The sequence below is a fragment of the Triticum aestivum genome, chromosome 1D (genome assembly GCF_018294505.1).
Source record: "Triticum aestivum cultivar Chinese Spring chromosome 1D, IWGSC CS RefSeq v2.1, whole genome shotgun sequence".
In the NCBI taxonomy this organism is placed as follows: Eukaryota; Viridiplantae; Streptophyta; class Magnoliopsida; order Poales; family Poaceae; genus Triticum; species Triticum aestivum.
The window spans coordinates 356,997,457-357,285,814 of NC_057796.1; the positions used below are offsets into that span (position 1 = coordinate 356,997,457).

Below are 288,358 nucleotides of genomic sequence, written 5' to 3' on the forward strand. Positions count from 1 at the left end.
CACTTGGGATGTGGCTACTACCTCAAGCAGAAACACTTTGCATGCTCAGGTACCAAGGAAACAGCCATGGAGAAGCTATGGACCAAGGGCAAGCATTGACGGAAGCGGAACGCGAAGAAGAAGAACAAGTTAGGGTAAATCCTGCACATGCCTGGATGTCCGGACTCCTGTCTGGATGATCCGGCTACACTAGCCGGAGGCACCTGAAGGCCGAGCCCGAAGCCGGATCATCTGGGAACCTGCCCGGACATCCAGACAACGTCCCGAACGTCCGGCCTCCCGTCTGAGGCAACAACCCTGCCGGATAATCCGGGTAACTACCCGGATCATCCAGGTACCTACCCGGATTGTCCGGCCTTGCCTGCGTGCAATTCGGCCCAAGTGGCCATGTATCCCTTTCTTACCCCTCTATCTCGTCCTAGACTATAAATAGACGGCCCCTACTCTCTAGTAGGGTTAGCAAAGCATATTATTAGATCTTGAGAGAGCTTTGCTCATCTATTACTCCTCTTGGAGATCAAGACCTCCTAGGAGAAGATACCCAAGTGGACATCAAGGCCTCGTCCCCTAGGGATTGGAGAAGACTACCTCTCAAGGCCTCAATCGCTCTAGGGATTGGGAAGAACTAGCCTTTGCTATTTCCTCTAGTTGACTTTGGATCCACCTACCCACCGCCATTGTCGCCCCCCTCCTTCCCTCGCCACCGCTGGGCGAAACCCGCTAGCGGCTGGCGGCAGCGGGACTAGCTTCTTCATGCGTGGGGTGCTCTGTAGCGCACATATCTCGCGGTGGAGGGCGGCGATTGTCCAACTTGGCAGGCTCTCGCAGCACGGCACGCGACCTTGGCAGCTTCCGGCACTTGCAACGGTGTGTTGTGCGCAACAGTTGGACGATGTGATGACGCTGCGCCCCTGCGGCATGGTCGTCCCTCTACGGCGACGAGGTGCTTGCCGCTGCTGGCTGCTACATGGAGCAGGCAGTGGTGCCGGGCTCGGCCAGTGATGGTGCGGGGCGCAAGCGTCTGGCCTAGATCTGGCTAGGCAGTGGCGGGGGACAGTTGGATCCGGCTGCGGTGTCTGAATTTTTACAAGCAAGCTGTGGCACCAACTATTCAAACCCCTCAAGATCAAGCTGCACTTAAGTACCAACTACCACCCCCAGTCTGATGGCCAAACTGAAAGAGTCAATCAATGTTTGGAGAGTTATTTAAGGTGCATGTGCTTCCAACAACCAAAGAAATGGCACAGCTGTCTTGCTCTAGCTGAGTGGTGGTACAATAATAGTTTTCACGCATCACTGCAAATGACACCATTCCAAGCCCTATATGGATTCCCTCCACCAACGATTGCAGAGTCGGCCCTCCCTGACTCCATATGTGCAGACAGTGACAATTTGCTCCAAAACAATGAACTAGCACTAGGAGTGATCGAGAACATGTTGAAAGCTCAAGCTACATTCTAAATTCTACGGTCCTGAGAAAGTTGGCAACACCTCTTACAAGCTCTTGCTCCCTGAAGGGTGTCAGCTTCATCACACCTTTCATGTCAGTCAGCTCAAGAAGCATATAGGACCTCATGTCATTCTAACTAAACATCTACCATTGGTTGATGAGAATGGACTTATCAAAATGGAGCCTGAAGCAGTTCTAGAGAGGAAATTAATTCAGTATTCCTGTGGTGCGTTGGCTGATCAAGTGGGTGAATATGCCAGTGGAGGCAGCTACCTAGGAGGATTCAGCTTTTATCCAGAAAGTATTCCCTCTTTTCAAGCTTGAGGACAAGCTCAGTCTCATTTGGGGGGTATTGTCAGGCTCTAGCTACTGAAGAAATGTGACACTTCCCCTGTTTCTGCATTTCGGATGTCTCTTCTGTCATTGATCTACCAACCAGTGGCTCTCTTCAGAAGATACCGGTTCGCCAACTGGTGTCACTCTCGACCGTCGATCCTGCATCGGGCATCTCCTGAAGCTTCCACGTTGCTGTTCAACGTCCGGCACGCTTTATCACCTGCTCTTGGTTGTAATGGCTATATAAATCCTCATCTTCCCCTCCATTCAGACTATGCTTACGTAAATTGGGTCATAAACTCTAGCCGCCAGAGGCGTGCTACAGTGACTTCCCCTTTCTCAATATAAATCCTAGCAATTGAGCCGATTTGCTCTGAATTCCACGTAAGATCCTGTTAAATTCAGTGAGTAGCAGGTCCAGTCCTGACACGCGCGTTTCTTGGTCACTTGAACCTATCTTGTAAATAGGTTGCAAAGCCTTATAGGCAAACGAATACAATTCAGGTGAGGAAATCTCCCACACCCCACCCCTGCGTGATTTTATTTTTTTTGAAACATGGTGCACATTCACGAAAAATTTACAAAATGCACAAGTACCTAAAACTTAAACTCAAACACTGCCTTGCATGTTGATATGCCTTTCCCAATGACACAACGACAAACTTAATGTATTGTTTTTTTCCTTGCTGAAAGGATGAAAACAGAAATGTAAATAGGCACCAAAAGCCACAGCAATGCAAATCTTAGTAAGTAAACATGCTTCTAAAAGTTAGAAATGAATGCTGCATAAATAAAACGGGCCCAGAAGTCAATACAGATGGGAAAGAATAAGGATTCCTCTGGACTTACCTCATTGAGGAAAGGTTCTACCAAACACAACTGAAGCTCGGTTGCTTCATCTGCTATCATGCAAAAGAAACGCTTGAAATTCCCAAGGTGGTAGCATCTACAGAAAGGAACAAAAGAGATATGCATCATTTCAGTTATTTACAAAAGGGACATGAAAGAAGTTAGTTGTGAATGTGAAATTGGCACTTGTTAGATGTCCACAATCATATAATGGAGATTGAAAAGGAAAAGAAAGCCATGAAGATACTGAACTGAGTTACACGAACAGATATGGGAGCATGCACAAAAAAGGTCATACACAATGAGACATAACATGTGTAAGTTACCTCAATATAGTTCTAGCAAATATCATTTCCTTTGATCGTACTATTGAAGCTGGTAATTGGCTGTACCAAAAAGAGAGTGAGTTTGCCTGGAGATAAATAGAAAATTAGGCTAGGGTAACAGAAAGCGTAACGATCATGCATAGGCGAATAACACAAATCAGATATCTAGCGGGCATAAGAACGAAAAATATACCATTTTAGGTATCTTGCAACCCATATGTAGAAGCACAAAGAAGGAATAATACTCAGCCTCTTTATTGCTTTGGGAATTGATTTTATGAATTGTATGATACATATCAAACAGAGAAAGAAGGCATTTCATCATTTGTTCCGTGTTCAGGTAACACAAGGAAGATGCATCAGAATCCTGGCAAGACCTCGCAAGTCTTTGATGGGACAGAATATGAAACTTTATCTGCAGAAGTGGGCAAGCATTAGATAAATGCTGTGAGCAGAATACTATCGTCTACAATTCAGGCAACTATATTCCTCCGGCTGGAAACAGAACTGATGCCAGGAAATATAGCTATGAAAGATAGTACCATCTAAAGTACAAAAAAAAAACACTTCATTGCTAAGGCAAATGAAGAAAATGCATGAGAACTAATCTAAGCATAGTTGGAGAATCCCTAAAAAAAAGCATAGTTGGAGAAGGAACATATATTTTTCAAAACAACTCTGGAAAATAAAGAGAATCTAAACAATCATTTGGCTGGATAATGTACTCTATCTGATTCCTTTGCATATGAAAGTCTTGGTAAACAAGGCTAACATTTTAGACGGAAGAAAAGATGGTTGCTCTGTAAGCACTGAACATCTAATTTAAGAAAGATCACACAAAGCAAAAACTAGTTCCACCTTACCACACCAAAATCAGCTTCTAGGAATAATAACCTAAACTAATCAAAATCTTGTGCCGAAGTACCATGAAAACTGGTAAAAGTAACAAGATAAAGATGTGAGGAAGGAATCGAGATTGGACTGTACCACATCCTCATATATGCCAATAGCTTGATCATTCACCAAATTCTGTATACTAAGATCTTGTCTCACAGACCTTGTTCTATCAAATATGAAATCATGAACGATCTCAAATGGGTACTCTGAAGAATTTAGTAAATGCCAAAGATAATCCATCGTTTCTCGTAAGACTGGAAGAGGGCGTATATCTGATGCCTGTATGCCGGTAGACGAGATAGTTCTGCAAAACTAGCAGGAAACCAAGGGTTAGAAGGGGATTAAAAATCACAGACTCCTGCTAGTTTTTTTTATTAATAACCTCTTTACATATAATCAACAAAGTCATCCAGAAAACAGAAAAAAGCAAGATAACCAGCCTTGAAATTTGGGGTTGTAACTTAAACTCAGCATTGAGTTCAGGGTTGTAATATGCACTTCCTCAACAATACTCCCTCCGTAAAGAACTAAACGCTCTTATATTTCTTCACAGAGGGAGTACAAGTCAACTGTGTTACAGGCACAATCTCAGGAAGATCGCAAATTCAGCCTGTGTGTATTCCAGCAGTGGTTGGACAAAAGGAATGCGGGTCAGGCGTGCGCAGAAATTTACACAACTAACATAGAGTCCACTGTTCACCTGCAGCCTATCATTGCCAACGCTGATTTTCAGTTAAGCAAAACTTCATGCCAGGCTAAGAGCATCTCTAGCAGACCCCTTAAAACCGCACGGCCCGTAAAATTCCGGCGACTATACGGGTTTGGCCCCTTTTTTGGGCCAGACCATAGCCTGCATAGTCGCCCCGGCCCGTAAATCTTTTACGGTGGCCCGGAAACCGCCCCCCTCACGCAGTATAACTAAGGGTTCGCGGCCGATATACAGGGCCGAAGCCTATCCCTGCGCCGCCGCAATCCCTCCTCTCCCCTCTCGATTTCTCGCCGCCTGCGACTCCAATCCGCCGCCCAACTCCACCATGTGGCGCGGGATGCGGTCCTCGGGCTGCGGCGCCGGCGGTGGTGACGACCCCGAGCGGAAGCAGTGCATCGCCGCCGACGCCGCAAGGAAACGGAGCGCCCGGAGGTACCTCAACCGAGGCCTTCAGCCGCCGCCGACGACCGCAGGCAGGCGCTGCTGTCCTCTAGCGCGCGCAGCTCCTCCGCCGGTGCGTCGAGCTCCCGTACGGCGCTCACGCCGGTGAAAAAAGAGCCGGAGGAGCTCACGCCGCTCCGCACGGTGAAGAGGGAGCCGGAGCTGGAGCCGGAGCGGAGGGGCGGTGGCGTCGTCGGGCCGGAGGATTTCCTCTCCCCGGCGGAGGCGGACGCCTTCAAGGCCGCCATCCTCGCGCGCAGTGCGCGGGAGGAGGAGGAGGCAGAGCTGCGCCGTCGACGGGACGCCGACCTCAACAAAGTCCTCCTCGAGCAGGGGCTCGCGAAGGCGCAGGAGTTCGAGGACAACTTGGCGGTATGGCGACGCGAAGCCAAGGCGCACGACGACATCTACATCGATCTCGGCTCCAGCGAGGATTGAGCTCCTCCGCCGCCGCAGCGTTGCCGCCGCACCCAGATGGCTCCGGTAAGCCAAATTTCGGCATTAGGGTTAGGGTGGCCGTTGCTCCTCCGATCTAGTTTGTAAAAAATCGACTATGTATGACTTCTGTATGATGATCAAGTAACTATGAACGCTAGTAGTTCTACTGGAGTAGTTCGATTTCTCGCGCGAAGTTTTGATTTCAAAATTTACAGGTTCATTTTGAAGTTTCTGTTCTGCCGCGGCTGTTTTCAGCCCGTATCCGAGGCATTGCTGCGAACTGTAAACGCACTTTTAAGGTCCGCGATATCAGGCTGAACCAACAGCATGTATAAATCAGGAATAACCTCCACGCGTATATGGATAATTGGAGATCATGGACGGCTCACCTTCTTGACGGCGAGGGAACGGGACGTGCGCATGGGGTCGCTGCACACACGCTCAAACACAGCCAGATCCCGGAGCCGCTCCCTCTGCGCTCTCTCCGTAGCTGCAACAGAAACATTAACAACAATGAGTTTTTTTTTGGGGAACAGTGGTCGGGTCCAGAAGGACCCGGAGCTTTCCTTAATTTCCAGCAGCTGCAGTACAAAGCTCAGACCAGGACTCAAAGGAAAATAAAACTACAGCATAGTCCCGAAACTTGCAAGGAGGACCCTATCCAGAGAATCAAGATTACAATTGGGTCCAAATGTCAGCTCCAGCACAGATCCAGTCCGGCCATCACCGGGGACAAGACCACTTGGGATCACTGGACCGCCACCACTCCATCTCCGGCCGAAGACGGAAGAGGAAGACTCCATACCGAAGCTGAATAGCTGCCTCCCTAATGGCATCAAGCCTGGAGGAAGAAACGAAGCCAGCACAGACGCCATGGCTTCACGGGGACGCCATTCGGCCAGAAAGGTCACCGGAGAGGCGGCAGAGACCGGCGGCAACAGTGCGCGCCGTAGCTCCACCCCACCGATGAGAATATGCACCAGCCCAATTGGGAGAATCTTGATCCCCACCTCGTCCTCTTTCCGTTCCCATCACCACGACAGCAACAAGAAAACAGGACTAGATCGAGCTTATTGAAGAAGCTGGAGTCAGATCCGCCTCCCGCAGCTTCTCTCCACCACGGAGAGCGGCCGGAAAGCGAAGTTGAACGGCGTCCGGCACCGCTCGTAAGCGCCGATGCAGTGCTTCTACTCGGCATCACGCCATATCCCACGGAGGGAAGTCTAGACCTGGCCCTACACTTAATCCTAGACCTACTGCACAGAGCGGGAACCTGGCATCCTTTCCCAGGCACGCTCGCGACGGCAGCACCGCCGGAGGAGGAGGGCAAAGGAGCCGGGCGGAGCTTTGCCTGCGCGACTCTCAAGGGAACCCGGTGGGGAGCTTCGGTTCTCCGAACAGGTCAACATCTCCGTGCAGGCTGAGAGGAATTGGACCAAGGATGTTACCCGGGCACATGTCGGGACAGGTGCCCACGACCGGCGGGGCGTCGCTGGGGATGACCGCGGCGGCAGAGGCGGTGGAGGGAGGAGGTTGTGTGGAGGGGCGGCCGCGGTCTTCACACCGGCCCCGCCATCCTCGGCCGCGGGCGTTGCCGCGCGCGTAGCTCCGGCCCCGATTGCCCGCCCCGTCGCGGCGGTCCATGCTCGGTTGAGGAGCTTCGCCCCGTGCCGCGACCTCGGGGGGGAGATTGGATAATATGCCCCTCTTTACTTGGGCAGTAGATAATTTGCCCCTCTTTACCTTCGGTTGGATGATTTGCCCTGCTTTTCTTTTCCCAGTAGATAATATGCCCTTTTTAATTACTGTAATCATTTCTCAGTTTTTATCCCAATTTTCACCATGCGAAATGACCCGACTGCCCTTGTGGCAAATTGCAATTATGTCCTAGTCTCCTTCCCTCTTTGCTTCCACTGAAGAGTCCATCTCCCCAGTTCATCCCCTTTCTCCCGTTCCTCTCTCTCCCCACTGTACATGTACTGAAGTGAGATCCTGGAGGAGGCCGACGAGGACACCTTGGACCCCATCTTGGCGGCGGCTACCGCTGCAGCTCGGCGGCAGGGGCCACCGTTAAACTCGGAGACGCGGGCTGGCTCCTGCAGGTCGGAGGCGCTGTAGCTCCTCTGCATCTCGGCGGCCCGGTAGCTCCGCTGCAGCTTGGAGCTGCGGAATAGGCGGATGGCGCCGTCGTTGCTCGTTTCGGCGAGGAAAATCCTCGTCGTTGCAGCTGCCACTACCTGCCGTAGGTGGCGTCTGGTCCGCCTGCGCCGGCACTCCGTGAAGCTGGTGACTTTCCTCGGCAAGGGAGGCTCCAGCAAAACCACATCGGCAGCCGTTGTCGCTCAGGTAAAAAATCCATCGGTGCTTGATGCATCTGTACAAATTTTTGTGTGAGCTTGTTGCTACTACGCTACTAATAGCAAGCCTGAACGACATTGTTGGTAGTAATTAGCAGCTGGGCATGCTCCAATTGTCGGGCTGGGTACGCTGAAGTGCATTTTCTAATTAAACCACCGGTTAGGCATCTACATATGATGCTATGCATCCTTACATATGCACTTCGGTAGAACTTGGCAGCATATAAAAACTTCATAGATAAAAAATACTGACAACAAGTATCCACTTAGTACATGGAATTCGATGTCATAAAAAGGACTGCTCGGTTCAAATGGCGTAACAGTTTAATCTGAGTTTACATCAAGCAAATTACATCTTCTTCCTCCTTGGGGTCATTTTTTTCTTGCATGCCGTAGAGCTTGAAGGGATGTGAGAAGTAGGCGATGGTACAGAAACATTCGTTGTTCCAGATGGTTGTGATGCATCGCCTTCGGCTATGGCCATAGCAAGTCTCCTGCATGTTTACACATCAGTTACAAAAGCAGGATTTCTTTTGCATGAATCAAGTGTGCATATGGAAAATATAAACAGTTACCTCCTTGTAATAGGTCCAGGGCTGTTATGAAGGCTGGGAGGCACTGTGATTGTTGTTGTGCGTGTGGGTGTCGCAACAACAGCTGGAGCGAGCTCGTGAGCAAACACGTCGCTAGAAAGTTCAATCACACATGACATTAGAAATGGTATACTAATACTAATTTCATACTAATGTAGTACTAATGTAGATGATATATAGTAGTAGTAGTAGTACTAGTACATGGGTTACCTCTCATTAGCTTCCTTCTTTTCACAAGTTGCTTTTCTGTGCCCCAAGATTCCACATTGTTTGCACCTGTTTTTCGTGCCAAATCTCTTCTTTTCTTTTTCCTTCTGTTTGTCACCACCTTCTTGCTCATTTCGTTTGCCATCATCATCTTTTTTCTTCCGTTTGCCACCACCACCACCGTCTTCAAGGCAACTTTTGATCCTCTGCTTCCTCCTTCTCCCAACATAGCTTTTTAAATCTGGTGGTATCATCTCAAAATCTAGAGTAACCTGAGGCCATTGAGACTTGTCTGTGATTGGTTCAATCTCTCCAGCATAGGCAGCCCGGAACCTACTCACAGAGTAGTAGTCATGCACATATGGTTGAAAGTTCACATCTGCTCTCTCTATAAGAAATGCAAGTGCATGCTCACAGGGCTTTCCAGTGTGCTGCCATTCTAGGCAAGTGCACTCATAGGTACCTATTTTGACAACGTGCCTAAGATTCTTCTTGCTGGTGTCCTTGACCTCACAACTTTCTCCGGTTGATCTTCCAACAACCAAATGGTCAAGTTGTCTAGTTCTATTATTTATTTGTTGAATGATGGCAGGCACCGTCTCTCCCCGGAGCATTTCCCCAATCCTTCTCCTCCTCTCAACAAGTATCATAATTTTCTCTCTTATTTTGTCTGCTAGCTCATCCATGGGCAGATCCTTTGTTCCTTTGATCCAGCTATTGAAGCACTCAGCTAGATTATTGTGAATGTAATCACATTTTATTTCTGTATTGAAGTCGCATCTCATCCACTTCAAATTATGATAAGTACACAAGTAAGTACTCACTGTAGGTTCAGCTTCGAAAATCTTGCCCATATGGTAGTTAAATGTTTCTAGACGGTAAGCCTTGGCTGCTGGCCACATGCGACCAAAAACATCTCCATGAAACTTCTTTTTGAAGTTTGCCATTAGATGCCTAAAGCATTCCCTTTGCTCAGCTTGAGGAAAAACAATTTTAACTGCATTCTCTAACCCTTTGCATGCATCAGTACAAATAGCTAGAGTTTGAAGATGTCCTATTGCCTTATGTAGTTGTTGCATAAACCAAACCCAATTCTCCTCAGTCTCCGTACCAAAGAAACCAAATGCTAAAGGAAACATCCAGTTTTGTCCGTCTAGTGCTGTACATGCCGCCAATTGACCATTCCACTTTCCAGTCAAATGTGTGGAGTCTATACTGAGATATGGTCTACAACCAGCCAAAAAGCCATCAATGCTTGGCTTAAGTGCCATAAAAAATCTCCGGAAATACACTCCACCTTTTTCCCTCTTGACATCAACCTCAACAATGCTACCCGGAGATCTCTTATCAATCTCAGCTTTGAAGTTGAATAAATTCTGAAAGCTTTTTCCCCAGGTTCCATATAACATATTTGCGGCCCTTTCTTTTCCCTTTTGAACAGTATCATACCCAATAGTACATTTGTACTCTGCTTGTAGCTTTTTTAGGAGCTCCATGCCACCAATGTTTGGTTCACTTTGAAGATACCCAATTGCCTTTTCTGCCACCCATGCTTGGTCTGCCATGCTTGTAATCACTTTAGCGGTTGATGAACACTTATGAGGCTTTACTATCTTGTTAACCTGCACAATAGCAACCATTAGGTGCAAGTAATTTTTAAAAATTGTTTCAACATAAAAAATGATTAGTGTTAGATAAGTTTGTACCCTGACTGTTTTGCCATCTTCTATCGTTCTAGCAATTATACGCCAAGGACATCCATTTCCTTTACAATGACCCACATATCTAGTACTGTCACTATCCTTGGTCTTGATGTCAAACTTACCTCTAATAGCAAATGTTCTCATAAGCATCCTAAACTCTTTCATCGAACGAAACAAAGAACCTTCCTCTATCACAGGATGTTCCTTATCATACCAAAAGTGATCATCTTCAGGCATATGGTCAGGCACTGGAAGAGCCGCATCAGCAAGTAAGTCATCATTAATATCAGCTATACATGCATCAACATTTGCAATCGAGGCTTTGATGGCCGCTTCAGATACACATTTTCGTTGCACAGGCTGATCGTCGATTCCAAGCACCGAGCACATATTTTCTTCTGTTATAGGAACATCAATTTCCTCATCATTCATTGGTGCTATCTCAATCTGAGACCAATCAATGCCTCCTTCTGTTGTTGATACGTATGTATCATTGCTAGCAACCATCGTTCGCCTACTTGGAGAAGAAATAAGCATTTTAACATAAGGACATCATACAATTACTTACAAAATATTACATCAAAAAATAAAAACTATGCTAGATCTAAAGTATTTTTTCAGGCTTCATCTGAGTTTACTGTACTTTCTATGCAGGTTCATCAACGCCATATGGGAGGGAGGGTCTGAGGCGGAAGGGAGGACCAAATGCTTACCAATCTGGAGCATCTTGTGGCGATCCATGGATACAGGAGTTGCCTCGTCCGGCACTCTGTGGAATCACCTCGCCGGCTGCTGGTGTGAACCCTCGCTGCCCAGGGGTCGCCAGAGTTGATGGCTTGGTGGCCGGCTGTCCAGGGGCCGCCGGAGTTGACGGCTTGGTGGCCGGCTGTCCAGGGGCCGCCGGAGTTGACGGCTTGGTGGCCGGCGGTGCATCCGCCTGTCCGCTGGGCACGGACATGAGATGATGCAACATAATAGAATCAATCTACGATTTCTTGATCAGTTGGTTCTGTTGTGTATACCAACGTAAAGAGGGAAGGAGACTAGGACATAATTGCAATTTGCCACAAGGGCAGTCGGGTCATTTCGCATGGTGAAAATTGGGATAAAAACTGAGAAATGATTACAGTAATTAAAAAGGGCATATTATCTACTGGAAAAAGAAAAGCAGGGCAAATCATCCAACCGAAAGTAAAGAGGGGCAAATTATCTACTGCCCAAGTAAAGAGGGGCATATTATCCAATCTCCCGACCTCGGGGATAGTTCGGTAATTTGTCACCGATGGAAAGGCGACGCGGGCGGAGTGTAGCGTGTGGTTGCGATGGGAGACGAGAGTACCGTGTAGATGTAAAAATAAGGGCAGTGATAGGCGCCGGTTGACCGGCCCAAAATTCGGCCGGTCGACGCGCAGCCATGGATTCCCGCGCGCATAGCCGTTCGATCCTTCATTCTCATCTGTCGGCGTCCTGTAAACGAGGATGCCCAGACTTGTCTGCCTTTGGCCCACGGCGTGGCTCCACCAACGGCCCGGTACGGCCCAGCTTCGGCAGCAACAACTCAAGACCCTCGCGAGGGGCCAAGCCTCGCGAGGTGGACGACACCAAGACCTTCCTGGGAAGGCCTCGCTAGGCCGGCTCCCGAGAAGCGGAGATATCTATGCAGGGGGCACCTCACGAGGTTCACATGACGTGAGCCGTGACGACCAAGGCCAGGCGGGCGCCAGCGGGCGCAGTGCACCAGTTCCCTCTTTGGTGCTAAAGAGGCAAGCGCAGGCGAGGAGTCCTGAGGCATCAGGCAAAGGTTTCCATATCGGTGCAACAAGATCAAGACCAGCAGGACGGCAGGACGGAGGTCACCACGGAGCCCACAACAGCGTCACCACCAGAGCCTTTGGCAGGCGAAGACTACTTTTGTCAGGATAGCTTGTACTAGTTGTCTCCCTTCAAAATTGGCCGTTATGGGATCCCTTCTCATCTACATTTGGGAAGAGGACCAGGGCCTCTATAAATAGGACTAGCCACCACCATAGGAGGGGGACGCATCTTGGATTAGATCCACTCCATTCTCACATCCACCAGCTCATCGAGCTCAAGAAAACCTCTCGTCCTGAGTCTGCTCATCCACTGTACTAGTTCATCCTCAACCCTCAAGGCAATCCACCACCACACTGGAGTAGGGTATTACACCACGCGGTGGCCCGAACCAGTATAAACCTCTGTGTCTCGTGTTCTTTGGGTTCATCGAGCTAGGCCGTGGAATCGTTGGGTAGGCAGGCTGGGGAGAAAGAGTCCTTCATGCGCACCCCAGAGTTCGAACCTCTCAATGGTCTGCGGAGCCTAGAATCCGACATTTGGCGCGCCAGGTAGGGGTGCGCCGAAGCTTTTCCTCCGTCGATCCACGCTCCACCGCTCCACCAGTTCCATGGTTGATGCTCGTCGAGCCCGCGCTGAGCCGGGCCGCTCTCAACGCTCGCGTCGCCCAGACGGCCCCCGTCGGTGGGCTTCCCCGTCGCTCTCCATCACCTGCTGCCAACGACGCCACCGGCCCGGCGGGGAACGAGCAGCAGGCTTCGTCGCTGCACCCCTCCGTGCGACGGGACGGACGCACCGCCACCCCATTGTTGACTCCGGCCGGTTCATCATCCCACGCTCGTCGCGGGCCCGCGGACGCGCAGGCTGCGCTGCTCATGGCGCGCGAGCTCTGCGCTACCGCCCAGTCGATGACCTCTACGAGGACTAGCTGGACCGCATCGCCGAGCTCGTCAACGCCGTTGGGGGCTCTCCTGCCCCATCCCTCTCGCTGCCTCGTCCGCCTCCCGCTGCGGGCGACGTGGCCCACAGAGCGCCTCCACCACCTCCGCGTCAAGGCGTCGCCCTCGCATCAAGACGCGCGGCCCCGCGGCGCGACCCACCACGCAGGGCGCCCACGCGTGAAGAAGGAAGCTGTTAGGAGGTCCCTCGGCCACAAGAAGACGCTCCTGCACTCCCAGCACCACCACGTCAAGACCGTGCGCCGCCTGCGGAGGCGGCGCGGGGGTACCAAGACCAGGCTCTGCCTCCACGACAGGCTCCAGTGACTACAGCAGGTTGTCGTGCCTTCACTCCCGAGCTGCGCAGCGTCGTCTGGCCCGGGAAGTTTAAGCCCGACCTGCCTCCACGCTACTACGGCACCCCCGACCCTGCTGAGTTCCTGCAGCTCTACGAGCTGAGCATCGAGGTAGCCAACGGCGACGAGAAAGTCATGGCGAACTGGTTTCCCATGGCCCTCAAAGATGGCGCGCGCTCGTGGCTCCTAAACTTGCCCGCGGTATCGATCTCCTCCCGGGGCGAGATGCGCGAGCGTTTCGTCGCCAACTTCTAGGGCACTCGCGACCGCCCGCCGGCCGCGGGTGACCTGCGGCGCATCAAGCAGCAGCCGGGGGAAACCCTGTAGAAGTACATCCAGCTCTTCAACAGCGTTTGCCTCAAGATCCCCAAGGTAACGGACGAGGCCATCATCTCAGCGTTCTCTGATGGCGTCCGCGACGTCAAGATGAAGGAGGAGCTCGCCATCCACGAGGACCTATGCACGGCTCTGGAAATGTTCAACATGGCAACCAAGTGCGCGAGAGCTGAGGAGGGGCGCCTCTCCCTCCTCGAGCCTCCAGTTGCCGACCCAGAAGACAAGAAGGCCAAGACCAAGGATGTGAAGCGCAGGGCTGCGGCCGTGCTCGCTGCCGAGCCAGAGATGAAGCGCGGCTGCAACCACCCGGAGTCGTCCAAGGGCAGCCGTCCGTTCTACGCCTTCCACAATGTACACAGCCACAACACCAATGACTGTTAGGAGCTCAGGGCCATCCGTGATGGGCGCTTCGGTCGATGCCCCGAGCGCAATGACAGGGGCTACGGCCGAGGAGGAGGACGAAGTGAAGGACGCTGGGACGACCGGCCCCCGCCAGGAGTGTCGCGACCAGCCTCGTGAGGGTAGCTGGCAGGACCAGCCTCGTGAGGGCGCCTGGAGGGATCAGCCTCATGAGGACCGTCCTCAAGGCAAGGCTGGCCTCCCTCCGCTGCCACCACCACCAAGAAGGAACGACGGTCATCATATTAGGACGAGAGGGCTGGGGGCTTCCAGGAGCCGCGCGCCATCGCCTGCATCTTGGGTGGCGCTCAAGCCCCAGCCTTCCAGCGCATCTTCAAGCAGTTCGCGCGTGAGGTAAACGCAGCTCTCCCCAGGCTCGAGGCCACGCGCCCGCTCCGGTGGTCCAAGTGCACCATCACCTTCAGCTCGTCAGACCAGCTCAAGTGCGCGGCAACTGCCGGCGCCCTCCCTATGCACTGCTCGCCCATCATCAGCAATGTCCTTGTCACCAAGACCCTCAATGATGGCGGCGCAAGACTCAACGTTCTATCCATCGATACGTTCGACCGCCTCCAAGTGCCATATGATCAGCTGCAGCCGACCAAGCCCTTCTCAGGAGTGACCGACGGCTCCACCACCCCGATAGGGCAGATCCGCCTCCCTGTCACCTTCGGCAAGCGCGACAACTACCGCACTGAGCTCATTGACTTCGACGTCGCCCACATTCGCCTTCTGTACAACACCATCCTCGGGTACCCAGCCCTGGCCAAGTTCATGGCAGTGACTCATCATGGTTACAACGTCCTCAAGATGCCAGGGAGCTATGGCGTCATCACGATCGCCTGCGAAGAGAAGGATGCAGTGTGCTCTCTTGAGCGCGCCTACCAGGCTGCGGCGGTTGAGGACCCAGACAACGAAGGCGCCATCTACCCTCCTGAGGCCGTCCCCAAGAAGAAAAAGCAGCTGCTCCACCAAGGGCCTCAGGAGAGCGGCGTCTCCAGCGGCACCACCTCAGGACCTGCGCCCGCAGATGGGGCGCCTCCCTCCCTCGCATAGGAAGGCGCGCCCGGCGCCCTCCTCAGGCTGGGCTCGGGGGCTCTCTTCTGTAGGGCCTCAGACCTAGCCAACGTCACGAGGGAGGCGCTCGGGCACCACATGGAGGCATGCTTCACCGCACGCTTCCCTCATCAGGGCACAAGGCACAAGGTGCCTGGTGCTCAGGAGTTCATCATCAAGACCACCAAGGAGCTTCAAGAGGCAAGAGCCATGCGCGGCGACCGCCGCCCACCACCTGGCGCAGACGACGAGCTGCGCGTCTGCGTCGACATTCCATGGCTCAACAGGGCTGCATCTCAGGAGCGCTTCTGGCCATCGCGCGTCGGCCGATGTGAAGGCCCACCACATAGCTACGTTCGCATGCCTTTCGGCTTGCCGAACGTGGCTGCCACCTTCCAGCGCCACCTGCGGAGCATCCTGGCGGCCCAGGAAGCCAGGCACCAGGCGGTCCTGGCGGAGAGGGCGATGGTCCTTCACGAGCCTCCCTAAGCCTCCTAAGGCTCGGGACTCTGGTGGCTCGTGAGGAGCAACTTCTTCGGCACGCGTCTTCAGCTACTCCAACACCTCGTCAACAACGGTGTCAGGTGACGTTTTCTGGTTTATTCAGCTGGGGCCGCCCCTCGGGCTGCATCATCCCCAGGTCGCACGGGCCTGTTGAAAGTGCAATCATACCCTTAATCTTATTTTGATGTTGATGACAACATGCACATTTGGGACTAATCATGTTTATCAAGTATATCTCAGGATTATGTCTCAAGGGCCGTGTGTAGATCATGACTACGGAAAAAAATCACTCAAGAACGGAGATACAAGACAAAATCTTTGGCCCCCTTTTTCAGAATGTTCTTGAGTATAGGGATCCCGCACTATTAAGAGGGGATCGTTGGATTTTGTGAAAGACTTGCTCAAAACCCACAAAATATCCTCACACATCATCTCTGTTTCATCTCTAATTCCTCCTCTACCTTGTGCACAAAAAACTGGTATGATTCTAAGCTAGTAGGTTCAGCTATCACCGGACGTCCGAAAGTCTACGGACGTCCGACCTCTCACAGCCGACCGGGCATCCGGCTCTCCCCAGTTGTCTGGTGCATCTTCACAGAATACAAAATAGTGGAAATCCGGTCTCACCGGACGACCGGTCACCGGACGACAGTTCTTCTCCGGATGTCCGGTACTGCCCCAACAGAATACTTATTAGCAGTTTTCCGACGTCACCGGACGATCGGCGCCTTCCGGACGTCCGCTGGCTGTGTGCCTCATGCTTCCTCTGTGGCCTGGTAGGATTCCCAGTTACCAGACGACCGGCGGCCCGGCCGGACGTCCGGTCCGATCTGAGCCACCGGACATCCGGTACTCACCGGACGTCCGACAACTCCTGTGCACTAAGTGGCTCAACGGTCAGTTTTTACACTACTACTATATATAGCCTCCTCCCTCTCACGGGATAAGACTGACCATTCACTTTGAGCTTTCTAAGAACACATCTCACTCCCTCTCTTGATTCCCTACACCAAATCCTAGATCCCCAAGGGATTTGGGAACATTTGAGAGAAGTTCTTCAATCAAGTGATAGATCCACTCCTTCCCCTTCTTCTCACCAAAGGAATTCGTGATTTGAGCAAGTTCTTGAGCATTTCCCAACGTTCTTGTTACTCTTGGAGGTTGGAGACTCCTAAGTGGTAGGAGTCTTTCGGAGAGGAATCGACCATTGTGATTACCCCCGAAAAAGTTTGTGAGGGTTTGGAGACCACCCCAAGGTCTACCACTAGTGGTTGAGAAACGCCTCCATGGTGTTGTGTCAAAGGGAGAATAGGGTGAGCCTTCGTGGCGTTGGTGTGCCTTCGTGGTAACATCCACCTCTCTAACGGTGGCATAGCTTCCCTCCAAGGAAGTGAACATCGGCATACATCCTCGTCTCCCGGAGTTGCGGTTATTCCTAACCCTAACTCTCTACTTGTGGTTACTTGTCTATTAGCCTTACTTATATCATATTGTGCTTGCTTACTCACATACTTGTGTTACTAGTTTATCTTGCTTAGCACTTAACATCTTAGTTGCAATTGTTAGGCTCACTTTCATATTCTGCATTATTGCCTAAAATTGCTAAGTAATAAGTAAAATTTGTAATTGTACCTATTCACCCCCCTCTAGGTCCATCTCGATCCTTTCAATTGGTATCAGAGCCTTGTGCTCTATTCTTGTGGCTTAACCGCCCTAGAGCGAGATGAACCCCGATGGGACTCCCGTTGTTGCAGATCCGAAGAATACGGGCGCGGCTTCCATGGAAGCCAAGTCCTTCACTTCAGAGGATCTGGAATGAGCTCTTGCTAAGCAAAAGTAGGAGCATGATGCCTCTCTTGAGGCCTTGGTCCAAATGAGGATAGCCACACTAACCACGATGCTCGCACCACTTTCTGGTGGCGCGGCCTCGAGGCCAGCTGTGCCTACTCCTTCACTTGGCCAACAACCTCCTAGCAATGAACACTCTAGTGTTCCTTGGCTTTATGCAAGACCTCAAATAGGGAAACCTAAGTATAACCCTCAAGGCAAACCTCCTTTACTTGATGACACTACCGATTTTGCTTTGTGGAGAGTTGCTATATATGCAGGATCATCTTCGATATGGAAATGATGAGATGTTGGAGATCTTGGAGTATGGCTACTAAGTTGTTGACCTGAAGAATCTTACTCCAAGAGAGGTATATGACAAGAATCTCAACGACACAGCAACCATGTGCATAAGAAGAGGTATGACTGACAAGCAAAGGAGACCATACATACATATCACAAGTGCCAAGGAATTATGGGATAGCATTGTGAGGACCAAGACCGGTACCTCCACTCTCCGGCTTGCTCAATATGAAATTGCCAAGGGTCAATTGCAAAACTTTTGTATGGAGAAAGGTGAATCTCCCAAGCAACTACTTGATCGTCTCATGACTCTCACCGCCGACATTGAGTCATGTGAATGTGACAAGACTCAAGATGGATTCAACTTGACTAAGCGATTTCTCGTGGATAAGTTGCTTCATGCTCTTGCTCCATATCATCACCAAATGGTGTGGGACATAAGACAACACCATGGATTCAAGGAAATGACTCCAGATGACATCATATCCACCTTCCAACTATTTGAAGAGTCAAAGGCAAATGCCACAAAACATCTTGCCATGCATGGTACCTCAACATCAAAGATCAATCTTGCATTGAAGGCCAAGCATGTATGTGAAGAAGAGCAAAGTGAAGAAGAAGAAGATGATGATGAGGATGGTGGTGAGATTGACTCAGATGAGAGCCCGTCATATGAAGACATTGCTCTCTTTGTCAAGAAGTTTAGCGCAAGAAAATTCAAGGGAAGATTCCAGAAGAAGAAAGTGAGGACATGCTACAACTGTGAAGAAACCAACCACTTCTCCAACGAGTGCCCTTATGAGAAGAGAGAAGATAAACCAAGGTTTCCCAAGACCTTTCCCAAGAAGAAGTTGCCAAATCCTTTGAACTCCAAGCTCAAGAAGAGAGATGGGAAAGCAATGGTTGCTCATGAAGAATCTGATCCGGATGATGTTAGTGGTGTTGTCGGAGTTTCTCAAGATTCTCAAAACACCTTGAGGCTAGTCAACAAGAGTGGTGATGTTGTCACCTACAACTATATGAAAGACTATAAGGGCAACGCTCACAAGTGCCTAATGGCAAAGGACGTGGTAGAAGATGGAGAGGACCAAAGCTCTCCTGGCAAGGTCAAGGTAACCCCACGATCAAACCCTCATCTTTTCACTCCTTCTACTCCTAGTGATGAGTATCTTGATGTGGAGGATAGTTATGAGGATGATGATATAGATGACCTATGCTTGCTAAACTAAATAAGTTCATGTGCTCCCTCAAAGGAAAGAAGCTCACTATGTTTCGTATTCTTATGGAGATGGTGAGTAAGCACACCATCACCATTAAGGAACTCGAAACCCTCGTCATCAAGGAAAAGGAAAAATATGAAATCCTTGAGCGGAAAGTCCAATATGAGGAAGCAGGAAATGATGAACTATGCTTGAAAATTGGTGCAAACATTGATGTTCATACTAAAGATCTTGCCTCCTTGAAAAAGGCTAATGACTCTTGCGAAGAGTTGATGAATGATAAAAGTAAACTTGTGAAGTCTCATGCTTCTCTCTCTAAGGATTGTGAGCCCCTATCCGTGTCCCTCAAGACTAAGGAAGAAGAGCTCACCCTTATTACAAAGAGTTTTGAGACGCTCAAGCTTACTTATCTTGAAACTCTAGCCAAGGCTTACTCTTCTCCTATTATCAATGTTGATGCTTGTACTACTAACTCTAGTAGTGATCTAGCATCTATTCTTGAGGAGAATCGCTTTCTCAAGGCTCAAATCGAGAAAGGTCTCATGACATGTGCTCAAGGACAAAAGAACCTTAATGAGGTATTGAGCCAACACAATGAGGTGTTTGCCAAAGAGGGGCTCGGGTTTGACCCAAGCACAAGCAAGAAGAAGACGTCTTCTCAAAAGTGCACCACCCCTCTAAAAGAAACATTTGTACGAGAAGGGCACAAGGAGAAAGGTAAGGTTGTTAGTGGGAAGGCCACAAGGGGCATGCCCACTCTCAACAAGCCAAAAGAGTTCATGCCTCCATCCTATGTACTTCGTAAGACCAAGGATGGAGAAGTTTATGCAAAATTTGTTGGTCCTCGAAATGCATTCCGATTCTATGCTATTTGGGTCCCTAAGACCCTTGTTACTAACTTGAGAGGTCCCATTGCAAAATGGGTGCCTCTAACCAAGTCATAATTGTGTGTAGGTTGCTTTCTCTGGTGGAGTAAAATGGGTGATCGATAGTGGATGTACCAATCATATGACCGGAGATAGCAAATTGCTCTACGATTTCATGGAAGCTATTCAACCATTTATGAGCATTATGTTTGGTGGAGGATCAAAATGACAGGTACTTGGGTTGGGCAAGGTGGCTATCACAAATGACATGTCTCTTGCAAATGTCATGCTTGTCCAATCCCTTAAATACCATTTGCTTTTTGTTCGCCAATTGGCTTCTGTTGGTTATGATACACTCTTTGGACTAACGGATGTGAAAGTCTTTAAGAGAGATACTCTCGAAGTGGCCTTTGTTGGAGAGTTGGATGGCAACCTTTACACGGTTGATTTCTCGAAAGAGAGCACATTCCATGCAACTTGTCTAATGGCCAAGGCCGACAAGGGTGGCTATGGCATCGCCGGCTAGCCCATGTCGGCATGAGAAAACTTCAAGATCTCTTAAAGGGTAATCACATCCTTGGACTAACCAATGTCTCTTTTGAGAAAGATCGTGTGTGTAGTGCATGCATAGCCGGGAAGCAACAACAATCAAAGCACCCTCCCAAGAATATCGTGTCTACTTCAAGACCTTTGGAGCTCCTTCATGTGGATCCCTTTGGGCCTCCTTCATGGGATAGTCTTGGTGGGAAAAAGTATGGGCTTGTCATTGTGGATGATTACTCCAGATATACATGGGTCTTCTTCCTCAAGTCCAAGGATGAGACGAAGATCACCTTCATTGATTTTGCCAAGCAAGAACAACGCAAGTTTGACAAAGAAATCTTGGAAATAAGAAGTGATAATGGCTCTGAGTTCAAGAACTACACCTTGGAAGAATTTCTTAGTGATGAAGGGATTGAGCATCAATATTCTGCTCCATACACTCCTCAACAAAATGGTGTAGCCAAAAGGAAGAACCGCACACTTGTGGAGATGGCAAGGTCCATGTTTTTGGGCCGAGGCTATCAACACCGCATGCCATGCATCAAACCGGCTCTTCCTCCGCATCATATTGGAAAAGACTCCATATGAGCTCCTAACTAGGAACAAGCCGAATGTCAAGTACTTTCGTGTATTTGGGTGCAAATGTTTCATCCTCAACAAAAGAGAACGGTTAGGAAAATTTCAATCCAAAACCATTGAGGGCATATTTGTTGGCTATGGATCAAACTCTCACGCCTATAGAGTCTACAACAAATCCAATGGATGTGTTGTAGAAACTTGTGACGTGGTGTTTGATGAATTTAATGGCTCCCATGGGGAGCAAGTTGATCTAAGTAATGTAGGTGAAGAAGATTCCTCTCAAGATATTTTGACCATGGGTGTTGGTGCACTTCTTCCAATGGAACAAGAACCTCATGATGATGAAGAAGAAGATGGAAGCTTCACACATCATCAAACTACTTCAACACCTACACCACTGATGTCTACTACGCAACCTTCTTCTTGTAGACGTTGTTGGGCCTCCAAGTGCAGAGGTTTGTAGGACAGTAGCAAATTTCCCTCAAGTGGATGACCTAAGGTTTATCAATCCATGGGAGGTGTAGGATGAAGATGGTCTCTCTCAAACAACCCTGCAACCAAATAACAAAGAGTCTCTTGTGTCCCCAACACACCCAATACAATGGTAAATTGTATAGGTACACTAGTTCGGTGAAGAGATGGTGATACAAGTGCAATATGGATGATAGATATAGGTTTTTGTAATATGAAAATATAAAAACAGCAAGGTAACTAATGATAAAAGTGAGCACAAATGGTATTGCAATGCGTTGAAACAAGGCCTAGGGTTCATACTTTCACTAGTGCAAGTTCTCTCAACAATAACAACATAATTGGATCATATAACTATCCCTCAACATGCAACAAAGAGTCACTCCAAAGTCACTAATAGCGGAGAACAAACGAATAGATTATTGTAGGGTACGAAACCACCTCAAAGTTATCCTTTCGGGTCGATCTATTCAAGAGCCCGTAGTAAAATAACACGAAGCTATTCTTTCTGTTCAATCTATCATAGAGTTCGTACTAGAATAACACCTTAAGACACAAATCAACCAAAACCCTAATGTCACCTAGATACTCCAATGTCACCTCAAGTATCCGTGGGTATGATTATACGATATGCATCACAAAATCTCATATTCATCTATTCAACCAACACAAAGTACTTCAAAGAGTGCCCCAAAGTTTCTACCGGAGAGTCAAGACGAAAACGTGTGCCAACCCCTATGCATAGGTTCATGGGCAGAACCCGCAAGTAGATCACCAAAACATACATCAAGTGAATCACGTGGTATCCCATTGTCACCACAGATAAGCACGACAAGACATACATCAAGTGTTCTCAAATCCTTAAAGACTCAATCTGATAAGATAACTTCAAAGGGAAAACTCAATCCATTACAAGAGAGTAGAAGGGGAGAAACATCATAAGATCCAACTATAATAGCAAAGCTCGCGATACATCAAGATCGTGCCGAATCAAGAACACGGGAGAGAGAGATCAAACACATAGCTACTGGTACATACCCTCAGCCTCGAGGGTGAACTACTCCCTCCTCGTCATGGAGAGCGCCGGGATGATGAAGATGGCCACCGGTGAGGGTTCCCCCCTCCGGCAGGGTGCCAGAACAGGGTCCCGATTGGTTTTTGGTGGCTACAGAGGCTTGCGGCAGCGGAACTCCCGATCTAGTCTGTTTTCTGGAGGTTTCAGTATTTATAGGATTTTTTGGCGTAGGTCTCACGTCAGGGGGATCTCCGGGTTGTCCACGAGGCAGGGGCCCACACCCAGGGGGGTGGGCGCGCCCCCACCCTCGTGGGCAGCCCGGGACTCTCCTGGCCCAACTCTTTTGCTCCGGGGTCTTCTTTTGGTCCATAAAAAATCGTCAAAAATTGGCACGCCCATTGGACTCCGTTTGGTATTCCTTTCTGTAAAACTCAAAAACAAGTAAAAAACAGAAACTGGCACTGGGCTCTAGGTTAATAGGTTAGTCCCAAAAATCATATAAAATAGCATATAAATGCATATAAAACATCCTAGATGGATAATATAATAGCATGAATACTTCATAAATTATAGATACGTTGGAGACGTATCAGCATCCCCAAGCTTAATTCCTGCTCGTCCTCGATTAGGTAAATGATAAAAGAAATAATTTATGAAGTGTGAATGCTAGCAAGTGCATAAGTTTGATCAATGATAGTTCCAATCACTTTTTCTAGCATCATTATATATCATAATAGTAGTTCATATCATAAAGCTTTTCATGATCAAGTAACAAGGTATTCACATGTTAAAGCATAGACCATAAACTTTCTTGAAAACTAACAAACTATGTTCTCAGTCATCAAACAATTGCAATTCATCTTATTTTCAGGAAGGGTCTATGTAAGAGCTTTGATTTAGCAAATCCCACATACTCAACCATCATATAGTCTTCCATGATTGCTACCACTCAAAGCATATTTTTAGAACAAATAGTATTCATCGAACACAGAGAAAGATAGGGGCTTAATGTTTCGCCTCCCAACATTTTACCTCAAGGATAATGTCAACAATAATAATTCATGCTCAAATATATTTGAATGGCCATATATGCTTAGATCTTTCCATCACATGATGCTTGCCAACTAAAGAGTAGGTTGGAATGAGAAGGAATACTACTGACTCTTGCACAAAAGTAAAAGATAGGCCCTTTGCAGAGGGAAGCAGGGATTTGCAGAGGTGCCAGAGCTCGAAGCAAAAACAGAGATGAAAATAATTTTGAGAGGTATGCTTTCATTGTCAACATAACGACCAAGAGTTCCCAATATCTTCCATACTAGATACATTATAGGCGGTTCCCACGCAGAAAGGTAAATTTTTTACTCCCGCTCCACCAACATTCACACTCCACGGCTTGTCCGAAACAACGGGTGTCGTCCAACTATCAACTTTCCTGGGGGAGTTTTGTTTAAATTATTTGCGATTTTGTTTTTGATCTTTTGATCATAGGACTGGGCATCCCAGTTACCAGCCCTTTTCTCGTGAATGATGAGCGGAGTCCACTCATCGTGAGAATAACCCACCTAGCATGGAAGATACTGACAGCCCCTAGTCGCTACATGAGCGATTCGGGCATACAAAACAGATTATTATTTGAAGGTTTAGAGTTTGGCACATGCAAATTTACTTGGAACGGCAGGTAAATACCGCATATAGGTAGATATGGTGGACACTTATGGAAGAAACTTGGTTCAAGGAATTTGGATGCACAAGCAGTATTCCCGCTTAGTACAGATATTTGGCTAGCAAAGGATTCTAAATAGCAAGCACCACATGTTAGAGGATCCATAACAATATAACTTCTATAAAAATATACCCAAGCATAACTCATTATGTTGTCTTCCTTGTCCAACTTCAACTAATTTGCTCAGGTTTGAAAATAATTAATGGGGCTCACAATCATAGAAGATGTCCAAGATAGTATATTTATATGTGAAATCTCTCTTCCTTCAATATTCTTTCATGAATTGTTCAAGTGACCAATACAATGTTTGCTAACCTTCAAAAAATTTACCACCTCCACTTCTTATATGTGAAGGAATTACTCCCCACAGGAAAGGCATATGAAACATATATAATTTCAGATTTATGACATTCAAATCATTCGACTATTTACTCACAGGATATAAGTGAAGCACACGAGTAAATGACAAACTACTCCAAAAAGATATAAGTGAAGATCAATGAGTAGTTAAATAATTATGTAGCTATGTGAAGACTCTCTCTCATTTAAGAATTTCAGATCTTGGGATATTATTCAAACAGCAAGCAAAACAAAATAAAATGACATTTCAAGGATAGCACTCATCATGTGAAGAAGCAAAAACTTAGGCTCAACCGATACTAACCAATAATTGTTGAAGAAGAAAGGTGGCACTACTAGGAAAAGGGCTATAGATAATATGGACACTAATGGCGCACCAGACACACGGTGCGCCATTAGTATTTTTGGAAAAAAGAAAAAATAATGTTTTTTTTCAAAAATACTAATGGCGCACCGTGGCACAGTGCGCCATTACTAGTTTTAACTAGTAATGGCGCACCAGTCACCCCGTGCGCCACTACTATCATTTTTTGTTTTTTTGCAAAACTACTAATGGTGCACCGCCAGCTGGTGCGCCATTAATAACCAGGGTTACTAATGGCGCATTTGTTGGTGGTGCGCCATTAGTAACCTGAGACCAGCTAGATATTTTGGACAGCCACCTACACACACTCACTTTCCCCACTTCATTCTCTCCACCTCCTCCTCCAAGCTTGTCTCGACTGCCTCCTCCTCACCTCATTTGCACCATAGATTCATCCAAATTAAGTGGTTAAATTACCTTTTTTTTGATAGGTAAGTAAGGGAAAAGCTTTCTTTATGTTGTAGATCTACTTTTTTCTCCCTCCAACAACGTGCACATGCACTTTTTATGGCCTAGCTAGATCTATGTATGTTTGTGGTGTTGCATATATGTTTGTGTTTGCAGGTACCGGTATTTGAAATGCGATAGTTGCCAATATTTTGCCGGAATGTTAATTCATTTCCGTTTCGGCGAGAATTTTGGCACTATGCATTCTTTTTGGTCCTATTTTTAGGCAAAGTCATGCCAAATTTTTCTTGGTTCTAAAATATCGTTTTGCTCTACCCCGCAGGCGACCATGGTCCGCACGATGACCGAAGGCATCGTGAATAGGTTTTTGAGCTCCGCGAAGGCCGAGATGCTTCAAAAGAACGAGACGGAGATAAGATGTCCGTGTCGAAGATGCAAGCTGAGGAGCCTTATGGACCCGGATTCCGTACAGGTGCGGGACCACCTGCTCTTGCGTGGTTTCATGGATGGCTATCGGTGGCAAGGTGATGAAGATGATTATGAAGTCGTCCATGGGGGCCGGGCAAGAAATGAGGAAGGGCAGCAAGACAACCGCGGCGAGGGCGGGCGAGAAGACGAAGAATCTCCAGGACATGATCACGAAGTAGATGCAGTACACAGTCATCATGTAGAAGATGCCGGACATGATGATGAGGAAGATGCCGGAGCAGACGAAGGGCATGATCATGAAGATGAAGATGCCGGAGCAGACGACGATGGACCATCGATGGGCTGGGTGCAGGACCCTCATATTCAAGAGCTGCTTCTCAAGCAGACGGATAACGCAAGAGCTGCCGCCCGAGAGAAAGCCAAGCTGGATCAACTGGAGATAGACGCGGTTACTCCATTGTATGAAGGATGCAGGCCCGAGGATACCCGCCTGAAAGTAACGCTCATGGCTCTGGAGATGAAGGTAAAACACAAAATGACCGACGCATGCTTCGACGAGAACATGTCATTCTGGCACGAACGTCTTCCCAAGGGGAACAAGTGCCCGACCAGTTTCGAGGAGGCGAAGAAAATCGTGTGTCCTCTGGATTTACCGCACGTGAAATACCATGTGTGCATGAACAATTGCATCATTTATCGGGACGAGCACGCGGAGTCTACCATATGTCCGGTGTGCGGCGTCACTCGATACAAGAAGAGGAAGAAAGCTCCTCGAAAAGTGGTGTGGTACTTTCCGATCACTCCTCGTCTGCAGCGGTATTTCGCGGACCCTAAGGTAGCAAAGCTCTTGCGTTGGCACGCGGATAGGGAGGAGAAGAAGCGAGAAGATGACGCAAATGATCCGGAGATAAATAAAAAAGACAAGATGCTGAGTCACCCTAAGGATGGGAGCCAGTGGCAAGCGTTGAACTTCGAACACCCAGAATTTGGGAACGATCCAAGGAACATCGTGCTGGGCGCGAGCACCGATGGAGTCAATCCGTTTGGCAGCCAGAGAAGCACACATAGCACCTGGCCTGTGTTTGTGTGGATGTACAACCTTCCCCCCTGGTTGTGCATGAAGAGGAAGTACATTCACATGAGTATGCTAATTGAAGGGCCGAAACAACCAGGGAACGACATCAATCTGTATCTGGGGCTGCTGAAAGAGGAGCTAGACACGCTGTGGAAAACGCCAGCCAATACGTGGGACGCCGCAGAGAAAGAATATTTCCCTATGAGAGCCGCACTGCTCACGACGGTGCACGACTATCTCGGTTACGGATATGTCGCGGGGCAGGTGGTCCACGGATTTTCTGGATGCGTCAGGTGCATGGATGACACAACGTATCGCCAGCTAGATAGAGATCCCGGGTCTTCGAAAACCGTGTTCATGGGACATCGAAGGTGGCTTCGCGATGATGACTCATGGAGGAAACGCAAGGATCTGTTCGATGGTGAAACCGAAACCCGAAGACGCCCGCGTACGAGGAGCGGCGAGGAAATAGACGAGCTGTTGAAAAATTGGAAAGATTGCCCACTGCCGGGAAAGAAGCAAAAGGCGCCAGAGCCGGGAAAGAAGCGAAAGGCGCAAGAGCCGCTGCTGAAGGTATGGAAAACGAGGTCTGTTTTCTGGGACTTGCCGTACTGGAAGATCCACCGTGTGCCTCACAGCCTTGATGTCATGCATATCACGAAGAACGTGTGCGAGAGTCTGCTTGGTACCCTGCTCAACATGCCAGAGAGGACCAAAGATGGGCCGAAAGCAAGGGCAGACTTGAAATCAATGGGCATCAGGGAGGAGCTTCACGCTAATGATGATGATGATGAGGCGAAGCAGGACACGGAAAGTCGTCGCAAAGGCAAAAAGGCCAAGAAGACCGGAAATGACTTCCCTCCCGCGTGCTTCACTCTAAGTCAGGAGGAGATCGATCAGTTTTTCACCTGCCTCGTAGGAGTAAAACTTCCTTACGGTTACGCGGGGAAGATAAGCAGATACCTAGACTCAGCGAAGCAGAAGTTCAGCGGGATGAAGTCTCACGACTGTCACGTGCTGATGACGCAGATACTTCCAGTTGCAATCCGTGGGATCATGGACGCGCACGTCCGTGAAACGCTATTTGGCCTATGCAACTTTTTCGACGTCATCTCTCGGAAGTCGGTTGGCGTGAGGCAACTCAGAAGGCTACAGGAAGAGATCGTGGTGATACTATGCGAGCTTGAGATGTACTTCCCGCCCGCATTCTTCGACGTTATGGTGCATCTGCTGGTCCATATCGTGGAGGATATCATCCAACTCGGGCCGACGTTCCTGCACAGCATGATGCCGTTCGAAAGGATGAATGGTGTCATCAAAGGATACGTTCGCAACATGTCACGTCCAGAGGGAAGCATAGCCAGGGGCTTTCTGACCGAAGAGTGCATCTCCTACTGCACGAATTATCTAGGCATCGAGAACCCCGTTGGTCTGCCCGTCAACAGGCACCTCGGCAGGCTCGCTGGATGGGGTCACCGTGAGGGTCGCCGCGAAATGCATGTCGACTTCGAGGGTCGACTCGCCGACTTTGAAAGAGCAAACCTAGTCGCGCTACAACACATAGACGTGGTCGATCCTTGGGTGGTAGAGCACAAAACCTTTATTGAGAAGACGTACAATGACCGAGGCCAACAGAGGACGGACGGAGATATAATCAAAGAGCACAACTCATGTTTCACGCGTTGGTTCAAGCAGAAGCTTTTGTCGTACCCTTTACATGAGGATTCTTCCGCGGAAGAACAACTCATATTCGCCTTGTCACAGGGCGCCGAGCACAACCTGATGACGTATGAGGCGTACGATATCAACGGCTACACATTCTACACCGAGGGAAAGGACATGAAGAGCGATGGTTATCAGAACTCCGGGGTAACGATGGAATCCTACACCGGTAACGACAAGGACAGATACTACGGAAGGATCGAGGAGATCTGGGAGCTGAGCTACGCTGGAGAGAAGGTCCCGATGTTCCGTGTCAGATGGGCCAAGAGCGTCCTAAAAGAAGACCGGTATTTCACCACCATGGTTATACCCGAAGCCAAATCCAAGACCGCGGGCGCAAACGTCACCGCGAAAAATGAGCCATGGGTACTGGCTTCCCAAGTGGACCAATGCTTCTTCATTACCGACCCGTCAAAGCCCAGTCGTGTTGTCGTGAGGAGAGGCAAAAGGAAGATCATCGGAATGGATGGAGTCGCCAATGAGCAAGACTTCGACAAGTACGGCGACCCGAAGATGGAACATGACGACGACGATGAAGTACCAGCATACACCACAAGAAGAAGCAGGACCACCCTACCTAAAGGACGTCCGTTCAAGAGAAGAACTCCATTTACGAAAAATAAGGTCAAGAAGATTGTGAACAGATAGCTAGCTAAGATCGATTGTATTTAAATTGTAGCCTTCATTTCTCTATTGTATTTCGACATATTGAAAGATATTTCTTCCGTTCTAGTGTCCTCATGAATATTTATTTATGTTTATTATGGTATTGAATTTCTAACTCACAAAAAGTATTGAATATTCATGAGGACACTCGATCTCGACCCCCCTCCATCTCGATCGCTATCCCCCCTCGCCAGATCCCCCTCGCCGCCGAGCACCCCCACCCTCCCCCGCTCCGCCGCCGCCGCCGACCCCCCGCACCCTCCCCCGCTCCACCGCCGCCGAGCACCCACCGCAGCCTCCCCAGCTCCACCGCCGCCACCGACCCCCCGCACCCTCCCCGGCCCGCTCCACCGCCGCCGAGCACCCCTCGCACCCTCCCCCGGGCCCGCTCCACCGCCGCCGCCGACCCCCCGCACCCTCCCCCGCTCCACCGCCTCCGCCGACCCCCCGCACCCTCCCCGCTCCACCGCCACCGACGACCCCCCGCACCCTCCCCTGTCTCCTCGCTCGGTTCCCCCTCCTCCCCCGCGAGCGCCATTGCTATACAAAAAAAGCTTACTAATGGTGCACCTCTCTGGGGTGCGCCATTGCTATCCAGAAAAAAAGATTACTAATGGCGCACCTCTCTGGGATGCGCTATTGCTATACAAAAAAAAGATTACTAATGGCGCACCGCGTGTGGATGTGCCATTTCTATCAAAAAAAGTTCTAATGGCGCACCGCTCGGGGGTGCGCCATTGCTAACCCTTCCCCCCACTAAAATCCCCAGTCCCCTTTCTATCTCTCACCCGCCCACTGCCCCGCCCCGACCCGACCCGTACTGCGCCGTCGCCGCCCCGTGCCCTACACCCGACCACCACCGCCCCAACGCCCCGGCGCCTCGCTGCCCGTCGCCCCACCGCCCCCGACGCCGACCCCCACCGCCCCGACGCCCCCGACCCCACCAGACCGCTGCCGCCCCCAAATCTCTCTCTCGCTCCCGGCGGCGGCTGCCTCGTCGGAGCTGCCCCTCAATGGCAGCTAGCCTCGTCGGACGCGCTCCTCGACGGCGGCGCGAGCCTCCATGCGCGGCCTCTGGTTAGTCTCTCTCCCTCCCTCCCTCTCTCCCCCACTCATCCCCACGGCGACCTAGGGTTAGGTGTAGGAGCTCGCCGCCGCCGCCCCGTCGTGTCGCTACTGCTGCTTGTTTGATCTGCTGTGTTTTTCACTTCATCCGTGAATCATGTTTCTGAAATTCGGGGCCAGGAGGCGCTGCTGTCTCCTGTTGCATCAGTTTGATGTGAAATGAGAAGTAGTTATAAGAATTGATGTTGGCTGTGTGCAGTGGTGCTTGCTAGCTATTTGGAATTGAATTGGTATTCTTTTTGTGATTGAAAACATGTAGCGAGGTATGCTCCATTTGATTTGCTGGGTGCTGTTGCTTCAGCCACACATCTAGGAATCAGTTTATGGTTTGCTTCAACCTTTTGTCGTCTAGAAATTCCAAAATTGGCCAAATTGGCAGTGAGAAAATCACAAAGTTACTAGTACCATGTGTTTGTTAGTTCACTGACCAAAGCTAACCTGATTGTTGCATACTTTCTGTGCTTTATGTTTATTGTGGATGCCATCTTGCTGTTCAGGAGCACTTCAATTGCATGAGTCATTCTAGTGATTACCTTCTCGAAATCATGGCTGTACTTACATAGTAATGAGCTCCTCCCTTTTATAATATGTGCCGGTAGTACCAGTATATATGCATCTGAATATGTGTTTATGCTTTGGTTGATGCCGTTCAGAGTTGAAACGGTTGTTTGTTTGACGGCAGCGCCGCTAGAGTGGCCTGCGGGTCTCTGTTGATTTCTGCAACTGTGGTGTGGGCACTGGACTGCATCATACATGCAGTGCTCTTGGCTGGGCATTTGTTTTCACAGCGTGCTGGCTTAGATTAGTTGCTGATGAACTAACATGATGTATGAATGCAGATTATTCGGGTGGGGGATGTGCATGCCTGGACGAGCGAGCGTAGTTAATTAGCTATTAATGCTGATGTTTTTGGCTTTTTGCAGTGAACAGTCGGTACAGGGTAGAACTGCTTAATAATACACATCAGTCTGATTTTTCAGGTGGCTAAACACTCTTGTTTTTACTCTTCGTCTAAGTGAGAGCAAGCTATTTCAATTGCCAATTGTTGTATGTTCTGACCCTCATCTTGATTTCATTATTGCAGGTTTTAAGCCTGGAAGATTACCAAGACCCAAGGGTATTGCCTGAGCAGAGTAATTGAGTTCTAAATCTGCCATCTGAAAGTTAGGTGTAGATGGATTTTTTATATTAACTTGTGAAAGTTAGGCTATTGTTCTGCTCACTGTCACCCTCTAATCCCCATTGCCTATTATTCTGACCCTCATCCTAAACAGTTTTGCTAGTTTTTGCAGACTGAGAAGGCTTTCCTGAAGCAGCCTAAGGTGTTCCTCTGGTACGAGGAACTGTTGTTTTTTCATTATATAAGGAAGATGGTAAAATGTGTGTCCTGAATTGGTGATCATGACTTGATTTGCAATTATAGCTCAAAGAAGACCACAAAGGGGAATAATAAGCTTGGCAAGGAGGGCAACAGGTTCTGGAAGAGTGTTGGCCTTGGTTTCAAGACTCCCAAGAAAGCCATTGAGGGTATATATGTTCTGTCACTCCTTTTCCCAATTGTAATGTGATAGCATAGATGGTGTGCTGCTTTGTCCATTTTGTAGTATCAAATGTTATTAATTGCCTTGTACTCATGGACTTGCTGAAGCATGTGACCGCTATTCAGTATTTTCTTCTTCTTATGTTTGTATGTTGTTTAGCTAGATATACATTTTTTACTTTATCTACCCCATGAAGATCAGTATAGCCTGCAACTTGGGGAAGTTTAGTGTTGTTGTTTATCTGTTATGACTTGCGATGTTGATGTGCAGTGAGCATTTATACTTGTTCTGAAATATCATCTTGATTCCGCAGTCTACTGTGCTTTTCTGTTTGGCCTCAATTTGGCCTGGCAGTGTGCGGCGCAATTCCTTCATTGGATAATGATTTTGCAGGTACCCCGAGAGGCCCTTGAGTTTTCCGGAATGTCGATTAACTTCCGTTCCGGCAAAGTCGGGTACTCCATATGTCCTATTTTCAGCAAAGGTCATGCTGAAATTTTCCATGAATTTTAGCATGACTTTGCTAAAAATAGGACATATGGGGTACTTGCGACTAATGCATGGGCCGGGGTATCTTAGTACTTAATTAAGTAGGATCCTCTTTGTTTATTTGCCGTATCCCTGGGGGGCCGTGTGAGCCATCCACGAGCCGTTGACCTCGCTCCTGTCCTGCCTGCCCACCTCCCCTACCTGGCCCTGACCGCCATTAAAGTAACCAATCAAGCTCCTCATCCACTGTGATCAGAAAGAAACTATGAAAATGACACAACAGAAGACAATACCCCCCGATCTAGTCTAAACACACTGGCTGGCTAGTAGTTAGTGTAGGTGTATATATACACATGAATCCACCTACATCCTGGAAATCCATTTAATCAGAGGAAGACGACGAAGAAGAAGAGGAGGAGGAGGAGGAGGTGAGGTTGGTTAGCCAAGAGTCAAACCCTAAATGATAAAACCTTGGCTTTTAGGGTGCCTCGGTGTCGATAAAAACCTAAATGATGAAAGCTTAGCCCTTAGCTTGTTCATTCTGTAGATTTCCAAAATTCAGTTTTGTACCGCACACCAAAGCCCCAAGAAAGAAAACCGCAATCTGAAACAGATGATCAATTTTCAGCCCTTGGATTAGTTTAGTATTTTTTCACACACTCAGACACCCTTGCTTGCCATGTGTGTGAGAGAGATAGTGAGAGGAGACAAGAAGAAGGGGGTTAGGAAGGTACTTGGACCTTAGCAACAACACACTAACATCAAATTCCTCGAGAATTAGGTTATTTGGTCAACTTAGAGATCTTGTTCCTTAACAATAACCAACTTTTTGACCAAACTTTTTTCCTATTTAGAGCGAAACATGGCCCACAACGATGAGGCCGGCGGTTCGGGCGGCAAGGCATTCTGGGAGCTGTCCCAGGAGATGGAGGAAGAACCTCACCGCTATGAGGACGCCGCGGAAGACACCGATCCTGACTACACAACCCCTAGTGGCGTCGGGGATGACACCACTGATGGTGCCGCCGAGGATGCCACCACTGATGATGGCAGCGCACGCACAGATGGCAGCCAACCGAAGAGGCAACGGAAGGACCGGCGCCCGAACGTGCTCGGCACCGTCAAGGAGGAATTTACTGAAGTGAACTGCGACGGGGATCCAACGGCGCCCAAAGAATTAGTCAAGGGGTACTCGGTTCAGCTCGGGTGCATTCTCCGGAGCACCGTCTCGATCAACACCGAGAACCTAAGGCATAAGGACCGAGGGAATTTGCGCAACCTCCTCTTCACGAAGCTGCACGAACGATACAAGTTCCCCGCTGACTTTGCAAACACACGCCTCTCAGGGAATAAAGTGAACAGTGCCGCCCTCACGAAGATGAGCACGGCCCTGTCTACTTGGAGAAGCGCGGTGAAGAGAATGATTAACAAAGGTGATAGTTATGAGAAGATCAAGGCGAAAAATCCTTCGATCAGCGAAGATGACTACAAGGAGTTCAAGATCAAGTGCGAGAGCGGCGCATCCGAGGAATCAAGTCAGTGGGGGAAAGAGATGCGGGACTTGAACTTAGGGGTCCACAAACTCGGTCCCGGCGGTTACAGAGTGGCGGAACCTATATGGGACAAGGAGGACGCGGAGCGTGCCGAGCAAGGCCTACCGCCCCGCTTCGAGAAATACCGTGAGAAGCAGACCAGGAACTATGTCAGGGCCCGGTACAAGGAGGACCCGGTAACAAAGGAGCTTACCACGGATCCGAAGACCAAGGCGCTTGAGCGTGTTCTGGTAAGGAATACACCCCCGCGTAATTAGCTCCATATGGTTGCATTCTAATTAATGAAGCCAAATTTCTAAATGGTTCACATTCCTTCCGCAGGAGACTGAAAGCAGTAGCGCGGGGTCGTCTCAGAGCTCCCCAGCTTGGGACAGCACTCTAAATAGGGCGTTGAACATAATGAAAAACAAGGATAAGCTCAGTAAGCCGTCGTCAGCTGGTCGTGTGGCCGGCAAAGGCTTGTCCACAAAATGGTCGTCATACTATAACGCTGGTGGGCGAAAGGAGAAAAAGACCAGCTCGGAAAGCCAGTCGCGCGAGGTTCAAGAACTCAAGGCACAAGTGGCGCGGATTCCGGAGATTGTCCAAGAGCAAGTGCAACAACAACTGGGAACGACGCTCACCGCCATTGTGCCTAGCTTGATTGAGGGGCTGCAGGCGTGGATTGCGGGCGGCCAACAGGGGCCGCCCCCGGTTCCCAGCTTCACGGCCAGCAACTCGCACAACGCGCAGGCGGCGCCATTGGTGTCTCCGGCGGAGGCGGTATTGGTGTCTCCGGCGCCGGCACGGGCATTGGAGCTTAATGCACCCGGGTGTACGCCGGCCGGCACCTCGGCAGCAAGCGGCCCCTCCGTCAGTTGCACGCCCGCCGTTGGCGGTGCCTCGACATTAGCCGAGCTCGACGCCATCACGGTAACTAAGCCTCTCGGCCGATGACTTCATCTCCTTGCCTTTGACTGGGCATCCCTGACGCCCTACATGTTTTCGCAGGGCGCCGCCGACGTTCCATGCACTCTCCTGCACTTCGTGGGCGGCGAGTTGATCAATGTCGCCAAGGGCAGAATCGTTCAACCGGGCAACCCCGTGTTCCACGGTAATCCGATGCCACCCACAGTGTATAGGGTTGAACTGGTTCGGGTGCTGCCAGGCTGCGACGAGTTGTTACCTCTGATTCGACCCGCTGGGGCCGACGAAGATGATGTGATGACCCTCAGCGCCTGCGTAAGCTGGCCCCTGCTTTGGCCGAAGAGCCAGATTCGTTTGGGGGCGGGGGACACCACCCCACAGACAACACCGCCAGTCGTGCCGGCGCCAAGCCATGGCAAGACCGCCGCAACACTACCGGACATGCCGGACATCCCTATGGCATAGGATCCGGACATGCATATGGCACAGGATCCGAATGACGACGACAACGACGACGGTACATTTACCAACGTCGATAAGTACTTTGCCGAACATAGGTACAGTGACGAATTCTTCGGGCCTCCTTCTCAAGAACCCAACCCTGAAAAAGACGACCGCGATCTAGCTGGTACCGCGGAGAAACCCAATTGCAACAGGCGTCGTCTGGCGTTCAGTTCTTAGGAGACGCCTCTAGCTGCCGCCTTCACCGAGCCTCAGATAGCCGAGGTGCGGAATATTATCAGCCCCAACACACTCAAGAAGGAGGTCTCTGAGCAGAACTCGATCCCATTACAGCAGATGAGGAAGAAGGGACGGAAACAAAAGAATAACAAGGGCGGTGCGAGCCAGCCGGCACCGAGTACGATCCGTGCGCAGGACGGGCCACCTTCACCTAAGGATATCTCGAGGAGGGTGCATGTGGCGGGTAGGCCGATGCTACCGACTAATCTGCTCAATGCTGCAACCGGTGCTATGCGGAGTCTGCATGACAGTGTTCTTTCTTTGGAGAAGCGGTGTCTCTCCGAGAATGATGTGGCATACCCGGTTTTCGTGACCAAGGTGCCAGAGGGCAAGGGCTTTGTGGATAGCGCCATCGGGGGTACGATCGTCCTGCGGTTTGATGACATCTTCGCTATGTTTAACCTTCATCCGCTGCACTACACCTTCGTTCGGCTATTTTCGCTGAGTATGGAGATGCGGATCATTAGAGACAAGACCCCGGACATCGTGATAGTCGACCCCTTCTACATGCGTGCCAAGATCTTGGGCAGCGCTGGGGACCGGCAAGTCGCGAGTTCATACCTCGAAGGCGTCATTCTGGCAAACCCAGATAAGGATAACTTCCTCGTGCCTTACTTTCCCGAGTAAGTCATCCCCTCACCGCCCCGTAACATATGATTTCTTAGATTTCGATCGTTCTTTTTTTCTAACATTCCGTGTTTTGTGCAGTGACACACATTGCACACTCATCCTCTTAAGCCCGAAATATTCCATGGCCACGTATTTCGACCCGGACCGTCAGTCGAAGAAAGACTACACAAATATCAAGAAAGTTCTTGATGATGTTCTCCCCGGCTACGCCAGATCTGGAGGCACCTTCAGCAGGCCAGTTCGTAGGTACGGCAAGCACATCTTCACCCACAATACGACGTTCCCCTGCGTCAAGCAGCCGCCTGGCGGTCAGAAGGATGCCTACTACGCCCTCCATCACATGCGGGCGATCGTACGGGACCATAATCACCTTCTGCTACCAAATAATCTCAAAGATTGGGCCGCACGCTTGTCGGCAATCCAGGACGCGGACATCAGACAAGAATTCTTTCGCATCCAGTCGGAGTTTGCGGAAATCATCCATCAAGATGTCCTTCGTACCTCGGGGCAGTTCTATCTCAGACATCAACCGTCCAACAGTGAGATAGAAACAACGCTACAAATGCAGGCTGACAACGCCCGCGATTTCATGACCATCACGAAAGACGGCGGCTTCATCCACGCTCCGGTCCCTGAGTCGAGTCGAAAGTAGTGATGCTATGTAGTTCTGAAATGTCGATTGGCTCATGTTGTAATATTAAACTTTAATGAACTTGTATGTCTCTTTGGTTTGGACAGTCGTTCAACTTATATGTAATCGATGCTATTTATTAGTAGGACCATGAATCGTGCTATTAATGTGTTGCTTTTCTCTTCCGATCCTTTTGTTGCATACTTATATATTGCTTATGTATTGTCTGTGAATTGCTACTAACGTTTTGTTTGGCTAGTGCATAGAGATGCCATCGTATGTCGTGTACAAGGGTAAGGTTCCCGGAGTCTACGACGACTGGGAGGAGTGTCAGAGACAGGTTCACCGTTTCAGCGGTAACAGTTACAAAGGGTACACCACTAGGGCGGAGGCGGAAGCTAGATACGCGTGCTATTTGGCGGGAGAGAGGAGGGAGCGGAGGAGGAACCGGATGAAGACCAGTTTCATCGCGATGATGCTAATCGTGATGACCGCAGCTCTCTTCTATGTGATGGTAGTTTAGATGATCGATATCGACTTGTAATGTGAAGACAAACTCGCTACTCGCGGTTTCGAGACTTGTAATGTTCTAACTTTGTTCGGTCTTTTGAATTTGGAGACTAATATGATGAATTGTATTCGGAGACTAATCTTCTATTGTATCCGATAACTCTGCTGTTTATATGTTGTGCTGTCTATATTCTGTGCAGTAATATGTTTTGTAACCTGTGCAAATATCAGAAAAGAAAAAAATCCCTAATATTCATACTAGTGGCGCACCACCCAGAACTTTAGTGGCGCACTGCAAAATGCACACTAGTGGCGCATCAGAAGCAAGTGCGCCATTAGTAAGCCAGAGCACATGGTTAAATATGGCCCCCTGGGAGGCATTCTAATGGCGCACCGTATGGTATACTAATGGCGCACTACATGGTGCGCCATTAGTAGTAAAATCTAATGGCGTGGTGCTAGTGGCGCACCTGTAGTGCGCCATTAGTAGGCAAAACAGGTGCGCCACTAGCAGGCCTTTTCCTAGTAGTGTGGGATGCCTACCAGGGCATCCCCAAGCTTAGATGCTTGAGACTTCTTGAAATATTATCTTGGGGTACCTTGGGCATCCCCAAGCTTGAGCTTTTGTGTCTCCTTAATTCCTCTCATATCACGGTTTTCTAAATCTCGAAAGCTTCATCCACACCAAACTCAACAAGAACTCGTGAGATAAGTTAGTATAAACCAATGCAAAAACCTTATCATTTTCTACTGTAACAAATCACTAAAATTATTATTCAACATTGCATACAAAATGCATCTGCATATTTAATACACCTATCCTCAAATAGAATCATTAAACAAGCAAACATATGCAAACAATGCAAACATAACAGCAATCTGCCAAAACAGTACAGTCTGTAAAGAATGCAAGATTCATCATACTTCCCTAACTCCAAACATTATGAAAGAAAATTCCTGCTGTATTAAATTTATCAGAGCTTATTATGCAAAAGGTTTCAACATTTTATCACATTCTGACTTTTCTAGGGAATTTTTGCAACAGCGGTAAACTTTCTGTTTTGAAACAGCAACATGTATACTTGCAAAATAAGCATGGTAAAGGCTATCCTTGACATTTTTATTGAAACTAGAGATGCAAAAAATTATTCTAAATAACATCAAGCAAATACTAACAAAATAAAATGACGCTCCAAGCAAAACACATATCATGTGGTGAATAAAAATATAGCTCCAAGTAAAGTTACCGATGAACGAAGACGAAAGAGGGGATGCCATCCGGGGCATCCCCAAGCTTAGGCTCTTGGTTGTCCTTGAATATTACCTTGGGGTGCCTTGGGAATCCCCAAGCTTAGGCTCTTGCCACTCCTTATTCCATAGTCCATCGAATCTTTACCCAAAACTTGAAAACTTCACAACACAAAACTCAACAGAAAACTCGTAAGCTCCGTTAGTATAAGAAAATAAATCACCACTTAGGTACTGTTGTCAACTCATTCTAAATTCGTATTGGTTTAATATCTAATGTATTCCAACTTCTCTATGGTTCATACCCTCCGATACTACTCATAGATTCATCAAAATAAGCAAACAACACATAGAAAACAGAATCTGTCAAAAACAGAACAGTCTGTAGTAATCTGCATCAAACGCAAACTTCTGCAACTCAGAAAAATCTGCCAAAATAGGAAGACCTAGATAATTTGATTATTGATCTACTGCAATTGGAATCAGTATTTTATCACTTTCTGGTGATTTTTAACAATTGTTTTCGTGAGCAGAAAGTTTCTGTCTTTTTCAGCAAGATCAAATAATTATCATCCAAGAAGATCCTATAGGTCTTACTTGGCACAAACACTAATTAAAACATAAAACCACATCTCACCAGAGTCTAGATAGATTATTTATTGCTAAACAGGAGCAAAAAGCAAGGAACAAAAATAAAATTGGGTTGCCTCCCAACAAGCGCTAACGTTTAACGCCCCTAGCTAGGCATGATGATTTCAATGATGCTCACATAAAAGATAAGAATTGAAACATAAAGAGAGCATCATGAAGAACATGACTAGCATATTTAAGTCTAACCCACTTCCTATGCATAGGGATTTTGTGAGCAAACAACTTATGGGAACAATAATCAACTAGCATAGGAAGGCAAAACAAGCATAACTTCAAAACTTTAAGCACATAGAGAGGAAACTTGATATTATTGCAGTTCCTACAAGCATATGTTCCTCCCTCATAATAATTTTCAGTAGCATCATGAATGAATTCAACAATATAACCATCACATAAAACATTATTCTCATGATGCACAAGCATATAAATTTTACTACTCTCCACATAAGCAAATTTCTTCTCATGAATAATAGTGGGAGCAAACTCCACAAAATAACTATCATGTGAGGCATAATCCAATTGAAAACTAAAATCATGATGACAAGTTTCATGGTTATCATTATTCTTAATAGAATACAAATCATCACAATAATCTTTAGATAGCAACTTTGTTCTCATAATCAATTGGAACCTCTTCCGAAATAGTGGATTCATTACTAAATAAAGTCATGATCTCTCCAAATCCACTTTCATAATTATCACAATAATATTCAACATCCTCCAAAATAGTGGGAACATTACTTCGTAAAGTTGACACTCTTCCAAAACCACTTTCATCAATATAATCATCATAAATAGGAGGCATACTATCATCATAATAAATTTGCTCATCAAAACTTGGGGGACAAAACATATCATCTTCATCAAACATAGCATCCCCAAGCTTGTGGCTTTGCATATCATTAGCATCATGGATATTCAAGGAATTCATACTAACAACATTGCATTCATGCTCATCATTCAAATATTTTATGCCAAGCATTCTATGTAATTCTTCTTCTAGTACTTGAGCACAATTTTCTTTCCCATCATTTTCACAAAAGACATTAAAAAGATGAAGCATATGAGGTACCCTTAATTCCATTTTTTTGTAGTTTTCTTTTATAAACTAAACTAGTGATAAAACAAGAAACTAAAAGATTCGATTGCAAGATCTAAAGATATACCTTCAAGCACTCACCTCCCTGGCAACGGCGCCAGAAAAGAGCTTGATTGACGGGGTGTGAGTGCCGCTTACCTAGCCTCCCCGGCAACGGCGCCAGAAAAGAGCTTGATGTCTACTACGCAACCTTCTTCTTGTAGACGTTGTTGGGCCTCCAAGTGCAGAGGTTTGTAGGACAGTAGCAAATTTCCCTCAAGTGGATGACCTAAGGTTTATCAATCCGTGGGAGGTGTAGGATGAAGATGGTCTCTCTCAAACAACCCTGCAACCAAATAACAAAGAGTCTCTTGTGTCCCCAACACACCCAATACAATGTTAAATTGTATAGGTGCACTAGTTCGGTGAAGAGATGGTGATACAAGTGCAATATGGATGATAGATATAGGTTTTTGTAATATGAAAATATAAAAACAGCAAGGTAACTAATGATAAAAGTGAGCACAAACGGTATTGCAATGCGTTGAAACAAGGCCTGGGGTTCATACTTTCACTAGTGCAAGTTCTCTCAACAATAATAACATAATTGGATCATATAACTATCCCTCAACATGCAACAAAGAGTCACTCCAAAGTCACTAATAGTGGAGAACAAACGAAGAGATTATTGTAGGGTACGAAACCACCTCAAAGTTATCCTTTCGGATCGATCTATTCAAGAGTCTGTAGTAAAATAACACGAAGCTATTCTTTCCGTTCAATCTATCATAGAGTTCGTACTAGAATAACACCTCAAGACACAAATCAACCAAAACCCTAATGTCACCTAGATACTCCAATGTCACCTCAAGTATCCGTGGGTATGATTATATGATATGCATCACAAAATCTCATATTCATCTATTCAACCAACACAAATTACTTCAAAGAGTGCCCCAAAGTTTCTACCGGAGAGTAAAGACGAAAACGTGTGCCAACCCCTATGCATAGGTTCATGGGCGGAACCTGCAAGTTGATCATCAAAACATACATCAAGTGAATCACGTGATATCCCATTGTCACTACAGATAAGCACGGCAAGACATACATCAAGTGTTCTCAAATCCTTAAAGACTCAATCCGATAAGATAACTTCAAAGGGAAAACTCAATCCATTACAAGAGAGTAGAGGGGGAGAAACATCATAAGATCCAACTATAATAGCAAAGCTCGCGATACATCAAGATCGTGCCGAATCAAGAACATGAGAGAGATCAAACACATAGCTACTGGTACATACCCTCAGTTCCGAGGGTGAACTACTCCCTCCTCGTCATGGAGAGCGCCGGGATGATGAAGATGGTCACCGGTGAGGGTTCCCCCTCCGGCAGGGTGCTGGAACAGGGTCCTGATTGGTTTTTGGTGGCTACAGAGGCTTGCGGTGGCGGAACTCCCAATCTAGTCTGTTTTCTAGAGGTTTCAGTATTTATAGGAGTTTTTGGCGTAGGTCTCACATCAGGGGGGTCTCCGGGTTGTCCATGAGGCAGGGGCCCATGCCCAGGGGGGTGGGCGCGCCCCCCACCCTCGTGGGCAGCCCGAGACTCTCCTGGCCCAACTCTTTTGCTCCGGGGTCTTCTTTTGGTCCATAAAAAATCGTCAAAAATTGGCACGTCCATTGGACTCCATTTGGTATTCCTTTTCTGTAAAACTCAAAAACAAGGAAAAAAACAGAAACTGGCACTGGGCTCTAGGTTAATAGGTTAGTCCCAAAAATCATATAAAATAGCATATAAATGCATATAAAACATCCTAGATACTTAATATAATAGCATGAATACTTCATAAATTATAGATACGTTGGAGACGTATCAACCACCTCAAGCTCCTATTGCTAATCCAATGCCCTTAGTCCAAGTACAAGAAGATGATCAAGTTCCTCTTCATGATAATCTTTAAGAACAAGATCATCATCGAGGGCAAGAACAAGAAAGTGCAATCATTGATAATGAACCTCAACAAATGCAATATGAAGAAGAAGATCTTCCACCACACATTAATGATCCATATGTTGAGGACGTGGATGATGGACATGAAGTTGAACCTCGCGAAACCCTAACCTCCATCATGCCTCGAGTGGCCGGTCGTGTTGATGTTGACAAAATTCTCACCGGCATATCGGAAGGTAGAGTCACTCGTAAACATTTGACAAACTTTTGTGCTCACTTCTCATTTGTGTCTAGTGTTGAGCCTCTCAAGGTACAAGATGCATTGATGGACAACGATTAGCTCGTTGCTATGCAAGAAGAGTTGAACAGTTTTGAACGCAACCAAGTGTGGTCATTAGTCGAGAGGCCAACTACTGAGCACAATGTCATTGGAACAAAATGGATTTTCAAGAACAAGCAAGATGAGAATGGTGTAATCATCCGTAACAAGGCAAGGTTAGTGGCACAAGGGTACTCTCAAGCTGAAGGTTTGGACTTTGGTGAGACCTTTGCCCCCGTTGCCAGTCTTGAATCCATTCGCATCTTACTTGCTTATGCTGCTTTCAATGGTTTTACATTACATCAAATGGATGTGAAGAGTGCTCTCATTAACGGTCCTCTACAAGAAGAAGTATATGTATCACAACCACCTGGGTTCGTTGATCCCGATCACAAAGACTATGTGTATAAACTTCATAACGCTTTGTATGGCCTCAAACAAGCACCTCGTGCTTGGTATGATCATCTTAAGAAGTTTTTACTCGATGATGGTTTTGTGAGAGGGGTGATCGATCCCACTCTTTTTACTAAGAGGGACAAGGGTGATTTGATCTTATGCCAAATCTATGTAGATGATATCATTTTTGGTTCTCCTAACATTCATTTATGCAAGAAGTTTGCGGCCTCCATGACCAAGAAGTGTCACTCAATGCGGACTTGAAGTTCTTTCTCGGATTCCAAATTCAACAATTTCAAGAAGGAATTTTCTTGTCTCAAGCAAAATACCTCAAGGATATTCTAGAGAAGTTTGGCATGTCTGATGCTAGTCCATGTAAGACATCCATGCCAACCAAAATTGTACTCACTGAAGACACAAATGGTATCCCTTTCGACCCATCTATTTACCGCTCTATGATTGGTTCATTGCTCTATCTTTGTGCATCTAGACCATACACCATGTTTAGCGTATGCATGTGTGCTAGATTTCAAGCTTCCCCTAGGGAAAGTCATCATAAGGCGGTTAAGCATATTCTTAGATACCTTGTTCACACCCCAAAGTTGGGACTATGGTACCCCAAGGATGCTAAGTTTGATCTTATTGGGTACACGGATGCGGATTGGGCCGGAGACAAAGTGGATCGTAAGTCCACCTCCAGTGCATGTCAATTTCTTGGACGCTCCTTGGTAAGTTGGTCCTCGAAGAAACAAAATTGTGTTGCTATTTCCACCGCCGAAGCTGAATACATTGCAACAGCCAGTTGTGCAACTCAATTACTATGGATGAGGCAAACTTTGAAGGATTACGGTATCACCTATAGACATGTGCCTCTTCTATGTGATAATGAAAGTGCCATCAATATTGATGAGAATCCCAAAGATCATACTCGCACCAAGCATATTGATATTAGGTATCATTTCTTGCGAGATCATGTGGAGAAGGGTGACATTGATATTGCTCATGTGGGTACGGATATGCAACTTGCAGACATTTTCACCAAGCCATTGGATGAAGCAAGGTTCTGCCAACTTAGGCGTGAACTTGGTATCTTGAAGCTTGACAACATTATGTGAAATCTAGTACCCATGCATGCATTTTCATCATGTTTTGTCTTGATGTAGGCATATATTTAGGGGGAGACACTCAACTCATGAGTACTCTCACCCTATGTAATGCATAAAAAGAACAAACACTCTCAAAGCTACCATGTTATTCTAACTATGGTGCTTTCAATGATGGAGTAGTGATTATGCACCCAAAGTTTGAATCTTTGCGGTGCCATGTCACATATACTCACACATGGTGGCATCAGCCACCGCTCTTGCCGTTAGAACATTGTCTGAGCGATGTGTGTTATTTTTGTTGGCATAGGATACTTACTGCTCCATATTGTGTCTTTGCATCTTACTACATACTGAAATCATCATCTCCCTATCATGTCATTAGCACCAATAATTGCACCTTATTCTTCTAAAAAATTCCTATGTGCTTCCGGTCCTCCGGTATGTACCGGACGTCCGTAAAATCCTTTTTGTTGTCCTCATACCGGACGTCCGGTGAGACCGGACTTCCATTAATTTCAGCCCTGTCCCATCGCGTTGGACGTCCGGTTTTGCTGGTCGTCAGCTACCTAGCATACCTGGTAGGTCTTCTCAGGCCCCAGACGTCCGTTCCACACCGGTCGTCTGGTCAATTCCTGGCCCGCATATATAAAGCAGAGTGCATTTAGAGCAGTTCCTAAACCTAAAATCGCTCGTTCCTCATCTCTTCTCTGCCGCCGCTCACTCTCCTCGCTGTGGTCGCGCGCCGGCCGTGCTCCTCGCCGTCTCAGCGCGGGCCGGGTCGTCTCGGTCACCGTCGGGCCTCCGGCGCCGCCCCGTGGATCCCCTCCCCATCTCGTTCATCCCCCCGAGGTAGCACCTCCTCTTATTCTCCTCTCATCAATCGAACTTCTCTTCGATCTATGAAGGTGGATAGGTGATTTGGGTCTTCTTCCTCCTCTAGGTCGAGATGCCAAGGACCAAGCACTCCGCACGCAAGCAGGTCACTGGTGGGCCATCTCGTCCGTCTCGTCGTGGTGGCTCCGATGATTCACAAGAGCGGGCTCGTCCTCGGAAGTGTGCTGCCCACCCTCACATCTCGGCTAGTGACTCCTCTTCGGAGGAATCCGACTATGAGGATGAGCTGGAAGATTTGGAGCAGCCCGAGTATGTTGCTGCTCGCACCACTACGCCCGAGCCGGGAACACGCCGGCCCACCTTCAAGCCTCCTCCTCCTCCGGTGCAACCTCAAGGTGATGCCCGTCGCATCTCTCTTGAACCTCCATTTCCTCTCGGCCGCAACATTAAAAGTTCCAATGAGGTTCCCATAGCTTCCTATCTTAAACTTCGTCGTGATATTGACCAATTCTCTGTGGTTAGCGACTCCCAAGACACTCGCTTTCGCACTAATGTCCAGGCAGACATTTTTACCACTGTCATCGGTGGTGGCTAACCTATATTTATAGTGGCCTTGGTCCTCTTCCTCCAAAACAAGGTAGGAAGGGATCCCACAACGGCCAATTTGAAAGGGGACAAGAAGTACATCTTATCCTGATGAAAGGCGGTCTTCGCGTGCAAAGCTTCTGATCGTGATGCCGTGGTGGGCTTGGCGATGACCTCCGTCCTACCATCCTGGCGGTCTTGGTATTGTAGCACGGAAATGGAAACCTTTGGTTGATTCCTCGGGACTCCGCGCCTATGCTTGCCTCTTTAGCACCAAAGAGGAAACCTGTTGTACTGCGCCCGCCTGGCCTTGGTCGGCATGTCTTGCGTCACTTGATCCTCACGAGGTGGGCACTTGCATAGAAATCTCCGCTCCTCAGGAGCCAGCCTAGGAGGTCGTTCCTTCCAGAGGTCTTGGCGTCGCCCGCCTCGCGAGGCTTGGCCCCTCGAGAGAGTCTTGTGTTGTTGATGCCGAAGATGGGCCGTACCAGGCCACTGATGGAGCCAGGCCGCAGGCAGGCAAGTCTAGGTACCCTGGTTCCCAGAACACCGACAGTAGCCCCCGGGCCCAAGGCGCGCTCGGACTTGGCTTCGAGGCGAAGCCAAAGGGCAAGGGCGAAGCGCCGCGGGCCCCAATCGCCTGCGGACCCGGTCGACGCGTGGTGCTTGATGGGACGTGGGCGTCTTCGCTTCCCCATGCTGCCTCGGCAACCATCCTGGGCTGACAAAAAGGCTAACGCGTGCCGCTGAGCCTTCATTGCCTCCCCTTTGTCTTGCTCCAGATCCCCTTCTCTCCTTGCTCGGAGCGCCTCCAGATCTGTCAAACTTTTCCCTGAGCTCGCCACCGATGGCAGCCGAGAGGGCGAAGTCCGCCGCCCCTTCCGCGCGTCCAGTCCCCTCGCTTGAGCCGGCCCTTAGTGTGTGCACCATCACCGAGGAGAAGCACCTCGCCGCCGTGCTCCTGCTGATGGCGAGCAATGACAATGAGGGGAGGGAGACAACGCTTCGGGTCAGCTCCTCCAAGCAGGACACCTTGGGAGAACCTTCTACCCCTTCTGCCCGCACAACATCCTCGCCGGGCTTGTCCCCCCTTTCTCCAATTTCTTCTTCGCCATGCTCGACCATTACCAGATCCGCGTCGTTCATCTCCATCCCAACTCCATCCTCCTCCTGTCGATCTTCGCCTTCTACTGCGAGGCGTTCGTGGGGGGTGGCGCCCTCCGTTGCGCTGCTCCGCCACTTCTTCTACCTCTGGATGTGTGTCACAAACCAGTGCTCCGGGTGCGTCTGCTTCATCGCGTCCCATGGCAGCAACGCGCTTTCGAGGGCCGGGAAGAAGGTGGACGACTTCCGTCGCAAGTGGGTCTTCATGGACGCCAAGCATCTCCATACTCGGCTAGAGCTGCCGACCGCGATGCCGGTGAAGCTGGACCGGTGGGCTCACGAGAAGCTCACCGACCCCCGGGCGACGCCGGTCCTGGAGAAGATGACGGCGAACCTGGAGGCGGAGAAGCTGACGGGGGCCATGCTCGTCAAGGAGTTCCTGACGCAGCGCTTGGCTCCACTCCAGGCGCGCTCGCGCCCCATGTGGGGTCTCAAGGGCACGGACGACGACCTCCGGTTGCGCCAGGAAGACTTAACGGACGAGGAGCTGAGCAAGGTCGTGCGCACCTTGCTGGAGAAGGACCCGGGTGGCCTTTCGGAGGCCTACCTCCTGCTGTACCGCCGCGACAACGGGGCGGAGGTGGCCGCCGCCATGCCAGTCTTCAACGAGCGGGGGCTCGTGCCGCTCAAGCTCCCGATCTTCCCGGTGCCGATGCCCTCCGGCGAAAGCTCCAGGGAGGAGGAGGAGGAGGAAGACTCGGAGGCGACCATGGAGGAGGAAGGGGAGACTTGTCCTCCGCGGCAAAGTGAGCTCCTCCGTGGACTCACCAATGATGAGGATGCCGGCGAGTATCTGGCCGAAAGTTCCCCGCGCTCCACCGGGGTCGTCACGAGGTCCAGGGGACCCCTTTGAGGAGGCTGAAGCGGGGGACCCTGAAGAAGGGCGAGGTGGCGTCGCCTCGCTAGGGCGACGCCCTCACCTTGCCGCCTGTCGCCGCCATCCCGGAGCCGGCCGTCATGCGCCTGGCCGATCCTGAGGGCGCGACGAAGCCCGTGCTCAAGAAGCTTGGGGCAGCCGCACTCCTGGCCAAGAGGAGGGCATACATCGCTGATGATGAGTAAGTATTTTACCTTGCTTCTGCTTCCCATCCTTGACGTCATGCTCACAATATCCTCCTCCTGATGGCTAGGCTGCGGCCGATGATGAAGAGGAAGGAGGAGGCCAGGGCCTCAGAGGCCCTGCGTCCTGCCGTGGCCGTGGCGACCCTAGAGCAGGAGGAGGAGGACGCCTCGCGTCCACCCACGACGGAGCGAGCCTCTCGGGGCTCGATGGCCCAACCTCAGGAGAAGACCACCTCCGTGGCGAAGCAGACTCCGTGGGCGCCTGTTTCCGGTGCACCTGCTGGGGGTTCGAGGGCTCCGGAGCCCCCTGTCGTCCTTGCTGCTACGGCGTCGCTAGCCCAGGCGTCGATGCCACCTCCTCCACAAACCGTTGCACTGGTGGACCACGACCCCTCCACCACGCTTGGCGCTTTGGAGGAGGCTTTCACCGCGCTGGACCGGCTCCGGGCTGACCTTCAAGGCGCCGATTGGTGCATGGTGACGGGGCGTCTGGAGCTGGTCTCAGGGTGGCTCCAGGCCGATTCGTCCGTCAGGACAGCCTGGGGCCAGGCCGAGGCTGTCGTCGCGGAGGGCAGGCAGGAAGGAGGCCGTCGTGGAGGGTAGGAAGGAGCTCGCGTGCCATGAGCAATGCAGCCTGCGCGTTCACCGGCTCACGACGAGCATGGGAGGACGAAGCAGCCACCGGAGTCAGCGAAGGAGTGGCGGTGCGGCCATCACGCCGCATAGAAGGATGCTGCAACGAAGCCTGCTGCTCATGGGCCGCAGGGCCGATGGCAGCGTTTGCCGCAGGTGACGGGGAACAACGGGGGGCACCGTTGCCCGCGGGTGCTATTTGGGCGACGCGGGCGGCGAGGGCAGCCCAGCGCTCAGCACGAACTCTATGAGCATCAGCCATGGGAACGGCGGAACGGTGGCGAATCGACCGGCGAAAGAGAGGCTCCGACGCACCCCTACCTGGCGCGCCAAATGTCGGATTCAGGGCTCCGCAGACCCAAGGAAGGTTCAAACTCTGGGGTGCGTGCGAAGAACTCAATCTCCCCAGTTTGCCGACTCGCCGATCTCACGGCCTAGCTTGATGAACGGGAAAGGAAAGAGACACAACAGTTTACCCAGGTTTGGGCCACCTTGCGGTGTAAGACCCTACTCCTGCTTTGTGGTGGATTAGCCTCGAGGTGGGCTGAGAATGAACTGGTGCAGAGGAAGAACAACCTCAGGAGTGTGTTCTTGTGTTGGCGTGAACTGGTGAGGGTCCGAGTGATCTGAATGACCCCCCCTATGGTGGTGGCTAACCTATATTTATAGTGGCCTTGGTCCTCTTCCTCCAAAACTAGGCGGGAAGGGATCCCACAACGGCCAATATGAAAGGGGACAAGAAGTACATCTTATCCTGATGAAAGGTGGTCTTCGCCTGCGAAGCTTCAGATCGCGACGTCGTGGTGGGCTCGGCGATGACCTCCGTCCTGCCGTCCTAGCGGTCTTGGTCTTGTAGCACGGAAATGAAAACCTTTGGCTGATTCCTCGAGACTCCATGCCCGCGCTTGCCTCTTTAGCACCAAAGAGGAAACCTGATGTATTGCGCCTGTTGGCGCCCGCCTGGCCTTGGTTGTCATGGCTTGCGTCACTTGATCCTCATGAGGTGGGCGCTTGCATAGAAATCTCTGCTCCTGAGGAGCCAACCTAGGAGGCTGTTCCTTCCGGAGGTCTTGGTGTCGTCCGCCTCGCGAGGCTTGGCCCCTCGCGAGAGTCTTGTGTTGTTGATGCCGAAGATGGGCCATACCAGGCCGCTGATGGAGCCACGCCGTGGGCCGCAGGCAGGCAAGTCTGGGTACCCTGGTTCCCAGAACGCCGACACTTATCGGTAACAAAGATAGGTGAAGTAGCAAAATTAGGATCGTATTGCATTCTAGCATTTAGTGAATTTTCTTTCCACTTGCGTAATGATTTCATAAGATCATCTCTATCCTTACAAGCAAGAAAGTCTCTAGCCACTTCTCCATCCATAACATAACCCTCAGGTATATCAGGCAATTCATATCTAGGAGGAGAATCATAATCTTCAGTTTCAATAATTTCATCAGTTTCAGTAATCTCATTCTCTCTAACCCTAGCAAGTTGTTCATAAAGAAATTCACCTAGTGGCACAGTCTTAGGAAGCAAAGTACTAGCATCATCATAAGTATCATTCATAGAAGAAGTAGCATCATCAATTACTTGTGACATATTAGGATTACTAGCAGGTGTAGGTGTCGCAAGCTTACTCAAAACAGAAGGTGAATCAAGTGCAGAGTGTGATGGCAGTTCCTTACCTCCCCTCGTAGTAGAGGGATAGATATTGGTTCTTGGATCTTTCGGATTCTTCATAGTGATCAACAGATATAAATCCCAAGTGACTCATCAAATATAGCTATGCTCCCCAGCAATGGCGTCAGAAAAAGGTCTTGATAACCCACAAGTATAGGGGATCGCAACAGTTTTTGAGGGTAGAGTATTCAACCCAAGTTTATTGATTCGACACAACGGGAGCCAAAGAATATTCATGAGTATTAGCAGTTGAGTTGTCAATTCAACCACACCTGAAAGACTTAATATATGCAGCAAATTTTTTAGTAGCAAAGTAGTATGGAAGTAACGATAATAGTGGTAACATTAGCAATAGCAAATTTGTAGTGATTGTAACAGTTGCAACGGCAAAGTAACTTAGCAAAGATCAATATGCGAAAAGCTCATAGGCATTGGATCAGTGATGGATAATTATGTCGGATGACATTCATCATGCAATAGTCATAACCTAGGGCGACACAGAACTAGCTCCAATTCATCAATATAATGTAGGCATGTATTATGTATATAGTCATACATGCTTATGGAAAAGAACTTGCATGACATCTTTTGTCCTACCCTCTCGTGGCAGCGATGCCCATAAGGAAACTAAGGGAAATTAAGGCCTCCTTTTAATAGAGAACCGGAACAAAGCATTAGCACTTAGTGAATACATGAACTCCTCAAACTATGGTAATCACCCGAAAGAATCTGAATTATTGTCACCTTGGGGTATGCGGATCATAACTCGTAATAGGTGTCTACAACTTGCAAGATAGGATCAAGAACTCACATATATTCATGAAAAGATAATAGGTTCAGGTCTGAAATCATGGCACTCGGGCCCTAGTGACAAGCATTAAGCATAGCAAAGTCATAGCAACATCAATCTCATAACATAGTGGATACTAGGGATCAAACCCTAACAAAACTAGCTAACTCGATTACATGATAAATCTCATCCAACCCATCACTGTCCAGCAAGCCTACGAAGGAATTACTCACTCCCGGTGGTGAGCATCATGAAGTTGGCGATGGAGGAAGGTTGGTGATGATGATGGTGACGAATCCCCCTCTCTGGAGCCCCGAACGGACTCCAGATCAGCCCTCCCAACGAAGAACATGAGGTGGCGGCGTCTTCGTATCGTAAAACGCGATGAATCCTTCTCGCTGATTGTTTCTCCCCGAATAGGGTTATATAGAGTTGGAGTTGAGGTCGGAGGAGGTCTAGGGGGCCCACAAGCCCTCTAGGCGTGCCCAGGGGGCACGCCCCCAGGCTTGTGGACTCTAGGTGGACTCGCTCTAGAAACTTCTTGCGCCAGTATTTTTTATTAATTCCACAAAAATTCTTCGTAAATTTTCAGGTTAATTCGAGAACTTTTATTTCTGCACAAAAATAACACCATGGCAATTTTGTTGAAAACAACGTCAGTCTGGGTTAGTTCCATTCAAATCATGCAAATTAGAGTTCAAAACAAGGGCAAAAGAGTTTGGAAAAGTAGATACGATGGAGACGTATCAGATGGCAACACACAGTCGGCTTGTACACGCGTCCTTCCCTTCCAAGTCGCGCTTGCATTGCAATCTGAAGAATAAAAATAGAGAATGAACTGCAAGAAAACAAGAGGAAAGTTCCATCGCGCTGCTGCTCTCTGCTGGGCCTCATTGGCCGGCATGGGGGAGATGGTTGTTTGCACGCAGATGAAGGTGACTGGTTCTAGGTAGAGGTTGAGGACGTGTGGATCGCTGGCGGCCGTGGGGAATGGTTGCTCCTCGAGCGGCGCAGTAGCGTGTGTGCTCTGGTCGTGGTAGTGACGTAGCCAGGATTTTATGTCAGGGTGGTCCAATTGACATGAAAAAAGTTTTGCACCACAAATTCAGCTAAACCAACATATGCATACAGAATATATTAAAAGCCTATATCAATAAGGTCTTTAAAATAATAAAATTCATGGTTAAGTCTTATATTCGCGTAAAAGAAGATAACACACCTTATCAATTATAGCATCTTCATTCACTTTGGAGAAAGCATCTTGCTCGATGTATATAACACAATAAAAAGAGATGTTATGTTTCCTCTTCATTTTGCAACGATTCTACACAAACATTAATTTGTTAGCTATCAATAGGAATAAATCCCTAATGATCAGTCAGTTCTATTTATCAATTATCATCAATTGCAAAAATTAAAACTATATCTTGCACCCTCAGATCTCAGCTTAACTTTTTCGAATCTTCATAGCAAAAGAAATTTACACTTTGAATTTATGAATTAAAGAACAAAATATCTTACTTTAGATTCGAGTAGTAGGATGAAAAACTAAAAAAGTGGTGCTCAACCTAACTAGGTTGTGCGTGCATGCGTGCTTCGCCGGCCATCTGTTTGCCGCAGCCGGCAAGTGTCCTTCTCCCGGTCGCCGCTCCGCCGCGTCGACGAGTGCCCTATCAGCTGGTGGATGCGCACTGGGGGCGGCGGGAAGATGGCGGATGGCGCTCGCTGCTAGGGTTCCAGAACTGCAAGAGGCGACGAACGTCTTCTGGTGTCCATCAATCAACGCACACACGAACGTTCACAGAGACTAACGAGCCAATCCTTCACGTGTACATGGGCTGAGTTGGGCTTGATTTTTTTCTTTTTTGTTACAGACTAGTACATAGTATATCAATGGGCTGAATTCCAGGGTGGTCCATGGACCACCCTGGACACCCTACAGCTACGCCAATGGGTCGTGGGGCCAGGGGGCAGGGGCACGACAGCGCGGTCCATGAGCCCGGCTTCCGGCGTCGAACTTCAGAGAGAGGGGGAGCTCTCCTGCAGATCAAGGTCGAAGAAGGTGGTAGAGATGGCCGGGGACGACCAGATCCAGCGCTGTAGGCAGTGGTTGGCGGCGTAGGGGCCCCGTGGTGGCCGGATCCGGTGCTGGTGGCCGTACACGGGAGGGGCGCAATTGCAACAATGCAGGTAGTGGAAGGGGTCCGAGTCGCGCTGCTAGGTAGGGGCGGCAGGCGACGCAACATTTCTGGGCTGCTGGTGGGATGTGGTGGGAGGCGCAGCTGGTGGAGGTTGGGGCGGCGCGGTGGGTAGGGGAGGTGGATCGGGAGGAAGGTGGAGATAGGTGGGTGGCCGTCTCCACCGCCGACAAGGGCGCCGCCGTGCCGGACGGACGACAGGGCTAGGACCGGCGGAGGCGGAGAGGGCTGCCGGCGGCGCATGACAAAATGGGCGCGTCTAGGTCTGGATAAGAGGAAGGCGCTGATCGCGGGTTGAATACAAATAAATGCAGTTTTTTTTGTAAAAATGAAACGTTTTCTCTCACCTTCACTTAAAATAGGATTGTGGGTTGAATATCTAAAACTATAAGGACTTTTCTGCAAGATTACCGTGACGTTTGACCAGAAGCAATGAGCACTTTATTATTAGGGAAAGACTAACTTTTGCATCTTTTAGGTCCGAAAACCCCCTTTCAACAGATGATGTAGATGTAAAAAAATACATCTTTGTGAATACAACACCTTGCGAATTGCGATGTAAATATACATCTTCACCTACAGAAGATGAAAAAACGTCGTCTGCGCATCAACCGCCAATCGACGTTTCCCTTTCCTTTCCCAACCCCATCTTCCTCACACCGCCCCGCCGCACCCCGCCGTCATCGCTCGTGCTAGATCTGCCCCCTCCAGCACCCCCGCTGCCGGTTCCGCTGCGTTTCGACCGCCGGCCGCCACCGCACACCATGAATTGGTCATTTTTCCGCTGCGCGGTCGCCGTGTTCGCAGCTTGATTCGTCCCCGCTGCGGCCCCGCCCGTAGACCCGCGCCCCGCTTGGAGCCTCGCCGCCCCGCACCACCACACCGACCGCCGCCCACATCCTCGCACCACCGTCCCGCACCACCGCACCGATCGATGCCCGCAGCCCCAGAACACCGCACCACCGCCTTTCCCGCAGCCCCGTCGCCTTGCCCGCGCCCAGTTCCACCGCCGCCGCCCGCCCCGATACGTTTGCCGCCACCCCGCCGCCATCATGCCACCGAAGAAGTTCCCGAAGAGCAAAACGGGTTTCTTTGGCGTGCGGGCAAAGCCATCCGGCAAATTCGGTGTCGAGTTCTCCAACGCCGGTCGCCGCTTCTGAATCAGCACCTACACCACCGCCTACAAGGTTGCACGCTCCTACTACATGGCAGTGTGGCGTGCCGGGAGGCCGAAGACGGACCTCAACTTCCCAGAGATTGAGACCCGGGCGGATGCGGAGTTCCTCGTGCCGGAGGGCATTCAGATGGACGGGATACCTAAGAAGACAAAGAAGAGGCCGACCATTGTCGTTGATCCCGGCGGTAGCGACGAGGCGGCGATGGCGAGGTTTGCACAGGAGAATCCGGAGTATGTTCAGGCCTAGCAGGAGTACTTCTGGAAGTGCGACGCCGGCAGAAGGAGGAGGAAGAGGACGAGGCCGGCCCCTCGACGGTGATCCCCATAAATTCCTCGGAGGAGGACTGGGATGACTCAGAGGAGGAGGACGAGGGGTGCGGCGACGCAGACAAGGATGAGTTCTGGGCGCAGTTCCACGGTTCCGATGATGAGGAGTAGTTTTATCTTCGGTGTAGTTCAAGTAGTGGTTCGAACTAGTAGTAGTAACTTGGTGAATGTAGTAGTTTGAATTAGTTGAGTTAGTTATTTAATTTATGTTTTTAATTAGAACTATATTTAGTTATGTTTGAAATGAAGTAGTGGTTGAATTTGCTATGTTTGAATTATATGTTTCAAATGAAGTACTAGTTGAAGTACAGTTTTACATCTCCATTTACATCATCCATTGGAGATGCACTTTTACATCTCTAATATACATCATCTGTTGGAATTGCATCTTTTTTCGAGATGTAAAAAGCACTCTTTGAAGATGTAAATATTTACATCTCATGTATCACATCTTCAAATTTGCATCTTGTATTGAAGATGCTCTAATAGCATTAGAGAAACTCCAACACGCTGGCCCAAACTGTCCCGCGTGTCTATTTGGGTCGAAATGGGCACAAAAGCCGGCTCAACGCACCGACGAAAATGGACCAGCGTCCGCATTTTGTCCATGCATGACCCATTTCAAGCCCAAATTTGGGCCGCATTTGCGTTGGCGCGGACATGCAACGGACGCGCACGACGTTCGCCCTTGTCCCCCCCCCCCTTGCCCGTCAGTCGGTGGCACATTGGTCATTTATCATTCCTCCCAATCGATAGCCAGCACACAAGGCTGCCTGATACGTCTCCGTCGTATCTATATTTTTTTTATTGTTCCTTGCCAATATTATATAACTTTCACATACTTTTGACAACAATTTATATGTTTTTTGGGACTAACATATTAATCCAGTGCCCAGTGCCAGTTCCTATTTGTTGCATGTTTTTGTGTCGTAGAAAATCCATATCAAACGAAGGCCAAATGCAATAATTTTTTACAGATAATTGTTTTGGAATATATGTGATTTTTGGGAGGTGGGATCAATGCAAACGTGGGCCCACAGCCTCCACAAGCCACCTGGGCGCGAGCCCCCCTGGCGCGCTGTGGTGCCTTGTGGGCACACTGTAAGTTGGTTGGGGCTCTTCTTCGACCGCAAGGAAGCTAATATTCGGGAAAAATTGTGTTAAAATTTTAGCGCAATCGGAGTTACGGATCTCCGGGAATTTAAGAAACGGTGAAGGGCCAGAAACCAGGAACGCGAAATAGAAGAGAACACACACACACAGAGAGAGAGAGAGAGAGAGATCCAATCTCGGAGGGGCTCCTGCCCTCCCCCGCCATGGCGGCCATGGACCAGAGGGGGAACTCTCCTCCCATCTAGGGGGAGGCCAAGGAAGAAGAAGAAGGAGGGGGCTCTCTCCCCCTCTCTCCTGGTGGCGCTAGAATGTCGTCGGGGCAATCATCGTGACAGTGATCTACACCGACAACTTCGCCGCCGTCATCACCAACTCTCTCCTCTCTATGCATGCAGCGGTGTAACCTCTCTTTTACCTGCTATAATGTCTTCTTAAACATGGTGCTTAATGCAACATATTATTATCCAATGATGTGTTGCCATCATATGATGTTTGAGTAGATTCGTTTTGTCCTATGGGTTGATTGATGGCCGTGATTGGTTTGAGTTGTATTTTTATTTTGGTGCTGTCCTATGGTGCCCTCCGTGTCGTGCAAGCGTGTGGGATTCCCACTGTAGGGTGTTGCAATACGTTCTTGATTCCCTTATAGTGGGTGGCAAGAGTGACAGAAGCTTATACCCGAGTAAGTGGGTGTTGTTGCGTATGGGATAAAGAGGCCTTAATACTTAATGTTATGGTTGGGTTTTACCTTAATGATCTTTGGTAGTTGTGGATGCTTGCTAGAGTTCCAATCATAAGTGCATATGATCCAAGTACGGAAAGTATGTTAGCTCATGCCTCTCCTTCATATAAAATGACAATAATGATTACCGGTCTAGTTATCGATTGCCTAGGGACAAATAACTCTCTTGTGTGACAAAAACCTTTCTACTAAACAACTAACTTTTATTATCTTGCCAATTATTCGTAGTTTTATTCTCGCTAAGTACTTCTAGTTTCTTCCTTGCAAACCTATCCTTTCACCTACAAAATAGTTTTATACTTCTTCTAGGTAAAGCAAACGCTAAGTGTGCGTAGAGTTGTATCGGTGGTCGATAGAACTTGAAGGGAATATTGATCATACCTTTAGCTCCTCATTGGGTTCGACACTCTTATTTATCGAAAAAGCACAAATTAGTCCCCTATACTTGTGACGCCCCCGATTCAATCACACACTAATCATACGCGCAAATGTGTATGATCAAGATCAAGGACTCACGATAAGATATCACAACACAACTCTAGACACAAATTAAAGTCATACAAGCTTTATGTTACAAGCCAGGGCCTCGAGGGCTCGAATACATAAGCTCGGATACAAACGAGTCAACGGAAGCAACAATATCTGAGTACAGACATAAGTTAAACAAGTTTGCCTTAAGAAGGCTAGCACAAAAGAACCATCGATCGAAAAGGCAAGGCCTCCTGCCTGGGAGCCTCCTAACTACTCCTGGTCGTCGGTAGTCTCCACGTAGTAGTAGGCTCCGTCGGAGTAGTAGTAGTCAGCGGTGGCATCTGGCTCCTGGGATCCGTCATCTTATCGCAGCAATCGGGTATAGGGGAAAAGAGGTAGCAAAGCAACCATGAGTACTCATCCAAAGTACTCGCAAGACTTACATCAGAACTATACTAAGTACGCATCAGTATCAAAGGAATGGGGCTATATCTTTAGACTGAACTGTAGAAATGCCAGAAGAGGGGGAAAGCCTAGCCTACCGAAGACTAACATCTTGAAGCATCTTGCAGCATTAGAAGAGTGTAGATTAGCATATTATAAGTAGCAAGCATGTTTTAGTATTAACGCCCAGAGATCCTTCCTCAACTCCCTGCGAGAAAGCAATCCTGGAGACATCATATCCGGTTATCATATCCAGTATCCAGTTCTAGTTGTATAGATCAGGATACAACTCCAAGTCGTCCTATTACCGTGGACACGACTATTCAAATAGATAAACTTTCCTACATGGGTGCACCACATTGCCCAACATGCTCGAGCACTCTGGCCGGACACACTTTCCTGGGTCTTGCCCGGCCTCGGAAGATCAACACGTCGTAGCCCTACTTAGGCTCAACAGAGAGGCCAGCACGCCGAGCTACATACTAAGCGTGCAGGGGTCTTGGGCCCATCGCCCTTTGCACTCCTGCATGTTGCGAACGCGGCCGGTGAGCAGACCTAGCCCCCTTATACAAGCGCAGGCTTAACCAGTCCAACCTGGTGCATTCCACTCAGTCGCTGACGTCGAAGAGCTTCGGCTGATACATACGACGTCGAGTGCCCATAACTATTCCCGCGTGGTGGTTAGTGCGTATAGGTCAAAAGACCAACTCAAATCAAATACCCTAATCTTGTTAGTGTCTTGGGAGCGCGTGGTGAAGATTAGTGCTCCCGTCGCCCCGTCACCTACAGCAAGGGCCGGGCCCAGCCCACTCCAGGACAGTCTGCCTTACCCGGTCGTGCCTCATAATTATCTCGCGGGTACCCTCCAGGCCAACCCGACTTCAATAACTCTCGCGGTTACACCTCGGGGCCGACATGTCTTTAACATGGTTTCGATGGTAAAGTCAAAGTAATCGTGTGTCTAAATAGCAATGGTAAAACCCGAGGAATCACCCTCGATGGATCCCCACTCGATGTGACCGTCAAGGTGAACTTGGAGGAATCACCCTCAATGGTTCACACTTGAGGGGTTGCTCGACATAGTAGTTATCGGAAGTGGTGAAGGAGGAATCACCCTCCGTAGACCACGAACAATTAGCTGCATTATAGAGGTCTCATCAGAAGTGATATACGAGGCATCACCCTCGGCACTCGATAGTAACTCTGCAGAGTCGAGCAACCAAGGGGGTGTGATGTGATGTGTCGGGCTCTGGACGTCGATCATGTTGATCGACTCATCGAACATAAAGCAGGGGCAACTGGGACAAGATGAGGGGTCACTGGTGGATCACTAACCAACCTATACTAAGCAGCTTAGGATAAGCAGGTAAGGTAACAATTGCAGGTTACAAAATCAGGCTATGCATCAGAATAGGATCATACAAAAGCAGTAGCAGTTCTAATGCAAGCATAAGAGAGAATGGAAATGGGCGATATCGGAATGATCAAGGGGGTTTGCTTGCCTGGAATCTCTACGGACGAAAACGGATCTCCAAACTAAGTAGATGACCACTAGATCATCAGCGGTCTCGGGGTCTATCATAGTATCGGGGTCTACCGAAAAAGAAGCAACAAAGGGGAAACAAATAAATAACAAAGGAAACAATAGCATCACAAAGCATGATATGGCAAAATGATGTGCTATGGGTGAACTAACATAGTGCTACGCGTTACAGACGGAGAGGGAATATTTTTTATTATTTCCAAAATAATTATACGTGAAGTTTCAGCTCATTTGGAGATGTGCAGAATAGGTATCTCTGGCATAGCTTTTTCAGGTCCAGAATTCCAGCTCCTGGCAATCTCCCTCTTCATATAAATCTTGCAAATTAAGAGAGAAAAGGCATTAGAATTGCTCCAAAAGGTATTATATTGATAAGAAAATTATAAATAACAATAGGAAAACATGATGCAAAATGGACGTATCAACTCCCCCAAGCTTAGACCTCGCTTGTCCTCAAGAGAAAGCCGATATCGATAATCATGACCACATATTTAGAGAGAGAGGTGTCGATAAAACAAAATATGAACATAGTATCATCATCATCAATATCATATCAACAATATATTATCATAGAACTTCTCATAAACAAGTAACAATTCATCACAACAACGAAGCATAAAGCATAATTAAACTTTCTTGAAAACTAACAAACTATGTTCTCGGTCAACAATGCAATTACAATTCATCAACTTTTTAGGAAGGGTCTCATGTAAGAGCTTTTGTTTAGCAAGTCCACATACTCAACTATCATTTAGTCTTCTATCATTGCTGACACTCACGATATATATATATATATATATATATATATATATATATATATATATATATATATATATATATACGGAGCAAAAGTTTCAGCCAGACACATAGAAAGATAGGGGCTTATAATTTCGCCTCCCAACACATTTACCTCGAGGGTAATGTCAACAATAATAACTCATGATCACTCATATCCAACTGGATATATATGCCTAGATCTTTCCCCACCACATGATGCTTGCAAAAGAGAAAAATAAAAAGGAATAGAGGGGAACTCTATTGACTCTTGCATGAAAAGTAAATACATAAAAGTGAAAATATAGGCCCTTCACAGAGGGAAGCAGAGGTTGTCATGCGCTTTTTATTTTTGGATATGCAAGCTCTTAATGCAAAGGAACGTCACTTTATATTGCTCCTTGTGATAGCAACCTTTATTATGCAGTCTGTCACTTTTATTTCTTTACCATCACAAGATCATACAAAGCTTATTTTCCCTTACAATAAAAGATCATACATATTTAGAAGCAATTTGTATTGCCTTATGCACCAATGACAACTTACTTGAAGGGTCTTATTCAATCCATAGGTAGGTATAGTGGACTCTCATGACATGAAACTGGGTTTAAGGATTTTTGGATGCACAAGTAGTATCTCTACTTGGTGCGGATTTTTGGCTAGCAAAGGTAGGGAGCAAGCACCACATGTTGGAGGATCTACAACAACATAGCTTTTATGTGAATATAAGCAAACAAACTCATTACGTTGTCTTCCTTGTCCAATGTCAACAATTTGACATAAACTATTTAATGGGGCCGGGGTTCACAATCATAAAAGATGTCCAAGATAGTATATTTATATGTGAATCTTCTCTTCCCTTATTAATTCTTTCATGAATTGCATCATTGACCAATGCTATGTTTGTAAACTTCCAATAAATTTTACCACTTATACTTTTCCCTATGTGATGTCATTACTTTCCATGAGATTATCATATGATCTTTTCCATTATTTTCATTACTAAGATTGAAACATAAAATTAAAGAAGCAAACTCAAACTACAATTTTATTATATAACTTCCAACTCAATTACATAGATAGATATATCATGAAACTAGCACTCAACATAAATAATACTAAACTTTTATTCAACTAAATCATGAAATAGCTAAAGATCCAACTAAGATAGGTAAAGATAATAAAAGTGATGGTGATACAATACAGGGGTGCCTCCCCCAAGCTTGGCATAAGCTAAGGGGAGTGCCCATACCCGTGTACTCAAGTTTATTTCTTCGGAGATGATGGTGGTGAAGTAGTGAGCTTGTCCTCCAGCTTCCATGGCATAGGTTCCCCGTCATAAAAGGATGAACGAGTCTCCAGAGTCCTGAAACTTGCAGCTAAACTCTCATACTCAAAATTTTGATTTTGAAGATCATAGATTTGGCCCTGGAGATAATCAATTCGACCGTTGAGCTTGAAGATAATGTCTCCCATCGACTGTCCATCCACTTTGTGATCACGGGTGAATTCCACGATCATGGAGTGGTTGGCGTTGAGTCAATGTTCCACCATCCCTTGACACTTGAAGATCTCTTGCTCCACTGCTTCGAGCCTACCCTCCATGCTTACAGTCTTCTTGGGCCCTTGAAAATCCCGAATGTGAAGCACCCCCTCACGCATCTCAATGGCTTGAGGGTTTTTCATCACATCCGGTAGGTAGGGGTTGATGACCTTCTCATAGAACTTGTCCTTGGTGGAGCCAGGGCAATCTAGATCTGTGTGAAAAATAGCATGAAACAAGAACAGAGGAGATTTTTGTGATACGGTGGTCAAAACGTCTGGGAGTCCAGATAAAGAATTTTTATCTTGCAAAACAAGTATTCTAGACGAAAATGGAGTCAGGAAGGCTCACGAGGGGCCCGCGCCCTGGTGCCTCATGTGCACCTCGGGGGTCCCCTCGGCTCTTTCTTATTTTGGTATTTTTTATAATATCTCAAAATTGACAGAAAGTATTTTTACAGAATTTTTTGAGTCGGTTTACTTACCGTATCACATACCTATTCCTTTTCAGGGTTCTAGAGTGTTCTGGAAGGTCTATCTTATGTGTTCTTCCGGTGTCATAGTTTGAATAATGTTAGTTTCAACATTAATAGGTGTACCTAAGAAATAGTGCTTTATTCTTTGTCCATTGACCACCTTCGGATTAGTGCCTTTGGAGTTGTTGATCTTAATGGCTCCATAACGATAAACTTCTTCAATGATACACGCTCCTTCCCATTTAGAGAGAAGTTTTCCAGCAAAAAATCTGAAACGAGAATTGTACAATATAACATACTCACCCACTTTGAATTCTCATTTTTGAATTCTTTTATCATGCCATATTTTAACTTTTTCTTTAAACAACTTGGCATTTTCATAAGCTTGGGTTCTCCATTCATCTAACGAGCTAATATCAAATAACCTCTTCTCAGCGGCAAGTTTAATATCATAATTCAATTCTTTGATTGCCCAATATGCTTTATGTTCTAGCTCAAGAGGTAAATGACATGCTTTTCCATAGACCATTTTATATGGAGACATCCCCATGGGTTTTTTTATAAGCAGTTCTATAAGCCCATAAAGCATCATCAAGTATCTTAGACCAATTCTTTCTAGATCTATTGACGGTCTTTTGCAAGATTAACTTTATTTGTCTATTGCTCAATTCAACTTGACCGCTAGATTGAGGGTGATAAGGAGATGCAATTTTATGGTTAACATCATATTTAGCAAGCAGTTTACGGAAAGCACCATGAATAAAATGTGAACCACCATCAATCATTAAATATCTAGGGACTCCAAACCTCGGGAAAATAACTTCTTTAAGCATTTTAATAGATGTGTTATGAGCAGCACTACTAGTTGGAATAACTTCTACCCACTTAGTAACATGATCAAGAACAACTAGAATATGTGCATACCCATTAGAGGAAGGACAAGGTCCCATATAATCAAATCCCCAAACATCAAATGGTCCAATAACAAATGAATAAATCATAGGCATTTCCTGACGTCTACCAATATTACCAATTCTTTAACATTCATCACAAGCTAAGACAAACTTACGTGCGTCCTTGAAGAGAGTAGGCCAATAAAAACCAGATTGTAATAACTTGTGTGCAGTTCTGTCTCCAGCATGGTGTCCTCCGTATGCCTCGGAATGACACTTCCGTAGGATTTTTTCCTGTCCATGATCAGGGACACAACATCTAATAATACTATCTACTCCTTCTTTATAAAGATGTGGGTCATCCCAAAAGTAATGTCTCAAATCAAAGAAGAACTTTTTCTTTTGTTGGTACATGAACCTAGGTGGTATATATATTTAGCAACAATGTAATTATCATAGTCTTCATACCAAGGAGTACTACTAGTATCATTTATAACAGCTAGTTGTTCATCAGGGAAACTATCATAAATAGGAAGTGGGCCATAAAGAATATTTTCCAATCTAGACAAATTATCAGCTACAGGATTCTCACCTCCCTTCCTATCAGTAATATGCAAATCAAATTCTTGTAGCAGAAGAACCCACCTAATGAGTTTAGGTTTAGTATCTTTCTTTTCCATAAGATATTTAATAGCAGCATGATCAGTGTGCATGGTTACTTTAGAATCAACAATATAAGATCTGAATTTATCACATGCAAACATAACTACTAGAAATTCCTTCTCAGTGGTAGCATAATTTCTTTGAGCAATGTCTAGGGTTTTACTAGCATAATGGATAACATTTAATTTCTTATCAACTCTTTGTCCTAGAACAACACCAACATCATAGTCACTAGCATCACACATAATTTCAAAAGGCAAGTTCCAATCAGGTGGTTGAACAATAGGTGCAGAAGTTAAGGCTTTCTTAAGTGTTTCAAAGGCTTCTACACAATCATCATCAAAAACAAATGGAACATCTTTTTGCAAGAGATTAGTAAGAGGCCTATTAATTTTAGAGAAATCTTTAATAAACCTTCTATAGAAACCAGCATGACCAAGGAAACTTCTTATACCTCTTATATCTTTAGGACATGGCATTTTCTCAATTACATCAACCTTAGCTGTATCTACTTCAATACCTCTTTCAGAAATTTTATGCCCCAAGAAAATACCTTCGTTCTGTTGGGAATCGTAGCATAATTTTAAAATTTTCCTACGTTCACCAAGATGCATCTATGGAGTCTACTAGCAACGAGGGGAAGGGAGTGCATCTACATACCCTTGTAGATCGCGAGCGGAAGCGTTCCAATGAACGTGGATGACGGAGTCGTACTCGCCGTGATCCAAATCACCGATGACCGAGTGCCGAACGGACGGCACCTCCGCGTTCAACACACGTACGGTGCAGCAACGTCTCCTCCTTCTTGATCCAGCAAGGGGGAAGGAGAGGTTGATGGAGATCCAGCAGCACGACGGCGTGGTGGTGGATGTAGCGGGTCTCCGCAGGGCTTCGCCGAGCTTCTGCGAGAGAGAGAGAGGTGTTGCAGGGGAGGAGGGAGGCGCCCAAGGCTGTTGTGTGCTGCCCTCCCTCCCCCCCTTTATATAGGCCCCCTGGGGGGGCGCCGGCCCTGGAGATCAGATCCAAGGGGGGGGCGGCGGCCAAGTGGGGGGAAGGGGTGCCTTGCCCCCCAAGGCAAGGGGGAACTCCCCCCTAGGGTTCCCAACCCTAGGCGCATGGGGGGAGGCCCAAGGGGGGCGCCCCAGCCCACTAGGGGCTGGTTCCCTTCCACTTTCAGCCCACGGGGCCCTCCGGGACAGGTGGCCCCACCCGGTGGACCCCCGGGACCCTTCCGGTGGTCCCGGTACAATACCGGTAACCCCCGAAACTTTCCCGGTGGCCGAAACTGGACTTCCTATATATAATTCTTCACCTCCGGACCATTCCGGAACCTCTCGTGACGTCCGGGATCTCATCCGGGACTCCGAACAACTTTCGGGTTTCCGCATACATATATCTCTACAACCCTAGCGTCACCGGACCTTAAGTGTGTAGACCCTACGGGTTCGGGAGACATGCAGACATGACCGAGACGCCTCTCCGGTCAATAACCAACAGCGGGATCTGGATACCCATGTTGGCTCCCACATGTTCCACGATGATCTCATCGGATGAACCACGGTGTCGAGGATTCAATCAATCCGTATGCAATTCCCTTTGTCAATCGGTATGTTACTTGCCCGAGATTCGATCGTCGGTATCCCAATACCTTGTTCAATCTCGTTACCGGCAAGTCTCTTTACTCGTACCGCAATGCATGATCCCGTGACTAACGCCTTAGTCACATTGAGCTCATTATGATGATGCATTACCGAGTGGGCCCAGAGATACCTCTCCGTCACACGGAGTGACAAATCCCAGTCTCGATCCGTGCCAACCCAACAGACACTTTCGGAGATACCCGTAGTGCACCTTTATAGTCACCCAGTTACGTTGTGACGTTTGGCACACCCAAAGCACTCCTACGGTATCCGGGAGTTGCACGATCTCATGGTCTAAGGAAAAGATACTTGACATTGGAAAAGCTCTAGCAAACGAAACTACACGATCTTTTATGCTATGCTTAGGATTGGGTCTTGTCCATCACATCATTCTCCTAATGATGTGATCCCGTTATCAATGACATCCAATGTCCATAGTCAGGAAACCATGACTATCTGTTGATCAACGAGCTAGTCAACTAGAGGCTTACTAGGGACACGTTGTGGTCTATGTATTCACACATGTATTACGATTTCCGGACAATACAATTATAGCATGAATAATAGACAATTACCATGAACAAAGAAATATAATAATAACCATTTATTATTGCCTCTAGGGCATATTTCCAACAGTCTCCCACTTGCACTAGAGTCAATAATCTAGTTACATTGTGATGAATCGAACACCCATTGCGTCCTGGTGTTGATCATGTTTTGCCCTAGGGAGAGGTTTAGTCAACGGATCTGCTACATTCAGGTCCGTGTGTACTTTACAAATATCTATGTCTCCATTTTGAACACTTTCACGAATGGAGTTGAAGCGACGCTTGATATGCCTGGTCTTCCTGTGAAACCTGGGCTCCTTCGCAAGGGCAATAGCTCCAGTGTTGTCACAGAAGAGAGTCATTGGGCCCGACGCATTGGGAATCACCCCTAGGTCGGTAATGAACTCCTTCATCCAGACTGCTTCCTGTGCTGCCTCCGAGGCTGCCATGTACTCCGCTTCACATGTAGATCCCGCCACGACGCTTTGCTTGCAACTGCACCAGCTTACTGCTCCTCTATTCAAAATATACACGTATCCGGTCTGTGACTTCGAGTCATCCAGATCTGTGTCGAAGCTAGCGTCGACGTAACCCTTTACGACGAGCTCTTCGTCACCTCCATAAACGAGAAACATATCCTTAGTCCTCTTCAGGTACTTCAGGATATTCTTGACCGCTGTCCAGTGTTCCTTGCCGGGATTACTTTGGTACCTTCCTACCAAACTTACGGCAAGGTTTACATCAGGTCTGGTACACAGCATGGCATACATAATAGACCCTATGGCCGAGGCATAGGGGATGACACTCATCTCTTCTATATCTTCTGCCGTGGTCGGGCATTGAGCCGTGCTCAATTGCACACCTTGCAATACAGGCAAGAACCCCTTCTTGGACTGATCCATATTGAACTTCTTCAATATCTTGTCAAGGTATGTACTCTGTGAAAGACCAATGAGGCGTCTTGATCTATCTCTATAGATCTTGATGCCTAATATATAAGCAGCTTCTCCAAGGTCCTTCATTGAAAAACACTTATTCAAATAGGCCTTTATACTTTCCAAGAATTCTATATCATTTCCCATCAATAGTATGTCATCCACATATAATATGAGAAATGCTACAGAGCTCCCACTCACTTTCTTGTAAACACAGGCTTCTCCATAAGTCTGTGTAAACCCAAACGCTTTGATCATCTCATCAAAGCGAATGTTCCAACTCCGAGATGCTTGCACCAGCCCATAGATTGAGCGTTGGAGCTTGCATACTTTGTTAGCATTCTTAGGATCGACAAAACCTTCCGGCTGCATCATATACAACTCTTCCTTAAGGAAGCCGTTAAGGAATGCCGTTTTGACGTCCATCTGCCATATCTCATAATCATAGTATGCGGCAATTGCTAACATGATTCGGACGGACTTCAGCTTCGCTACGGGTGAGAAAGTCTCATCGTAGTCAACCCCTTGAACTTGTCGATAACCCTTAGCGACAAGTCGAGCTTTGTAGATGGTCACATTACCATCTGCGTCCGTCTTCTTCTTAAAGATCCATTTGTTTTCTATGGCTCGCCGCTCATCGGGCAAGTCAGTCAAAGTCCATACTTTGTTTTCATACATGGATTCTATCTCGGATTTCATGGCTTCTAGCCATTTGTCGGAATCCGGGCCCGCCATCGCTTCTTCATAGTTCGAAGGTTCACCGTTGTCTAACAACATGATTTCCAGGACAGGGTTGCCGTACCACTCTGGTGCGGAACGTGTCCTTGTGGACCTACGAAGTTCAGTAACTTGATCTGAAGCTTCATGATCATCATCATTAACTTCCTCCCCAGTCGGTGTAGGCACCACAGGAACATTTTCCCGCGCTGCGCTACTTTCCGGTTCGGAAGGGGTGACTATCACCTCATCAAGTTCCACTTTCCTCCCACTCAATTCTTTCGAGAGAAACTCCTTCTCTAGAAAGGACCCGTTCTTGGCAACGAAGATCTTGCCTTCGGATCTGAGGTAGAAGGTATACCCAATAGTTTCCTTAGGGTATCCTATGAAGACGCATTTTTCCGATTTGGGTTCGAGCTTTTCAGGTTGAAGTTTCTTGACATAAGCATCGCATCCCCAAACTTTTAGAAACGACAGCTTAGGTTTCTTCCCAAACCATAATTCATACGGTGTCGTCTCAACGGATTTAGACGGTGCCCTATTTAAAGTGAATGCGGCAGTCTCTAAAGCATAACCCCAAAATGAGAGCGGTAAATCGGTAAGAGACATCATAGATCGCACCATATCCAATAGAGTGCGATTACGACGTTCGGACACACCATTTCTCTGAGGTGTTCCAGGCGGCGTGAGTTGTGAAACTATTCCACATTTCCTTAAGTGTGTACCAAATTCGTGACTTAAATATTCTCCACCACGATCTGATCGTAAGAATTTTATTTTCCTGTCACGTTGATTCTCAACTTCACTCTGAAATTCCTTGAACTTTTCAAAGGTTTCAGACTTGTGTTTCATTAGGTAGACATACCCATATCTACTTAAATCATCAGTGAGAGTGAGAACATAACGATATCCTCCGCGAGCCTCAACACTCATTGGACCACACACATCGGTATGTATGATTTCCAATAAGTTGGTTGCTCGCTCCATTGTTCCGGAGAACGGAGTCTTGGTCATCTTACCCATGAGGCATGGTTCGCACGTGTCAAATGATTCGTAATCAAGAGACTCCAAAAGTCCATCTGCATGGAGCTTCTTCATGCGCTTGACACCAATGTGACCAAGGCGGCAGTGCCACAAGTATGTGGGACTATCGTTATCAACTTTACATCTTTTGGTATTCACACTATGAACATGTGTAACATCACGTTCGAGATTCATCAAAAATAAACCATTGACCAGCGGGGCATGACCATAAAACATATCTCTCAAATAAATAGAACAACCATTATTCTCAGATTTAAATGAGTAGCCATCTCGAATTAAACGAGATCCAGATACAATGTTCATGCTCAAAGCTGGCACTAAATAACAATTATTGAGGTTTAAAACTAATCCCGTGGGTAGATGCAGAGGTAGCGTGCCAACGGCGATCACATCGACCTTGGAACCATTCCCGACGCGCATCGTCACCTCGTCCTTTGCCAGTCTCCGTTTATTCCGTAGTTCCTGCTTTGAGTTACAAATATGAGCAACCGCACCGGTATCAAATACCCAGGAGCTACTACGAGTACTGGTAAGGTACACATCAATTACTTGTATATCACATATACCTTGGGTGTTGCCGGCCTTCTTCTTGTCCGCTAAATATTTGGGGCAGTTCCGCTTCCAGTGACCACTTCCCTTGCAATAAAAGCACTCAGTCTCGGGCTTGGGTCCATTCTTTGACTTCTTCCCGGTAACTGGCTTACCGGGCGCGGCAACTCCCTTGCCGTCCTTCTTGAAGTTCTTCTTACCCTTGCCCTTCTTGAACTTAGTGGTTTTATTCACCATCAACACTTGATGTTCTTTTCTGATCTCCCCTTCCGCTGATTTCAGCATTGAATATACCTCGGGAATGGTCTTTTCCATCCCCTGCATATTGTAGTTCATCACAAAGCTCTTGTAGCTTGGTGGAAGCGACTGGAGGATTCTGTCAATGACCGCGTCATCCGGGAGATTAACTCCCAGCTGAGACAAGCGGTTGTGCAACCCAGACATTCTGAGTATGTGCTCACTAACAGAACTGTTCTCCTCCATTTTACAGCTGAAGAACTTGTCGGAGACATCATATCTCTCGACCCGGGCATGAGCTTGAAAAACCAGTTTCAGCTCCTCGAACATCTCATATGCTCCATGTTTCTCAAAACGCTTTTGGAGACCCGGTTCTAAGCTGTAAAGCATGCCGCACTGAACGAGGGAGTAATCATCAGCACGCTGCTGCCAAGCGTTCATAACGTCTTGGTTCTCAGGGATTGGTGCTTCACCTAGCGGTGCTTCTAAGACATAATCTTTCTTGGCTACTATGAGGATGAGCCTCAGGTTCCGGACCCAGTCCGTATAGTTGCTGCCATCATCTTTCAGCTTGGTTTTCTCTAGGAACGCGTTGAAATTGAGGACAACGTTGGCCATTTGATCTACAATACATAGTGTAAAGATTTAGACTAAGTTCATGATAATTCATAATCAATTATTTAATGAACTCCCACTCAGATAGACATCCCTCTAGTCATCTAAGTGAAACATGATCCGAATTGAACTAGGCCGTGTCCGATCATCACGTGAGACGGACTAGTCAAGATCGGTGAACATCTCCATGTTGATCGTATCTTCTATACGACTCATGCTCGACCTTTCGGTCCTCCGTGTTCCGAGGCCATGTCTGTACATGCTAGGCTCGTCAAGTGAACCTAAGTGTATTGCGTGTGTTCCGAGGCCATGTCTGTACATGCTAGGCTCGTCAACACCCGTTGTATTCGAACGTTAGAATCTATCACACCCGATCATCACGTGGTGCTTCGAAACAACGAACCTTCGCAACGGTGCACAGTTAGGGTGAACACTTTCTTGAAATTATTATAAGGGATCATCCTACTTGCTACCGTCGTTCTAAGCAAATAAGATGCAAAAACATGATAAACATCACATGCAATCAAATAGTGACATGATATGGCCAATATCATCATGCTCCTTTGATCTCCATCTTCGGGGCACCATGATCATCTTTGTCACCGGCATGACACCATGATCTCCATCATCATGATCTCCATCATTGTGTCTTCATGAAGTCGTCACGCCAACGATTACTTCTACTTCTATGGCTAACGCGTTTAGCAACAAAGTAAAGTAATTTACATGGCGTTATTCAATGACACGCAGGTCATACAAAATAATAAAGACAACTCCTATGGCTCCTGCCGGTTGTCATACTCATCGACATGCAAGTCGTGATTCCTATTACAAGAATATGATCAATCTCATACATCACATATCATTCATCACATCTTCTGGCCATATCACATCACATAGCACTTGCTGCAAAAACAAGTTAGACGTCCTCTAATTGTTGTTGCAAGTTTTTACGTGGTTTGTAGGTTTCTAGCAAGAACGTTTCTTACCTACGTATGACCACAACGTGATTTGCCAATTTCTATTTACCCTTCATAAGGACCCTTTTCATCGAATCCGTTCCGACTAAAGTAGGAGAGACAGACACCCGCTAGCCACCTTATGCAACTTGTGCATGTCAGTCGGTGGAACCAGTCTCACGTAAGCGTACGTGTAAGGTCGGTCCGGGCCGCTTCATCCTACAATGCCGCCGAAACAAGAAACGACTAGTAGCGGCAAGAAGAATTGGCAAACTCAACGCCCACAACTGCTTTGTGTTCTACTCGTGCATAGTAACTACGCATAGGCCTGGCTCATGATGCCACTGTTGGGAATCGTAGCATAATTTTAAAATTTTCCTACGTTCACCAAGATGCATCTATGGAGTCTACTAGCAACGAGGGGAAGGGAGTGCATCTACATACCCTTGTAGATCGCGAGCGGAAGCGTTCCAACGAACGTGGATGACGGAGTCGTACTCGCCGTGATCCAAATCACCGATGACCGAGTGCCGAACGGACGGCACCTCCGCGTTCAACACACGTACGGTGCAGCAACGTCTCCTCCTTCTTGATCCAGCAAGGGGGAAGGAGAGGTTGATGGAGATCCAGCAGCAGGACGGCGTGGTGGTGGATGTAGCGGGTCTCCGCAGGGCTACGCCGAGCTTCTACGAGAGAGAGAGGTGTTGCAGGGGAGGAGGGAGGCGCCCAAGGCTGTTGTGTGCTGCCCTCCCTCCCCCCTTTATATAGGCCCCCTGGGGGGGGGCGCCGGCCCTGGAGATCAGATCCAAGGGGGGGGGGGCGGCGGCCAAGTGGGGGGGAAGGGGTGCCTTGCCCCCCAAGGCAAGGGGGAACTCCCCCTAGGGTTCCCAACCCTAGGCGCATGGGGGGAGGCCCAAGGGGGGCGCCCCAGCCCACTAGGGGCAGGTTCCCTTCCACTTTCAGCCCACGGGGCCCTCCGGGACAGGTGGCCCCACCCGGTGGACCCCCGGGACCCTTCCGGTGGTCCCGGTACAATACCGATAACCCCCGAAACTTTCCCGGTGGCCGAAACTGGACTTCCTATATATAATTCTTCACCTCCGGACCATTCCGGAACCTCTCGTGACGTCCGGGATCTCATCCGGGACTCCGAACAACTTTCGGGTTTCCGCATACATATATCTCTACAACCCTAGCGTCACCGGACCTTAAGTGTGTAGACCCTACGGGTTCGGGAGGCATGCAGACATGACCGAGACGCCTCTCCGGTCAATAACCAACAGCGGGATCTGGATACCCATGTTGGCTCCCACATGTTCCACGATGATCTCATCGGATGAACCACGGTGTCGAGGATTCAATCAATCCCGTATACAATTCCCTTTGTCAATCGGTATGTTACTTGCCCGAGATTCGATCGTCGGTATCCCAATACCTTGTTCAATCTCGTTACCGGCAAGTCTCTTTACTCGTACCGCAATGCATGATCCCGTGACTAACGCCTTAGTCACATTGAGCTCATTATGATGATGCATTACCGAGTGGGCCCAGAGATACCTCTCCGTTACACGGAGCGACAAATCCCAGTCTCGATCCGTGCCAACCCAACAGACACTTTCGGAGATACCCGTAATGCACCTTTATAGTCACCCAGTTACGTTGTGACGTTTGGCACACCCAAAGCACTCCTACGGTATCCGGGAGTTGCACGATCTCATGGTCTAAGGAAAAGATACTTGACATTGGAAAAGCTCTAGCAAACGAAACTACACGATCTTTTATGCTATGCTTAAGTTGGGTCTTGTCCATCACATCATTCTCCTAATGATGTGATCCCGTTATCAATGACATCCAATGTCCATAGTCAGGAAACCATGACTATCTGTTGATCAACGAGCTAGTCAACTAGAGGCTTACTAGGGACAGGTTGTGGTCTATGTATTCACACATGTATCACGATTTCCGGACAATACAATTATAGCATGAATAATAGACAATTACCATGAACAAAGAAATATAATAATAACCATTTATTATTGCCTCTAGGGCATATTTCCAACACGTTCACCATAAAGTGGCACTTCTCCCAATTCAAGACAAGACTGGTTTATTCAGATCTCTGCAAAACTCAATCAAGGTTGCTTAAGCAATCATCAAAAGAAGTCCCATAAACGGAAAAGTCATCCATGAAAACCTCCACAATCTTTTCACAAAAATAAGAGAATATAGCAGTCATACATCTTTGAAAGGTAGGAGGTGCATTGCATAAACCAAAAGGCATACGTCTATAAGCATAAGTTCCAAAGGTACAAGTAAAAGCGGTTTTCTCTTGATCTTCTTGTGACACAGGTATTTGAGAGAAACCAGAATATCCATCAAGGAAACAGAAGTGTGTATGCTTAGACAATCTTTCTAACATTTGATAAATAAAAGGCAAGGGGTAATGATCTTTTCTAGTAGCTTTGTTTAGTTTTCTAAAATCAATTACCATCCTATAACTAGTTACAATTCTTTGTGGAATGAGTTCATTTTTATCATTAGGAACAACGGTAATGCCTCCTTTCTTAGGAACACAATGAACAGGACTCACCCATCTACTATCAGCTATGGGATAGATTATACCTGCTTTCAGAAGCTTTAATATTTCACTTCTTATCACATCCTTCATCTTAGGATTTAATCGTCATTGATGATCGACAACTGGTTTAGCATTAGGCTCCATATAACATTAATGCCCTTAAGATCATCCAAAGTATATCCAATAGCAGCATGGTGCTTCTTCAGAATTTTAAGTAATATTTTCTCTTCATGCTCTGTAAGGTTAGCACTAATAATAACATGATATATCTTCTTTTCGTCAAGATAAGCATATTTCAATGCATCAGGCAATTGCTTCAATTCAAACACAGGATCACCCTTAATAAGGTGGAGGAGGACCTCCCAGAGTTTCAACAGGCAAATTGTGTTTAAGGATAGGTGGTTGATCAAAGAACATCTTATCTATTTCATTTCTTTCATTCATATGCATATCATTATCATGGTCTAGCAAATATTGTTCTAACGGATCAGTAGGAGGTATGACAATAGAAGCAAGACCAATAATTTCATCCCTACTAAGCAATTATTTATCATGAGGTTGTCTTAAACTTAGAGAAATTGAATTCATGAGATACATCACCGAACTTAACTCTAACCTTTTCTTTGACACAATTAATTTTAGCATTAACAATATTCAAGAAAGGTCTACCGAATATAATGGGACAAAAAGAGAACCAAGTACTAAGAAATTAGTGGGGTATTTGATCTTAGCACATAAGACTTCAACATCTCTAACAATCCCAAGTGGTGAAATAGTATCTCTATTTGCAAGCTTAATAGTGACATCAATATCTTCAATCTCAGCGGGTGCAATATCATTCACAATTTCTTGATGTAGAGTAAAAGGAATAGCACTAACACTAGCACCCATGTCACATAAACCATGATAGCAATGATCTCCAATTTCAACAAATGACTGACATGACCACTACAGGTTTATTCTTATCTAGCATATCTCATTCATTTCTAACAGGTTTGGCAATTCTAGCAGCAGCATCATAAAAGTAGATAACATGCACATCAATATTATCAGCCAAGAGATCTTTAAACCTAGCAATATTAGGTTCAACTTTAAATTGTTCAGAGGGTTTATGTGTTCTAATATTGCTTTTATTAACCATAGTTGAAGCTTTAGCATGTTCTTTTATCCTAACAGGAAAAGGTGGTTTCTTAGTATGAGCAGTAGGCACAACTAGATCAACATTGTAAATGATAGTTTCATATTTAATTATAACGGGTTCCTCAATATTTTCTTTAATAAGGGGATGATATTTAAACCACTTCTCCTTAGGGAGATCAACATGAGTAGCAAACGATTCACAAAAGGAAGCTACTATCTCAGAGTCAAGCCCATATTTAGTGCTAAACTTATGAAAAGGACTAGTATCCATAAAAGATTTAACATAATTGAACACGAGTATTATACCTGGCTCATTACCTTTGTCGATAACCCAATTTTCAGAGTTGCATTTAATCCTCCAGAAGATCCCATCTCAATTCAATAGTTTTCTTCAGAAAGGAACCAGTAGAAGAACAATCAAGCATGGTTTGATCATTATGAGAAAGTCAAGCATAAAATTTTTGTAAGATAATTTCTCTTGAGAGGCATGGTTGGGGCATGTGTACATCATGTACCTAAGCCTCCCCCAAGCTTAAGCGATGCTTTCTCCTTTACGAGGACAAAAATTATATATATAATTCCGATCACAATGAACCAGATGCATAGGATAAAACTTCTGATGAAATTCCAATCTCAATCGATTCCAATCCCACATTCCAATATCATCACATAGCCGATATCATGTCAATGTCTTTCCCTCCAAAGGTAAAGGGAAAACCTTCTTCTTAACTCCATCCTCGGATAAACCTACAAGCTTAAATAATCCACAAACTTCATCCAAATATATTAAGTGCATATCGGGATGTTTTGTTCCATCTCCTCCAGAAGGATTAGCTAGCAGTTTTTCTACCATACCCAAATGAATCTCATAATAAATATTTTCAGTAGATTTAGTAGGTCAAGGGGCAACTCTTTGTGCCTCAAGTCAGGGTGAAGATGACCCGAACAAACCCCTTAGAGGATTGTTTTCCATAGTAACAAGTGACAGTAAATTTCAGCACGTAATATAAATTTTCCTTACCAAATTCCACTCGCCAAAGGTGCTTCACTCCCCGGCAACGGTGCCAGAAAAGAGTCTTGATAACCCACAAGTATAGGGGATCAATCGTAGTCCTTTCGATAAGTAAGAGTGTCGAACCCAACGAGGAGCAGAAGGAAATAACAAGTGATTTTCAGCAAGGTATTTTCTGCAAGCACTAAAATTATCGATGACAGATAGTTTGATAACAAGGTAATTTGTTACGAGCGACAAGTAGCAATAGTAAAAAAGGTGCAGCAAGGTATCCCAATCCTTTTTGTAGCAAAGGACAGGCCGGAACTTTCTCTTATAACAAGTAAAGCGCTCTTGAGGACACACAGGAATTTCATCTAGTCACTTTCATCATGTTTGTTTGATTCACGTTCGCTACTATGATAATTTGATATGTGGGTGGACCAATGCTTGGTTTCTATTCTTACTTGAACACGCCTCCCACTTATGATTACCCCCTCTCACAAGCATCCGCAACAAGTACGAAAGAAGAATTAATTTAAATCTAACTATAGCATGAAACATATGGGTCCAAATCAGCCCCTTACGGAATAGCGCATAAACTAGGGTTTAAGCTTCTGTCACTCTAGCAACCCATCATCTAATTACTACTCCACAATGCCTTCCCTTAGGCCCAAATATGGTGAAGTGTCATGTAGTCGACGTTCACATAACAACACTAAAGGAAGCAACAACATACATATCATCAAAATATCGAACGAATACCGAATTCACATGATTACTTATGACAAGACTTCTCCCATGTCCTCAAGAACTGAAGTACTACTCACAAATCATATTCATGCTCAAGATCAGAGGGGTATAGAATATCATTAAGGATCTGAACATATAATGTTCCACCAAATAAACAAACTAGCATCAACTACAAGATGTAATCAACACTACTAGCAACCAACGTGTACCAATATGAGGTTTTGAGACAAATATTGCATACAAGAGATAAACTAGGGTTTGATATGAGATGGTGTTGGTGAAGATGTTGATGAGGATTGTCCCTCCCACGATGAGAGGGTTGTTGGTGATGATGATGGCTTCGAATTCCCCCTCATGGCGGGAAGTTTCCCCGGGAGAATCGCTCCTCCGAAGATCAAAAGAGCTCCTGCCCAGGTTCCGCCTCGAGACGGCGGCACTTCGTTCCGAAGTTCCTATGCTTAATTTTCTAAGGAAAATGGACTAATATACCAGAAGATGGGCACCGGAGGCTAGCCAGGGGCCCCACGAGCCACCAGGGCGCGCCTAGGGGGGTGGGGGTGCCCTGGTGCCTCGTTGGCACCTGGGTGCCCCCCTCTAGTATTTATTTCTTCCAATATTTTTTATTATTTCCAAGATAATTCCCCGTGAAGTTTCAGCTCATTTGGAGATGTGCAGAATAGGTATCTCTGACATAGCTTTTTCAGGTCAAGAATTCCAGTCGCCGGCAATCCCCCTCTTCATATAAATCTTGCAAATTAAGAGAGAAAAGGCATTAGAATTGCTCCAAAGGGTATTATATTGATCAAAAACATTATAAATAATAGTAGGAAAAAATGATGCAAAATGGACGTATCGGGCTCTACAGGCGGCGAAGCCGGCTGGAGTGCAGTCGGTCATGCGGCGATAGGTGAAGAAAAAAGGGCGTCCATTTCGGCCAAGCCGGATGCTCTTCCTTAGCTGTTTTTCATGTGAGGACGCTTCCAACCTTTGGTTCTTCACAGCCGGACAACCGGGAGCCGGACTGTGGCTTGAGGCGAAGAGAGGGCTTTGGCAGCGCGCACGCAACGAAGCCGGCTAAGGAAAGGGCGAGGAGCGGTCTAGCCGGCGGGACCTCAAGCCCCCGAGCCGGATGTGTCGACCTGGAAGGGGATAAAAGCAGTGAAGTACGTAAAAAAGACCTGATATAACCAAAAAAGGTAGCCCCGTCTGTTGTTCGGGGGACCTGCTGCTTTCATTAATTCCAAAAGGTAGCTATACATACATGCGTTCAACTGTAAAACGGACGGAGGAGCTCCGCGTTCTAGGGGCGCTCGGTTTCTTCGCCAGAGGTGTCTCTCTTGCACTTTGTTCGGCTTCTGTGCATCGATGAGGTAGTATGCATTTCTGTCGTGCAGGGCCTTACTGATGATGAAGGGGCCCTCCAATGGGGAGAACAACTTGTGCTGGCCGGTTGTCCGCTGGACGAGCCGGAGCACCATGTTGCCCTCGCGAAACGCGAGGGGCTTGATCTTCTTGTTGTGGTAGCGGCTCATCCTTGAGTAGGTAAATGATAAAAACAGATTTTTTTATGTGGAATGCTACATATCATATTCATCATATAATCTTTTCTTTTGTTGCATGGACATTTGAGTTTGAGTGATTCAAAGCAATAGTCTATAATTTGAGATGAAGACATAAATACTAAAGCATATCAACAAGCAACCATGTCCTCAAAATATCAACACTAAAGAAAGCTATCACTAGCCCATTATGCTCAATCATTTGATCCAACCATGAAACTGACTCAAATATTAGCTACACCTAATGCACAAGTATGACAATAGTGTTCCCTAGTTGGTGCTTTATAAGAGAAGATGGAGAATCAAAATAAAAATAAAAATTGCATAAAAGTAAATAGATAGGCCCTTCGCAGAGGGAAGCAGCAATTTACACAGGTGCAAGAGCTCAAAGCTTAAATTAGGGGTACAATTATTTTGAGAGGCATGCTTTTCCTGTCAACGCCTACGACCGAGAGTTCCCAACATCTTCCATGCTAGACACATTATAGGTGGTTCCCAAATAGAAAATAAACTTCATTTCCTTTCCACCATTCTTTCACAATCCATGGCTAGCCATATCCGCGGGTGCCTTCCATACCAACACTTTCCAAGGAATTTTGTTATTATTATTTTTTGATTCATTGTGGTACTGGGCATCCCCATTACCTGCCACTTTCTCGTGCAATGCCAAGTGAATAAACACTCATCATGGGAATAACCCGCCTAGCATGAAAGATATCGGCCACCCCCTGCCGCCACGTGAGCGGTATAGGCACACAAAACAAAAGTTTATTTTGAATAATTTGAGTTGGCTCATGCAAATTTACTTAGGACACATTTGAATACCGCACATAGGTAGGTACGGTGGACTCATTTGGCACAACTTTGGGTTTAATAGTTTATATGCATCAGCAGTATTCTCGCTTAGTACAAATGAAGGCTAGCAAATAGGTTGAGAAGCGACGGACGAAAAAAATGAAAACGGTCATAAACATGCATTGAGCATAACTAACACTGAATAATGCACCACAAGAAGGATGTAACCTCGTTGCATAACTATTGACTTTCGTGCATGCATAGGGAATCACAAACCTTAACACCAATATTCTTACTAAAGCATAATTACTCACTAACATGGCTCACATATTATCATCTCCATACCACAAAACTGTTGCAAGGAATCAAACTTATCATATCCAATAATCTTCATGAAAGTTGTTATTATATCCTTCTTGGATATTCATCACATTTGGACTAAATGCATATCTTGTGCAAATTACCATTACTATTTTCAACTCTCAAAAGGATATAAGTGAAGCATGAGAGTGCAAATATTTCTTCAAAACATAATCTTATCAAATCTCAAAAAGATATAAGTGAAGCATGAGAGTGCAAATATTTCTTCAAAATATAATCACCGCCGTGCTCAGAAAGATTTAAGTGAAGCACTAGAGCAACTGCCTAGCTCAAAAGTTTTAAGTGAAGCATAAAGAGTATTCCAACAAATCCATTCATATTTTATTTTTGCATTATATCTATTGAATTCTAACTCCTCCGCGGCTTATAGCCCCTGATACAATCCATAGTTCCATCAAAACAAGCAAAACCGTGCATCAAAAACAGAATATGTCAAAAACAGAATAGTTTGTAGAAACCTGAATTATGCTCATAATTATGTCACTACTGGAATCAGAGAATTTTCCATCAGTCAGTTCTTTGCCGTCAGCTAGCGGACGGCAAAGAAGGTCTTTGCCGTCTGCTTACAAAAAATAGATGACAAAGAGCTGGCTGATGGCGAAGATCCTATTTGCCATCAGCCAGTTCTTTGTCGTGTGCTAGCGGACGACAAAGAATCTGTGTCGTCCGCTAGTAGATAGCAAAGAGGAGGGGTGGGGTCCAGTGGAGGCCAGCGCCTGGAGACTGGCCCATCCCCCCACTTTGTCATCTGCTAGCTGACGGCAAAGATTCTTTGTCGCCCGCTAGCAGACGGCAAAGAAAAAAGGTACTAACGGCCCTAACGGCCACCCCCACCTCGCACTCCTCTCTCTCCCCTGTTCCCCGCAACCGCCGCCCTCGAGAGAACCCACCGCCCGTCGCCGCCCTGACCCCCCGCACGTCGCCACCGCTGCCCCCGCCCGTCGCCGCCGCCCCGGTGCCCCGCCCACACCGCACCGGTCGCCCCCGACCCCCCCCGCCGGTGCCCCGCTGCCCCGCCCACACCGCACCACCTCCCCCAACCCCCCATGCCGGTGCCCCGCTGCCCGCCCACACCGCACCACCTCCCCCAACCCCCCACGCCGGCGCCCCGCTGCCCCGCCCACACCGCACCCGCCGCCTGCCGGAAAAATTAGGACGACGTGGGAAATTTATATATCAATTATGTGAAAAAACAGAGCAAAAACACGTTTATGTGAATTTACAAAATTCCAAAACTGGGCACATAAGTTTCTATTTTTTCACAGAATGAAATCAACTATCATCCAAATCATCCTAAAGGCTTTACTTGGCAAAGACACTAATTAAAGCATAAAAACACAATCATAATAGTAGCATTTTTGTGTGAACACAAGAAAATAGAAAAATAAACAACAAAATAAAGATAACTATTGGGTTACCTCCCAACTAGCGCTATTGTTTTACGCCCCTAGCTAGGCATAATGCATAGTTTCAAGTGTTGTTCTCCTCAATTCCAACTCCTCAATCTCACATCCATAATTCCCAAGGATTCTAGCATGCATATTTTTAATGATCATGCTCCTAGGAACAAAGTTAAGGAATTTATTCTCGTAGATTGGCTCCTTAATTAAATCAACAAAGTTGGGGTGAACACTAATCATTTTAAGATCTTGACTTCCATTACTAGAAGTAGCACCATTATCTTTTGGAACATACATAAACTTGACATTCTTGCTAGAGGAGTTTTTTCACAAGTTTTGACGGAAGAAAAAGCGGAACCTAAATTGCTAATGATTTCTTCCGACTTATCAATTCTAGCGGGACTTTGCTCCACCCTTTCATTAATCATAGGTAATTTCTCTTTCAACACTTTAAGAGTAATACCTACCTTTGATCCGAATTGAGTGACATGATTGTGGATCTTTTTATCAATATTTTCAATATGTTTTATGGTAGGCATTTTATTTTCAATAGCATCTAGTCTTTGCATAACATGTTCCAGGGTTAAAGCTGTTTCATTGATAGTGATAGGTGGTGATCCCACTAAATTTCCCATAGCATTGAAAGCATCCATAGGGGGACTAATCAAGAAATTCCCTCCAGTAATAGTATCAAGAACAAATCTATACCAAGTAGTAAGGCCCACATAAAAATTGCAAAGAAGGATAGTAATGGATTGCTTACGAGTTGATCTATTATGAGCATCACAAATCCTATACCAAGTATCTTTTAAATTCTCTCCCCCTTTTGCTTAAATTGAGAACTTCATTTTCAGGGGTACATGAAACAAGGGAAGAACTAGCCATAACGATAAAGTGGTCAAGCAAGCAAACAAGAAAAAGGCAAACAAAATATATTTCGTAATTTTTTGTAAAAACTTTTAGAAGTGGGGGAGATGAAAACGAGAGGAAAAGGCTAATAAAATGAATGCAAGGAAATGAAAGTTTATGCGTAGGTACTTGACAGATGTTGATGATGTCTCCCCGACAACGACGCTAGAAATTCTTCCTACTACTTGTGAGCTGCGTTGGGATTTCCTCAAAGAGCAGAGGATGATGCAATATAGTAGAGATAAGTATTCCCTCGGTTAAGAACCAAGGTTATCAATCCAGTAGGAGAAGCACGCAATAGCTCGTTAACAGTACCTGCACACAAGATAACAAATCCTTGCACCCAACACGAACAAGGGGTTATCAATCCCTCGACGGTTAATTGCAAGATTAAATTGTATGGTGGTAGATAAATAGATCGCACAAAAATTTAAAATAAAGTAAAGAAAGAAAAATTGCAGCAAGGTATTTTTGGATTTTAGTACATGATAAAAGTAGACCCAGGACCATAGTTTTCACTAGAGGCTTCTCTCGAGAAAATAACATACAGTGGGTAGACAAATTACTGTTGGGCAATTGATAGAAAAGAAAATAATCATGACATATCCAAGGCAATGATCATGTATATAGGCATCACGTCCGAGACAAGTAGATCAAAACGATTCTACATCTACTACTATTACTCCACACATCAACCAATATCCAGCATGCATCTAGAGTATTAAGTTCATAAAGAACAGAGTAACGCCTTAAGAAAGATGACATGATGTAGACAAGATAAACTCACGCATGAATAAACCCCATCTTTTTACCCTTAATAGCAACGATACATACGTGTCATGTCCCCTTCTGTCACTGGGATTGAGCACCGCCAGATCGAACCCATTACAAAGCACCTCTTCCCATTGCAAAATAAATCAATCTAGTTGGACAAACCAAATCAATAGATCAAAGAAGAAATACGAATATATAACAATCATGCATAAAAGATTTCAGAGAAAACTCAAATAATATTCATGGATAATCTGATCATAAACTCACAATTCATCGGATCCCAACAAACACACTGCAAAAAAGAATTACATCGGATAGAACTCCAAGAACATCAAGGAGAATATTGTATTAAAGAACATCGAGAGAGAAGAAGCCATCTAGCTACTAACTATGGACCTGTGGGTTTGTGGTAAACTACTCACGCATCATCAGAAGGGAAGCAAGGTTGATGTAGAGCCCCTCCATGATCAATTCCCGCTCCGGCGGAGGCCTCCAGAAGGGATCTCATGAGAACAAATACTTGTGGCGGCGGAAAAATTATTTCGTGGTGCCCTTCGATCTGAGGGGAATATTTGGGTATTTATAGAGGCAAAGTTAGGTCAAGACGCTCTGCAAGGGGCCCACAAGCCGGTGGGGTGCCCCCTTGGAGCGTGCCCACGTGGGTCTTCTAATATTCCCCCGAACCTTCTAAGGTCTCTTCTGGTCCAAAAAAAATTAATCCAAAGTTTCTTCTTTGTTTGGACTCTGTTTGATATTGATTTTCTGAAAAGTCAAAAATAGGCCAAAAAAAGCAACTGGCACTGGGCACTAAGTTAATAGGTTAGTCCCAAAAAATTATATAAAGTTGCTTATAAATGAATATAAAACATCCAAGATTGATACTATAATAGCATGGAACAGTAAAAAAGTATAGATACGTTGGAGACATATCAGTATATGGCTGACTTGGCTGAGGGCCAGCAGGTGCGCTTTGTCGGGACCCCGATTCCGAGTCACACCGATCTAGCCTGTAACACCTCATATCACTTTGCGGCCTCACGCACGGTACTCCCATGGGTGTCGCCTTACCATGGCCCGGGACCGTTTGCGCCTTTTGGCTCACGTATATGACAATGTCGCTAGCATCCATATGACAGAGAACCCGGGCCGACATGGCTAGTCGTGAACCCAAAGCGGCACTAACGTATGGGGACAGGCATACATGAATCAACATCGAACGTGTCGGTCAGCAGCGTGCGAATCCGGGCTGTAGCACTAGGCTAACAGGACTCCGGGAACCCGGGCTGTAGCAGGCTAGGCAGGACTCCGGATGTCACCGCGTGACATTTCCCCGAAGGGACAGACATAGGAACGATATGAAACACATGCCGGCCAGTCAAGTGTCCAGAGCAGTAGTGCTGGGCTAGCCGGACTCCGGTGAACCGGGCTGTAGCGGACTACTATGGCTCAAGGAGGCACTAGACTACATTTCCCCATAAGAGAGGCTGCTAAGGATAGACAACTAGATTGTCGGATCCCACACATACCAAGCATTTCAATCATACACACAATATGCTCGATATGTGCAAATACAACATGGCATCACAACAAGACTCTACGACTCAGAGTATTTATTCATTAGGCTCTGAAGAGCCAGGTATTACAAACATGGGTCTCATGACCCAACACTCAGAGCATACAAGTCAAAGCACATGCGGAAGCTACATGTCTGAGTACAGACATCTACAAATGAAAAAGGCTGAGAAGCCTGACTATCTACTAGATCCTGCCGAGGGCACAAGATCGTAGCTGAGGTATCAAGCTAAACGTCGAAGTCCACACGGAACTACTAGCGAGACTGACGTCTCTCTGCAAAACATAAAATAGGCAAACGTGAGTACAAATGTAACCAGCAAGACTTACATCAGAACTAGCTACATATGCATCGGTATCAACAAAGGGGGTGGTGGAGTTTAACTGCAGTAAGCCAGCTTTGACTCAGTGGCTAACCTGAACTACGACTGCAAGTAACTCTTTTGAGGTGGCGCACACGAGTCCACATATTCACCATATCAATACACCACTATGGATCCGCTCCCGTCTCCCTACGAGAACGCCATCCATAGCACTCACGCTTATCTTGCGCATTTTAGAGTATCCACTTTTTCTTGTCTATGAACTGTTATAGGCAACCCAGAAGTCCTTTTCCGCGGACACGGCTATTCGAATAGATCATATTAACCCTGCAGGGGTGTACTTCGCCACACACGCTCCCGCCACTTACCACCATGTACACCTCGTGTACCTCGGCAACCTTCAAGCGGAAGCCTGGCGAGGGAGTCGGCCACGACCTGACTAACCACACAAGTCTCTAGTCCAGGTTTACCGCCTATTCGTGTTCCATCCGCAAGGAGATCCGGCCGGGGTGTCGCTCACGGCCCCAAACGATGTGTGCAGGGTTCCCGAGCCCACCATCCGGGTGCCACTCGGTACACCAGGCCACGTGTGCCTAGTCTGTCCCAAGCCCACCTGTACCGGGTGCCACTTGGTAGACTACTAACACTACCTACAAACACCAGAGACTAGTTGCAACTCCTGGACAGAGATCGAGGCGGTTAATAAGCCGAGAGGGGTCGAGTTACCGGAACCCAATGTGTGGTAGTAACTGTTCATGGATCACAAACACAGAACTCAGTTCCTGAGGACGGTTTCAATGAGACAACCCACCATGTACTCCTACATGGCCTCTCACCGCTACCTTTACCAAATCGTGTTCACACACTTAGCTCTCAACAGTAGGACATGTTCACCACATTCCAATTCATTCCCGATGAATCAGACCTGACACAACTCTAAGCAATAGCAGGCATGACAAACAAGCATGAATGAGTAGGCACATCAGGGCGCAAACAACTCCTACTCATGCTAGTGGGTTTCATCTATTTACTGTGGCAATGACAGGTCATGCAGAGGATAAAGGGGTTCAGCTACCGCAGCAAGTAACAGATAGATCATTGTTGTCCTAATGCAGTAAAAGAGAGCAGGAGCGAGAGAGTGGCATTGTATCGGAATGAACAAGGGGGTTTTGCTTGCCTGGCACTTCTGAAGATAGCATTGAGTCTTCATTAGTGTCAGCGATCACAACGTCGGAACATCGTCTACTGAGGGGGAACAAACACCGGCAACAGAGAGGAAACACAATCAATGCAATGCAACAATATGATGCATGAATGTGACATGGCAATATGCTGTGAATTGAGCTAATGCATCTAGCAACATGTTAAATGGAGTTGGCTTGAATCCTAGGTTCAATTCAAACTCCATATGTGAGGGTTTAAATGCCATTTATATGACTTGGCCTAAACAGCAGCCATAAGTTGTTCTAACATGCATGGAGATGGTACAGATGGATAGATTGGATTTTTCTGATCATTTTTTATATATAACTTGTTTGGTTTGGAGCTACGGTTGAATTTCTATGAATTTTAGAAGTTTTCAATATTTTCTGGAATTTCTTGTATAAGAATAATTCCAGTAATTAGATTACTGCGTCAGCACTACGTCAGGATGACGTCAGCTGGTCAGCGGGGTCGTCCAGGTCAAACCTGACGTGTGGGGACCACACGTCAGTGACACGGGGACTAATCCCGGTCAAAACCAGCGCTGATTGGGTTTGACCCTGTGGTGGGGCCCACTGTCAGTGGCTGTGAGGTGGCTAGTTAAGGGATTAGCCTCTAATGACGGAGCCACGTCATCATCGCCGGACTCTGGCTGGCGGCGATCATTCCGCACGGCGGAGCTGCAGCTGGGCGGCGCTAGGGCTGCGGTTAGGTGCGGTGCGACCACCAGGAGGGAGCCCATGCTCGTCCGCATCCAACGGAGTAGGCAGCAGCGACTGGGGTGCGCTGTACTCGCCGGAGATGAGCTCGCGGTGGCGGCCGGAGTTCAGGAACATGCGGGGTAAGCGCTGCGGCATGCAAACGAGCTGGCTGTCGCGCTAGTGTTGCTCCACGGGGCGTTGCGAGTGCAACGGACGCACGCGCGGGGCCATTTGGTCTCCGGGGCTTCGCCGACGATGAGCCCGTGCGGCGATGGCTATGGTAAGCAAGGGGGCGACGGCTACGGTGACCGAACGGGGGCATGGTTAGGGGGAAAATGACCGGGGGCTCACCGCGATCACGAAGAGCTCCTCGCCGAGCTCGGGAAGGCACGGACGGCGACGAATTTGACGGCGGCGATGCATGACCGTGCGCGGAGACGACGGGTCGATGGCGAGGCGACAGGGCGTCCGGCGATGCTCGCGTTGAGGGGGAGCTTCAAGGTGTCGAGGCGGAGCTCGTGGACTCATCAGCAGGGCGAGGGGTGGCCGGTGGCCATGGCTACGGCGAGCGGCGGCTGCGGCTGCGCTCGAGTGAGTGCGCGCGAGAGGGAGCAGAGGAGGGGGTGGGGGTCCCGGGAGAGAGCGAGGGGGTCGAGCGGGCGACGTGGGCGTCGTCCGGATCCTCCAGAGGCGCGGGCGGCAAGCAGGTGACGCCGTGGCGCGCGCGGCGGCGTCGCGGTGTCCCTCCTCTGCCTACTGGCAGAGGTAGGCGATGACTGGCACCAGGCCAGTGGGCTGGGCCGTGCTGGGCCAGGCCAGGTAAGCGCCAGGTAAGACTTCTCTCTCTCTCATTTGTTTCTGTTTTTCTATTTTGTTATTTTGTTCTGGGCTTTATTAAAAATGCCAGGGCATTTCCAAAAATCATGAAACTAATCAGGGCTACTGTTTAGAATACATCCAACAGTAAACATTTTAGTTTATGATTATTTGAGCATTTAAAATATTTAATAGCATTTAAATGCCCGAATGCAAATACTATATGATTTAATTCAGAGTCCAAATATGTCATGGAAAAATGTGCAGCACCTCTGGTTATTGTTTCCAACATTTTCCAGAAATGATGAACATTTTTGAAAGCCATTTGGAAACACTGAGAATATTTTAGTTGAGCCTAGTGAATTCCTTTGATGCTAGGGTTTATGCAATCCCCATTTCAATTTTCTGCAAAATTCAAACATGATGCACACCTGAAGCTAGCCTAGTGCAATACGAGAAGCTAGGGATGTGACAACTCGCCCCCACTAAACAAGAATCTCGTCCCGAGATTCAAGCGTAGGGTAAGAGGAAAAGGGGACACAAAAGCTAACACAATCTTCTCGATCCCATTGTTCTTCTCGAAGATGTTGATTCATTGCATCCCTTTGATCTTGACATCATTTCTTTCGGGAGCTTCATCCAACTATGATGACGGAAGAGAGGGAAACTCTACAGGATTGATCTTCTCGAAGATCGAGCTATGCAAGATCAACTTGCGGAATGAGATGTTGAAACATCTCGAGTTGAGACACAAAACACATCGAGAGGGATGGAAGAACAAACGATGAGGTTTGATTTGGTGGGCAACAATCCCACGCTTAGATAATATGGTGCATGGGTTCCAAAGCAGCGGGGAGTTAATTGCCATGACTCCATAACGGGGCACCTTAGGAAAGGTGACTCGTAGAATTCTTCCCTTAAGTGGCAAAAAGAATTACTTTTGATTCAGAGATCATTGAAACTCTTTATACCAGCCCAAGGCAAAACGCAACAATCATTTGGTGGAGTACGAAGGATGGCACAATGGCGGTGCAAGCTGGGAACAAAATGCAAATGATGGGAATGATTCTAGTAACTGGGGAGAAACCCAACAGTAGAGAGTGATTCCACTATTGGAAAGGTTATAACATAACCGAGGAGATTGGGGCCAATCCCAGTTAGTGCTGACGATGACACCTAATGCTTGCGCGTGCTCTCAAGAACTTGAGCATTTCCATATTCATCAAGTTTTACCAATATCCGTGCCGAGGATCCTGGCATCCTTACTTCCATGATGAATAGTGATGGACAATGCGGATACAAAGGAAGATAACACCTTCTCAGACTTCCCCTTAGCGAGGCTAAGGAAACAGAATCTGGATGATCGACCGAGAGACATTTAGCACTCCGCTTCTAATGTTCTCCTCGATGTGCTAGTGCAACCCATTTGTTAAAATGGTTTGGTACGTAGAACATCAAGTAAAAGGTCGGACTTCGGGAGCACAAGAGTCCATAAGGAATATCTACGGAAGTAGAATCTTATGAAATCCTTATGGAGAGGTGGCCAACTTCCTCAATCAAGATACTATAATAATAGGTCTTCCGGTTGGGTGTGTTGGCCACGACATCCACTCTACCGGTTACCGAGAGACCAATATTATAGCTCTTGGGAAACGTTCCAACCATCACATCTGCCCGAGATTCAGATCTGGTTGGTGGTAGGATATTCCAGGCTCATCGAGTCTAGGAAGAAAAATGAAGGTTTGCAATACGAATCGACGAGATGACGTTGCGAGATTTTCAGGGGATGAACTACGATAGCAAGCTCCAAAACATGAGCTGGTTCTGCTACAACATGTGAACACGCTGTCCCAGACAAGCATGACCACATAGTAGTCTTACAAGAAAACACTACCGAGCTCTGGTTGGGAACCATCATTAAGATAACGAAGTCTTGTGCATGTCCGTCCGGGCCCTTCAGGAGTAGCGCATGAACTTCTTTTCTTTGAACAAATCAATCAGTGGCTTGGTGTGCTAGGAAATACCGATGGGATGGAGGTAGCTAATCTCTCAAGCCATGGTATACTTCGCATGTGCATGACTGACTTGGGATGATTCCAGAGGAAGCAAAACTAACTTTCTCGAATTCATGACGGCAACTTGCACCTAATGCACGTGAACTTGGAGAAAGCCACTTCTTGCACCAAACATATACCTCATGAACAACATGAAGGCAATGGTTACAAAGTTTTCAACACTAGGTTGATGTTCAACATAATCATGGACAAGATGGAAATGTTGTCAATGAGCTCAACAACAATCCATCCAGGCTTCCATATAGATGGAGTTCCAAAATTAAGTAAACACGGGAATAGCATTGGTCAGACCCAAAAGATGTAATGGTGTATGCTCGAGGAATCAACCACGAGTAGGACAACATTACGAACATCATTGGTTCTGATTTGATTTGATGATAGCCCATACTCAAATCAAAGTTTGGTTAAGATGATAGGTCCATTAATTGATCACGAGGACCAATCGATGAAGAAATTATCTTTCTACGACAAACACACACACAAGAGATATCCTTTGGAAAGAACTAAGCCAGGCAAGCTTTTATCTTCCAACTCTCCAAGTTGTTGTTTAGCTTGACCAACTAGCTCAGGGGTATCCAACACGGATTCTTGGAGAAGGGGTGGTTTACAGGAAACCAACTTGATCACGAGCTCAACATAACAGTCAGGAAACAACCTGGTGATACTTCCGAGAAGATCATCAGAAAATCACAAACCACCGATATGTTACTAAGCTCGAGAACAATCTTGCTTTTCAGGGCAAGACGATGTGATCAAAAAGGGCGAGGAATTGATACAATCCTAACTCGTTGACCGAAGAGTGCACCAGGAAACTGGACTAGGTAACACGATCAATCTCGGGATGATGATTGAACAACCAACACGCTAAGAATGAGGGTATTGCCATTAACTACCAAGCAACGAGTTGCTCAGAGTATTGATTTCACACATCACAGTTCACTTGTCGGTGTTCCGGTTGTGACAACACGGGACTGAGGAATGAATAATGATGGCGAGAAGTATCACTGCGTCAAGAATTCATAAGAGGTGGTGCAATTCTCATGACACTCTTGACATAAAGATGGTAATACTCCAAGGTAGAACAGAATCAAAAGCTGGTTTGGCGTTTTGATCTGCGGAATACAACTACTTTGACCCAATCCCAGAGATGGACGAGGTTTTGGAGTTTGTTTCTCCTAGTCATTCTGAAATAGGACGGCTTGACGGGCCACAAGGATAGTACGCATCGATGAACACGATCGCACACATACCCTTGACTATCAATTGATAGATGAAGGTAGGAATACAGCTAAAGAGGGACAACCCCAAAGAACATATGATTATCTGAGTTGTGGATGCATAAATTTAGTATGTCAAACAAGTTCAACATATTTCTTCCAGATAATCCATGCAGAAAGGTAGGACTGGCAGATTCACAATGCAGAATGGAGAACTCCTCAAGAGCACCCTGGTTGTGATCTTTTGGTTCAAAAGAACTTCTGCCATGATGGTTCATGGTATTGGAAGAATGAGATACCACGGACCTCGAGGACTATCGCAAAGGTTACTAATATCCTAAAGGTACAAGCAACACTACCAACGCGAGGTAAGTAGAGTGAATCTTGGGTTAAGAACCCAAGAAATAGAATGCCTACTAACTAAATTGCATCACGGGATGCTTTCGGGAATGATGGCCAGAATCATCACACTGGAAACACAAAACATGGCTAGATTACTAGGTGATCCTCTAAGACACCTAGGGTCATAATAATAGCTCCAACACATATACCGAGGCAATAGAGTACCTCAACTCAATGATTAGTGTGGTTAATCTGGCCCAAAGGAACATCGGGAACGGACGGAAAGGATTTGCAAATGCATCAGACCATTTAGAAACTTGGGGTGACTCGGACAGCATAACGGCTGTGAATGCTCAAATGATTTGAGACATCCTGCAAATTGGTGGCATAACCACTTAACATCACATTATCAGTGTTCGGAGATCAACTAAGAACACATGGAAGTAGTAGAAACTGAACTGAGGCCTGGAACCAACAATCCTACGAGTCTACAGATTAGTAACACGTGATCCTGATAGAAAGATGAGAAGCCTAGTTCTTAATCCCCGCAGAAGAGAAGAGGGTGACTCAGATCAGAGGACATAAGGTAAAGGAGTAAAAAGAGCCTTGCGTTCCCTTCCACAATCAATTCCCTTATATAACTAAAGCATTTCTAGACTCAACTTCGACCAGATTGGCTTCGTAAACCTACAGGCAGTCAGACTCTGATACCAAAGCTGTCGGGACCCCGATTCCGAGTCACACCAATCTAGCCTGTAACACCTCATATCACTTTGCGGCCTCACGCACGGTACTCCCATGGGTGTCGCCTTACCATGGCCCGGGAGCGTTTGCGCCTTTTGGCTCACGTATATGACAATGTCGCTAGCATCCATATGACAGAGAACCCGGGACGACATGGCTAGTCGTGAACCCAAAGCGGCACTAACGTATGGGGACATGCATACATGAATCAACATCGAACGTGTCGGTCAGCAGCGTGCGAATCCGGGCTGTAGCACTAGGCTAACAGGACTCCGGGAACCCGGGCTGTAGCAGGCTAGGCAGGACTCCGGATGTCACCGCGTGACATTTCCCCGAAGGGACAGACACAGGAACGATATGAAACACATGCCGGCCAGTCAAGTGTCCAGAGCAGTAGTGCTGGGCTAGCAGGACTCCGGTGAACCGGGCTGTAGCGGACTACTATGGCTCAAGGAGGCACTAGACTACATTTCCTCATAAGAGAGGCTGCTAAGGATAGACAACTAGATTGTCGGATCCCACACATACCAAGCATTTCAATCATACACACAATATGCTCGATATGTGCAAATACAACATGGCATCACAACAAGACTCTACGACTCAGAGTATTTATTCATTAGGCTCCGAAGAGCCAGATATTACAAACATGGGTCTCATGACCCAACACTCAGAGCATACAAGTCAAAGCACATGCGGAAGCTACATGTCTGAGTACAGACATCTACAAATGAAAAAGGCTGAGAAGCCTGACTATCTACTAGATCCTGCCGAGGGCACAAGATCGTAGCTGAGGTATCAAGCTAAACATCGAAGTCCACACGGAACTACTAGCGAGACTGACGTCTCTCTGCAAAACATAAAATAGGCAAACGTGAGTACAAATGTACCCAGCAAGACTTACATCAGAACTAGCTACATATGCATCGGTATCAACAAAGGGGGTGGTGGAGTTTAACTGCAGTAAGCCAGCTTTGACTCAGTGGCTAACCTGAACTACGACTGCAAGTAACTCTTTTGAGGTGGCGCACACGAGTCCACATATTCACCATATCAATACACCACTATGGATCCGCTCCCGTCTCCCTACGAGAACGCCATCCATAGCACTCACGCTTATCTTGCGCATTTTAGAGTATCCACTTTTTCTTGTCTATGAACTGTTATAGGCAACCCAGAAGTCCTTTTCCGCGGACACGGCTATTCGAATAGATCATATTAACCCTGCAGGGGTGTACTTCGCCACACACGCTCCCGCCACTTACCACCATGTACACCTCGTGTACCTCGGCAACCTTCAAGCGGAAGCCTGGCGAGGGAGTCGGCCACGACCTGACTAACCACACAAGTCTCTAGTCCAGGTTTACCGCCTATTCGTGTTCCATCCGCAAGGAGATCCGGCCGGGGTGTCGCTCACGGCCCCAAACGATGTGTGCAGGGTTCCCGAGCCCACCATCCGGGTGCCACTCGGTACACCAGGCCACGTGTGCCTAGTCTGTCCCAAGCCCACCTGTACCGGGTGCCACTTGGTAGACTACTAACACTACCTACAAACACCAGAGACTAGTTGCAACTCCTGGACAGAGATCGAGGCGGTTAATAAGCCGAGAGGGGTCGAGTTACCGGAACCCAATGTGTGGTAGTAACTGTTCATGGATCACAAACACAGAACTCAGTTCCTGAGGACGGTTTCAATGAGACAACCCACCATGTACTCCTACATGGCCTCTCACCGCTACCTTTACCAAATCGTGTTCACACACTTAGCTCTCAACAGTAGGACATGTTCACCACATTCCAATTCATTCCCGATGAATCAGACCTGACACAACTCTAAGCAATAGCAGGCATGACAAACAAGCATGAATGAGTAGGCACATCAGGGCGCAAACAACTCCTACTCATGCTAGTGGGTTTCATCTATTTACTGTGGCAATGACAGGTCATGCAGAGGATAAAGGGGTTCAGCTACCGCAGCAAGTAACAGATAGATCATTGTTGTCCTAATGCAGTAAAAGAGAGCAGGAGCGAGAGAGTGGGATTGTATCGGAATGAACAAGGGGGTTTTGCTTGCCCGGCACTTCTGAAGATAGCATTGAGTCTTCATTAGTGTCAGCGATCACAACGTCGGAACATCGTCTACTGAGGGGGAACAAACACCGGCAACAGAGAGGAAACACAATCAATGCAATGCAACAATATGATGCATGAATGTGACATGGCAATATGCTGTGAATTGAGCTAATGCATCTAGCAACATGTTAAATGGAGTTGGCTTGAATCCTAGGTTCAATTCAAACTCCATATGTGAGGGTTTAAATGCCATTTATATGACTTGGCCTAAACAGCAGCCATAAGTTGTTCTAACATGCATGGAGATGGTACAGATGGATAGATTGGATTTTTCTGATCATTTTTTATATATAACTTGTTTGGTTTGGAGCTACGGTTGAATTTCTATGAATTTTAGAAGTTTGCACTATTTTCTGGAATTTCCTGTATAAGAATAATTCCAGTAATTAGATTACTGCGTCAGCACTACGTCAGGATGACGTCAGCTGGTCAGCGGGGTCGTCCAGGTCAAACCTGACGTGTGGGGACCACACGTCAGTGACACGGGGACTAATCCCGGTCAAAACCAGCGCTGATTGGGTTTGACCCTGTGGTGGGGCCCACTGTCAGTGGCTGTGAGGTGGCTAGTTAAGGGATTAGCCTCTAATGACGGAGCCACGTCATCATCGCCGGACTCTAGCCGGCGGAGACCATTCCGCACGGCGGAGCTGCAGCTGGGCGGTGCTAGGGCTGCGGTTAGGTGCGGTGCGACCACCAGGAGGGAGCCCATGCTCGTCCGCATCCAACGGAGTAGGCAGCAGCGACTGGGGTGCGCTGTACTCGCCGGAGACGAGCTCGCGGCGGCGGCCGGAGTTCAGGAACATGCGGGGTAAGCGCTGCGGCATGCAAACGAGCTGGCTGTCGCGCTAGTGTTGCTCCACGGGGCGTTGCGAGTGCAACGGACGCACGCGCGGGGCCATTTGGTCTCCGGGGCTTCGCCGGCGACGAGCCCGTGCGGCGATGGCTATGGTAAGCAAGGGGGCGACGGCTACGGTGACCGAACGGGGGCATGGTTAGGGGGAAATGACCGGGGGCTCACCGCGATCACGAAGAGCTCCTCGCCGAGCTCGGGAAGGCACGGACGGCGACGAATTTGACGGCGGCGATGCACGACCGTGCCCGGAGACGACGGGTCGATGGCGAGGCGACAGGGTGTCCGGCGATGCTCGCATTGAGGGGGAGCTTCAAGGTGTCGAGGCGGAGCTCGTGGACTCATCGGTAGGGTGAGGGGTGGCCGGTGGCCATGGCTACGGCGAGCGGCGGCTGCGGCTGCGCTCGGGTGAGTGCGCGCGAGAGGGAGCAGAGGAGGGGGAGGGGGTCCAGGGAGAGAGCGAGGGGGTCGAGCGGGCGACGTGGGCGTCGTCCGGATCCTCCAGAGGCGCGGGCGGCAAGCAGGTGACGCCGTGGCGCGCGCGGCGGCGTCGCGGTGTCCCTCCTCTGCCTACTGGCAGAGGTAGGCGATGACTGGCACCAGGCCAGTGGGCATGGCCGTGCTGGGCCAGGCCAGGTAAGCGCCAGGTAAGACTTCTCTCTCTCTCTCATTTGTTTCTGTTTTTCTATTTTGTTATTTTGTTCTGGGCTTTATTAAAAATGCCAGGGCATTTCCAAAAATCATGAAACTAATCAGGGCTACTGTTTAGAATACATCCAACAGTAAACATTTTAGTTTATGATTATTTGAGCATTTAAAATATTTAATAGCATTTAAATGCCCGAATGCAAATACTATATGATTTAATTCAGAGTCCAAATATGTCATGGAAAAATGTGCAGCACCTCTGGTTATTGTTTCCAACATTTTCCAGAAATGATGAACATTTTTGAAAGCCATTTGGAAACACTGAGAATATTTTAGTTGAGCCTAGTGAATTCCTTTGATGCTAGGGTTTATGCAATCCCCATTTCAATTTTCTGCAAAATTCAAACATGATGCACACCTGAAGCTAGCCTAGTGCAATACGAGAAGCTAGGGATGTGACACGCTTCTTCAAGCAGATTGACGCCGTCTTCATGTGCTTCCTTTGCTTCGGCCTTTGTGTACATGGTGACCTGGGGCGAGTCGAACTCGAGGTCCGTGGGGATGACTGCCTCGGCCCCGTATACGAGGAAAAAAGGGGTGAAGCCTGTGGACCAATTGGGCGTGGACTGGAGACTCCAGGGGACTATCGGCAACTTGTCGATCCAGCTGCTGGGTGAACGCACAAGCGGCTCGAAGAGTCATGGCTTGATGCCGGCCAGGATCAGGTCGTTTGCCCGCTCCACCTAGCTATTCGACTGGGGGTGCACAACGAAGGCCAGGCCAAGCCAGATGCCGGAGACAGAGCAGAAGCGGGCCAACGCGCCCTTGGCGAAGTTGGTGCCGTTGTCGGTGATGATGCTGTGGGGGACGCCGTAGCGGACGGTGATGTCTTTGATGAACTTGACGCCTGTGGGCCCGTCGAGCTTCTTGATCAGACTTGCCTCGACCCACTTGGTAAATTTGTCTACAACCACCAATAGATGCGTTAGGCCGCCTCTGGCGGTCTTGAAGGCCCCCACTATGTCAAGGCCCTAGTCGACAAAGGGCCATGTGATGGGGATGGTCTAGAGAGCCGCAGTCAGCTAGTGACTGCGTGTGCTAAAGTGTTGGCAGCCTTGCACTCGAGGACCAGTTGCTCGGCGTCCTTCAAGGCCGTGGGCCAGTAAAAGCCATGTCGGAATGCTTTAGCCATGAGGGCCCTCAAGGCGGCGTGGTGCCCGCACTTGCCCTGGTGGATGTCGCGGAGGATCTTGAGCCCCTTGTCCGATTCGACGCAGTGCTGGAAGACGTCGGTCGCTGCACTTGACGAGTTTGCGGTTGATGATGTTGTAGGCAGAGGCCCGGTGTTGCACTTTCCGGGTCGTAACTTCGTCGTCTGGGAGTTCGCCGCTCAACAAAAAGGTGAGGATCGGTTGCACCCAAGATGGTGCTTCCGCCACCATGCGGACGACAGCTTGAACGGGAGCCAGGTCGACAACCCCCGAGCCAGAGCCATCGGCCCCCAGGGCCGGGTCGGAACCAGCAACCCCTGGGGCCGGAACGACAGTCCCCATGCCGGAGCCGGCAACCCTCGGTACTGGAATGGCAGCCCCCGAGTGATACGTCTCCGTCGTATCTACTTTTCCTAACGCTTTTGCTCTTGTTTTGGACTCTAATTTGCATGATTTGAATGAAACTAACCCGGACTGACGTTGTTTTCAGCAGAACTACCATGGTGTTGTTTTCGTGCAAAAATAAAAGCTCTCGGAATTGGATGAAACTTTTTGGAGAATTATTTTAGAATAAGTAAAAAAGTATTGGAATGAAGACCCACTGGAGGGGGGCAGCTTCCCACTAGGCACCAGGGCGCACCCTGGTGGGTAGTGGGGCCCATGAGGCTCCTTCACCCTATTCTGGATACTATAAATTCATATTCTCTTAGAAAAAATAGGGAGGAAGTTTCATCACGTTTTACGATACAGTGCCACGGCCACCTCATGTTCTTCATCGGGAGGCCAGATCTAGAGTCCGTCGGGGCTCCGGAGAGGGGGATCTTCGGTCTTCGTCATCACCAACCATCCTCCATCACCAATTCCATGATGCTCACTGCCGGGAGTGAGTAATTTCTTCGTATGCTTGCTGGACGGTGATGGGTTGGATGAGATTCATCATGTAATCGAGTTAGTTTTGTTAGGGCTTGATCCCTAGAATCCACTATGTTATGAGATTGATGTTGCTATGACTTTGGTATGCTTAATGCTTGTCACTAGGGCTCGAGTGCCATGATTTCAGACCTGAACCGTTTATCTTTTCACCATTATATCTATGTTCTTGATCCGATCTTCAAAGTTATGCACTTGTTACGTGTTATGATCCGTAAACCCCAAGGTGAAAATAATTGGGATACTTTCCGGTGATGACCGTAGTTTGAAGAGTTCATGTATTCACTATGTATTAATGCTTTGTTTCGGTTCTCTATTAAAAGGAGGCCTTAATATCCCTTAGTTTCCTTATGGACCTCGCTGCCACGGGAGGGTAGGACAAAAGATGGCATGCAAGTTATTTTCCATAAGCACGTATGACTATTTCCGGAATACATGCCTACATTATATTGATGAACGGGAGGTAGTTCTATGTCGCCCTAGGTTATAATTGTTATATGATGAATATCATCCAACGAAATCACTGATCCAATGCCTACAAGCTTTTCGCATATTGTTCTTGCTACGTTATTATTACTATTGCTACTGTTACAACTTCTACAAAATTATTACTATTGTTGTTACCATTACTGGTACTGATACTATCGCTGCTACTGCTATCAAATTACCATACTACCGTGCTACTGATCACTTTGCTGTAGATATTTAATCTCCAGGTGTGGTTGAATTGACAACTCAACTGCTCATACTTACAAATATTCTTTGGCTCCCCTTGCGTCAAATCAATAAATTTGGGTTGAATACTCTACCCTCGAAAATTGTTGCGGTCCCTTATACTTGTGGGTTATCAAGACCTTTTTCTGGCGCCGTTGCCGGGGAGCATAGCTATATTTGTTGAGTCACTTGGGATTTATATCTATTTATCACTATGAAGAATGTTAAGGATGATAGAACCAGATTGTTCCCTCTAAGACGAGGGGAGGTAAGGAACTGTTATCTAGCTCTGCACTTGATTCACCTTCTATTTTGAGTAAGCTTGAAACACCACCACATGCTATTAATCCTGATATGTCACAAGTTATTGACGATGCTACTTCTGTGATGATGATGTTGTTGATGATGCTAGTACCTTGCTTGATAAGACTGTGCCACTAGGTGAATTTCTTGATGAACAACTTGCTAGAGCTAAAGATATTGAGAATCTTGAAACTGATGAAATTACTGAAAGTGATGAATTCTTTGAAACTGAGAATTATGAGACACATTTTAGACCTAACTCTCCTAGATATGAATTGCCTGAGATGCCTGAGGGTTATGTTATGGATAGAGAGGTAGCTAGAGACTTTCTTGCTTGTAAGGATAGAGATGATCTTAAGAAATTACTATGCAAGTTGAAAGAAAATCCTTAAATGCTAGAATGAAATGTGATCCTAAGTTTGCTACTTCACCTATCTTTGTTACTGATAAGGATTATGCATTCTCCTCTGACCCAGAGTTAATTACATTGGTTGAAACTAATCCTTTCCATGGCTTTGAAACTGAAATTGTTGTGGCACATCTTACTAAATTAAATGATAGCCAGCCTATTTGCTCATGAGGAAAAAATTCGCTACTACTATATCCTTAAGTTATTTACTTTCTCATTAAAGGGTGATGCTAAGATATGGTATAATACTCTTTCTCCTGGTTGTGTGCTAGTCCCCAGGATATGATTTATTACTTCTCTGAAAAATGTTTTCTTACACATAAGAAAGAAGCTGCCTTATAGGAAATATTTAACTTTGTGCAAATTGAAGAAGAGAGTCTCCCACAAGATTGGGGGGGGGGGGGGCTTCTCCAATTACTTAATGCTTTGCATGATCATCCTCTCAAGAAAAATGAAATACTTGATATCTTTTACAATGGACTAACCGATGCTTCAGGGACCACCTAGATAGTTGTGCTGGTTGTGTTTTCAGGGAACAGACTATTGAACAAGCTGAGGAATTATTGAATAATATATTGAAGAATTATGATGATTGGACACTTCCTGAACCACCGCCTAAACCCACTCCAAAGAAGAGGGGTATTTTATTTCTCAGTCCTGAAGATATGCAAGAGGCAAATAAATGTATGAAGGAAAAAGGTATTAAAGCTGAAGATGTTAAGAATTTACCACCTATTGAAGGAATACATGGTCTTAACACACCACCTCAGGTGGTGGAGGTAAATTCTCTTTTGAAATTTTATGAAGGTGACACCCCGCATAATAAACCTCCTAGTCAATGCTTATATGAATTTGATAACTATATCATGAAGCAAGATCACTTCAATGCCTATGTTATGAAACAGTTAAAACAAAATTTTGATATGATTGCTCTCTTGAGTGACTTTTTGAAGGAAATATGCCCTAGAGGCAATAATAAAGTTGTTATGTTATATTTCCTTATTCATGATAAAGGTTTATTATTCATGCTAGAATTGTATTGATCGGAAACTTAAATACATGTGTGAATACAAAAAACAAATACCGTGTCCCTAGTGAGCCTCTACTAGACTAGCTTGTTGAACAAAGATGGTTAAGGTTTCCTAACCATGGACATGTGTTGTCATTTGATAACGGGATCACATCATTAGGAGAATGATGTGATGGACAAGACCCATCCGTTACCTTAACATAATGATCGTTCAATTTTATTGCTATTGCTTTCTTCATGTCCAATACATATTCCCTCGACTATGAGATTATGCAACTCCGGATACAAGAGGAATACCTTGTGCTCTATCAAACGTCACAACATAACTGGGTGATCATAAAGATGCTCCATAGGTATCTCCAAAGGTGTTTGTTGAGTTGACATAGATCGAGATTAGGATTTGTCACTCCGAGTATCGGAGAGGTATCTCTGGGCCCTCTCGGTAATACACATCATAAGCTTGAAAGCAAAAGACTAAGGAGTTAGTCACGAGGTGATGTATTATAGAACGAGTAAAGAGACATGCCGGTAACGAGATTGAACTAGGTATGAAGATACCGATGATCAAATCTCGGGCAAGTAACATACCGATAGACAAAGGGAATTACGTATGTTGTCATAACGGTTCGACCGATAAAGATCTTCGTAGAATATGTAGGAGCCAATATGGGCATCCAGGTTCTGCTATTGGTTATTGACCGGAGAGGTGTCTCGGTCATGTCTACATAGTTCTCGAACCCGTAGGGTCCGCACGCTTAACGTTTGTTGACGATATAGTGTTATATGAGTTATATGATTTGGTGACCGAATGTTGTTCGGAGTCCCGGATGAGATCACGGAAATGAAGAGGAGTCTCGAAATGGTTGAGAGGTAAAGATTGATATATAGGACGATGGTATTCGGACACCGGAAGCGTTTCAGAGGGTACCGGGTACTTATCGGGTCACTGGAAAGGAGTTCCGGGCACCCCCGGCAAAGATATGGGCCTAAAGGGCCAAAGGGGGGACAGACCAGCCCCTGGTGCGCCCCTTCTTTGGACAGCAGGCCCTAAGGGAAGGAAAGGGGGAGGGCTAGCCCCTCCCGCCTTTCCCTCTCATGGGAGAAAGGAATGGGGGGGCACCCTCCCTTGCCTTCCCCCCGCACCTATATAAGGCAGGGGGCGCGGCTTGGGAGGGACTCCAAGTAGGATTCCTCCTATTTGGGCACCTCCTTTGGCTGCTCCTCCCTCCTTCCCACCTATATATATGTGGGAGGGGGCGCCTATCACACACCAGACAATTGCCTAGCCGTGTGCGGCTCCCCCCTCCACCATTTACACCCCGGTCATATTCTCGTAGTGCTTAGGCGAAGCCCTGCGGAGATCACTTCACCATCACCGTGACCACACCGTCGTGCTGACGGAACTCATCTACTACCTTGACGTCTTGCTGGATCAAGAAGGCGAGGGACGTCACCGAGCTGAATGTGTGCAGAACACGGAGGTGCCGTGCGTTCGGTACTTGATCGGTTGAAGCGCGAAGAAGTTCGACTACATCAACCGCGTTGTGAAACACTTCCGCTTATGGTCTACGAGGGTACGTAGACACACTCTCCCCCTCGTTGCTATGCATCTCCATGGATAGATCATTGCATGTGCGTAGAATTTTTTTGTTTTCCATGCAATGTTTCCCAACACTTGTTATTTAGAATCACTAATGTTGTTAGAGGAGTAGGAAAACATGCTTCTATGGTTCAAACTCAGTTAGAACAAGTTGCCAAATCTCAAAGTGAGTTGCTCAATGAAATGAATAGTAATATGAATGATCATGCTGTTAGAGTAATGATAGGAGGAGGTACAATGACTCAGGAGCCACTTTATCCTGAAGGTCACCCTAAAAGAATTGAACAAGATTCTCAAAGAATTAATGCTAATGCACGTAGTCCATCCAAAAAAGAAAAAGAAAAAGAAAAATGATAGGACTTTGCATACTTCTAGTGAACCTGAAATAGAAAAACCTTCTGAAGTTAACAATGATGTCTCTATCTCAGATGCTGAAACTCAATCTGGTAATGAACATTCACCTGGTGATAACAAAATGATAATGATGATGTTTATGAAGATGCTCAACAAGACAATGTTAAAGAACGAGATAATGATGTTGAAATAGAAGCTATTGTTGATCTTGATAACCCACAACCTAAAAATAAACGTTATGATAAAAGAGACTTTGTTGCTAGAAAACATGGCAAGGAAAGAGAACCATGGGTTGTGAAACCCATGCCCTTTCCACCTAAACCATCTGAGAAAAAGGATGATGACGAATTTGAATGCTTTGCTTAAATGCTTAGGCCAATCTCTTTGCGTACTCGTTTGACTGATATTTTAAAGATGGCCCCTTATGCTAAATACATGAAAGATATTGTCACCAATAAAACAAAAATACCTGAAGCTGAAATCTCCACCATGCTTGCTAATTATTCTTTTTAGGACGGAGCACCTAAGAAACTAGGTGATCCAGGAATACCAAATATACCATGCTCCATTAAAAGAAATTATGTCAAAACTACTTTATGTGATTTGGGAGCCGGTGTTAGTGTTATGCCTTTCTCTTTATACAAAAGACCTGATTTGAATAAACTCACACCTACTGAAATATCATTGTAAATGGCTGACAAGTCAACTGTCATACCTATCGGTATTTGTGAGGATGTGCCCATTGTTGTTGCAAATGTTACTATCTTAACAGACTTCGTTATACTTGAGATGCCCGAGGACGACAACATGTCGATTATCCTTGGTAGACCCTTTTTGAACACTGCAGGGGCTGTTATTGATTGCAATAAAAGCAAAGTCACTTTTCATATCAATGGTAATGAGCATATTGTACCCTTTTCGAAGAAACAATTTCAAGTGAATGGTATTAATGTTATTGAAAAGTCTCCGACAATTACTATTGGAAGTTTTCAACTCCCACTTCCTATTGCCAAAAAGAAATATGAATTACTTATTGTTGGGGACATGCAAATCCCCATTGAGGTAATTTAGTGTTTCACAAAGATTCTTCGGGTTCATGCTAATCAAAAGTGGGTGTTAATAAGACTCGATCAACCTTACTAATGGATTATTTCGAGAGGCATGTGGTCGATGAATTTAGTAGGCACAACCTTTTGTACTCACTTTATATTTTTTGTTATTTTCATTTAAATACAATAAAAGTCATGGTTATCCCGTTTTCTGATTTATCTGTGCAATAAAAAAGTGCCCAAAAATAAAAGTGCTCAGAATGACTTGAAATTTTGACACGATATTTTCGGAATATTTAAGAATTTCTGATACAAAAAACATCACAGGGGGATGCCCCTGGTGCCCACTAGGCACCAGGGCGTGCCACACCCACCTGGCGCACCCTGGTGGGTAGTGGGCCCCACAAGGCCCCCATCACTTATCCCTTTAGCTCACTTCATCACCTACCTCAAGAAAAAAATATCTGTAGCTCTCTCTCGCGCGTTATTCCTCACAAACCCGTGGATTTTGATCTCTTTGCTCGAAGCTCCATTTCCAAAACTGTTTTGGGGGATTGCTACTTCGTATGTGGCTCCTTCATTGCTCCAATTAGTTTTTGTCCTAGTGGTTTATATTTCTATCTTAGCAGACTTTGTTATACTTGATATGCCCGAGGACGGCAACATGTCGATTATCCTTGGTAGACCCTTTTTGAATACTGCAGGGGTTGTTATTGATTGCAACAGAAGAAAGGTCACTTTTCATATTATCAGTAGTGAGCATACAGTGCACTTTCCGAAGAAACAATTTCAAGTGAATGGTATTAATGTTATTGAAAAGACTCCGACAATTACTATTGGAAGCTTCCAACTTCCTCTTCCCACCGCCAAAACAAATATGAAATACTTATTGTAGGGGATATGCATATCCCCGTTGAGGTAACTTAGTGTTCTACAAAGGTTCTTCGAGTTCATGCTAATTGAAAGTGGTTGTTAATAAGACTTGATCAACCTTATTAATGGATTACTTTTGAGAGGCACGTGGTCTATGAATTTAGTAGGCACAACCTTCTGTCCCTACTTTTTGTTTTCTATTATCCTATTTTCTAAATTATAAATGACCCAAAAATAAAATTGCTCAGAATGACCTGAAATTTTAACATGTTTTTTCTGAATATTTGAGAATTTTTGGTACTGAAAACACCACAGGGGGTGCCCCAGGTGCCCACTAGGCACTAGGGTGCGCCACACCCACCTGGCACGCCTTGTTGTGTAGTGGGCCCCACAAAGCCCCTCACTTATACCTTTAGCTTATTTCATCACCTACCTCCAGGAAAAAAATCCATGTATCTCTCTCTCTCTCATGTTCTTGCTCCCAACCTCGTGATTTTCGATCTCTTTGCTCGGAGCTTCGTTTCCGAAACTGTTTTGGGGGATTGCTACTTGGTATGTGACTCCTCCATTGCTCGAATTAGTTTTTGCTCTAGTGGATTATATTTTGAGTAGCTAGCTACTCTTGGTGCTACTGAAAATGAGCTTGCATGTTGAATTCTTCGAGTTCCAAGTAGTTTGAATGCTCGATATAGCCTCTGGACATCCATATGAGTAGTTGCTATCAATCTTGTGAAGTTTTGCTGATATCATTTTGTGTCCCAATTTTTTCCCGAAATTGTTCGCAAATAAAAATGCACCTCTTTAGGAGCTCTTCGAGGCGGAGGTCCTCGGGAGCATCGTCGAGTGAGAGGGCAAGCTCAATGTGGGACACCGACACAAGGTCATGCCTATGGCCGTGTGACGAGTTCATGATAGGTGCTGGTATTAAGGAAGAATTTGACCAGTATGTTCATAACACTGAGCTCACTCCCTTCATCGCAGATAAGCCCACTCAACATTATAATCTTACTAAATCATTCACCAAGGAGTTCAAATATCATTCTCGTGATTCTAGAGTCTCATTTTGCCTTTATGATAGAACTTTTAATATCCCCTTAGAAGAATTCTGTGATGCATGCAAAATTCCTTAGGGTTCATTAGATGAACGACCAAAATATAATTATGAGTTGTTCCTTACTAGTCCTTGTGTTGGTGAGGATAGATGAGTCACACAAGCTAGAATAAAAAGTTTACAATTTCCCTCTATTCGTCACTTTGCACTCTTTAATGGCAAATGTGTTGCGGGCAAACAAGATTGTAGTACACTCTGTGCCCCGGACTTGAGCCTTATACATACTGCTTTAGCAGGCATTAAATAATATTATCTTAGAGCAATTGTTGCACGGAGGCTGCAACGTAATGCTGATAGTGGCCATTTATATGGATGAATTTATGCCTCCCGGTTAGCTACAAGGCTAAGAGTGTCACCTTTGTAAAATGACCCTGTTTCACCTGATAGATATTTAGACTTTGAGGCAATGCAGCGCCATCAATTCATTAAGCATGGGGCCATGAGCTACAAGTATAACTTGATGTTTAATAAAAGCCTATCATACCTGTTATTCTGCCGGCACCTGCTCCCTTTGATTACCAGGAGAGAGGAAGGTATTACGTCCTTGAAAGAGAGGCACATGAATACAACGCAGTAGTAGAAGCTGCTCATTCGGCTAAGGAGGCCGCGCCTAGAGCCTCCACGACTTATCACTTTGAATATTACCCCAGCCAGGGATGGTGATTACCAACTTAGCCTAAATCCTAAGCTTGGGGAGTGCGTATTTCCACCGACATTACATTCATGTTCACACATTTCATTCCAGTTGTCGGTATCCATAATTTTTCATTGTATGATCCATGCTATATTTATTTTCTTGCTTTCTTCTTGTGTGTTTGAAAAACTTTGAGAAAATCCAAAAATATTTCCCGCTTCTTTTCGGTTTTTCTTTCTAGTTTAATTAGTTGTAGTATTAAAAGAAAACCCCCAACAATCTCGATTCTTGTTTTGCTTGTTGGGAGCTTCCCCATGTAAATAGTTTTCCTGTTTTTGTTTTCTTTCATTAATTTGCTTTCTTCAAGGAAAAATAAAAACTCCAAAAATATTTCAGTGTGTTTCTCTAATTTTTTTTTGAGTTGTACTAAGGAGAAGACCATGATGAAAATGTTGAGTGGCTCTCATATGCATGATTGTCGATCTAACAAAGAGCCCATATTATTATGTCTTTCCCTTTGAATAAAATGATTGCAGATTCCAGCTTAGTCCATGGCACTCTTGCACCATTATTATTTTCATACCATTCGGTCGTGCAAGTGAAAGGCAATAATGACGATATTTGATGAAGTGACCGAGGCAAAGAAAGGCGGGTATGAACTCAACTTGTTTTTGTTTTTTGTAAATATGTTTAACTCAGTATCCATGAGCTTGTTATGGTTAAACATGTTTATGATGACAATTAGAGATTATAGTTGCCTGTGCCATGATTGAGTAGCTAGGAGTGGATAATGATTTATTTTAGATGTCAACATGCATTAAAATGGTTGTGATATGTATGATGATATGGTATCCTCCTTTGAATGTTTCGAGTGGCTTGACTTGGCACATGTTCACTCATGTAGTTGATTCAAAACCAACATAGCCTCCACGATATTTATGTTCATGGTGTTTATATCCTACTCATGCTACTATTCAATGTTAATTATTCATAATGCATGGTTATGACTGTTTTCGCTCTCTAGCTGGTCGCTTCTCAACCTATTTGCTAGCCTTCGCCTGCACTAGGTGGGAATACTGCTTGTGCGTCCAAATCCTTAAACCAAAGTTGTTCCAGATGAGTCCACTATATCTACCTATATGCGGTATTACTCTGCCGTTCCACGTAAATTTGCATGTGCCACCTCTACAAATTCAAATGAACATATGTTTTGTGTGCCTGTACCGCTCATGGAGCGACAAGGGGTGGTTAGTATCTTCCATGCTAACCGGGTTATTCTCATGATGAGTGTTTATTCACCCGTCCTTGCACGAGAGAGGCTGGTAATAGGGATGCCCAGTCCCATGATCAAAATTACAATAATAATTAAACAAAACTCCCCCGGATTGTTGTTGGTATGGAGGGCACCCGAGGATTCGGCTAGCCATGGTTTGTGTTTGTTGGTGGAGGGGGAGTAAACTTTACTTTTACCGCTTGGGAACTGCCGCTAATTTGTTTAGCTTGGAAGATATTGAAAATTCTTGGTCATAATGTTGACAGGAAAGGTATACCTCCCAAAATTATTTTTATCTCTGATTTAAACTTCGAGCTCTGGCACCTCTGCAATCCCTGCTTCCCTCTGCGAAGGGCCTATCTATTTACTTTTATTGTTGAGTCGTCACCTTCTCAAACAAGGACCAAACCTGAGAGCACTATTGCCATTCTCATGCATTGTGTATAGTTAATGTTGGGTGCATGATGACGGGATCTCTTCTACCATGAATTACAATGTCTAGTCGCTGCTTGAACTTTGGAGGTGCTCTGCATTTATGTTTTGTGGTCTCAGAAAGGGCTCGCGAGATACCATTATTGTCATATTATATCATGATCGTTTTGACAAAGTGTTGGCATTTGAAATATATTATTATTGCTCGCTAGTTGATTATGCCATTGATACAAGTGAATACAATCTCTAAGAGTTATCGTTTGCATGGTTAGTCTTGATCCTTGCTGAAAACCTGGGTATTATTTAAGCATATATATAAACACAAGAACAAAGTAGTTTGTAAAAGTTTTTCTTTGTCACTTTCAGTTTGTCAACTGAATTTCTTGAGGACAGGTAATGAGTTAAGCTTGGGGGAGTTGATACGTTTCCATCGTATCTACTTTCCCAAACACTTTTGCTCTTGTTTGGAATCTAATTTGCATGATTTGAATGAAACTAACCCGTACTGACATTGTTTTTAGCAGAACTACCATGGTGTTGTTTTTGTGCATAAATTAAAGTTCTCGGAATTGGACGAAACTTTTTGGAGAATTATTTTGGAATAAAAAAATATTGGAACCAAGACCCACGGGAGGGGGGGTGCCCACTATGCACCAGGGTGCGCCACCCCCCTCTGGCGTGCCCTGGTGGGTAGTGGGGCCCACGAGGCTCCTCCAACCCTATTCTGGATACTATAAATTCCTATTTCCACGAGGCTCCTCGTGTTCTTCATCGGGAGGGCAGATCCCGAGCCTATTCTAGGCTTCGGAGAGAGGTATTCACCGCCATCGTCTTCACCAACCATCTTCCATCACCAATTTCATGATGCTCACCACCGAGAGCGAGTAATCTCTTCGTAGGCTTGCTGGACGGTGATGGGTTGGATGGGACTCATCATGTAATCAAGTTAGTTTTGTTAGGGCTTGATCCCTAGTATCCACTATGTTTTGAGATTGATGTTGCTATGACTTTGCTACACTTAATGCTTGTCACTGGGCCCGAGTGCCATGATTTCAGGGCTGAACCATTTATGTTTTCACCATTATATCTATGTTCTTGATCTGATCTTGCAATTTATATGCGCCTATTACGTGTTATGATCCGCATAACCCAAGGTGACTATAATTGGGATTCTTTTCGGTGATTGCCATAATTTGTGGAGTTCATGTATTCACTATGTGTTAATGCTTTGTTCCAGTTCTCTATTAAAAGGAGGCCTTAATATCCCTTAGTTTCCTTATGGACCCCGCTGCCACGGGAGGGTAGGACAAAAGATGTCATGCAAGTTCTTTTCCATAAGCACATATGACTATTTACGGAATACATGCCTATATTATATTGATGAACTGGAGTTAGTTCTGTGTCACCCTAGGTTATGACTATTATATGATGAATATCATCCAATGAAATCACCGATCCAATGCCTATGAATTTTCCACATATTGTTCTTGCTAAGTCACTACTGTTGCTGCTACCGTTACAACTGCTACAAAATTATTGCTATCACTGTTACTCTTACTATTGCTATCATTACCACTGTTATCAAACTATCATATTATCGTGCTACTAATCACGCTATTGCAGATATTTAGTCTCCAGGTGTGGTTGAATTGACAACTCAACTGCTAATACTTACAAGTATTCTTTGGCTCCCCTTGTGTCGAATCTATAAATTTGGGTTGAATACTCTACCCTCAAAAACTGCTGCAACCCCCTATACTCGTGGGTTATCAGGTTGCACCAACATTCTTCAAGGCGAATGACACGATGATGTAGCAATATGCCCCAAAGGGGGTGATGAAGGACGTCTTGAGGGCGTCTGCTACTTCTTGAGCTTGCATTAGTTTTTCTCTTGAAGAGGAAAGGGTGATGCAACAAGATAGAGATAAGTATTTCCCTTAGTTAAGAACCAAGGTATCAATCCAGTAGGAGGAACACACAAGTCTCCAATAGTTGCACCTACACAAACAAATAAATACTTGCACCCAATGCGATAAAAGGGGTTGTCAATCCCTTCACGGTTAATTGCAAGGATGAGATCTGATAGAGATAGGTATAAAAGATAAATAAAAGTGCAAAATAAAGTAAAGATAAATAAATTGCAGCAAGGATTTTTTTGTTTTTGGTTTTATAGGTCTGAAAATAATATGATGAGAAATAGACCCGGGGGCCATAGTTTTCACTAGAGGCTTCTCTCTTGAAAGAACGCATACAGTGGGTAAACCTACTATTGAGCAATTGATAGAAAACCGGAAAGTTATGACGATATCTAAGGCAATGATCATGAATATAGGCATCACGTCCGTGACAAGTAGACCGACTCCTGCCCGCATCTACTACTATTACTCCACACATCGACCCCTATCCAGCATGCATCTAGTGTATTAAGTTAACAAGAACGGAGTAACACCTTAAGCAAGATGACATGATGTAGAGGGGTAGATCCAATTAATATGGTATAAACCCCATCTTTTTATCCTTAATGGCAACAATAAAAATACATGCCTCACTACCCCTTCCGTCATTGGGTGAGGACACCGCAAGATTGAACCCATTGCAAAGCACCTCTCCCATTGCAAGAAAAATCAATCTAGTTGGCCAAACCAAATCAATAAATCAGAGAGAAATACAAAGCTATCTTAATCATGCATAAAAATTTCAGAGAAGACTAAATAATATTCATAGATAATCTAATCATAAATCCACAGTTCATTGGATCTCAACAAACGCACCACAAAAGAAGATTACATTGAATAGAACTCCAAGAACATCGAGGAGAACATTGTATTAAAGATCAAAGAGAGAGAAGAAGCCATCTAGCTACTAGCCATGGACCCGTAGGTCTATGGTAAACTACTCACACATCATCGGAAGGGCAGCAAGGTTGGTGTAGAGGCCCTCCGTGATCGAATCCTCCTCCGGCAGAGTGCCGAAAAAGGCCCCAAGATGGGATCTCACGAGAACAGAAACTTGCGACGGTGGAAAAGTTTTTTTGGTGTGCCCCTGGTATACGGGGAATATTTGTGTATTTATAGAGCTGAGATTAGGGTTAGAGGAGCCACAGGGCCCACAAGATCATAGGGCACCCCCTAGGGCGCGCCTGGTGAGCTTGTGGCTCACCCGTAGGCCTTCTAGCCTCCACCCAAAGCTTCCTAGGTGTCTTCTGGTCGAAGAAAAATCATCAAAAAGTTTCGTTCCATTTGGACTTTGTTCGGTATTGATTTTCTGTAGAAGACAAAAACAAGGAAAAAACAACAACTAGCACTGGGCACTAGGTCAACAGGTTTATCCGAAAAAATGATATAAATAGCATAATAATGCATATAAAACATCGAAGATGGATAATATAATAGCATGGAACAATCAAGAATTATAGATACGTTGGAGACGTATCAGTGTCAGCCAGATCTAGCTTGATCTGGTGGTAGATGGGGTAGGTGTCCAGGAAGGACAAGAACTCACAACCAGCCATGGAGTCGATCACCTGATCAATCTGTGACATAGCAAACGGGTCCTCGGGGCATGCATGCCTTGTTCAGGATCGTGTAGTCAATACACATGCGCCAAGTGTCGTTCTTCTTCAGGACGAGGACTGGGTTGGCCAGCCACTCTGGGTGGAATACTTCCATGATAAAGCCGGCTGCAAGCAGCCGGGCGATTTCCCCACCAATGGTTCTTAGCTTCTCCTCGGAGAAGCGGCATAGCGGTTGCCGGACTGGCTGGGCATCCTTGCGGACATGAAGTTTGTGCTCAACAAACTCCCTCAGAACACCCTACATGTCTTTGGGAGACCATGCGAAGATGTCCCGATTCTCCTGGAGGAAGTCGACGTGCTCGCCTTCCTATTTGTTGTCGAGGCGGGTGCCCACGACCATGTACTTGCTGGAGTTGGGGACGGCCAGGTCAAGCAAAACCTTCTTGGTGTCCTTGGATGACTGGAAGGAGGCCTCGTTGTCGACGGTGGCGATGAGACCTTTGGGACCCGACAGCTTCATCCTCGGGTAGGCGTAGTGGGGGACCGTCATGAACTTGGACAGCGTGGCTGGCCCAAGTGCGTGTGGTAGGGGCTGGATAGGTCTACCACCTCAAACCAGATCGGCTCATGACGAAAATAATCGCTGGTGCCGAACATGACGTCCAACCAGATCCTGCCGACCAGGGAGCAGGAGTGGCCCGACACGATGCCGTGGAACACCATTCGGGTGGGCTGCAGCTGCTTCGCCTCGATGCCGAGCTTGATCATGGTTTTGTGGTAGAGGATGTTCATGCTGCTGCCGCCCTCAATGAGAACCCGTGAGAAAAGTCAGGTGTGCTTTTTGGCGACGAAAGCGGGGCCAAGGACGAGAGTGTAGCCGCCCTGCGTGGGCATCATGGCCGGGTGGTCCTCCTGGGTCCAGCTGACAGGGCGGTCGGATCAGTTCATGTACTGGGGAACCTGGGGGATGATGGCATTCACCTCGTGTTGGTGCTTCCATTTTGCATCATGCTTTTATATCGATATTTATTGCATTATTGGCTATTATTACACGATATGTCACAATACTTATGCCTATTCTCTCTTATTTTACAAGGTTTACATGAAGAGGGAGAATGCCGGCAGCTGGAATTCTGGGCTAGAAAAGGAGCAAATATTAGAGACCTATTCTGCATAGCTCCAATAGTCCTGAAACTTCACAGAGGCAGTTTTTGGAATTAATAACAAATATTGGCGAAATAATCCACCAGAGGGGGCCCACACCCTGGCCACGAGGGTGGGGGGTGCGCCCTACCCCCTGGACGCCCCCCTGCCTCGTGGGCCCCCTGGCAGGCCTCCGGTGTCCATCTTCTGCTATATGAAGTCTTTTACCCTGGAAAAAATCATAAGCAAGCTTTTGGGACGAAACACCGCCGCCACGAGGCGGAACCTTGGCGGAACCAATCTAGGGCTCCGGCGGAGCTTTTCTGCTGGGGAAACTTCCCTCCGGGAGGGGGAAATCATCGCCATCGTCATCACCAACGATCCTCTCATCGGGAGGGGGTCGATGTACATCAACATCTTCACCAGCACCATCTCCTCTAAAACCCTAGTTCATCTCTTGTATCCAATCTTTGTCTCAAAACCTCAGATTGGTACCTGTGGGTTGCTAGTAGTGTTGATTACTCCTTGTAGTTGATGCTAGTTGGTTTATTTGGTGGAAGATCATATGTTTAGATCCTTTATGCATATTAATACCCCTCTGATTATGAACATGAATATGATTTGTGAGTAGTTACGTTTGTTCCTGAGGACATGGGAGAAGTCTTGCTATAAGTAGTCATGTGAATTTGGTATTCGTTCGATATTTTGATGAGATGTATGTTGTCTTTCCTCTAGTGGTTTTATGTGAACGTCGAGTACATGACACTTCACCATTGTTTGGGCCTAGAGGAAGGCATTGGGAAGTAATAAGTAGATGATGTGTTGCTAGAGTGATAGAAGCTTAAACCCTAGTTTATGAGTTGCTTCGTAAGGGGCTGATTTGGATCCATATGTTTCATGCTATGGTTAGGTTTACCTTAATACTTCTTTTGTAGTTGCGGATGCTTGAAATAGGGGTTATGTGACAGCCTGGTTTTTGCCCTCTCTCATTTGCTTGATTTTCTTTTGGAGTCAATTTGAAATTTGGAGTTTTTGAATCTTTTCATATGGACTTAAACACTTGGGTACCCTTGGCTTTCACCCAAGTGCTTCATTTCCCTCCCTAATCATCATTCCCCTTCTGATCCACCCCAAAATAACCTTTGGAATATTTTTCTTAAATGAAAAATATTCATTTTTTCCCTCAAAAACCCTAGCTAGTTCAATATTGCTCCAAAGCAACCCCAATTTTTATGGCCTAGAAAAATCTGAGATAATTCACAAATATTCTTTGAAACCTAGGGCACCTTCCTGAGCAAAAATATTTCATCACATTTTGGAATATTTTTGGTACAGAAAATATTTTCTGTTCTGGACAGAAATGGTGGTTTCTACAACAACTACCATTTTACTTGCTCCATTGTGCCTGGGTTTTCTTGTGCATTTTCACCTTAGTAGATCATGGCTAACCTCCAAAGCACAGCCCCCAACTCCCAGCCATTTGACCTCAGTAACTGCTCAAAGTTACTGACCAGAAACTTACTTGGCATGTAAAAACTCCTCTACTGCACCTGGATCCAAACCAGAGCGTGGTAAACTTCAAAACCACCACGAACAACATGCCAGACATGATTTTTGGATGTAGGCTGGCCTGAGGGAAGAGTTCGCACGGTGACCACGCGTGTCCACCATGCCATGCCTGCGTGTCGACGCGCTCTGAGTGCTCGCTTCCCCCGTCTGCCCGAGCGTGCCAAACTTCGCCACCATCCTCGTCTCAACGCCATTAACTTCCCCCTGGCGCTCGCCGACGCCGGAGCTCATCGCAGCGAGCACGGGCATGGTCCGGCCAACCCAATAGTGCGGTGCGCACTGTGCTCGTCGCCTTCTCCTCGTTCCTGTGCTCGTCCCTTTTCGCCAACAGTCGCCGCGTGAGCTGCGTCGCCTTCTCCCCCTCTCACTGACGCCGCTCGTCACCGGGCGCCATGGACAGGTGTCCACCGGCGGAGCCCGAACCCCCCTCTCCGCTCGCCTATAAATGGAGCCGCCCCCAGCCTCCTCGAGCACCATCCACCACTCCCACACACCCCACAAGCACGTAGGAAACCGTAGCCCGGCTGGGCAGGCCGCGGGCCGCCGTCCTCGAGCTCGAGCTCGCCGGCGATCCCCTCTGGTCGCCGCCGTAGCTCCAGCCCCTCCCAGGCCAGGGCGACCCTTCCAGGGCCTCCGCCTCTCTCCGGTGAAGCCATCCCGTCCCCCTGGAGCCCCTGGAGTTGCCTCTGCTCGCCGTCTTCCTCATCTCCGGCGACCACCGCGTTCTGCCTCCGCTTGCAAGGTCAATTCCGATGCCGTCTGACCACCCCTAGCTACGCTACGGGTACGGGCAGGTGCGCCTCCGTCTCCTCTCTCCATCCCTCCCTCTCATTTTGGCCAAGGAGCCCTCATCGCCGGCGAGACCTCCGGCGAAGCCGCGACTCCCTCTGTTCCTTCTCCCTCTCCTCCTCACCTGACTAGCGAGGCCCGCTAGTCAGCCACTCTTACGCGCGCGAAGTGGTACGAGTGGTGGCGCCCCTGGGCTTTATGCCTTCGACGTCACCCCCCAGTTTGTTTATTTCTTTTCAAATTCATTTGAATTTACAGAATGCTTCAAACAGTCATAACTCTTCAACCATAAGTCCAAATGAATTGATTCTTTTTTCATTTTGTTCTTTGCAAAGAAATCTAGCAGCTCACCAAAGATGAGATTTTTCTGAGCTGTTTAGAATTTCTGGTGATTTTCAGAAGTGTTCTTGATATTTTCTTTTTGTACTTAAAATTATTTTTAGAGGGTGAGGCTTGTCTTGAGGATCACCAGAAGGCTTGTGAACCTCATCTGCACTAAGGCAAGCCACAACAACATTTTCATGGTGTCATTTCAATATTCATGATTTTCTTACTTGAATGAAATGATTAATCCATGCACTTAAATAATTATTATGTTATTTATATTCTGTTAAGTGTTTGTTAGTTATTATGCTTGATTTACAGAATGTTGAAACTAGCTTAGTTGGTAAAGCAAAGCTAAGATCCATTTGGGGTGATGATAAAAATAATTTTGTTATGCATGTTAGTAATTACTTAAAGTTATGTTCTTGCATAAATAAAATAGAAAAATTTGCTAGAAAATATTCTGTTAAGTACTTGTTTAGCCATGTTACTTGACTAACAGAATGTTTGAACCTAACTTGGTTGGTTAAGAAATTAGGATTTGTTTGTGGTATAATCTTTGCTATGCATGTGAGAAATTAATCGGAGTTACTTTCTTGCATGAGAAAATAATAAAACTTGCTGCACAATATTTTGGTTAAAGTGTGAGCTACCCTGACCAGGAAAGTAATATAAGTTGTTGATGTTTATGCTTAGTATGAATATGGTTGACATTAGTCATTTTCGTTAATATGTGATGCACGTGTAGTTTTGCATTTCATGGCATGCTATGACACCGGTCATTTTCGTTTTAATTTGAACCTGAATATAACTCAACTTGAATATATCATTGACTGGGTCATGGTGCCGCTGAATCAAGTTTTCCCCAGTGCAACCACATTTGCCTTTGTGGGAAGGCCTTGATTCGGTCCATTGACATTGCCTCTGGTCGGTGCCTCCAACTAGGGAAGGTTATGGCATGCTTACCTTGGCCCGGTAAGCATGCATAACCTTGTGTGCCCGTTGTTGAGATTATGGTACGGGGTCCTCGAGTGGGATCGTTTTGGCCACGACGGTGGTCGTTGTGTCTTTGGTAGACACGGGGCCACCCAAGACTAGCCCGTTGGGGATTGGGTCGGAGTGGCCGGGAGAGTGTCATGGCAATGGAAGGGTTTTGTCGGAATGCCGTTGGTCCACCTGAATGGGAGTGCGAGGCCATGGGTTCCGTGGTGTGGGTACAGTGTGCTACCTCTGCAGAGTGTATAATCTATCGATAGCCGAGTCCACGGTCACGGACACCTCGTAGTAGGTCCCACCATGAATCAACGTTTAATAAAATCTGCACACTAAGTTATGAACTTTGCACGGTTGATGATGGCTGAAAGGCCATCGAGATGTTCGGGACCAAATATTGGTCGTGGTTGTGATCGCCGTAAGGATCACGAGTTACTCTTGTCAAGACCATGATGGTGGTTTGTTTGTGGTCCGAGAATGATCACGGTTGGTAAGTCCGTCCCAAGGGACGTTCGAGCATGATCACAGCATGTTGGACATATAGTGTTGCATTATTATTAATTAGTTAATTATCATGATATTGTTTGCCATTATGATTATGCCTGTTGTGAGATTGCAAGTACATTCAATGTACTGACCTGGCGTGTCATGCCAGATTTCAGGAAAGTCTCGTTGGAAAGGAGTGCTGCTCGAGTCTAGATCGTGTCCACATCGGTGTCCCTGTGATATGGAGTTTCCGCTACAACGTTGTTCCGCTGCCGCGTAGTTGTTATGATCGAGGCCCCTTTATGTTCACTAAATAATGTACATATTGTTCAGCCGCACCGGGCGTGCTGCTTGGCCTCGACATCTGTTGTAATATAAACTCTGATCTGCTAGCATCAATAAAGCAGTTGCTTTCTGTACCAAGATGTTGTGTGTTGCCAGAAGACATGGTCTCTGGGCTGGCAATGCATGGTAAACCGGTCGCTCTGAGCCAGGGTGCCACAATGCTTGGCATCAGAGCCATGCTGACTGTAGGCCACGGTAGACTACGACATGTTAACTGGACGATAGATACGAGTTTAAGTTGAGTGCCGGTAGCAATTGTAGCTGGTTGTTGCATTGCATGCATTTGGTTTATATTTTTATGCTAACCTGCTAATGGTTGTGAGTGTAGATGGCTCCGGTGCCGTATCCGTGCCAGTTGCAGCTGATGCCGTACACGTCACCGCACCTCCTTCGCAACGTATGGCGTCGGGTGTACCCTCTCGGAGACGACCCAGTCTATTGTGTGTACCGGGAGCGTTTAGCTGATTCAGTGTATGAGTATCACGCAGTGGTCACTCTGCGCACTAGTTCCGATTCCAGCTCTTACACTCGTACTTCTCGGAGCGGTTACGCCTCCACCGCTTCTCAGGCTGTCCAGTTTGCTGCATTCGAGGTCCTTGTCGAGCTTCGCTACAACGAGGTCCGAATGCAGAACCACCCAGGTTTCTATTACTACCCTTCTCTGCACGACAATGGTCGTGTCCGTTTCCCTATCATTGATCCGGAGTCTGATAGTGTTGCTAGCCACCTTGCTCGTTATGTCACTGCTAGCTATCTTATGATCCACGAGCTGGCTCGAGAGCTGACTCATGCCCGTACTGCTTTAGCCGCTGCATTAGTCACTACTAGATCTGCCACTACTCCATCTTCTCTGGGATTTACCCCTTATATTCCAGCCAGTTCTAGTTCCCCTATTTCACCGGTTACTCCTCCGAGTAGCACGGGCGTCTCGGCCGTGAATCCTCTCAGTACTCCTGCCGAGTGGGTTTCACTTCTCGCTACTCCTGTAGCCCCGATGCTTCATCCTACCCCTGCCCCTGAGGGAGAGCCCTCGAGGCAGCGCCGTTGTGTTACCTTTAACCCGGAGGTTTCCGTTAACCTCGTCAGTTCAGGATCCGAGACCGCTTCAGGGGAGGACACCGCAACACCAGTAGAGCAGTAGTATCCTTGAGTATTCGAAGTCGTCCGGATGATGTACGGATGTAGTCGTACGAGTCATGATGTTTCGTTGCATGTATGAGAGTAGTTGAACCTGGCATGTTGTTTATCTTTCATGTATGAGTCTATGTATAATTATGTTGGGACTTTATTCGCCGTATTTTCTTCGCTCTTTTGTTTTCTTCCGGGATTTGTTGCTGGCTTTTCCCCAAATTTATTCTTGGATGTTTCTCATCTCGATTGTGTCGTCTTGGGAAAAATCCACAATAGGATGACGCAGGGAGGTAGCAGTAGCAATGTTCGTGAGGGAACTCATGTTCGTCATTCCGCACGACAGGAAGGACATTCTCCTGAGCCGAACGTTCCGCCACCGCCTCCACCGCCAAATCCGCCCTCCACCGAGCAAATTCTACGTATGTTTGAGGAAAGAAGGAACAATGATCTGATCGAAATATTAAGAAGTGTGCAAGCTATGGTTGGACAGAATGGTAATCAGAACTGTCATCACTCAAAGCTGTCAGATTTTCAAAGGACCAAGCCACCCAGTTTCAGTCAGATTGTTGACCCATTGGATGCGGACGATTGGTTGCGTACCATTGAGAAAAAGCATGAGATTGCTCGTACTGAAGAAAATGATAAAGTTCCATTTGCAACTCATTACCTTGAAGGCGCAGCTGCCATATGGTGGGAAAATGCAAAAGCCATGTGGCCTGTTGATGAAGAAATCACCTGGGAAAAGTTTAAGGATCAGTTCCGGAAATATCATATCCCTACTGGAGTTATGAAGACTAAGCAGCGTGAATTTCTCGCACTCGTCCAAGGAAATCAGTCTGTGGGTGAATATTTGCAAAAATTCAATCATCTGGCCCGTTACTCTCTTTATGACGTGGCCACCGAAGAAAGGAAGATTGACAGATTTCTTGGAGGCTTAAATCCGCAACTCCGGTGTACTCTCAGTATGCTTGATTTCCCAGATTTCCAAACTCTGGTGAACAAGGCTTTCATTGCTGAACGGGAGCACAAGCTTATATCAGATAATAGGCCTGTTAACAACGACAACAAGCGTAAGTTTGAGCCAAAGAAGGATGGGCAACCAGTGCAAAAGGCTCGTACCTGGCAGCAGACTCAGGTGGAATACAAGCCAAATTGGCAACAGAATGTTAACAAGACCACCACTCAAGTCAAGAATGTCGTGACCAACCCAATGCATGAGGAGCGTCAGCGCAATAATTCTTGCTTCAGTTGTGGGCAGAACGGACATTATGCCAGACAGTGCCCCAAGAACAACAAGGCGAATGCCCTAATCAGGCCACAAGTCAACTTTATGGAGTCATGCCCGACCCAGCAAAACTTCACTGGGCACGTGCATCATATCTCAGCCGATGAAGCCCAAGAGAACCCAGAAGTCGTCATTGGTATGTTTTCTGTTAATGACATACCTGCCGTAATTTTATTTGACTCTGGGGCTTCCCATTCTTTTATTTCTCGGAGTTTTGCTGCCCAAAACAAATTTCCTTGTACGCTTTTGGGCAAAAATATGCTGGTACAAACCCCGGGATCTTTAATCAAGAGCAATCTGGTCTGCCGTGATCTGGAAATCAATATCAACGGAGTCTACTTTCCAACCTCTCTGATAATCATTGAGTCTGAAAAGTTGGATATTATATTGGGTATGAATTGGTTGACCCAATATCAAGTTTGCATAAACTGCGCAACACGAGAAGTCACTTTGACCAGTCTGAATGGGCAGACTACCAAATTCTATGCTCGCAAGAATATACCCAAGCAAGAATTGGTTTTCACCGCTGTGGCTGAGTTGGAATTAATTCCTGTGGTCAGCGAGTACCCTGATGTATTTCCAGAAGAACTGCCAGGCATGCCACCAGATCGGGAGCTGGAATTTGCAATAGATCTTGTGCCCGGAACTGCACCGTTATACAAGAAGTACTACCGGATGCCCTCATCAGAATTAGTGGAGCTAAAGAAACAGCTTGATGAACTGCTCCAGAAAGGATATATTCGTCCCAGCTCTTCACCATGGGGATCACCTGCTATTTTCGTGGACAAAAAGGATGGCAGTCTCCGCATGTGCGTAGATTACCGCCAGCTGAATGAGGTCACCATCAAAAATAAATATCCGCTGCCAAGGATTGATGATCTGTTTGATCAGCTCAGTGGGGCTAAAGTATTCTCTAAGATCGATTTACGGACCGGATATCATCAGCTCAAGATTAAAAAGGAAGATATTCCTAAGACCGCATTCACTACTCGGTACGGTCTTTATGAATATACCGTGATGTCCTTTGGTCTCACCAATGCCCCTGCTTTCTTCATGCATATGATGAACAAAGTATTCATGGACTTCCTCGACAAATTCGTGGTAGTCTTCATCGATGACATCCTCATTTACTCCAAGGGTGAAGAAGAGCACAAGGATCACCTCCGAGCAGTGCTACAACGACTCCGCGACCATCAGCTATACGCCAAATTCAGTAAATGCGAATTTTGGCTCAAGCAAGTTGGGTTTCTCGGACATGTACTATCCGCCGAAGGTATAGCCGTGGACCCGAGCAAAGTAAAGGATGTGCTCGATTGGGTGCCGCCCACGACCGTGACGCAGATCCGGAGTTTTCTCGGATTAGCTGGATATTACCGTCGTTTCATTGAAGGGTTTTCCAAGATTGCTAAACCCATGACGGAGCTGCTCAAAAAGGATAAGAAGTTTGAATGGACGGAGGACTGTGAGAAAAGTTTTAATGAGCTAAAGATACGGCTGACAACCGCACCTGTATTGACTCTTCCAGACATTTATCGCAGTTTTGATGTGTATTGTGACGCCTCCAGGCAAGGCATTGGTTGCGTACTTATGCAAGACAGCAAGGTAGTAGCATATGCATCGCGACAGCTACGACCCCACGAGGGAAATTATCCTACTCATGATTTGGAATTGGCTGCGGTGGTTCATGCGCTAAAAATTTGGAGACACTACCTCATTGGAAAAAGGTGCCAAATTTTTACCGACCACAAAAGTCTCAAATACATCTTTACTCAGCCAGATTTAAACCTCCGTCAACGAAGATGGCTAGAGTTGGTCAAGGATTATGATCTTGGAATAAATTACCACCCGGGTAAGGCCAACGTGGTTGCCGATGCACTCAGTCGAAAGCCCGTCAGCTTAAATGTCATATTGAAATCCTTGCCTCCCGAACTCCAAGAGGAGATCGCTCAGCTCAACCTGGTCATAGTGGATGCTGGCCTCGCTAATATTTTGGAAGTTACCCCCACACTTGAGGAAGAGATCCGCAAGGCCCAGCCAGCTGACACCAAGCTGCAAAGACGTGCCAAGGGCCAGATGGCAGAGCAGACCCCAGATTTCTCCAAGGACAAATCCGGTACCCTCCGATTCCGTGGACGGATTTGTGTACCCAATCAACCGGACTTAAGGAAGAAAATCCTGTCAGAAGCACACGAATCCTCATATTCCATTCACCCGGGAGGTACGAAAATGTATGAGGACCTTAGACAAATATTCTGGTGGGATGGAATGAAGAAAGACATTGCCTATTTTGTGGCCTGTTGCGACATATGTAACAAGGTGAAGGCAGAGCATCAGAAGCCAGCCGGACTCCTCCAACCGCTGCCGGTTTCACAATGGAAATGGGATGACGTTTGTCTGGATTTCATTACGGGATTGCCTAAGACTCAGCGAGGCAATGATGCAATCTGGGTCATAGTGGACACCCTAACCAAGGTTGCTCACTTCATTCCGTTCAGCACCAGATACAGAGCAGATCAACTTGCACAGCTGTATGTATCCAGAATAGTCAGTCTGCATGGAGTACCCCAAACTATCACTTCCGACCGAGGTTCCCTGTTTACCTCCGCTTTTTGGTCACACCTCCATCAAGCCTTGGGGACAACACTAAAATATAGTACTGCTTATCATCCTCAGACGGATGGACAGACAGAACGGGTAAATCAAATACTCGAAGATATGTTGCGAGCCTGTGCTTTAGCCCAAGGACCTAAATGGGAAGACTGCTTGCCATATGCCGAGTTTTCCTATAACAACAGCTTCCAGACCAGTCTAAAAATGTCACCGTATGAAGCTCTGTATGGCCGTAAGTGCCGCACTCCTTTAAATTGGTCTCAAACTGGAGATAGCCATATCTTCGGAACAAATCTCATGATGGAAGCTGAGAAACAAGTTAAGGAAATCAGAGACAGATTGCAATTGGCCAAATCTCGACAGAAAAGTTATTATGATGCAAAGCACCGACAGATCAATTTTGAACCCGGAGAACACGTATACCTCCGAGTCACTCCTATGAAAGGAGTCAAGAGATTTCAGACTCGTGGAAAGTTGGCACCCAGATTTATTGGTCCATTCCCGGTTATGTCTCGAGTGGGTACTGTTGCATATCAATTGGAACTACCGCTGAATTGGCAGACGTGCAAACGTGTTTCATGTTTCACAATTGAGACGATGCATATCCCCGCCTGAGAAAAGGACTGCTATGGCTGAGGTAGAGTTGGCAAATGATTTAACTTATGAAGAGAGACCGTTTAGAATTTTGGATCAAATGGAAAGGGTCACTCGCAGTAAAGTAAGGAAATTTTACAAAGTTCAGTGGGAGCATCACACAGAGTCAGAATCAACTTGGGAGCGGGAAGAATTTCTACAGTCACATTATCCAGAGTGGTTTTCCCAAGCAACCGAATCTCGAGGACGAGATTCATTCTAAGTGGGGGAGGTTTGTGACAGCCTGGTTTTTGCCCTCTCTCATTTGCTTGGTTTTCTTTTGGAGTCAATTTGAAATTTGGAGTTTTTAAATCTTTTCATATGGACTTAAACACTTGGGTACCCTTGGCTTTCACCCAAGTGCTTCATTTCCCTCCCTAATCATCATTCCCCTTCTGATCCACCCCAAAATAATCTTTGGAATATTTTTCTTAAATGAAAAATATTCATTTTCTCTCAAAAACCCTAGCTAGTTCAATATGCTCCAAAGCAACCCCAATTTTTATGGCCCAGAAAAATCTGAGATAATTCACAAATATTCTTTGAACCCTAGGGCACCTTCCTGAGCAAAAATATTTCATCACTTTTTGGAATATTTTTGCTACAGAAAATATTTTCTGTTCTGGACAGAAATGGTGGTTTCTACAGCAACTACCATTTTACTTGCTCCATTGTGCCTGGGTTTTCTTGTGCATTTTCACCTTAGTAGATCATGGCTAACCTCCAAAGCACAGCCCCCAACTCCCAGCCATTTGACCTCAGTAACCTCTCAAAGTTACTGACCAGAAACTTACTTGGCATGTAAAAACTCCTCTACTGCACCTGGATCCAAACCAAAGCGTGGTAAACTTCAAAACCACCACGAACAACATGCCAGACATGATTTTGGACGTAGGCTGGCCTGAGGGAAGAGTTCGCGCGGTGACCACGCGTGTCCACCATGCCATGCCTGCGTGTCGACGCGCTCTGAGTGCCGCCGAGCGCTCTGTTCGCGCGTGCTCGCTTCCCCCGTCTGCCCGAGCGTGCCAAACTTCGCCACCATCCTCGTCTCAACGCCATTAACTTCCCCCTGGCGCTCGCCGACGCCGGAGCTCGCCGCAGCGAGCACGGGCACGGTCCGGCCAACCCAACAGTGCGGTGCGCACTGTGCTCGTCGCCTTCTCCTCGTTCCTGTGCTCGTCCCCGTTCGCCAACAGTCGCCGCGTGAGCTGCGTCGCCTTCTCCCCCTCTCACTGACGCCGCTCGTCGCCGGGCGCCGTGGACAGGTGTCCACCGGCGGAGCCCGAACCCCCTCTCCGCTCGCCTATAAATGGAGCCGCCCCCAGCCTCCTCGAGCACCATCCACCACTCCCACACACCCCACAAGCGTAGGAAACCGTAGCCCGGCCGGGCAGGCCGCGGGCCGACGTCCTCGAGCTCGCTGGCGATCCCCTCTGGTCGCCGCGGTAGCTCCAGCCCCTCCCAGGCCAGGGCGACCCTTCCAGGGCCTCCGCCTCTCTCCGGTGAAGCCATCCCGTCCCCTGGAGCCCCTGGAGTTGCCTCTGCTCGCCGTCTTCCTCATCTCCGGCGACCACCGCGTTCTGCCTCCGCTTGCGAGGTCGATTCCGACGCCGTCCGACCACCCCTAGCTACGCTACGGGTACGGGCAGGTGCGCCTCCGTCCCCTCTCTCCATCCCTCCCTCTCGTTTTGGCCAAGGAGCCCTCGTCGCCGGCGAGAGCTCCGGCGAAGCCGCGACTCCCTCTGTTTCCTTCTCCCCCTCCTCCTCACCTGACTAGCGGGCCCGCTAGTCAGCCACTCTGTACGCGCGAAGCGGTACGAGTGGTGGCGCCCCTGGGCTTTACGCCTTCGACGTCACCCCCCAGTTTGTTTATTTTTATTCAAATTCATTTGAATTTACAGAATGCTTCAAACAGCCATAACTCTTCAACCATAAGTCCAAATGAATTGATTCTTTTTGCATTTTGTTCTTTGCAAAGAAATCTAGCAGCTCACCAAAGATGAGATTTTTCTGAGCTGTTTAGAATTTCTGGTGATTTTCAGAAGTGTTCTTGATATTTTCTTTTGTACTTAAAATTATTTTCAGAGGGTGAGGTTTGTCTTGAGGATCACCAGAAGGCTTGTGAACCTCATCTGCACTAAGGCAAGCCACATCAACATTTTCATGGTGTCATTTCAATATTTATGATTTTCTTACTTGAATGAAATGATTAATCCATGCATTTAAATAACTATTATGTTATTTATATTCTGTTAAGTGTTTGTTAGTTATTATGCTTGATTTACAGAATGTTGAAACTAGCTTAGTTGGTAAAGCAAGCTAAGATCTATTGTGGTAATGATAAAATGATTTGTTATGCATATGAGTAATTACTTAAAGTTATTTTCTTGCACAAATAAAATAGTAAAATTTGTTATAAATATTCTGTTAAGTGCTTGTTTAGCTATTTTGCTTGATTTACAGAATGTTTGAACCTAACTTGGTTGGTAAAGAAATTAGGATTTGCTTGTGTGATGATAGTATAATTTTGCTATGCATATGAGAAATTAATCGAAGTTGTTTTCTTGCATGAGAAAAATAATAAAACTTGCTGCAAAATATTTTGGTTAAAGTGTGAGTTACCCTGACCAGGAAAGTAATATAAGTTGTTGATGTTTATGCTTAGTGTGAATATGGTTGACATCAGTCATTTTCGTTAATATGTGATGCATGTGTAGTTTTGCATTTCATGGCATGCTATGACACCGGTCATTTTCATTTTAAGTTGAACCTGAATATAACTCAACTTGAATATATCGTTGACTGGGTCATGGTGCCGCTGAATCGAGTTTTTCCCAGTGCAACCACATTTGCCTTTGTGGGAAGGCCTTGATTCGGTCCATTGACATTGCCTCTGGTCGGTGCCTCCAACTAGGGAAGGTTATGGCATGCTTACCCTGGCCCGGTAAGCAGGCATAACCTTGTGTGCCCGTTGTTGAGATTATGGTACCGGGTCCCCGAGTGGGATCGTTTTGGCCACGACGGTGGTCGTTGTGTCTTTGGTAGACACGGGGCCACCCAGGACTAGCCCGTTGGGGATTGGGTCGGAGTGGCCGGGAGAGTGTCATGGCAATGGAAGGGTTTCGTCGGAATGCCGTTGGTCCACCCGAATGGGAGTGCGAGGCCATGGGTTCCGTGGTGTGGGTACAGTGTGCTACCTCTGCAGAGTGTATAATCTATCGATAGCCGAGTCCACGGTCACGGACACCTCGTAGTAGGTCCCACCATGAGTCAACGTTTAATAAAATTTGCACACTAAGTTATGAACTTTGCACTGTTGATGATGGCTGAAAGGCCATCGAGATGTTCGGGACCAAATATTGGTCGTGGTTGTGATCGCCGTAAGGATCACGAGTTACTCTTGTCAAGACCACGATGGTGGTTTGTTTGTGATCCGAGAATGATCACGGTTGGTAAGTCCGTCCCGAGGGACGTTCGAGCATGATCACAGCATGTTGGACATATAGTGTTGCATTATTATTAATTGGTTAATTATCATGATATTGTTTGCCATTATGATTATGCCTGTTGTGAGCTTGCAAGTACATTCAATGTACTGACCTTGGCGTGTCATGCCAGATTTCAGGAAAGTCTCGTTGGAAAGGAGGTGCGCTCGAGTCTAGATCGTGTCCACATCGTGTCCCTGTGATATGGAGTTTCCGCTACGACGTTGTTCCGCTGCCGCGTAGTTGTTATGATCGAGGCCCCTTTATGTTCACTAAATAATGTACATATTGTTCAGCCGCACCGAGGCGTGCTGCTTGCCTCGACATCTGTTTGTAATATAAACTCTGATCCGCTAGCATCAATAAAGCGGTTGTTTCTGTACCAAGATGTTGTGTGTTGCCAGAAGACATGGTCTCTGGGCTGGCAATGCATGGTAAACCGTCGCTCTGAGCGCGGCGTGCCACAATGTTAATCATAAGTGGGATGCTTGTCCAGAAAGGGAGCACCCAAGCACCGGTTCCACTGCACATACCAAATTATCAAAGTAACGAACGGCGAATCATATGAGCGTGATGAAAACTAGCTTGACGATAATTCCCATGTGTCCTCGGGAGCGCTTTTCTCTATATAAGAGTTTTTCCAGGCTTGTCCTTTGCTACAAAAAAGGATTGGGCCATCTTGCTGCACCTTATTTACTTTCATTACTTGTTACCCGTTACAAATTACCTTATCACAAAACTATCTATTACCGATAATTTCAGTGTTTGCAGAGAATACCTTACTGAAAACCGCTTATCATTTCCGTCTGCTCCTCATTGGGTTCGACACTCTTACTTATCGAAAGGACTACTGTAGGATCGAAAGTATGTCTAGAGGGGGGTGATTAGACTACTTGACCAAATAAAAATCTAGCCTTTTCCCAATTTTAAGTCTTGGCAGATTTTAGCAACTTAGCATAAATCAAGTAATCAACCTACACATGCAATTCTAAGAGTATAGCAGCAGAATGTAAAACAATTGCATATGAAGGTAAAGGGAGGATTTTGGAGGGAGCAAACGTAATGTAGACACGGAGATTTTTTATCCGTGGTTCCGATAGGTGGTGCTATCGTACATCCACGTTGATGGAGACTGCAACCTACGAAGGGTAACGGCTGCGTGAGTCCACGGAGGGCTCCACCCACGAAGGGTCCATGAAGAAGCAACCTTGTGTATCCCACCATGGCCATCGCCCACGAAGGACTTGCCTCACTAGGGTAGATCTTCACGAAGTAGGCGATCTCCTTGCCTGTACAAACTCCTTGGTTCAACTCCACAATCTTGACGGAGGGTTCCAAGTGACACCTAGCCAATCTAGGAGACACCACTCTCCAAAAGGTAATAGATGGTGTGTTGATGATGAACTCCTTGCTCTTGTGCTTCAAATGATAGTCTCCCCAACACTCAACTCTCTCTCATAGGATTGGATTTGGTAGAAAGATGATTTGAGTGGAAAGCAACTTGGGGAAGGCTAGAGATCAAGATTTATGTGGTTGGAATGGAATATCTTGGTCTCAACACAAGTGTAGGTGGTTCTCTCTCAGTAAATGTATGTTGGAAGTTTAGGCATGTTCTGATGGCTCTCTCCATGAATGAAGAGTGGGTGGAGGGGTATATATAGCCTCCACACAAAATCTAACCGTTACACACAAATCACCAAACTCGGTGGGACCGAACCAGAAAACTCGGTCAGACCGATTTAGTTCAAAATGTGAACGTTAGGATTTTTGGTGGGACCGACATGTCAACTCGGTGGGACCGATATCATTAGGGTTAGGGCATAACTAATCTCGGTTGGACCGATTACACAAACTCGGTGGGACCGATTTTGGTAATAAGCAAACACAGAGTTGGCCAGGCAAACTCGGTGGAACCGATTCGCTCGTCTCGGTGGGACCGAAGCGTTACGAAAAGGAAACAGAGAGTTTGCATTGCAGACTCGGTGGGACCGATCACTCATCTTGGTTAGACCGAAACGTTACGAAGGGAAACTGAGAGTTTGCAATCCCATCTTGGTGAGACCGAGATCCATTTCGGTGAGACCGAAGTGACCAGGGTTTGTGGCAGTGGCTATGTCAAATGAACTCGGTGGCGCCGGATGGATCAAATCGGTGGGGCCGAGTTTGACTTTTGGTTTGGGGCATATGTGGATATTAGAAAGTGGCTGAGGGCTTTGGAGCATATCACTAAGCACTTTGAGCAAGCAAGCCATTAAGCAACACCTCATCCCCTTTTAATAGTATTGGCTTTTCCTATGGACTCAATGTGATCTTGGATCACTAAAAGTAAAATGTAGAGTCTTGGACTTTGAATTGAGCTAATCTTTTGTCCTTAGCATTTTGAGGGGTCCACATTCCTTATCCATGCCATGCCAATCATTGAACCTTCCTGAAATATTTATCTTGTAATGGCATTAGTTCAATGAGCTATATGTTGTTAATCATTACCAAAACCACCCAGGGATAGTTGCACTTTCAACTACGATAGATCCCCTATACTTGTGGGTCATCACTCGACACGATGCCGTGGAACACCATTCGGGTGGGCTGCAGCTGCTTCGTCTCGATGCCAAGCTTGATCATGGTTTTGTGGTAGAGGTTGTTCATGCTGCTGCCGCCCTCGATGAGAACCCGTGAGAAACATTACGTGTGCTTTTCAGCGACGAAAGCGGGGTCAAGGACGAGAGTGTAGCCACCCTGCATGGGCATCATGGCCGGGTGGTCCTCCCGGGTCCAGCTGACAGGGCGGTCGGATCAGTTCATGTACTGGGGAACCTGGGGGATGACGGCATTCACCTCGTGTTGGTGCTTGCACTTGTTGTGCTTGTCGTTGCCCTCACTGGTGAAGACGATGTAGACCATGTGCTGATTGGGGAAGGCTTAGTTGCGGAGTGCGCCGGCTACTGGAGGCAACGGTTGCCCTGCACCCGGCGGGGGAGGAGGCGGGAGGTCACCCCTCATCAAGCGATGGGTGGTGCTGCACTGACGGAGCGTGTGCGTGGACGGCTGCGCGCCGCTGTGGTGCTTGCACGGGGCTTCGAGCATCCGCTCAGAACTGAGTTTGGGCTGCCAGGCAGTCTTGCCGGTTCGCTGCCACCGACTACTCTTCCTCAACGGCGGCGACTTGCCGATTGTTGTAGCGAGCGGCCGGCTGCTCGCCCTTCCGCTTGTTGTTGTTGTTGTTGTTGTTGTTGTTGTTGTCCTGCTAGCGTCGGCTGTTCTTGCCAGCCGGCCGAGGGTAGGTGGGTGGAGCCGACATCTGTTGGGAAACGCAATAATTTCAAAAAAATTCCTACGATCACGCAAGATCTATCTAGGAGATGCATAGCAACGAGAGGGTAGAGTGTGTCCACATACCCTCGTAGACCGAAAGCGGAAGCTTTTAGTAACGTGGTTGATGTAGTCGAACTTCTTCGCGATCCAACCGATCCAAGTACCGAGCATACGGCACCTCCGCGTTCAGCACACGTTCAGCTCGATGACGTCCCTCGTGCTCTTGGTCCAGTTGAGGACGAGGGGGAGTTCAGTCAACACGAAGGCGTGGCGATGGTGATGATGATGTTACCAGCGCGGGGCTTCGCCTAAGCACTATGGCGATATGATTGAGGTGTGTAACTGTGGAGGGGGGCGCCGCACACGACTGATAGATCAACTTGTGTGTTCTAGGGTGCCCTTGCCCCCGTATATAAAGGAGGGAGGGGGAGGCCGGCCGGCCCCTAGAGGCGCGCCCCAAGGAGAGGATTCCTACTAGGACTCCAAGTCCTAATAGGATTCCACTTGGTGGAAGGGGGGAAGAAGGAAGGAGAGTGAGAGGGAGAGCGAAAGAGGGGCCACGCCCCCTCCCCTAGTCCTATTCAGACTCCCCTTGGGGGGGCGCGCCACCTCCTGGATGCTGCCCTCTCTCTCCCCTAAGGCCCACTAAGGCCCATTACTTCCCCGGGGGGTTCCGGTAACCCCTCTGGCACTCCGGTTTTACCCGAAACTAACCGGAACACTTCCGGTGTCCGAATAACATGGTCCAATATATCAATCTTTATGTCTCGACCATTTTGAGACTCCTCGTCATGCCCGTGATCTCACTCGGGACTCCGAACAACCTTCGGTCATCAAATCACATAAACTCATAATACAAATCATCATCGAACGTTAAGCATGCGGACCCTACGGGTTCGAGAACTATGTAGACATGACCGAGACACATCTCCGGTCAATAACCAATAGCGGAACCTGGATGCTCATATTGGCTCCTACATGTTCTACGAAGATCTTTACCGGCCAAACCGCATAACAACATACGTTGTTCCCTTTGTCATCGGTATGTTACTTGCCCGAGATTCGATCGTCGGTATCCTCATACCTACTTCAATATCGTTACCGGCAAGTCTCTTTACTCGTTCCGTAATGCATCATCCCACAACTAACTCATTAGTCACATTGCTTGCAAGGCTTATAGTGATGTGCATTACCGAGAGGACCCAGAGATACCTCTCCGATCCACGGAGTGACAAAACCTAATCTCGATTTATGCCAACTCATCAAACACCATCGGAGACACCTGTAGAGAATTTTTATAATCACCCAGTTACGTTGTGACGTTTGATAGCACACTAAGTGTTCCTCCGGTATTCGGGAGTTGCATAATCTCATAGTCCGAGGAACATGTATAAGTCATGAAGAAAGCAGTAGCAATGAAACTGTAACGATCATAATGCTAAGCTAACGAATGGGTCTTGTCCATCACATCATTCTCCTAATGATGTGATCCCATTCATCAAATGACAACACATGTCTATGGTTAGGAAACATAACCATCTTTGATAAATGAGCTAGCAAGTAGAGGCATACTAGGGACACTTTATGTTTTGTATATGTATTCTCACATGTACTAAGTTTCCGGTTAATACAATTCTAGCATGAATAATAAACATTTACCATGAAATAAGGAAATAAATAATAACTTTATTATTGCCACTAGGGCATATTTCCTTCAGCATCGCCTTGCCGGCGGCTGTCGGTGTACAAAAGTAGGGGCCCCTTTTGTACCCCTCTACTTGTGCACGGGCAGTCAGAGCCGCGCCTGCGGCCGCACTTAGCAGGGCAAAGGGAGGGAACAGAAGCACGAGACGGGCAAAACAACGCCAAGACCAAGGAACACAAAGAGAAAGAGGGCGAGGCGGACTCCCCCGGAAAGACCCTTGCCGGGGCGGCCTCCGCGGCCCCGGCAAGAACCTTGCCGGGGCAACTTGCCCAACACCAGCAGAGCAAGCCACCCTTGACACTACAAAAAAAATACATTTCTGTGATGATACGTGTTTGTCACAGTAGGTTACGTTTTCTGTCATGCATGTACATCCATGACAGAATCAAGATAGTCATACCTGTGCTGTCGTAGAAGTGTTCCATGACATTACCAAAATTATCATCACGGAAGTGTCCACTTCCATGACGATAAATCGCCTGTCACAGAAGTGCTTTCGTCAAGGGTGACCGACACATGGCATCCACCGTAACGGAACGCCGTTAAGCTATTGGGTCCGGTTCTGGATCCGATAACCCGTTAACAGCCCCGACCAATGGGGATTTTCCACGTGTAAAATCATCATTGGCTGGAGGAAACACGTGTCGGCTCACCGTTGGGACAGATGTCATCCACTAATTGGACCCAAAGCGCCTATGATACGTCGACACGTGGCACGGCCCAACAGAGGCCCATTCCTGTGAAAAGGCCGGCCCATTTGACTTGGTCAAAAGGTGGCGGGCTGGCCCACGGCAAGCCTGTTAACGGCCTATTCGCATATAGCCCATTTACAGCCCGCTATCACAGGGCCCGTTTACGGCCTATCCGAATTAGGCCCAGTAGCGTCATCTGGGCCGTCCAATATAATTCCAGCCCGTTTTAACTTCCGGCCCATGTATGGCCCATGACGTCTTTCGGCCCATATGAGGTCCCTAGTAACCCTCGGCCCCTTAACGGCCGTGGTAAAACTGGCCCGTTATGAACAATGTATCACTTTATACCCATTAACGGCCCATTATTCCGTTGGGCCGTTTCCAGCCCATGTTATCTTTCGGCCTTCTGAGGGCCCATTTATTCTTGGGCTCATTTCAGCATTCGGTTACTTACGACCCGTTACTGTCATTTTCTGCTTGTGGGCCAAATTCAGCCGTGGTTATAGTCGGCCCGTTTGTGGCCCGTTAATACGTTGGGCCGTTTTCATGTCGAAAAAACCCGTTGGGCTATTTTCATAGAGTTATCAAATACAGCCTATTAACGACCCGTTATTGTCCACGAATAGTACGGCCCATGATTGGTGAAATGATGATACGCCCCGTAGAAGGCACATGGATCCTACGACCCGTAAAAGGCCCATTGATTGTACGGCCCGTAGAAGGCCCATGGATCCTACAGCCCGTATAGAAGGCTAATGGGTCCTACGGTCCGTAGAAGGCCCATGGATCACACGGCCCGCAGGAGGCCCATGGTTACAACAGTCCGTGTGTTGCCATGATTATTTTGGCCTAGTTTCCAAAAATAGGTTATTGTGGCCACTTGAAAAACACAGAAAAGAACTGCAGTGACTACTAGCAAACAACTAAACAAGATAATAAGGAAATAAATAAGCATGCAATTAATGCTAGCCTATTACCGCTATTAGACATATTACATCCACTGGGCATCAAAGTTCGCCACCAGTGCAAATATAGGGAACAAAGCAGCATATTACATACACTGGCCATCAAAATTGGCCACCAGTGCAAATAAACGCGGCAGCAAAACAAGAGCATAACTGAAACAACTTCAGAAGAGCTCAAGAAACGTGGTATCCACCATGTTGGCAATAAGCTTAGCAAGCTTATTAGCTTTGTCCTATTTGGTGCTAAAATCCTCCAACGCTTGCTGTTGCACCAGAAAGTATCCATCTGAATGCTCCAGGGACTTCCGCAGTCCTTCCGCTTCTTGTCGCAGCACAGCTGATTGATGTCTTTCAGCTTGTAGTTGAGACTCAAGAAACCGAACTGATTCAGACAGTGAGTCTAAATAGCTTGTGCAAGCGGTAGTGGCCAGTAACTCGAACACTAAAGCAAGACAGGACTTTGGAGTTGTCTCACTGTCTTCGAGATAGTCTTCCTTAGCTGTTTTATCAGCTTTGTTGGAGACCAACAAGGATGTGTCACTATCCTGAACCTTATCTGCATTACTTCCTTTACCATTGCTTAATAAGGCACTCTTCCCCAATATTCTGTCAGCATTCTAAAAGAAGAAACAAGTAGACACATAACAGGTTTAGCATGTACTAGTATATGAAACTCATTTCGGTGAACCAGTTCATTAGTAAGGTGGACAGGATTAAACTACCAAGTATTCTATTGCCAAGTACTAGTACATAATAAAAGCTACAAACAAACATATATCTATGTCCTATGGTCACTGCATTGTCTTGCCAAATCAAAATAGAGACACGGTTCAAATCATATCAGTTCAAGACAAAGCAGCAGTGAAAGAATACAAAGCGTGGGAAACTACACGGCACAACAAGATTTCAGATGGGTACCACGGGTCTACATGTACAACAACACTATTGGCTCTGTTGTGATGCTAGTAATGTGCATGATATGAGAAGTCAACTGTATACACAATTGAAATTGAAATCAACAGAGCTATTGATAAGAGCAAGCCTGTTAAAGAAACATGCGTGAACATACCTGCTGTGCCATTGGAGTTTCGATTGGATCCTTCAATTTAAAAATAAGTTTGTATGAGTAAATACAGTGATACAAGAGCAATGCAGTATGCACGATAGCAATCATAGTTAAAAAAGGCGCGCCTAAGCGAGCGCTTAAGCGCGCCTAGGCTCTAGGCGTTGGCGAAACGCATTGCGCATAACTATGCTTAATCTGTGAATAACTACGCATAAGCATGCGCTTTGGTCAGTAAAGCGCAAGGCGGTGGCAAAACGCACAATTAACGCCTAGCGCTTTTTTGAACTATGATAGCAATGGAATCTTAAATTAGAACCATTGTTCTTCAGGTTTAGGCACTTGTTCTACATGAACAAAGTACAGTAAGATGCAAGAATATAGTACTTAAAAATAGAAAATGAGCTCATAGACCTTACCACATTCTTGGTTCGGGACCAGTACAGAACAAGGCGTTCCCAGTCATCGTCCAGTAAATGTGTCTCAGGAGAACATAAGGGAATATGATGAGTTTCTTTGCCGGTGAAGTACGTTTTCTTCAGGTAATTCCAATACTGCCACCAAGCATTCTTGAAGATAGCAGAGGTATTAGCACAGGTTACCTCATCCTGAGTTTCCAAATCGGTCCTTCTCTATAGAGAAAATGGGAAAATTTGCTGTATTATAACCATCATGGAGGTAGGATGTATGGGACAAAGCAAAGTAATTGCGATGAATAACATTACTTACACATAACTCCTGGACAAACACCTGCAACTGGCATTTTCCTTCATATTTAGTATAATATTTCCAATATGGGAAGATACGCACATACGATTTAACAACATCAAATGCGATAGATGCTAAACTACGACTAGCTGGTTGTGCTTCCTCCACATGAATAGGCGTACTAATTGGTGGAGTTGGGGTTCGCCATGGTAGTACTGGCCCTTTGGGCACTGGAGCTACCTTATTAACTGCTCTTGTTTGGGAGCTCTAAGGCATGATGACATGATGTAGAGGGATAAATTCATGCAATATGGTATAAACCCCATCTTGTTATCCTCGATGGCAACAATACAATACGTGCCTTGCTGCCCCTACTGTCACTAGGAAAGGACACCGCAAGATTGAACCGAAAGCTAAGCACTTCTCCCATTGCAAGAAAGATTGATATAGTAGGCCAAACCAAACTGATAATTCGAAGAGACTTACAAAGATAACCAATCATACATAAAAGAATTCAGAGAAGATTCAAATATTGTTCATAGATAAACTTGATCATAAACCCACAATTCATCGATCTCAACAAACACACCGCAAAAGAAGATTACATCGAATAGATCTCCATGAGAATCGTGGAGAACTTTGTATTGAGATCCAAAAAGAGAGAAGAAGCCATCTAGCTAATAATGATGGACCCGAAGGTCTGAGGTAAACTACTCACACATCATCAGAGAGGCCATGGTGTTGATGTAGAAGCCCTCCGTGATCAATGCCCCCTCCGGCAGGACGCTGGAAAAGGCCCCAAGATGGGATCTCACGGGTACAGAAGGTTGCGGCGGTGGAATTAGGTTTTCGTGGATGCTTCTGTTGGTTTGGGGGTACGTAGGTATATATAGGAGGAAGAAGTACGTCGATGGAGCACCGTGGGCCCCACGAGGGTGGAGGGCGCGCCCCCTACCTCGTGCTCTCCTGGTTGCTTTCTTGACGTAGGGTCCAAGTCCTCTGGATCACGTTTGTTCCGAAAATCACGTTCCCGAAGGTTTCATTCCGTTTGGACTCCGTTTGATATTCTTTTTCTGCGAAACTTTGAAATAGGCAAAAAACAGCAATTTGGGCTGGGCCTCCGGTTAATAGGTTAGTCCCAAAAATAATATAAAAGTGTATAAGAAAGCCCATTAATCATCCAAAACAGAATATAATATAGCATGAAGCAACCAAAAATTATAGATACGTTGGAGACGTATCAAGCATCCCCAAGCTTAATTCCTGCTTGTCCTCGAGTAGGTAAATGATAAAAACAGAATTTTTGATGCGGAATGCTACTTGGCATAATTTCAATGTAATTCTCTTAATTGTGGTATGAATGTTCAGATCCGAAAGATTCAAGATAAAAGTTTAATGTTGACATAAAAGCAATAATACTTCAAGCATACTAACTAAGCAATTATGTCTTCTCAAAATAACATGGCCAAAGAAAGTTCATCCCTTCAAAATCATATAGTTTAGTCATGCTCCATCTTCGTTACACAAGAGTGCTCTCATCATGCACAACCCCGATGACAAGCCAAGCAATTGTTTCATACTTTAGTAATCTCAACCTTCACGCAATACATGAGCGTGAGCCATGGATATAGCACTATGGGTGGAATAGAATATAATGATGGGGGTTATGTGGAGAAGACAAAAAAGGAGAAAGTCTCACATCAACGCGGCTAATCAATGGGCTATGGAGATGCCCATCGATTGATGTTAATGCAAGGAGTAGGGATTGCCATGCAATGGATGCACTAGAGCTATAAATGCATGAAAGCTCAACAAAAGAAATTGAGTGGGTGTGCATACAACTTGCTTGCTCACGAAGACCTAGGGCATTTGAGGAAGCCCATTGTTGGAATATACAAGCCAAGTTCTATAATGAAAAATTCCCACTAGTATATGAAAGTGACAAAACAAGAGACTCTCTATCATGAAAATTTTGTTGCTACTTTGAAGCACAAGTGTGGAAAAAAGGATAGTAGCATTGTCCCTTTTTATTTTCTTTTTTGGGCCTTTTTTTTGGCCTTTCCTCTTTTTTGGGGGGACAATGCTCTATGAATGATGATCATCACACTTCTATTTATTTACAACTCAATGATTACAACTCGATACTAGAACAAAGTATGACTCTATATGAATACCTCCGGCAGTATACCGGGATAGCAATGAATCAAGAGTGACATGTATGAAAAATTATGAATGGTGGCTTTGCCACAAATACGATGTCAACTACATGATCATGCAAAGCAATATGACAATGATGAACGTGTCATGATAAACGGAACGGTGGAAAGTTGCATGGCAATATATCTCGGAATGGCTATGGAAATGCCATAATAGGTAGGTATGGTGGCTGTTTTGTGGAAGATATAAGGAGGTTTATGTGTGAAAGAGCGTATCATATCACGGGGTTTGGATGCACTGGCGAAGTTTGCACCAACTCTCAATGTGAGAAAGGGCAATGCACGGTACCGAAGAGGCTAGCAATGATGGAAGGGTAAGAGTGCGTATAGTCTATGGACTCAACATTAGTCATAAAGAACTCACATTCTTATTGCAAAAATCTACAAGTCATCAAAAACCAAGCACTACGCGCATGCTCCTAGGGGGATAGATTGGTAAGAAAAGACCATCGCTCGTCCCCGACCGCCACTCATAAGGAAGACAATCAAAGAACACCTCATGTTTCAAATTTGTTACATAACGTTTACCATACGTGCATGCTACGGGACTTGCAAACTTCAACACAAGTATTTCTCAATTTCACAACTACTCAACTAGCACAACTTTAATATCACTACCTCCATATCTCAAAACAATCATCAATCATCAAACTTCTCTTAGTATTCAGCACACTCATAAGAAACTTTTTTACTAGTCTTGAATACTTAGCATATTAGGATTAATTTTCCTACTTAAGCAAATTACCATGCTGTTTAAGACTCTCAAAATAATATAAGTGAAGCATGAGAGAATAATAGTTTCTATAAAACAAATCCACCGCCGTGCTCTAAAAGATATAAGTGAAGCACTAGAGCAAAAACTATATAGCTCAAAAGATATAAGCGAAGCGCATAGAGTATTCTAATAAATTCCGAATCATGTGTGTCTCTCTCAAAAGGTGTGTACAGCAAGGATGATTGTGGCAAACTACCAAATAAAGACTCAAATAATACAAGACGCTCCAAGCAAAACACCTATCATGTGGTGAATAAAAATATAGCTCCAAGTAAAGTTACCGATGGAAGTAGACGAAAGAGGGGATGCCTTCCGGGGCATCCCCAAGCTTAGGCTTTTTGGTTTCCTTAGATTATCTTGGCGTGCCATGGGCATCCCCAAGCTTAGGCTCTTGCCACTCCTTGTTCCATAATCCATCAAATCTTTTACCCAAAACTTGAAAACTTCACAACACAAAACTTAACAGAAAATATCGTGAGCTCCGTTAGCGAAAGAAAACAAAACACCACTTCACGGTACTCTAATGAACTCATTATTTATTTATATTGGTGTTAAACATACTGTATTCCAACTTCTCTATGGTTTATAAACTATTTTAGTAGCCATAGATTCATCAAAATAAGCAAACAACACACGATAAACAGAATCTGTCAAAAACAGAACAGTCTGTAGTAATCTGTAACTAACGCAAACTTCTGGAACTCCAAAAACTCTACCAAACTAGGAAGACCTAGAAATTTTTTTTACTGATCAGCAGCAATTGGAATCAATATTTTATCATTTTCTGGTGATTTTTGACAATTGTTTTCGTGAACAGAAAGTTTCTGGAATTTACAGCAAGATCAAATAACTATCATCCAAGAAGATCCTATAGGTTTAACTTGGCACAAACACTAATTAAAACATAAAAACAAATCTAACCAGAAGCTAGATCAAATATTTATTCCTAAACAGAAGCAAAAAGCAAAAAACTAAAAAATAAAATTGGGTTGCCTCCCAACAAGCGCTATCGTTTAACGCCCCTAGCTAGGCATAAAAGCAAGGATAGATCTAGGTATTGCCATCTTTGGTAGGCAATCCATAAGTGGCTCTAATAATAGATTCATATGGTAGTTTAATTTTATTTCTAGGAAAGTGTTCCATGCCTTTCTTTAACGGAAATTGGAATCTAATATTTCCTTCCTTCATATCAATAATTGCACCAATCGTTCTAAGGAAAGGTCTACCAAGAATAATAGGACATGAAGGATTGCAATCTATGTCAAGAACAATAAAATCTACGAGCACATAGTTCCTATTTGCAACAATAAGAACATCATTAATTCTTCCCATAGGTTTCTTAATGGTGGAATCCGCAAGGTGCAAGTTTAAAGAGCAATCATCAAAATCACGGAAACCTAGCAAATCGCACAAAGTTTTTGGAATCATGGAAACACTAGCGCCCAAATCACACAAAGCATAGCATTCATGATCTTTAATTTTAATTTTAATTTTAATAGTAGGTTCCCACTCATCATAAAGTTTTCTAGGGATAGAAACTTCCAACTCTAGTTTTTCTTCATAAAATTACATCAAGGAATCAACGATATGTTTAGTGAAAGCTTTATTTTGACTATAAGCATGAGGAGAATTTAGCACGGATTGCAACAAGGAAATACAATCTATCAAAGAGCAATTATCATAATTAAATTCCTTGAAATCCAAAATAGTGGGTTCATTAATATCTAGAGTTTTGATCTCTTCAATCCCACTTTTACCAATTTTTGCATCAAGATCTAAAAACTCTAAATTTTTGGGACGCCTTGTAGGTAAAGGTGGATCATATTCAGTCCCATCATTATCAAGATTCATATTGGAAAACAAAGATTTAATAGCGGACACATCAATAACTTTTAGATCTTCATCTTTATTTTCATAGAAATTAGAAGAACACGCTTTCACAAAGCAATCTTTCTTAGCACGCATCCTAGCGGTTCTTTCTTTGCACTCATCAATGGAAATTCTCATGGCCTTGAGAGACTCATTGATATCATGCTTAGGTGGAATAGATCTAAGTTTCAAAGAATCAACATCAAGAGAAATTCTATCAACGTTCCTAGCCAATTCATCAATCTTAAGCAATTTTTCTTCAAGCAAAGCATTGAAATTTTTTTGCGAATTCATAAACTCCTTAAAACTAGTCTCAAATTCAGAAGGCATCTTATTAAAATTTCCATAAGAATTGTTTTAGGAATTACCATAATTACTAGAGGAATTACTAGGGTACGACCTAGGATTAAAGTTTCCTCTATACGCGTTGTTACCAAAATTATTCCTACCAACAAAATTCACATACATAGATTCATTATTATTCTCAATCAAAGTGGACAAAGGCATATCATTAGGATTAGAAGAAACACTTTTAGCAGCAAATAATTTCATAAGTTCATCCATCTTTCCACTCAAAACATTAATTTCTTCTATCGCATGCACTTTTTTATTAGTAGATCTTTCGGTGTGCCATTGAGAATAATTGACCATAATATTATCTAGGAGTTTATTAGCTTCTCCTAAAGTGATTTCCATAAAAGTGCCTCCCGCGGCCGAATCTAAAAGATTTCTAGAAGCAAAATTCAAACCGGCATAAATTTTTTGTATAATCATCCAAAGATTCAAACCATGTGTAGGGCAATTACGTATCATTAATTTCATCCTCTCCCAAGCTTGTGCAACATGTTCATGATCAAGTTGATTAAAATTCATAATATCGTTTCTAAGAGAGATGATCTTAGCAGGAGGAAAATACTTAGAGATAAAAGCATCTTTGCACTTATTCCAAGAATCAATACTATTTTTAGACAAAGACGAAAACCAAGCTTTAGCACGATCTCTAAGCGAAAAAGGAAATAACTTCAATTTAACAATATCATTGTCCACATCTTTCTTCTTTTGCATATCACACAACAACGGAGCTATTTAGATGGGTAGCGGCATCTTCACTAGGAAGGCCGGCGAATTGATCTTTCATGACAAGATTCAACAAAGCAGCATTAATTTCACAGGTTTCAGTATCGGTAAGAGGAGCAATCGGAGTGCTATGAAAATCATTGTTGTTGGTATTGGTAAAGTCACACAATTTAGTATTATCTTGATCCATCGTGACAAGCAAGCAATCCAACACACGAGCAAACAAGAAGCAAGCAAAAAAGAGGCAAACGGAAAAGAGAGGGCGAATAAAACGGCAAGGGTGAAGTGGGAGAGGAAAATGAGAGGCAAATGGCAAATAATGTAATGCGGGAGATAAGAGTTTGTGATGGGTACTTGGTATTTGACTTTTGCGTAGACTCCCTGGCAATGGCGCCAGAAATCCTTCTTGCTACCTCTTGAGCACTGCGTTGGTTTTCCCTTGAGGAGGAAAGGGTGATGCAGTAAAGTAGCGTAAGTATTTCCCTCAGTTTTTGGGAACCAAGGTATCAATTCAGTAGGAGGCCACGCCAAAGTCCCTCGCACCTACACAAACAAATATAAACCTCGCAACCAACGCAATAAAGGGGTTGTCAATCCCTTCACGGTCACTTACGAAAGTGAGATTTGATAGATATGATAAGATAATATTTTTGGTATTTTTATAATAAAGATGCAAAGTAAAATAAAAGGCAATAAAAATAGCTAAGTGTTGGAAGATTAATATGATGGAAAATAGACCCGGGGGCCATAGGTTTCACTAGTGGCTTCTCTCAAGAGCATAAGTATTACGGTGGGTGAACAAATTACTGTTGAGCAATTGATAGAATTGAGCATAGTTATGAGAATATCTACGTATGATCATGTATATAGGCATCACGTCCGTGACAAGTAGACCGACTCCTGCTTGCATCTACTACTATTACTCCACACATCGACCGCTATCCAGCATGCATCTAGAGTATTAAGTTCAAAAGAACAGAGTAACGCTTTAAGTAAGATGACATGATGTAGAGGGATAAATTCATGCAATATGATATAAACCCCATCTTGTTATCCTCGATGGCAACAATACAATACGTGCCTTGCTGCCCCTACTGTCACTGGGAAAGGACACCGCAAGGTTGAACCGAAAGCTAAGCACTTCTCCCATTGCAAGAAAGATCAATCTAGTAGGCCAAACCAAACTGATAATTCGAAGAGACTTGCAAAGATAACCAATCATACATAAAATAATTCAGAGAAATTCAAATATTGTTCATAGATAAACTTGATCATAAACCCACAATTCATCGGTCTCAACAAACACACCGTAAAAGAAGATTACATCGAATAGATCTCCACGAGAATCGTGGAGAACTTTGTATTGAGATCCAAAAAGAGAGAAGAAGCCATCTAGCTAATAACTATGGACCTGAAGGTCTGAGGTAAACTACTCACACATCATCGGAGAGGCTATGGTGTTGATGTAGAAGCCCTCCATGATCAATGCCCCCTCCGGCAGGACGCCAGAAAAGGCCCCAAGATGGGATCTCACAGGTACAGAAGGTTGCGGCGGTGGAATTAGGTTTTCGTGGATGTTTCTGTTGGTTTGGGGTACGTAGGTATATATAGGAGGAAGAAGTACGTCGGTGGAGCACCATGGGCCCCACGAGGGTGGAGGATGCGCCCAGGGGGGTAGGCGCGCCCCCTACCTCGTGCTCTCCTGGTTGCTCTCTTGACGTAGGGTCCAAGTCCTCTGGATCACGTTTGTTCCGAAAATCACGTTCCCAAAGGTTTCATTCCGTTTGGACTCCGTTTGATATTCTTTTTCTGCGAAACTCTGAAATAGGCAAAAAAGCAGCAATTTGGGCTGGGCCTCCGGTTAATAGGTTAGTCCCAAAAATAATATAAAAGTGTATAACAAAGCCCATTAATCATCCAAAACAGAATATAATATAGCATGAAGCAATCAAAAATTATAGATACGTTGGAGACGTATCAAGCATGCAGAAATTTAGAGTGATGGTAACAACCAGTGGATGGATCCAAAAATAATGATAGTAGGCTGATGATTGCTTTTAATAAAAAGACAAATGATGATTGCTTTACTATTTGTTTCCCACCCAAGATGAACAACATAGGCATACCCTAGGTGAAGCAGATATTAGACAGAGATACTATTCATTGCTTCCTCGATATGTGCCCCACAACTAATTTAGAACTCAAGTTTGAACATTAATTTGGACCTGACTTGGAGTCCAAGAGGTGAACAAGACGATAAAGTAGCAGGTAATTTTAAGAAATGCATAACATAAGCAGAAACAAAAGAGTGCGACCTCTCTTGTGGACCCGTGTACTCCTCAGGTTCATCTGCTGAGTCGATGATGGTGATGCCGTTGCGGTGGGTGCCGGCGGCAGGGAAGGAGATCTGAGGCAGCGAAAGACGGTCAGGACTCGTGATGTCTGGTTTGGTGGATGTTTCTGTCGATAGAGCAGCTCAGTTGAGGTGGACGACGTCGCGGCAGGAGCAGGACAAACCACACAAAGTTCCCTTCGACACCTACCTGTAACTGAAATAATTCTGTAAGGGCTCATTTGGCTTGCATGATTCTACAAATGCAGGGATAGGAAAAACACCGGAATAGGATAGGAATGGACATGGTAATTAGAGCATTTGTAAACACAGGATTTCTGTCAACTTGAGTGTTTGGTTTACAGGAATTGGAAGAGCAGAGGAATGCAAAGAAACATGGCCAAAATAAAGTGAAACCATATGAAAGCGTGTATAGTTAGAATGTTATTCTGCCACTAATGCACTTGGTCTTGTTTTCATGCATAGGATTTTGAAAAGTAGGTCCAGGTGGATGTTTTGCTTCATTCCTTTCGACAAAATGCATGAATAATTGAATAGTAGAGTGCCATTGGAAAATTCCCTATTGATATGTTTTTCCGTTGAACCAAAATAGCCCTAATGGATCGACATGAATGTATAGTAATAAGTGATGCAACAAGTGTACAACCTCTTTGCCGTAGCCGTGTCGACCTCACATCATTGGGTTGGTCGCTGAAGCAGTTGAGGCAGAGGTGGCTATCGAAGGTGTGGAGGAAGATCCGAGGAATCTGTAAATGGCGTCCAGGGCACTGCTCTGTTGTGATGGATCGTTCTGTCGTTGGAGCAGCCCTGGTGAGCCGTAAGACGTCAAGGCTGAAGCAGCACAAGACAGACATCGTCAATATCAAGTGGGATTCTAATAGCATCTCCAATAGATGATGTAAAATAGATGTAAAATTTACATAACCAAAAACCACTTGACTACAACAGATGAGGTAAAAACTGTTGACTCTGAACTTAACTGTCGAAACTGAAATTTACTATGGAATCTGAATGTTACTGTCAAAATTGAACGCAATGGTAGCAGAGAGGCACTTGACATGTAGTTTAGGGAGGGCATGCAGTTCATCTTCAACCTGCAACCCCCTGAGCCGCCAGCCACCACCGACCAAACCGCCGGCCCCAGCGCCGCCTCGCCGCCCCGAAACAACTCCCCACCGCCCCGGCCAGCCCTATAGGCCCCCCGCCCCCACCCTGAACCCTAAGATAGATAGTGGGGTACCTCTCCGACGAGCCCCCGTCCCCGCTGCGGGTGGTTCTTCCTTAATTCCGGCGAGCCCCCCACCCCCTGAAAATCGACTGACCCAAAAGTCGATTCAGTCGACTAAAGTGTAGCTAAATAGGAGCAGAGCAGCAGCACGAGCGAGGGAGAGAGTAGCAGCAGCAGCGCGAGCGAGCGAGAGCCGGAGCAGCAGCAGCTGGGCGACCGAGCGATCGAGCGAGAGCCGGAGCAGCAGCAGCAAATCCGGCTGGTATGGCCGCCGCCGCCGAAGGGGCCTCGCACTGGGGGAGAACCGCCGTGGAGATGTCGCCCGTGGTGCCGGCTTCAAGGTAGCCGCTCCATGGGGGTGCGGGATGGATCACCGTCGGCGCTGGGAGGTCGAGCTAAGGAGAAGGTGCGATGCGATGAGTGTACAACCTCTTTGGTGGCGCCGAGTAGGCCTCGGCTTCGTCCAAGGAGTCGGTGAGGATGTTGCGGTTCTGGTGGAGCAGGTTAAGGAGGCGCTGTGGGGATGGAGCAGCCGCGATAGACGAGGCGATCGTCGGAGCAACTCCTTGGAGGTGGAGGACGGGGCGGCTGAACCGGCGGGACGACGAGATGGATGACGGATCCTCATCCGGGGAGGCGGACGAGGGACGTCGAGCTGTTGCGGTGTACGACGTCGTCGGGGAAGAGGCTCCGGCTGGGCAGCGGTGAGGTGGCGGACGGAGGAGGGTGGGGTTTCGCGGCTGGAGCGAAGAGGTTATGGCGGCCTGGGATTTCGAATGGCAAAAAGGAGGCGGCGGGAGGGGGTGAACCATGACTTAGGGACGCGCTTGTCCAAAATGTAGGGTGTGTTACAAAAGTACCCCCCACCGATTTGAACTAGCGGCCCTTTCGGCTCAGGGTTAGAAGGGGGATTTCGCATATCGGGATTTGGTAGCTGGATGGAGTTTTCGCGCGCGTTGTAATTTTGGGATAGCAAGGCGCGGGTTGTGAAGGCGCCAGTTTTGGGAGCACGATATCTAAAATTTTGGGATATAACAAGGCGCGGGTTGAATTTTAGGGACAAGCCTAACGTGTAATATTGTACTTGTACGTACCAAATCAATTTGCTCTTCCCTCAACCAAAAAGAAAACAAAAAAAATAAAACTATTCACACCACACAAAGAGAGAGTCTTGCCCCGTTTTACTATAAAAATGCTATTCAAAGCTACTCCCTCCTTCCATCTATATAGGGCCTAATGCGTTTTTCGATGCTAACTTTGACCAAATATTAGAGCAATAATATATGACATGCAACTTACACAAAGCACACCGTTAAATTTGTCTGTGAAAGGTTCTTTCAATGATATAATTTTCACATTGTGCATGTCATGTACTATTGATCTTGTCAATAGTCAAAGGCGGTCTTAAAAAATGCATTACGCCCTATATAGATGGAAGGAGGGAATATGAATCCATGTTATGTCCAATTAAATTTTTTCGCTTGCTGTATAATGCATGTAACCTACTCATACCAACATTTTAGTGCATTCCGAATGTCTATACTACCGCTGCAATTCGAACTGAATTTGAATTCGTTTCTCTATTTCAATAAGAATCTACAATCATGATTGTTGCCAACTTCAACCATCATTCATGTATTACCTTAATAACACACCACATGATTACTATAGAGATAGATATGAACTATGTGTACTACATGAACTCGAATTCTATTTTTTGAATACACATGATGTTGATTCCAAATAATAGTACATTTGATGTACTAACTATATATTCATAATCTAAACCATGTTCCATACGTGTACACCGTGTTTATCACACATAGTATAGTGCCCCGCCCCCTACATTATGACAAGTATTTAGACCTGAGCTGCAAAAGCCACACATTAGCCCAAATTATGATCAATGTTCTATATATTATATGTAGTACTAGCAAGATGCCCATGCGTTCCACAGAACATCAACATGATCAAGGGGAGGTCTAATTTGCAAATATGGAGAGGGGTGTGGGTATTTGTTTTTTCAAAATTGCCATAGTTTCCTTCCTATCCGCCAGATATAAATTGGACGGCCTATATTGCAGGATGGCAGGCACACCATCATCAACAACTCCATTTTTTATAAGAGTAGAGATAAAATATATTATATGGAGTATAACATGTTCATAACCACACCATGTGTATCACCATTATATATATTCACACATGCGTCGGTTTAAAACACTATGATAAATTCTTCAAATATCCGAATTCGCTTTTTATAATGAAGTATGATCTCTATTCGTCTTTTACACCCACACAATCCTCTTATCTTTGTAGCTAGCTAGCGCTAACTTTCTCTCGTGCATGCACACGCCCGCATCCCTCTCACCCTCCCTCGGCATTCTCTAGCTCCATCGCGCAAATTCGTATTTTCACTTTAGGTCGTTCACCCACGGTGTGTGTAGGCCCCCAGCTCCTTTACGGCACACATCGATCGATATGCCTCTCTAGCCAGGTGTGCCTAGCACAAAACACAAGCTTCCCCTCTTCTCTTATCACCGTCCATGCCTCACTCCCACCACTATTTTCATCGATCTCATACTCGCACACTCCTCCCCTCGATATAGTATGACTCTCGCACCACCTCCTAGATGCATCCCTCTCTCTCTATCCTTCTCCCCGTGCCTCATTTGCTTCTAACACACACATGCATGTATACCGATCGATCTCCCAACATATACCTAGGTCGACTTTAACTATTCCCCCCATCGATCGACGTACCTCACAAGTTACGTCTCTCCTTTCTCTGACAAAGGACGATTGATCTACCTATGTAGTTATGTCTGCTTACCACAGCCATATCGCCCCCCTCATCATTCGTGCATGCCTCCTGACCCATCTCTCACACGCACGTGCACAGACAGACAGCCATACCCTCTCTTATTGATATTGCAGGCGTGCCCTCCGGTTGTCTAGCAAGCCTATCCCACCATTTGTTAGAAGCAACTCCACTACCACCCCCTCCAACACTCTAGCTCTGTCTCTCTCCCACCCTTATTCCTCTCCTACACATATGCATGGATGCCGATCGATCTCCCTTAATACATGAGGTAGATCGATCTCCCTTAATACATGAGGTAGCCTCTCTCCTCCTCCACACATATACCAGCCATTGTACCTCTATAGTTAATTAGGCCTCCCACCCCCCACCACACACCGATAGTCGAGCGCTGCAGGTAGGTACCCATGCCACAGAGACAAACTGCACCTGTCCCCTCTCATGTTCTAGTAGGCCAGCCACTCTATATCTTTGACGTGGGCACACACAAAATTCGATGGCACTCTTTATCGATCGCGCGCGCACACACACACACACATCATCCCTCTCTTCGATTCTATGGACACCTCAAGCCGATGATACCTCCACTCTCTTCTCGTGGATCGCCCCCTCTATATATATGATATATCCAGGACTCTATTTCACACACATTGCATCTGTTACATTTTTTGATTGACCCCCCCCCCCAAAACTCTCACGAACCCACACACTATATCTCTCTACGTTTGTATCTCTCTCACACAACCCCACATATGTGGTGTATGTATACAAGAAGAGAATAGGTGCACAGTGCACGTACTCACGCTTCGTGCCCAGCCACACCCGCGCGGGTACACGGTGGAGCTCATTTCTGTACGAAATTGCAGCCCACGTGCTAATTTGAACGCGTGTAGCGGTTGTTTACCTACGGAGGTCGTGTACCACGCGTGCACGAAACAAAGTTCGACTTGATGCGTTGGCGCGTTATTTTTAAATAAAGTTATATCGCTCAATGGCACGTACACAGAATATAAAACGAATTTTATGGAGAAAAAGGTAGTCCGCTCCACTATATACAATGGAGCCTGCCTGCCTGGTTTGTCTCTCTTCAGAGTATCTCACACAAGGCTGCGGTGGCCTCTCTCTCTCTCTCTCATCGTTGGTCACTGATCCGGCCGCATCCTGTCCGCCGGCGGAAAGGGAGGACATGCATCGTTTCTCCGTTCGACGGCGCCGAGGCAGCACGTCCCGAGCCGCGGTACACGCCGTTCTCTTTGACCAAGCTCCGGCATGGTAGGGCCTACGCCACCTGCTCGCTGCCGCAGTATGGGCAAATTCCGCCCGTCGCTGCTCACCTAGTTACATCCCGACGACCTCCAGGTATCCCCTCCGGCCTTGATCCACTGCCCGTCTTCCCACGTCGCTGCATGTGGATCTTCCATAGTTCTTTTCCCAAAATGTAGCTCGTCCGGCGTACTTTCCATATTGCAATCTCGTCCTCACACCGTTTTAGACAAACACAACCGTGTTGTTATCTTCCCTTAGGACAAGGAATATGCTTCTTTTTTGTCGTCGCATGTGTCATCAACTGTTATTGGCCAGTAATTGTTTCCTTTCTACCTCTTTTTTGCAAACAGGGCTATCCATTTCACCTCGTTGCTATTGCGACCTTTTGGTGAACTGCACAAATCACTTTTTTCTTAAGAGTGTTTTGTGCAGTCCTACCAAAATGTCACACGGGCAACGTCTCTACATTTCAGTGCGACTACACAAAGGGAGATTGGTTTTGCTCTATACTCCTCATCCAACTCCGAGCCTAATCTTCTACAACTAGTTAGTCTTAAGAGACTGCAAAGGTGACCGGCTTCTATTTGTGTGTTTATTGTTTCATCAGCAGTCCTCTATTATCATAATCACACTTAATATCTTTGGAACAGGGACGCTCAGCTCTATTTTAGTGGAACTGCACAAAATGATCGGAATGTTGCATGCTCCAGACAGCTACTTTTTTTCCCAACATGCCTTGTTGATTTAGACAGAGCTGGGGGGACGTTGCTGCCAATGAAAGCATGGATCAATTTTAATTTAACACCTTCTCACAACTTTGTCTTCAGTTGTGATGTAAATATTAGCTCTGATTAGCAAGGAAGTTAGTTTTTTATTGTTTCCGAAAGAGCATCGATGGCAAGACACACGAAACAAAAGCTGAAAGCTCACACCATTGTACAATTTCATGTCGCTAGAAAATTATTTGTATAGTACGTCAATTATGTAAACAAATGCTGGAAGCTTGATAGCATTGCCAGAAGCCTCTTCGGCATCCGGGTCCATGTGCCATGCACAAAATTATACTCCTTTGTTCCTAAATATTTGTCTTTTTACAAATTTCGAATGGGCATATTTTAGAGTGTAGATTCACTCATTTTGCTTCGTATGTGTACTCCCTCCATTCCTAAATATTTGTCTTTCTAGAGATTTCAACAAGTGACTACATACAGAGCAAAATGAGTGAATCTGCACTCTAAAATATGTCTATATACATCCGTATGTAGTAGTCCATTTGAATCTCTAAAAAGACAAATATTTGAGTAGTCACTCGTAGAAATCTCTAGAAAGACAAATACTCCGGAGTATATTTAAGAACTGAGGGGGTAGTGCACAGCCGCATGGGAGGCTCAGACCGGTCGTTGCACCGCATTAATAGTGAGTAATGAGCAGTCAAATCATAAGCCCCACCTTTCCCACTGTAAGTTGCTCGGAAGAAGCAACCATCAATACGCTCTTCTTTGAATCCGCTCATACTACTCCATCCGTCACTGTTTATAGAGCGCGCTTCAGAAAAAGAGAAAATCTCTAGGACCAAGGCGACTAGCGATCGGCCTGAAAAATAGCATTGGTAGTTATAGCACGACATCTATTACTAGAGGAAATAATGCGTACACACATGCATGCAGTGCTTCCACCCCGGGTACACACATGCATGCACTTACTCCACTCCGTAGTACTACATCGAGAGAAAATTGCGGTTACCACGCCCTAATTAATTAAGCATTAAACCAAACGTGTCTAAAGTCTCTCTGGTGGTGGAAATGCATTGAGAGAAATGCATCATATTGAAGCGCGCCCTGTAAACTGTGACGGAGGGAGGAGTAGTATGAAGGTGCAAAACCAAGTACGCGTATGGCCAGTCGGTCAACGCACCTCCTCTTGGCATATCACTGACATGTGGGACCGGAGTGTGAGCAAACCGATCTCAATTGACGGCAAAATGGCCAACCCGCCGTCCCTTGAGAGAGACGAGGAGCGAGAACACACAGACGGGCTCGCACGGAGGCCAAGATATATTCAAGCATGGTTGATCGATATCATCATTACCTGTTGGGCTGCCGTTTTCCGCCCTTCTCCGGAATAAATGTGTACTTTATCAGAGATTAAAAAAATAAGAGTACAGAGGCTCCACCATGCGGTTCTAGTAGTAGTACTACTCGTACTACTAAACCTTGCGCTTGGCTCTTCGCCTCTTTGTGAAGTCGAACAATGATGGTACTCCGCATGTTCGGTACTACAGTGTATGCCTCTGGCAATCTGACACCGAATGAACTGATGCATGTCCATCGCCTGGGCGAGGGTACGTTGCATTAGTCAAAAGGCGTAAGCGAGCTTCACCTTGTCCTGCAAGCTTCTCCTCGTTCTGCGAGTTGATGGGACACACCAAAAAGTAGTGCTAGTCCATACTCCCTCCTTTACGGTTAATATGGCTTAATCTTTTTTGCGGGTAAATGAGAGAGCTTTATTCATATATAAGCATTCTTAGGACGATCAGCCAAGACACTGGTCACTAGGAAGCGAGGTACCCCGCAAAAAAAGAAGTAGGAAGCGAGGTGTTTCATCAAGCCAGCTCTCGGCCACATTCAAAGTGCAGCAAGCACGGTTCGCACAAAGATGTGCCGCAAGGTTTGCTGACTTGTTTACATGCTGAATAACAAAAAAAGAGGAAATATTACCGAGCGCTCCTATTTGTAACAGGATATGAGCCAGAATTAAGCGAGAATTGTGGCGAGTGTTCCATGCAATCAACTTCCATTATCACATGCGAGAACCCTCGAAGAGAACCAAATGTGTTGAAGATTGCTTTATCACATTTTAAAACTATAATAAGAGTGCAGACGCTCCTCCATCCGGTTCCTAGTACTAGTATAGTACATACCTCTATAGACTATAGTAGTAGTACTAGTACTAGTAAACTTTGCGCTTGGCTGTTCGCCTCTTCGGGAAGTGCAACAATAATAGTACTAGTACAGTGTATGCTTCTCGCAATCTGACACCGAATTAACTGTTACACGTCCACCGCCTGAGCGAAGGAGAGCTTGCATTAGTCAAAAGTTTCTCCTTGTCCTGCGAGCCACCGCGCGCAAGCTTCTCCTGTCCTGCCAGCTTCTCCTCGTTCAGCAAGTTGATGGGACACAACAAAGTAATGCTAGTCCATACTGCCTCCTCTCCGGTTAATATGGCTTAATTTCAAACGAGATAAATACACTGTCTGTCACTGTATATTTGTAAATATACGGTCAGTGGACTTCATAATATGCTCATTGTGCTCAATATATACATTTTCCGGTGTTTATACGGTCACTAGCTCACCCTGGCTGAGTATGTGTGTGCATGCACGTGTAGGTTGAGCACTTGAGCGTGACCGTGTGTGCTCTGTCGTGTGCTCGGACATGCATGCATTAGGGCGTCGCGCGCGTTTTTGCGTCCATGTGTACGTGTGACTGTTGCATACACGTAGGGGGAGCACGTGTAGGGGTCACTAAAGGAGCAGTCAAATCACACAGTAAGTTAGTCGGAAGAAGCAACCATCATTTCACTCTTCAATGACACGTACGCAATATAAAATGGTTGATATGGAGAGAAAAAGAAAACCACTATATATACACTAGCAGGAGCCTAAGCTACAAGCCTTCTTGCTTGGGTTGCTCTCTTCACAAGCATAGAACGACGGTGGCCACACCGCTGGTCACATATCCGGCCTGATCCCGCAGCTGGGGGAAGGGAACAATGTTCTGCGTAGACACGGCCGACATCGGCGAGGGAGAAAATCCATAGTCGGTGCGTCCCAATCGGGTTCCACCGCGGTATGGGCCGATGCCACATCCCAACCGCCCTTCTAGCTACAGCCCGACGTCCCAGGTAGTCCATCTTCCTTTTAGAGCCGGCTTGCTCCACTGCCGCAGCTCCCCACGTAGCTCCATCTCCATGTCGATCTTTCTCTACTTCTACCGGCTTCTACTTGTGATGAGTTTATGTCTCATGAACTAGTGCCAGTACTATTATTCTAATCACACTTCTTCAATATCTTTGCCATCAGGGATGCTCAGCTCGATTTTAGTGGAACTGCACAAAAGCATTGTATGATCCGAAGGTGCCAGCCTTCTTTCCTTCGACGGGTTCTACCTGGCCAGGAAATTAAATCCTGTTTAGGGTTTAGGGTTTAAGTCATAGTGACCCCATCAGTAGTTTTTCTTTCGTACACGCTCTCACAACTTTTGTCTTCAGTTGTGAAGTAAATATTGGCTATGATCTGTGAATCATTGAGATGCATCAGCATGCGTGTTAGTTTTCCTTTGTATTTGATGGAATGTTGTAACGGGGCAACCTTAGAGTAGGAATGAAAATGGAGTGGAAAGTTTCCGGTTTTCCGGAGAAAATATGGAAACGGAGAGAAACCAACGTTTCGTTTCGTTGGATCGCGCCATCGAGCAAAACCAACGTTTAAATCACGTCTGTCGCGTTCGTGTCTCACCCTCCTCCATGGCTCGACCCCACACGGTCGCTCGGCATGCCACTCACCGCAAACCGAGTATACGATAACTTTCCCGCCTGCTTGTCGATGGATCGCGCCATGGAGTACTAGTACTACTGGAAGAGATTGACGAGTTGGGGGAGGACAGCTAGCTGTAGCACGGACTCCCAAGAACTTTTTACATGCATGTTGTGGCCGGCTATTGCGACCTTTGAACGCGGAGCAGTCGCGTGCACCAGGAAGCGGCGCGGGCGACGCTCTCTCGGCCGGCGCGCCGCTTCAATGCCGGTGCCAGTGAGAGGTCGCGTCCGCTCTGGCCGGGCATGAATGCGGCACTGACCGTTTCGGGCGGGAAGCACGCGCGGGTGATGAAGAGGGTTCGGGTTGGTCAGGAGCGGCCGTGGCAGCGGTCCGGACGCCCGCAAACAAGAGATGATGTACGTTAATATTGCCGCGTATATAATTAAAAACATAAATAATGTGCCAGTTGGACAAATATGATTGGAGATGGAGATGGAAATGGAATTTTACGTAAACACGGATATGCATGTCTATGTCTATGTGTGTGTGCGCGACGACTCTCGCGACCTGGAAGCGGGGGCGTGTTTTTGATCGAGTTTTCTTTCTTGGTACGTTAAAAAATTGTCCGCCAGTTTTTGTTTTTTTTTCCGGGAACGCGCGTATTCTATTTAAAACCACTACTATGGAGAGATTGTTTTACTCCATTATAGCCTCTGGTTTGATAGAGTTTCTCGCGTCTCACTCTCTCACCCTCTCCATATCAAAACAAGATGACAGTGTCCACACTATCTCTCTCCTCACCGGTGGTCACAGATCCGGCCGAATCCCGTCTGCTGCGGGAGGTGAGGAGGTGCAGCGTTGATGTTGTCGTCGTCGGCGATGAAGGAAGTCGATGCGCACCGTCCTCTCGGAGCCGGCACTGGCGCGGACGAAGGTCCTCCGCGCCCTTGTTCGCTGTCGTCGTGTGGGCAGATCCCGCCCACCCGCCTAAGCGACATCTCGCCCACCTGAGGTATAACTTCTTGTACTGGTCCAGCTCCCCAGGTCGCTGCATGCGGGTTTTCCTCTATGTGACTACTCCCCAGCTCCCCATGTATAGTAGCTAGGGTTCGCCGGCTGGTCCAACATCACCTACTATTTTAGAGGAAATGCCACTTCAAAAGTTGTCCTGATTTATGCCTCGGTGGAGGTATACATTTTGTTTCAACAAAAAGTACATGGTGGTTGTGCGGTCATTGTCCATATGCTCCTATTGCTGCTGCTAATCTAATACTATCACTGGTTAAATGAAGAAATGCTTTTTTTCTCGGGTATATTAGTTTAGTTCCCATCAAGATAACATGATGCTTCTGTTTGTTGGTGTACTTTTCATACTTCTTATTGACAATTGAGATGTCATTGTTAATCTTGTAAAACAAAGTAACAACACTATATCCCTTTTTTATATTTTTGGAAACAGCGATGCGTATCTCCATACCTGGGCATGTCTTAATTTTAGTGGAACTGCACAAAATTGGATGGCCATTGTTGTTCCGCCTCACTGTCCTCTTGTGACGCCCCCGATTTGACCGTACACTAATCATGCACGCAAATGTGTACGACCAAGATCAGGGACTCACGGGAAGATATCACAACACAACTCTAAAACATAAATAAGTCATACAAGCATCATAATACAAGCCAGGGGCCTCGAGGGCTCGAATACAAGTGCTCGATCATAGACGAGTCAGCGGAAGCAACAATATCTGAGTACAGACATAAGTTAAACAAGTTTTGCCTTAAGAAGGCTAGCACAAAAGTAGCAACGATCGAAAAGGCAAGGCCTCCTGCCTGGGACCTCCTAACTACTCCTGGTCGTCGGCAGCGGCCTGCACGTAGTAGTAGGCACCTCCAGTGCCGTGGGGGTCGTCGTCGACGGTGGCGTCTGGCTCCTGGACTCCAACATCTGGTTGCGACAACCAGATAGAAAGGAAAGGGGGAAAAAGAGGGAGAGAAGCAACCGTGAGTACTCATCCAAAGTACTCGCAAGCAAGGAGCTACACTACATATGCATGGGTATATGTGTAAAGGGGCATATCAGTGGACTGAACTGCAGAATGCCAGAATTAAAAGGGGGATAGCTAGTCCTGTCGAAGACTACGCTTCTGGACATCTCCATCTTGCAGCATAAAGAAGAGAGTAGATTGAAGTCCTCCAAGTAGCATCGCATAGCATAATCCTACCCGGCAATCCCCTCCTCGTCGCCCGGTTAGAGAGCGATCACTGGGTTGTATCTGGCACTTGGAAGGGTGTATTTTATTCAGTATCCAGTTCTAGTTGTCATAAGCTCAAGGTACAACTCCGGGTCGTCCTTTTACCGAGGGACACGGCTATTCGAATAGATAAACTTCCCTGCAGGGGTGCACCACATAACCCAACACGCTCGATCCCAATTGGCCGGACACACTTTTCTGGGTCATGCCCGGCCTCGTAAGATCAACACGTCGCAGTCCCACCTAGGCTCAACAGAGAGGTCAGCACGCCGGTCTAAACCTATGCGCGCAGGGGTCTGGGCCCATCGCCCTATGCACACCTGCACGTTGCGAACGCGGCCGCGAGCAGACCTAGCAACCCACACGATCACGGCGGTTACGTCAAAGCGGTCCAACACGGCGCGCGCCACTCAGTCGCTGACGTCAAAAGAGCTTCGGCTGATACCACGACGTCGGGATACCCATAACTACTCCCACGTAGATGGTTAGTGCGTATAGACCAAATGGCCAGACTCAGATCAAATACCAAGATCTCATTAAGCGTGTTAAGTATCCGCGAACGCCGACCAGGGCCAGGCCCACCTCTTACCTAGGCGGTCTCAACCTGCCCTGTCGCTCCGCCACAAAGATCCACTTGCGGGTACTCCTACGAGCCGACCCGACTTTAGTCATCACATGTGTCATGTATATAGTATATAAGTATATGCCCGTGATCACCGCCCAGGTGATCACGGCCCGATAGTATAGCACAGCAGACGGACAAGAATGTAGGGCCACTGATGGAAATCTAGCATCCTAGACTAAGCATGTAGGATTGCAGGTAAAGGTGTCAACAGTAGTAGCAAGGATAGGCTATGCATCAGAATAGGATATCGAAAAGCAGTAACATGCTACACTACTCTAATGCAAGCAGTAGAGATTAGAGTAGGCGATATCTGGTGATCAAAGGGGGGGGGGCTTGCCTGGTTGCTCTGGCAAGTAGGAGGGGTCGTCGACTCCGTAGTCGAACTGGGCAGCAGCAGTGTCGGTCTCGTAGTCTACCGGAGAGAAGAGGGGGAAGAAACAGTAAATACAATGCAAACATAAGCATGACGATGCGTGACATGACAATGAGCGGTGCTAGGGGTGCCCTAACGCGACAGTAGGTGGTACCGGTGAAGGGGGGGAACATCCGGGAGGTATTCCCGATGTTTCGCGTTTTCGGACAGACGGACCGGAGGGGGAAAGTTGCTAGTTCGATAGGTTAGGGAGGTGTGATGGACGAACGGACTGCGTACTCGGATTCGTCTCGTCGTTCTGAGCAACTTTCATATAGAAAACATTTTCATCCGAGTTACGGTTTAAAAGATATGAATTTTCAAAGTTTATTTGAATTTCTGGAATTATTTATATTAAAAAAATGAATTATGACGTCAGCATGAGGCAATGCTGACGTCAGCAAGTCAACAGGTCGGCTGACCAGTCAAACCAGACAGGTGGGTCCAGTGGGACCCACATGTCAGCCTCTGTTAGTCTAATACTTAATTAAACTAATCTAACAGTATAATTAGAGGGATGGGCCCCACATGTCAGTGAGTGTTTAGCTAAACTAATTATTTTTATTTATAAAACATTTTCTTTTTCTTTTCCTTTTTTAATTCTTGCGGCGGGGCCCGCATGTCAGTGACTGGGCCTGCCCAGTCAGCAGTTGACTGGGTCAACCCAGTCAACTGGGGCCCGTGGGGGCCACTGGCAGGGGCACTGGGGTGGGGCCCGGAGGGGCACGTCGGCGGGCGGCGCCGGAGACACGCCGGCGACCATCTCCGCGGCGGAGCATCGCCGGACTTCGTCGGAAAAACGCTACGGGGCATGAGGAGAGGTGCGGCTAGGCGCGTTCGATCGAGCGTCCGACGCCGCATCGATCTACGTCGGTCCCATGGGCTAACTCGACCGGAGTGGCGCGTTACATCGACGGCGGTGTCGACCGTGGCGGACGCCGGTGATCTGGCGTCATCACGAACAACGACAGAGGCTGCGACATGCCCAAAAGAGGGGTCCGACGGGGTCCTAGAGGTGCCCGGAGCACGTCTACGAGCTCGGTTGAGCACTTTATCGTCGGTAGCGACGGCGACGAGCACCGCGGCGGAGAAAGGCTCGGCTGAAATGGAAGTGGCGGCTACGGGCATCTACGGGCAGCGCTGAGAGAGGGGGAAGGAGAGACTGCTCACCGGGGAGGCACACGGAGGCCACGGTGGTGGCTTAGGAGCAGCAGGGCGTCGGCAATCGGCGGAGGAGCGCCGGCGACCGTAGGCGCGGAAGAACTCGATTCCGGGGCTGTGGTGGCGCCGAGCTCGAACCCTTGGTCAGAGATGGAGTAGAGGAAGCAGGCGGAGCTGTTGGACTCCTCGGCGAGGCGCGGGGAGCATGGTGGCCGCGTTAATGGCGAACGGCGGCGATGATGGTGCTCGGGCGAGATGGAAAAGCGAGGGAGAGGAGCAGGCGGGGGAGAAAGATCTCGAGGGTTGTCGACGAGGCCTAGGGGACTCATCCTTATCCCCTCGGCGATGTGGCGGCGTGGGGCGGCGAGCAGGTCCGGCGGGGACGGCGAGGGCGTGCGCCCTCGGTCGGGTGAACAGACGAGGAGGGGGGAAGACGACAAGGGGAGGGGGCCTTGCTGGGCCGCTGGACCGATTCGGCCGGCTGGGCCAGTGGGCCAAGGCCCTTGGGGAGCCGGGGGGTTTTCTTTCCTTTTGCCCTTTTTTTTATTTATTTTCCTTTTCTGTTTTATTTCTAGTTTCTCTTTTATTTTGTTTTAGCAAAATACCAAAATGGCACCTAATTTGTTGTTACCAAATAAGTCACAACCACAAAAAGTTTCATCCCAAAATAATATAGTTTAATATTTTACAAAATACAAAAGGCATTTAATTAATGGTTTTAGCTACTGATTTAATTAGTTTGGTGCATTTAAACATTTTATAAAGACTTGGTTCCTCCACCAATATTACATATGATTTATTTGTCACCTTTAGAACATTTTAGTTTTGACATTTGAAAAGTTTTATTTTCCACTTTTAAATTTAATTGAAGTTTGAACTAGGAGTTTTGAAAAGGAAATGTGATTCAAATGTGATCAAGCCCTCTTTAGCAACATGATTAGCTTAATCACAGGGAGTTACTGTAGCATGATTCTCGGGGTGTTACACCTCTGCCACTGTAGCGACCCGACCTTAGACGGTCAAGTCTCTGTGCTCAGTGTCATCCCTAGATCCGTAATGCTGACACACACAATACTCGAAGGGTTTATAACAGAGTAGCAATCACACACTTATTACATCGAATGTCTCCAAAGAGAACTTATTACAATAAATATGGCTTAAGTCCATCTAAATAAGATAATAGCGGAAGGCTTGGAAGATAAAGTGAGTCCATCAACTCCAACGGCATAGCTTAGTGCACGACAACGGCCGAGCAAACCTTACTCTTCGTCTGAAAAGTCTGCAACATGATACGTTGCAGCCCGAAAACGGGTCAGCACATGGAATATGCTGGCAATATAACACAGTAGAGCAATGAACAGATAAATGCTATCAGTACATGCATATTTGGCTGGTGGAGGCTCTCGGGTTATATGGTTTTTTGCGAAAAGCCATTTTTTCCCAACAACAAAGGAATAAATTTTATTTAACTATCATGGTGGTGTAACATCATTGAGAAGGTTCCTCCAACTCAATCCCAATTAAAGTAATCATTTGACCCAACAACTTAATTTAGAGTGATGAGATCAAATCAATAACTCAAGTACCAGATACTCAAAATTGTCCATAACCGGGGACATGGCTAACCATGATTAGTTTATACACTCTGCAGAGGTTTGCGCACTTTTCCCCACAAGACTCGAACTCCTTCGTTGGATTTCTCGCACTACAGGGTGTTTGAGAAACGGATGACCGAGACACAGTCTTTCAGAAGCATTAACTCTTTACTCTGGGTGGACAGTTACACCTACTTTCCCTCTACATCTGCTAGCCCACCACTGAAAGAGGTCACACAACATACTCAACTATGCCAGAGCCCATAATGGCTTGTGGCTGCACAGGGAAGATTCTAGCATGAATAATCTTATGATCCCTTTGAGCCTGGGTGGCGGACCGTAGGATGATCACACGGGTACTCCGAGATATCCTAGGACAACACTGGATTCTCCAGGTGCCCACAAGCAATCCACCCAGATGTGTATTTAAGTTGCCACCTTAAGTTGAACCATTTATTAACAATCTCACATCTTTCATGGATACACTCAAAACCCAATCCATGTCTACGGGCATAGCATAGCAATATAAGCATAACGTAGAAGTAACTCCCAAGGGTTTGATAATAAAACAGGTAATAGGTTCTACCTCAGCATCTACTTCCCAAACCCACATGTTAAGAGATCCTACTCATGCAATGTTTGAGGGTTGAATCTAATGCATAAAAACTGGGTATGAAAAAGGTATGATCAATGTGTTACTTGCCTTGCTGACGATCTCCAAATCCTAAAGACTCGTAGTAGCACGCTTCGCACTCCGGGAATTCTATCGCAAACAAACAATAGCATACATAAGCAATCAAAAAGAGATGCACAGGTAAATCTCAAATAAGAACATCTAACCAGAAAGTTTAACTGAAGAACTCCGGTTTGCAAAAAGAATCAAATCAAACGGAGCAACGAAACTCAAACTACGAAAGAAAAAAGATCCGATTACTATTCTGGACTAAAGTCAAATTTTACAGTACCAAAATCTTGTTCAAGTTGGTTAAACAGAAAGAGGGTTTCGAGATGAAGATTCAAGCGCTTGAATCGCCTGATTCTGATAAACGAGCGAAAAGATAAACTAAAACAAAAATCAGGGTAGAAATCGCGATCGGAAATAATCGCGGAAAACCCTGGAAAAAGAAAAACTGACGAACAGGCTAATGCACGAACGTTCGCTGTCTGCGGCTAACGGATGAACGGCGTTCGTTAAAACGAACGTACGGACGAACGCCCGCTATTTAACTAAACCGCAGAAAACCGAACCGATCTAAAAAAACAAATCTAGGTTTAAAAAATGAACGGTTAACCGGAAAAGAAAAAAAACGGCGGCGGCGGCTACCTCCGGCGGCGGTCCAGCGAGGTGGGGCGGCGGGCTCCGGCGCGGGCGGCGGCGGCCTAGGGTTTGGGGTGCGGCGCGAGGTGGGCTGGGGCCTCGGGGCCTCGAGCCTCGGCTTATAGAGCCGGCCGGGTCGGTGTCCTAGGCGGACACGGCCCGGTAAGGCGGTTCACTTTCTTTTTTTAAAAAGAAAATTTCTGACGCGCAGAAAAACGAAGAAAAGAAACACTAAACGGACTCCAAAAATCCTGAAATAAATTTTCCCCGTCCTCTAATAATATAGCGGACAAAGTGAACATTTATTTAGGACTCTAGTGCAATTTGGAAAAACGCATATGTTTCCTAATTCGAATAAAATTGCAATAAAATCCAAATAAAATAATCTATTTGATTTTAGTATTTTTCCTGCAATACTTCATTTATTTTGGAGAAGTCATATTATCTCCTCTCATATATTTTGATATGAAATATTTTCAGAGAGAAAAATTATTAAAACCAATGATCCTTGTTTCGATATTTGAGAAAATTCAAATGTGAAAACGGTGAAATCTCCAACTCTATCCGTGGGTCCTTGAGTTGCTTAGAATTTCGAGGATCGCAAAGCAAAAATGCAATAAAATATGATATGCATGAATGACCTATGTATAATATTCCAAATTGAAAATTTGGGATGTTACAAACCTACCCCCTTAAGATGAATCTCATCCTTGAGATTCGGTTTGGCTAGAAAATAGGTGTGGGTGGTCTTTGAATAAATCATCCTCTCGTTCCCAAGTGGCTTCGTCCTCGGTATGGTGGCTCCACTGAACTTTGCAAAACTTGATAACCTTGCTGTGAGTAACTCGGCTGGCAATTTCAAGAATCTTGACTGGTTTCTCCTCATAAGTCAGATCACTGTCCAACTGAATCGCTTCCAGGGCACTGTATCTCTCAGAGGTATATCGGCCATCTCAGCATGGCACTTCTTCAACTAGGAAACATGAAACACATCATGAACTCCTGACAATCCTTCGGGTAACTCCAACTTATAAGCAACCTCTCCCATGCGTTCCAAAACACGGTACGGTCCCACAAATCTCAGGGCTAACTTTCCCTTGACTCCAAAACGCTTAACTCCTCGTAGTGGTGACACACGAAGATATGCTCTGTCTCCGATTTCATAGACTACCTCCTTGCGTTTCGAGTCTGCATAACTCTTCTGCCTGGACTGAGCTACCTTCAGTCTATCTCGAATCAGCTTAACCTTCTCTTCAGACTCCTTGATCAAATCTGGTCCAAACAACTGGCGGTCTCCAACTTCATCCCACATCAACGGTGTTCGACATCTTCTTCCATACAAGGCTTCGAATGGTGCCATTTTCAAACTGGCCTGGTAGCTGTTGTTCTATGAGAACTCCGCGTAGGCAAGTTGTCATCCCAACTAGATCCATAATCTAGTGCACAAGCTCTCAACATGTCCTCCAGAATCTGATTGACTCTCTCAGTCTGTCCATTTGTCTGTGGGTGAAAAGCTGTACTGAACTCCAGCCTGGTACCCAAAGTTTGGTGCAACTGATGCCAAAACTTTGAAGTAAACTGTGTTCCTCTATCTGATACGATGGTCCTCGGAACTCCGTGCAGACATACGATCCTGGTCATATATATCTTGGCCAACTTCGCACTTGTATAAGTGGTTTTCACTGGGATCAAGTGAGCTACTTTGGTCAAGCGGTCCACTACTACGCAGATAGAATCATATCCCGATCGGGTCCTGGGTAATCCGGTGATAAAATCCATGCCAAGCTTGTCCCACTTCCATTCGGGTATCGGCATAGGCTGCAGTAACCCTACTGGCTTCTGATGCTCTGCCTTCACTCTCTGACATACATCACATACAGCTACATACTCGGCAATATCCTTTTTCATTCCAGTCCACCAGAAATGCTCCTTCAAATCCAAATACATCTTGGTATTTCCGGGGTGTATCGAGTATGGCGAGTCATGAGCTTCCTGAAGTATCAACTTCCTGATCTCTGCATTATTGGGCACATAAACGCGGTCCTCAAACCATAAGGTGTCGTGCTCATCCTCACGAAAACCTTTGGCTTTTCCTTCACCCATTCTCTCCTTTATCTCGGTGATTTCTTTGCCATCCTTCTGAGCTTCACGAATTTTTCCCAACAATGTAGACTGGACTTCCATTGCTGCAACAAAACCTCTAGGAACAATCTCCAAACGAAGTTCCCTAAGATCCTCGGCTAACTCCTTCGGCATACCTCCTCTTACGAGGGTATTGACATAACTCTTCCGGCTCAAAGCGTCTGCTACGACATTGGCTTTTCCTGGATGATAGTGCAACTTCATATCATAATCCTTTATGAGCTCCAACCATCTCCTCTGCCTGAGGTTCAGCTCCTTCTGTGTAAAAATGTACTTCAAACTCTTGTGATCCGTGTACACATCGCAACGGTTTCCAATCAGAAAATGTCTCCAGGTCTTGAGCGCACGCACTACGGCTGCTAACTCCAAATCATGTGTGGCATAATTCAACTCATGCGGTCGAAGCTTTCGTGAGGCATATGAAACAACTCTTCCGTCTTGCATAAGTACTCCTCCAAGTCCTAAGCGAGAGGCGTCGCAATACACTTGGAAATCCTTGCGTATATCCGGCAGAATCAGCACTGGAGCTGTAGTCAAACGTTTCTTCAACTCCTGGAAACTTGCTTCACATTCTTCAGTCCAATGGAACTTGGTGTCTTTCTTCAACAATGCCGTCATGGTTTCGCAATTTTGGAGAAATTCTTAATAAATCTCCGATAGTATCCCGCGAGTCCAAGAAAACTGCGGATCTCTCCAACTGAAGTGGGTGCCAACCACTCAGTGACTGACTGAACCTTGGTAGGATCCACTGCTATACCTTCTCCTGATATAACATGTCCAAGAAATCAAACTTCCTTCAACCAAAACTCACATTTGCTGAACTTGGCATATAGCTGATGTTCCCTGAGCTTCTCAAGAACCAAACGCAAATGTTCCTTGTGTTCTTCTTCATTCTTCGAGTATACCAAGATATCATCAATGAACACCACAACAAACTTATCCAAGAACTCCATAAACACCTTATTCATCATACTCATGAAATTGGCAGGGGCGTTGGTCAATCCGAACGACATAACCGTATACTCATATAGCCCATACCTTGTGGTGAAAGCTGTCTTAGGTATATCCTTTTCTTGGATCTTCAGCTGATGGTATCCTGATCGTAAATCGATCTTTGAAAACACTTTAGCTCCTTGCAGCTGGTTAAACAAATCATTGATCATTGGCAGTGGGTACTTGTTCTCGATCGTCACTTCATTCAACGCACGATAGTCAACAACCATCCTTAACGATCCATCCTTCTTCTCGACCAAGAGCACTGGGGCTCCCCATGGTGATGAACTTCGTCGAATGTAACCTTTCTCCAACAACTCCTTAATCTGCTTCTTGATCTCCTCCAGATCATTCCGCGGGCATCCGGTATGGTCTCTTCGATATAGGCCCGGTGCCTGGCAACAGCTCTATCAAAAACTCGATGTCGCGATCTAGCGGCATGCCTGGTAACTCCTCTGGAAATACATCTGGGTAATCCTTCACAATAGGAACTTCCTTCTGAACAACTCCCGTGTGAGAATTTACTTGGGTCCTCCTCGGCGCATGCCGGGATACATACTTGATCCTTTTCCCCTCCGGGGTAGTGAGTAAAATCGACTTACTAGCACAATCGATGTTTCCTCCATACATTGATAGCCAATCCATGCCTTGTATTACATCCAATCCTTGTGACTCCAAAATAACCAGGTATGAGGGGAAAACATGGCTTCCAATAGTCAATGGCATCTGAAAACATCCTTGATTTGCCATATACTCCGCTCCTGGTGAGCTTACTAACATAGGTGTCCTAAGTACTTTAGTGGGCAACTTATACTTATCCACAAATCCCCTTGATATGTATGAATGCGATGGACCAGTATCGAAAAGAACTATTGCAGTAAATGACTTAACCAAAAACTTACGGATAACTGCATTAGGCTGCTCTTCAACCTCCTCCACGTTCATGTGGTTCACTTGTCCCCTATTGAAAGGGTTGGGCTTTTTCCTAGAGCTTCCATTGCCATTCCCATTCTTCGCTTCAGGGCACTTAGTGGCATAGTGTCCAGTCTTCCCGCACTTGAAACAAGTAATGTGACTTAGGTCCTTCTTGGCAGGTGTGGCTAGAGTGGAGCGGTTCTGATTGTTGCCTGCTCCATTCCCATTCCCATTCTTGGGGCCATTGTGAGTATGGCCTCCATGGTTATGGGTCAATCCTCCCGAGTTCAGGGTGAAACGAGGCTTCTGCTGAGTTCCTGAGTTGTACCTTCCTTGTCCATACTTCCTCTTGCGGCTCTCAATCTGCTGCTGCTTCGCTTCAATCATAAGAGCCTTATCTACCAACTCCTGGTAGTTGTTAAATGTTACCACCATCAACTGCATGCTCATCTCATCATTTAGCCCTTCCATAAACTTCTCCTGCTTCGCGGCATCTGTGGCCACATCATCAGGGGCATAACGAGATAGCTTACTAAACTCATCCACGTACTGAGCCACAGTACGATTTCCCTGGCGCAAGTTGTGAAACTCGCGCTTCTTCATGCTCATAGCTCCAGTTGAGACATGGGCTGTGCGGAATGCTTGTTGAAACTGATCCCAAGTGATATTGGCTATGGGGAAAGTGGTTGTGTAATTCTCCCACCATGATGCTGCTGGTCCATCCAATTGGTGTGCGGCAAAACGCACCTTCTTAGCATCAGTGCAACCTGCGGTGGTCAACTCCCTTCCAATCTTGTCTAGCCAGTCATCCGCAACTATTGGCTCGGTGCTACTGGAAAACACCGGCAACTGCAACCTCAGAAAGTGGGTTAAGTTGTCAACTGGAGGTGGTGGCGGCGGATTGTTGTTGTTGTTGCCTTGGTTCTGGACTAATACCTGCATCAAGGCATTCTGCTGCTGGATCAACTGGGTGATCTCTGGTGGGAAGACAAATCCGGTATCACGTCTCGGAGGCATCTGATGGGTGTAGAGGGGAGAGATTAGAATAGAATGAGGTCTAGTGATAAACACAAACACAATCATTTCATATCACTCAATCAATCAAGCAAGGGCATACAATCGGTCTAGAACTATCGTTACAAAAGTGCTCGGACTACTACTATATACATGGGGAAAGACTGCTTATCATATGGTGGTCATCTAGAAATTTTGATCGGTGGAAGACTCCATGACATACGCTCCAGCTTCGTCTTCATAGTCATCATCCCTACTGTCGGGGTCAGAGTCGGTGTCGTCGATGATGATGTAGTCTTCAGAACGGATTTCCTTGGGTTCATCGTCTTCTCCTCCTGGCGCGGGGTCTCCCAAGAATACTGCTATCTTCCTTGTTAGATCGCCATTCTTCTCCACGAGTATCATCATTTCCTCCTCATATCCATCGCATGTAGACTTGAGTTCTTCTTCTAGCTCGGTGATCCTTGTCATTGCCTTCTTCAAATCTATCATGCTTGCGCACATCTGGTTCTCCTGGCGTCGATTGTGCTGGTTTAGCTCCTGGATGAATGCTGCAATGGATCTGTCCCTCCTGGTGCTGATCATCTCCCATTGCTTGTCTCGGCGCCCACATATCTGGTAGATAGTGTCCTTAAGATCCTTGTGATAAACTTCGCCGATGCGTCCCATGGCGATGTGGGCTGCCATGCTCTTGACTAAACTCCAGGTTGGTGCATCAAAGGAAAATTCTATGGGCTCCGTGACTGGCGTGAATGTCCTTCCTGGAATTTGAACGCGAATCATCCAGCGCTCCTCTTCTGGTAAAGTGCGGTGTAGGTCCCGGTGAAGCTTGGTATTCCGATGTTCAGGTATCTAGTGACTTCCTTCAAGTGTCGTCCAAAGGGTGTGTCTTCATCCGGTTGTGCAAACTTGTTCCTTGAGTCCGCCATCCTAAAGAGTAGAAAATGGAGAGAAGTCAGAAATGAGTAGAGAAGAGTGACCTATGGCTTTTCTTAGTGGTCGTGTCCTACATTCAGCGTGTGCTCTGATACCATCTTGTAGCGACCCGACCTCAGACGGTCAAGTCTCTGTGCTCAGTGTCATCCCTGGATCGGTAATCCTGACACACACAGTACTCGAAGGGTTTATAACAGAGTAGCAATCACACACTTATTACATCGAATGTCTCCAAAGAGAACTTATTACAATAAATATGGCTTAAGGCCATCTAAATAAGATAACAACGGAAGGCTTGGAAGATAAAGTGAGTCCATCAACTCCAACGGCAAAGCTGAGTGCACGACAACGGCCTAGCGAACCTTACTCTTCGTCTCAAAAGTCTACAACATGATACGTTGCAGCCGAAAACGGGTCAGCACATGGAATATGCTGGCAATATAACACAGTAGAGCAATGAACAAATAAATGCTATCACTACATGCATATTTTGCTGGTGGAGGCTCTAAGGTTATATGGTTTTTGCGAAAAGCCAATTTTTCCCTACAACAAAGGAATAAATTTTATTTAACTATCATGGTGGTTGAAACATCATTGAGAAGGTTCCTCCAACTCAATCCCAATTAAAGTAATCATTTAACCCAACAAATTAATTTAGAGTGATGAGATCAAATCAATAACTCAAGTACCAGATACTCAAAATTGTCCATAATCGGGGACACGGCTAACCATGATTAGTTTATACACTCTGCAGAGGTTTGCGCACTTTTCCCCACAAGACTCGATCTCCTCCGTTGGATTTCTCGCACTACATGGTGTTTGAGAAACGGATGACCGAGACATAGTCTTTCAGAAGCATTAACTCTTTACTCTGGGTGGACAGTTACACCTACTTTCCCTCTACATCTGCTAGCCCACCACTGAAAGAGGTCACACAACATACTCAACTATGCCAGAGCCCATAAATGGCTTGTGGCTGCACACGGAAGTTTCTAGCATGAATAATCTTATGATCCCTTTGAGCCTGGGTGGCGGACCGTAGGATGATCACACGGGTACTCCGGGATATCCTAGGACAACAGTGGATTCTCCAGGTGCCCACAAGCAATCCACCCAGATGTGTATTAAAGTTGCCACCTTAAGTTGAACCATTTATTAACAATCTCACATCTGTCATGGATACACTCAAAACTCAATCCACATCTACGGGCATAGCATAGCAATATAAGCATAACGTAGAAAGTAACTCCCAAGGGTTTGATAATAAAACAGGTAATAGGTTCTACCTCAACATCTACTTCCCAAACCCACATGTTAAGAGATCCTATTCATGCAATGTGTGAGGGTTGTATCTAATGCATAAAAACTAGGTATGAAAAAGGTATGATCAATGTGTTACTTGCCTTGCTGACGATCTGCAAATCCTAAAGACTCGTAGTAGCACGCTTCGCACTCCGGGAATTCTATCGCAAACAAACAATAGCATACATAAGCAATCAAACAAAGATGCACGGGTAAATCTCAAATAATAAGATCTAACCAGAAATTTCAACTGAAGAACTCTGGTTTGCAAAAAGAATCAAATCAAACGGAGCAACGAAACTCAAACTGCGAAAGAAACAAGATCCGATTACTATTCTGGACTAAAGTCAAATTTTACAGTACCAAAATATTGTTCAAATTCTTTAAACAGAAAGAGGGTTCCGAGACGAAGATCCAGGTGCTTGAATGGCCTGATTCCGATAAACGAGCGAAAAGATAAACTAAAACGAAAATCAGGGCAGAAATCGCGATCGGAAATAATCGCGGAAAACCCTGGAAAAAGAAAAACTGACGAACAGGCTAACGAACGAACGTTCGCTATCTGCGGCTAACGGATGAACGACGTTTGTTAAAACGAACGTACGGACGAAGGTCCGCTATTTAACTAAACCGTAGAAAACCGAACCGATCTAAAAAAAATCTAGGTTTAAAAAACCGAACGGTTAATCGGAAAATAAAAAAATGGCGACGAACGGCGGCGGCGGCGGCTACCTCCGGCGGCGGTCCGGCGAGGCGGGGCGGCGGGCTCCGGCGTGGGTAGCGGCGGCCTAGGGTTTGGGGCACGGCGCGAGGTGGGCTGGGGCCTCGAGCCTCGGCTTATAAAGCCGGCCGGGTCGGTGTCCCAGGCGGACACGGCCCGGTAATGCTGTTCACGTTTTTTTAATATTCCAAGGCGCATAAAAACAAATAAAAGAAATACTAAATGGACTCCAAAAATCCTGAAATAAATTTTCCCCGTCCTCTAATAATATAGCGGACAAAGTGAACATTTATTTAGGACTCTAATACAATTTTGAAAAATTCATATTTTTCCTAATTCGAATAAATTTGCAATAAAATCCAAATAAAATAATTTATTTGATTTTAGTATTTCTCCTCCAATACTTCATTTATTTTGGAGAAGTCATATTATCTCCTCTCATGTATTTTGATATGTAATATTTTCAGAGAGAAAAATTATTAAAACCAATGATCCTTGTTTCGATATTTGAGAAAATTCAAATATGAAAACGGTGAAATCCCCAACTCTCTCCGTGGGTCCTTGAGTTGCTTAGAATTTCGAGGATCGCAAAGCAAAAATGCAATAAAATATGATATGCATGAATGACCTATGTATAATATTCCAAATTGAAAATTTGGGATGTTACAGCCACGTGGTTCTTCCTTCCTCGAGCTTGACGACTGAGAAGAAGCAGACCATAGTGAGGATTTGTCGAACTTCTTAGGTGCCTCACCCAAACTTGATGCCAAATGGATGATGCATCACCACGATGACCTATCGATGCTCATGGTTGCGCCTCATGGTTGCGTCGGCTGGTGAAGCTGATCGATTTTCAATGAAAAACAAGTTGTCTTCCATTAGTGCTCTTTGCTTGTTACCCACAAAGATGATATCCTTCGTCAGTTCACTTTGGTTGCGTTGGAGACGCAGTCTTCTTTCACGTTGGTGCAATTTTATCACACAATTGGCTATGAACCAAATGTTTCCTCGAAGATGGATCGACGTTGGTACTAAGAGCATAAGTTTTGTATTGATTTCTAAGCCTTCTCACAACTTTGTCTCTAGCTCCCTGTAATTTTATTTGTCCAGCTATTAACTTTGATTAAAAAGTGGTGTGGACTAAAAACCCGGATGGACGTAGTAGCCCTCCATTTTTATTTACTCCGCATATTAGATTTGACTGAAGTCAAACTTTGTAAAGTTTGACCAAGTTTAGGCCGAACACAACAAACCATAATTATTAGAGAGGGCAAACTGTACATACTCTCAAACCTTTCCGATAATTGAAATTAAAATTCTTTATTTGTACACACTCTCACACGTTTCCGATAATTTGGCGCATGTGTGGTTGTTCACTTAAGGGAGGGTAGTGTACCGCACGTGAAGGACAGGAAGTGCGACCAGGACGCGTGGATCGTTAGTTCATCGGAAGTACTCCCTCCGTTCCTAAATATTTGTCTTTCAAGTGGTTTGCAATGGACTACCACATACGGATGTATATAGACATTTTTTACTGTGTAGATTCACTCATTTTGCTCCGTATGTAGTCATTTGTTGAAATCTCTAGAAAGACAAATATTTAGGAACAGAGGGAGTAGTAGTTTTCTTCACTGGTACGTTAAGTAAAGAGTTTTGTTTCGTACTTACACAATTTAAAATGATTGTTATGGAGAGAATAAGAAAACCACTCCACTATATATTAGTCGTATACACGAGTACTATATGGACACAGATTCATTGACTTTAGTGCACCTGCCTTTGGGTTTATGACAGGTGGGCCCAAAATGTGGCTGGCCCACCTGTCATACAGCCAAAAGCAGGTGCAGTTAAGGCACCGGAGCTCAGTCCGTACTACAGTATATATATAAGCTGGAGCCTCAGCGCTTGTTCGCTAGGGTTTGCACTCTCCACACTCTCGCCACACTACATATATATATACACGCTGGAGGCTCAGCGTTCCTTTGCTAGGGTTTGCTATATTCACTGTCTCTCACCCTCTACACCAGATCTAAACAAGACTGCGTTGTGGCCTCTGTCTCTCTCACCCCCTCACAGCTGGTGAAGGAGGCGTCCGGATCCCGTCGCACCGGGAAGGGGAGGAGGTGCAGCGTTCACTCTATCGCCTTCGGCGAGGGAGGCAATCCACTGCCGGCTGCGCTTTTCTCTTTCACCCAGCGCCTGCGCGGGAGGGCCACCGACCCCTTCTTCCTCGCTGCCGTACGTAGTGTGGGCAGATCTGACCTCCCGCCGCACGCCTTGCCACATCCCGACGACCCTAAGGTATAAGTTTCTTTGAAACCGTCATTGGTCTAGCTACATGCTGATCTTTTTCGATTCTATAGTCGAATCTAGGTCTTGGTTCAAAGAGGAAAGAAGGGTGCGGTGGGGTGGATCATGAATCTAGGACGTGGTTCAATGAGGAAAGGAGGGAGGGAAAGTAGTATAGACTAGCTATCCAGCCGCTTTGTTGGTCGAAAAGGGAAAAATGGGGTAACCCAGTACACACATCTGTAAGGAACCGAACTCTTTGTTGAAAAGGGAAAGAAACTGGAAGTCGGGTAGTTTGTGCAGGACTAGATTTGCTGCCCTCACATCGAAAAAAGTTTCAAAGAGAATAATTATGGGACCAACGCAGATATGCTGCTTGGCTACATACTCTGCATCACCCATTTATATGTCACATCCCTAGAATTTGCTTGTCATTAGTTGCATTAAGGCATTCATGTCATCATGTTTAAATTCAAATGAATATGAAATGGGGATGGCAGAAACCCCAGCACCACTTAATTCAACTAGGGTCCAAATAAAATCATTTTCACTGAACCCAAAATGCCCTTCTAAAATGTTCATCATCTTTGCCTTGGTCTAGAACCTCTGACAAAAATGGTGCACACTTTTCTAGGACAACAGAGGGTCACTGAATTAAATCATATAGTATTTGCATTTGGGCATTTAAATACTATAAAATATTTTAAATGTCCAAATAATCATAAACTGAAATGTCTACTGTTGGATATATTCCAAACAGTGGCTTTGAGAAGTTTCATGATTTTTGAGTTAGTTTTAGTATTTTAATTAAATCCCTAAAGTTACAGAAGAATTAGAAAATAGAAATAAAAGAATAGGACAGAAACCCACCTGGCTTACCTGTGCCGCCCACCAGAGCCAGCCCACCAGGCGGCCTAGCCCACCACCGCCTCCTCTCCTGTCGTCTTCCTCCCCTGCCAGGAGGACGGCGCGTGCCCGACGTGCGCACGCACACGCCCCGGCCACCTCCTCCCTCCCAGCCTGCCTGGATCCCCCTCGACGCGCCTAGACGACGCCAGCGCGACGCCTGGACGCCTCGGACCCCTCTCTCTCTTTCCCGGACACTCTTCCCCTGCTGTGTTCTCTCCACCGAGCGCTGCCGTCGCGGCCGATCGACGTTGCCGCGGCCATCGTGCTCCCCTCGCCTCACCAACGTGTCCTTGAGCTCCGTCACGACGTCGTCGACTTTTCCTCCAAGACACGCGAGCGGAAGCGCCCTGCAGCGTCGTCCCCGACCCCTTCTTCCTCCTCGGTCGCCGAAGATCCCCCTCGCCGCCTCGACCGCTCCAGCCCTTCCCCGAGCCCGCTTCGATGCCTGCTGCAACCGCTGTGAGCCCATACGTCGAACTCCCTCTTCTCTGCTCCGTTTGCTCGTTGTAGACACCGCCCCCTTGCTCACCGTAGCACGCCGCCGCGCGAGCTCGACGCCGGCGTCACTCCGGTGACCATTTGGTCACGCGCGGGTGCCTAACACACTCACCGCACCTCGTAGCGCCTCGCTAGTGCATCCATTCACCCGCTAGCACGCCGCAGCAGCAAAACCACCGACGCCCGAGCTCCGGCCGCCGCTCGGCTCGTCGCCGTCGTCGTCTCCGGCCACCCCAGCTCCAGCCGCCTCCAACACTGGGTGCGCCACTCCGCCAGCTCCCCGTAGATGCTCCCCGCGTGCCAAACCGGACCCTGTAGCAAAATCCCGATGCCCTCCGCCGCGGATTTGGTTGCCGGTGTTCACACGCCGGTGGTGATGACATGGCACCGCCATTAGGGACTAATTACCAACTTAATTACCCCCTGACCCACTGACACATGGGCCCACGCCCTTAGTTAACCATAGTTTAAATTCATGTTAGTTTTAACTAATCACCGTGGCCCCACGCGTCAGCGTTGACCTGGCTGACGTGGGCCCTGACCGACCCCACCCGTTAGTGACCCAGGCCAGCTTGTGACACTGACCAATGGGCCCTACTGGTCAGTTTGACCTGGACCGGCTCAGTTGACCGCTGATGTCACACTGACGCAAGACTGACGCAGTAAATCCTTTTCTGGATTTATTCTAATTCGAAATAATTCAGGAAATTCCAGAAAATGCTTTAAACTTAGAAAAATCATAGAAATTCAACCGTAGCTCAGAATGAAATAATTTATATATGAAAAATGATTAGAAAAATATGAAGAATATGTTTATGCCATATCCATGCATGTTTGAGCAAGTTAACATCACTGCTTAGGACAAACTAAGAGAATGGCATTTGAATATTAACATATGGGGTTTAAATTTGAACCTAGGGTTCAAACCAACTTCATTTAATATGGTTGCTAGCTGCATTAGTTCAATCAACAGCATATTGCCATGTCATGAGCATGCATCATATTGTTGCATTGCATTGATTGTGTTTCTTCCTTGTTTGCCGGTATTGTCCCCTCTCAGTAAACGTGGTTCCGACGATGAGTTCGATGACACCGATGAAGAGCTATTACTATCTTCAGAAGTGCCAGGCAAGCAAAACCCCCTTGTTCATTCTGATACAATCCTACTCTCTTGCTCCCGCTCTCTTTTACTGCATTAGGACAACATCGATTCAACTGTTTCATGTTGTGGTAGCTGAACCCCTTTTCCTCTGCATGACCTGTCATTGCCACAGTAAATAGATGAAACCCACTAGCATGAGTAGGAGTTGTTTGAGCCCTGATGTGCCTACTCATTCATGCTTGTTTGTCATGCCTGCTACTGCTTAGAGTTGAGTCGGGTCTGATTCATCGGGAATGAATTGGAATGGTGATGAACATGTCCTACTATGTGTGAGCTAAGTGTGTGAACACGATTTGGTAAAGGTAGCAGTGAGAGGCCATGTAGGAGTACATGGTGGGTTGTCTCATTGAAACCGTCCTCAGGAACTGAGTTCTGTGTTTGTGATCCATGAACAGCTACTACCACACGTTGGGCCCTGAAATATGACCCCGCTCGACTTATTAACCTCCCCTGTCCTCTGTCCAGGAGTTGCAACTAGTTTCTGGTGTTTGTAGGATATGTGTTGGAGGCCGTGCGTAGCGCTGACCCTAGGGGTGGGCTATGATGCGGTAGATACACTGTGGCACGGTGTACCGGGCGCCCGTTTGGTATCTCGGGAACCCTGCACAGATCGTTTGGGGCTGTGAGCGAAACCCCGGCCGGATCTCCTCGCGGATGGAACCCGAATAGGCGATAAACCTGGACTAGACACTTGTGTGGTTAGTCAAGTCGTGGTCTACACCCACGTCGGCATTCGCTTGAAGTCTGCCGAGCACATGTCATGTGCAGACGCTAAGTGGTGGAAACATGTGTGAAGAAGTACACCCCTGCAGGGTTATAAATGATCTATTCGAATAGCCGCATCCACGGTAAAGGACTTCTGGGTTGCCTATAATAGTTCATAGACAAGTGAAAGTGGATACTCTAAAACTCGCAAGATAAGCGTGAGTGCTATGGATGGCCTTCTCGTAGGGAGACGGGAGCGGATCCATAGTGGTGTACTGATATGGTGAATATGTGGACTCGTGTGCGCCACCACAAAAGAGTTACTTGCAGTCATAGTTTAGGATAGCTAATGAGTCAAAGCTGGCTTGCTGCAGTTAAACTCCACCACCCCCTTTGTTGATACCGATGCATATGTAGCTAGTTCTGATGTAAGTCTTGTTGGGTACATTTGTACTCATGTTTGCCTATTTTATGTTTTGCAGAGAGATGTCAGTCTCGCTACTAGTTCTGTGTGGACTTCGACGTTTAGCTTGATACCTCAGCTACGACGTCAGCCTTTTTCATTTGTAGATGTCTGTACTCAGACATGTTAAGCTTCCGCATGTGCTTGACTAGTATGCTCTGAATGTTCGGTCATGAGACCCATGTTTGTAATATCTTGGCTCCTCGGAGCCTAATGAATAAATACTTGAGTCGTAGAGTTATGCTGTGATGCCATGTTGTATTTACACATATCGAGCATATTATGTGTATGATTGAAATGCTTGGTATGTGTGGGATCCGACAACCTAGTTGTTTATCCTTAGTAGCCTCTCTTATGGGGAAATGTAGTCTTGTGCTTCCATGAGCCATAGTAGTCCGCTACAGCCCGGTTCACCGGAGTCCTGCTAGCCCAGCACTACTGCTCCGGAACACTTGACTGGCCGGCATGTGATTCACTTCATTCCTGTGTCTGTCCCTTCGGGGAAATGTCACGCGGTGACATCCGGAGTCCTACCTAGCCTGCTACAGCCCGGTTCACCGGAGTCCTGTTAGCCCAGTGCTACAGCCCGGATTCGCACGCTGCTGACAGACATGCTCAATGTTGATTCATGTATGCCTGTCCCCGTAAGTTAGTGCCACTTTGGGTTCACGACTAGTCATGTCGGCCCGGGTTCTCTGTCATATGGATGCTAGCGCCACTATCATATACGTGAGCCAACAGGCGCAAACGGTCCCGGGCCATGGTAAGGCAACACCCATGGGAATACCGTGCGTGAGGCCGCAAAGTGATATGAGGTGTTACCGGCTAGATCGATGTGACTTGGAATCGGGGTCCTGACATTATACGTGTGGACGCACATGGTGCTGGCATGTCCCATGTCCCATCCACATGATCGTGCAGTGTGTTTTGAGATGGTGTGCTACTTGCATTGGAACTGTTTTAAATAAATGTTGAATTGAAGCTATTGTATTTTAAGCAATGCCACTCTCAGAATTAACTACTAAACTATTTTAAGAGAATTTCTCTGTTAATATAAATCAATGCAACCGTTTTAGAAATGCTACTGTCCTATACTTTGTTTTCCATCAAGATAAGGTAGATGCTTCTTTTTGTGGCCGCATGTTTCATCCTCCTTTATTGGCAGTAATTGTTTCCTTTTTTGCCTCTGTTAAATCAGGGATATCTATTCAACTTGTTGCTATAGCAAACTTAAATGTCACACCGGCGACTTTACTTGATTTCAGAGTAACTGCACAAAACGAGATTGGATTTCCTATTCGTGTTGGCAGATTCGTGCGTGATCTTGTGTGTGTCATGATAGGTTGGTACTTGCCTTCATCCACATGATCGTTGCTTTGTTACAATAAACTCTGCATCACCCCCTTTATAAGTAGATTGAAGCACATGATGTTGTTGCGCCCACTCTCCCCTGGAACTGTTTATGCTTTTTGTTAATCTAATGCCGCTGGTGAAATTAAGCAATGCCACTCTCAGAATTAACTACTGAATCTTAATTCAAAACTGCAACACTTGTTAGGGATTGGCGGGATTACCATTTTTGTGGCTGCATGTTTCATCCTCCTTTTTGGCCAGTAATTGATTCCTTTTTTGCCTCTGTTAAAACAGGGATAACTATTCAACTTGTTGCTATTGCGACATTTTGCTTCGCTTAATTTTGGTGGAACTGCACAAAATGAGACCAGATTTCCATATATGTGTTGAGATCTCTCTCAGGTCTTCCTCACGAGTTGTTTCTAATCTTGGTCTTGAAAGGTCAGTACCGACTTTCCTCAGAATTAACTACTGAATCTTAGTTCAAAGCTGCAACACTTGTTAGGGATCGGCGGGAGTACCATTTCTGTTAGGGATCGACCGGAGTACATGTTTAAGAAATGTATTGTTCAAATAATGTCTCTGTTATTATATATCAGTTACAGCGTTTTACAAATGGTACTATCCTGCTTTGTAGTTCTTTCTACATGTTTAACCAAGGTATTGTTAAGATAATGTCTCTGTTAAAATGAATCAGTCGCATTGTTTTAGGAATGATACTTTTCTGCTTTGTCGTTCTTTATACATGTTGAAACAAGGCATTGTTAAGATAATGTCTCAGTTAATATGAATGAATCACACTGATTGAGAATTGCTACTCTCCTGCTTTGTTTCCCACTAAGATAAGGTAGATCAGTAGATGTTTTTCTTCTGGGAGTACAAGTCATCAACCATTATTTCTCAGTAATTGTTTCCCTTATACCTTTTGTTGCTTACAGGGATATCAAAATTAAAGCTCGGTTTTATTCCGACTTTGATTTTAGTTGAACTGCACAAAAGGAGCCAATGTGTCTAAGGCAAACTGCTGCATTAGTGGGTCCAGTTGGTCTTACCACTTTGCAGAAAGAAGCAGTCACTGTTTGCACTACATTACACAAGTAATGACCGAGAAGCTTTATAGAGTATTAGTAGACGCTGGTGACATGACTAGTCTGTAGAGAGCATAGGAAACTCTACAACACGTGGACTGCACTGGGCAAAAAGTGCCCAAACAAGTACAGGAAGCCAGGACATGACTCCAAATCTGTCAATGTCATTCTAAGCAACAATGATGGGGCATCTGGGTATGGTAATCTGTTTATCGTACTTTCAGTTTGTTAGTCCACCGATTGGTAGGTTGACACTGGGGCCAATATTCATGTGTGTGCTGCTGTCTCTTTGTTTTCTTGCAGCATATAAATACGATATCCACAGGGATGCTCGGCATGATTTTAGTGGAACTGCACAAAATGTCCAGATGGTTTGTGTCCTCCATAATACTTCATCATGCACAATACATCGAATGGTCCTCTAATCATTCATCGTCACCTTGAGCCACTGGACTATATGTTTGAATGGTGCTGCCAGCGTCGGCCATTAAGAAGGGTAAGAAGAAAGACAAAAAGAGAGATGGCTGCTTTACTTGTGGTTCGGAGGAACACTGGGCAAACAAGTGCCCAAACAAGTACCAAGAAGCCAGGACAGCACTCCAAGTCTATCAATGTCACTCTAAGCAACAATGATGGGGCATCTGGGTATGGTAATCTGTTTACCGTACTTTCAGTTTGTTAGTCCACCAATTGGTGGGTTGACACTGGGGTCAATATTCATGTGTGTGTTGATGTGTCTTTGTTTTCTGGCAGCATATAAATACGAAATCCACAGGGGTGCTCAGCTTGATTTTAGTGGAACTGCACAAAATGTTCATATGGTTCGTGTCCTCCATAATAATTCACATCATGCACAATACATCGAATGGTTCTCCAATCATTCGTCGTCACCTTGAGCCATCGGACTATCAGATGACAAACTGATGACAAACCCTGCCCGTTCCACAATCATAGGCATTACATATTTTGAATGGGAAAAGCTTGTCAAAGTTGACATTAGTTTAATATATTGGAATTGGAAAACCTTGTCAATTTTTGCTCATTGATGTTATCCAGAAGACATGCATTTGATATTTTTGAGTGGGACGCCCTTTGCTGTGAGCAACGTCGATCATTTTTCCTATTCCTGTGTTCAGTTCAGAAGTAAATATTTACTCTACTGAGATGCATAGTCACATGAATGTTGACTTATGTAAGATATTTTAAAAGTTTGTTCTGAATATTGTCTATGTAATGCCAGGCCTTGTGTTTGATTGCAAAGTTGAGCTTGGAATGTTGTGGCATGCGGCATCACGAGCTGTTCACCATGCCTCCTGAGAATAATGCTTCGTATTGTTTTGCATGTCGATCTAATGCCAGTGATTTGCTTGTTAGGAAGATCATCCTCTTTTGTTGTTTCCGTGCTTAAGAAGTTCATTGTCTTATGCTTCATTCATAGCCTATACGACAAGTCGGGTAGGTTAGACGTGAAACCATATGATCTTCCGACCAACTCATCATCTTAGGCCGTGATTGGATCATCGTTTTCCAACCAAAACTGCTTGTAAAACTGACGCTTGTAAATAAAAGCAGATGGTCTCGGGCGAAGTGCTTGGTTGGTCGATTTCGACTAGTAAAATATACACCGGTCTCTCAAATTACACGCGTAACCCGCCGGTTTTACTTACAGACCTCGGGCCCTCGGTTTCATTACGCCTGTATTTTAGGCGTTGCTTCCGACGACGAGTAAATTACACTTGTATCTTAATACATGTGTGAAATAAACTAGAGCTCCCAAGCGCGGCCTTACCGTTTCATGCCGTCTCAGTCTCTCAAAGGTGCTCATAGGTGTCCGATGATCCTGGCTTCCTGAATGAGCAGCGGGCGCTGTATTAGACCATCCGTAGGGCCCGCGAGGCCCTCTCCGTCGTCCTTCGAGTTGTTGCGCTCGCCGTGGCGCCGAGCATTGTTAACATGGTCAATGAACATGAGGATTCAGGAGATGACTTTATTTTGACTGGATGACAGTAGGGACCCACTAGGGCCATAGCCGTACGTACGCAAGTGCCTCCTTATTATGTACAACTATATTTTTTTTGCTTCCTCCTGGTTTCCTGACATCACGGTCCCACACCATTGTCAACCTACGTAGTCAATATAAACGAGAGAATTGCACAAGGTGCGGCCGACAGCTGGGACCAAGCAGCTCGAGCAGTATTTGTGTTTTTGAGGCGTGAGCACTGCAGAGTTTTTCTTGGCGATGTTTTCGTTGTTGTTCAGAGGTGAGCAGGGTATTAACTGGGCAGGTTGTGGCCCGTCTGGCCCACGACAGATATCCAGCCCAGATATTAATTTTTTTCAAGATGAAAATGGCTAGCCCAGCTATACGTTTTTTGAGGAATATCCAGGCAAGGTCAACTTGTTATTCTCCGCCCCACTGGGCTGCAAATCTTTCCTAGGAGGGATGCATTAGGCTTAACAGGAAAATGGGCTTTAAAAAATAATAAATGGGATGTAATTATAAAAACTAGGCAGTAACTATAAAAAATGCACCAAGCACGAAATTAGTTTATAAAAAATTTATTTATGGATTTTGAAAATCTTAATTTTTAATTGTTGCGCGCGCAATGTTTCATTAGATTTTTATGTAATACAAATTTATATTTAATCTGACTAGAAATTTCGGGATAAAAATATTTCGGATCCCATCAAAATGTGGGAATTTTATTGAATTCTGTCTTGAACGGTTGGTTGAAATTATTAATCATTGTCCTAGCTAGAAAATGGGCTGTACATTTAACAAACGGTAAATGGGTTGTAGTAAATTCCATTAGAATTAAAAAATGGGTTGTACGTTCTTACAAATTGCAAATGGGCTATAAGTTCTCTGCCACACACTTGTGGGCCTACTAAGTTGACACGTCCCCTAAAAAAATAAGTTGACGTGTATGTCGGTGTCAAAACTGGCGGATCTCGGGTAGGGGGTCCCGAACTGTGCGTCTAGGATCGATGGTTACAGGAGACAGGGGACACGATGTTTACCCAGGTTCAGGCCCTCTCTATGGAGGTAATACCCTACTTCCTGCTTGATTGATCTTGATGAATATGAGTGTTACAAGAGTTGATCTACCACGAGATCGTAATGGCTAAACCCTAGAAGTCTAGCCTGTATGACCATGGTAATGAGTATATCCTTTCCGGACTATACCCTCTGGTTTATATAGACACCGGGGGGATCTAGGGTTACATAGAGTCGGTTACATAGGAAGGAATCTTCATAGTCGGTCACCAAGCTTGCCTTCCACGCCAAGGAGAGTCCAATCCGGACACGGGTAGAGTCTTTGGCCTTCATGTCTTCACAGCCCACCAGTCCGGCCCATGGATAACAGCCCGGACGCCCGAGGACCCCTTAGTCCAGGACTCCCTCAGTAGCCCCTGAACCTGTCTTCAATGACGAGGAGTCCGACGCGCAGATTGTCTTCGACATTGCAAGGCGGGTTCTCCTTTCCGAACTCCAAGATAGTCTTCAGATATAATGATTGTATCCGGACCTGTATACACAATTGCAGAGGATATAATATTTCACGAGTCCAATCCGCTGACAACTTGTTGGTAATATGACATTACGCCTGCTCGGTCATTATTTTCGAACCGTTAGCTAGCCCGTCGCCCCACGTCTCGAGACGTGGTTTTATTGGCATGTCTTATCCAAGCGGGGATCGTGTCTTCCTTTTTTAAGGGATTCTTATCAGCCCGGACGTGGGTAACCCAACCGCCGTGTGGGCACAACTCCTTGGGAATAAGTAAGTTTTGAGGCCCAGGAGGAGACGTTCGATATTCGTGGCCTTTATATAGGGGTACAGACCCGTCTTTTCCTTTCATGCTTGCTACCTCCTCAACCCTTGCTACCTCGAGTTCCAACACCCGGGTTTCAATCGCCACAAACTCCAATCATGTCCAGATCTAGCCGTCAAGGCCGGTGGGTGGCTTCCTCTGTCACGAAGGGAGACATTGCAAAGCTTCGGGCGGCGAGGTATCTGGCCGCGGAAATCCTTCATCGGCTTCCTGCTGAGGGACAGATTATTCCCACCCATAGATCTGGCGAGAGGGTCGTGTTCGTGTCCCACTTCCTCCGCGGGGTAGGCTTTGCACTTAACCCCTTCGTCCGAGGGCTCATGTTCTATTACGGGCTAGATTTTCACGATCTGGCCCCAGACTCTATTCTTCTTATCTCGGCGTTTATCGTCACGTGCGAAGCCTTCCTCCGAACTCCTCCGCACTTTGGCTTGTGTCTCAAGACCTTCGATGTGAAGCTGCAAATGATAGAGGGGGAGCAAAGTGAGTGCGGTGGTGCTATTGTGAGCAAGCTTGCCAGCGCTGTTTGGCTGAAAGGATCCTTCGCCAAATCTTCTGATTTATGGCAGCAGGGGTGGTTCTATATCACCAAGCCCCGCGGCTCCAAGTGGGCAGCTGTGCCTGCATTTCGATCCAGCCCCCCAATTCAGCTTGCATCGTGGATCAATAAGGGGTTGGACTGGGGATCAACGGACGAGGTGCGAACTCTGCAAAGTCGCATCCGAAGCCTCTTTGAGAGGGACATCAATATCATCAACGTTGTTCAAGTAATCCTAGTTCGTCAGACCCTGTCGTGCCAGCGACGGCCTCTCCGCCTGTGGGAGTTCAATCCAGAAGGGCCGCGGACACTTCAGCACTTCTTCGGCACTACGCATGAAGGAATGTGGAGATTATTCTTCGGGAAACGAAGGCAATGGCCGGACACCACCGAAGATGTCGGCCTAGACTTTAATCATCCGGATACCCCGGTAAGAGTATCCGTTTGCTGAATACCTCATAATCAGATACCCAGTGGCAAAATACTGACCGAATCATCCTTTTTCAGGGCTGGATAAAGAAGGTGGAACGGATTAGGTGTCGGCTCCCCTTCCCGAAGACTCAGCTAATCCCGTGCTAACAAGGATGCTGGTGTCGGTGTCAAAACCGGCAGATCTCAGGTAGGGGGTCCCGAACTGTGCGTCTAAGGCGGATGGTAACATGAGGCGGGGGGACACAATGTTTACCCAGGTTCGGACCCTCTCGATGGAGGTAATACCCTACTTCCTGCTTGATTGATCTTGATGATATGAGTATTACAAGAGTTGATCTACCACGAGATCGTAGAGGCTAAACCCTAGAAGCTAGCCTATGGTATGATTGTTGTTGTCCTACGGACTAATCCCTCCGGTTTATATAGACACTGGAGGGGGCTAGGGTTACACAGAGTCGGTTACAAGGGAGGAGATCTACATATCCGTATCGCCAAGCTTGCCTTCCACGCCAAGGAGAGTCCCATCCGGACACGGGACGAAGTCTTCAATCTTGTATCTTCATAGTCCAACAATCCGGCCGAAGGATATAGTTCGGCTGTCCGAGGACCCCCTAATCCAGGACTCCCTCAGTAGCCCCTGAACTAGGCTTCAATGACGATGAGTCCGGCGCGCAGATTGTCTTTGGCATTGCAAGGCGGGTTCCTCCTCCGAATACTCCATAGAAGATTTTGAACACAAGGATAGTGTCCGGCTCCGCAAAACAAATTCCACATACCACCGTAGAGAGAATAATGTGATGGTTGAGGAGTTTCTTTCTCAGAGGGCGCGGGACGCTTGCGGAGTCCGTGCCTTCCGTACCACCACAGGTCATTCTTGGGCAGATCCTGCTCCTTATATTCCCACAAATCTAATCTGCTGACGCATTTTGCAGCATGACATCACACCACGGCCCGGTCATTATTCGAACCGTTTTTCACAACCATCCACTGCACATATCGTGAGGCGGTTTCCTTGGCATGTCTTGTCGAAGCAGAGATCGTGTCCCCTTATCACGGGATTCTCATCAATACGGGTGTGGGTAACCCAATCGCGCCATCAATTACGGTGCTTGGGGAATAAGTGGTTTTACTAGGCAAGTGGGGAGGCGCAGAATCCCTGCTGCCTTTATAAGGGGATAAGGACTCCCTTTCGCACCCACGCTCTCCACTTCTCGATTCATTCCCCTCCGCCCAAGCTCCAGCACCCAAGCGTTCATCTTCTCTACCCACAAAAGGCCTTCCGAAAATGTCCGGATCTGGAGTAGGAGGCAAGTGGATGGCCTCTACCGTCCGGGAGAAGGATATCAAAAAGCTTCGGGAGGCCGGGTATCTGGCCAAGAAAATTAGCCATCGTCTCACGACGGGGGGACAGATCGTCCCTACTCCGGAACCCCATGAGAGGGTTGTATTCCTCCCTCACTTTGTCCGCGGGCTAGGGTTTCCCCTCCACCCATTCGTTTGCGGCATCATGTATTATTATGGGATCGATCTCCATGATCTGTCCCCTAATTCCTTCCTCAACATCTTGACATTCATTGTCGTGTGCGAGGCTTTTCTCCGCATCTCGCCACACTTCGGCTTATGGCTGAAGATTTTTAATTTGAAGCCCAAGGTAGTGGGCGGCGAGCACGCCGAGTGCGGGGGTGCTATGGTGAGCAAGATGCCCAACATCACATGGCCAACAGGCAGTTTTAATGATTCCGTCAAGGAGTGGCAACAACAGTGGTTTTACATCACCGAGTCGCGCGACACGGAATGGACCGCTACTCCCGAGTTTCGATCCGGTGCCCCTCTGCGGCTTCCATCCTGGGTCAAGAAGGGCCTGAGCTGGTCTTCGTCCGATGAATTGTCGGCGCTCCAGACACACGTTGAAGATATGGGAGACAAGAACATTGAACTTGTCAATGTAGTCCAGGTGATGTTAGTTCGCCGGATCCTGCCTTGTCAACACCGGACTTGCAATCTATGGGAATTCGATCCGGCCAAGCACCAGACCATGCGAGAGCTTTTTGGCTCCTCGCACAAGGACATCTAGAAGGTGCTCTTCAAGTCCAGCAAATCATGGCCGGACTCCGCCAAAGACCGCGGGTACCAACTGTCCCGCCCTGCAAGTTCAGTAAGTCATCATACTTTTTATCCGCATAACCCAAGGGAAGCGCTTAATGTGTTTTCTACAACTCTCCTAGGGCTGGACGAAGAAGGCGGAGCGGATACATTGTCCGGCCCCGCTGCCCGAAGAACCGGCCATCCCATTTCTGACGAAGATGTTGGTCCCGACGCCTTACAAGGTGCCGAAGAAGACGGCCGAGAAGGAGGCAAAAAAGACCCGGGGCGGCCTTCGTCGCCGCGGCACTTCGGACACAATATCCGAAGGCTCTGATGCCCGTTCCGCCTCCGAAGAGGACGAGGAATAGGAGGAAGATGAATCCCCAGCGGGGGGAAGAAAGAAGAGGACGGCCTCTGCACACTTGGAGGCCGAGTCGCCTAAAAGGGGAAAAGCTCCTCTTCCGGAGGAGTCCACTGCCGCCGCCGACAGCGGCCCGGCGTGGGATCCCAGGGCCTAGCCCCTGGTGAATTTGTGAGTATATTGAATCCGAGTACGTTTATGCGTCCAGACTCATCATGGCATAATATTTTAACCTGAACCAAATTTTTGTAGTCCGGCGAGGTCCCGTACCAATCAATCCTCATCAGAGGATTCGTTGAGTTCGGATGCTATGGAGAGCGGGACGCCCCCGAAGGCCCCTTTCTCCAAACAGGTGAATAACACCGAGGCTTCGTCCCAAAGGGACCCCGGCCAAGGAGGAGAGGAAAAGACCGTGAAGGCAGCACCTGGAGGTCAAACTTCAGGGGCCGGACACATGGGGGAGAGAATTCCCATGGGAGCTGACGGCGGGGGCCATATTGAATTCGGCACCGAGCCAGATGCAATTCCAGAGACCAATGCGGCTCCAGAATCAACAGGCAGCCTTTCTCAGCTCGAGGGGGAATGCCTGTTCCACCGGCAACCTCTGTCCAACCAGAGGTGTTGGATGCTTTGTTGGTGGCGCTGAAGAGCGCCTCCATCGTCGATGAACACCGTGCCCTTATGGGTGCGGTGATTGAGAAGATTCAGTCTGCCGAGAGTGGACTGAATGAAGCCTATATCAGCCTTATAAAAGGTTTTGAGGTATGTTTTATGAGGTTTCGAAGAGTGTCATGGTATGGATAGTAGCCCCTGATACACTGTTCGGTGAAGGAAAGAACCGGACAGAGGATCAAATTTATGTTCGTAGGAAGACTCACTGGATGACATCTATTTCTCTTTTGTTATAAGCAGGCGTCTGTAGCGGCTGCTGCCTCTCATACTACGGAGGTCTCCGGACTGAATCAAAGTCTGGAGTGGGCCAAAGAAGAACTTGGCCAGTTGAAAATGCAGTTGGGAGATAAACAAGGTATGCGCAAGTCTTGTTCGCATTTATTGCGAATGAATTTTCAGTGTGATGAAATATGTTTCATGATTTGCGCTAGGGATGATGACCGAAGTCAAGGCTCTTAAGAAGGCTGTGGCCAAGGCCGAGAAAAAGGCAACCACTGAGCAGGCTCTTCGTGAGAAGCACGAGGCCAGGGTTATCAAAGCTGAGCAGGAGCTACAAGAGGCCGTGAAGAAATGCGAGACCTTGGAGCAGAGTTTAACGGAGAAAGAATCCGAACTCACCAAGGCGCATTAGGCCACAAGCGATGCCCGGGAGGAAACCCAAAGCGCCCTGCAGGGGATCCAAGAGGCGAGGAAGATCGCAGCGGGTAAGGCTTTTTCCATGTAAAGCAAGTATTTGAGGAGAAAATTATGTTTCTAATTTTGAATTTGGATTTCTCCAGGGGTATTTGCCGAGCTGCCTCGCAGCATATCCGATGCCGTCCAATTCTACCGATGTCACATCCCTAGTTCTGGTATGACCTAGGCTAGCCTTCTTGTGAGCATCATGTTTAAATTCAATTTTAAATTGAAATGGGGATTTGTGAAACCCTCAGAAATCATTTCTGGAAATGACCCAGATAAAAATTGCTCCAAAAAGGTCCAAGAAAATGTTCGTGTTACTCTCTGAAAATATTGGACAGAGATAAAAATCAAACCAATATTTTCAGGAGCTCATAAGTATTTATTTTGGCCATTTGGAATTAATGCATATATATTTGCTTTGAATATATATATGCTATATATAATATATGTCCAAAAATTCTGTTAATTGGTGAGGAGTTTTGGAGCAATCCAACTAGTTCCTACAAAAATTGACAGAAGTAAATAAAATGATTTAGTGTTTAAAACTATATCAAAACAAATTACAGAAAACAAAAATAGAAAGAAAGGAAGAAAACCCACCTGCACCTACCTCACTGTGCAGCCTGGCCTGGCCCAGTGGCCCAGCAGGCCGGCCCAGCCAGCTGGCCATGCCAGTCATCCCCTTCCTCGCGCCATGAGGACACGGGCACGCGCTCGGTGCGCGCGGCCACGCGTCCGGCCACCTCCTGCTTCTCCCCCTCGTGGCCTGGAACACCCGCGCGACGCCACGCGCCGCCCCGCACCTCTCTCGCTCTCCCCCGTGCCCATTCCCTCTTCCCCTTCGCTCTCTCTCTCGCGGCCGAATGCGCCCGTCGCCGCTGTCCACAGCCACCGTGGCCTCGGCCACTGCCGCACCTCCCCGACACGCTCCACAGCTCCGCCGCGACCCCCTCTCCCTCCTCACCGAGCCAAGAAAACCCGGGCGAGCTCCGCTTCGTCCTCGGCGGCGTCGTCTTCGTCTCCGACCGCCCGAGATCGACGGCGACCCTCCGGCCGCACCAGCCCTTCGCCGAGCTCTCCGACGACGCCCCCGAATCCGCCGTGAGCCCCTGCATCGGTTCCCCCTTCTCTTCTGCTTCCCCGTGCTCTGTAGCCCCCCCCCCCCCCGCGCAGCCGCTCGAGCCCGAGCTCCGGCCGCCGCCGCGAGCTCCACTCCGGCGAGCTCCGGCCACCCATCCTCCTCCTTCCTGCCCCACCAGATGCGCGAGAGCCTGGGCTACGCCCCGGTGCCCTTAGCCGCCGCCCCCGTGGCCTGTAACGCGGACGCCGCCGCGTCCTGAGGTCGCCGACGACGACCTCGTCGGTCTGGCAGTGGGCCCCGTCGGTCAGGTGATTAGCTCAGTGCTAATCACCACCTAACCTAAGACACTGACACTGACCAGGGGGCCCATGCGCCCTAATCCTTTAATTAGATTAGTTAAACCCCCTGTTTTCTCAGAGTATTGTTGTGATGCCATGTTGTATTTGCACATATCGAGCATATTGTGTGTATGATTGAAATGCTTGGTATGTGCGGGATCCGACAACCTAGTTGGTTATCCTTGCTAGCCTCTCTTATGGGGAAATGTAGTCTTGTGCTTCCATGAGCCATAGTAGTCCGCTACAGCCCGGTTCACCGGAGTCCTGCTAGCCCAGCACTACTGCTCCGGAACACTTGACTGGCCGGCATGTAATTCACTTCGTTCCTGTGTCTGTCCCTTCGGGGAAATGTCACGCGGTGACATCCGGAGTCCTGCCTAGCCTGCTACAGCCCGGGTTCCCGGAGTCCTGTTAGCCCAGTGCTACAGCCCGGATTCACACGCTGCTGACCGACATGCTCGATGTTGATTCATGTATGCCTGTCCCTGTAAGTTAGTGCCACTTTGGGTACATGACTAGTCATGTCGGCCCGGGTTCTCAGTCATATGGATGCTAGTGACACTATCATATACGTGAGCCAAAAGGCGCAAACGGTCCCGGGCCATGGTAAGGCGACACCCGTGGGAATACCGTGCGTGAGGCCGCAAAGTGATATGAGGTGTTATCGGCTAGATCGATGTGACTTGGAATCGATAATTCAATCTATCCATCTGTGCCATTTTCATGCATGACAAACCAACCTATACATGCTGTATATATGAAAACACACTTATGGCATAAAGGGACTTATATTAGAGTTGCATTTGAACCTTTGGTTCAAATGGATCTCTTCCAAGTTGAATGCTAAATGCATTGGCTCAAAACACATCACATATTCATGCCATATTCATGCATCATATTGTTGCATATGATTGTGTTTTGATTATCGACACCGTTCCTTCTCGATAGGTCCTGCTCCGGAGAGTGTTCCAGAGTACCTGTCTGAGGAGCAGTGCCACCCTGTTGATCTACCAGGCAAGCAAACCCCCTTGTTCATTCTGATACAATCCTACTCTCTCGCTCCTGCTCTCTTTTATGCATTAGGACAACAATGATTCAACTGCTACTTTATGCCGCGGTAGTTGAACCCATTCCTCTGCATGACCTGTCATTGCCACAGTAAATAGTTGAAACCCACTAGCATGTGTAGGAGTTGATTGAGCCATGTTGTGTTCCTACCATCCCATGCCTGCTATTGCTTAGAGTTGTGTTAGGTCTGGTTCATTGGGAATGAATTGGAGTGTTATGATATGTTCTGGTGCCGAAAGTTAAGCGTGTGAACACGGTTTGGTAAAGGTAGCGGTGAGAGGCCATGTAGGAGTACATGGTGGGTTGTCTCATTGGGACCGTCCTTAAGAACCGAGTTCTGTGTAAGTTGTCCAATGACTAGCTACTACCACACATTGGGCTCCGGGCGCTCCAAGCTCTCTCGACTTATTAACCGCCTTGATCTCTGTCCAGGAGTTGCAAGTAGTATCTGGTGTTTGTAGGTAGTGCTATTTTTCTACCGAGTGGCACCCGGCAGGGTGGGCTTGGGACAGACTAGGCACACGTGGCCTGGTGTACCGAGTGGCACCCGGATGGTGGGCTCGGGAACCCTGCACACATCGTTTGGGGCCGTGAGCGACACCCCCGGCCGGATCTCCTTGTGGATGGAACCCGAATAGGCGATAAACCTGGACTAGAGTCTTGTGTGGTTAGTCAGGTCGTGGCCGACACCCTCGCCAGGCTTCCGCTTGAAGGTTGCCGAGGTACATGACGTGTACATGGCGGTAAGTGGCGAGAGCGTGTGTGAAGCAGTACACCCCTGCAGGGTTATCATGATCTATTCGAATAGCCGTGTCCTCGGTTATGGACTTCTTGGATGCTTACGTGGTACATAGACAACTTGAAGTGGATACTCTAAAATGCTCAAGATAAGTGTGAGTGCTATGGATGGCTTCTCGTAGTGAGACGGGAATGAATCCATAGTGGTGTATTGAGGTGGTGATTAGTGGACTCGTGTGCGCCTTCTTACCTCAAAGAAGTTTCTCGTAGTCGTAGAACAGGATAGCCACTGAGTCAAAGCTGGCTTGCTGCAACTAAACCCCACACTACCTTCTTGATATAAATGCATGTATGATAGGATATGATGTAAGTCTTGCTGAGTACCTTTGTACTCATGTTGCTTTATTTATGTTTTTGCAGCGGAGACTTCAGTCTTATTAGTAGCTCCGCTTGGACTTCGACGAGTAGCTTGTACCTCAGCTACGATCTTGTACCCTTGGGAGGCGCTTGTAGATAGTCAGGCTTCTCGCCCTTTTCTTTTGTAGTTGTCTGTACTCAGACATGTAATGCTTCTGTTGCTTGTATGCTGTGAATGATGGGTCAGGTGACCCCTGTTTGTACTTATGCTATGTGGCTCTTCTGGGCCTTTTATCTATATGAGTTTGCGTTATGTTGTGATGCCATGTTGTACAGCACATACTTGCATGTTATGCGTACGTGTAACGTGTATTGCTATGTGTGGGATCCGACAACCTAGTTGTCTATCCTTGGTAGCCTCTCTTATGGGGAAATGTAGTCTAGTGCTTCCACCGAGCCATGGTAGTCCGCTACAGCCCGGTTTACCGGAGTCCTGCTAGCCCAGCACTACTGCTCCGGAACACTTAGACTGGCCGGCATGTGATTCACTTCGTTCCTGTGTCTGTCCCTTCGGGGAAATGTCACGCGGTGACATCCGGAGTCCTGCCTAGCCAGCTACAGCCCGGGTTCCCGGAGTCCTGTTAGCCCAGTGCTACAGCCCGGATTCGCACGCTGCTGACCGACATGCTCGATGTTGATTCATGTATGCCTGTCCCCGTAAGTTAGTGCCACATTGGGTGCACGACTAGTCATGTCGGCCCGGGTTCTCTGTCATATGGATGCTAGTGACACTATCATATACGTGAGCCAAAAGGCGCAAACGGTCCCGGGCCATGGTAAGGCGACACCCGTGGGAATACCGTGCGTGAGGCCACAAAGTGATATGAGGTGTTACCGGCTAGATCGATGTGACTTGGAATCGGGGTCCCGACAGCTTTCTCAGAGTATTGTTGTGATGCCATGTTGTATTTGCACATATCGAGCATATTGTGTGTATGATTGAAATGCTTGGTATGTGTGGGATCCGACAACCTAGTTGTTTATCCTTGGTAGCCTCTCTTATGGGGAAATGTAGTCTTGTGCTTCCATGAGCCATAGTAGTCCGCTACAGCCCGGTTCACCGGAGTCCTGCTAGCCCAGCACTACTGCTCCGGAACACTTGACTGGCCGGCATGTGATTCACTTCGTTCCTGTGTCTGTCCCTTCGGGGAAATGTCACGCGGTGACATCCGGAGTCCTGCCTAGCCTGCTACAGCCCGGGTTCCCGGAGTCCTGTTAGCCCAGTGCTACAGCCCGGATTCACACACTGCTGACCGACATGCTCGATGTTGATTCATGTATGCCTGTCCCCGTAAGTTAGTGCCACTTTGGGTACTTGACTAGTCATGTCGGCCCGGGTTCTCTCTCATATGGATGCTAGCAACACTATCATATACGTGAGCCAAAAGGCGCAAACGGTCCCGGGCCATGGTAAGGCGACACCCGTGGGAATACCGTGCGTGAGGCCGCATAGTGATATGAGGTGTTACCGGCTAGATCGATGTGACTTGGAATCGATAATTCAATCTATCCATCTGTGCCATTTTCATGCATGGCAAACCAACCTATACATGCTGTATATATGAAAACACACTTATGGCATTTAAAGGGACTTATATTAGAGTTGCATTTGAACCTTTGGTTCAAATGGATCTCTTCCAAGTTGAATGCTAAATGCATTGGCTCAAAACACATCACATATTCATGCCATATTCATGCATCATATTGTTGTATACGATTGTGTTTTGATTGTCGACACCGTTCCTTCTCGATAGGTCCTGCTCCGGAGAGTGTTCCAGAGTACATGTCTGAGGAGCAGTGCCACCCTGTTGATCTACCAGGCAAGCAAACCCCCTTGTTCATTCCGATACAATCCTACTCTCTCGCTCCTGCTCTCTTTTATGCATTAGGACAACAACGATTCAACTGCTACTTTATGCCGCGGTAGTTGAACCCATTCCTCTGCATGACCTGTCATTGCCACAGTTAATAGTTGAAACCCACTAGCATCTGTAGGAGTTGATTGAGCCATGTTGTGTTTCTACCATGCCATGCCTGCTATTGCTTAGAGTTATGTCAGGTCTGGTTCATTGGGAATGAATTGGAGTGTTACGATATGTTCTGGTGCCGAGAGTTAAGCGTGTGAACACAATTTGGTAAAGGTAGCGGTGAGAGGCCATGTAGGAGTACATGGTGGGCTGTCTCATTGGGACTGTCCTTAAGAACCGAGTTCTGTCTAAGTTGTCCAATGACTAGCTACTACCACACATTGGGCTCCGAGCGCTCCAAGCTCTCTCGACTTATTAACCGCCTTGATCTCTGTCCAGGAGTTGCAAGTAGTTTCTGGTGTTTGTAGGTAGTGCTATTTTTCTACCGAGTGGCACCTGGCAGGGTGGGCTTGGGACAGACTAGGCACACGTGGCCTGGTGTACCGAGTGGCACCCGGATGGTGGGCTTGGGAACCCTGCACATATCGTTTGGGGCCGTGAGCGACACCCCGGCCGGATCTCCTTGCGGATGGAACCCGAATAGGCGATAAACCTAGACTAGAGTCTTATGTGGTTAGTCAGGTCGTGGCCGACACCCTTGCCAGGCTTCCGCTTGAAGGTTGCCGAGGTACATGACATGTACATGGCGGTAAGTGGCGAGAGCGTGTGTGAAGCAGTACACCCCTGCAGGGTTATCATGATCTATTCGAATAGCCGTGTCCTCGGTTGTGGACTTCTTGGATGCTTACGTGGTACATAGACAACTTGAAGTGGATACTCTAAAATGCTCAAGATAAGTGTGAGTGCTATGGATGGCTTCTCGTAGTGAGACGGGAATGAATCCATAGTGGTGTATTGAGGTGGTGATTAGTGGACTCGTGTGCGCCTTCTTACCTCAAAGAAGTTTTTCGTAGTCGTAGAACAGGATAGCCACTGAGTCAAAGCTGGCTTGCTGCAACCAAAGCCCACACTACCTTCTTGATACAAATGCATGTATGATAGGATCTGATGTAAGTCTTGCTGAGTACCTTTGTACTCATGTTGCTTTATTTATGTTTTTGCAGCGGAGACTTCAGTCTTATTAGTAGTTCCGCTTGGACTTTGACGGGTAGCTTGTACCTCAGCTACGATCTTGTACCCTTGGGAGGGGCTTGTAGATAGTCAGGCTTCTCGCCCTTTTCTTTTGTAGTTGTCTGTACTCAGACATGTAATTCTTCCGTTGCTTGTATGCTCTGAATGATGGGTCATGTGACCCCTGTTTGTACTTATGCTATGTGGCTCTTCTGGGCCTTTTATCTATATGAGTTTGCGTTATGTTGTGATGCCATGTTGTACAGCACATACTTGCATGTTATGCGTACGTGTAACGTGTATTGCTATGGGTGGGATCCGACAACCTAGTTGTCTATCCTTGGTAGCCTCTCTTATGGGGAAATGTAGTCTAGTGCTTCCACCGAGCCATGGTAGTCCGCTATAGCCCGGTTTACCGGAGTCCTGCTAGCCCAGCACTACTGCTCTGGAACACTTAGACTGGCCGGCATGTGATTCACTTCGTTCCTGTGTCTGTCCCTTCGGGGAAATGTCACGCGGTGACATCCGGAGTCCTGCCTAGCCTGCTACAGCCCGGGTTCCCGGAGTCCTGTTAGCCCGGTGCTACAGCCCGGATTCGCACGCTGCTGACCGACTTACTCGATGTTGATTCATGTATGCCTGTCCCCGTAAGTTAGTGCCACTTTGGGTTCATGACTAGTCATGTCGGCCCGGGTTCTCTGTCATATGGATGCTAGCAACACTATCATATACGTGAGCCAAAAGGCGCAAACGGTCCCAGGCCATGGTAAGGCGACACCCGTGGGAATACCGTGCGTGAGGCCACAAAGTGATATGAGGTGTTACCGGCTAGATCGATGTGACTTGGAATCGGGGTCCCGACAGCTTTGGTATCAGAGCCTGACTGCCTGTAAGATTTCCAAGCCAACCTGGTCAAAGTTGAGTCTAGAAATTCTCTAGTTATGTAAGGGAATTGATTGTGGGAGGGAACGTAAGGCTCTTTTTACTTCTTTTACCTCATGCCCTTCTGATCTGAGTCATCCTATCTTTCCTTCGGGGTTAAGGAACTAGGCTTCCTCTTCTGTCTATCAGGATCACGTGTTACTACTCCGTAGTCTCTTAGGATTGGTTGATCAGAGTCATATCCCAGTTCGAGTACCTCCAGTGTAGCCTGTTTAGTAATATCTCAGAACCTTGAGTGATGATGTTGAGTATGGTGCTACCCCGTCCTTTGCAGAATGTCTCACTTTGAGCATTTTACTGCCGTTATGCCACCGGAATTGTCCTAGGAGTTTGAGAGATACTAAATTTCCTTGTGCTACATGTTACATCCTATAGTTGTTGTTGACCTCGTCCTTGGTTCCGCTTCTCAGGATGTCGTCAGTTAACCAAAGTTCTGTTGCTCGTTGCCTGAACCACGGAGGTGGTAGGGATGAGGAGGATCATTCCGACCAGCCTTCGTTGGCAGAGTTTATGTTAGAGATGGAGAGGAACAAGCATGAGTCTAACCGCTTGTTAGCACGTATCGAGGAGAACACCGCACCTCAGTGCAAAGAGTCAGCGACCATCTATGATTTCATTGGTTTGAAACCACCTACCTTCCATCATTCCATTGAGCCACTCGATGCAGATGACTGGCTCCGTAGTATCACACACAAGCTGCATTCTGCGAACGTAGCTGAAGGTGACAAGGTCACCTATGCTGCATATCACCTGGAAGGTCCTGCTAGTCTTTGGTGGCAGAACTATGAGGCTATGCTTCCAGCTGGCCAGAACCGACCTGGAGAGATTTCACTGAGGCTTTTCGCGAGCATCACATTCCTCAGGCTCTCATTGACCGCAAGAGAGAAGAGTTCTGTAGTTTCACCCAGGGTAAGATGGCTGTTGATGCTTACAGTAGAGAGTTTGAGAACCTCGCCCGCTATGCTACAGAAGAAGTGTCCACAGACGCTAAGAAGAAAGGTAGGTTCCGGAAGGGTCTCAACCCCAAGTTGCGTCGTGATCTCCACTTGCACCATTGCAATACATTCCAGGCTCTTGTGAACAAGGCCATTAATGCGGAGACAGCTCAGCTCACCTACGAGGAGTCTCGTAAGCACACCCGTGATTTGGTTTCTTCCTCTGGTTCTAGTTCTCATAAGCGCCTGATTTGGGTTCCGAACTCCGCGCTTCCACCCAGATATTCACCGAGGCCATCTTAGATGGCACCTTTAGAACTAGCTGAGCTTAAGAAACAACTTGATGAGTCCTTGCAAAAGGGTTTCATCCGTCCTAGTTCTTCTCCCTGGGCTTGCCCCGTCCTCTTCGTCAAGAAGAAGGATGGTACGGACCGGATGGTTGTAGATTATCGTCCTGTTAATTTGGTCACGATAAAGAACAAGTATCCACTCCCCAGGATCAATGACCTGTATGATCAACTCGCTGGATCCTCAGTCTTTTCCAAGATGGATTTGAGGTTAGGCTACCATCAAATCAAGATTAGAAACGGGGACATTCCTAAGACGGCTTTTGTCACTCGTTATGGCCAGTACGAGTACACCGTCATGTCTTTCGGTCTAACCAATGCTCCAGCCACATTCTCCCGCTTGATGAACTCGATCTTCATGGAGTACTTAGATAAGTTCGTCGTGGTTTACCTCGATGATATTATTATTTACTCAAAGAACGAGGAAGAGCATGCCGAACATCTTAGACTTGTGTTAGAAAAACTCAGAGAGCACCGCCTTTATGCCAAGTTCTCCAAGTGCGAATTTTGGTTGCCAGAAGTGACCTACCTAGGCCACGTGATCTCTGGTAAGGGCATTGTTGTCAATCCTGAGAGAGTTCAGGCCGTTCTTGATTGGACTCCACCTGAAACAGTTAAACAAGTTACGAGTTTCCTTGGTCTAGCCAGTTATTGTCGCCGCTTCATTGAAAACTTCTCCAAAGTAGCCAAACCCCTCACGGAACTTCTCAAGAAGGATAAAAGGTTTGAGTGGTCCCCACAGTGTGAATACAGTTTTCAGGAACTGGAAAGATGCCTGACTTCTGCCCCCATACTTGTGCCACCGGATTTCACTAAAGACTTTGTTATCTACTGCGAGGCCTCACGACAGGTACTAGGCTGCATTCTTATGCAAGATCGTCATGTGATTGCCTATGCATCTCGACAGTTGCATCCACATGAGGAGAATTATCCTACACATGATCTAGAGCTCGCAGCCGTAGTCTATGCTCTTAAGACATGGCGACATTACCTTCTTGGTAAACATTGCGAGATTTACACCGATCACCAGAGTCTCAAGTATATTTTCACCCAACCAGATTTGAACCTTAGGCAAAGACGTTGGTTGGAGTTGATCTCAGATTACGACTTAGGGATTACCTACACCCCAGGAAAGGGCAATGTCATGGCTGATGCGCTAAGTCGTAAGTCCTATTGCAACAATCTTATGTTGCAGCAGGGCCAACCACTTCTCCATGAGGAATTATGTAAGCTTAACCTTCACATTGCTCCTCACGGATTCCTTTCTACCTTGGTGGCGAAACCTACTCTTGTGGATTAGATCATCTCTGCTCAGAATTAGGATACGGGAATTTCCTGGATCAAGAGAAACATTAATAAGGGAGTTGGTGGAAGTTTCTCTATAGATGATCAAGGTGTTGTTTTCTTTGAGAATCGCTTGGTGGTTCCCAAGAATCAACATCTTCGGCAATTGATCCTTAAGGAGGCGCATGAATCCCCTCTCACGATTCATCTCGGTAGTACTAAGATGTATCAGGACCTACGCCAGAGGTTCTGGTGGACTAGGATGAAGAGAGAAATTACTGAGTTCATAGCTAACTGTGACGTTTGTCGTCGCGTTAAGGCAGAGCATCAAAGGCCTGCTGGCACCCTTCAACCTTTAGCCATTCCTGAGTGGAAATGGGATAAAGTTGGTATGGATTTCATCACCGGCTTTCCCAGGACCAAGAGAGGGAATAATGCTATCTTCGTAATCATTGATCGTCTTTCCAAAGTGGCTCACTTCCTACCTGTTCGAGAGAATATCACCGCTAGTCAGCTTGCTGACTTATATATTTCTCGAATAGTTTCACTTCATGGTGTTCCACTAGAGATCAATTCAGACCGTGGTAGTCTCTTCACTTCTCATTTCTGGGAGAGTTTCCAAACTGCCATGGGCACCCATCTTTCCTTCAGTACCGCTTTCCACCCTCAATCAAGTGGTCAGGTGGAAAGGGTCAACCAAATTCTCGAAGACATGCTTAGAGCTTGCGTTATCTCATTCGGTATGGATTGGGAGAAATGCATACCTTTCGCCGAGTTTGCTTATAACAATAGCTATCAATCCAATCTTAAGAAAGCCCCTTTCAAAATTCTGTATGGACGAAGATGTCGAACACCTTTGAACTGGTCAGAAACCGGTGAAAGACAATTCTTTGGACCGGACATGATCCAGGAGGCAGAAGAGCAAGTTCGCATCATTCGTGAGAATTTGAAAACAGCCCAGTCTCGTCAAAAGAGCCAGTATGACCGTCGTCATAAGGAAGTGGCTTATGAAGTTGGCGACAAGGCTTACCTTCGGGTTACTCCTCTAAAGGGTACCCATCGTTTCGGTATCAAGAGCAAGTTGGCTCCTCGTTACATTGGTCCTTTTCGCATTCTCGCTAAACGAGGAGAGGTTGCCTACCAGTTGGAACTACCCCCACATCTTTCTCGAGTCCATGATGTCTTCCACGTCTCTCAACTCAGGCATTGCTTCTCGGATCCCATCCGCGGAGTGGACCACGAAACGCTTGATCTCCAAGATAACCTCACATATCGAGAGTACCCTATTCGCATTCTTGATCAAGCAGAGCGTGTTACCCGACGTCAGAACATCAAGTTTCTCAAGGTTCAGTGGTCTCATCATTCTGAGAGAGAAGCTACTTGGGAGCGAGAAGATCGTCTTCGACTGGAGTACCCCACCTACTTTCCATCGACCCCTGAATCTCGGGACGAGATTCTTTCAAGTGGGGGCGAGTTGTCACATCCCTAGTTCTGGTATGACCTAGGCTAGCCTTCTTGTGAGCATCATGTTTAAATTAAATTTTAAATTGAAATGGGGATTTGTGAAACCCTCAGAAATCATTTCTGGAAATGACCCAGATAAAAATTGCTCCAAAAAGGTCCAAGAAAATGTTCATGTTACTCTCTGAAAATATTGGACAGAGATAAAAATCAAACCAATATTTTCAGGAGCTCATAAGTATTTATTTTGGCCATTCGGAATTAATGCATAATTATTTGCTTTGGATATATATTTGCTATATATATAATATATGTCCAAAAATTCTGTTAATTGGTGAGGAGTTTTGGAGCAATCCAACTAGTTCCTACAAAAATTGACAGAAGTAAATAAAATGATTTAGTGTTTAAAACTATATCAAAACAAATTACAGAAAACAAAAATAGAAAGAAAGGAAGAAAACCCACCTGCACCTACCTCACTGTGCAGCCTGGCCTGGCCCAGCGGCCCAGCAGGCCGGCCCAGCCAGCTGGCCGTGCCAGTCATCCCCTTCCTCGCGCCAGGAGGACACGGGCACGCGCTCGGTGCGCGCGGCCACGCGTCCGGCCACCTCCTGCTTCTCCCCCTCGTGGCCTGGAACACCCGCGCGACGCCACGCGCCGCCCCGCACCTCTCTCGCTCTCCCCCGTGCCCATTCCCTCTTCCCCTTCGCTCTCTCTCTCTCGCGCGGCCGAACGCGCTCATCGCCGCCGTCCACAGCCACCGTGGCCTCGGCCACTGCCGCACCTCCTCGACACGCTCCACAGCTCCGCCGCGACCCCCTCTCCTCCTCACCGAGCCAAGCAACCCGGGCGAGCTCCGCTTCGTCCTCGGCGGCGTCGTCTTCGTCTCCAGCCGCCCGAGATCGATGGCGACCCTCCGGCCGCACCAGCCCTTCGCCGAGCTCTCCGACGATGCCCCCGAGTCCGCCGTGAGCCCCTGCATCGGTTCCCCCTTCTCTTCTGCTTCCCCGTGCTCTGTAGCCCCCCTTCCCCCCCCGCAGCCGCTCGAGCGCGAGCTCCGGCCACCCCTACTCCTCCTTCCTGCCCCACCAGATGCGCGAGAGCCCGGGCTACGCCCCGGTGCCCTTAGCCGCCGCCCCCGTGGCCTGTAACGCGGACGCCGCCGCGTCTTGAGGTCACCGACGACGACCTCGCCGGTCTGACAGTGGGCCCCGTCGGTCAGGTGATTAGCTCAGTGCTAATCACCACCTAACCTAAGACCCTGACACTGACCAGTGGACCCATGCGCCCTAATCCTTTAATTAGATTAGTTAAACCCCCTGTTTAACCTGTGACACTGACGTGTGGACCCCACACGTCAGGTTTGACCCTAGTCAGCGCTGTTGACTTGCTGACGCAAGCATGACGCAGTTACTCATTTTCTGGATTTAAATTAAATGAGGAAATTCCAGAAATTAGTAAAACTTCTAAAATTCATAGAAATTCAACCGTAGCTCAGACTTAAATAATTTATATATGAAAAATCATCAGAAAAATTCAATCTATCCATTTGTGCCATTTTCATGCATGACAAACCAACCTATATATGCTGTATATATGAAAACACACTTATGGCATTTAAAGGGACTTATATTAGAGTTGCATTTGAACCTTTGGTTCAAATGGATCTCTTCCAAGTTGAATGCTAAATGCATTGGCTCAAAACACATCACATATTCATGCCATATTCATGCATCATATTGTTGCATATGATTGTGTTTTGATTGTCGACACCGTTCCTTCTCGATAGGTCCTGCTCCGGAGAGTGTTCCAGAGTACCTGTCTGAGGAGCAGTGCCACCCTGTTGATCTACCAGGCAAGCAAACCCCCTTGTTCATTCTGATACAGTCCTACTCTCTCGCTCCTGCTCTCTTTTATGCATTAGGACAACAATGATTCAACTGCTACTTTATGCCGCGGTAGTTGAACCCATTCCTCTGCATGACCTGTCATTGCCACAGTAAATAGTTGAAACCCACTAGCATCTGTAGGAGTTGATTGAGCCATGTTGTGTTCCTACCATGCCATGCCTGCTATTGCTTAGAGTTGTGTCAGGTCTGGTTCATTGGGAATGAATTGGAGTGTTACGATATGTTCTGGTGCCGAGAGTTAAGCGTGTGAACACGATTTGGTAAAGGTAGCGGTGAGAGGCCATGTAGGAGTACATGGTGGGTTGTCTCATTGGGACCGTCCTTAAGAACCGAGTTCTGTGTAAGTTTTCCAATGACGAGCTACTACCACACATTGGGCTCCGGGCTCTCCAAGCTCTCTCGACTTATTAACCGCCTTGATCTCTGTCCAGGAGTTGCAAGTAGTTTCTGGTGTTTGTAGGTAGTGCTATTTTTCTACCGAGTGGCATCCGGCAGGGTGGGCTTGGGACAGACTAGGCACACGTGGCCTGGTGTACTGAGTGGCACCCGGATGGTGGGCTCGGGAACCCTGCAGACATCGTTTGGGGCCGTGAGCGACACCCCGGCCGGATCTCCTTGCAGATGGAACCCGAATAGGCAATAAACCTGGACTAGAGTCTTGTGTGGTTAGTCAGGTCGTGGCCGACACCCTCGCCAGGCTTCCGCTTGAAGGTTGCCGAGGTACATGACGTGTACATGGCGGTAAGTGGCGAGAGCGTGTGTGAAGCAGTACACCCCTGCAGGGTTATCATGATCTATTCGAATAGCCGTGTCCGCGGTTATGGACTTCTTGGATGCTTACGTGGTACATAGACAACTTGAAGTGGATACTCTAAAATGCTCAGGATAAGTGTGAGTGCTATGGATGGCTTCTCGTAGTGAGACGGGAATGAATCCATAGTGGTGTATTGAGGTGGTGATTAGTGGACTCGTGTGCGCCTTCTTACCTCAAAGAAGTTTCTCGTAGTCGTAGAACAGGATAGCCACTGAGTCAAAGCTGGCTTGCTGCAACTAAACCCCACACTACCTTCTTGATACAAATGCATGTATGATAGGATCTGATGTAAGTCTTGCTGAGTACCTTTGTACTCATGTTGCTTTATTTATGTTTTTGTAGCAGAGACTTCAGTCTTATTACTAGTTCCGCTTGGACTTCGACGAGTAGCTTGTACCTCAGCTATGATCTTGTACCCTTGGGAGGGGCTTGTAGATAGTCAGGCTTCTCGCCCTTTTCTTTTGTAGTTGTCTGTACTCAGACATGTAATGCTTCCGTTGCTTGTATGCTCTGAATGATGGGTCATGTGACCCCTGTTTGTACTTATGCTATGTGGCTCTTCTGGGCCTTTTATCTATATGAGTTTGCGTTATATTGTGATGCCATGTTGTACAACACATACTTGCATGTTATGCGTACGTGTAACGTGTATTGCTATGTGTGGGATCCGACAACCTAGTTGTCTATCCTTGGTAGCCTCTCTTATGGGGAAATGTAGTCTAGTGCTTCCACCGAGCCATGGTAGTCCGCTACAGCCCTGTTTACCGGAGTCCTGCTAGCCCAGCACTACTACTCCGGAACACTTAGACTGTCCGGCATGTGATTCACTTCGTTCCTGTGTCTGTCCCTTCGGGGAAATGTCACGCGGTGACATCCGAAGTCCTGCCTAGCCTGCTACAGCCCGGGTTCCCGGAGTCCTGTTAGCCCAGTGCTACAGCCCGGATTCGCACGCTGCTGACCGACATGCTCGATGTTGATTCATGTATGCATGTCCCCGTAAGTTAGTGCCACTTTGGGTTCACGACTAGTCATGTCTGCCCGGGTTCTCTGTCATATGGATGCTAGCGACACTATCATATACGTGAGCCAAAAGGCGCAAACGGTCCCGGGCCATGGTAAGGCGACACCCATGGGAATACCGTGCGTGGGGCCACAAAGTGATATGAGGTGTTACTGGCTAGATCGATGTGACTTGGAATCGGGGTCCCGACAACCGAGCCGAAGAAAGGAACACCATAGATAAGCTCTTCTGGTCGCAGTATTTGGCGCCGAATTATCCAGTGCCTTTTGCCGATCAACTGAAACAGCTGATCGAATTGCATAAGGCGGCGGAACTAGCCATGAAAGATCTGGTTATCCGGCTATGGCCTGCCGAGCCGATTCCAAGCAGCTACTTCGGGCTCGTGAAGCGGCTTGTAAGCGCTTGCCCTCGACTTGACGTCATCAAGCGGTCGGTCTGTATAGAAGGTGCGCGAATGGCCTTCGCCCGCGCAAAGGTGCACTGGGGGAAGATGGATGCCGAAAAGCTGATGACCGAAGGACCGCCAGAGGGGAAGGAGCACCGCAAGCCCGAATTATATTATGAGAGTGTCCTGAAAGGATCCTACCTTGCAGCGGAGCTATGCACCAAGGACATTATATTTCCATGAATGCCAATCATGTTGTCCTTTGTAATGTTTGAACAAGGTCATTTATTTGTCGCCTATGATATAAAAGTTTACCCTCCTGTGCGGCCGTTTTATATGTTAAACCTGAGAGTTGGCCAGTCGTCGGCTTCTGCCCCCACGTAAAAAGTACGGGGGTGTTCGGGATAAACCTGAGCACTCTTTATCCCAGTTTTGGGTCCTTAGAAGGAGGTGCTCAGCACAACGAACTAGGAAATCAGACTATAGGGCTTTATCACTCTCACTTAGCCATAGGAGCTTTAGTATGGTAGGCGCAGCCCTGGTGTTTGAAAGACCGTACTGGGGCTCTATAAGCACTTGATCAGAGAAAAAACCGATCCATCGCACGCTGCATTGGTTATGGCATTATGCGAGAGAAATCCTTAAAGATTTTGTGACCTCTCGAATAGCTGACTAGCTCTCGCCGTATCATGACAGTCACTTTTCGGCTTTCTCTACTGAGGTGCTCGTCCAGAAGAACTGGGACACAATCGCAGTAGTTCTTCCAGTGCTACCTTAGCCGATATAGCTGAACGTAAGGTACCAAAACATGGGAGCCGGGCAAACCCAACTATTGACCCAAGACATGATTCGGAGCTGATGCATATAACGCTATAGGTTCGGGGTGCCGAACTTCCGTGAAGGTGTTCGGACTTTATTGCCGTGTTATGGGTAAAACGAAGCCCCTGGCATATTTTAAGGCATATCGCTATGTACGGATGCCACTTGACAAAATGATTTCAATAAGAAATAAAACCAGGTAAACGTCATATAAATCCACATGTTGTATTTGAATAGTACGTCTATGCGTATGGGTACAAGTAATGTGATAAAAAAAAGGAATATGATTGCGGAACCTGCTGAGACCAGGGGGAAGAGGCTGAATGTGGATCCATAATATAGCCGGATGGTCACTGCGGGGAATGTCTAAGGATTCCCTTACGCTTTCAAGCTACCTCCGTGTAGCCCGTCCTAGTCGGCGCAAAGGTGAACCTGCGAAGGAAATGTAAGAAATATTTACGTGCCGGAGGGCGGTTGAGCCGCTGAGTTCGGCCTGTCCTGGCCTTCGCCGGAGTGTTTAGTTGAGCTCTGGACGAGCCGAGCTATCCTTCCGCGAAGTAGTTCACAGTCCCTTGATGGTGTCCGGGAGCCTGGTCGTCGACTCGAGGTTCGGCTGCGAGGTGCTGCTCGTTGTTTTTGCTGCTAAGGCAGTCGTGTATTTGTTGGTGCCGAGGGAAGGTTCCGCCATGCCATTAACCGTGATGACGTCGCGTGGACCGGGCATCTTGAGCTTACGGTAGGCATAATGTGGTACCGCGTTGAATCGAGCGTACGCGGTTCGTCCGATCAGTGCTTGATAATCACTGCGGAAAGGGACGATTTCAAAGATTAACTCTTCGATACGGTAGTTTTCTGGTGATCCGAAGACTACCTCAAGGGCAATGGAGCCTGTACAGCTAACCTCCACACCTGGTATAATGCCTCTGAAAGTGGCTTTAGTGGGTTTGATCGCCGAATGATCAATGCCCATCTTGCGCACAGTGTCCTGGTAAAGCAGATTTAGACTGCTACCTCCGTCCATAAGGACTTGAGTGAGGTGGAACCCGTCTATTATTGGGTCGAGGACTAGTGCGGCTGGATTGCCCTGATTGGCGTTAACCGGACGATCCGTGCGGTTGAAGGTGACCGACCCTAGTTTATATTGTGGGACGACTAGTTTTGTTGAGTCGCCATCCCTAAGGGTGCATATCTGGTCCGAGTTGGTAAGTTGGGTGGTATTTACCACATTCACCGATTGAATATGCGGGGGAAATTTCTTTTGCCCTCCTGTGTTCGGTGATCTGGGCTCTTCGTTGCTATCGTCGCTTTGAGACCCCCTTCATATTTGGCGCATGCCCTGCCGGCTTGTTTGAAGACCCAGCATTCTCTGTTGGTATGGGTGGCTGGCATTTCTGGGGTGCCATGAATTTGGCATTGGCGATCGAGTATGCGGTCCAGACTGGATGGACCCGGATTTTTATTTTTGGGTGGCCCTTTCCGCTGACCGGACTTTGAGCTCCTGAACCCGGCATTAACTGCCGTATTTTTGGCATTTTCACCATATTTGCGGCGCTTGTGTTTGTTGCGTCGTGGTTTGCCATTGCTATCCCTGGCTTCTGATATGCCAGGCTTGCTTGTTGTATTGGTACTACGAGCCAACCAGCTATCTTCGCCCGCGCAAAAGCGGGTCATAAGTGTCATGAGGGCTGCCATGGATTTTGGCTTCTCTTGGCCGAGGTGCCGGGCGAGCCATTCGTCACGGATATTATGCTTAAATGCCGCTAAGGCCTCTGCATCCGGACAGTCGACTATTTGGTTCTTCTTGGTTAGGAACCGGGTCTAGAATTTCCTGGCCGATTCCCCCGGCTGCTGAGTTATATGACTTAAATCGTCAGCATTCGGTAGTCGCACATAAGTGCCCTGGAAATTGTCCAGGAATGCCTCTGCCAGGCTCTCCCAACTTCTGATGGAGTTTGCCGGCAAGCTATTGAGCCAATGCCAAGCCGGCCCTTTGATTTTTAGCGGGAGATACTTGATGGCATGTAGGTCATCCCCGCGGGCCATGTGAATGTGGAGGAAGAAGTCTTCTATCCATACCGCGGGGTCTGTAGTACCATCATATGATTCAATGTTTACGGGTTTAAACCCTTCTGGGAATTCATCATCCATTACTTCATCAGTGAAGCATAGGGGGTGTGCGGCGCCTCTGTGCCGGGCTATATCACGACGCAGTTCATACGAGTCTTGTCTGGCGTGTTCGCTCGGCCGGATTTGCTTTTAGTGTATCCGGCGTGACGATCATCGTCACGTGTTAGTGCGCGCCCCCGTGATCCGTAGATCGATCTTGCATGTTTTGCCTTGTTTTCCAATACGTCTCACAGGTCCTACGTGTTGCCCCGGGCCTTGGTATTTTTGTTTGAGTGGCGGCGGGGTGCGGGCTGGACTTCGGGCTGATATGCCTCTCTATCTCGGCCACGAGATGGCCGATCTGCCGCATTATACGCTAGTGGTGTATGTTTTAATGCTTCCTCCTCGAGTCGAGGTAGCAACCTGCGCTTTGGGTAACTCTTGGTTGGGCGCTCGAGTTCGTATTCCTCGGCTGCTAGGACTTCAGTCCATCTATCCGCTAGCAGGTCTTGATCAGCTCGAAGCTGTTGTTGCTTTTTCTTTAGGCTGTTTGCTGTGGCTATAAGCCGGCGCTTGAAGCATTCCTGCTCGACGGGATCCTCAGGCACGACAAATTCTTCATTGCCGAGGCTCACTTCGTCTTCGGAGAGAGGCATGTAATTGTCATCCTCTGATTCTCCGTTTGCTGCTTGTTCCGGAGGGCTAGCTTGTTCATCCTCCCGCTCGAGGTCTGGCTGGAGGGGATTATCGTCATCTTCGGCACTATCCGGAGCGTTATTGTCTCTTGTGCCGGTATCGCTGCTTTTGCTATGGCGAGACTTAGAGCGGCGCCGCTGACGTCGGTGCTTGGGTTGCTTCTTGGAGGGATTATCCTTCGTTGTCTTGTTGCCATCCCCTTCTTTGGGGGTGTCCACCATGTATATGTCATACGATGAGGTGGCCGTCCAGCGCCCTATGGGCGGTGGTTCTTGTTCGTCTCCTACATCATCATCCATACCATCGATGTCTTCGGAGCCGAAGTCGAGCATGTCGGTTAAATCGTCGACAGTGGCTACTAAGTGGGTGGTGGGTGGGAAGCGAATTTCTTCGTCGTCCGCATCCCATTCTAGTCGGACATAGTTCGGCCAAGGTTCTCCTGACAAGGAGAGAGACCTCCATGATCGGTGCCCACTTGGATTCGATAGGCACGGACGCAGGTGGCTCAGAGCCCGTGGCCGGGGACGAATCCAATGGTTCAGCAACACGGCTCTCGTAAGGGGTGAAGTCAGTATTCGGCTCTATCGCCACTGAGAGTGCGGCCTCCATGGCGGGGTCTATCCACCCGTCCTCGGATGGCACAATCTGTTCCGGATTGAAGGCCGGAGTAGTTACAGGTGTGATCTCCCAAACACAGTCCGACGGCAGAGCTAAATCATGCTCGTCGTGATCGTGCGGCGCACCTGACATGGGCTCGAATTCGTCAAAGATCAAGTCTCCGCGGATGTCGGCAGTATAATTCAAGTTTCCAAACCTGACCTGATGGCCAGGGGCGTAGCTCTCGATCTGCTCCAGATGGCCAAGCGAGTTGGCCCGCAGTGCGAAGCCGCCGAATACGAAGATCTGTCTGGGGAGGAAAACCTCACCCTAGATCGCATCGTTGCCGATGATTGAAGGGGCCATCAAGCCTTACGGTGACGGCACAGTGGAACTCTCAATGAAAGCACCAATGTCGGTGTCAAAACCGGCGGATCTCGGGTAGGGGGTCCCGAACTGTGCGTCTAAGGCGGATGGTAACAGGAGGCGGGGGACACAATGTTTACCCAGGTTCGGGCCCTCTCGATGGAGGTAATACCCTACTTCCTGCTTGATTGATCTTGTTGATATGAGTATTACAAGAGTTGATCTACCAGGCTAAACCCTAGAAGCTAGCCTATGGTATGATTGTTGTTGTCCTACGGACTAAACCCTCCGGTTTATATAGACACTGGAGGGGGCTAGGGTTACACAGAGTCGGTTACAAGGGAGGAGATCTACATATCCGTATCGCCAAGCTTGCCTTCCACGCCAAGGAGAGTCCCATCCGGACACGGGACGAAGTCTTCAATCTTGTATCTTCATAGTCCAACAGTCCGGCCGAAGGATATAGTCCGGCTGTCCGAGGACCCCCTAATCCAGGACTCCCTCAGCTGGCCTCGGCACCATATCAGGCGCCGGCAAGGGAGGGCAAAGAGGAAAGCGAAAAGACCCGGGATGACCTTTGTTCCGGAAGTAAGTCGGATACTGAGTCCGGAGAAATCGACCTTTCCTCACCTGAAGATAGAGGCGAAAGGGGAGCCAGCATCCCTTCTCCGAGTAGGAGGAAAAGGGCCGCCTCCGAAGGTTGGGAGGGGCGATCCCCCAAAAGGGGCAAGATACCACCGTTGAGCAGCTTGGGTTTGGAAGGCGACGCCGTTGAACAGCTCCGACAAGGGGACAAGCCCTAGGCCAAACCGTAAGTGAATCTGGAATACTTTGATAGTGTCACGCTCCTTTGCCGTTACCGAAGATATACGTAACGCGTCCGTGCATTTTTACAGGTCGGCGCAGAGTGTTTCTAGGCAATCCTCTTCTTCGGGAGGTCTCCTCCCAGAGATGATGGAGAGCGAGACGCCTCCCCCAACCTCCTCACCCAATAAGGCGGACGACTCTGAAGTGTCATTCGGAGGGTTCTTCTTGATCAACAAGTTACGCAGGGGATAAAAGAGGCAGTAACCGAAGGTGGTCTCTGACCGTCCGAGATTCTGGGGTTGATAATAACGGCCCCGGACTGTCTGGCTCGCAGCCGACGGTGATTCTGGAGACGGGTGAACAGATTCCTTCAAAGGATGGCAGTGCTCCTAGAGCGGCTTCCGGAGACCCGGAGGCTCCGGATATATTGCGGGACATGTTGCGAAAAGCATCTGTCTCGGGAGAACAGCGTACCTTGATGGGTACAGTGGTTGACAAGATTTTGTCCGCGAAGAGCGGATTGAATGAAGCCTTCATGAGCCTGCTAAAAGGCTTCGAGGTTTGTGATACAATATTTTCAGCTATGTTTTATTTGCAAAGATGCACCTATGTATAGGTAGTAGCCCCTGAGACTCGGGTTGGCTTCCACTGGGAAGCAAATCGGAGGATTAAAAAGGATTACTCAAGGACTGATCTGATGAACTGGAATGCAGGCTGTTTCCCCCTTGGCTACTTCCCAGACTATGGATATTGCCGAACTCCAGCGGAAGCTTGACGTAGCAGGGGATGACCTTGCGCTAATCAACATGCGTCTTGACGAGTCGCAAGGTATGTATTCGGGGCAATCCCCATACCTTTTTGCAGTATAAGCATGATGCTCAGATTTATATGCTGGAATATGCGTGGCTACAGGTGGTGCTGCCGCCATTGAAGTACTTTGAGCGGAGCTGGCCCGGGCCAAGGAGCAGGCCCGATGTAGCAATGCGGCTGCCGGAAAGGCATCGGCTGAGTTAAAAGCCGAACAAGCTCCACGGCGCCAGGACGAGGAGAAGATATCCACGATGGCGCTTGAACTGGAAAATGCTACTAGCCGCTGTGAATTTCTGGAGAAGGAGAATGAAGCCAAAATGGCTGAACTGAACAAGGCCTTACAAGAGGTGAGAGAGGCGCGGTCGGAATCCAGAGCAGCCCGTGAGGAGATCCAGCAAGCTGGGGAGATTGCGGCTGGGAAACCCTTTCTGCTATAGACTAAGTTCGGCGAACTATGCTCAGCTTGACCGAGTGTGGAGTTCTCCGGACGAGTTTTTAGACTTGCCGAAGAGTTCTTCCGATGCGGTGCAGTATTATCAAGCGCGAGAGGGGCACGCAATGGAGAAGCGTTTCTGGTCATAGTTTGGCGCATCAAAGCGCCCTCTGTTGCTGAATGAGCAGATGTCTCAATGGGCCGAGCTTCATAGGATATCCAGCGCTGCCATGAAGAACGTCATAATCCGGTTGTGGCCGACCGAGCCTGTTCTGAAGAGCTACTTCGGTTTGGTGCAAAGGCTTGGCGACGCGTTGCCGCGTATCGACGCTGCGAAGCGGTCGACGTGCATTGAGGGTGCACGGATGGCTTTTGCCCGAGTCAAGACATTCTGGGGGAAGATGAAGGCCATCGATGTTGCGGCGAAGAGTCCACCCAAGGGCAAGGACCGTCCTGAACTGGAGCATTATTTTGAAGACGTCCTAGAGGCTGCCCACTTGATAGAGGGTCAGTGCTCGAAAGACATAATGTTCGAGTGAGGTGTATGAGAATTGTAAAACACAATTTTATAGTTAATCTATTTTATGTTTTGCTTGAAAGCTTGAATTCCTCCTGTGTGGCCGTTTTAATATAATCTGAAAGTTTTCTAGTCGTTGGCTTCAGCCCCCTCGTAGGAAGTACGGGGGTGTTTGGAAAAGCATTGAATCACTCTTTATCCAACGTCTTGGTCCATAAAGGAGGTGATAATGCGGTGAACCAGGCAATCAGACTATAGGGCGTTAGCACTTTCACTTAGCCATAGGAGTTTTATGGTGGGACTACGACATAGCCCCTGGTATGTATGCGGCGTATGGTGCCTTACATATTTGATCTGAAAAAGATCCTTCGTGTGACACAGAGAATCGCTAAAGATTCCAATAAGTTGTCAAGTGGTTGACCAGCTCTCGACGCATCATGACAGTCAGTTTTCGGCTTTCTCTACTGAGGTGGTCATCCGGTTTAGACCAGGGCACAATCGCAGTAGTTCTCCCTTTACTACCCTAGCCGATAGAGCAGAACGTAGGGTAGCAAGCACAGGAGCCGGGCAACCCAACTATTGACCCAAGACAATGATTCGGAGCTGATGCATATAAGGCCAAACTTGCGACGCCGAAGTACGTTGTAGAGCTGTTCGGGCTTTTGCTGGCAACTCATTTGTTCCCATACCGAGCCCCTGCAGGTTATGCCAAGGTATATCTGTGAGACAACCATGGGAGCTGTATTCAGTGGCGAAACAACACGGATGATTAATTCGGATACTGTTTACTGGGAGCTGAGCGATATGCCAATGATTACTTATTATATATATAAGCCATCCTCCCGGCTATTTGACATGCTCGGGGTCGGAGGCGGAGGAACAGGCATAGTACAGGCTCAAAATAGAGAGTGCGGTCTACAAAAAGTTATTTTGGACCTCCTGTCGCACGTCTGCGCCGCCAGCCCTCGGTGGGGGGAATCCTTGATGGAAATAGCCCCTTAGGTGAGTGTACGGATCCGGACTCCGATAGCGCCAGTTTCAGATGTTTGTCCTGTTCGTCACCTGTTTTTAAGGGATAGTGAAGAAAAATAAAAGAAAATGGATAAAAAATGTTACGGGGGTGCTTGCAGGCTTGTCCGTAGTGTGCTTCCGCCAATGCCCATGGTATCTTGAGTGCGTAGTGATGTATGCGTGACACAAATTTTGCAGGTGTACGAGGTGGGCGGCGGAAGCCGGAATGCTATTTTCGCTCCGAGAGTAGTTGATCCCCGGGTGGAAATTGCTTCTGGCCCCCGGTATTTCGTTGGTGAACCTCTCCGTCGTCCCTGTCACCTAGCGGCCTCTTCCCCTTGTGAGGGAGTCCTGGATTAGGGGTTCCTCGGACAGCCCGGCTATATCCTTTGGCCGGACTGTTGGACTATGAAGATACAAGATTGAAGACTTCAACCCGTGTCCGGATGGGACTCTCCTTGGCGTGGAAGGCAAGCTTGGCAATACGGATATGTAGATCTCCTCCCCTGTAACCGACTCTGTGTAACCCTAGCCCCCTCCGGTGTCTATATAAACTAGAGGGTTTAGTCCGTAGGACAACAACAATCATACCATAGGCTAGCTTCTAGGGTTTAGCCTCTACGATCTCGTGGTAGATCAACTCTTGTAATACTCATATCATCAAGATCAATCAAGCAGGAAGTAGGGTATTACCTCCATCGAGAGGGCCCGAACGTGGGTAAACATTGTGTCCCCCGCCTCCTGTTACCATCCGCCTTAGACGCACAGTTCGGGACCCCCTACCCGAGATCCCCTGGTTTTGACACCGACGTTGGTGCTTTCATTGAGAGTTCCACTGTGCCGTCATCATAAGGCTGGATGGCTCGCCTCGTTGTCAAGGAAAACATCACTACTGGGGGAGCCCTGGCTGTAGGCCAAACTCTCCGACTAGGCGGCTTCGTCATGACCGCCTGTTCGGCCGCTGCGCCGATGATGACTTCTCGGGTCATCGAAAACAGCCTCCACGTCAGCTCGGGACTCGCCGAGCAGTTGGATCCAATAGAACTCTCTTCTTTGAATGAGCTCTTGGATCGCATCGCCGCTTTGGGAGTCGCTATAGACTATGATCAGATCGGGCTTAAACCCGACCAAAGGGAGATTTACTCCCCGCCGGTCACCCATCAGATAGCGGTGGTGGAGGAGCAATGGGGCAATTCTTCCTCTATCTTGAGGACAAACTATGTCCGGATTCCCGAGCTCTCTGAGCCGGATACCCGTCTATGGGAGGACACCGCCCAAACCCTGAACCTAGAATCAGGCGGCGGGCCAGACCTATCGGGCAACATCCCGGAGCCCGAACTTCCAAGATCGGAAACTCCTCCGCCCCTGGGTCTCAGATCGGGTCAAGGTTCGGACTTAAATCCACCCACCCACCCAGATATAAACGATCTTTCCCACATTAGACAAGAGCCCCAGGAGACAGTACACCACTGTTGGGCTAGATTCCTCCTTGTAATGAACAAGGTCAAGGACTGTCGCGAGGAAGACGCAATTTCATTCTTTTGCAATAATTGCACGGACAAGGGAATCCTCAACGCCATAAATCGCCATGACATAGCACACTTCGCTAACTTGGCGGCCATAGTACGGAAATACTGTGCGATGGAAAGCGCCTGGAAAACCCAAACAAAATTTTGGGATGCGCCGGCTCTGACAAAACCCCCAGTCCGAACTAAAAGGGTGCACTCTCGCTAGTCGTCCGACCCAATTACAAAGAAGCAAAAGCCCACTACAGGGCGTGGAACCGTATTGGAGGGATGGCTTAATGGGCCATGCAAAATTCACAGTACAACGGATACCATACCAACACACAGCCTTAGAGCATGTTGGGTACTCCGACAGGTGGCCAAGAGCGGTGAGGATCTCCTCATTAAAAATACGGCAGAGCACCATCCCGTGGATAACAACAATACAGTATTGACAGTCTTTGAGACCTTCGCCTCAAATAATAGCGTAAGCGAGCACTCCGCAGCCTTGTCGAAGTCTGCCACGTGGCAGCAATAAATCCATGGAGCGACACGGCTATCACCTTCAATGCCAGTGACGAACATAAATTCCGAGAGGCCCGAGCACTAGCCGCTTTGGTCCTTAGTCCAATTGTGGACGGCTTTCGGCTTAATAAAGTACTCATGGACGGCGGCAGCGGATTAAACCTCATCTATGAGGAGACTCTTCAAAAAATGGAAATAGACAGAAACCGCATTGAGCAAAGCAGCATGACCTTCAGAGGAATCATCCCTAGTCGGGAGGCACGATGCGCTGGAAAAATCACACTAGATGTGGTATTCGGCACACCGGAGAATTATAGGTCCGAAGAAATCACATTCCAAGTGGCCCCGTTCAGTAGCGGATACCACGCCCTTCTAGGGCGGGAGGCATTCACGATCTTCCAAGCTATACCCCATTACAGGTACATGAAGCTCAAAATGCCCGGGCCCAATGGAATCATCACTCTAGCTAGTGATCCGGACATAGCACTCCGCGCCGAAAACAAAACAGCCGCACTGGCCCTCGAGGCACTATCCGAAGCCCTCACGGCCGAGGAATTAACTGTGATGCGCTCCACAGTGGACAGGGACGACGTGATACTCGACAAAAGATCCAAGTCCACCTCTTTTAAACTAGCGGATGAAATAGTCAAATTCCAAGTCCACCCAACGACCCTACAAAAACAGCTTCCATTGGGGTACAGTTAAACCTCGCTGTAGACGCCGCACTACGGGAGTTCCTGCGCGACAATAGGGACATATTCGCTGGCATCCTTCAGACATGCCAGGAATCCCAGGCAGGCTGGCCGAGCATAGCCTTAACATTCTAAAGGGATTCAAGCCGGTCAAGCAGACTCTTCGGCGTTTCTCTGAACCTAAGCGACAAGCCATGGGAGAAGAGCTAGCCAAGTTACTGGAGGCCGGATTCATTAGAGAAATAAAACATCCGGACTGGCTAGCAAACCTGGTGATGGTACCAAAGAAGGATAAATCCTGGCGCCTATGTGTCGATTTCAAGGACCTAAACAAGGCTTGCCCCAAGGATCCCTTCCCCCTCCCCCGCATCGATCAAATTATCGATGCTACTGCAGGACATGACTCATTGTGTTTCCTCGACGCATACTCCAGATACCATCAAATTAAGATGGCGGAGTCCGACCAAGCCGCAACGGCATTTATCACCCCATACGGCCCCTTCTGTTTTAACACCATGCCTTTCGGGCTTAAGAACGCCGGTGCAACATATCAACGCATGATTCAGACATGCCTGGAAAAACCGATCGGCAAAACAATGGAGGCATATGTAGACGATGTGGTCATTAAAACCAGACACGTCGAATCCTTAATAGACGACTTGAGGCTCACGTTCGACAATCTCCGAACATACGACATCAAGCTCAATCCGGAAAAATGCATTTTCCGCGTGCCCGCCGGAAAGCTCCTGGGCTTCATCGTCTCCAGTAGAGGAATTGAAGCAAATCCGGCTAAAATCCGAGCTCTGTCACAGTTAGCTATCCCAACTGACCTCAAGAAAAGCTAGAAATTAACTGGATGTGTGGCGACCTTAAGCCGCTTTATCTCCCGATTAGGAGAAAAGGCACTACCCCTTTATCGCCTTCTTCGGCGCACCGAACACTTCGAGTGGACGAATGCGGCCATGGCCGGACTGGAAGAAATAAAAGCCATATTGGCTACCAACCCAATCTTGGCCGTGCCAAATGTCGGCGAACCAATGCTGTTATATATAGCGGCAACTCACCAAGTTGTAAGCGCAGTGCTCGTTGTCGAACGAGAGACGGACGGACATAAATTCCCACTTCAAAAGCCGGTATACTATGTATTCACTGTCCTCACTCCATGCAAATCACGGTACCCACATTATCAAAAGATAGCATACGCGGTATTCATGGCATCCCAGAAATTACGACACTACTTTCAAGAGTGTTCAATTATGGTGGCCTCGGAAGTACCACTCAACGACATAATAAATAACCGCGATGCCACGGGCCGGATTACTAAATGGGCTATCGAGCTCCTCCCGTTCGACATAACATATAAACCACGGTGAGCCATTAAGTCGCAAGTACTGGCCGATTTTGTCGTCGAATGGACAGAAGCCGAACTCCCTAAAGAATATGGCGCGTACTCCAATTGGATCATGCACTTCGACGGCTCTAAAATGCTGGTGTCGTCCTGACATCCCCCACTGGAGATACAGTCCAGTACGTACTCCAAATACTATACACAGACTCCAACAATGCGGCCGAATATGAGGCCCTGTTACACGGTCTCCAGATGGCAGTCTCCATGGGCATTCAACACCTGGAGGTGCGTGGGGACTCGAATCTCGCAATATCTCAGATAAATGGAGACTTTGACGCCAAGGATCCAAAAATGGCGGCTTACCGCAACGTCGTCCTCAAAATGTCAACTCGGTTCGAGGGGCTCGAATTCCACCATGTGGTCCGAGAAAACAATCAAGCGGCGGACATCTTCGCCTGCATCGGCGCTAAGCGCGACCCTGCCCCACCCAATATCTTCTTGGAAAGGCTGTTTAAGCCATCCGTGGTATGGGAAGGAGAGACTGGCAACAACAGTCCGGACTTGGCCACAACACCAGATACCGAACACTCTGACGTAATCGGAGGCTCCGCCACCGAAATAACACCTTCCGCCCACGTGATTATGGCTGTCATCGCCCCGTGGACAGAACCCTTCCTGGCCTACCTAACTAGGCAGGAACTAGCGGAGGACCCAAATGAGGCTCGTTGCATTGTGCGGCGGTCTAAAGCCTACAAGGTCCATGAGGGAGAGCTTTATAAGAAAAGCGCTACCGGAGTCCTTCAAAGGTGCATCTCCGAAGAGGAAGGGCAGAAACTTTTGGCAGAAATTCATGCTGGACTTGGCGGCCATCACGCTGCAGCTCGGACCCTTGTAAGCAAGGCCTTCCGTACAGGTTTCTACTAGCCGACGGCCCGAGCAGACGCACAGGACCTTGTCCAACGTTGCGTCGGTTGCTAGCTTTTTGCAAACCAAAGCCATATGCCGCCTACCGCTCTCCAAACAATCCCCATTACTTGGCCCTTTGCGGTCTGGGGGCTTGATATGGTCGGACCCCTCAAAGGGGGAAGCCATAAGACAAATACTTATTGGTCATGGTGGATAAATTCACCAAATGGATAGAAGCCAAACCAGTTAAAACGGCCGAATCCGGACCAGTGATAGACTTCGTATCTGGGGTTGTACACTGTTATGGCGTCCCCCACAGCATCATCACTGATAATGGCTCGAACTTTACAGCCGACGAGGTAAAACTTTGGTGCAGCAACATGGGCATCAAGCTCGATTATGCTTCTGTCTATCACCCGCAAACTAACGGTCAAGTTGAGCGAGCAAATGGTCTTATCATGAGCGGCATTAAACCCAGATTAGTGCAGTCCTTAAAGGAATCAAACACGCACTGGGTAGAGGAGCTCGACTCCGTACTATGGGGCTGCGGACCACGCCGAATCGCACTACCGGATACACACCTTTTTTATGGTGTACGGCGCAGAGGCGGTACTGCCCTGCGACATAATTCATGACTCACCTCGAGTGCGCATGTATGAAGAGAAAGAAGCCGAGCTTGATCAGCAGGACAGTTTGGACGCCTGGAGGAGGAGCGTGACATGGCAAAAGCCCGTTCTGCATTCTATCAGCAACAGGCTCGAAGGTATCAAAGCAGAGAAGTACGGGCCAAAACCTATAACGTTGGCGAACTCGTTCTACGCCTACCGGAGAAGAAAAAGAACAAGCTCAAGCCGAAATGGGAAGGTCCCTTCATTATTGACCAAGTTCTGACCGGTGGAGCATACCGTCTGCGAGATGCATCGGACAATCGACTCGAGCCAAATCCATGGAACGCAGCCAGACTCCGAAGGTTCTACGCCTAGTGCCGGACTCTATGTTCGTCTCCTTATCTCCGCCAATTTTTTAAATATCCGTTATCTGTCTTTTATCTTTTTCCTTTTTCCTTTTCTTCAAGGCCTTAAAAGGCTAAATTGTGTCTTGACTACACAATCTTGACGCGCTAACCGCGCTCATTATACCTGGGGGCTTCTTATACAGAAGCTTAATATAACTATTTCCGGGCTCTATGCCCCACACATGTGTTATTCTTCCATATGTACCTTTTTTCGCCATTATATGCATCGATATGACTTAAGTTTTGGCCAAGCTGGGTTGCCTGGCTCTTGTGTTTATGCCCTACGTTCCGTTAATTCGGCTAGGGCATAAGGGGAGCACCTCTGCGATTGTTACTGTCGGATCAGCCGGATGTGTACCTCGGACTGGGTGAAGCCAAAAGCTAGCGTTCTTAAGGGAATACTCGGTCAGTGAACAAAAGATGACTTTTATTTATTTCAATACATGCCCCCAGATGTTTATAGCCTGCGTCTCTTTTCGCAGTTCGGACATGCACATTAGGGCATGCGTACCCAGGGAAAGGAACCCTTAACGGAACTATTCTCCCTGGAAGATGTTTCTTAATATCCATGTAATATAACATAGCTAGTTGGGTACTTGTCTGTTCAAGCACTTATGACCCCTACGCCTGGTTTCCACGCGTACCCCGGTTTTTACATAACTGAGCGGGTATTCTGATACACTCCGGACTATCGGGTCCCGAGGTCGAAGCGAAAAGGTCCGCCATGACAAATGATTTACAATCCGGCTAGAGACAATATATGTCACCTGAAGTACACAGTCACTTAGACTGACTAAATTCTTCTTCTATACCATCCAACAGGCTGTCTAGCCTACAATCCTGTTGGGAATACTTTGCGACTAATTCTACTTGGTCATACACCAAACTGACGGGGGTCTCCTTCCCGTCAGGCCCCACAGGTCCGACCTCGGCCATGTGGTTAGGGTCAGCCTTGGTATACCGCGTCTTCACCATGGCCCAGGCTTCCCTCGCACCTTGTCGGCAGGCTGATATCTTCCATAATCGGAAGCGTCGCCGCGCTCCCTTGAGCTTCTCTACAAGCTCCCCCATGCCTTCTGGCAGGGAGACGGATGGCCACAAGGCTTGGGCAATGCCCTGCATCACCTGCCGAACTTCTTCATGTAGTTGTGAGAGCTTTGGCAGAAGATCACCCGCGGACCCGGGCATTTCCTCCTCGGGACGACCCGTCAGCATACCTGCAGATATGAATCTGTTAGCCGGTCTCTTCGCCGAACACTTTAAAAGTTCGTTCAAGCACTTACTGAAAATGCCGCGTCGAAGCCTCTTATTCTCCTTTACGGAGTCAGCAAGCTGGGCCCGAACATCCTTCAGTTCCACGCCCAGCTGGATATTGGCATCTTGGAGATTGTTTTTCTCCTGCCTAACCTTTTAAGCACGCGCTCACCAGCCTTTAGCTGTCATTGGGCATGCGGCTCATTCCCTATCACAACCTCCGGATTCGCTCCGGAGTCATCTGCAGAATCTATTGTTAGATTTGCACTCATGCCGCATAATATCTGGTACCTGTCATTCTTTACAATAGAGACAGGTGTTACCGGAGGGGGCCTTCTCGGACTCCTTCAGCGCGGCAACTGCGGCCCTTAGCTGGGCTTTGCACTCTTCCAGCTCTTGAGACAATTGGGTATTCTTCTCTGTAAGAACCTGCACACATAATGATCCTTAAATCAGTTGTGTCAACTGTTTCAAGTCTCAGGGGCTATTGATATATATAATTGTCAGGACCCCGATTCCAAGTCACACCGATCTAGCCTGTAACACCTCATATCACATTGCGGCCTCATGCACGGTATTCCCACGGGTGTCGCCTTACCATGGCCCGGGACCGTTTGCGCCTTTTGGCTCACGTATATGACAATGTCGCTAGCATCCATATGACAGAGAAACCGGGCCGACATGGCTAGTCATGAACCCAAAGCGGCACTAACGTATGGGGACAGGCATACATGAATCTACATCGAACGTGTCGGTCAGCAGCGTGCGAATCCGGGCTGTAGCACTGGGCTAACAGGACTCCGGTGAACCCGGGCTGTAGCAGGCTAGGCAGGACTCCGGATGTCACCGCGTGACTTTTCCCCGAAGGGACAGACACAAGAATGATATGAATCACATGTCGGCCAGTCAAGTGTCCAGAGCAGTAGTGCTGGGCTAGCAGGACTCCGGTGAACCGGGCTGTAGCGGACTACTATGGCTCAAGGAGGCACTAGACTACATTTCCCCATAAGAGAGGCTGCCAAGGATAAACAACTAGATTGTCGGATCCCACACATACCAAGCATTTCAATCATACACACAATATGCTCGATATGTGCAAATACAACATGGCATCACAACAAAACTCTACAACTCAAAGTACTTTATTTAAAGGGCTCCAGAGAGCCTTACATAACTTGTTCATACAGATAGGGGTCACATGACCCGACACTCAAGTCATACAATCATACAAGCACATGCGGAAGCAACTTGTCTGGGTACAGACACTAGAAAGAAAGAAGGCTTGACGAAGCCTGTCTATCTACGTAGGCCCTTCACAAGCCTAGATCACCACCTGGGTGGCAAGTCACTCGTCGTCGTCGAGTTCTACGTAGAACCCATCGGAAGGGGCGGTGTTGTCGTCTGAAAACAGTAATTGAAGCAACATGAGTACAAAGGTACTCAGCAAGTCTTACAACAGATCCTACTATACATGTTCATTCTCAAGAAGGTAGTGGAGTTATTGCAGCAAGCCAGCTTTGACTCTTGGCTAAGCTATCCTACGAGACACCACTTGTGAAATAGTTTTCGCACACGAGTCCACTAATCACCATCTCAATACTCCACCGTGGATCCTCCCTCGTCATCCCACGAGAGAGCCATCCGCGGTACTCACACTTATCTTGAGGCTTTTAATAGTATCCATTTACTTGTCTATGAACTGCATAAGCGACCAAGTAGTCCTTTACCGCGGACGCGGCTATTCGAATAGTTTTATACCCTGCAGGGGTGTACTTCGTCACACACGCTCTCACCACTTACCGTCGCTACACGACGTGTACTCGGCAACCTTCAAGCGGAAGCCCAACGTGGGTGTCGGCCACAGCCTACCTAAACACTCAAGTCTCTAGTCCAGGTTTATCGCCTATTTAGGTTCCATCCGCAGGGAGTCCGGCCGAGGTTTCCACATACGGCCCCAAACGATGTGTGCAGGGTTCCCGGACACCAAACGGGCGACTCGGTACACCGTGCCACGAGCCTACCGCATCACAGCCCACCCCTTGGTCAGCGCTGTCCACGGCCTCCAGCTTACTACAAACACCAGAAACTACGTGCAACTCCTGGACAGAGGACAAGGGTGATTAAGAAGCCGAGGGGGTCCATTGGTTTCGGGCCCAATGCGTGGTAGTAGCTGAATCTTAAATCACGCATACAGATCTCAGTTCTTAGGGACGGTCTCAATGAAACAACCCACCATGTACTCCTACATGGCCTCCCATCGATACCTTTACCAAATCGTATTCAACACCTCACTCTCATTACCGACACACGCTTTCACTCTAGTTCATCACCCTGATGAGCCAGACCTGACACGACTCTAAGCGTAGCAAGCATAGCATTGTAGGAACACAACATGGCTCAATCAACTCCTACACATGCTAGTGGGTTTCATCTAGTTACTGTGGCAATGACAGGTCATGCAAAGGAAAGTGGGTTCAACTACCGCAACACACAGCAGTTTGAATCGCGTTGTCTTAATGCAGTAAATGAGAGCAGAAGCGAGAAGATGGGTTTGTATCGAAATGATCAACGGGTTGCTTGCCTGACGGAGTGGTGGTGGGATACTGCCCTTCAGTTGGATACTCGTGAATATCCTCGGAGGCAGGACCTACCACAATGAACACATCGAAGCACAATCAACACCAAGCAAGTGCAACAATATGATGCATGCATGAGACATGGCAAAATGGATGTATTGGGCTAATGCAACTAAGACCAGATGGGTTTGGACTATTTTGAATCAAAGATTCAAATTCCAAGTTCATAAGTGGCCCATGTTAGTGCTTTATCTTGTTCTGCATTAAACAGTAGGTTAACTTGCTTAAACATGCATGAAACCAGTACAGATGGATAGAATGGATTTTTCTGATCATTTTTCATATATAAATCTTTTCATTCTGAGCTATAGATTATTTTCTATGATTTTTTGAAGTTTGTGATAATTTCTGGAATTTCCTATATAAGAATAATTCGAGTAATTAAATTGCTTAATACGTCAGCAGTGTGTCATGATGACGTCAGCGGTCAACGGGGTCGTCCAGGTCAAACCTGACGTGTGGGTCCCCTGTGTCAGTGTCACTGTTAGGTAATTAAACTAATTAGAATTAACTTAATCCTAACCCAGGTTAATTAATAGGCGGGCCCCACTTGTCAGTGACTCTGGGGAGTCAACCCGTGGTCAAACCACGCTGACTCGCCGGCGTTTAGCCGTCGGCGACGTCCAGACGCGGCGGTGGAGTGCGAGATTCCTCCTCCGGCGACCAAATGGACGGCGGAGAGCACCTACGTGTAGCTGGGAGCAAACCGCATCGACTGGTGGTGGTGGTGGAGCTCGGGGTCGCCGGAACCGACGCCGGCGACGAGCCGTGCGGCTGCCGGGGTACGGGTGTGGTCGAACCCGTCGCTAGAGAGCACGGCGAAGGGCGTGCGATGGTGCTACGGGCTCCTGGCGATGCAGTGGAGCTAACGGCCATGGTGGTGCGACCGTTGGATGGCCGGAGCCTCGTCGGCGACGAGCTTGTGCGGCGGCGCGTGCGGGTGAGCTACGTGCAGTGGCTACGGAGCTCGAGAGGGAGAATGGAGAGGATAGGAAGGTGCAGAAGCTCACGGCGGAGGCGATGAGCTAAGTGGCGCTGTCGGGGTCGAGCTGCTGCGGTGGTGACGGCGAAGGGGATCTCCGACTGTGAGCGGCGAAGGCGAGGTCAGAGCAGTGGCTTCGGGGCAAGCGAGCGCTCGGGGCTCGACTTGCTCGAAGGAGAAGGCGACGGCGGAGCTGCTGGACACGGTGGGGCGGCGCGAGGACGACGGTGGCTACGGCTACTCCGGCGAGCTGGCAGCGGCTGCGTCGGCCATGGTGGAGGAAGGCGAGGGAGAGGCGATGGGGAGAAAGGGGATGTCCAGGGGCTCGGGGGCGCGTCGTGGAGGTCGTCCAGCTCGTCCACGGGCGAGGCGGCAAGCAGGTGGCGCCGTGGCGAGCTCGCGCATGCCGGCGTCACCTCTCTGCCTGCTCTGGCGAGAGCAAGCAGCTAACTGGCTATGGGCCTGCACAGTACTGGGCCGCCAGGTGGGCTGCCAGGTAAGTTCCTCTCTGCTTTCTTTTTTTCTCTTTTTATTTATTTCTATTCTGTGTTTTGAAATAGTAGTAATACTATTTCATTTAGGAAAATCCTGGAAATATTCAGAGGCACATTTGAAATTATTCTCAACAGCCTAAAAATACCTTCAAGATTATTTGGGCATTTTAAAATATTTGTAGGATTTAAATTTCCCAAATGCAAATACTTATGGCTTGGTGCAAAAATCCAGAATGGCCTCCAAAAATATGAAACCATTTCTGGCAGAGGTTTTAGCCAGGACCAAAGATGGTGAACATTTATGGAGGGCATTTCAGGTTCATTGAAAAGGATTTTAGTAAACCCTAGTTGTGTTCAGGGGGGTGCTGGGGGTTTCTGGCATCCCCATTTCAAGTTTCTACGAAAAGTAGACACGATGCAACACTCTAATGCATGAACTAGCTGGGATGTGACAACTCACCCCCACTCAAAAGAATCTCGTTCCGAGATTTAGGATCCGTTGGGAAGAGCGTGGGGTACTCAAGTCGAAGACGGTCCTCCCTTTCCCAAGTAGCTTCTTTCTCGGAATGGTGTGACCATTGAACCTTGAGAAACTTGATGTTTTGGCATCGAGTGGTACGCTCGGCTTGATCAAGGATTCGAACGGGATATTCTCGATATGTGAGGTTATCTTGGAGATCAAGCGTTTCGTGGTCCACTCCACGGATAGGATCCGAGAAGCAACGCCTGAGTTGAGAAACGTGGAAGACGTCATGAACCTTGGAAAGATGCAGAGGTAGTTCCAATTGGTAGGCAACTTCTCCTCGCTTGGCAAGAATGCGAAAGGGTCCAATGTAACGAGGAGCCAATTTGCCTTTGATACCGAATCGATGGGTTCCCTTTAAAGGAGTAACCCGAAGGTAAGCCTTCTCGTCAACCTCAAAAGTCATAGCCTTATGTTTGCGGTCATAATGGCTCTTTTGGCGAGATTGGGCTGTTTTCAATTTCTCACGAATAATGCGAACCTGCTCTTCTGCTTCCTGAATCATATCCGGGCCAAAGAGTTGTCTTTCCCCGGTTTCTGACCAGTTAAGAGGCGTTCGACATTTTCGTCCATAGAGAACCTCGAAAGGAGCTTTGCCCAAGCTAGCTTGATAGCTATTGTTATAAGCGAACTCGGCGAATGGAAGGCATTTCTCCCAATCCATGCCGAAAGAGATGACAGAAGCTCGGAGCATATCCTCCAGAATTTGATTAACTCGTTCTACCTGACCACTTGATTGAGGGTGGAAGGCGGTGCTAAAGGAGAGACGAGTTCCCATAGCATTCTGGAAACTTTCCCAAAATCGAGAGGTGAAGAGACTTCCACGGTCTGAGTTAATTTCCAATGGAACACCATGAAGAGACACTATTCGGGAGATGTACAAGTCAGCTAGCTGGCTCGCGGTTATACTCTCACGAACAGGTAGGAAGTGGGCTACTTTGGAAAGACGATCGACAACAACGAAGATAGCATTATTCCCTCTCTTGGTCCTGGGAAACCCGGTAATGAAATCCATACCGATTTTATCCCATTTCCATTCAGGAATAGCCAAAGGCTGAAGGGTGCCAGCAGGCCGTTGATGCTCTGCTTTAACACGACGGCAGACGTCGCAATTAGCAATGTATTGAGCAATTTCTCTCTTCATCCTAGTCCACCAAAACCTCTGGCGTAGGTCTTGATACATTTTAGTACTACCGGGATGAATGGTGAGAGGAGATTCATGAGCTTCCTTAAGGATCAATCGCCTCAGGTTGCGTACCTTGGGAACCACTAGGCGGTCTCCAAAGAACACAACACCTTGGTCATCAACGGAGAAACAATCTGCAACTCCTTTCTTGATGTTTCTCTTAATACGGGAGATTCCCGGATCTACCTTCTGAGCTTTGATGATCTGATCCGTAAGGGTAGGTTTCGCCACCAGGGTGGATAGAAATCCTCGAGGAACAATGTGAAGGTTAAGCTTACAGAATTCCTCGTGGAGAAGTGGTTGACTTTGTTGTAACATCAAGTTGTTACAATAAGATTTACGGCTTAGCGCATCAGCCATGACGTTGGCTTTGCCCAGGGTATAAGTTATTCCTAAGTCGTCATCTGTGATCAACTCAACCCAACGTCTTTGCCTGAGATTCAAATTCGGTTGGGTGAAGATGTATTTCAGACTTTGGTGATCAGTGAAAATCTCGCAACGATTACCGAGAAGGTAATGTCGCCATGTTTTGAGTGCATGGACTACGGCTGCAAGCTCTAGATCATGTGTGCGATAATTGTCCTCATGTGGACGCAACTGTCGGGAAGCGTAGGCAATCACGTGACGATCTTGCATGAGTATGCAACCTAGTCCTTGTCGCGAGGCGTCGCAATAGATAACAAAGTCCTTAGAGAAATCTGGTGGTATGAGTACGGGAGCAGATGTCAGGCGTCTTTTCAGTTCCTGAAAGCTGAACTCGCACTGTGGTGTCCACTCGAAATTTTTATCTTTCTTAAGGAGTTCAGTTAGAGGTTTAGCAACCTTGGAGAAATTCTCGACGAAGCGGCGACAGTAGCTCGCTAAGCCAAGGAAACTCCAAACTTGCTTGACCGATTCAGGTGGAGTCCAGTCAAGGATGGCTTGAACTCGCTCGGGATTGACAGCAATACCCTTACCAGAGATTACATGGCCTAGATAGGTCACTTCTGGCAACCAGAATTCACACTTAGAGAATTTAGCATAAAGGCGATGCTCTCGAAGTTTCGTCAATACTAGCCTTAGATGCTAGGCATGTTCTTCCTCATTCTTGGAGTAGATGAGTATATCATCGAGGTATACTACGACGAATTTATCCAAATACTCCATGAAGATTGAGTTCATTAACCGAGAGAAGGTGGCTGGCGCATTGGTTAAACCGAAAGACATGACGGTATGCTCGTATTGGCCATAACGAGTAACAAAGGCCGTTTTAGGGATGTCCCCGTTCCTGATTTTGATTTGATGGTAGCCCAACCTCAAATCCATTTTAGAGAAGACTGAGGATCCAGCGAGCTGATCATACAGGTCGTTGATCCTGGGAAGCAGATAATTGTTCTTGATAGTGACTAGGTTGACAGGTCGCTAATCTACAACCATCCGATCTGTACCATCCTTCTTCTTGACGAAGAGGACGGGGCAAGCCCACGGAGAAGAACTAGGACGGATGAAACCCTTTTTCAAGGACTCATCGAGTTGTTTCTTAAGCTCGGCTAGCTCTAGGGGTGCCATCTTATAAGGTCTTCTAGAGATTGGGACGGTTCCTGGAGCAAGGTCTATCACGAACTCGACATCCCTGTCAGGTGGAATAACTGGCAGTTCTGGCTCGCATGATAGTCATCATTGAGTAAGCTGCGTCCTGCACGGACATCTCGATGGTAACCCCAAGTCCATAAGAGCAATGGAGGGGTTCAGTAGCTCCAGGATCGGAAGGGTAAATCCTGACTGTGCAAAAATATTGGCTTTGATTAAAGTCTCGAGACTGCTCCTCGACGGTATACTCGGGATACCAACGATAGCATGTCTCAACCATCACTCGGACCAGCATGGCCGTGTGACCAGGTACATCGAGGCACCGGGTCAGACGAACCACTTGATTCTGGGAACGGGTGGCCATCTGAAAGCACGGAATAATGCAAGGCATTAGTATTTCTAGGAGAATTCGGACAGCATAACGGCTGTAAATGCTCGGAAAAAGATTTGAGACATTCGCAACAGTTTGCAATACCACTCAACAACATCATGTCAAGGTTCTGGTTCAACCGACAACATACTAAGGTAGTAGAAACTGAACCGAAGCATGGAACCAACAATCCTATAAGTTACTACGGATTAGTAACACATGAACCTGATAGAGAGAAGAGAGTCTAGTCCTTAACCCACGTAGAATGAGAAGAGAATGACTCAGATCAGAGGGCATGGGGTAAGGAGTAAAAGCGCCTTAAATTCCCTCCCATAATCAATTCCCCTACATATAACTAAAGCATTTCTAGACTCGACATCGACCAGTTTGGCTTAACGCACCTACAGGCAGTCCGGCTCTGATGCCAACGCTGTCAGGACCCCGATTCCAAGTCACACCGATCTAGCCTGTAACACCTCATATCACATTGCGGCCTCACACACGGTATTCCCACGGGTGTCGCCTTAGCATGGCCCGGGACCGTTTGTGCCTTTTGGCTCACATATATGACAATGTCGCTAGCATCCATATGACAGAGAACCCGGGCCGACATGGCTAGTCGTGAACCCAAAGCGGCACTAACGTATGGGGACAGGCATACATGAATCAACATCGAACGTGTCAGTCAGCAGCGTGCGAATCTGGGCTGTAGCACTGGGCTAACAGGACTCGGGTGAACCCGGGCTGTAGCAGGCTAGGCAGGACTCCGGATGTCATCGCGTGACTTTTCCCCGAAGGGACAGACATAGGAACGATATGAATCACATGCCGGCCAGTCAAGTGTCCAGAGCAGTAGTGCTGGCTAGCAGGACTCTGGTGAACCGGGCTGTAGCGGACTACTATGGCTCAAGGAGGCACTAGACTACATTTCCCCATAAGAGAGGCTGCCAAGGATAAACAACTAGATTGTCGGATCCCACACATACCAAGCATTTCAATCATACACACAATATGCTCGATATGTGCAAATACAACATGGCATCACAACAAAACTCTACAACTCAAGTACTTTATTTAAAGGGCTCCAGAGAGCCTTACATAACTTGTTCATACAGATAGGGGTCACATGACCCGACACTCAAGTCATACAATCATACAAGCACATGCGGAAGCAACTTGTCTGGGTACAGACACTAGAAAGAAAGAAGGCTTGACGAAGCCTGTCTATCTACGTAGGCCCTTCACAAGCCTAGATCACCACCTGGGTGGCAAGTCACTCGTCGTCGTCGAGTTCTACGTAGAACCCATCGGAAGGGGCGGTGTTGTTGTCTGAAAACAGTAATTGAAGCAACATGAGTACAAAGGTACTCAGCAAGTCTTACAACAGATCCTACTATACATGTTCATTCTCAAGAAGGTAGTGGAGTTATTGCAGCAAGCCAGCTTTGACTCTTGGCTAAGCTATCCTACGAGACACCACTTGTGAAATAGTTTTCGCACACGAGTCCACTAATCACCATCTCAATACTCCACCGTGGATCCTCCCTCGTCATCCCACGAGAGAGCCATCCGCGGTACTCACACTTATCTTGAGGCTTTTAATAGTATCCATTTACTTGTCTATGAACTGCATAAGCGACCAAGTAGTCCTTTACCGCGGACGCGGCTATTCGAATAGTTTTATACCCTGCAGGGGTGTACTTCGTCACACACGCTCTCACCACTTACCGTCGCTACACGATGTGTACTCGGCAACCTTCAAGCGGAAGCCCAACATGGGTGTCGGCCACAGCCTACCCAAACACTCAAGTCTCTAGTCCAGGTTTATCGCCTATTTAGGTTCCATCCGCAGGGAGTCCGGCCGAGGTTTCCACATACGGCCCCAAACGATGTGTGCAGGGTTCCCGGACACCAAACGGGCGACTTGGTACACCGTGCCACGAGCCTACTGCATCACAGCCCACCCCTTGGTCAGCGCTTTCCACGGCCTCCAGCTTACTACAAACACCAGAAACTACGTGCAACTCCTGGACAGAGGACAAGGGTGATTAAGAAGCCGAGGGGGTCCATTGGTTTCGGGCCCAATGCGTGGTAGTAGCTGAATCTTAAATCACGCATACAGATCTCAGTTCTTAGGGACGGTCTCAATGAAACAACCCACCATGTACTCCTACATGGCCTCGCATCGATACCTTTACCAAATCGTATTCAACACCTCACTCTAATTACCGACACACGCTTTCACTCTAGTTCATCACCCTGATGAGCCAGACCTGACACGACTCTAAGCGTAGCAAGCATAGCATTGTAGGAACACAACATGGCTCAATCAACTCCTACACATGCTAGTGGGTTTCATCTAGTTACTGTGGCAATGACAGGTCATGCAAAGGAAAGTGGGTTCAACTACCGCAACACACAGCAGTTTGAATCGCGTTGTCTTAATGCAGTAAATGAGAGTAGAAGCGAGAGGATGGGTTTGTATCGAAATGATCAACGGGTTGCTGGCCTGACGGAGTGGTGGTGGGATACTGCCCTTCAGTTGGATACTCGTGAATATCCTCGGAGGCAGGACCTACCACAATGAACACATCGAAGCACAATCAACACCAAGCAAGTGCAACAATATGATGCATGCATGAGACATGGCAAAATGGATGTATTGGGCTAATGCAACTAAGACCAGATGGGTTTGGACTATTTTGAATCAAAGATTCAAATTCCAAGTTCATAAGTGGCCCATGTTAGTGCTTTATCTTGTTCTGCATTAAACAGTAGGTTAACTTGCTTAAACATGCATGAAACCAGTACAGATGGATAGAATGGATTTTTCTGATCATTTTTCATATATAAATCTTTTCATTCTGAGCTATAGATTATTTTCTATGATTTTTTGAAGTTTGTGATAATTTCTGGAATTTCCTATATAAGAATAATTCCAGTAATTAAATTGCTTAATACGTCAGCAGTGTGTCATGATGACGTCAGCGGTCAACGGGGTCGTCCAGGTCAAACCTGACGTGTGGGTCCCCTGTGTCAGTGTCACTGTTAGGTAATTAAACTAATTAGAATTAACTTAATCCTAACCCAGGTTAATTAATAGGCGGGCCCCACTTGTAAGTGACTCTGGGGAGTCAACCCGTGGTCAAACCACGCTGACTCGCCGGCGTTTAGCCGCCGGCGACGTCCAGACGCGGCGGTGGAGTGCGGGATTCCTCCTCCGGCGACCAAATGGACGGCGGAGAGCACCTACGTGTAGCTCGGAGCAAACCGCATCGACTGGTGGTGGTGGTGGAGCTCGGGGTCGCCGGAACCGACGCCGGCGACGAGCCGTGCAGCTGCCGGGGTACGGGTGTGGTCGAACCCGTCGCTAGAGAGCACGGCGAGGGGCGTGCGATGGTGCTACGGGCTCCTGGCAATGCAGTGGAGCTAATGGCCATGGTGGTGCGACCGTTGGATGGCCAGAGCCTCGTCGGCGACGAGCTCGTGCGGCGGCGCGTGCGGGTGAGCTACGTGTAGTGGCTACGGAGCTCGAGAGGGAGAATGGAGAGGATAGGAAGGTTCAGAAGCTCACGGCGGAGGCGATGAGTTAAGTGGCGCTGTCGGGGTCGAGCTGCTGTGGTGGTGACGGCGAAGGGGATCTCCGATGGTGAGCGGCGAAGGCGAGGTCGGAGCAGTGGCTTCGGGGCAAGCGAGCACTCGGGGCTCGACTTGCTCGAAGGAGAAGGCGACGGCGGAGCTGCTGGACACGGTGGGGCGGCGCGAGGACGACGGTGGCTACGGCTACTCCGGCGAGGTTGCAGCGGCTGCGTCGGCCATGGTGGAGGAATGTGACGACCGGATTTTTGGGATAATAATTTCCCAGAAAACGGCCTTTGTGCTCACCAGCCCCAGCATTACTGTTAGCTGATGGGACACCAACTTGATACAAGAATTCCAAGCAAGGTACAAAAAATATGTAGTACAAGACCATTGTGGCCTAGGAGTACAACATTTGGTTTCTACCGGTTGATGGCGGAAGCGGTCTGTGATACAACTGCGTCTATGGGTCTCCATTCCCACAAGAACAGCTGACCAGGATAACTTCCTATCTTCGCGAGGCTGCTATCGTCACTACGTAGGTTCCGAGGCTGTCACCGCGATGCTTATCTCCATGCGCGAAAATCTGGCCAAGACAATAGCCAGGGACAAGCCAGTGAGTACGTTTGAATGTACTCGCAAACATTAAGAACACTGGTATAATATAACAGGAGATAATCATACTCCGAAACATTTATGATGATAAGTCTGCCATGAAGTAAACAAAGATCTGTGATGCACGCGTGCAGAGAAAATATGGACGTGCAATACGGAAGTAAAAGAAATGCACTGAGCGAGTGTCTAAAATGACTCCTCGAAAGGTTGCAAATAAATTAACGATGTCGCAGTCGGGCGTCTGAGCGACACCACAGAAAGGGCTTATAAAAGATAAATAGACAACAAGTATGCCGCAGTCGGGCGTCTGAGCGACACCACATAAAGGGCTTATAAAAGATAAATAAACAACAAGCATGCCGCAGTCGGGCGTCTGAGCGACACCACAGAAAGGGCTTATAAAAGATAAATAGACAACAAGCATGCCGCAGTCGGGCGTCTGAGCGACACCTCATAAAGGGCTTATAAAAGATAAATAAACAACAAGCATGCCGCAGTCGGGCGTCTGAGCGACACCACAGAAAGGGCTTATAAAAGAATAATCACAGTGAATGTCCAGGAGGTAGAACCATACCAGGGATACTCAATAAAATACATAATGTAAATGGTTAGTCCATATTAATAATAAAATTAAAACATGATCCTCAGATGTCACAGGTCATAAACAAAAATCTAGTCTAGCCGTTTCTCCATCCGAAGACCGTCACTGAGTTCTAGTTAATTCGTTCTCCATCCGAATACCGTTACTATGATCCAGTTAGCCGTGTCTCCATCCGAAAACCGTCACTGAGTTCTAGTTAAATCGTTCTCCATCCGAATACCGTTACTAGATTTCACTCAGACTGTGGTCCTTACTCATGAACATGGCTATCCAAAAGATATGACCTCTGCAGAGGGTGTACTTTTCACCCACGAGTAACGGATTTATTTAGCCCATCGGGACTAATTCCGCCTACGGCCTTTTAATTGAAAACACGCCCGACCTGCACACACCAGCTTAACTCACCGGTGTCTGGAATCACCCACGACACCTGCCAAGCAAAACTCTAAGTGGGGAGGCTACAACCTCGACGTAGCATGGGATCAAATTTATATTCGCGCGCTCTAAGGGGTGCCCCCCCTCTCGGTCCCAACCGGAAACACCCATGCCCCCGGACCAAGTGGCATGCCTACCGGAGGCCTCCGGTATCTTCCACTATGGCCTCTTTGTACGGTGTGTGCTTTGGTAAGGGGTTGACAACTTACTGAACCATACCCCGTCTGCGACAGGGACAAGTGGTGGTACCAACAAATAGGGAAGCTACTGATCAAGACTCGACCTACGACCGACTCAGGTGGTCCAAGTGTCCTCCAACAATATTACCATTAATGGAATAAATCACCACTCATCAAGCCTCACCATGCCATACCGGACATACTCGTCTCGACGAGGGACTAGGGACAAGCTCGTGTCTACCCAAGACCACGACTTTCCCGGCTTCCTTCTGGTATGCATGAGGAGCTCACGAGAATGATCCAAATCACTAGCGTATCCATTGCTGACCACAAAATATCTCCAAAAAGCACTCATGCACGAGACTTTATCGCTACATAAAGATACCGCATACTCCAAGTCAAATGGTGTTGTAATCGTATCATAACACCACAACAAAATATTATGCCAGAGTCCAGAAATGCTTGCCTTCAAGAGTATGCAAAGGATGCACTTTTTGAAAGCTTTCTCTTCTCTCCATTATCCCTATTTTGCAAAATATCCAAATAACAAATATTTCAAACACAGTACAAAAAGTTGTCTCAAATATTTTTGAAATAAATCTTAAAATAAACTAGATGAAATTTGGGAGAGGTAGGAAAAATAATCAATTCATTTGGAGTTTTATTTTAAAAGTTATAGCTGGTCAAAGTCTGGTCAAAACTCTGTTTTTAGTAAAACCAGAAAAAGGGAAACGCTTCGAGGGGAATACGCTTTCGCAGCAGAGGAGACGTACTCGGGACTTATGCGCCTTCACTTAAAATAGAGAAGACAGCGCGCGGGTCACTGACAGTGGGTCCGGAGGGCCCACTGGTCAGGTTTGACCGTTCCTCCCTCTCCCTCCTCTTCTCTACCCGACGGGAGCGGGACTCCGGCGATCGCCGTCGACGAACGGCAGCGCCTCACGGGCATCCGAGAGCGGGGATGGAATGGCCAGACTGGGGTGGTCCTCTTGGTGGTAGCTGGGTCGTCGGAGGTGGAAGGAATCGCCGGCGGCGAGCTCCGCGGCGGAGGGGGCTACGGGTGAGAAGTGGTTTTTGGGCTCCGGTGGTCTCCGATCGAGGTTGGGTTGCTGGGCAGCTCCGCAAGGACAAGGGGAAGCTACTGGTGGCGCTGGTTGGGCGAGAGAGTGGCTGGCTGCGACATATTTCACCAGAGTTCGGCGGCGGCCGAACTGGCCGGAGTTGGTGAAGACGGTCTTCTCTGGTCAATCCACTGCTAGGGAAGCTCTACGGGGAGGGTCTGAGGTCGCCTGAGGTCTTGAACGAGTTCGGAGACCCTTTAAATAGGTGCTCCAGGTTGGACCGCGGCGGCTGGGGATAAGATCGCCGGCGACAGCCGTGCTGTAGCCGCAGGGCGACGTGGCGGCGACGAGCGCGTGCCGACGAGCTTCGGGATAAGACCGGGCTGTTCACGGGGGCAGCTGGCGCGCTGGGGTGGCTTGGGCGGCGCCGTCCATGTCAGAGGTTCGCTGCCGACGCCGGCGTGCCACCAAGAGCTCTGCCAGCGGCGCTGCAGGGCGCCAGGGGTGGCGTGGGGAGTGAGCGAGCATAGTGCGCGGTTCAGCAGTGGAGCAGGGGCCAGGGACGGGTCGCGTCGAGTGCGGCAGTGCGGCGCGGCGGCTCAGTGCGCGCGCGTGCAAAACGTGCGCTCTGGGCGCGCCCAGAGCACGCACGGAACCTGCTAGACGAAATGCCAGGGCGGTCTAGAGCGCGAGGGTGGGGCTGGCAATTAACAGGACTAGGATAGAGACAGCTAGGAGTTCAGTGGACAAGGTTGCTGGGTCATTGGAGCAAGTTCACAGTGCAAACTAGGAAACATGCCCAAAACTGACTGTGCACACCAAGTGCTCGACAGAATGCCAAGTGCACTTAGGCAACTCTTGGAGTGGCCAAAATCTCCAGATCAGGGTCTCTTTAGGTGTGGATGATGAAGGCAAGATCATATGGGCAAAACCAGAAACTTGTTAGTGCAAGTTTTGCAAAACTCCAGTTTTGGACAGAAAGAAAAAGGGTTTATTGCATGCACTTAAAAACCTCCAATGAGTCCACTCTCCTGGACTTAAGGGTTTTGAAGGGAGGGCTACAAGTAGGAAAAAGCTCAGGGTCACTAGAGCAAAATAAAATAAGGTTGCAGTACAAATCACCAAATTGGACCAGAATGCAAAAGAGGGTGATTCACTCAAATTTTTCAAAGAACATTACTGGGTTTTTGCATAGAGTTGAATTGTAGGCATCCACTGACATCTCCAAACACTTGGAAGAATTTTTAAAGAAATATTTAAATGGGTTGTAGTGCAAAAGTGCCTACTGGACCAGATTGGAAAAGTTGGTGTAGAGCTCAAAATCTCCAATGTCCAAAAGGTATTTTTGCATAAAAGTGATGTGGAAACATCACATGACATCCCCAAATTTTGGTGGAAATTTTAAAGGCATTTATCAAATGGTTGGAGTGCAAAACAGGCTCCAAATTCAAAGAAATCATTTCTGAGAGAATAAGCTCTGAGAAAACAAATCTTGCAATTAAACCCGTTGTTAAAGAATTGTTTTATAAAGAGGGCATATAAGTCCAACAATACTCTTTGAAGGTTTTTTCCACTAGAGGTAAAAATCTAAAATAACAAAAGGGTAAATCTTGACAAATGGAAAAGTTTTATTTCCTGGCAAAATTTTAATAAATAAAACAAGGTCAAAATTTTGGGGTGTCACAAGGAAGGCGAGGGAGAGGCGATGGGGGAGAAAGGGGATGTCCAGGGGCTCGGGGGCGCGTCATGGAGGTCGTCCAGCTCGTCCACGGGCGAGGCGGCAAGCAGGTGGCGCCGTGGCGAGCTCGCGCACGCCGGCGTCACCTCTCTGCCTGCTCTGGCGAGAGCAAGCAGCTGACTGGCTATGGGCCAGCACAGTACTGGGCCGCCAGGTGGGCTGCCAGGTAAGTTCCTCTCTGCTTTCTGTTTTTCTCTTTTTATTTATTTCTGTTCTGTGTTTTGAAATAGTAGTAATACTATTTCATTTAGGAAAATCCTGGAAATATTCAGAGGCACATTTGAAATTATTCTCAACAGCCTAAAAATACCTTCAAGATTATTTGGGCATTTTAAAATATTTGTAGGATTTAAATTGCCCAAATGCAAATACTTATGGCTTGGTGCAAAAATCCAGAATGGCCTCCAAAAATATGAAACCATTTTTGGCAGAGGTTTTAGCCAGGACCAAAGATGGTGAACATTTATGGAGGGCATTTCAGGTTCATTGAAAAGGATTTTAGTAAACCCTAGTTGTGTTCAGGGGGTGCTGGGGGTTTCTGGCATCCCCATTTCAAGTTTCTATGAAAAGTAGACATGATGCAACACTCTAATGCATGAACTAGCTGGGATGTGACAATAATCATCAGATTTTCTTACCCGTATATCCTTTACATACTGGTCCATGGCTCTGGCAAGACCATTTTCAGTAGCACGGATGTACGCGTCTCCTGAGTTGAAGGCATCAAACGCCTCTTGGGAGAAACAAGCGTCACGGAGTACGGCCCGACGACGCCTGTGATTCATAGCGCTCTCCACTTCGGAATTTGTACCGGATAGTCTATCCGCATCCTTTGTAGGAGGAACATCCGGCGTTCGCCCCATGTTAGCTTCCGCCTCCATGTCCGGCCCTAGAGCACGACTGGTGGAGGCGTGATCGGCAACCTCTCCGGATATAGTCTGGCGAGCGTTTTTCCTACTAGGAAACATGGGCGTTATTATATTTTAAAAGATGACAGCCACAGAGCGAGGTTTTGTATCATACCTCTGCGACGGCGTCTCAGTCCTGACCGCCTTCCTTTTTAGCCTACCCGGCTTCGGTGCCCCTTGTTGGCGAGTCGCTTCGGGTTCGGCACGGCGTCCCGAGGGCCTTCCCTGTAAGACACCATATGTGTACGGTAGGTGAAGTGCATAAAAGGGGATCCTTTTCGGAAGCCGGGACTCCGGTTTTACTTACATGCGATGCAGGGAGTAGCCCAGGATGGTCGGCTATGATGGCCACCATGGCATCATCGCAGCTCAATTGATAGAATGTCCTGTCGATCAGCTCCACAAATATGACCGGATCCTCTTCAAGTTCGGGATCGAGCGCCCGGTCGGGGTCCTCCAGTTGTGGAGGCGGGCTGTGGACCTCCCTTACAGCTTTTCGCAGTTCCTGCCATAAAACGGCAAGGTAAGTACTTATGACGAAGCATGCGGCAAGGTTGGGAGTAAAAAGTGACAGCTCACCTAGCTCGGAGGGTTGTACATGGAGAATCCATCATGTGGCTTAATGCGGATGAACTCCTCTTCCTCTCCCTTGTACAAATCGTACAGGATTTTTGCTAGAGCAGCAACTGAGTCCGGTCCCTTACGCCCGCAGCGGGTGGCATCATCTTCCCCGTTAAAACGCCACATGGGGTGCCCTCGATATTGAAGTGGCTGTACCCCCCGCATTATACATATTGACATAACCTCGATTATTGTCAATCCTGATTGAGCCAGCACTTTTATCCGGCCCATCAGGTAAAGGACTTCTCCGTTATCTTCCTCCTGAGGGCTCCGAGGGCGCCAGCTGCGGCGTTTCTTCAGGGGAGCGTTGTCGAACTCAGGGAGGCCCATCCAAATAGGCTCCGGAAGGGGGACGTCCTCCATATAAAACCACTCCGAAGGCCAGTCCTCGGATGTCTTCTTCGGAGTGCTGGACAGGTATCTGGTCCCGACGATGCGCCATATTTCGGCTCCGCCCACTTGGTACAGTGACCCCTCCTGTGTATGGGGTACGAGGCAGAATAACCTCTTCCATAGCTCGAAATGAGCTTCGCAGCCCAGAAACAGCTCGCTAAGGGTGACATAGCCAGCAATGTGTAATATGGAGGCGGGAGTGAAATTATGCAGCTGGAGGCCATAGAACTCCAGGAGCCCGCAGAGAAACGGATGAATTGGAATCCAAGCCCCCTTAATAAGTAAGGGACGAGGCATACCCGCTCCTCCATGGACGGGCTGGGAAAGCTCTCCGCTTGCTCCCTGCCGTTATAGGTGGCGAGCCCGGCTCGAACGGGGACCATATACGCTGGAGGGAGAAACCCCTGGGTCTGTAACTCTACTAATTGGCTGTGAGGGACGGAACACTTCTTCCAATTGCCGGGCCTAGGGCTACGGGGGAGAGAGGAGGAGCTGCGATGACCGGCCATGTTGGAATGGATTTTTCCGGGCGTGCTCCGATGGATACTCACTATGGGAGGATGGTGTGATCTGGATCTGAGAATCCCCGTCTCTTTAATAGACGATTTACCCACATGGCTAGGGTGGCAATTGTAAAAATGCCCCGACTTCTCGCATTGGCTCGACGCGTGGAGAAAATCCATTATTAGGCGCGGAAGCCAAGGAGTGCAACATTTATGGGAAGCCGGACACTACTCAAACAAGTATTCGGAATTTGGAGGAAGAACCTGCCTTGCAATGTCGAAGACAATCTACGCGCCAGACTCATCGCCATTGAAGCCTGGTTCGGGGGCTACTGAGGGAGTCCTGGATTAGGGGGTCATCGGACAGCCAGACTATATCCTTTGACCGGACTGTTGGACTATGAAGATACAAGATTGAAGACTTCGACCCGTGTCCGGATGGGACTCTCCTTGGCGTGGAAGGCAAGCCTGGCAATACGGATATGTAGATCTCCTCCCTTGTAACCGACTCTATGTAACCCTAGCCCCCTCCGGTGTCTATATAAACTGGAGGGTTTAGTCCGTAGGACAACAACAATCATACCATAGGCTAGCTTCTAGGGTTTAGCCTCTACGATCTCGTGGTAGATCAACTCTTGTAATACTCATATCATCAAGATCAATCAAGCAGGAAGTAGGGTATTACCTCCATCGAGAGGGCCCGAACCTGGGTAAACATTGTGTCCCCCGCCTCCTGTTACCATCCGCCTTAGACGCACAGTTCGGGACCCCCTACCCGAGATCCGCCGGTTTTGACACCGACACCTTGTGTTCGGCGTTGAGCTTGCCAGCCTGTTTAAAGACCCAGCAATTTCTGTTAGTATGATTAGCTGGTTTATCGAGGTGGCCATGAATATTGCAGGGTCGGTCCAATATCCTGTCTAGGTTGGATGGTTCATCTCGGTTTGCCTTGAATGGCTTCTTCTGTTGACCGGGCTTGGGGTTGCTGAATCCGGCTTGATCGCTGTGTCGCGTGATATTTCATTATCATTGTGACTATTGTGTTTGCTTCGTCGTGGCTTGCCGCTGGCATCACGGATTTTGAAAGTGCCTGGGTCGCTGGCGATGTTGCTTCTACGAGCGAACCAGCTGTCTTCTCCCGCGCAAAAGCGGGTCATTAGAGCAATAGGGGCTGTCATGGATTTAGGTCCTTCTTGTCCAAGGTGGCGTGCTAGCCATTCGTCCCGGACGCTGTGTTTGAAGGCCGCAAGGGCTTCCGCGTCCGGGCAGTCGATGATTTGGTTCTTTTTGACTAAGAACCGAGTCCAGAGCTTCCTGGCTGACTCTCTGGGCTGCTGGACAATGTGACTTAGGTCATCGGCGTCTGGTGGCCGGACATATGTTCCTTGGAAGTTGTCAAGGAAGGCTTCTTCCAAGTCTTCCCAGCTGTTTAGCCAGTGCCGAGCTGGCCCTTTTAGCTTTAGTGGGAGGTATTTGATAGCGTGGAGGTCGTCTCCATGCGCCATATGGATGTGGAGGATAAAATCTTCTATCCATACCGCGGGATTAGTTGTTCCTTCATATGATTCAATATTGATGGGTTTGAATCCGTCGGGGAATTCGTGATCCATTACTTCATCAGTGAAGCAAAGAGGGTGTGCGGCGCCTCTATGTTGGGCCACACTGCGACGTAACTCCGGAGGAGCCCATTTGCGGTTTTCGTCTCGGGCGTGGCTAGGTTTGTCATGTCCGAATAGGTAGCCCTTGTCGCGTGTCAAGGCATGCCCTCGCGATCCATAGATCGGTCTTGCGTGTCCTGCTCTACTATCCGAGTCCCGTCGGAGGTCGCCAGTACAGCCATGAGCTGTGTTATTCTTGTCTATGCGGCGAGGTGGCGCGGTCTGGTATTCGGCTTGAGTTGCCTCTTTATCCAGACAGAGTTGTCGATGACCTGCCACATTGTGTGATGATGGTACGGGCCCCAACGCCTCGTCATCAGACTGAGGTAGCGATATATGCTTCGGGTAGCTTTTGGCTGGGCCACTAAGGCCGTATTCTTCAGCGGCCAGGACTTCGGTCCATCTGTCGTTGAGTAGGTCTTGGTCAGCTTGAAGCTGCTGCTGCTTCTTTTTCAGGCTCCTCGCAGTAGCTATTAGCCTGCGCTTGAAGCGCTCCTGCTCGAGGGGTTCTTCGGGTACGATGAAGTCTTCGTCACCGAGGATTACCTCGTCTTCAGAGGGCGGAAGGTAGTTGTCGTCCTCCGAATTGTTGCTGGGCAGGGCCTGTTCAGCGGGGCCGGCTTGCCTGTTTTCTTGTACCTCCTGTTCGGATCTTGCTCCAACAGGGTCTTCATTGTTTTCGGTGTCGTCCGGAGTACTATTTTCTCCGGTGCCAGCATTGCTGCGATATGACTTAGAGTGGTGTTTAGGGTGCCGGTACTTAGACTGTGTCTCAGGAGATTTATTCTCGACTGGATCTTCTTTGTCATCATCGCTAGCTTTTTTAGGTGTATCAACCATGCACACGTCGTACGAAGAGGCGGTCGTTCCATGTCCCGTGAATGGTGGGTCTTGGCCTTGCTCCTTATCGGCATCGTCGTCTACATCATCGATGTCTTCGGAGCCATAATCAAGCGTGTCGGTTAAGTCCTCGACGGTGGGTATGAAGTGGGTGGCGGGTGGGAAGCGAAATTCTCCATTATCAGCCCCTAGCTTGAACCGGACACATTTCGGCTGTGAGTCCTTCTCCAAGGACAAATTCTTTAATGAGTTTAGCACGTCACCCAAAGGTGAGTGCTGGAAGACGTCTGTGGCGCTGAATTCAAAAATCGATAACCGATCCAGCTCGGTGTCCGCAGGTGTACATGGTCCGGAACTTATAGCCGGAAACGAGTCTGGAGTTCCATTGACGCAAACATTGCAGGGTGTCGAGTCTGTGTGCGGCTCCAACGCCGCGAACTCTATGGCCTCGGATGGCACGATCCGCTCCAGTTCTAAGGTCATTGCAGCAACAGGAACCATCTCCTGGATGTGATCTAATGATAGATTTAGGTCATGTTCATCGGAGCGAGGGGGAGCGATCGTCACGGTCTCGAATCCATCGAAGATCAGGTCTCCGCGGACATCCGCGATGTAGTTCAAGCTTCCGAATCTGACCTGATGGCCAGGGGCGTAGTTATCGATCTGCTCCAGATGACCAAGCGAGTTGGCCCGCAATACGAAGCCGCCGAACACGAAGATCTGTCCGGGGAGGAAGGTTTCTCCTTGGACGGCATCACTACCGACGATTGAAGGGGCCATCGAACCTTTCTGTCGACGGCATAGTGGAACTCTCAATGAAAGCACCAATGTCAGTGTCAAAACCGGCGGATCTCGGGTTGGGGGTCCCGAACTGTGCGTCTAGGATCGATGGTTACAGGAGACAGGGGACACGATGTTTACCCAGGTTCGGGCCCTCTCTATGGAGGTAATACCCTACTTCCTGCTTGATTGATCTTGATGAATATGAGTGTTACAAGAGTTGATCTACCACGAGATCGTAATGGCTAAACCCTAGAAGTCTAGCCTGTATGACTATGGTAATGAGTATATCCTTTCCGGACTATACCCTCCGGTTTATATAGACACCGGGGGGATCTAGGGTTACATAGAGTCGGTTACATAGGAAGGAATCTTCATAGTCGGTCGCCAAGCTTGCCTTCCACGCCAAGGAGAGTCCAATCCGGACATGGGTAGAGTCTTCGGCCTTCATGTCTTCACAGCCCACCAGTCCGGCCCATGGATAACAGGCCGGACGCCCGAGGACCACTTAGTCCAGGACTCCCTCAGCGTATGCAAGGCTTTGTCAACTTATTATAGTCAACACATGGTTCTAGCAGCAGTGGCCGTTGGATGTCCATCCAACGGATGCCGTGCTTCTTCTTCAATCTCGGATATTCTAGCTTCACCCGCCCAAAAAATGATCCCTCCCCCTGACATCTGGGGCGCACCGTTTTGGAAGCTGACCTGTGGGCCTACTAAGTTGACGCGTACCAAGGCTTTGTCAACTTAGTCAATATGAACGATTCTAGCTGCAGTGACCGTACGATGTCCATCCAACGGCCGTAGTGCTTCTTCAACCTCTGGTCTTCTAGCTCCAGCCACCCAAAGCAGCGTCGGTCGTGCCGCCTGCTCCTGCCTCCCGTGGCAGGGCTGTGCTGCCGCGAAGGCCTCACCGCCCCCTACTACTCCCACCGCTGGCCAGGCCATCCCTCCACTCACCCACACCCCCTGTTATTCTGCGGTGATGGCAGCCTCACACCGCAGCCGAACCAGTGAACCCTCGTACTCCTCTCCGTGCGGGCTTCCACTCCCGCGTCTTCCCTGGCTCCGCGTCGTCCCCTTCCTAGGCCTCGCCGCTCGCCGTCGTCCACCGCCCTGGTGCTCTCGGCGCGGCGTGGTCAACATGGTCAAGGAGCAACTTCCATCGGAAGAGTACTATACGTGGAGAGGCTGACAGCTGAGTCCACGGCAGCCGCAAGGAAGTGCCTCCTTATTGCGCGGAAAATAAGTATTCCACCACCTAACAGCAGGGACCCACCGGACGGGCCACCGTATTTGGCAAAAAATGTTTCCCCCCTGACTGCTGGGACCCACCGGACGGGCCACCGTATTTCGTGAAAAAAAACGTTCCCCCCGTTGTCAGCTCGGACCCACCGGAAGTGCCTCCTTATTACGCACAAAAAAATGAATACTCCCCCTGCTAGTTGGGACCCACCTTGGTGGGAGGCTGACTTGTGGGCCTACTAAGTTGACGAGGACGGAGTGCTTTGTCAACTTAGTCAATATGAACGATTCTAGCTCCAGTGACCATACGATGTCCATCCAACGGCCGTAGTGCTTCTTCAACCTCTGGTCTTCTTGCTCCAGCCGCCCAAAGCAGCGCCAGTCGTGCCGCATGCTCCTGCCTCCCGTGGCCGGCTGTGCTGCCATGGAGGCCTCACCGCCCCCTACTATTCCCACCGCTGGCCAGGCCCTGCGGCGGCAGCAGCCTCACACCACAGCCGAACCAGTGAACCCTCGTACTCCTCTCCGCGCGGGCTTCCACTGCCGCGTCTTCCCCGGCTCCGCATCGTCCCCTTCCTAGGCCTCGCCGCCGTCCACCGCCCTGGTGCTCTCGGCGCGGCGTGGTCAACATGGTCAAGGACCGACTTCCATCGGAAGAGTACTGTACGTGGAGAGGCTGACAGCTGGGTCCACGACGGCCGCAAGGAAGTGCATCTTTTAACGCGCAAAATAATTATTCCTCCACCTGACAGCAGGGACCCACCGGACGGGCCACCGTATTTCGCAAAAAAAACGTTTCCCCCTAACTGCTGGGACCCACCAGCTACATCTTCGCATGCAAGGAAGTGCGTCCAGGCAAAAAAATAACGATTCGCCCCCTGACTGCTGGGACCCACCAGCTACATCTTCGCACGGCAGGAAGTGCCTGACAGTCGGGACGCACCTGGTCGAAGCGTACGTAGCGTTGTCATTCTGGTCGCGAACGTGTACGTACATACTGGTCGATGTAGAGGCGCGCACGTGTCGTAGTAGAGGCGCGCACATAGCATGTACACGTACGTACAGCGGCCAGTGTGCAAGAAAGAAAATATGGCCACGTACATACATACGGGCAGGGTCTCGAACGCCTACTCGCGCATACGTACGGCCAGGGCTCGTGTACATGGCTGGGTCGGAACGGAGAAACTGCATCACCGTCCTATTCATGGGGAGCCAACCGGCTGGGTCGGAACGCAATGCGTCGTCGTGTTCATCAGGAGGGCTTGGATGGAACAGCCGATGGAAACGAGGCCTGGCGTACCACAGAACGGAGGAAACGGCCTTGTGTTCGACCAGCCACGTTTGAAACGGGATCCTGTTCATCGGGAGGGGTCTGGCATACCGCAAAACGGAGGAAACGGACCTCCTACGGTCAAAACGGGGGTCCTGTTGATCGGAAGGGGTGTGGCGTACCGCAAAACGGAGGAAACGGACTTGTGCTGGAGCGCTACGGTCGAAACGGGGGTCCTGTTCATCGGGAGGGGTGTGGCGTACCGCAAAACGGGACTCCACGGGCTACCGTTCATCTCCACCGTCGACCCCCTCCAGCCTCCACGGGCTACTGTTCATCCACCGTCGACCTCCTCCAGCCTCCACCTGCGACTGTTCATCCACGGGCTCCTGTTCATCCAGCCTCCACCGCGCGCTACTCCACCAGCTACTGTTCAACCAGCCCTCTCACGGGCTCCTGTTCAACCACCCCTCCACGGGCTACTGTTCATCCAGCCCTCCACCGTCTACTGTTCATCCAGCCCTCACGGGGTGGTCCTGTTCATCCAGCCCTCCACGGGGTCCTGTTCATCCAGCCCCAACCGGCTCGATCGGTCGGGGTCCTGTTCATCCAGAGGCAACACCACGGGGTCCTGTTCATCCACCCCCACTGGGAACTATTCATCCAAACCCCCCCAGCAACGCTCACTGTTCATCCAGAGGCAACACCACGGGGTCCTGTTCATCCACCCCCACCGGGCTGTTCATCCAAACCCCCCCAGCAACGCTCACTGTTCATCCAGAGGCAGCATCGATCGACTTTAGTTAGCACCAGTAGCGAAGGAATCGCTCGATCGGGTTCAGTTAACAGCCATCGATCGATCGCTCGGGTTCAGTAACGCGTAGCCTGCAGTGCAATCGCTCGGGTTCAGTTAAAGCCCAACGCCTCGCTCGGGTTCAGTTAGAGCCCAACGCCTCACACCCACCCGCGTGCGTGTACGAGAGAAACGCGCATCGCTCGGCCCCGACCACCCACCGTAACCGGGAACACCCCGATATTTTCCTCGCCCTCGCTTCTACCATGGTTTTTTCGTCATGGACGGCCCAAAGAATGTCATACAGCTGCGTCTCCGGCCCGCCCAGGACGAAAAACCCATTTTCTGTCATGATTTTTTGTCATAGAAGTAGGACCCCACCACATCTATGATGATACCGGGTTTTGTCACAATTATCATCATAGAAGTGTCATAAGTATGACAGGAAAAAAATTTGTTCGGCCCAAAATGTCACGGATGTGTCCTTTTTTTTGTAGTGTGAGCCCGAGGGTTCCAATGCCGCCAACAACCACGTTGGGGGCAAGGCTCGGGAGGCACCTCTGTGGTGGCATGCAGATCTTTGTCAAGATCTTAAACACACAAGACCATATGAGGACCAGAAGACGAGGATCCTCGGCGGAATCCTAGCCAAGGAAATCCACGATGCCACGGCAAGACCCTTGCCGGGGCCCCGGCAAGGCCCTTGCCGAAGACACCTACGGGGCCGCAGCCAGGCCCGCGTCTGCCAAGACTCCACCGCCGTTCCCATGCAGCTGCCAGCCCGACCAGCTGGGCAGGCACCTGCGTGGCGACATGCAGCTTCCAGGCCAGCTCAGCAAACACCTACGTGGTGGCATGCAAATCTTCGTGAAGACCCTACCACCACGCCATCTCAGCAGCCTGCCAGCCTACGTGGCGCTGCATGCCTCGTTGGCCTGGACGCGCGTCGGAGCAAGACGGAGTGGCGACGGACGGGACGGGCCTTGTTGTCGTCCCCGATAAAGCAACGGGACACCTAAGGAGCGCATTTAATGTGTCTTGTCCCGTAATGACAGGCAATAAGCTTGTGTACTGTACACCTTTCCACCTCATGTGTGCCACTGTGGCAACCCCTTTTGTTTATAAAAGGAGGCCCAAGGCGTCCAGGAGAGGGACTCGGATCTTTTGGACTAGGCACGCACCATAGCTAGTTCAAGAACTCAAGAACACTCAAATACAGACACCAAAGCAGGACTAGGGTTTTATGCATCCTCGCGGCCTGAACCTGGGTAAACGATCCTTGTGCTGGCTCCTAGACCTGCTCTTTGCACAACTCCGCGCCCGCCAACCGTAGAAGGGATCCCAGTGACCCCATAGGTCTCGTTTCCCCCGACATCTTTGGCGCGCTAGGTAGGGGGTGCGCAGTTGTGAAAATCTGGTCTAGCAGTTAGCCTAGCAAGTTCTTGGTCGCTATAGCTCCAAGGAAGTGGAAGACCGAGCGAGCGGCGTCATCAGTGGACATGTTGAATGCTCATACGGCGGCAGAAAAGCTAAGTCACGCGAAATCTTGGTTATTTTCACTTATATGAGGTTGTCTTCCCCGAGAGATCTCGTTCTTTGTATGGGAAACCTGCACGCAATGGGACCCTTCCGTTATGGGCAACGCCCTTGTTTCTGTCTCGAGCCCGCTTGACAGTCCATGTGGCCACGCTAGTGGCGGTAAGGTGGCCTACCCGTTGCCAGCAGCGCTCTTGGCTCTTGTCCTGCTTCGAATCCGCTCGACAGTTCAAGCGACTGCTGTGGCGGCGGCAAGGTGGCTTGCCCGGCAACAAGCGCCCTTCCGGCAAGGTGCTAAGGATCCGTCCTTAAAGCACCACGGCATGGGTTTACGAGCCGGCAGCCTTATCTCAACAAGTGTAGGGTACGAACATACAAGGGGAGATCTAACGGGAAGATAGCATGCATAATATTAAAAGTGCTGCAGAGTTATATTACATCAATTCTTGCCGCAGTTCTAACTAAAGATAAAAATTGTCTTGGTCATGAACCCGCAACGGCGGTGAAGAAACGGGGTGCCTAATCCCGGCGCTGGCCCTCTACCCTCTGGACTCCATCGATGCGGCTGATCACGGGCTCAATACGCTCCTCGAGCGCTGCGAGGACCGCATCCTCCGGCAAGCTCTCCAGCGCGGCATCGAAGTCGAGGTTCGGGTTCCAGTATGCCACCTTTGTGAGGACCTTGGTCATGACACCCCGGCAGAGCCTCCGGGCCTCATTGGCCAGAGAGGCTGCCCTGTTGGAGCGGAACTGCTCCAGGGCCCCAAGAACACCCTCGAAGAACAGGGTCAGCTTGGCATTGGGACTCATGTTCGGCTCCGGGGCGTACCTCACATTTGGCATCCCCATGGCTGCCAGCTTCGTGGTGATCCTGCCGGCAACGTCCTCGAGGCGGCTGATCTAGAGGTTCTCGCCCTTCACGTAATCCTCGTGGTTGGCGGCGACGTTCCTCCGCAGCTGCCTCTTCTTCTCCAGATCCTTGGTCAGGGTCTCCTCCCAGGCCCTGACCCCTGAAAGCGTCTCCTCAAGACCCTCCAGCTTCAGCTTCAGGTCTTTGATGGAGTTGTTGGCCTTGGAGAGCTGCTCAGCCTTGCCGAGGACTATAGCCTGCGCCTCGGTCAGAGCGCCATTGAGCGTGTCCTTTTCCTTCGCCAGCGTCAGGGCCTGGTCCTTCAGCCCGTCCTGCTCCACCTCTAGCTCTTTCACCTTACCGGCATGGACCAGGGCTTGGGCATTGAGCGCCTCCTTGTGCCTCTGCTCCAGCTCCTGAGTCTGCTGCACAACAAGCTTCTCCACCTCCTCATCCTTGCCGCGGAGTGTTGCGGCAAGCTTTTCCTCGCGAGCGGCAAGGTCCTCCTCCTAGGAGTTCAGCATGGCCTGGTGCTGGTGCCGAGCGGCCTCGTCCTGGGCGGCCTGCTGCTTCGCCAGCTCCTGGGCCTTCTTGATGTCAGCCTTGTTGGATGTGGGGTTCCGGCAAACCCTTAAGGTTCGAACACGGGGGTGCGCGCGAAGTCTTTCCCTCCTACCGATCTACGCCCTAGCTCGCTGAGATCTCGCGGACGAACTCGACGAACTCGCAACACAGAAAGACACGAGGTTTATACTGGTTCGGGCAACCATTGTGGTGCAATACCCTACTCCAGTGTGGTGGTGGTGGATTGCCTCTTGGGCTGATGATGAACAGTACAAGGGAAGAACAGCCTCCTGAGGTTGAGGTGTTCTTGTGCCTGGCTAACTTGTGTGGGTGAGAGCTGGGTGAATTGCCCGATGCCCTTACTGTGATGGCTAGCTCTACTTATATAGGCCCTCGTCCTCTTCCCAAATATCGAGCGGGAAGGGAGCCAACAACGGCGGGCAAATTTGAAGGGGGACAGCTAGTACAAGCTATCCTGACAAAAGCGGTCTTCGCTTGCGAAAAGCTCTGGTGGTGACGCCGTCTTGGGCTCCACGATGACCTCCATCTTGACGTCCTCCTGGTCTTGGTCTCGTTGCACAAATATAGCAACCTTTGCCTGATGCCTCGGTACTCTTCGCCTGCGCTGGCCTCCTTAGCACCAAAGAGGAAACAAGGACGCTGCGCGCGCTGGCGCCTGCCTGGCGCCGTTCGTCATGGCTCACGTCACGAGAGCCTCGTGAGGTTTGCCCCGCCTTGATATCTCCAGTCCTCGTGAGCCTGCCTGGCTAGGCCACTCCAGAGGAGGTCTTGCGTTGTCCGCCTTGCGAGGCTTGGACCCTCGCGAGGGTCTTGGATGCCTTTTTGATGAAGATGGGTCGTACGGCCTGCTGGCTTAGCCACGCTGTGGGCCGCAGGCAGGCAAGTCTGGGAACCCCTGTTCCCAGAACGCCGACAGTAGCCCCCGGGCCCAAGGTGCACTCGGGCTTGGCTTCACAGCGAAGCCAAGGGTCAAGTTCGAAGCACTGCGGGCCCCAAAAGCCTGTGGCCTCGGTTGACGCGTGGGGGTTGATTGGACATGGGCGCCTCCGCTTCCCCACGCTGCCTTTGAATCCGCCTAGCTATGCGGCCCGCGCGGCCTACACAGTTATTCCTCCGTCGCCTGTGCCTTGCTTCCCTAATCCCCCTGCTTCCTTGAGACCCGGCTTCCCTTCTCCGATCTGACCTGCCATCCCCCTGCTTCATTGCCATGGCGCCAAAAGAAGGGGACAAGGGGAAGAAGCCAATGTCTCCGCCAAGCGCTCCTCCAGCTGTCGAGCCAGCGCTAAGCCGATCCCGGGTGCTCAACAACGAGGCCATGGACAAGGTGCGTCCGATGCTTGCTTCCAGCTTCAACGAGTGGGGAGAGACGGTGGCTTGGCCTGCGTCTCGCACTCGCATGGCTCGGGCAGCCACCGAGGTCCCAATCTTCATAGATGCCCTCTGGGCTGGCCTGATTCCTCCCTTCTCCGCCTTCTTCAATGTGGTGCTTGAGCATTATCAGATCCACATGCTGCATCTTGACCCCCAATCGGTGACTCTTCTTGTTGTCTTCGCCTTCGTGTGTGAAGCCATGATGGGCATCGCTCCTTCGATGGCCCTCCTCCGTCACTTCTTCTAATTGCATCAGGCCGACCCTCAACAATGCTCGGGGTGCGTGAGCTTCCAGGCCGTGGCTACGACCGCGGGCGCGGGGATTGACTTCGAGCTCCCTCCATCCACGAGCGAGTTTCGTACGCGGTGGGTGTTTGTCGATGCCGGCGTGCTCAGCCCCCTGCTTCATGCTCCCGCGAGGCCTGCTGTTCCAAACTCCGGTTGGGGCCATCAGAAGCTCACGAGCCCCCGCCTTGCTCTTGTCTGGGCCAGGCTGAGGATGTTGAAGGACCGCGGCGTGACTGCGCCTATGGTGGTGAAGGAGTTCGTCAAGCGCCGAGTCGCTCTGCTTCAGCGCCATTCCCGCCCGATGTGGGCCTTGCTCAGCAGTCAGGACCACCTGAGGTTCCAGGAGTCTGGGCTCCTCCTTGGGACGCGGAAAACAATGCTCAAGGTCCTGACGGGTGTCCTCTTGCCGCCCGAACTGCCTGGGAAGAACTGTTTGCTGTACCGCTGCAAGAACAAGGATGAATTTATAGAGAACATGCCTCCCTTTGATGAGTGGGGGCCACGGCCGATTGACCTGGTGGGGCCCCGTGAGAACCCCGTCGTCGTGGTTCCCTTCCTCGCCGCTGGTGCCGAGCCCACCCCAAGTGATGGTGCAGATGGGCGAGCTCCGATGGGGGCCGGTAGCTCGAGTGCTGAAGAGCACCTGCCGAATGGTGATCCTGGGGAGTCGCCCTCGGGAGCCTGCGGCCCTCCTCCTGAGGCGTCGGTTGCTGGAGAGGCGCGGCATGCGGTTCCCGAGGTCAAGGCTCCAGGACCTTCGGGAAGCTGTGGTGAGATGGCGCCCGGTCGTTCGCTGCAACCGGGCACCCCCGCAGACATCCTTCCAAGCCCTTCTTCGCCACCGCCGTGCACCGGTCCTCACGTCCAGCGCTTCGGTCGCCTTTGTGTGGACTTTGAGGAGCTCCGCAAGAGGAAAGGATCCCCTAGCGGCAGTAATATCTTCGGGCTGTTGAAGCGAAGGAAGTATATCGCCGTTGACGTGTAAGTGCCGCACTGCCATGGCTTATTGCGTGCTGTCTTCTTCTCCCGACGCCAGTCTTTCAGGGCTCCTTCCATCGAGACTGCTGCATCTTCTGAGAAACGGCCTCCTTCTTCCCCAACTCTTCTGCCGGCCTCGAGCGCTCTGAGTCCGCTTGTCGCCCCTGGAGCAGGGTTGGTCGAAGGGGCACTCCTGCCCTCTTGGCGTGCTGAACCTGCGGCCCTGTCGCTCCCCCTGGTTTGGCGTGGAGCTTGGCGGGCGTGCCCAAGACTCCTCCACTGGTCGTGGACGGCAATTGGTTAGCTTCGATCTCCGGCTCCTCTTCAAGCAGCGGGCCCCGGTCAGCTTGGGCTCCTCGCGAGGACTGGTTCACGTCAGGCTCGGCGTCAGCCCCCTGCCTGGAGGGGGGCACCACTTGGCGCCACGCCCGCAGCCCCCGAGGCGGAGGACGAGGTGGGCCGAGTGTTCGAGCTTGAGCGCAGGCGGAGCGTGGTTCGTCACGAGCTCTTCCAGGAGGCGATGGGCGCAATGTGTCGACTTGGTGAAGAGCTCGCGAGTGTCGATTCGCGTCTTGAGGCTGAAGGTCTCCGGCTGGCGGAGGAGCGGCGCAAGCTGAAGGTGGCCATCAACCTCGGCCACTATCAGCGTGACCTTGAGAACGCGAAGGCCGAGGCGTCTCTCAAGGTCTCCCATGAAGCCCGCTCACGAGCTTTGGACGAGGCTCGCGAGGCTGACCGCCACCGCGAGGCTGCGGAGAAGCGCGCGTGGGAGCTCCAGGCCTGGAGCGTGTCTCTTGAGTAGCAGGTGGAGGCGCGCAGGGCCGCTCTTGCGTCACTGAGGGGGACGCCCGCGGAGGAAGAGGAGGTCCGGAAGCGTGAGGAGGCGCTGACCCTAGAGGCCGTGGAGCGCAGCCTCGAGCTCGAGCAACTGGAGATGAGGGAGCATCAAGTTGCCCAAGCAGAAGATACCGTCGGGGCTCACGAGGCCAGAGTCGAGGAGGAGGTTGATCGCCGGGTGGCCGAGGTTCACGCAGATCTAGAGGGTAGGTACGACCTGAAGCTGAAGCTCGTAGGCGCGGAGGATGAGGCAGGGCCACTGCCCTCAGGCCCAGGTTGGACGAGGCTGAGAGGCGTGCGGAAGCCACGGCCGCCGCCCTGGTTACGGCACAGGCGGACTTGGCCTCCGCCCGCGGCGAGCTGTGTTCCCTCCGAAGGCGGGTTGATGACGCAGAGGCCGTCGCGCGGCAAAACACGGAGGAAGTGCTCCAGCGACGAACGCTGGAGCGCGAGCATGCCCCTATGCTTCAGGATCTCTGGAACAGGGCCAATATCTCCCTGGGCCATATTTGCAATGTGGAGGCGCCGGCCCCTCACTCGAATGATTATGCCAGCCACCTGACCTTCTTCACCGAGGTGGTGACGTGCCTGGAGGCTCAATCTGCCAGAGCTCGCCAGCTTGTGGAGGAAAGGGGTCGTGGCCTGCTCCAGCGTGCTTTCTCCCGTGTCTTCAGCCACCTCCTGAATGCCGATCCCAACTTTGATTTCGACGCCGCCATCGCCCCCGTACCCACGGCTATCCGGGGTGACCTAGCGCGTTGGGTTGAGGATAATGTGGACGCATTGGTCAGGGCCTTCACTTCGGAGGATGACGCGGTGGTGGTCGTCGCAGACGAAGGCGATGTGGTTGACGACGGCGACGGGGGCGTCGCCGATGGCGGCGACGATGCCGATGAAGACGACGACGACGCGAGTGACACATCCGCGGGTGACATAGCGAGCGACATTTCTGGTTGATCCCTTGTTCTCCTGTCATTTCATCCTGCACACAAACTCGGGCGTGGCCCTTAGAAAACTTTTAAGAGCATTTTGAGAGGGGGAGCCCCTCATGTAAGCAAACTGCAGTTTTTACTTTCCTATGCAATGCGAGTTTGTGTCTTCGCGAGCTCATGAATCTGGTGCGAGTTCTCTATCGTGGTTTACCATAGTCAGTGCCAGCTTTGAGCTGGGTCACGACGCGTCGAGTTTCTGAGAACCCTGTGGAGCTCGTCGCCCCGTCAGAAGGGGCCCCACTAGAGGTGAGTACCAGTTGTAGTGCTAGCGCGCACTTGGCGTGCGCGCTCCGCGCTGCCCCGCTCATGAGGAGCTCTTGAGGGGAAAGCGACGGACATGAGTCCGAGTCAAAACGAGATCCAGAAGGCAAGAAATTGCTCGAACAAGAAAAGGCTCCCCCCGCGCGCATCAATAAAAACTCAGCTTCAACTCAAATCCAGATCCAGAAAGCAAAGCTGCAGAGAGAGAGAGATCAAAAGCAAAAGGCCGCGTCCGGCACCTAGTCTAGTCTTCTGGTCTTCAAGTCTTCTCACCAGCGCGGAGCTAAGTGCTGCCACTAGGCGTGGGAGGGAGCCCCAGGGCCTGAGGCCGGCACCCCTGAGACTCTGGAGCGTGTACAGCCCCAACTCATTATTACGTGAGAGTGTCACGGGCGGCGAGCTTCACAAGCATTAGGCCTTCTTCACAGGCACCGGCCTTGCTTCATATTGCCAGACGAGAGCCCCGCCTTGCGCCACCCTTGACCTCCTCTGAGCCGACCGGTCACCAGGACGACACAAAGGAGGGAAAGAGGACGCCAGCGGTTCCCACGGCGACCACAGGTCCTCTGCCGGGGGAAGGGTCGCTGAAGCCTCCCCGGCAGAGGGCCTACCTCCGGGTGTCCCCTGGCTTCGCGCGCCGTGGGGAGGGGCCTGGCTCCCGACCCCTCTCTTGCAGCCCCCAACGCGATCCCCCTGGCGGCAAGGAGGCCGCCGAGCTGGGACCGCTGGCCATTGCGGTGATCTGTTCCTCCTGCGACTGATGGTTAGCGTAAGCTTGCTCCTGAGGGATTAGGGGTACCCTGTAGTTGCCGTCGCCGGCGCGATCGTCGTGGTTCTTCGATGGTTCTTGGAAGGCTTCGGCTCCTAGTGCCCCCGCTTCCCAATCTTCTCCAACGAACGAGCTGGGGTCATCCTCCGATGCGTACTCCTGGTCCATCATGTGGGGCACGTAGGCTTCCGGGGCCGTCACCCCGAACACCTCGCCGTAGTGCCCCATACTCCATGTTGCTCGGCCCAGGGCGGCGTCTTGAGGATGGTAGGGCGGCACCCGGCCTAGACCATGGGGGTGACGCTTGTGCCCGTGCTTGTCGCGGGCGGCATGGGGGCAGTGGAGCCCCCTACGCCACTGACCGTGCTGACGTTGATGAAGCCCCCGGGCGTAGCCGACGGCGCGCGGTTGTGGTGAGACCCGCCGTGAGGCCCTGCAACGGCCTGAGGGGGAAGTCGATGGCAGAAAGGTGGTGCTCCTGACGCCGCTGCATCCAGTAGCTCGGCAACACGCTCCAGCAGTGCATCCCGGCCGCTCTCCATCAGCATGCATCGTAGCAACTCCCTTGCCACGGTGAGCGCTGCCCGCATGTTTGCTTGCTCCCGTCGCGAGTGCGGCGCCGTTGCTGCGGCGTGACTAGCTGCTCTCGCAGTGGCTCGTACTTGTCGTGGGGTGAGGGTGGACGGCGCCTGGCCGCGCCGCCCGCGCCCGGCGGAGTTCGGCGGCGCTCGTGCCACCTGGAGCGTGGGGTCGAGGTCTTCATGGGCAGGCGATGCTGCCCGGGATGGCCAGGCCGCCCAGCGGTCGGAGCCGGCCCTTGGGTCGCCGGACAATGCGGCGGTGGAGGGTCGGCGAGTTGGTTGGTGGAGAAGAAGCCCCGGCGCACCCCTACATGGCGCGCCAAATGTCGGATGTGGGGTTCCGGCAAACCCTTAAGGTTCGAACGCTGGGGTGCGCGCGAAGTCTTTCCCTCCTACCGATCTACGCCCTAGCTCGCTAAGATCTCGCGCACAAACTCGACAAACTCGCAGCACAGAAAGACACGAGGTTTATACTGGTTCGGGCCACCGTTGTGGTGTAATACCCTACTCCAGTGTGGTGGTGGTGGATTGCCTCTTGGGCTGATGATGAACAGTACAAGGGAAGAACAGCCTCCTGAGGTTGAGGTGTTCTTGTGCCTGGCTAACTTGTGTGGGTGAGAGCTGGGTGAATTGCCCGATGCCCTTACTGTGATGGCTAGCTCTACTTATATAGGCCCTGGTCCTCTTCCCAAATATCGAGTAGGAAGGGAGCCAACAACGGCAGGCAAATTTGAAGGGGGGCAGCTAGTACAAGCTATCGTGACAAAAGCGGTCTTCGCCTGCGAAAAGCTCTGGTGGTGATGCCGTCTTCGGCTCCACGATGACCTCCATATTGCCGTCCTCCTGGTCTTGGTCTCGTTGCACCAATATAGCAACCTTTGCCTGATGCCTCGGTACTCTTCGCCTGCGCTAGCCTCCTTAGCACCAAAGAGGAAACAAGGACGCTGCGCGCGCTGGCGCCCGCCTGGCGCCGTTTGTCATGGCTCACGTCACGAGAGCCTCGTGAGGTTTGCCCCGCCTTGATATCTCCGCTCCTCATGAGCCTGCCTGGCTAGGCCACTCCAGAGGAGGCCTTGCGTCATCCGCCTCACGAGGCTTGAACCCTCGCGAGGGTCTTGGATGCCTTGTTGATGAAGATGGGCCGTATGGCCTGCTGGCTTAGCCATGATGTGGGCCGCAGGCAGGCAAGTCTGGGAACCCCCGTTCCCAGGACACCGACAAGCCTGCTTCATGACAAGCTCCAGCTTGCACTCAGCCAGCACGTCCTGGGCGGCCTTCATGCCCTTGTGTGCCTGGCGGAACCAAGCCTGCGCCTCGGCGATGCGCTCCTCGAGGTCCGCCTCCGCCTTGTCCACCACCGCCATCCTGGACTTGGCCTTGTCCAGGCGGGCACGATGAAGCGCCTGGAGCTTCTAGAAGTTGGCGCTCATGGCCTGGAGGAGCCGCTATTCCTGGGAACCGCCGCCATCGGTGCTCGGTTCGTCGACAACCTGGAGCCCGGCAGCGGCGAGCACCACGTCATCAAACACATCCCCCTCGGTGGGCGCCCCGGTTCTCGCCGTCCCTAGGAGGTGGACGAATAGGTCGTCGCTCACCTTCAGGTACATGCCCGAGCCAGAGGCAGCGGAGGAGGAAGGTTGGTCATCGACCGCCCCCTCCTCGGCAGCAGCCTTGCGGGCCTCCCCGGCAGGCCCCTCGCCGGCCTCCTCGGCAGCAGCCTTGCGGGCCTCCCCGGCAGGCCCCTCGCCGGCCTCCTCGGCAGCAGCCTTGCCAGTCTCCCCGACCGGCTCCTTGGCGGCGTCCTCAGCAGCACCCTTGGCGGCCTCTTCAGCGGCGATCTTGTTGGCCTCGGCCTCAGCATCCCTGGCGACCTCCCCGATGACAGTATCGATGTCCTCCTGGTCCGCCGAGGGAGCGCCTAGATCCCAAGAAGGAGGATCAGGAAAAGAAAAGACCAAGGTTCAAAAAGAAATAAGAATGAATAGAGACAAAAGGCAAATAACTCACCCGTGTCGGGCTCGGAAGGAGTGGCCCCCTCCTCGCCAAGATTCTGTGCCGAGACGGAGCCGCCGGTGCCCGGATTCGCTTCCTCCTCCTCCCCGGTGTGCATGGGCTCGGTGCTTCATGCCCTTGCCGGGGACGCCCCTCGGGGTGGCGTGGTCGATGGGGGCAGCGTGTTAGGAGTGGCCCTCAGTGGCTCCTCCTGCTGCCGTTCTCCTCCTGCAACCATGGCAAGGTCAGCGCCAAGAGATCATACCCCAATGCATGTCGATAGGGAGTGAGTGATGAACGCACGCTGGGGGCTGTGCCGGGGGCTGCTATCCGGGCTGCTCTCCACCACCAGTGGCATACTCGAAGTGCCCGCCGGGGGATAGCCGCCCGACGAGGCCCTGGCCCTCTTCGCCACCCTCTGGGCCAGCATCTCCACGTCTCTGCAAAAATAAAAACAAGTCAAGAAAAGCAGCGTGATCTCAGGGGACGGAGGTGACAGAAGACAGGGTACTTACTCATCCTCCGCCTCCTCTTCCGCTGCCTTCCTCTTCCTCCTCGGACTGAGAGACCCAAGGTCGAAGACGACCTCTATGTCGACATCCGCAGGAGGAGGAGAAGCGGGTGGGGTCCGAGGGCGCTTGGACGAAGAAGATGTGGACGCCTTCCTCTTCGCCACCACGGCCTTCACCACTTTCTTTGCTGCCGCGACCCTCGTCAGGCGCACGGACTCCCCCTGGGTCTCTTGCCGCTGTCCGGTCCTGCCGGGCCGGACCAGCTCGCCAGAGGTGGCCCGCCGTAGAACGCGCCTCCTCCCCAAGGCCGGAGGGTCGTCGGCCTCGGCCTCCTCCTCGATCGACTCATCGACCACGTCTTCAATGAGAGGGGCCCCGGTGTCGGCGCTGCTGGCCTCCCCAGCGGACTCCGCCCACCCGGCAAGCTCCTTCTCCTCCGCGACAACCTCAGCCTCGTCTTCCACGTGGCCGGCGCTTCCAGCCTCCTCAGCGACCTCCGCCTCCGCCGCCCTGCCGGCGATGTAATCCAGCTCCACTTGGCTGGTGTCCTGGATGAGCAATGGCTCGGCATGGACGTATTTCTCCGACAGCTTGTCGAAGAACTCCTGCACGCGATCCTCCCCCGGCTCTGCCCAGTTTGGGTCGAGCCGTGCGCGTTGAAGTCCGGCATCATGGCGATGATGTCATTACGACGAGAGTTGTTGCTTAGCGAGACCACTCCCGCCGACAGCCCAAACAAGGGCCCCTTGACGACCTTGCCGGCCTTCGCGACCTTGCCGGACCTCTCGGCCTTGCCGTCGCAGCGCACGACGAGCTGAAAAAGCCTCTAGCACAAGTGGGCGTGCCTGATCACCGTGAGGTTGTGGTCCAAGCTAGGGCGGAGCCTCATGATGTCGGTCGCGTTCGTGAAGAGCCAGGCTGGCCTCCCCTTGTTGTGCAGTGGAGCGATTCGGCGGCGGATAAAATCCGCCCCAATCATCTCAAGGGTAAGCCCGGCCACGGTGAGGCGATGAATCCTGGTGGTGGCGACCGTGAGCTTCCCGTCGTCGGTGTTGACATTGCTCCAATCATCTCTGCGAACCGGCGGTGCGTGGCGAACCTGGCAAAATTCCTGCGGATCCTCCTCCTCAATCTAGCACCACCGGCCCCGCCACTCCTCCCACCTCTCCTTCTGAGCAACCTCCGGATATGTCCCCTTCCCCTGGCTCCTTGGGATCCAGGCGACACAGCCGGAGATGGCGCCTCCCTTTTGGATGCGAGGATAGAAGTAATGGCGGAAGAGCGCCGTGTTGGGATGCACCCCGGCAAAGCCCTCGCAGAGATGGGCAAAAAGAGCCATGCACGCCACGGCATTTGGAGTAAAATCCAGAAGGTGAAAGCCATAGGTGTGCATGACGTCATTGAAGAAATCGGAGAAAGGGGGGCAAAGCCCGCAGGAAAAGTAGTCGATGAAGAATGGGTACCGATTCGGGACAGGTTGGGCGAAACCGGCGGGGATGATGCGCGTGGCAGGATGCCCCTTCGTCTTGCACCCCCACAGGGGCTTGAATTAGTCCCGGAGGTGGATCACGTCGATCCTCGACGGGAAGTAGGCGAGCTGCGTCCGCTGCACCGCCAACTCACTCTCCGGCGCCTCCCTCTCCCCGGCATCCTTGGCCGCTCCCTTGCCCCTGCTGGTTTTGGGCGCCATGGCAGCTGGAGGAGGAGCGGAGAATCTGGAGCAATGGGGGCGGCAGCGGCGAGCGAAGGAGAGAGCTTGAGGAAGCAGGGGGGAAGGGACAGCGGTTCCGAGATTGGAGAAGGCACGGGGGCTAAATGGGCATCGCACCTGCGGTTTCTCCTTTTTATGGGGAAGGCGCAGGCCGCCTCGTTACCATTTACCACGATATGACGCATGAGGGCAGCAGCCGCCCCACGCATGCCCCCCACGTCATGCACGACCCTCCATGACGCGCATTCAACGCGGGTAGTGGGGAAGCGCAAGCAAGCAAAGAAATTACTACGGTATAAATCTGCCCCGCCTGCCCGCGCACCGTTCTGGGACTGGCCCAACAACGCGCTTCGCTTATGTGTGGCCCAGGCCCGGGGGCTCCTGTTGGTGTACAAAAGTAGGGTCCCCTTTTGTACCCCTCTACTTGTGCACGGGCAGTCAGAGCCGCGCCTGCGGCCGCACTTAGCAGGGCAAAGGGAGGGAACAGAAGCACGAGACGGGCAAAACAACGCCAAGACCAAGGAACACAAAGAGCAAGAGGGCGAGGCGGACTCCCCCGGTAAGACCCTTGTCGGGACGGCCTCCGCGACTAAGGGAGTCCTAGACTAAGGGGTCCTCGGGCGTCTGGCCTGTTATCTATGGGCCGGACTGGTGGGCTGTGAAGACATGAAGGCCGAAGACTCTACACGTGTCCGGATTGGACTCTCCTTGGCGTGGAAGGCATGCTTGGCGATCAACTATGAAGATTCCTTCCTATGTAACCGACTCTGTGTAACCCTAGATCCCCCCGGTTTCTATATAAACCGGAGGGTCTAGTCCGGAAAGGATATACTCATTACCATAGTCATACAGGCTAGACTTCTAGGGTTTAGCCATTACGATCTCATGGTAGATCAACTCTTGTAACACTCATATTCATCAAGATCAATCAAGCAGGAAGTAGGGTATTACCTCCATAGAGAGGGCCCGAACCTGGGTAAACATTGTGTCCCCTGTCTCCTGTAACCATCAATCCTAGACGCACAGTTCGGGACCCCCTACCCGAGATCCGCCGGTTTTGACACCGACATTGGTGCTTTCATTGAGAATTCCACTGTGACGTCGACGAAAGGTTCGATGGCTCGCCTTGTCCTCAAAGACAGCATCACCTCCGGGGGATTCCTGGCCCTAGACCAAACCCTCCGGCTGGGCGACTTTACCATGATCGCCCGTTCGGCCGTTGAGCCGACGATGACCTCTCGGGCCATCGAAAACCCCCTTCGCATCAACTCCGAACACTCCAAACAGATGGATCCGGCAGAGTTTTCGTCCTTAAACGAGCTCCTATATCGTATCACCGCTTTGGGAATCACCGCAGATTACGATCGGATCGGGCCTAAAACCGATCAAGGAGAAATCAAAACTCCACCGGTCACCCACCAGATAGCGGTAGTCGAGGAGCAGGACGGCGAGTCTTCTTCTATATCGAAGCCGAATTATGTTCGGATCGCCGATCAGGAAGAACCGGATACTCACCAGCGAAAGGATGCGACCCTAAACAATCAGAAGATACTCCGGAGCCCGGACTGTTAAGTCTGGAAGGTCTTCAGACTCCGGATAATCGGCCAGGTTGGGGTTCGGATTTAATTCCACCCACCCACCCGGACATAAACGCTCTCATGAGCATAAAACAGCAGCCTCAGGAAACGGTCCACCACTTCTGGGCCAGACCTCCTTGTCAAAGACAAGGTAAAAGACTGTCGTGATGAGGACGCAATATCAGCGTTCCGCAACAATTGCGCGGACGAAGGAATCCTCAACGCCATCAATCGCCGCCGCATACTGAAGTTCGCTGACTTAGCAATTATCATACAAAAGTACAGTGCAATGGAAAGCGCCTGGAAAACTCAGGCAGCTTCCTGGGAACCATCGGTCCCAACTCAACTCCTCCTACAGGCGAAGAGGGCGCACCCCCGTGGCACGTCCGGTCCAACAGTCAAGAAACATAAACCCACTATGCGGCACGACAGCGTTCTGGAGAGATGGCTCGATGCCCCATGCAAAATACACACGACACAAGATACCGTGGCAACCCACACCCTTAGAGCATGTTGGATACTCCGGCAGGTAGCCAAGAGCGGTGAGGAAATCCTTATCAAGGACACCCCAGAGCAGCACCCTCCAGAAAACGACGACACAAGAGTATTGACGATCTTCGAAACATTCGCTTCAAACAACAAGCGCAAAAGGGCACTTCGCGACCTTGTTGAAGTCTGCAAATCACCGCAATAAACCCTTGGAACGACACGGCTATAACATTTAATGTTGGCGAAGAACCGAGGTACAGGACAGTCCAAGTGCCAGCCGCATTAGTCCTCAGTCCCATCGTGGACGGGTTTCGACTTACTAAGGTCCTCATGGACGGCGGCAGCGGATTAAACCTCATTTATGAGGACACACTCCACAAAATGGAAATAGACAGGAGCCGCATTAAGCAAAGTAGCACAACCTTCCGAGGAATCATTCCCAGCCGGGAGGCACGGTGCGCAGGCAAAATCACACTTGATGTGGTATTCAGCACGCCGGAGAACTATCGGTCTGAAGAAATCACTTTCCAAGTGGCCCCTTTCAGCAGCGGATACCATGCCCTGTTGGGGCGGGATGCTTTTACACGCTTCCAAGCTATACCTCATTACGGGTATATGAACCTCAAAATGTCCGGACCAAACAGTATAATCACTCTTGTCAGTGATCCGGACACAGCACTCCGCGCTGAAAACAAAACCGCATCCCTGGCCCTTGAGGCGCTATCCGAAGCCCTCGCGGCCGAAGAATTAACCGCACTACGCTCCACGGTGGACAGGGACGATGTGATCCTCGACAAACGCCCCAAATCCACCTCCTTCAAACCAGCAGAAGAAATAGTCAAATTCCAGGTCCACCCAATGGACCCCAAGAAGACAGCATCTATCGGAGCACAACTGAATCCAACAGTTGATGCCGCACTACGAGAATTCTTGCGTGAAAACTAGGACATATTTGCCTGGCACCCTTCGGATATGCCAGGGATCCCACGCAAGCTGGCCGAACATAGTCTCAATATACTAAAGGGATTTAAACCGGTCAAGCAAACACTGCGGCGCTTTTCCGAACCCAAGCGACAAGCCATGGGGGAGGAGCTGGCCAAGCTTATCGAGGCCGGATTCATTAGAGAAATCAAACATCCGAACTGGCTGGCAAACCTGGTGATGGTACCAAAGAAGGACAAATCCTGGCGCCTGTGTGTCGATTTCAAAGACCTCAACAAGGCTTGCCCTAAGGATCCCATCCCCCTCCCCCGCATCGATCAAATCATTGACGCCACCGCAGGACACGACTCACTGTGTTTCCTCGATGCATATTCCGGATACCATCAAATCAAAATGAAGGAGTCCGATCAAGCTGCAACAGCATTTATTACCCCATATGGGCCATTCTGCTTCAACACCATGCCCTTCGGGCTCAAGAACGCCGGCGCCACATACCAACGCATGATTCAAATATGCCTAGAGAAACAGATCGGCAAGACAGTAGAAGCTTACGTCGATGACATCGTCATCAAAACCAAGCACGTCGAAACACTAATAGACGACTTACATCTTACATTCGACAACCTCCGTGCATATGACATTAAACTCAACCCGGAAAAGTGCGTCTTCAGCGTCCCCGCTGGAAAGCTGCCGGGCTTCATCGTTTCCAATAGAGGAATAGAAGCAAACCCAGCTAAAATTCAAGCTCTGTCACAGTTGGCCACGCCAACAAACCTCAAACAAGTCCAAAAACTAGCGGGTTGCGTGGCAACATTAAGTCGCTTTATCTCCAGATTATGAGAAAAGGCACTACCACTCTATCGCCTCTTACGGCACACCGACAACTTCAAATGGACAGATGCGGTGACTGCCGGACTGGAGGAAATAAAGACTGTCCTAGCAAGCAACCCAATCCTGGCCGCACCAAACGGTGGCGAACCCATGTTGCTATACATATCGGCACCACATCAGGTGGTGAGCGCCGTGCTCGTCGTCCAACGAGAACAGGACGGACACAAATTCCCACTTCAAAAACCAGTATACTATATATCTATTGTCCTCACACCATGCAAATCCCGGTACCCCCATTACCAAAAGATAGCATACACGGTCTTCATGGCATCCCGAAAGCTACGACACTACTTCCAGGAGTGTTCAATCGTGGTGGCTTCTGAAGTCCCACTCAATGAAATAATAAACAACCGTGATGCCACGGGACGGATCGCCAAAGGGGCCATAGAGCTACTTCCATTTGACATAACATACAAGCCACGCCGAGCCATCAAATCCCAAGTGCTGGCTGACTTCGTCGCCAAATGGACAGAGGCTGAATTCCCTAAATAGTACGGTGCATATTCCAATTGGATTATGTATTTTGACGGCTCCAAAATGTTGGCGGGGCTGGGAGCGGGCATCGTACTAACGCCCCCCACTGGAGATGTCGTCCGGTATGTACTCCAGATATTATACACAGACTCCAACAATGCAGCCGAATACGAGGCCTTATTGCATGGTCTTCGGATGGCCGTATCCATGGGGATACACCGCCTGGAGGTGCGCGGGGACTCGAACCTCACAATATCTCAAATAAACAGAGACTTTGATGCCAAAGATCCAAAGATGGTAGCTTATCATAATGTCGTCTTAAAAATGTCGGCTCGGTTCGAGGGGCTTGAATTTCATCACGTCGCCCGAGAAAGTAACCAGGCGGCGGACGTCCTTGCTCGCATTGGCGCTAAGCGCGACCCCGTCCCACCTAACATCTTCTTGGAAAGGCTTTTTAAGCCATCCGTGGTGTGGCAAGGGGAGGGCGCCAACAACAGTCCAGATCCGAATACAACCCCAAATCCTGAACACACCGATAGTATCGCGGGCTCAGCCACCGAAATAACACCGTCGGCCCATCTCATTATGGCAGTCATTGCCCCATGGACTGAACCCTTCTTGGCCTACATTAATAGGAAGGAGCTTCCCGAAGACCAGAACGAGGCTCACCGCATTGTCCGGCGTTCGAAGGCCTACAAGGTTCACGACGGAGAGCTCTACAAGAAAAGTACTACCGGAGTACTTCAAAGATGTGTCACATCCCTAGCTTCTAGTACTGCCTGGTCTTTTGCATCTTGTTGCATCATGTTTAAATTCCATTTAAGTTGAAATGGGGACTGATGTCAGGACCCCGATTCTAGGTCACACCGATCTAGCCTGTAACACCTCATATCACTTTGCGGCCTCACGCACGGTATTCCCGCGGGTGTCGCCTTACCATGGCCCGGGACCACTTGCGCCTTTTGGCTCACATATATGATAGTATCGCTAGCATCCATATAACAAAGAACCCGGGCCGAAATGGCTAGTCGTGAACCCGAAGCGGCACTAACTTACGGGGACAGGCATAAATGAATCAACATCGAGTATGTCGGTCAACAGCGTGTGAATCTGGGCTATAGCACTGGGCTAACAGGACTCCGGGAACCCGGGCTGTAGCAGGCTAGGCAGGACTCCGGATGTCACCGCGTGACATTTCCCCGAAGGGACAGACACAAGAACGAAGTGAAACACATGCCGGCCAATCAAGTGTCCGGAGCAGTAGTGCTGGGCTAGCAGGACTCCGGTGAACCGGGCTGTAGCGGACTACTATGGCTCATGGAAGCACTAGACTACATTTCCCCATAAGAGAGGCTGCCAAGGATAAACAACTAGATTGTCGGATCCCACACATACCAAGCATTTCAATCATACACACAATATGCTCGATATGTGTAAATACAACATGGCATCACAACAAAACTCTACAACTCAAAGTACTTTATTTAAAGGCTCCAGGGAGCCATACATAACATGTTCATACAGGTAGGGGTCACATGACCCGACACTCAAGTCATACAAACATACAAGCACATGCGGAAGCAAACTTGTCTGAGTACAGACAACTAGAAAGAAAGAAGGCTTGACGAAGCCTGTCTATCTACATAGGCCCTTCACAAGCTCAGATCACCACCTGGGTGGCAAGTCACTCGTCAGCGTAGAGATCTACATAGAACCCATCAGAAAGGACGGTGTTGTCGTCTGAAAACAGTAATTAAAGCAACATGAGTACAAAGGTACTCAGCAAGTCTTACAACAGATCCTACTATACATGCACATTCTCAAGAAGGTAGTGGAGTTATTGCAGCAAGCCAGCTTTGACTCTTGGCTAAGCTATCCTACGAGACACCACTTGTAAAATAGTTTTCGCACACGAGTCCACTAATCACCATCACAATACTCCATCGTGGATCCTCCCTCTTCATCCTACGAGAGAGCCATCCGCGGTACTCACACTTATCTTGAGTCTTTTAGTAGTAACCATGAACTTGTCTATGAACTGCATAAGCGACCAAGTAGTCCTTTACCATGGACGCGGCTATTCGAATAGTTTTATACCCTGCAGGAGTGTACTTCGTCACACATGTTTCCACCACTTAGCGTCTGCACACAACATGTGCTCGGCAGACTTCAAGCGAAAGCCGACGTGGGTGTAGACCATGACCTGACTAACCACACAAGTCTCTAGTCCAGGTTTATCGCCTATTCGGGTTCCATCCGCAAGGAAATCCGGCCGGGGTGTCCTCAACGGCCCCAAACGATGTGTGCAGGGTTCCTGAGACACCAAACGGGCGACTCGGTACACCGGGCCACGAGCCTACCGCATCACAGCCCACCCCAAGGTCGGCGCTGCGCACGGCCTCCAGCAACTACAAACACCAGAAACTACTTACAACTCCTGGACAGAGGGCGAGAGGGGTCAGTAAGTCGAGCGGGGTCATATTTCAGGGCCCAATGTGTGGTAGTAGCTGAATCTTAAATCACGCATACAGATCTCGGTTCTTAAGGACGGCCTCAATGAAACAACCCACCATGTACTCCTACATGGCCTCTCATCGATACCTTTACCAAATCATGTTCAACACTTCACTCTCATTACCGACACAACCTTTCACTCTAGTTCATCACCCCGATGACCCAGACCTGACACGACTCTAAGCATAGCAAGCATAGCATGGTAGGAAACACAAAAATGGCTCAATCAACTCCTACACATGCTAGTGGGTTTCATCTAGTTACTGTGGCAATGACAGGTCATGCAGAGGAAGTGGGTTCAACTACCGCAACACACAGCAGTTTGAAACGTGTTGTCTTAATGCAGTAAACGAGAGCAGAAGCGAGAAGATGGGTTTGTATCGAAATGATCAATGGGGTTGCTTGCCTGGCAGAGTGGTAGTGGAGTACTGCCCTTCAGTTGGATACTCGTGAATATCCTCGGAGGCAGAACCTACCACGAAGAACACATCGAAACACAATCATCACAAGGCAATATGCCACAATATGATGCATGCAATGAAATGGCAAAATGAATGTGTACTGGGCTAATGCAACTAGGACAGATTGGTTTGAGTTCATTTGAATCAAGGATTCAAATGCTAACCCAATATAAGAGGTGATATTAGTGCATTAGCTTGTTTCACCTAAACAGCAAGGTTAAGTTATTCTAACATGCATGAAACCAGTACAGATGGAAAGATTGAATTTTTCTGATCAAAATTCATATATAAATCTTTGCATTTGGAGTTACAGATTAATTTCTATGATTTTTTTGAAGTTTGAAGTAATTTCTGGAATTTCCTGTATAAGAATAATTCCAGTAAATGATTTACTGCGTCAGCATTGCGTCAGGGTGATGTCAGCAGGTCAAAGGCGTCGACCAGGTCAAACCTGACAAGTGGGACCCACTGGTTAGTGACCCAGTCAACTAACTAAGTTAGTTAGCCCTAACTAACTGGGCAGGGCCCACTAGTCAGTGACTGTAATAACTAACCTAACTAGTTAATTAGCGCTAACTAGAGTAATTAGTCGGGCGGGGCCCGCAAGTCAGTGAGAGAGGGGGTGAAGTCAAACCGGGCAGTGGGTCAACCCACGCCGGTCAACGGGTCAGCAGTCGCCGGCGTTTAGCCGCCGGCGAGTCCAGACGCGGCGGTGCGCTGCGGGATTCGCCTACAGAGCGCCGTTTGGCGCGCGGAGCACAGCTACGGGATGCGGACGCTCGTCCGCATCCAACCGTGGTGGTGGCGCGGCAGGGGAGTGGCCGGAGTGGCGCCGGCGACGAGCTCGACGGCGGCCGAAGCTCGGTCAAGCTCGGGCTCGTTGCTGCAGTGGCGTAGCCGGGGCGGCGCTAGCACCTATGGCTCCTACGCGATGCGGGGAGTGCAATGGGCACAAGCCCGGGACCATATGGTCACCGGAGCACCACCGGCGACAAGCGCGGGCGGCGGCGCGCTATAGTCAGCAAGGGGGCGGCGGCTACGGCGTGCAAATGAGCCGGAGGAGAGGGGGGTTCGATTGAGGAGCTCACGGCGGAGTCGACGGTGGTCTTGGCGAGCTCGGGTAGGGGCTGACGACGTCGGGGGGTCGCCAACGATCTCGGGGCAGAGGCAGCGAAGATGGCGGTGCAGAGGTTGATGCAGGGCGTTCGGCGTCGCGTGGGTTGACGGAGAGGCGCGAGGGATGGAGGCGGAGCTCGTGGGCAGCACGGGGAGACGAGGGGAGCACGGTGGCTGCGGTGTTCACGTCGGCGCGAGCGCGGCAGCGTCGGCCATGGCGGGGAGAGGCGAGGGACAGGTGCAGGGGGGCGAATGGGGTGTCGGGGGGTCGAGCGGGCGACGTGGAGGTCGACCAGCGCGTCCAGAGGCGCGGGCGGCAAGCAGGTGGCGCCGTGGCGAGCTCGCGCACGCCGGCGTCACCTCTCTGCCTGCTCTGGCGAGAGGAAGCAGCTAGCTGGCACGGGCCAGCACAATGCTGGGCCGGCCAGTGGGCTGCCAGGTAGGATTCCCTCCCTCTCTTTATTCTGCTTTGTTTTTTTTCTATTTTTCTGTAACTGTGTGGCTTTATTTAAAATAGTTAGGCACTTTCAAAAATCCTGGAAATAATCAGGGACTCTGTTTAGATTATTTCCAACAGCCCACACTTATTTCCATAATTATTTGGGCATTTAAAATATTTACTAGCATTTAAATGCCCAAATGCAAGGTACAAATGATTTAATCCAATGATCTTGTGATGACCTAGAAAATTGTGAACCCATTTTGTCACAGGTCCTAACCCAAGACAAAAAGGGTGGACTTTTTAGAAGGGCATTTCAGGTTCATTGAAAATAATTTTAGTAAACCCTAGTTATTTTCAGGGGGGTGCTGGGGGTTCTGTCATCCCCATTTCAAGTTTCTGAAAATTGTAAACATGATGCAACACTCTAATGCATGAACTAGCTGGGATGTGACAACTCACCCCCACTCAAAAGAATCTCGTCCCGAGATTTAGAATCCCCCGGGAAGAAGGTGGGGTACTCAAGTCGAAGACGATCCTCCCTTTCCCAAGTAGCTTCTTTCTCGGAATGGTGTGACCATTGAACTTTGAGAAACTTGATATTCTCGCGTCGAGTGGTACGCTCGGCTTGATCAAGGATACGAACGGGATATTCTCGATATGTGAGATTATCTTGGAGATCAAGCATTTTGTGGTCCACTCCACGGATAGGATCCGAGAAGCAACGCCTGAGTTGAGAAACGTGGAAGACATCATGAACTCTGGAAAGATGCGGAGGTAGTTCCAATTGGTAGGCAACTTCTCCTTGTTTGGCAAGAATGCGAAAGGGTCCAATGTAACGAGGAGCCAATTTGCCTTTGATACCGAATCGATGGGTTCCCTTCAAAGGAGTAACCCGGAGGTAAGCCTTCTCGCCAACTTCATAAGTCATGAGCTTATGTTTGCGGTCATATTGGCTCTTTTGACGAGATTGGGCTGTTTTCAATTTCTCACGAATAATGTGAACCTGCTCTTCTGCTTCCTGAATCATATCCGGGCCAAAGAGTTGTCTCTCCACGGTCTCTGACCAGTTAAGAGGCGTTCGGCATTTTCATCCATAGAGAACTTCGAAAGGAGCTTTGCCCAAGCTAGCTTGATAACTATTGTTATAAGCGAACTCCACGAATGGAAGGCATTTCTCCCAATCCATACCAAAACAGATGACAGAAGCTCGGAGCATATCCTCCAGAATTTGATTGACCCGTTCTACTTGACCACTTGATTGAGGGTGGAAGGCGGTGCTAAAGGAGAGACGAGTTCCCATAGCATTTTGGAAACTTCCCCAAAATCGAGAGGTGAAAAGACTTCCACGGTCTGAGTTAATCTCCAATGGAACACCATGAAGAGACACTATTCGGGAGATGTACAAGTCAGCTAGCTGGCTAGCGGTTATACTCTCGCGAATAGGTAGGAAGTGGGCTACTTTGGAAAGACGATCGACAACAACGAAGATAGAATTATTCCCTCTCCTGGTCCTGGGAAATCCGGTGATGAAATCCATACCGATTTTATCCCATTTCCATTCAGGAATAGCCAAAGGTTGAAGGGTGCCAGCAGGCCGTTGATGCTCTGCTTTAACACGACGACAGACGTCGCAGTTAGCAATGTATTGAGCAATTTCTCTCTTCATCCTAGTCCACCAAAACCTCTGGCGTAGGTCTTGATACATTTTAGTACTACCGGGATGAATGGTGAGAGGAGATTCATGAGCTTCCTTAAGGATCAATTGTCGTAGATGTCGGTTCTTGGGAACCACTGGACGGTTTTCAAAGAAGACAACACCTCGATCATCCATAGAGAAACATTTAGCAACTCCGCTAGCAATGTTCTCCTGGATGCGAGATATGCCCTTATCACGCTTCTGGGCAGCTATGATTTGATCCGTAAGGTTAGGTTTCGCCACTAGGGTGGATAGGAATCCTCGAGGAACTATGTGAACGTTGAGCTTACGAAATTCCTCGTGGAGAAGTGGTTGACTTGGTTGTAACATCAGGTTGTTACAATAAGATTTACGACTTAGCGCATCAGCCATGACGTTGGCTTTGCCCGGGGTGTATGTTATTCCTAAGTCATAATATGTGATCAACTCGACCCAACGTCTTTGCCTGAGATTCAAATCCGGTTGGGTGAAGATGTATTTCAGACTTTGGTGATCGGTGTAAATCTCGCAACGATTACCGAGAAGGTAATGTCGCCATGTTTTGAGTGCATGGACTACAGCTGCAAGCTCTAGATCATGTGTGGGATAGTTATCCTCATGTGGACGCAACTGTCGAGAAGCGTAGGCAATCACCTGACGATCTTGCATGAGTATGCAACCTAGTCCTTGTCGCGAGGCGTCGCAATAGATAACAAAGTCCTTAGAAAAATCTGGTGGCACAAGTACGGGAGCAGATGTCAGGCGTCTTTTCAGTTCCTGAAAGCTAAACTCGCACTGTGGGGTCCACTCGAACTTTTTATCTTTCTTGAGGAGTTCAGTTAGAGGTTTAGCAACCTTGGAGAAATTCTCGACGAAGCGGCGACAGTAGCTCGCCAAGCCAAGGAAACTCCGAACTTGCTTGACCGTTTCAGGTGGAGTCCAATCAAGGATGGCTTGAACTCGCTCGGGATTGACAGCAATACCCTTACCAGAGATTACATGGCCTAGATAGGTCACTTCTGGCAACCAGAATTCACACTTAGAGAATTTAGCATAAAGGCGATGCTCTCGAAGTTTCATCAACACTAGCCTTAGATGCTCGGCATGTTCTTCCTCATTCTTGGAGTAGATGAGTATATCATCGAGGTATACCACGACGAATTTATCCAAATACTCCATGAAGATCGAGTTCATTAATCGAGAGAAGGTGGCTGGGGCATTGGTTAAGCCGAAGGACATGACGGTGTACTCGTATTGGCCATAACGAGTGACAAAAGCCGTTTTAGGAATGTCCCCATTCTTGATTTTGATTTGATGGTAGCCCAACCTCAAATCCATTTTGGAAAAGACCGAGGATCCAGCGAGCTGGTCATATAGATCATTGATCCTGGGGAGCGGATACTTGTTCTTGATAGTGACCAAGTTGACAGGTCGGTAGTCTACAACCATCCGGTCCGTTCCATCCTTCTTCCTGACGAAGAGGACGGGGCAAGCCCAAGGAGAAGAACTAGGACGGATGAAACCCTTTTTCAAGGACTCATCGAGTTGTTTCTTAAGCTCGGCTAGTTCTAGGGGTGCCATCTGAAAGCACGAAATAATGCAAACGCATTAGAATTTTCTAGGAGAAATCGGACAGCATAACGGCTGTAAATGCTCAGAAAAGATTTGAGATATTCACAATAGTTTGCAAAACCACTCAACAGCATCATATCAAGGTTCTGGTTCAATAGAAAACATACTAAAGTAGTAGAAACTGAACTGAGGCTTGTAACCAACAATCCTATAAGTGACTACGAATTAGTAACACGTGAACCTGATAGAGAGAAGAGAGCCTAGTCCTTAACCCACGTAGAATGAGAAGAGAATGACTCAGATCAGAAGGCATAAGGTAAAGGAGTAAAAAGAGCCTTACATTCCCTCCCACAATCAATTCCCCTACATATAACTAAAGCATTTCTAGACTCGACATCGACCAGTTTGGCTTGACGCACCTACAGGCAGTCCGGCTCTGATGCCAACGCTGTCAGGACCCTGATTCTAGGTCACACCGATCTAGCCTGTAACACCTCATATCACTTTGCGGCCTCACGCACGGTATTCCCACAGGTGTCGCCTTACCATGGCCCGGGACCGTTTGCGCCTTTTGGCTCACGTATATGATAGTGTCGCTAGCATCCATATGACAGAGAACCCGGGCCGACATGGCTAGTCGTGAACCCGAAGCGGCGCTAACTTACGGGGACAGGCATACATGAATCAACATCGAGCATGTCGGTCAGCAGCGTGTGAATCCAGGCTGTAGCACTGGGCTAACAGGACTCCGGGAACCCGGGCTGTAGCAGGCTAGGCAGGACTCCGGATGTCACCGTGTGACATTTCCCCGAAGGGACAGAGACAGGAACGAAGTGAAACACATGTTGGCCAGTCAAGTGTCCGGAGCAGTAGTGCTGGGCTAGCAGGACTCCGGTGAACCGGGCTGTAGCGGACTACTATGGCTCATGGAAGCACTAGACTACATTTCCCCATAAAAGAGGCTGCCAAGGATAAACAACTAGATTGTCGGATCCCACACATACCAAGCATTTCAATCATACACACAATATGCTCGATATGTGTAAATACAACATGGCATCACAACAAAACTCTACAACTCAAAGTACTTTATTTAAAGGCTCCGGGGAGCCATACATAACATGTTCATACAGGTAGGGGTCACATGACCCGACACTCAAGTCATACAAACATACAAGCACATGCAGAAGCAAACTTGTCTGAGTACAGACAACTAGAAAGAAAGAAGGCTTGACGAAGCCTGTCTATCTACATAGGCCCTTCACAAGCTCAGATCACCACCTGGGTGGCAAGTCACTCGTCAGCGTAGAGATCTACATAGAACCCATCAGAAAGGACGGTGTTGTCGTCTGAAAACAGTAATTAAAGCAACATGAGTACAAAGGTACTCAGCAAGTCTTACAACAGATCCTACTATACATGCACATTCTCAAGAAGGTAGTGGAGTTATTGCAGCAAGCCAGCTTTGACTCTTGGCTAAGCTATCCTATGAGACACCACTTGTAAAATAGTTTTCGCACACGAGTCCACTAATCACCATCACAATACTCCATCATGGATCCTCCCTCGTCATCCTACGAGAGAGCCATCCGCGGTACTCACACTTATCTTGAGTCTTTTAGTAGTAACCATTAACCTGTCTATGAACTGCATAAGCGACCAAGTAGTCCTTTACCGCCTACGCAGCTATTCGAATAGTTTTATACCCTGCAGGGGTGTACTTCGTCACACATGTTTCCACCACTTAGCGTCTGCACACGACATGTGCTCGGCAGACTTCAAGCGAAAGCCGACATGGGTGTAGTCCACGACCTGACTAACCACACAAGTCTCTAGTCCAGGTTTATCGCCTATTCGGGTTCCATCCGCAAAGAAATCCGGCCGGGGTGTCCTCAACGGCCCCAAATGATGTGTGCAGGGTTCCCGAGACACCAAACGGGCGACTCGGTACACCGGGCCACGAGCCTACCGCATCACAGCCCACCCCAAGGTCTGCGCACGGTCTCCAGCAACTACAAACACCAGAAACTACTTGCAACTCCTGGAAAGAGGGCGAGAGGGCTCAGTAAGTCGAGCGGGGTCATATTTCAGGGCCCAATGTGTGGTAGTAGCTGAATCTTAAATCACGCATACAGATCTCAGTTCTTAAGGATGGCCTCAATGAAACAACCCACCATGTACTCCTACATGGCCTCTCATCGATACCTTTACCAAATCATGTTCAACACTTCACTCTCATTACCGACACAACCTTTCACTCTAGTTCATCACCCCAATGAGCCAGACCCTGACACGACTCTAAGCATAGCAAGCATAGCATGGTAGGAAACACAAATATGGCTCAATCAACTCCTACACATGCTAGTGGGTTTCATCTAGTTACTGTGGCAATGACAGGTCATGCAGAGGAAGTGGGTTCAACTACCGCAACACACAGCAGTTTGAAACGTGTTGTCTTAATGCAGTAAACGAGAGCAGAAGCAAGATGATGGGTTTGTATCGAAATGATCAATGGGGTTGCTTGCCTGGCAGAGTGGTAGTGGAGTACTGCCCTTCAGTTGGATACTCGTGAATATCCTCGGAGGCAGAACCTACCACGAAGAACACATCGAAACACAATCATCACAAGGCAATATGCAACAATATGATGCATGCAATGACATGGCAAAATGAGTGTGTATTGGGCTAATGCAACTAGGACAGATTGGTTTGAGTTCATTTGAATCAAGGATTCAAATGCTAACCCAAAATAAGACGTGATATTAGTGCATTAGCTTGTTTCACCTAAACAGCAAGGTTAAGGTGTTCTGACATGCATGAAACCAGTACAGATGGAAATATTGAATTTTTCTGATCAAAATTCATATATAAATCTTTGCATTTGGAGTTACAGATTAATTTCTATGATTTTTTTGAAGTTTGAAGTAATTTCTGGAATTTCCTGTATAAGAATAATTCCAGTAATTGATTTACTGCGTCAGCATTGCGTCAGGGTGACGTCAGCAGGTCAAAGGCGTCGACCAGGTCAAACCTGACCAGTGGGACCCACTGGTCAGTGACCCAGTCAGCTAACTAAGTTAGTTAGCCCTAACTAACTGGGCAGGGCCCACTAGTCAGTGATTGTAATAACTAACCTAACTAGTTAATTAGCGCTAACTAGAGTAATTAGTCGGGCGGGGCCTGCAAGTCAGTGAGAGAGGGGGTGAAGTCAAACCGGGCAGTGGGTCAACCCACGCCGGTCAACGGGTCAGCGGTCGCCGGTGTTTAGCCGCCGGCGAGTCCAGACGCGGCGGTGCGCTGCGGGATTCGCCTACAGAGCGCCGTTTGGCGCGCGGAGCACAGCTACGGGATGCGGACGCTCGTCCGCATCCAACCGTGGTGGTGGCGCGGCCGGGGAGTGGCCGCAGTGGCGCTGGCGACGAGCTCGGCGGCGGCTGAAGCTCGGTCGAGCTCGAGATCGTTGTTGTAGTGGCCTAGGCGGGGCGGCGCTAGCACCTACGGCTCCTACATGATGCGGGGAGTGCAATGGGCACAAGCCCGGGACCACATGGTCACCGGAGCACCACCGGCGACGAGCGCGGGCGGCGGCGCGCTACGGTCAGCAAGGGGGCGGCGGCTACGGGGTGCAAATGAGCCGGAAGAGAGGGGGTTCGATTGAGGAGCTCACGGCGGAGTCGACGGTGGTCTTGGCGAGCTCGGGGAGGGGCTGACGACGTCGGGGGGTCGCCGGTGATCTCGGGGCAGAGGCGGCGAAGATGGCGGTGCAGAGGTTGATGCAGGGCGTTCGGCGTCGTGCGGGTTGACGGAGAGGCGCGGGGGATGGAGGCGGAGCTCGTGGGCAGCACGGGGAGACGAGGGAAGCACGGTGGCTGCGGTGTTCACGTCGGCGCGAGCGCGGCAGCGTCGGCCATGGCGGGGAGAGGTGAGGGAGAGGTGCAGGGGGGCGAATGGGGTGTCGGGGGGTCGAGCGGGCGACGCGGAGGTCGACCAGCGCGTCCAGAGGCGCGGGCAGCAAGCAGGTGGCGCCGTGGCGAGCTCGCGCACGCCGGCGTCACCTCTCTGCCTGCTCTGGCGAGAGGAAGTAGCTGGCTGGCACGGGCCAGCACAGTGCTGGGCCGGCCAGTGGGCTGCCAGGTAGGATTCCCTCCCTCTCTTTATTCTGCTTTGTTTTTTTCTATTTTTCTATAACTGTGTGGCTTTATTTAAAATAGTTAGGCACTTTCAAAAATCCCAGAAATAATCAGGGACTCTGTTTAGATTATTTCCAACAGCCCACACTTATTTCTAGAATTATTTGGGCTTTTAAAATATTTACTAGCATTTAAATGCCCAAATGCAAGGTACATATGATTTAATCCAATGATCTTGTGATGACCTAGAAAATTGTGAACCCATTTTGTCAGAGGTCCTAACCCAAGACAAAAAGGGTGGACTTTTTAGAAGGGCATTTCAGGTTCATTGAAAATAATTTTAGTAAACCCTAGTTGTTTTCAAGGGGGTGCTGGGGGTTCTGTCATCCCCATTTCAAGTGTCTGAAAATTGTAAACATGATGCAACACTCTAATGCATGAACTAGCTGGGATGTGACAACTGACCAAACCGTAGCATCAGAAAGAATTCAACTAGGTTCAAATAAAAATATTTTCAATGAACCCAAAATGCCTTCCCAAAAATGTTCATCATCTTTGGATTGGTCTTGAACCTCTGCCAAAAATATTGCACATTTTTCTAGGTCAATTGGGGGTCACTGAATTAAATCATATAGTATTTGCATTTGGGCATTTAAATCCTATAAAATATATTAAATGCCCAAATAATCACAAACTGAAATGTATGTTGGAAATATTCCAAACAGTAGCCACAGTCAGTTGCATGATTTTTGGAAATGCTCTGGCATTTTTAATAAAGCCAAACACAATTACGGAAAATAGAAAATAGAAATAAGAGAGAGAGAGAGAGAGAAACTACCTGTGTTACCTGCGGCCCAACTACTGTGCAGCCACCTGGCCTGGCACTGCTGGCCCAGCCCACCAGGGGTTCCCGTGTCTTCTTCCTCCTCTGCCAGGAGGACAAACAGGTGCATGGCGAGCGCCGATGCTGCCCTGGCCACCTCCTGCTTCCCCGGCCCCTCCTCCCCTGGACGCCTTTTGCGAAGCCACGCACCCCCCCCCCCCCCGACCCTCTCACTCTCCCCGCGCTCCTCCCCCTCCTCAGCTCTCTCCCCACACGCGCCCGAGCGGAGCTCGTCGCCGTCGTCCGTCGTCCGCATGTCCACCGGCCACCCTACCCCTCTCCGTGCCGCCCAACGGATCCGACGCGTCGCCCTCTTCCACATCGCCGAGCCACGCAACGCCGGGAGCCCTGCAGTGACGCCAACATCGTCGTCTTCACCAACGGGCACCGAAGATCGCCGGCTCCGATTCACCGTCTCCAGGCCGCCCCCGAGCCCACTGACCTGCTCTGTGAGTCCTCTATGAGATCCTCTCCAATCCCCCGTGTCCCCCTCCTCTAGCGCGTCCTCTAACGCCAAATCCCGCCATGGCCGAAGCTCGCCGCTGTCGTGCCATGTCGTTGTTGTGGCAACAGCCGCCTCCACCCGCCTTTTAGCGTGTACCGTGCCCACCGAGCTCCCAGGAGCCGAACGCATCCCCCAGCTCCTCCTGTCGTGCTCCGCAGCCCCGTTGGATGCGCGCGAGTCCAGGCTGTTGCCAAGCTCCCTGCCGCTGCCTACCCCGGCCACCCCAGCCGCTGCCTCTCGCATAGTTGGATGCGCGCGAGTCCAGGCTCCGCGCGGATGGTCTCGGCCATCCATTTGGTCGCCAGAGGGCGATTCCCGTGCGCCCCCGCCGCATTCGGCCTCACCGGCGGCTAACTGCTGGTCAAACCGGGTCAACACCCGCGCTAATGACTCCCCGCAGTCACTGACAGTGGGCCCCGCGCCCTTAATTAATCAAAGTTTAGTTTCTATTTAGCTTTAATTAAACACAGTGGCCCCACGCGTCAGCTTTGACCGTGCTGACGTGGCTGTTGACATGGCCTACTAGTCAGCCTCTGTTCCTGCCCTGTTACACTGACGTGCGGGCCCCACTGGTAAGGTTTGACCTAGACCAGCCCCTATTGACTGGCTGACGTCGTCATGACATGGTGCTGATGCAGTAATGCTTTCTGGGATTTTAATAAATCAGAAATGATTTATTATTTTTAGAAAATGCCCAAAACTTCTAAAAATCATATAAAATCAACCGTAGCTCAGGATGAAATAATTTATATATGAAAAATGATCCGAAAAATCCAAAGAATCTGTTTATGGCATTTTCATGCATGTTAGAACAACTTATGTCTGCTGTTTAGGGCAAATCATATAAATGGCATTTGAATTTCACATATGGAGTTTGAATTTGAAACTTGGGTTCAAACCAACTTCATTTAGATCATTGCTAGCTGCATTAGCTCAAAACACCAGCATGTTGCCATGTCATGATCATCCATCATATTGTTGCATTACATTGATTGTGTTTCTTCTTTGTTGCCGGTATTTGTTCCTCCTCAGTAGACGTGGTTTCGACGATGAGATCGATGACACCGATGAAGAACTATACTATCTTCAGAAGTGCCAGGCAAGCAAAACCCCTTGTTCATTCCGATACAATCCCACTCTCTCGCTTCTGCTCTCTTTTACTACATTAGGACAACAACGATTCCTTTGTTACATGTTGCGGTAGTTGAGCCCCTTTCCTCTGCATGACCTGTCTTTGCCACAGTAAATAGATGAAACCCACTAGCATGAGTAGGAGTTGTTTGAGCCCTGATGTGCCTACTCATTCATGCTTGTTGTCATGCCTGCTACTGCTTAGAGTTGAGTCAGGTCTGATTCATTGGGGATGAATTGGAATGTGGTGAACATGTCCTACTGTTGAGAGCTAAGTGTGTGAACACGATTTGGTAAAGGTAGCGATGAGAGGCCATGTAGGAGTACATGGTGGGTTGTCTCATTGAAATCGTCCTCAGGAACTGAGTTCTATGTTTGTGATCCATGAACAGTTACTACCACACATTGGGTTCCTGTAACTCGACCCCTCTCGGCTTATTAATCGCCTCGACCTCTGTCTAGGAGTTGCAACTAGTTTCTGGTGTTTGTAGGTAGTGTTAGTAGTCTACCAAGTGGCATCCGGTACAGGTGGGCTTGGGACAGACTAGGCACAGTGGCCGGGTAGAGCAAGCGCCGCCCGTTTGGTGGGCTTGGAACCCTGTACACATCGTTTGGGGCCGTGAGCGACACCCCGGCCGGATCTCCTTGCGGATGGAACCCGAATAGGCGATAAACCTGGACCAGAGACTTGCGTGGTTAGTCAGGTCATGGCCGACTCCCTCGCCAGGCTTCCGCTTGAAGGTTGCCGAGATACACGACGTGTACATGGTGGTAAGTGGCGAGAGCATGTGTGAAGAAGTACACCCCTACAGGGTTAATATCATCTATTCGAATAGCCGTGTCCGCGGTAAAGGACTTCTGGTTGCATGTACAGTTCATAGACAAGTGAAAGTGGATACTCTAAAATGCGCAAGATAAGCGTGAGTGCTATGGATGGCCTTCTCGTAGGGAGACGGGAGCGGATCCATAGTGGTGTATTGACTTGGTGAATATGTGGACTCGTATGCGCCACCTCAAAAGAGTTACTTGCAGTCGTAGTTCAGGATAGCCACTGAGTCAAAGCTGGCTTGCTACTGTTAAACTCCACCACCCCCTTTGTTGCTACTGATGCATATGTAGATAGTTCTGATGTAAGTCTTGTTGGGTACATTTGTACTCACGTTTTCTTAATTTATGTTTTTGCAGTGAGACTTCAGTCTCATTAGTAGTTCCGCGTGGACTTCGACGTTTAGCTTGTTACCTCAGCTACGATCTTGTGCCCTCGGCAGGGTCTTGTAGACAGTCAGGCTTCTCAGCCTTTTTCATTTGTAGTTGTCTGTACTCAGACAAGTTAAGCTTCCGCATGTGCTTGTTGCTTGTATGCTCTGTATGTTGGGTCATCAGACCCATGTTTGTAATACTTGGCTCCTCGGAGCAGAATAAATACTCTGAGTCGTAGAGTCTTGTTGTGATGCCATGTTGTATTTGCACATATCGAGCATATTGTGTGTATGATTGAAATGCTTGGTATGTGTGGGATCCGACAACCTATTTGTTTATCCTTGGTAGCCTCTCTTATGGGGAAATGTGGTCGGGTGCTTCCACTTAGCCTTGGTAGTCTGCTACAGCCAGGTTTACCGGAGTCCTACTAGCCCAGTACTACTGCTCCGGAACACTTAGACTGGCCGGCATGTGATTCACTTCGTTCATGTGTCTGTCCCTTCAGGGAAATGTCACGCGGTGACTTCCGGAGTCCTGCTAGCCTGCTACAGCCCAGGTTCCCGGAGTCCTGTTAGCCCAGTTGCTACAGCCCGGATTCACACGCTGATGACCGACATGTTCGATGTTGTTTCATGTATGCCTGTCCCCGTAAGTTAGTGCCACTTTGGGTTCACGACTAGTCATGTCGGCCCGGGTTCTCTGTCATATGGATGCTAGCGACACTATCATATACGTGAGCCAAAAGGCGCAAACGGTCCCGGGCCAGGTAAGGTGGCACCCGTGGGAATACCGTGCGTGAGGCCGCAAAGTGATATGAAGTGTTACATGCTAGATCGGTGTGACTTAGGATCGGGGTCCTGACAAGATGTATCTCCGAGGAAGAGGGGCGGCGGCTTTTAGCGGAAATTCACGCTGGTCTCGGCGGACACCATGCCGCAGCTCGGGCCCTTTTTAGCAAGGCCTTCCGTACTGGGTTTTATTGGCCGACAGCCCGAGCAGACGCGCGGGACCTTGTCCAACGTTGCGTCCGATGCCAGCTCTTCGCCAACCAAAGCCACATGCCCCCAACTGCCTTACAAACTATCCCCATTACTTGGCCTTTCACGGTCTGGGGACTGGATATGGTTGGACCCCTTAAAGGGGGAAGCCATAAGAAAAAGTTTCTGCTGGTCATGGTGGACAAATTCACTAAGTGGATAGAGGCTAAACCGGTCAAAACGGCCGAGTCCGGCCCGGTGATAGAATTCATATCCGGTGTTGTGCACCGTTATGGTGTCCCACACAGCATCATCATCAACAACGGCTCTAATTTCACAGCCAACGAGGTAAAAACCTGGTGTACTAATCTCGGCATTAAACTCGATTACGCCTCCGTCTACCACCCGCAAACCAACGGTCAAGTCGAACGAGTCAATGGTCTTATTATGAGCGGCATCAAGCCCAGACTAGTGCGGTCTTTGAAAGAATCAGACAAGCACTGGGTTGAGGAGCTCGACTCCGTACTCTGGGGGCTGCGGACCACGCCCAACCGTACTACCGGATACACACCTTTCTTCATGGTGTACGATGCGGAGGCTGTATTGCCCTGCGATATTATCCACGACTCACCTCGAGTGCGTATGTACAAAGAGAGAGAAGCCGAGCTTGATCGGCAGGACAGCTTAGATGCCCTAGAGGAGGAACGCGATGTCGCAAAAGCCCGTTCAGCATTTTACCAACAGCAGGCTCGAAGATATCAAAGCAGAGAAGTACGGGCCAAGACTTACAACGTTGGCGAACTTATTCTACGCCTGCCGGAGAACAAAAAGGACAAAATCAAGCCCAAATGGGAGGGTCCCTTCATAATTGACGAAGTTCTCACCGGAGGAGCATACCGTCTTCGTGATGCATCAGACAATCGCCTCGAGCCGAACCCCTGGAACGCGGCCAGACTCCGAAGATTCTATGCCTAGCACCGAACTCCTTGTTCGTCTCCTTCTCCAGTGTAGTTTCCATTATTTTTTCTCTCTTTTCTGATTACTTCCTTTTTTCTTTCTCGCTTTAAAGCTTTGGTACGGCTAGACCGCACACCCCTGACACATACATCTTTAAATATGTATGTCCATTATACCTGGGGCTTCTTGGACAGAAGCTTTTTATTATTATTCCTCGAGCATCAAGCTCTTCACATATGAGTTTTTCCATATGTACCTTTTCTTCGCCATTATATGCATCGATATGACTTAAGTTTTGGCCAAGCTGGGTTGCCTGGCTCCTGTGCTTATGCCCTACATTCCCGTTAGTTCGGCTAGGGCATAAAGGGAGCACCTCTGCGATTGTTACTGCCGGGTCATTCGGATGTGTACCTCAGACTGGGTGAAGCCGAAAGCTAGCGTTCTTAAGGGAATGTTCGGTCGGTGAATTAAAGATGTTTTTGCATTTACTCCATTGCGAAACCCCCAGAAGTTACATACACTGTGATTTTTCCATCACAATTTGAACATGTACATTAATACATGCACACCCAGGGAAAGGAACCCTTAACGGAACTATTCTCCCTAGAAGATGTTTCTTACGATCTCAATGTACTATAACATAACTAGCAGGATACAACTTGTCTGTTCAAGCAACTATGACCCCTACGCCTAGTTTTCCATGCATACCCCAGTCTATTCGGCCGCGAGGGTATTCGGAAACACTCCGCACCCTCGGGTCCGGAGGTTGAAGCGAAAAGGTCTGCCATGACAAATGCTATACAATTCAGCTAGAATTACACATGTTAAGGAAAGTACATAGTCACTTGGACTCAAACACTTCCTTCTCTATACCGTCCAACAGGCAGTCTAACTTACAATCCTGTTGGGAATATTTGGCGGCCACCTCTACTTGGTCATATACTAAACTAACGGGAATCTCTTCCCCATTCGACCCTAGTGGTCCGACCCGGGCCATGTGATTAGGATCCAGCTTGGCATATCGCGTTTTCACCATGGCCCAGGCCTCTCGCGCACCTTCTCGGCAGGCCGATATCTTCCATAGTCGGATACGCCGCCGTGCTCCCTTGAACAGCTCTACAAGCTCCTCCATACTTCCTGGAGGGGAGGCGGATGGACATAGGGCCTTGGAAACACTCCGCATTGCCAGCCGAGCCTGCTCGTGCACTTGCGACAGCCTTTGCAGCAGATCACTTGATGATCCGGACACCTCCTCGTCGGGACAGCCCGTCAATATACCTGCAATCATAATTATATCAGTTCCATTTATCTCTGAACTACTTTCAAAATAGTTCAGACACATACTGAATATACCGCCCCGCAACTTCCTGTTCTCCTTCACGGAGTCGGCTTGCTGGGCTCGCACATCTTTCAATTCTTCGCCCAAGGCGGTGTTGGAATCCTGTAGCTTGTTTTTCTCCCCTCTGACTCGGGTCAGCACTCGCTCGCCTGCCGCATGTAGTCTTTTCGCCTCTCTTTCTCCCTCTTGGGCGATCTTCAACTTCTCTTCAAGTTGATCGAGCGACCCTATTATGCGATTAGCCATAGTATTAGTACAGTGGGGACACAATTATTGTTCCTTGATGGAGGGGAACGCTACCAGAAGACGCCTTCGTGAAGTATGCCAGTTCGGCGGTAGCGGCACTCAGTTGCGCTCAGCACTGCTCTAGCTCTTGGGCTAGCAGGCCATTCTTCTTTGTAAGGACCTGGTTATACAACGATCCTTAAATCAGTTGTACCAACTGCTTTCAATCTCGGGGGCTACGGGCATATGGTTATCCTCTTTTGGACAAAAAATATTACCTGCACGTCTGACAAATATTGCTTCTTGGCTTCTCTAAGTCCATCTCGAGCAGCCCGGATGTATGCGTCACTCGAGCTGAAGGCATTGAATGCCTCTTCCGAGAACTGGGGGTCTCGCAAGACAACCCTGCAGCGCTGATGGTTCATAACTCTCACTACTTTCGAGTTGGTGACGGACATGTCTTCCAAACCCTCGGCCGAAGGACAATCCGGCGTTGTCCTCATACCGGCCCCTGTCTCTCTGGCAGGATCTAACTCCCGGTTGTCAGGAGCACGGCCGGCCGGGCCCCCAGACATAGTTCGGCGGACCCTTTTCCTGGAACTAGACAAACGCACAAAGTCATAGTCGGGTGCGGCCGCTGAAAAACATTTATGAATCCATACATCTTCGATGAAAGCCTGGTTGTGTCTTCACCGGCCTTCCTCTTTGAAGGCTTGCCCAGCGTGGGAGCCGATCTCTTCGGAATTGCCGAACTCCTCCTCTTTGGAGCACAAGACAGTGCGGTGGGTGAGGCAGAATAAGAGCACTCTTTTAGAGGAGGTGTCTCTTGATTACTTACGTGTGAAGCAGGAAGGAGGCCAGGGTAGTCGGCGGTGATGGCCACTTCTGTGCCATCATAGCTCGCCTGGTAAAACACCCCCTCCGCGAGCACCACATATATATCTGGATCCACTTCAAACCCGGGGTCAAGCTCCCGGTTGTGATTCTCCGGCTATGGGGGGGACTATGAAGTCCTTCGGTGACCTTTCGCCAGTGCTGTCATAACAAACAGATTTGAAATTTATCAAAAGTAATCCGAAAGTGGAATGAGTGAAATAGAGGGGTTGGAGCTTACCCAACTAGGAGGATCATACATAGAATACCCATCTCTGTGCTTAATGCGAAGAAATTCCTCTTCCTCCCCTTTAAACAGCTCGGCCAATATCTTGGCCAGAGCGGCGGGGGTATGCGGACCTTTCCGGCCACAGCGGGAGGCGTCATCCTCTCCATTATAGTGCCACATTGGCAGCCCTCTGTATTGTAGCGGTTGAACCCCTCGCACTATGGAGGTCGCCATTACCTCAATTATTGTGAGTCCGGACTGAGCGAGCATCTTTATCTTGCTCATAAGCTGACGAACTTCTGCGATGTCATCCTCTTCAAGACTCCGGGGACGCCAACTGTGGCGTTTCTTCAGCGGAATACTCGCAAATTCAGGAAGACCCTTTCAAACTGGGTCAGGAAGCGCGACGTCCTCAATGTAGAACCATTCGGAAGGCCATTCTTCAGATGCCTTCCTTGGTGTGCCGGACAGGTATCCGGTATCGGCGATACGCCATACTTCGGCTCCGCCCACTTCAAATATTGACCCCTCATGATTGCGCGGGACAAGACAGAACAACTTCCTCCACAGCTCAAAATGGGCCTCAATGCCCAGAAATAATTCACATAAGGCGACATAACCTGCGATGTGTAGAACGGAGGCAGGGGTGAAGTTGTGCAGCTGGAGGCCGTAATATTCCAGAAGCCCTCGAGGAACGGATGGATTGGAAATCCGACGCCTCTTAGCTGGTAGGGGACGAAACACACCCGCTCTCCCCCAGATGGATTGGGGAAGCCCTCTGCCTGTCTCACCATTGAAGGAAGCTAGCCCCGCTCGAACAGGGACTAGATCTGCAGGAGGAAGAAATCCCTGCGTCTGCAGCTTCGTCAATAGACTGTGGGACACAGAACACCTCTCCCACCCGCCTTTCTCTGGGCCGGAACGGGAGGAGGAGCTGGGAACGCTAGCCATGTTGGAATGGTTTCTCCTAGCAGTCGCCGGGGATTTTTCTCTACGTGGTGCCGAATGGATCTAGGATCCAATCTCTTTAAATAGGCGCTCTTCCTTGCCTGGACGGAGTGCTATTCGCAAAAATACCCTGACCTTCCGCATTCGCTCGACACGTGGAAGACGAAGTTATTTGATGCGCAGAAGCCGAAGGGAGCGACATTGATCAACTGCCGAATACATTACTTGGAGGTCATCGGAGGAGGAGGAACCCGCCTTGCAATGCCGAAGACAATTTGTGTGTCGAACACTTTGTTATTGAAGACTGGTTCGGGGGCTACTGAGGGAGTCCTGGACTAAGGGGTCCTCGGGCGTCCGGCCTGTTATCTATGGGCCGGACTGGTGGACTGTGAAGACATGAAGGCCGAAGACTCTACCCGTGTCCGGACTGGACTCTCCTTGGCGTGGAAGGCAAGCTTGGCGATCAACTATGAAGATTCCTTCCTATGTAACCGACTCTATGTAACCCTAGATCCCCCCGGTGTCTATATAAACCAGAGGGTGTAGTACGGAAAGGATATACTCATTACCATAGTCATACAGGCTAGACTTCTAGGGTTTAGCCATTACGATCTCGTGGTAGATCAACTCTTGTAACACTCATATTCATCAAGATCAATCAAGCAGGAAGTAGGGTATTACCTCCATAGAGAGGGCCCGAACCTGGGTAAACATCGTGTCCCCTGTCTCCTGTAACCATCGATCCTAGACGCACAGTTTGGGACCCCCTACCCGAGATCCGCCAGTTTTGACACCGACAGCGGCCCCGGCAAGAACCTTGCCGGGGCAACTTGCCCAACACCAGCAGAGCAAGCCACCCTTGAGCCCGAGGGTTCCAACGCCGCCAACAACCACGTTGGGGCCAAGGCTCGGGAGGCACCTCTGTGGTGGCATGCAGATCTTTGTCAAGATCTTAAACACACAAGACCAGATGAGGACCAGAAGACGACGATCCTCGGTGGAATCCTAGCCGAGGAAATCCACGAGACCCCCGGCAAGAACCTTGCCGGGGACGACCACGATGCCACGGCAAGAACTCAAGAACACTGAAATACAGACACCAAAGCAGGACTAGGGTTTTACGCATCCTCGCAGCCCGAACCTGGGTGAACGATCCTTGTCCTGGCTCCTAGACCTGCTCTTTGCACAACCCCGCGCCCGCCAAACATAGAAGGGATCCCAGTGACCCCATAGGTGTCGTTTCCCCTGACAGCGGCGTCTAGCCGGACCTGCACCTTCATGGCGGAGTCAGCCATGGCGTACTTGTCTGGCGTGGCCATGAGCGCGACCATGGTGGCCGGCTCAGAGCGCATGAACTTATGCTTGAGCAGGGTACCGTCTTGGCACCCATCGATGAAGTACCGGATGACTTGTACCTCATGGACCCCTCGCAGCCATTGCACAGCTCGGTCCAGTGCGTGAGGTACTCGCGGACGGTCTCATCCACCCCCTGGATGCACGAGGCGAGCTGGCGGGGCTGACCGAGTCGCTTATACGTGCCAGTGAAGTTGTGCACGAAAGCTTCAACGAAATTGAGCCAGGTGTTGATGTTGCCAGTCGGCAAGCTGTTCATCCACGTCAGACCTGCAGCATGAGGGGCACGTAGCGCATGGCCAGGCGCTTATTGTCGCTTGCGATGCCGATGGCCGTGGTGTAGTCGATGAGCCAGTCCTCCGGCTTGGCGTCCCGTTGTGCTTGGGGGTGTCGCAAGGTAGTGTGAAGCCTTTGGGGAAGGGCTCGCCGCGGATGTGCGGACCGAAGCAATTCGCCCCGACCAAGCTCTCTTCCTGCACCGCGAGGGAGCGGGCCAACTGCTAGATGCGATGACGGGCGTCGCTGTCATTGTAGGGCTCTCGTGGCCCCAGCTAGCTGGTGGCGGGAGCACGAGGAAATGCGCCGACCGAAGCCAGCTGAGCCCGCCAAGCCGGGTGTGGGGGAAGTTCCGGCTGGAGCCGGTCCTCCCTGGCCGGTTCATCGATGTGGCCGTCGTCGATCGTCAAGGCGAGGTTGCGCCGGGCTCAGCTGCCCCAACGCCAGCTGTAGTGGCTACCGTCAGGGTGCGGGGAGGATGCTTGCCACATCTTTTGTGAGCGCCGTCGAGGTCCACGACATTACCCGAGGTGGAGGCAACGGGCTGGGCCGACTCGAAACGCTTCTTTGCAGGTTTGTGGCCTCAACAAGCTCGTGGACGCGCCGTTGCTACAGCAACAGCTATTTGCCTTCCAGGAATTCGAGGTCCGCCATGGCCGCTTCCGCGACGCACATGTTCTTGACGGGGGTGTCGTAGGTGGGCTAGCCTGCGCCAAGCACACGACCAAGGGCACCGACACGGAGCCGCACCTCGGCGACCCGGCTGGGCTCGGCCCTAGCCGGCATGAAGCCGTGGGCGGCATTGTACTCCCACTGGATGGACTCCATCCGGCGCCGCTCCATAGCGAGCGCTGTGGCCTCATCTAGTAGGCGTTGGCGGTCCTCATTGAGCTAAACCGCAGTGGCGGACGGGTCAGCGTTGGTCGTGATGGGGCTGCGCAGGCTCTGGAGCGTTGCACGCAGCAGGTCGGCCCCACCGGTGTGGGTTGGAGCCGCTGCGGCTGCGGTGGCCTTGTCCCGGTTGCGCGAGGAAGCGAGGCTGGAGTCGGTGGTCATCACCTCCACGCGGGTGCAGAGATCCGTGATGCCGCTGGAGACGGCACGGCCAATGGGGAGGGGCGAATCGATGATGTCGTGTACCTTGCTAGGGAGCACATTGGGGATGAGTGCGATGAAGATGTGCAATGCGCCGAGAGGGACTACGGAGCAGCCTGCGGGGCCGGCGGTGTCTGCGCTAGGTGCGGGGACCAAGCCATGCACGATGCGCTCGCGGGAGCTGGTGAAGGGTCTCATCCGGAACTTAACTCCGGCCAACGCCGCTAGCAGCCCCACGGTGGGCGCCAACTATCATGGTGAAATCATGACAGATGCCATGAGATGGCTAAAAGTGGAGGGCCACGTGAGGACGCCAGTGGGTTCCAGAGGCGAGGTTTGCACGCGTGAGAGCGAGACTCAAGACGTACCCAGGTTTGGGGCCCTCTGGGGGAGGTAACGCCCCTAGTCCCGCCGAAATGGTATGATATGCACAAGGGCTACAATGGTGCTCCTGGAGCTATTTGGCGGAGGAGGAAGAAGAAGCTAGCTCTCCATTCTACCTCTCCTGTGTGAGCGCGGGTGTGTGTCCGTTCTAATGATCAGAGAGCTCTCCCTGCATGGAGGGCTCCCGGGGGGTCTTATAGACCCCCTGGGGTACTAAGGTAACTTTACATGGGCGCGGAGCCTGGTGTCATCGTCTGGAGCCGGCGGTGGGGTCTGCCAGGTTGCGGGGCCCATCGGCTGCGGATCCCACTGGCTGCACGGCATTGTTGCCTGTCTCGTCCCGTGTCACGGAGTGTTTGGCGTCGTGGGGCTACAGTGGCGAGCCATGCTGACGTCGGTTGCCCGGGTCAGCCGATACGGCCGCACTGTAGCCACGCTCTCCCGTCGTGGGAGGGTTGTCTTGTCGTACAGCTGGATGGGACGGCCGCTGACCCGTCGCCAGCCGAATTGAGGCCAGCCGGCCAGGTCGGGATTCCGCGCCCATCCGGCCTGCGCTGGGGAGCCAGCTTGAAGGTTAACCAGATTGAGGGGCGCCAGCCGCCCTGATGTTTTGAAAAATGATCCGGGTTTTGGTGCCTACCCGGGGGTCACCCCCCCGACATCACCCATACCGAACCCTCCACCACCCATGGCACCAATGACGAACCCAACACCACCACCCATGTTGAACCCTCCACCACCGGTCATAAGATTTTGAAGCTCCATCTTCCTTCGACACATGATCTCCATCTTTTCATCTCCCAAAAATCCCTTGCCATTGCATCCATGCCCTCCGGATTCGTCATCATGAACCGGGCCTCCTCGGCGGTCTTCTCGTCCTTCCTCTTTTGATCCTATAGGATGAGCTTGCGCTCCTTGAAGGCACACCTCTTTTCCCACTTCTTCTTTTTGTGCTTCTCTTTATTCTCGGCCATGGCCACTTTTGCATCCCAATGCTTGGCTAGCATAGCCTCCTTCATCTTCGCCATCTCACCAATTTGATCCCTCAAAGTGATTGCCTCGGCCGTCCTCCTGACTCTTGCTTTATCCTTCTTGTTTTCATCTGGTTTGCCCTTATTTCTTCCTCCTCTTGGTGCATCATCACTATCATCATCATCCTCATCCTCCACTTTGATGCCTCTCTTTGGATGGAATTCCTTGTCCCTCACCCTCCACTTCTCACTATCTCAGAGCCATTTCCAACAATGATGAAGATTGAATGACCGGCCTTTCGAGATTTGTTTGTAGTACTCATTGGCGATGCGATCCTACACACAAAAATTGAGACAAGTATGAGCTCATAATCTTCATATGAACGCGGCTAGATACATGAAGATGAAGAAATGCTCACATAATCATCAATAGTGACGCTACTTGGTGGTGGATCTGCACTTGCTCCAAGCATCCACTCCAACAGCCGCATGCTTTTTTTATGGTGTCCCAACGGCCTTGAAGGCCCTCCAAGCTCCGATCGGATGGGAATGGTATCATTTTGATGATATTTGTCCTCTATCCTTTGCTAATAGTTTCCATAGGTTTGATCCTTGCCGACAGTCAACAGAGATACTTTCCCATGCTTTAATTAAGCACACATGCTCCGTCTCCGTGTAGTTGCTGGTCCTCCCCATCCTCGGTCTCTTGCACGTCACCATCATCTTCATTCTCATCATTCACCTCCGCGTCGACCTCAACGTATGTGTAAGTGCATCTAGTGCCACCCCAGTTGGCTTTGGAGTATTGACGACAAACTTGGTTGAGGGAAAAATGTGTTTGTGAGAATTGCAGGATAACACAGGTAGTAGTCCCATATTGATTCGGTTTACCTACCAAAGATGACCCCTAAAAATGTGTGAAGACATTGAAGACAATGGTGGTCTGTGAAGATATTCACAACGAAGATTATGACTTGAGAAGACATTCACATGAAGACTATGGAGTGCGAAGACATAGTTGTTTCATAGTTTCCTTTCTTCTTGTTGAGTCATAGGAACCACCGTACTGTTAAGTGGGGTCCAAGTGAACAAAGTCAGAGTGACTGATGTGATGCTCAACCAAAACCTATGTCTTCGAGCGAAGACAATGAGAGCAAATCTTATCCAGAGCTGGATGAGTCAGCTTTACTTGTAGCCCAAGTCAAGCTGCCGCGTGTGTTTGAAATCTGACCGTTGGACACGTGTCAGTTCCTTAGTGACCCAGGGTCATTTCGGACAAATCAGGTCAGGTTGCCTCCTGGCTATAAATAGCCCACCCCATACACCATAAATTGGTGGCTGCTGAGAGTTAGTGCACGGATTTTGTCGTTTGAGAGCAACCCACCTCCGAAGCATTTGAGAGAGAGATCATTGTGAGGACAAAGCCCAAAACACCCAGAGCCAAAGAGTGTTAGGCATCACTGAAGTCTTTCTGTCCGCGTGATCTGAAGACTTGTTACACTTGAGGACTGTGAATCCTCCAGCCAGTTAGGCATCACGTTCTGAGCATCCAAGAGCCATTGTGGATTGCCAGCGAACGAAGTCTGTGAAGGTTTGGAAGTCTAGCTTGAAGACTTACCAGAGTGATTGGGTGAGGACTAAGTTTTCTTAGCTCAGGGGGAATAAGGTGAAGACGCGGTCTTCTGAGTTGAATCTCAGTCTCCCAAACCAGACGTACAGTTGTCACAGCAACTGGAACTGGTCTACCAAATCCTTGTCCTCACCAAGCAACTGGTTCTATCCCTTACCTCTCTTTACTTTCAGTTGATCTTCGTGAAGTCATTGCTTGCTTGCATGATCTGATTGTCTTCACTGTGTGAAGACTATTTACTGTTTGGTTTCATACTATCTTCCATCCTGATCCATACTACCTAGCTACTGATAGTCTTCGTGCTTTCAATTTATTGCTTACTTGACTATGGCTTGTCTAGTGTAGTCTACCTTCCGTTGCATATTAATAGGTTCATTTCTACCGGTTGTCTTCAAAGCCCCCGTCTTTTGAAGACTTTCATAAAAATTGCCTATTCACCCCCCTCTAGTCGATAACTAGCACTTTCAATTGGTATCAGAGCAAGGTGCTCCCTTGTTCTGTGTAATTCGGTTTAACTACCTGGAGTTTTAGCTATGCCGACTGCAGGGATAATCAAGGTCTCCGTTGCGTGCCCTGTCTTCGATGGCACTGATTACCCCTACTGGAAGAATAAGATGTGTATGCATCTTGAAGCCATTGACATCGACCTCTGGTATGTCGTCAAGAACGGTGTTCCCAAGGTCGGTGAAGGTGTCACCGCTGCTGATGTCAAGAGGTTCATTCAACTGGACTCGACCGCCAAGAACATCATCTGTGGTCATCTGACCAAAGAACAGTATGGCTGTGTGAGTGCTCTGGAAACTGCGAAGCTAGTCTAGGACTGGCTCTCCAAGGTCAACGAAGGCGTCTCAACCCAGAGAGACTCAAGGATTGATGTACTTCACAACCTCTCCAACCGCTTCGAGAGAAACGACAATGAGAATGTCTAGCTCACGTTTGATTGCCTCACTGATATCACAAATGAGCTTCGCGCACTCGGCGCCACTGAGATCACCAAGCACGAAATCGTCAAGAAGCTTCTGAGATCACTTGACAGCTCATTCGACACCCTGGCCGTGATGATTCAAGAACGCCATGACTTCAAGACTCTCGATCCGTCTGACATACTCGAGAGGCTCAACACACATGAGTTCCAGTTATCTGAGAAAAGAGATATTTGTGGTCCCAACTATGGCCGAACTCATGCTTTGAAGGCAAAGGTTGTTTCCTCATCTGAAGAAGAATCTGACTGCAGTTCTGGGGATCCTGAAGACATTGGAAAAGAGCTTGTTATGCTTGTGAAGAAGTTCCAGAAGTTCACCAAGAAGAAAGGCTTCAGAAATTCTTCAAGATCCAGCTCAAGAAATGATGAAGCTTCTACTCCTGACCATAAGAAGAGGACATGCCACAAATGCAAGAAACCTGGTCACTACATCTCTGAGTGTCCTCAGTGGGACAATGAGACCAAGAAGAAGAAGAAGAGCAAGGAATATGATTCTGATGAAAAGAAGAAGAAGAAATCCTCAAAGTCTTCTTCCAAGTCTTCGTCGAAGTCTTCATCACACAAGAAGAGCTCATCAAGCAAGGCTCGTGCGTTTGTTGGCAAGGAGATGGATTTAGAGGAGGAGTCTGCTTCTGAGGAGGCAGAGGTCGAGTCTGAAGAGGAATCTGATTCAGGCGTGGCAAGCCTGGCTCTAGCTTCGGCCTATGTCGCCAAGTCCATCTTCAACACTAAAGACAATGGCCCCGTCACCAACGCTGATGCTAATGATGAGGATGACTCTGCTCCCACCTACTGCTTCATGGCACGTGGTGCCAAGGGTACGACACCAAAGGCTTCTGAGTGGATTATGGATAGTGGATGCAATAACCACATGACTGGTGATCGAAGTCTTCTCATGGATTCAACCCTATGTCCATCTGACAAGAGTCACATCACATTTGCTGACACTGGTAAAAGCAAGGTATTGGGTCTAGGTAGAGTTGCAATCTCAAAGGATCAACACATGGATAAAGTGATGCTTGTTGAATCCCTTGGTTTCAACTTAATGTCTGTCTCAATGCTTTGTGATCTAAACATGATTGTGATATTTGGAAAATATCGTTGCCTTGTGCTTATGGAATCTAACAAATCTCTAGTCTTTGAAGGATATTGAAAAGACGATCTGTATATGGTAGACTTCTCAGCAGGACCACAGTTGGCCGTATGTCTTCTAGCAAAAGCTTCAGAGTGCTGGCTCTGGCATCGGAGGCTAGGGCATGCTGGCATGAGGAACTTGTACACTCTCACGAAGAAGAAGCATGTCGTAGGCATCGAGGGCGTCAAGTTCAAGAAGGATCATCTATGTGGTGCCTGCGAAGCTGGAAAGATGACTAGGGCCAAGCATCCCTCGAAGACAATCATGACGACATCTCGTCCCTTCGAGTTGCTTCACATGGACTTATTCGGCCCTACTCACTAATCTACCCTTACTACCACTGCTTGCCTCTATGGCTTCGTTATTGTTGATGATTACTTAAGATATACATGGGTGCACATAATCCTCTACAAGAATGAAGTGCGGGATGTCTTCAGACGATTCGCCAATCATGCCATGACGAACTATGGCATCAAGATCAAGCACATCAGAAGTACAACGACACAGAATTCAAGAACACTAGCATCGACACTTATCTTGATACATTGGGCATCACTCATGAGTTCTCAGCTCCATACACACCTCAGCAGAATGGCATCGTGGAGCGCAAGAACAGAACCCTCATTGAGATGGCACGGATGATGCTTGATGAGTACAAGACTCCAAGAAAATTCTGGCCTGAAGCCATTGACACTGCATGTCACGTCATCAACCGTGTTTATCTTCACAAGCTTCTAAAGAAGACTTCATATGAGCTACTAACTGGTAAGAAGCCAAACGTCAGCTACTTCAGAGTATTTGGTGCTAGGTGCTAGATCAAGGATCCTCATCACACTTCAAAATTTGCACCGAAAGCACATGAAGGTTTTATGCTTGGCTACGGAAAGGATTCGCACCCCTACAGAGTCTTCAACCTCTTTCACTATAAAGTGGTTGAAACTGTGGATGTGCGGTTCGATGAGACTAACGGCTCGCAAATAGAGCACCTGCCAAATGTGCTAGATGAAGCCTCACCGAGTGAATCTATCAAGCTTATGGGTACTGGAGAAATCATACCCTCAGAGGCACAGGCTGAAGAAGAAATCATCATTTCTGCACCTAGTCAACCCGAAGACACTGCTCAGCCTGAAGTCAATGTCGAAGATGAAGAAAATGATCAGCAAGGGCAAAATCTTCGTCCAGTTCATCCTTGTGTTGCAAATAAAGTATAGATTGAGAAAATTATTGATAGCATCAATGCACCTGGTCCACTCACTCGTTCAAGAGCAACACAGCTAGCAAATTTCTGTGGGCACTTTGCATTTGTCTCTATATCTGAACCCAAGAAAGTTGCTGAAGCCTTCATGGAACCCGAATGGATTCAAGCTATGCAAGAAGAACTTCAATAGTTTGAACTGAACAATGTTTGGGAACTAGTAAAGTGTCCTGATCCTCGCAAGCACAACATCATAGGCACCAAATGGACCTATCGCAACAAACAAGATGAGCATGGCCAAGTCGTCAGAAACAAGGCTCGTCTAGTTGCTCAAGGTTACACTCAAGTAGAAGGGATTGACTTGGATGAAACATTTGCTCCGGTGGCTAGGCTTGAAGCCATTCACATACTGCTAGCTTACGCCAACCATCACAACATCCTTCTGTATCAAATGGATGTGAAGAGTGCCTTTCTAAATGGCAAAATTGAAGAAGAAGTGTATGTTGCACAACCACCTGGCTTTGAAGACCCAAAACATATTGACATCGTATACAAGCTCAACAAGGCACTGTATGGTCTCAAACAAGCCCCTCGCGCTTGGTACGACACGCTCAAAGTCTTCCTGAAGAGCAAAGGCTTCAAACCTGGTTCCCTGGATCGCACACTCTTCATGAAGACATATGATGGAGAA

At 48.4% G+C, this 288,358-nt stretch overlaps 1 protein-coding gene across 1 annotated transcript in view; it reads right to left on the bottom strand.

The window, feature by feature from the left end:
• The window catches only part of LOC123182040 (SAC3 family protein C), a 9,047-nt gene extending 1,870 nt beyond the window's left edge, over nt 1-7,177 (bottom strand). The window contains exons 1-6 of the mRNA XM_044594494.1: nt 6,895-7,177; nt 5,836-5,936; nt 3,949-4,170; nt 3,155-3,376; nt 2,962-3,047; nt 2,636-2,732 (exon numbers count right to left, since the gene is read on the bottom strand). Coding sequence (XP_044450429.1) covers nt 2,636-2,732; nt 2,962-3,047; nt 3,155-3,376; nt 3,949-4,170; nt 5,836-5,936; nt 6,895-7,090 — 924 coding nt within the window. The 5' untranslated portion in view covers nt 7,091-7,177. The remainder of the gene's footprint in view (nt 1-2,635; nt 2,733-2,961; nt 3,048-3,154; nt 3,377-3,948; nt 4,171-5,835; nt 5,937-6,894) is intronic.
• Between the last annotated feature and the right edge of the window lie 281,181 nt (nt 7,178-288,358).